The following is a 288,358-nucleotide window of genomic DNA, read 5'->3' on the forward strand; positions in this document are numbered from 1 at the left end:
AGATCTGAGGACCAAGGTTCAACCCAGAAGGAAAATCTGTGAGACTCTTATCTCCAATGAACCACCCAAGGAGCCAGAGTAGTCCTATGGCTCAAGTGGTAGAGTGTTAGCCTTGAGCAAAAGAGCTAAAAAAAAAAAAAAAAAGTGCCCATGCCCTGATTTCAAGCCCCAATAGAAGCACAAATTTTTAGAAATATAACAATTTTTTTTTGGGGGGGGGGAATCAGTCATGGGGCTTGAACTCTGGGCTTGGGCACTGTCCCTATGCTTTTCAGCTCAAGGAGAGTGATGTGCTGCTTGAGCCACAGCGCCACTTCTGGTTTTCTAGTGGTTTATTGGAGATAAGAGTCTCATGGACTTTCCTGTCCGGGCTGGCTTTGAACCGTGATCCTCAGATCTCAGCCTCCTGAGTAGCTAGGATTACAGGCATGAACCATCTGGTGCCCAGAAAATAATAATTTTTTTAAAAAGAGCAAAGTGGAAAGCAGAGACTTTGACACACTTGGAAACGATGCTATGCAGGAAATTTAAAGATACAAGTTGGTGTTGACTCTCTCAAGGAAAGTAGCATTTAAGATCCGCTATGGAAAACATGAGAAACAGGAACTGAAAAAGTTTAATCCTCCAAACCAGACAAACAAACAACATTTGCAGAATGATGTCATCCTCCTTTGCTTGGATGATATCATTTTATTTATTTATTTATTTTTGGTTGGTCGTAGGGCATAACTCTGTGTTAGGCACTGTCCCTCAGCTCTTCAGCTCAATGCTAGTGCCCTACCACTTGAGCCACAGCATGACATCTGGCTTTTTCTATTTATGTGGTGCTGAGGAATCGAACTGAGGGCTTCATGCATGCGAGGCAAGTATTCTATCACTGAGCCACCTTCCCAGCCCCTGGATGATATCATTTTGTCTCTCAGAATGTTTAAGCCATGAGTCAATATCTATATTTGGGCCCAAGGAGAACCACAGTTGGTGCTAAGGTGCAAGTTCAAAAGTGTGGGTTAATCTGCTTCCGACCAACCAAGTTATTTTAGACTGACTTCATTAACAGTCCATACTGGTTAACAAGTTCAATATCACACGACATAAATTCTGGCACTCACACGATGAAGATTACTTCATTGTTTTCTCTCTTTACAGTTGCGAGACACTTGAAGTAGCTTTACAAGTACATTCAGGGCAGAGGCTTAATATATTTTTATTGTTGGTGAAAGGAAAAGTAACCTGAAAGACCACACAGACGAAAGTCATGTAGAGGAAGATTTATTGCCAGCAGAGCTGACAAGACAAAGTTCTCATGAGGAAGAAGAGAAAATGGCTCCGACCCTTTTATATAGTCAAGGGCTGGAGGTGAGAGTTACCTCACCTACCTAGTAGGTGTTGTCATCGAGGCGTGGAGTTTAGGTCTGTGAGGGGGCTTTTGCTAACTTAGAGTTGGTAGTAGGGCTTGAACTCAGGGCTGTGAGTTCTTACAGACTTTCTGTTATAGGGTCCAGGGGAGGTTATTCCACTCTCCTCCCGGTGGGGATTTTACATGCCATTAGAGTCCACCACGCAGACAGATGAATTTATGGGCCTGGGAAGGTGGCTCAGTGGTAGAGCGCTTGCCTTGCATGCCTGAGGCCCTGTGTTCCAATTCCTCAGCACCACATAAGCAAAAAAAAAAAAAAAAGCCAGAAGTGGCGCTGTGGCTCAAGTGGTAGAGTGCTAGCCTTGAGCTGAAGAGCTGAGGGACAGCGCCCAGGCCCAGGGTTCAGGCCTCACGACCGGACCCCCCCCCCAAAAAAAAAGAAAAAAAAAGGAATAACTGTAAATATCTACAGAGTTGTGAGGCTTAAGAAATAAAAGATAGCCAGGCACCAGTGGCTCATTTCTGTAATTCTAACTACTCTAATTCTAATACTTAGCTATTCAGGAAGCTAAGATCTGAGGATCACAGTTCAAAGCCAGCTCAGTCAGAAAAGTCTGCAAGACTCCATCTTTGATTAGCCAGCACATAGCAGGGCTAGAAGTGTGGCTCAAGAAGTAGAGCACAACTCTCTCTGCTCTTTTCTAGCTCTTTTCTCTCTTTCCGGAGGATCAAGATGGCCTGGTACCAGCCGGAATGATGAATAATCCTACCCCTTACCTGAATACCACATGCGTGGTGCTGTTCTTATTCAGCTACCTCTTTTTAAAAACCTAACATAAATGGTGTTGTGACTCGGATAAAGGGCTTAAAGTCAGGATAGGTGGGATTCCTCTCTATTTTTTTTCCTCTTTTTCTTTTTTGTTTGTTTTTCCCTTTTTGCTCTGAGGAATACCCACAGTTCTGACGGACTTTTGCAAACCCATCTGTCTGCTGCGGACACAGTGCATCCATACCATTGCTGCCTTCACATCCACGTCCACACCACCTCTCTACTATGGTGAGTGAAACTACTCTCTACGGCTCTCTGTTGCTCAGTCTCTGTCCAGACGTGGCGCCACGCCAGAGAGCTCCTACGGCCTTTAGCTGAAAGGCCGGTCACCTCTGAAGCCGAGGACGCTTGGTTTTGGGGGCTTGGCCATTTCTCTCTAGAGGGCTCTGGGGGAAGTTGGGACACTGCTTCTGCCTGGTCAGCTCTCCTTCACTCACCAGACTGACTCTCCTACTCATTTAATGGGGTGCTGCGAATCATGCCTGAGCCTTGTAACCCCTTTGAAATGCCTCCTGAGTTCCCTGGAAAGCTGTAAGGTCTGTTCCAGGATGGCTAGCAGACTCCACCCTCCTGGCAGCAAAGTCTCCACCCAGTACCTGTGTTACCTAGGCAACTGGGACACATGGAAGAAGTCACATCTGAGGTCACATGGAAGAAGGGACACATGGAAGAAGTCACATCTGAGGACACATGGAAGAAGTCACATCTGAGGTCACATCTGAATTTGATGTGGCCACACCTTTCTCCACCCATACCCTAGATAAGACCTAGCCCAGGCCCAGACCAGCTCTCGCTGCTCTTTTCTAGCTCTTCTCTGTCTCTGCTCTTTTCTAACTCTCTCTGCTCTCTTCTAGCTCTTTTCTCTCTCTTTCCTCTCTTTCCCAGGCCTTTCCTAGCCATGTGGAGTGCCACCTTGCCTGGTCCCAGCAGGTCTACTGAATAAACCTACCCCTTACCTGAATACTACGTGCGTGCTGCTGTTCTTACTCAGCTACCTCTTTTTAAAAACCTAACAAAAGCCAGAGAGCCTAATTTCATGCCATTCTCAGATGTACACAGTTTTTGCTACTGTCTGCTCTCTCTTTGCCATTCATGTCCAACTTTCTACCCTTTTTTCTACAACACTTTGGCTTGTGCCTTGAAGAGTCCAACGCAGGCTGGGTCCCAGGGACCTCCCCCCTCTAGGTTCCCTCTCAAAGGCTAGCCAATGTAGGCTTGATCTATTTGTTCAGGTTTTCTTTGTTTTTTTTTTTTTTGTCGGTCATGGGGCTTGAACTCTGGACTTGGATGCTGTCCCTCAGCTCTTCAGCTCAAGGCTAGCACTCTACCACTTGAGCCACAGCGCCACTTCTGTTTTTTTTTCTTTTTGCTTATGTGGTGCTGAGGAATCGAACTCAGGGCCTCATGCATGCAAGGCAAGCACTCTACTAAATCCCTAAGACTCCATCTCCCAGGTAACCTGCAAAGAGCCAGGCTGGAAGCATGGCTCAAAACTCTTATCTCTAACCAGCCAAACTCTGCAAGTGGTACTATAACTCAAAGTGGAGTTCAGTGCTGGCCTTGAGCAGAAGTGCTCAGGGACAGTGCCCAGGCCTTGAGTTCAAACCTCCTTGAATACCAACTGGGACAAGCCATCCCAGCAACGAGCACCTAGACTCAGCCAGTCTGGGGAACAAGGGAACATGGAGAAGACTAAGAGGAGATGATGTCACATCAGCTACTTTGTGCCTGCCCTTTCAAAATTAACCAGAGCCGGGAGGTCAGTGGAAGTAAGAAGCCTGCCCATCCAATATATACCTGTCTACCTATTAACTGAACAGGAATTTATATTGTTGCCTTTGTCACCTGACTTCTTTACCTAGTCGCCAGATGTCAGAAGTAGCTAGGGACATTTCTACCAACATTTTCAGCCCCAAGTCCTCCCTCTTGCCATTTATTTGCTCTGTAGTATTTTTTTTTTCCAGCCCCTCAATGCTCATGAGACTTCTTCAGACTTCATCTAAGGATTCACGCCACCAAGGGACAGCTGCTGCTCACTGCCTTCTCTGGGAGGGGACCAAATTCCAGCCATTTACCCCTATTTTCGGTGCCCCTTGTCAGCAGGAAGTAGCCAGAGAGAATCCTCACCCTATTTCATGATTTTTAAAAGGCTAGAATGTAAGGTCCACTCCTGTATGGCTAACAGACTGCACCCTCCTCGCAGCAAAGTCTCCACCCAGTACCTGCGTTACCTAGGCAACTGGGACACCTGGGAGAGGTCACATCTGCATCCGCTGAGGTCACATCTGAATTTGATGTGCCCACACCTTTCTCCGCCCATACCCTAGATAAGGCCTAGCCCAGGCCCAGAAACTCTCTCTCTCTCTGCTCTTTTCTAGCTCTTTTCTGTCTTTCCTCTCTTTCCCAGGCCTTTCCCCACCACGTGGAGGACCAAGATGGCCTGGTGCCAGCCGGAACGATGAATAAACCTACCCCTTACCTGAAAAAAAAAAAAAGAAGTAGAGCACAAGCTGTGAGGAAAAAAGCTGAGTGATACAACTTGGTGGGGACTAGAGGGAAAGACTAGGAGAAAGCCAGCGAAGGGGTAACATTGTCCAAAAAGAAATGTACCTGGGGCTGGGGAGGTGGCTCAGTGGTAGAGCACTTGCCTTGCATGCATGAGGCCCTGGGGTCGATTCCCCAGCACCACATAAGCAAAAAGAAAAAAGCCGGAAGTGGCACTGTGGCTCAAGTGGTAGAGCTCTAGCCTTGAGCTAAAAGTGCTGAGGGACAGAGCCCAGGCACAGAGTTCAGGTCCCATGACCGGACCCCCCCAAAAAAAAGAAAGAAAGAAAGAATGTACCTTTACCTGGTTTATTGTAGCCCCTTGGTACATGTTAGGTTTTTAAAAAGAGGTAACCGAGTAAGAACTGCACCACTCACGTGGTATTCAGGTAAGGGGTAGGTTTATTCAGTAGACCTGATGGGACCAAGCAAGGTTGGCACTCCACGTGGCTGGGAAAGAGAGGAAAGAGAGAGGAAAGAGCTAGAGCAGAGAGAGAGCAGAGAGAGCTAGAAAAGAAGAGCAAGAGAGCGTCTGGGCCTGGGCTAGGCCTTATGTATGGTATGGGCAGGGAAAGGTGTGGCCACATCAAATTCAGATGTGACCTCAGCGGATGCAGATGTGACCTCTTCCAGGTGTCCCAGTTGCTTAGGCAACGCAGGTAATAGGTGGAGACTTTGCTGTGAGGAGGGTGGAGTCTGCTAGCCATCCAGGAGCGGACCTTACAGTACATCTCTGTGATAATAACAATTTTTAAAAATAAGAGTGAAAGGAAAAGAAAGCTGAGTGAGAGTATGAGATCCTAAGTTCAAATCTTGGCACGGAAAAAAAGAAAGTAAAAGCAAACTAATTATTATAAAATTGGGATTTACTGTTATACCTTATGTTTTCCAGTCAATGGAGTCAGGTGAGCCAGGCACTAGTGGCTCACACCTGTCATCCTAGCTACTCAGGAGGCTGAGATCTGAGGATGGTGGTTCAAAGCCAGACCAGGCAGCAAAATCCATGTGACTCTCATCTCCAATTAACTACCAGAAAACCAGAAATGGTGCTGTGGCATAAAATGGTAGAGTGCTAGCCTTGAGTGAAAAAGCTCAGGACAGCACATAGGGCCAGAGTTCAAGCCTCATGACCAGCAAAAAAAAAAAAATTAAGATGATGTATCAATAATATTTAGACTAAGAAGTTGCCTGGGGCTGGTGGCTTATGCCTATAACCGTAGCTAGCTCAGTCAGAATCTGAGATTTGAGGATTACAGTTTGAAGTAAGCCATGGAGAAAAATCCATAAAACCTTTATTTTCAGTTAACCAGCAAAAAAGCTGAGGTAGAATTGTGGCTTAAGTAGAGTGCCAGCCTTGATTGAAAAACCTAAGAACTAGCGTCCAGGCCCTGAGTTCAAGCCCCAGTACCAGCACAATAAATAAATTAATTAATTAATAATTGGTTTACAACTATATTTTTCAGATAGAAAAGAGTAGGATGATGTGTCAATAATAGACTAAGAAGTTATTGTAGGCCAGGTGCTAGTCACTTATGCCTGTAATCCTAGCTACTCAGGAGGTTAAGGTCTAAAGATCACAGTTTGAAGGCAGCCCAGGTAATAAAGTCTGTGAGACTCTTATCTCCAATTAACTATCAGAGAACCAGATGTGGAGCTGTGGTTCAAAGTAGTGAAATGCTATCCTTGAGAAAACAAACTCATGGACAGAGCCCGGGCCCTGAGTTCAAGCCCCATGACTAACTGGAAACAAGAAAAAAGTATTGTAGCAATAATTAGGTGGCTGGAGGTAGTGATTTAGTTCAGTGGTAGTGTATTTGCTTAGCATGTGCAAGCACCTAGGCTCCATTCCCAGTCCTGCAATAATAACAAGAATAAGAAAACTAAGAGCGTTGCATAGTAAGATCCTGTTTTCCTAAACATTTAGTTCATTCACACTGAGTTTAAAATTAGTGTTTTTGTGTGTGTGCTAGTAATAGGGCTTGAACTCAGAGCCTCATTTTCTTACCTTATTCACTCAAGGCTAGTGCTCTACCACTTGAACCACAGCTTCAACTCCAGCTTTTTTGCTGGTTAATTGGAGAAAAGAGTCCTCATGGACTTTTCTGTCTGGGTCCACTTCATACTGTGATCTTCAGATTTCAGCCTCTTGAGAAGCTAGGATTAAAGCTACTGGTGCCTGGTGCTATTTTCTGGTATTTTTTTTTAGTCAAAGCCTTTGATCCTCAGGAACATCATCAGGAGAGTAAAATTCAATGCTGAATCACCACCTAAGTCCAGGTTCTGACAGTTGTGCTTTGGTTGGCAATGATTTCTTTGTTTTGAATGGGCCAATGTTGGAAGAAAAAAAAGGCTGCAATTGAAGTTGCATCTTCAAATCTCAAAAAGCCTTTCTGAATTACTGTATATCAGCCACTAGAGAAAGAACAAGTACAAATCACATTAACTTTAATTAACTTTAATCCATGTAATAAAGTGGTCTTAAGCCAGGGTTGGGGTAAATCTCTGTGAGTGACCTTCTTAGGAAGGACGTTCTTTGGAAGCTGAAGCTTTCCAAATAAGGTCATGTCAGAGAAGGCAAACTATGTCAGGATGAGGACACTCAGCTGTCTTCAAAACTTGCTGAATATTAAATTCTTATACAATTTTTCTTTACAAAGGACTTATTTTTCAATAGATAACTCCTTCATTATGTGTTCAGCTATGCAGATTTTTCATACCCTGAATTTGTGTGTGTGTGTGCTGGCAGTAGGTCTTGAACTCAGCCTGGGCACTCAGGTTGGCACTGTCCTACTTCAGCCACAGCTTCACTTTTGGTATTTTGCTGGATAGTTGGGGATAAATTTCCAGCATGTTCCTGCTCTGGCTGCTTTGACTGGTAATCCTTAGATCTCAGCAAAGTAAGCCACCAGTGAGTGCCCAGCTGATACAATTCATTAAACAATATATTTTTAATTATTTATTTTTGTTGGTTGTGGGACTTGAACTCAGGGCCTGGATGCTCCCCTGAGCTCTTTTGCACAAGATTAATGCCCTACCACTTTGAGCCATGGTGCCACTTCGTTGTTTTTTTTTGTTTTTTGTTTTTGTCAGTCATGGTGGCTGAACTCTGGGCCTGGGCACTATCCCTCAGCTCTCCAGCTCAAGGCTTGAGCCACAGCACCACTTCTGGCTTTTTTCTGCTTATGTGGTGCTGAGGAATCGAACCCAGGGCCTCATGCATATGAGGCAAGCACTCTACCACTGAGCCAACCTCCCAGCCCACCACTTCTGTTTTTGAGTCATTATTTGGAGATTTTTTCTGCTTGGGGTGGCTTTGAACTATGATTCTCAGATCTCAGCTTCCTAAGTAGCTAGGATTACAAGTATGAACTACTGGGTCCAAGCTTATTTGTTTAAATTTTTGTTTTTTCTTTTTAAACTTTATTATTTATTTATTTTATTATTATTATTATTTTTTTGGTCGGTCGTAGGGCTTGAACTCTGGGCCTGGGCGCTGTCCCTCAGCTCTTCAGCTCAAGGCGAGCGCTCTACCACTTGAGCTACAGCGCCACTTCCGGTTTTCTGGTGGTTTATTGGAGATAGGAGTCTCATGGTCTCTCCTGCCTGGGCTGGCTTTGAACCACGATCCTCAGATCTCAGCCTCCTGAGTAGCTAGGATTACAGGCGTGAGCCACCAGTGCCCGGCTTTATTATTTATTTTTTATATGGTAGTGAGGAAGCAAACCCAGGGCCTCATGCATGCTAGGCAAGCACTCTACCACTAAGCCACATTCCCCACCCTAAGCAATATTTTATAAATCACAGCAAGTTCATAAGGAGAATATGAGTTTTCTAATTTTTTAAATTTTTATTTACTTACTTTTTTTTCATGGTCTTGGGGATTAAATTCAGGCCTGGTTGCTATATCTGAGATATTTTGCTCAAGGCTTACTAACACTCATGAGCCACAGCTCCATGTCTGGCTTTTTGGTTGTTAATTGGAGTCTTAGAGACTTTCCTGCTTGAGTTGGCTTCAAACTGTGATCCTCACATTTGATACCTGGAGTAGTTAAGACTTTAGACATGAACTACTACCCCATTTAAAAATATTTTGGGGGGCTGGGAAGTTGGCTCAGTAGTTGAATGCTTGCCTCACATGCATGAGGCCCTGGGTTTGATTCCACAGCACCACATAAGCAGAAAAATGCTAGAAGTGGTGCTGTGGCTCAAGTGGTTAGGGCACTAGTCTTGAGCTGAAGAGCTGAGGGACAGTGCCCAGGCCCAGAGTTCAGGCCCCATGACAGAAAAGAAAATTGGGGGACTGGGAAGATGGCTCAGTGGTAGAGTGCTTGCCTTGCATGCATGAGGCCCTGCATTCAATTCCTCAGCACCACATAAACAGAAAAAGCTGGAAGTAGCACTGTGGATCAAGGGGTAGAGTACTAACATTGAGCTTAAGAGCTGAGGGAGAGCACACAGGCCTAGAGCTCAAGCGCCATGATCAACAAAAAAATTTATTTTTTCCTTCAGTACTAGGGATTGAACTCAGGGCAAAAGCTCTATCACTTGACCCACACCCCCATTTACTTTGCCCTGAAGTTTGTTTTCCAGATAACATCTGTTACTTTTGCCCAGGCTAACTCAAACTGAGATTCTCCTGTAGCTGGGATTACAGGCATGTTCTACTGTGCCCAGCTAAATTTTCTAAAATTTTACTTTTGATTTGAAAATTTTAGTCAAATTTTATCATTGACAAGTACTTTGTAAGGTTCCTGCAAGGAACTGATGCTGATCCGGCCAGCGCAATCTTGAAGTACAGGATTTTTGAGACAAAGTTATTGTGAATAATTTGTTTACTGAGTCAATAATAAATGGCATTTAGTTAAAAAAAAAGTGGCTAGTTTTCAATTCTAAAAATTGTATGATTTTCTTTCTTCCTTTTTTTTTTTTTTGGCCAGTCATGGGGCCTGAACTATGGGCCTGGGAGCTGTCCCTCACCTCTTCAGCTAAAGGCTAGTGCTTTACCACTCGAACCATAGTGCCACTTCTGGCTTTTTCTGCTTATGTGGTGCTGAAGAATTGAACCCAGGGCCTCATGCATGCAAGGCAAGCACTCTATCACTGAGCCACTTTCCAAGCCCTGTATGATTTTCTTTTACTCAATACATCCATCATGCTCCATTCACAGGAGCATTTTCTGTGTATGTGGTACGGAGGATTCAAACCGAGGACATCATGCAAGCTACGCAAGCACTCTACCACTAAGCCCCATTCCCAGCCCCATGCTTCATGTTTTGTCAGAGATAGTAAAGATATATACTCAAGATATAGTATCAAATTTATTGTTTCATCAAGAACGTGTGTGTGCGCGTGCGTGCAAGCCACTGAGTCTTGAACCCAGGGTTGGGGGCTTGGCAGCACGCCAAGCCACGGCCAGCCTGCCGGGTGGGGGCTGCTGGAGTCCCAGAGACACAGGAGGTTGTCTGCTGATCACCTGGGCAGAAGCCACCTGAGGTACTGGTGTCAGACCTGCTGATAGCAACAAACAGAGAAACCTCCGAACGGGGAGCTTGCACAAAGACCCCACCCCTCACTCTCCATCCCAGCAGTAAGGCTCCATCCCGCCAAAGCCATTTGACCCCACGGTGGGAACCCCAGAACTACACGGGACGCCCACAGAACGCCAGAGCAGAAGACCTGCAAGGAACTGGTGCTGATCCGGCCAGCACAAACAGAGACAAACCCCAGTGCTCAGAACCTGCATGGAGGCTACCGGAGTCCCAGAGACACACAGGGGGCTGTCTGCAGATCACCAGCGCATAAGTCGCCTAAGGTACTGGTGTCAGACCTGCTGATCATGACGAACGGAGAAACCTCTGAGCCTGGAATTTGGCCCCACAATGGGAGCCCCAGAGCTACACTGGACGCCCAGAGAACACCAGAGCAGAAGACCTGCAAGGAACTGGTGCTGATCTGGAGAGCGCAGAGACAAACCCCAGCGTGAACCTGCACGGAGGCCCCTCCCCCACCCCTGGGGCAGAGGCCAAGGCCAAACCTCGGCAGAGACAGAAGAGAATCACACAGAGCCACCCATCACTGCCCAGCCCAGCCCACAACCACCTCAACTGAACAGACGACTTACATCACACAAAAACAACTAGCTCCAGGGTGAGTACCCAGCAGGGGACAGTGTATCCCTCAAGGGAGACCAGAGCGGGTGGGAATCCCCAGACCCTGACCCAGACTCCCTACCCCAACACCTGGACTACAGGACCCACTAAAACTGGGAACTGTTCGAGAGCTCCACCAGCCTGTGGAGCACACTCAGCTGGCCAGGCTAGAGCAAGAGTGCCCCTGGAAGGGAGCTTAAACTCCCAAGCCAGGAACAGCACCCCTGGGTCAAGACACTCAACAGTGGAAGAAATTTGAACTGTGTACCCCAGGCTGCATAACCTAGTAGGGATACACAGCAGCACAGGTCCAACCGGCATGCATCAGTCTGGGGGCCGGGACCAGGCCTGGGGATCCGGTGCCTGAACAACACAACCAACCCCTCCCAACTGAAGTCAGAAGCTGAGCATAAGCTTCAGCAGATGGGAGAAAAATAGGAAACTGCACCCCCTGGGAAGCACGCCTGCGACAGCAAAAGACCCAGGGGCTCTGGTCAAGAGAAGCCCAAACCCACCAGAACCCGACCCATAAATTCTAGGTTGGGATTTGGACAACACAGGCCACCAGCACCTGATAATAGGCAGGAGCTCAGGCTGGTAAGGTGGCTCAGCAGTAGAGTGCTTGTCTTGGGTGCATGAGGCCCTGGATTTGATTCCTCAGCACCACATAAGCAGAAAGGGCCAAAAGTGGTGCTGTGGCTCAAATGGTAGGATGCCAGCCTTGAGCTGAAGAGCTAAGGGACAGCGCCCAAGCCCAGAGTTCAAGCCCACAATGCCCCCCCCCCCCCCAAATAAATAACAATCAGGAGCACATAGCAGACTCCAGCATCTGGGAGAGTGCATCCAGCATGTCCAATCTTGCCAAGAGCACCCGTAGGAGCGAACAGGAGCAGTCTAGGCTGCTCAACCCTTCCAAAGGTGGGAACTGCCAGTGATCTACAGCAGAGAGCCGAAAATCCTATGTGGGTCAGACCAGCAGCTGGAGGTCAGCCCCCAACAGAACCGAGATCAGATATAGACTCTCTATACCAACACAGAAACAGCAACCAAGCAAAGACATACACCTATTGACCAAAACAAAATTTCAGATTAGTCTCCAATAATCCCCGAACCCCCATGCAAAAATCACAGAGAAAGATTACAAGGTTTATTAACACCCAGGATAGCAAGCTATCCCCAATAGCCAGCCACCCGGGGAGGGCCCCAGTGGGAGCAAAGCAGGAATGGAAGACAAAAGCTACATCCAAGGGATGCTGGAGGCAATGACTCAAGAAATAAAGCGAGAAATAGACCAGAAATTGAAAGAACACAGTGACGAACTATTGAAGGGGATACAGGATCTCAAACACGAGGTACACGCAAAAATAGAGGCAGTACATACCTCACTAAGAAGTGAGATAGATAAATGCCAAAATAGAGGCAGTACATACCTCATTAAGAGATGAGATCAGTACTTTGAGAATCAACATCGAATCCATACATGAGTCCATTTCCTCCATGCAAACCACAGTGGAAGCCACAGTCAACAGAGTGAGCGAAATGGAATGTAAAGTGTCAGATACAGAAGACAGAATACACCAACTGGACCAAAAAATGACAGATTTGGAAAAATCACTTAAATTATGCCAAAGGGAAATTCAAGAGCAAGCAGATAGTGCCAAGAAATTTAACCTTCATATAATTGGAGTGGACGAAGGTGAGGGAACGCAACACCTATTCAACAAAATAATCAGTGAAAATTTTTCCCCATCTCAAAAAAGTACATCTTACCTACATAACAGAAGCATATAGAACACCTAACAAGCAAGATCCCAGGAGAAACACTTCTAGACACATTATAGTAAAAATGATAGATCTGAATAATAAGGAAACAATCTTGCATGCAGCAAAAATGAAGAAGGAGCTATACTACAACGGGAAAAAATTAGAATCACTGCAGATCTCTCCACAAAAACACTGAATGCAAGACAGGCCTGGGAAAGTACCATACGAGCCCTGAGAGCCAATAACTGCCAACCTAGACTGATATACCCGGCAAAGCTAGCATTCACATTCGATGGAGAACTGAACATTTTTAATAGCAAAGAAAAACTAAATGAATACATAAACACTAAGCCAGCATTACAAAGAATTCTAAGAGGGGGACACAACCTGAAGAAAGCAACCAGGAACTGGGACCTGCCCCAAACAGTCATTACTCAAAGTCTAACTGAGCAAGCACAGGAGGAAAGGAAAGAAGAAAAACTTAGGAAAACAGGGAATGACAGGGACCACAATGCATCTCTCTATACTATCTCCTAATATTAATGAGCTTAATTCACCAATTAAAAGAAAAAGAACTGCAGATTGGATCAGAAAACATGACCCATCCATCTGTTGCCTTCAGGAGATCCACCTCTCAGCCAAACATACAAACAAACTTAGAGTAAAAGGTGGAAAAGGATCTACCAATCAAATGTCCCCAGTAAGAAAGCAGGTGTTGCAATCCCGATATCTGACAAAGTAAACTTTTCATTAAAATCAATACAAAAAGACAAGGATGGACACTACATATTAATACAGGGAACAACCCAAGAGGAGGATATTACCCTCATCAACTTATATTCCCCAAACATTGGTGCACCCAGATATGTTAAGCAAATACTCTCAAACTTACAGAATAAAATAGGTCCCAATACGATAATACTAAGAGACTTTAACACCCCACTCTCACCAAAGCACAGGTCTACCAACCAGAGGATTGGCAAAGAAGCTACCGAATTAAGTGAGGCCATACTTCAAGTGGAATTAACTGACATCTACCGAGTATTTCACCCTAAAACAACACAGTACACATTCTTCTCAGCAGCTCATGGAACTTTCTCCAAAAGAGACCATATCATAGTTCATGCAAGGAACTTAAGCAAATACAAGGGGATAGTCATAATCCCCTGTATCCTATCTGACCACAGTAGAATCAAGCTAGTTCTCAATAACAAAGCATATCACAGAAATTACTCTACTACATGGAATTTGAACGGCACACTTCTTCTTTTTTTTTTTTGGTCCAGTCGTGGGGCCTGAACTCTGGGCCTGGGCACTGTCCTTCAGCTCTTCCGCTCAAGGCTAGTGTTCTACCACTTGAGCCACAGCGCCACTTCTGGCTTTTTTTCTTTTTGCTTATGTGGTGCTGGGGAATCAAACCCAGGACCTCATGCATGCAAGGCAAGCGCTCTACCACAGAGCCACCTTCCCAGCCCCTGAACGGCACACTTCTAAGCAATGCCTGGGTAATGGAAGAGATCAAAGAAGAAATAAAAAATTTCCTACAACTCAATGAAAATGAAAACACCTCGCAAAGAAACTTGTGGGGCACAGCAAATGCAGTCCTGAGGGGCGGGGGGGAGAATTGAGTGAGGGGGCGGAGCTGGGAAGGGATGAGAAGGGGAAACAAAGGAGGCTACAATGCTTGATAAGAAATGTACTCATTATCTTGCCCATCTAATTGTAACCCCTCTGTACAGTATTTTCACAATAAAAAAAAAAAAAACCAAAAGCAGTCCTGAGGGACAAATTTATTGCCCTCAGTGCCCACATCAAGAAAATAGAGACAAACCAAGTAAATAATCTCATGTTGCAATTAAAACAGCTAGAAAAACATGAAAAAATGCAAACTAAAGTTACTAGATGGAGCCAGATAACCAAACTAAGAGCGGAGATTAATGAATTAGAGAATCAGAGAACCATAGCCAGAATTAACCAAACAAAAAGCTGGTTCTTTGAAAAAATAAATATAAATAAAATTGATGGACCATTGGCAAGATTAATTAAAAAAAGAAGAGAGGAAACCCATATTAACAGGATTAGGGATGCCAGGAGAAAAATCACAACACGTACCCAAGATATCCAAACAATCTTAACAGACTACTTTCAAAAGTTATACTCTCTAAAGAAAGAAAACCTGGCAGAAATGGATGCATTTTTAGAGAAATACAAGTTGCCCAAACTGAGCAAAGAAGAAGTAAATCAATTAAATAAGCCAATATCCTACAACGAGATACAGGAAGCAATCAGAAGTCTTCCAACAAAAAAAACCACAGGACCAGATGGATTCACAGCAGAATTCTATAAGACCTTTAAAGAAGAACTAATACCCATACTCCACAAGCTTTTCAGAGAAACGGAGAATGAGGGAGCTATCCCAAACTCATTCTACGAAGCCAATATCACACTCATCCCCAAACCAGGCAAAGACCCAACCAAAAAAGAGAATTACAGGCCAATTTCCTTGATGAACACAGATGCAAAGATCCTTAACAAGATTCTAGCTAACAGAATCCAGAAACACACCAAAAAAAAAAAAAAAAAATCATACACTAGGACCAGGGAGGCTTCATCCCAGAGATGCAGGGATGGTTTAACATACATAAGTCAGTAAATGTAATACAACACATCAACAGCCAAGGTCAAGAATCACATGATTATCTCCACAGATGCAGAAAAGGCCTTTGATAAAATTCAACATTCATTCATGCTAAAAGCTCTGGAGAAAATAGGAATAGAAGGAACATTTCTTAAAACAATAAAAGCCATTTACGACAGACCAATAGCCAATATTATACTTAATGGGGAAAAGCTACAACCAATTCTCTTAAAATCAGAAACAAGGCAAGGATGCCCACTGTCTCCACTCCTCTTCAATATAGTCCTGGAAACCTTAGCCAGGGAAATAAGGCAAGAAAAAGACATTAAAGAGATCCGCATAGGGAAAGAAGAAGTTAAACTATCCCTTTTTGCAGATGACATGATACTATACCTTCATGATCCCAAAAACTCCATCCCCAAACTTTTAGAAATCATTAAATCACTTCATCAAAGAAGTTGGATACAAAATCAACCCACAAAAATCAGTTGCCTTCCTGTACACTGACAATGTACAAGCAGAAAGGGAAATAAAGGGAGCAACCCCATTCACAATAACCTCCCCCAAAATAAAATATTTAGGAATTAACCTAACCAAAGATGTAAAAGAACTATTTAATGAAAACTATAACAAGTTAAAGAAAGAAATTACAGAAGACACTAGGAAATAAAAAGACCTCCCATGCTCTTGGATAGGCAGACTTAATATAGTGAAAATGGCAATACTGCCAAAATTAATATGCAAATTCAGTGCAATTCCTATTAAAATACCAATGACGTATATCTCTGAAATACAGAAAACAGTCCAAAAATTCATATGGAACAACAAAAGACCTAGAATAGCCAAAACAACTCTAGGGAATAAAGACAACATGGGAGGGATATCCATGCCGAACTTCAAACTCTACTATAGAGCTATAATAACAACGACAGCATGGTACTGGCACAAAAACAGACCTAAAGACCAATGGAATAGAATAGAAGATCCAGAAATAAATCCATAGGCCTACAGTCATCTGATATTCGACAAAGGAGCCAAAGACATACAATGGAAGAAACATAGCCTCTTCAACCACTGGTGCTGGGAAAACTGGGTGGCCACATGCAGAAGACTAAAAGTGGACCCCAGCCTATCAGCATGCACTAACATCAACTCAAAATGGATTAAAGACCTTAACATTAAACCGGAATCTCTGAAACTACTACAGGACAGAGTAGGAGAGACACTTGAACTAATAGGCACAGGAAGGAACTTCCTGAACAGAGTCCCAGGGTCACAACAAATTGGAGAGAGACACAACAAATGGGACTACCTTAAAATAAAAAGCTTCTGCACAGCTAAAGCTATTGCAACCAAGCTGGAAAGACAACCAACTAATTGGGAAAAAATATTTACCAGCAATATGTCAGACAAGGGGTTAATATCCAGTATATACAGGGAACTCAAGAAGCTAATCCCTCTCAAATCTAACAAACCAATTACTAAATAGGCAAGGGAAATAAAGAGAGACTTCTCAGATGAAGAAATAAAAATGGCAAAGAAACATGAGGAAATGTTCACCATCCCTGGTTGTGAAGGAAATTCAAATAAAGGGCTGGGAAGGTGGCTCAGTGGTAGAGCGCTTGCCTTGCATGCTTGAGGCCCTGGGTTTGATTCCTCAGCACCACATAAGCAGAAAAAAAAAGCCGGAAGTGGCGCTGTGGCTCAAGTGGTAGAGCACTAGCCTTGAGCTGAAGAGTTGAGGGACAGTGCCCAGGCCCAGAGTTCAGGCCCCAAGACTGGACCCCACTCCCCCCAAAAAAAGGAAATACAAATAAAGACAACCCTGAGACCCTGAGATACCACCTTACCCCAGTCAGAATGTCCCACATCCACAAGTCAGCCAACAACAAATGCTGGAGGGGATGCGGAGAAAGAGGAACCCTATTACACTGCTGGTGGGAATGTACAATTACTTTGGAAAGCAGTCTGGAGGGTCCTCAGAAAGCTAAATAGTGACCTATCTCCCTTATGACCCAGTCATACCACTTCTAGGCATCTATCCTGAACAACAGGAACCAATATACAAGGACACGTGCACCTCCATGTTTATTGCAGCACTGTTCACAATAGCTAGGATATGGAAACAACCTAGATGTCCCACCACAGATGAATGGATGCAAAAATTGTGGTATCTATACACAATGGAATATTATGCAGCCATTAGAAATGACAAAATAATGACATTTGCAGAGAAATGGATGGAGCTAGAAGGAATCATGTTGAGCGAGGTAAACCAAGAGCAAAGAGACAAACGGTACATGGTCTCCCTGATAAGTGGATGTTAAATCCAAAATGTTAGATGATACGACAAAATTAACAGGACTTAAGAAACAAAGAACTTCCACTCATCTGGTCGAACCACTACTAAATAACCCCATGTTGCTGATCACATGTATGGTGTATTTGTGTACACCATTATATGTTATAGACCGTGATAGACAATTTGCTCCAGGAAAGTTAGAATGTGTTTGTGAGTTTAACTGAGCATCACTATCCCACAATACTGTGAAATTTGGGAAGTTATGTAATCATTTAATCACAATTAAAAAAAAAAACCCACCAGAAAACTGAAGTGGCGCTATGGCTCAAGTGGTAGAGCATGAGCCTTGAGGTGAATTGCTCAGGGACAGCTCCCAGGCCTAGAGTTCAAGACCCACGACTGACAAAAAAAAAGACCTTTCATGCGACTGTTTCTAACATATTTATAAGATTATTTCTTTGTTGCTTTGTATGTCCCTCCCCCATGGTATAACCCCTGCTTTCACTATATATGAAATTGGTATATGTGGAGGGGAAGGGAAAAAACAAATCATTTAAATAGGGATATAGGTGGATCCATGGCAACAATGAGATATACAAGTCATTATGTGGAAAAACAAACTTTACAACTTTGGTGGGGCGGGGGGAGGAGCACTTTGGTGGGTGGGGGACTGGGGGAGGATGGGAAGGGATGGGAAGGGAAACAAAGGAGGAGGCTACAATGCTTGATAAGAAATGTACTCATTATCTTGCCCATGTAATTGTAACCCCTCTGTACAGTATTTTCACAATAAAAAAATATGTTTATAACAAAACAAAAACAAAAACTAAACATCAACTATATTAACTACCCTGTGATCCAGGGATACCACTTTTGTGGCAGGATACAGTAAGGACACCTACACATGCATGTCCACTGCTGCACTACTACTATAGACAAATCATGAAAACAGTCCAGATACCCAAGAATGGACAAATGGATAAGAAAATGTAATATCTGCATACAGTGGAATTTTACTCATCCATCAAGAAGAATGATATCATGTTATCTGCAGAGAAAAAATGTTAGATGAAAAGAATTGAGACAAGCTCCGAGTGACAAAGGATGCAAGTTTTCTCATATGTAGAAGTTATATCTAAATTATAAACATATACGTAAACAAACTCGGCTACGTAGACAAATAGATAATGATTTACACAGGGAGTATTCACAGGCTGTAACTCATCTGAACAACTAATTTACAGTTTGCTCAAATGAATATCAGGAAGCTGAAATATGCTTTATCAGGAGGCAGCTAGGTTATGGTCAAGGTGGAGGGGACAGACAAATGGACAGAGGAAGGATGGGTGAACAGTCATGGTATTAAATATGCTTTTATGAAAATGGAGGATGAGTGGGGTTGGGAGGGACAGGGCAGAAAGAAGAGGTGCATTGATCAAGATTTGTTATCCTTATAAATTGAAATGTTGAATTGAAACCCTTTTGTAAATTAACTAGTATTTTCATGAAAGTACTATAACATCACAGCTTTGGGCATTATGTATTACAGTTTATGTATTATTCTAAGCTGGCACTGATGGCTCATGACTGTAATCCTAGATACCTCAGGGGGCTGAGAGCTGAGGATTTGTTTTTGGTAGTGGGGCCTGAACTCTAGGCCTGGGTGCTGTCCCTCAGCTCTTTCAGCTCAAGGCTAGGGCTCTACCACTTGAGCCACAGTACCTCTTCCAACTTTTTCTGCTTATGTGGTGCTGAAGAATCAAATCCAGGGTTTCATACATTCAAGACAAGCACTCTACCACTAAGTTACCATCCCAGCCCCCTGAGGATCTTTACCAGAAATAGACCTATGATCTCCAATTTTGTTAAGGATTTTATTTAAATAAATGGTAAAGCTGGTACCATGGCTCAAGCTTAGAATCCTAATTACTCAGTAGGCTGAGATCTGAGGATCAGGCTTGAAACCAGTTTAGGAAGAAAAGTCCCTGAGACACATATCTTCAATTAAACCAGCAAAAATCTGGAAGTAAGGGTGTGGTTCATGTTAAGAGTGCCAGCCATGAGTGAAAAGACCATGCTTGAGTATGAGGCCCTGAGTTCAAGTCTCAGTAGAGGCCCTAAAATTTAAAAAAAAAACTAAAAAAAAAGAAAAAGGTGTTCTTCCAAAACACAGGTAGCTTCCCCACCCATTGTGTTCTTTTCCTTAAAATGGTAGATTAAACGTGGGTGTTTTTTTGTGTATTTGCATGTGTATATAGAAGGTAAATAACTATGCAAATTACTTGCATATATTCTTTTTTCTGCTGGTACTGGAGTTGAACTCAGGGCTTTACATTCTCCCTTAGTTTTGCTATCAATTAGAGGTCTCTCCAGGTTTCTTGCCAACATTGACATCCATCTTCAGGCTGCATAGCTAGGGTACCAGGTGGTAACAAACAGCACCTGGTTAATTTTTTTTTTTTTAACCATTGATGCTTGAGCTCAAGAAAATTGTTTATAATGGTTCTAAAGCACTTTATCATGTGTCTACATAATTTTACTTTTTGTATTCAGATGAAAATGAGTATTTTTTCACCATCTTTAAGTTACTGGCTCCAAAAGGATATTAGTTCAAATTGAATCACAATACTAGCTTTGAGTAGATTCCAAGGAAATTTGGCTATTGCTACCTCAGGGATCCCTCTGGGTCACACAATCCTATCCAACCAAGGCTACCAGAGCTAAATTTTGAAGTCCAGCTGCCCTCTTTTGGTGGAAAGACTGCCCTTTGGGCTCAGATATTTGTCCTCCGCATCTAAATTGTATGTTTTGATGTAGTATGCAATACACTTCAAATACACTTATTGAAAGTTGGGTGCTGGAGACTCACACCTGCAGCTACTCAGGAGGCTGAGATATGAGGATTGCAGTTCAGTCATCCCTGGAACTCAAAAATCTGAGACTCAATATCTTCAGTTAACCAGAAAAAAAGCTGGAAGTAGAGAGCTGTGACTCAAGTGGTAGAGTACCAGTCTGTGTATCAGAGTCAAGTGAGACTTGAGTCCCTGAGATATTGCCTCAGTATCAGCAGGTACTGATTTATAGCTGAACGTCTGTGACAGCAAGAATTACTATACTTCAAGAATATATTAGGGCTGGGAAGTTGGCTCAGTGGTAGAGCGCTTGCCTTGCATGCCTGAGGCCCTGGGTTCGATTCCTCAGCACCACATAAACAAAAAAGAAAAAACCCGGAAGTGGTGCTGTGACTCAAGTGGTAGAGCGCTAGCCTTGAGCTGAAGAGCTGAGGGACAGCGCCCAGGCCTAGAGTTCAGGCCCCATGACCGGACCCCCCCCCCCCCCAAAAAAAAGAATATTTAAAAAAATTTAAAAGGTTCAGAACTAGAACAAATCATGTTGAGCAAGATAAGCCAAGATCAGAGACAAATGGCACATGTTCTCCTTGATATACAGATATTAAAATTAAAATGCAATGAGATATGACAAGGTAAAACAGGACTCAAGTTATCCATACACAGTGAGACCAAAAGAGGATAGTCTCAGGAGAAAAGCACCAAGTAGCAATACCCAAGCACCCCTTCACTTGTATATAAGAGGCACACTGAAAAGACCCCAAAGATAAGGAAATAAAGGACCTCTTCTTTGTCCTATCATTTTTAGATGACTTGTATTTTTTACCTCATAAATGGTGTACACATATATTCACATCTGAGGGAAGTGGGAGCAGAGCACAGAATCAGTGGAAAATGGGTGAAAAAAATACAGTAGAGGGGCCGGGATACTAAGCAAAAGGAAAATGTACCTATCTCCCAATTTGAAACAAAGTTTTATTCTTAAAGGTCATAGAGTTCATCAGCAGTGTAGATTATGATGACTATCATTAATGAAGATTAAAAGTTTGTGACTTAGAAAAAAGAAGTACAGGTGTGGCTTAAATGTTGAGTGCATCTTATGTTGTTGTTGTTTGTGGGGCTTGAACTCAGGAGGTGAATGCTGTCTCTGAGCTCTTTTTGCTAAAGGCTAGTGCTCTACCACTTTGAGCCACGGTTCCAGTTCTGATTTTCTAGTGGTTAATTGGAGAGAAGAGTTTCATGGACTTTCTACCTGGGCTGGCTCTGAACCATGATCCTTAGATCTCAGCCTCTTGAGTAGCTGTATTACAGGCATGAGCCACCAGAGCTGATAAGAGTGCCAGTAGTGAGAAAAAAAAAAAGGGACAACACCTAAACCCTGAGTTCTAGCCCTAGGACAGACACATGAGAAAAAAATAATTCAGGATAAATTTTGTCACAATAGCATGGAAATCCAGTGGACATGACCAGGAACTGGTGGCTCATATCTGTAATTCTAGCTACTCAGAAGTCTGAGATCTAAGGATTGTGCCTCAAGGTGGACCAGGAAGGGAAGTGTATGACTCTCAGGGCTAATTATCTAGAAAAAAGATGCAAGTAGAGGTATGGCTCAAGAGGCAGAGTGGCACCCTTCAGTGAAAAAGCTAAGGGACAGCCCTCAGGCTCTGCATTCAAGTCCCATTACCAACACGATCAACTAGAATGAGTATTAGGTATGGAAGAGAAAAAGGTTTGCCTATGATTTTCATCTCTCCACATAACCCATTTCTTCTTCTTCTATTCTTAAGTACTGGGGGACTGAACTCAGAGACTAACTGAACTATGCTTTTAGCTTTTTTTGTTTGTTTTTGGGGGGGTCCGGTCGTGGGGCCTGAACTCTGGGCCAGGGCGCTGTCCCTCAGCTCTTCAGCTCAAGGCTAGCACTCTACCACTTGAGCCACAGCGCCACTTTCGGCTTTTTTTTTCTGCTTATGTGGTGCTGAGGAATCGAACCCAGGGCCTCATGCATGCAAGACAAGCGCTCTACCACTGAGCCACCTTCCCAGCCCTAGCCCTTTTCTGTATTTGATAAGGTCTTACTAACTTTACCCAGGTTAGCTTCGACCTCATAATCTTCCTGTCTCCCAAGAAGCTGGGATTAGAGGTGTGTAGCAGTATGGTTGACCCTTTTTCTTTTTCTTTTTTTTTTTTTTAATTTAATTTAATTTTATTTGTGAACATACTGTACAGAGGAGTTACAGTTACATGGGCAGGATAATGTGTACATTTCTTACCAAGCATTGCAGCCTCCTCCTTTGTTTATCTTCACATCCCTTCCCAGCCTCCCCCCTCCCCCCCCCCCTTTTTCTTTTTCTGAGCAGATCTGGAATTTGAACTCAGGGTCTTGGTTTTTCTGGAAGCAGATGTTCTGTGATTTGAGCTTCAACTCCAGCACTCAGTCCACATACCTGGGATTACATACACTACCATATTTGGCTTATTGGCTGAGATGAGGTCTCAACTTTCTTTTGCCTGACCTAGCCTCAAACAGCAGTCTTGCTAATCTTCACTTCCTGAGTAGCTTACAGGTATGAGCCCCTGTGCCAAACTACCCTTTTCAGTTTTTTCAAAGCAATACATAAACTTTAGTTCAAGCATCCAAATTTGTACAATATCACTTGTGAAGGGGCAGAATGACAAAGTAGTCTCAACTGAAATGTCCAAAATCTGCCTTGAGGATGGCAGTTTAAACAGCCTGGGCAGGAAAGTATGTAAGACACTTTATCTCCAATTAAACACCTAAAAGACAGAAGTGGAGCTGTGGCTCAAATGGAGCAAAGAAGCTCAGAGACACTGCCTGGCTGTTATTTAAGCTCTAGGACTGGCACCAAAAAAAAAAAACCAAAAAAACCCCCAACAATGTACTTTGAGATTTTTTTTTGTTTCCTCTGTATGTTCTTCCTCCTATGGTATATCCCTTGTTGTCACTGTACTTGATTTTGGTACCCTGCATTTTCCTTTTTTTTCGTGGGTCATGGGGCTTGTACTCTGGGCCTTCACACTGTCCCTCAGCTCTTCAGCTCAAGGCTAGCACTCTACCACTTGAGCCACAGCGCCACTTCTGGTTTTCTGAGTGGTTTATTGTAGATAAGAGTCTCACGGACCTTTCTGCCCTGGCTGGCTTTGAACAGTGATCCTCAGATCTCAGCTTCCTTAGTAACTAGGATTATAGGCGTGAGCCACCAGTGCCTGGTTACCCTGCATTTTGTATATACATCTGTCTAATTTGGGGAGGGGAAGAGGACAAGGACATAGAATGACCCATTGCAACAATGATACCCACAAGACACTATACTGGAAATGAGCTTTACAACTTTGGGGCTGGGGGGAAGGAGCAGGGGAGGTGGGGGAGGGAAGGAATAGTGAGAGAACAATAAAGGAGGGGTAACAATGCTTGACAAGAAATGTACTCATTACCTTACTCATGTAACTATAACCCCTCTGTACAGCATCTTTACAATAAAATTTAAAATAAACAAACAAAAAAAAAAACAACAACAAAAAATCAAAAAACCCCACAATTTAGAAGTGGAATTGTCGCCCAGTAGTGAAGTACTTGCTTAGCATGTACAAGGCCTGCTTCCATCTCAAAATGAACAAAAAAAACATGAAATGAAAAAAACAATGCATAACTTTATTATATGTTTAATTCTATTATGAATACAAATGCATTGATGTCTTCATCCAGAGGGGGAAAAAACAAAAATAAAATGATGACACAAAGATGGCTTAAAGCAGATTCTATCAAGACTTTATAAGCTTATTTATCAACAAAAAAGAGAGAATTAAAACTGGCTGAAAGGCAGCACATCTGAGAGACTGATGTTGCTGTGTTGGTATACCTGCTGCAGAATGCTAACGGCATGGACCAGTCCTTTTTTCAGCCCAGGGTGTGACAGTGCTAGTAGTTGGAAAAGGTTGGGTGTGGGCTCCACTTCTTGTCTTCAGCTGGGACTGAGCAATGTCAGCCAGTGCACTCTGGATCTTTTCCAGAAGCAAGTCTCCTCGATAAACAACATCTTCCAGACAGGTAGCAGCTTCATGGTTCTCTTCCTCCAGCTTATACAAGCTAGCAGCCTTGGAAGACACAGATTAAGTAGGAGAGAGGCTGACATAGAGGGATTTCTTTTCTTTATTTATTTTTATTCTTTTTTTGTGCCCTTACTGGGGCTTGAACTCAGGGCTATGTGTTCTTCTTTGTTTTTTTTTGTTTAATGCTGGTCCCCTAAACTTCTGGCTTCTTGATGGCTAATTGGAGATAAAAATCTCAGACTGTTCTACCCGAGCTGGCTTTGAACCTTGATCCTCAAATCTCAGCCTGTTAAGTAGTTAGGATTATAGGCATGAGCTACTAGTACCCAGTTGAAGTATCTCTTTTTAAATTTGGATGATATTATAACCATCATGTTATATTTTACAATATCAGGAATTTTTTTTAAAAAATCAGAGAAGTTAAGAATGTTTCCTGGGGCTGGGAAAGTGGCTTAGTGGTAGAGTGTTTGCCTCACATGCATGAGGCCCTCGGTTCAATTCCTTAGCACCAGATAAGCAGAAAAAAGCTGGAAGTCGCACTGTGGCTCAAGTGGTAGAGCGCTAGTCTTGAGCTGAAGAGCAGAGGGACAGTGCCGAGGCCAGAGTTCAGGCCCCACAACTGATTAAAAAAAAAAAAAGAATGTTTCCAACACAAATTATAATGGGAATAGATTCTCAATTAAAAATATCTAAGTATCTGTAAGTGGTTTGCTGCCACACTGGTTTTGAACCTTTATGTTTGTGTGTGTGTGAATGTGTGTGGCTTGAACTTAGGGGCTAGGTGCTGTTCCTTAGCTTTTTCACTAAGGCTACTCTACTACTTGAGCCATATCTCTACTTCCAACTTTTTGCTAGTTAATTAGCAATAGTTCTCAGTTTCCTGCTTGGGTTGGCTTTAATCTATGATCCTTAGATCTTAGCCACCAGAGTGGATAAGATTATAGCTATGAATTACTGGTGCCTGGAACTTATTTATTCATATTGTGCTGGTCCTGGACTTGAACTCAGGATCTGGATGTTGTCCCTGAGCTTTTGTGCTCAAGGGTAGTACTCTACCATTTTGAGCCGTAGCATCATTTCCAACATTTTTTCCCCCAGTAAATTGGAGATAAGAGACTGCTGCCTAGGCTGGCTTTGAATCCTGACTCTTAGATCTCAGCCTCCTGAGTAGCTAGGATTACAGGCATGAGCCACAAATGACAAGCTACTTTATTTTATTTTTTTTGTAGGTTGTAGGGCTTGAACTCTGGGCCTGGGCGCTGTCCTTCAGCTCTTCAGCTCAAGGCTAGCGCTCTACCACTTGAGTCACTGCGCCACTTCTGGTTTTCTGAGTGGTTTATTAGAGATCAAAGTCTCACAGACTTTCCTGCCTGGGCTGGCTTTGAACCGCAATCCTCCTAGTAGCTAGGATTATAGGCCACTAGTGCCTGCTTTTTTTTTTTTTTTTTAAACTCTACATCACACTCTTTTCTCATGCTTGGATAAGAAAATAAGCTGAGAAACACAGAAGGCATCTTTACAATTGAAAATGAACATCTATTCAGTACAATCTACACTAGCTCACATGACCAAAATTCCTATCTTGAAATTGAAGTCACTAATGGAGTAATAAAGATGCCAATGCAATCTCCTTCCATTCAATGCGTTCCATTACTTCTCTATTACCTCATCAAAGAAAACAGGCAGGGCACCTGACCTCTGTAATCCTAGCTACTCAGGAGACGAAGATGCAAGGATTGTTATTCAAAGTTAATCAAGGCAAGTTTTAGACTCTTAGCCAGGCACCGGGTGGCTCAGGCTTGTAATCCTAGCTACTCAGGAGGCTGAGACCTGTAGATCACGGTTCAAAACCAGCCAGAGCAGGAAAGTCTGTGAGCCTGTCACCTCCAATAAATCACCAGAAAACCGGAAGTGGCACTGTGGCTCAGTGGTAGAGTGCTTGCCTTGAGCTGAAGAGCTCAGGGACAGAGCCCAGGCCAGCATTCAAGCCTCACGACCACAACAAAAAACAAAAATAAAAAGACTTTTATTTCTAACCATGAAAAAAAGCAAGAAGTGGAAGTATGTCTCAAGCGATAAGAGCGCTAGACTTAGTAAAAGGTCAAATGAGAGTCCAAGGCCCTATGCCTTGAATTCAAGCTCCTGTATTGGCACGCGCGCACGCACACACACACACACACACACACACACACACACACACACACACACACACACACACACACACACACACACACACACACACACACACACACACACACACACACACACACACGAAAAAGAGGTCTTTACCTGTAATGCGGCTGTCGATTCTTCACTGGGTAAAGAATCTATCAAAACATCAATATCTTTTGCTGTCCGGGCAATCAGTGCAGCAAAAAGCTGAGCATATTCTAAGAGAAAATATGACTAAATTAGGACATCAGAGAACCTCAGTTTTGGCTTTTTTCACTTAAGACTGGCACTCTACCACTTGAGCCACACATCTACTTCTGGCTCTTTGCTGGTTAATTGGAGATAAGAGTCTCATTGACTTTACTGTTTGGGCTGGCTTTGAACCTTGATCCTCCAATCTCAGTCTCCTGAGTAGCTAAGATTGCAGGCAAGTGATACCAATGCCTGGTTTGTATATGATTCTGATAATTAAGATAAAAAACTTAAAGCAAAATGTCAGCATATCAGTTCTATCACACTTTTCACTTACTATTGGGAAGTAAGCATAATGTCATTTTACTTATTAAGACAATATAGTGTGGTTAGGTAAACAAAGTAATTTGTAAATGGAATCCATTCCTTTAGGTCCTACAAGTAAATTTCTGCTAAATTCATACAAACTCTTTTCTAAAGGATCAACAATGTCTTATTTCATAAACAGAAATGTGATAGGTATAAATTTACTTTGTGGCTGGATACTGGATACCTGTTATGCTAGCTACTCAGGAGGCTGAAATCCGAGGATCATGACTCAAAGCCAGACTGGGCAAGAAAGTCCCTGAGACTCTTATCTCTAATTAACCAGCAAAAGGCCAAAAATAGAGGTGTGGCTCAAGTGGTAGAGTGCCAGTTTTGTTCGAGTAAAAAAGCTAAGAGTGTAAGGTACTGAATTCAAGTTTGCGCACCCCCTGGCATACAACAACAAAAAAATTCATTTCTTCTTTTTCTTTTTGTGCTAGTTCTGGGGCCTGAACTTAGGGTGTAGGCACTATTCCTGAGCTTCTTTTGCTTAAAGCTGGCACTCTACCCCTTGAGCCACAGCTCCACTTCCGGCCCCCCCTTTTTTGGGGGGGGTTGTGGGACTTGAATTCTGGGCCTGGGCACTGTCCCTCAGTTCTTCAGCTCAAGGCAAGCACTCTCTCTTGAACCACACTGCCACTTCCTACTTCCAGCTTTTTGATAGTTTATTAGAGATAAGAGTCCCATGGACATTCTTGCCAAGTCTGGTTTTGAACTAAGATCCATAGATCTCAGATTCTGAGTAGCAAGGATTACAGGTGTGAGCCACCTGGCTCAATTAATTTCTTTTCTTTTTTTTTTTTTTTGGGGGGGGGGGGGTCTGGTCGTGGGGCCTGAACTATATAAGCCTGGGCGCTGTCCCTCAGCTCTTCAGCTCAAGGCTAGCGCTCTACCACTTGAGCCACAGCGCCACTTCCGGCTTTTTTTCTTTTTGCTTATGTGGTGCTGGGGAATCGAACCTAGGGCCTCATGCATGCAAGGCAAGTGCTCTACCACTGAGCCACCTACCCAGCCATCAATTAATTTCTTTTATGACAAAACCTGTAGTAAAACTGCCCAACAGTGACACTGAAACAAAACCTGTAAGTTGACTTTCTTAAGAAAACACAAATGCTAAGAAAATGATTTACCTTCTGTGGGGTTAGCTGGCTGGTCCTTGTTAATTGCTGATTGAATGTTATTAAATGAAGTAGGTGGACCACACTGTTGCAACACTCCAATGGCATTACAAAACTGATCTGCAAGCTTGGGCCAAATAAAACAGGTCAAGGTTAGAAAAGGTGTATCAATTTTAAGGGTTTGTTCCATTATGGCAATAATTTTTCTAAATAGTGATTTTGAAAGCCTCTCACAGAAAGGAGTAATTCTGTGTAAAAGAAGCCATTACTACTCGAAATGATTGATTTTTGATCAGTGCTAATGAATGAACCCAGAAACATAGTAATCACTGATTACTCAGCCTGGGTTAAATGTTTTAATCAAGTCATGAAAGAAAAAGTCATAAAGTACAAAGATAAAGGTGCACAGGTTGCTGGTGGCTCACACCTGTAATCCTAGCTCCTCAGAAGCCTGAGATCTAAGGATTGAAATTCAAAGCCAGCCTAGGCAGAAAAGTACCCACGAGACTATTAACCTCCACCTAACCACTCAGAAACCAGAAGTAGTGTTGTGTCTCAAGTGGTAGAGTGCTATCCTTAAGCACAAAGAGGCTCAGGGACAGTACCCAGGCCCTTAGTTAGTTCAAGCCCTATAACCCACAAAAAAGAAAGATAGAAAAAGAAGCCAATATTTATTTTAAGCAACAAGCAGATAATTTGCTTGTAGTGGTGAATATTGGTGCACAATATATGTAACAAAATGACTGCTTAAGAAGCCAGGTGCTGGTGACTCACAGCTGTAACCGTAGGTACTCAGGAGGCTGAGATTGGAGGATCACAGTTCAAAGACAGCCCAGGCAGGAAAGTCTATGAGACTCTTATCTCCAATAAATCACTCAGAAAACTGGAAGTGGCCCAGTGGTAAAGCACTAGCCTTGAGCTGAAGAGCGGAGGGACAGCGCTCAAGCCCAGAGTTCAAGCACGATGACTGACAAAAACAAACAAACAAACAAAAAAACTGCTTAAAATGGTACCTTAAGAAATCAGATATGGTCTTCTCCAAGCTCAAATTATCATCTATTGCTCAAAACCTATTTTCCTTTAAAATAATTTTAAAAATTATTATTAAAAAAGTGATGTGCAGCAGGGTGCCAGGGGCTCATGTCTGTAATCCTAGCTCAGGAGGCTGAGATCTGATGATAATGGTTCAAGGCCAGCCCTGGCAAGAAAGTCTGTGAGACTCTTATTTCCAATAAACCACTAGAAAACTGGAACTGTGTTCTTTATGGAGATCTGAACACTTACTGCATCTTAAGTAGCAAAACATTAGTAAGGACATTTAGACATGAGTAAGTTCATAATTTCGTAAGTATGAGGGAGTAGTAGGAAATGAAACCTATTTGGCTTAGTTTATTGAAAATAAAAGCTTTCACACAGCCTAGCAGTTGTGAGATTTGCCTTGAAAGCCATGAAATTTGATGTCCAATGTAAGGTACTTATAGAGAAATTTGGGTTCGATTCCTCAGCACCCTCAGATTTGAGCAGGGTAAAACATTGTAAACTAGAAAATGAAACAGGCTATTTAATATTACTGGTGTGTAATAATTGGACTAAGACAGGAACAGTAACAATAAAAGGTAAAGAGGAAACATTTATATTACTATCAAGATTTGAAATGAGTAGAGCATAAAACACTGGTTAGCCAGGCACTAGAGGCTTGGGCCTCTAATCCCAATTATGAGAGGCTGAGATCTGAGGACTGTGGTTCAAAGCCAGTTTGGACACAAAAGTCCATGAGTCTCCTATTTCCAATTAACAGCAAAAATCTGGAATGGAAGCATTGGCTCAAGTGGTAGAGTACTAGCCTTGAGAAAGACGCTCATGGACATGGTCCAAGCCCTGAGTTCAAGCCCTAGGACCAGCACCAAATGAGAAAAGATTGAAGGGAGAGGGGAAGGAGGGAGAGGGGGGGGGGGGGAGGACAGGGAGAAGAAGAGGGAGAGGGAGAAGGAGAAGGGGAGAACCAAAATGTGAGAGCTTGAAGCTCCTAAATGTTAATGAATAATTCACCAACGTCAAGTCTCCCTTGGATTAACTGCCTGAGTTGCCAGGCAACACCTCTCAGGGAGATACTCCTTTGAGGTTTACAAATCAAATTGTAAGGATAGTGGGTGGAAAAATGTTATTTTAGGAAAATTTTCCCTGTAGTCATACATGTCTTTTAACTTTGAGGACAGTAAGACTGCACTGAAGGATGATTAGCTAGCTGGATTTGGTATACTCATATGAGCACACTGTGTGTGTGAACCCTGTGAGTTCACAGATCCTCCCTAATGTGGAGCAAACCAGATGTAATGAGGAAGATAGAATAAACCAGTGGTTTTGTCTGTCAAGTGATAAAGCAGACTGGAACAATTAATTCATAGCAAAAAGAACCTAAAATGAGATGGTTTTTACACTTACACAAATCACAGTATTTGTACAACTATTACCAGTTGTTCTCTCTGAACTCCTCATGATGGAAAAGCTATGTCACATTCAGTGTATCTCTATCATGTTTACACACAATACTTGTCATGGAACTGACTTTTCAATAAATTTTAAAAAATACTTATTTTAAGTTGAGCGCTGGTGGCTTACTCTTGTAATCCTAGCTACTTAGGAAGCTGAGATCTGAGGATTGAGGTTCAAAGCCAGCCTGGGCAGGAAAGTCTATAAGACTCTTATCTCCAATAATCCACTCAGAAAACCGGAAGTGGCACTGTGGCTCAAGTGGTAGAGCACTGGTCTTGAACTGAAGAGCTGAGGGACCGTGCCCTGTCCCAGAGTTCAAAACCCCACAACCGACAAAAAAAAAAAAAAAAAAAAGAAAGAAAAACACTTACTTTGGCAGTGGATTTTTATTCTTTTTTTTGCTTTTGTTTTGTGATGGTATTGGGACTTGAACTCAGACCTTGCAGCTCTCATTTGGCTCAAGAGTGATCAAGTTTAGCATTTCAGCCACACCTCCACTTCCGACTTTTTGGTGGTTAACAGGAGATAGGAGTCTCAAGGGCTTTTCTGCCTGTGCTGGCTTAGCATTATGATACTCAGATCTCAGTGCTGGGCTCTATTATTATCACTTTCATTCACTATTTACATAGAGAAAAATCAGTTTTTCAAAAGTGGGGGTGGGAAGGTGGCTCAGTGGTAAAGCGCTTGCCTTGCATGCTTGAGGCCCTGGGTTCGATTCCTCAGCACCCATAAGCAAAAAAAAAAAAAAAAAGCCGGAAGTGGTGCGGTGGCTCAAGTGGTAGAGTGCTAGCCTTGAGCTGAAGAGCTGAGGGGCAGTGCCCAGGCTCAGAGTTCAAGCCCACGACCGGACCCAAAATAAAAAACAAAACAAAAACAAAATCAAAAGTGCAACTCCAAAATATGCCAAGTAAGATCAGAACTAGTGAGGGGCCCAGGCATTCGGGTTTTTCACTCAGGGTAATTTTCTATAGGCACCTTCTTCGGACATTACACTGTAATCAAAATGACACTAAGAAATAAACGTTTCCAACAACAGAAATCTGCTTAATTCTTTTTTGTTTAATCAATTTTTTTTTTTTTGTCGGCCTGGACGCTGTCCCTGAGCTCTTCAGCAAAAGGCGATTGTTCTACTACCTGAACCACAGCGCCAATTCCGGGTTTCTGGTGGCTCACTGGAGGTAAGTCTCACGGACTTTCCAGCCCTGGTTGGCTTTGAACCGTGATCCTCAGATCTCAGCCTCCCGAGTAGCTCGGATTACAGGAGCGAGCCACGGTACTCGGCTTCAGGATCACAATTCTAAGCCAGCACAAGCAGAAAAGTACGCGAGACTCTTAGCTGAAGTTAACCAGCAAAAAGCTGGAAGTGGAAGTGTGGTCCATGAGGTAGAGCGCTAGCCGTGAGCAAAAGCCAGTCGGAGCCTGAGGCCCTGGACCTCAAGTCTCCCCGCACCAACCAACCAGCCAAAGACAAAGCAAAACAAAATCCCCAAAGCCCACGCAGACAAAAGAAATAGAAATACTCGGGTCAGAATACTCACCATCATAAAGCCAGACAACGGACCAAACGCTTGGCCTGGCCGAGACCTCAAACCCCGCGGCCACGCCCACCCCAGGACACAGTGACTAAGACCATCCAATCATAAACATCACAGCCAAGGACACCAGAACCGGTCAGGAAAAGCCAACTGGACGAACAGCCCCAACTACAAGCAGCCGCGACCAGCCGGTCCAGACGGCGGCTCGCAAGGAGGCGTGGGCCGAGGCCTCCCTCCGCTCGCCCTTCAGCCGCCCTGGCAGCCCCTGGGGATTTCCGGGGACTTGTCTCTCCGGCTCAAGTGAGGCCAGAGTAGAGAAAGGCAGAGACACGCCGGGGGAAAGTCCTCACCGAGTTTACTGCGTCTTGGAGCTGCGTGAGGCGATCCGCCATGTTGCTCCCGCACGCAACCGGAGCTAGAGCCGCCGCTCAAGTGCGATTGGGTGGTTATAGTACCTGTCTCAGCCAATCACCGAGAGGCGTTCTTGGATAGGGCGGGGTCAAGGCGGAGACTCCCCCCAACCCCCGGCGGGCGGGGCCCCTCCCTCTCTGGGCGCACCGGAATTAGAAAGGGGCGGGGCGAGGCGGCCGGTGCTGGAGTTCAGAGCTGTGGTCGCCTTGTGGCGTTGGCGGGGTCCAGCGGGGAAGCGTGCGCCTCGCCTACTGGACTGTGGCCACCTCACGAGGTTGAGGACCGTGGTTCGAACCCAGCCCGGGCAGAAAATTCCTCCAAAGACGCTTACCTCCAAATAGCCACCCCAAAGTCGGAAGTGACACTGAGGCTCAAGTGGTAGAGCGCCAGCCTCCAGGACAGCTTCGGGCCCCGAGTTCGAGCCCCGCGCTGCCCCCACCCCTCAAGAAACGAACACGTGGAGCTCCCCGGCCGCGCACGAGCTCGCAGGGACGCGCTGCGCTGTCCGGACGCCGCGGGGCGGCGGGGAGCGCCGCCCTCTGTGGGCCGTGGCGGGGACTGAGAGGCGGGTGCGGGCCGGAGGGCGTGGGGCGGCGCCGCGGCCTCGTGTCCCCCGGGGGCTCGGCGCGGGCGGCCATGCAGGCCCCGTGGCTGCTGATGCTCGCCGTGCTGGTGGCGGCCAACGGGGTGCCCGCCGGAGCCGCGGTCGTCGGGAGCGCCAGCACCCGTAAGTCCTCCCCGTCCCCGGGTGGGTGCTGCATGTCGGGCAGGTCGGAGCAGTTCGGTGGCACAGGAAGCGGCGTCAGGGACGCCGCTGCACCGGTGCCCAGCTCCGAGTTGCGAGCGGAATGGACGTAGGGTCTTTCCAGCGCAGAACCCCCCGACGACCTCTTGGGGAAAAGAGGATAAGTAACTCTTGGATTTAAAATTTCAGCTCCCAGAGGCAGCCATGTTTGTGATGCTCCTCTCCATCTCCCTCTTCCTCTTCCTCTCCCTGTCCTTTTCCTTCTCTCCCTCCTCCTCTCTCTCGTTGCCAGTACTGGGGCTTGAACTCAAGACCTAGTCGGTCTCCCTGAGATGTTTGTGCTCGAGGATGGCACTGTAGCACTTAAGCCACAGTTCCACTTCTGTTTTGGGGGTGTTAGTGGATTTTCCTGCCCAGACTGGTTTTGAACCTCGATCCTCAGTGCTCAACCTCACGAAGGGGCCAGGGTTACAGGTGTGAAGCAGCTGTGCACAGCTTGTTCGTGGCTTTCATTGAACACATTGAAATGGAACCCCTTTTCCCTCTGCTTGGGGAAAAATGAAGACTTTATGGCCAGAGGCCCTGAAAACTTACCAAACCTAGATGCTCTTACAAGTTGGAACGTGACTCCACATCTCACTCGGGTCATGTGCTTGGTGAAAGAGTTTTAGCAAGAGCTGGTGGTTTGTTAGTAGGAGTTTGTTTTTTTTTCTAAACACACAGTAATTGTGCTTGTCTGACAGTCATATGATTTTCACTGAAATTAAGTGCATGCTTCAGTTTTATGTTCACAGCCAAGTCGCAGGTCTGAAACCGAATGTGATGTGCTTGAACCCCCTGGGCTAAGTCAGGCACCGAGAAGGAAAATGGAATTATGAAGACCAAATTTCTCTTTTAGAACTTGGTGGTTGTGGTGAAACATGAAATCTGAGGTAGATTTTAGTAACATAATAAAGAGGAAAATTTAGAAGGTGTGTGTGTGTGTGCGCGCGCGCGTGTGCACACGCGGCATGCACACCCCTGCACCTGCGTGTGGGAAATAGAATTTGAACTCAAGAGCCTTGAGCCCTTCCTTGCTTGTCTGTTTTGCTTAAGGCTGGTGGAATACCAGCCTTGCAACTAGGGCCATGCCTCTAGTTGCAAGTCACTTGCTTCTTGAGAATTACACTGTAAGTGTAATTTTTTGATGCTGGTAGTTTGCTCTGGAATATCATTTGATGAACTTTTTTCCTTCCACTTGCTACATCATAAGATCTAATTACACCTCATAAAATGAATCCTCTTCCAGATGACTAAGGAGTGAAGTTAGATTCCTGACAACTGCTGAGGAATACATTTTGGGTTCATGTACGGGACTTGAACTCTGGTCCTCAGTCCTTTTGCTTACCTTGTTTGATCAAGGCTGGCACTCTACCACTTGAGCCACAGCTCCATTTCTAGCTTTTGCTAACTGGAGATAAAACGCTCACATACTTTTCTCTCCTGGTTGTCTCTGAACCAATATTCTCAGTTTTCAGCCTCCTTAGTAGCTAGGATTACAGGTATAAACTCCCAGCACCTGCCCTCCGCAAATGTTTGTAAAGTTTGGACTTTAACTCATGCCATGTCCCTGAGCTTTTTTTGCTCAAGGCTAGTGTTCTACCACTTGAGACACAGCTACATTTCTGGCCTTTTGGTGGTTAATTGGAGATGAGTCTTTTTTTTTTTTTTTTTTGCCAGTCATGGGACCTGAACTCTGGGCCAGGGCGCTGTCCCTCAGCTCTTCAGCTCAAGGCTAGCACTCTACCACTTGAGTCACAGTGCCACTTTCAGCTTTTTCTGCTTATATAGTACTGAGGAATAGAACTCAGGGCCTCAGGGGCTGAGAAGGTGGCTCAGTGGTAGAGCACTTGCCTTGCATGCCTGAGGCCCTGGGTTTGATTCCTCAGCACCACATAAGCAAAAAAAGAAAAAAAGCCAGAGGTGGCGCTATGGCTCAAGTGGTAGAGCGCTAGCCTTGTGCTGAAGAGCTGAGGGACAGTGCCCAGGCCCAGAGTTCAGGCCCCACGACTGGACCCCTCCCCCCCCCCAAAAAAAAAAAAAAAAAAAGAACTCAGGGCCTCATGCATGCAAGGCAAGCACTCTACCACTGAGCCACCTTCCCAGCCTGCGATAAGAGTCTTACAGACTTTCTTGGCTTTGAACAGAGATCCTCAGATTTCTGCCTCCTAAGTAGTTAGGATTACAGGCATGAGACATTGTTCCTGGCTGGCAGATTTTTTTGTTTTTTTAATTTAAAAAATTTAAGCTCTTCTTTCACTTTAATATCTTCCATTATTACTATGTGGAAGTCTCTTTCTCAATTTAATGCATATGATAAGCCTTTCTTTTTCTCATTAGTTTATTTACAGAGCCAATCTGAGACTGCCTGGTTTTTGTTTTAATTTTTTAGTTTTTTGGCCAGTGTTGGAATTTGATCTGAAAACCTGTAGGCTTGCTAGATCAGACTCTATCACTTGAGTCCCATTCATGACAGTTATGCTAGTACATACTTGTAGTCCCAGTTACTCAGAAGGTTGAGGCAGGAGAACTGCTATTTATTCCATCATTTAGGTTGTATCTATGCTTTTGTAATTTTTCACATAGGGCCTCCTTGTTGCCCAGGCCAGCTGGCATCCGGAACCTCCCTCCTGTTTACACTTTTTATGTAGCTGGAATGGTGTGTACATGCCACACACACTCAGCTCTTGGTTGAAATGGGGATTTGTGGATGTTTCTACCTGGACTGCCCCTGAATTTCTCTTTATCCTATCTTAGCCTCTTGAGTAGCTAGGATTAAAGTTCTTGCTTGAGGTCACATAGTTCAACCACAATTCAAACACAGTTACTGTGTATTAACCAGGAAATGTTCTGAGCCGGGCCTCTGCACATCAAATGTGACAAAGGGAAACCTCAAGCCTAATGTTGAAGTGTAATCTTCTGGGAAAATTGTGAAATGGCTGTTGGACTGCTAACGTATTTTCCCACAGAAGATAAGTGAAGATAACTAAGGATAAAGAGAAGGCATTTATCTTTTGCCTACTCACCAGACTTGTACCTGGACTTCTCAGACAGGGCTAAGCATTAAAATCACTTGAAGAGCTGTTTTAGAAGATGTCAGTAAAAAAGAAATTGGAAGTTAAACAAAAACCCTCTTGTTTGTTTCCATTTTTTGGCATTCATTTTGATAAACATCTTTTGTATAATCATATGCATTGATTGTGATCCCCTCCTTGGATCTCACTGTGTGAATGTCTAGAATCCTATATAATTTATCATGTCCCAGTGTAGTTTTTGACTTGTAGGCACATTCTAGTTACAACAAATGAAGGGAACTATGTAATCTATGTTTCTTTTGGTCTGCCTTCACTTAATAAAATTTTTCCAGTCTTTCCATTTCCTTAGCATTCTTTCTGATGTACCTTTTGTCTTTATGTAAGTTTATCTGTTTGGGGAATGATAAGGGGGAGCACAGAAATTATGGAACAAGGGTGAACTAATTCAGCATACTAATTCAGATACTCACTAGACGCTATGTTGAAAATGAACTATAGGGGATGGGAAGGTGATTCAGTGGTAGAGTGCTTTCCTTGCATGCATGAAGCCCTACTAGATTCGATTCCTCAGCACCACATACGCAGAAAAAGCTGGAAGTGGCGCTGTGGCTCAAGTGGTAGAGCTGTAGAGCTGAGGGACAGCCCAGGCCCAGAGTTCAAGCCACAGCCAAAAAAAAAAAAAAAAAAAAAGAACTATACGACTTGGGGGCGGGGAGGTGAGGGTAAAACCTGAGAGAGAGCAAGAGAAGGGGTGACATTTGTAAGGTCCACCCTTCGCACACTTAGAGGCAGTCACCTCCCCCCTCCCTGAGGTCACATCTGCATTGGGTGTGGGCTTCCTCCCCCCCCCCCCCCCCCGTCCCCCCCATTAGAAGTGGCCTGGTTGTGGTTCAATCTTTTTTTTTTTTAATCTCTGCTGCAGGGACTTCCAACTTGACCTGAGGCAACCTGTAGCTCAAAAATAAATCTTTCCCTTGCCTGAATACCACATGCTGTTCTCTCTTTCCTGGGCTGCTGATTTAATTTACCTAACAGTGTCCAAAAAGAATTGTACTCATTACCTGACTTATGTAACTGTAACCCCTCTTACATCATCCTTACAATAACAATGAAAAAAAATGATGTTAGGAAAATGGAAGAGAACAGAAAAGGAATAGGCCGGACTCGATCATCAACAGGCGAGGACTGTTGATTGATGAACGGTGAGGGACACAGACCTTCCCAAGGTTTGGAGATTGTGACCAAGAGTAGGGACAGGAGCTGGGTTCTTTTTTAGAGGAGGTCTGAGCAAGGAGGCAGAGGTTAATGAAAAAGCTACTAGGTCAAGGAAGTTGGGGGCCTTTCAGGTGGGCCCACAGTAGGATATTTACAGCTGGGTTTAGGTGAATTGCCTGTACTTCAAACAAGTTCACACATACCTGGGGTTTTGCCTGGTGTCTGTATGGGCCTGGGACAATAGGATGGGGGTCAATCCTTCAATTGGAACTTAAAAGGAAAACTAAAGCTGGGCACATAAAGGCTTACCCTTGTAATCTTAACTACTCTGGTGGTTGATATCTTTTTTTTTTTCTCCCCGGTTGTGGGGCCTGAACTCTGGGCCTGGGCACTGTCCCTCAGCTCTTCAGCTCAAGGCTAGCACTCTACCACTTGAGCCACATCGCCACTTCCAGCGTTTTCTGTGTATGTGGTGCTGAGGAATCAAACCCAGAGCCTTATGCATGCAAGGCAAGCACTCTACCATTGGGCCACCTTTAGCCCTTGGTGGTTGATATCTTGGAGGATCTCATTTCAAAACCAGCTAGGGCAGGGGCTGGGAAGGTGGCTCAGTGGTAGAGCACTTGCCTTGCATGCTCAAGGCCCTGGGTTCGATTCCTCAGCACCACATAAGCAAAAAGAAAAAAGCCGGAAGTGGCGCTGTGGCTCAAGTGGTAGAGCGCTAGCCTTGAGCTGAAGAGCTGAGGGACAGCACCCAGGCCTAGAGTTCAGGCCCCACAACCAGACCCCCCGCAAAAAAAAAAAACCCAGCTAGGGCAGATAGAGTCTTGAGAGACTCCATCTTCAATTAACCAGAAAAATGCCAGGCTGGACATGTGGCTCAAGTAGTGGAGTGCCAGCTGTGAATGCAAAAGCCACAGCTCCATTTCTGGTTTTTTGCTGGCTAATTGGAAGAATCTCACACACTTTTCCTGCCTGGCCTAACATCACCAGGATGTTAGAATACAATATAGACAGGTGGTGGTTTTATGAGTATATAAACTTTGTGTACTTTTCTCTGTGTGTGTATAACATATGATATATAACATTTCATATTTCTATGATACACAGTGACACATACACATATATATTCATATGTTATATATTTATATATTCATTTTTGCTGCATGCTGGTGTCTCATGCCTGTAATCCTAGCTACTTAGGATACTGACATCTGAGCAGGAAAGTCTATGAGACTCTTATCTCTAGTTAACCAGCACAAAGGCAAAAATGGAGATATAGGTTGTGGTAGAGTCCTGCCTCAAGCAAAAAGATGAAGGGACTGTTAGGTTTTTAAAGAGGTTGCCGAATAAGAACAGTACCATGCACGTGGTATTCCGGTATGGGGTATGTTTATTCATCATTCCAGCTGGCACCAGGACATGCTAGCACTCCTCGTGTCTGGGAAAGAGAGCATCTAGCCCTGGGCTAGGCCTTATCTAGGGTAGGGGCAGAGAAAGATGTGGCCACATGGAATCCAGATGGGACCTCAACACTTGCAGATATGACCTCTTCCAGGTGTGCCAGTTGTCTGTGCAATGTAGGTAATAGGCGGAGACTTGGCTGCAAGGAGGGTGGAGTCTGCTGGCCATCTAGGAGTGGACCTTATAGGGATAGCACCAGGCTGTGAGTTCAAGACTCAGTACTGGTGCAAAACAAAAAATTCTTGCATTCTTTTTAAAAACATTTTTATTAGTTGGGAGCTGGTGGCTCATACCTGTAATCCTAGCTACTCAGGAGGTTGAGATCTGAGGATCACTGTTCAAAGCCAGCCTGGGCAGGAACATCCTTAAGACTCTATCTCCAATTAATAATCAGATAATCAGAAGTAGCACTGTGGCTCAAGTGGTAGAGTGCTAGCCTTGTGCTGAAGAGCTCAAGGGACAGTGCCCAGGTCCAGAGATGAAGCCTACAACCAAAAAAAAAAATTTATTAGCATATATTTATTTCACCAGGGAATTTCATTGTCATTTTTCAGTAATCGTAATCTTTTAATGAAGATCTGTTTTTAATCCTCTCTCCTCAAGTTTTGATATAACTGGTTGAGAGCGCTCTTGGAACCATTATTTAAAAAGAAAAATCTACCTTCACATGATTAGCATGATTATACTGAACAGCCAGGATGTATTGCAATTCATTAAAGGAAAGAAAAAGTAATTTAAAATATATTCTCAGAAATAACTGGGTAATACTTCTGTCTTACTTTGTTATGTTTAACATTTTACATTGACTATCCCTCCCTTTTATTACCTATTGTCTGCTTGGTTCTGTGTTTAGGCTAGTGGAGGAGAGGGGTGTGTGTGTGTGTGTGTGTGTGTGTGTGTGTGTGTGTGTGTGTGTGTGTGTGTGTGTGTGTGTGTGTGTGTGTGTGTGTGTGTGTGTGTGTGTGTGTGTGTGTGTGTGTGTGTGTGTGTGTGTTAGGCTAGTGGAGGAGAGGTGTGTGTGTGTGTGTGTGTGTTAGGCTAGTGGAGGAGAGGTGTGTGTGTGTGTGTGTGTGTGTGTGTGTGTGTGTGTGTGTGTGTGTGATTATGGAGGAGAGGTGTGTGTGTGGGGGCATTATTTTCCTGAAGAATTGTGGTAATATTACGAATACTCTGTCACTAAAATGTTCCCCCCACCCCCACCCCAACGCTGTTGTTTTGGTACTACTGTTGGCTTTACCACTTGAGGTACCCCTCTAGTCCTTTTTACTTTAGTTATTTTTCAGATAGAGTTTTGTGTTTTATTCAAACTGGCCTTGGACTGTTATCTTCCTGTTTATATCACTTTGGACTGTGGGCTTCCTTTTTATGCTTCTCACTTTGTTGAGATTGCAGGTGTGTAATCTTGTCATATCCAGTTTGTTGAGATGAGATCACAATAACTTTTTTTGTCCTGGCTGGTGTTGAACTTTGATTCTCCTGATCTCCACCATCAAGTAGCTGGAATTATAGGCGTAAACCACTATGGCTAGCCCAGGTATATTTCTTAAAGAAGTCAGAATTAGAGATTCTGATGGTGGTTCTGGTTATTAGATATTCTCAAATTAGCTGTTTGCTTTTACCTCTGAATTTCTTAGACTGAAATAAGGCTTCTTAGGTACAGTTTAACCATTTATGGTCAAAGGTCATCTGTTTAACTCTCCCAGCAAAATCCTCACAGATTTTGCCTGACCTATATACTTTCTAGAATACTCTGCCATAAAACCCAGCATGGTTTTATTTCCTATTAATTTTTTTCCCTACTGGAATAATGACTTTTGTGTTTACATAATTATAGTATATCCACAAAATTGAATTATAAGTGGTGTGTGTGTGTGTGTGTGTGTGTGTGTGTGTGTGTGTGTGTGTGAGTGAATACAGAGGCCTCCTGCTCTCATTTGGCTTTTTCACCCAAGGATGGTGCTCTACCACTTGAGTCATACCTCCATTTCCAGCTTTTTGCAGGCTAATTGGAGATGAGAGTCTCATGGACTTTTTTACTCTTAACCTCTATTTCCTAAGTAGGATTACAGGCCTGGGTCACAAGTGCCTGGCTTAAGGAAGTAGTTTCTTTTAAATGGAAGAGCAGTTAATTTATTTTTTTCCCCCAGTGCTAGGGCTGGAACCCAGAGCCTCACACCTGTTAGATAAGTACCCTGAGTTATCAACTTTGATATTAAAAGCTATATCTAACACCTCTCAAATGGGTCTATGTCTAACATTTATATCTTTCTACTTCCATGTGCTTGCTGGTGTGTAATTCCTAAAGGTAGAGAGTGAGCCCTAGTTGTCTCTGTGGGTTCTTTTGCATTGTGCTACCAATTGACAATGTACTGAAAATGGTTAGAAGTGGAGTGCTGGTTGCTTATGCTTGTAATCCTAGCTACTCAGGAGGCTGAGATCTGAGGATTGTGGTTCAAAGCCAGCTAGGGCAGGAAAGTCTGTGAGACTCTTACCTCCAGTTAACCTCTAAAAAGCCAGAAGTGGAAGTGTGACTCAAATGGACCCTTGAGCAAAGAAGCCAAGGGACAGCAGCCAAGTTCTTGAGTTCAGTCCCCTGTACTGGCATACACATATGGGGCTGGGAAGTTGGCTCAGTGGTAGAGTGCTTGCCTCACAAGCATGAGGCCCAGGCTTCAATTCCTCAGCACCACATAAGCAGAAAAAGCTGGAAGTGGTGCTGTGGTTCAAGTGGTAGAGCGCTAGCCTTGAGCTAAAGAGCTGAGGGACAGCACTTAGGCCCAGAGTTCCCATGAACCGACAAAGTCCCATGACCGACAAAAAATAAATAAATAAATAAATATAATTAGAACCACCTGCACCATACTGAAGATGTAGACTTTTCCCTTGTTTTTCTCCTAAGCAACACATTGTAACAACTATTTACACATTGGACATGTAAGCAATCCAGAGATGATTTAAAGTATGCAGGAAAAATGCATAAGTATTCTACTTATGTTTTCTATCCTGTTTTACATAAGGAATTTGAGTAGACATAGATGTGGGATCCTGGATTGTTAGCCTGGACTTTGCTCAAACCCAGGGTGGCTTTGAACTGCAAACCTCAGATCTCAGCCTCCTGAGTAGCTAGGCTTACAAGCATGAGACACTGGCTCTCGACTTTTGTTTTTTTATCATTATGGACTATTCGAATTTAGAGGAAAAAACATAGTTGAAAAGTTGTTTTCTTGGGAGCTGGTACATAAGAATATGTTATTTAAATATAAGTCATTAAAAAATTTAGTTTATGTTGGTACTGGGCTTGAATTCAGGGCCTAAGTGCTTGTCCCTTAGATTTTTCACTGAAGGCTACAACTCTAATACTTGAGCCATATCTCCACTTCTGGCTTTTTGCTGATTAATTGTAGATAAGAGTCTCTGACTTTTTTGCCCAGGCTTGCTTCAAACTGCTCTCAGTCTCTGGCTGAGGTTAAATTAGTATTTTAATTTGTTTATGAATGTGATTTCTACAAATTGATATTATAATGATGTTATTATATAGTAATGCTCTATCACTATGTACAGTGTACCATTTTATATCAATATAATGTATTAGTATAATATTATAATGAAAGGTTTTTCATTATATTATGATACAGTATAACGGTACATATTTATCTGATACATACTTTCCTATCAGAGGTATGGTAATATAATGAAAGGGTTTTTTTTTTTTTATCGTTGTAGGTTTTCTTGAATTTTCTGTGGGGAAATTTAGATACTTTGAACTCAGCAGGCTTTTTCCCAAGGAGGCCATTTTGCGACATATTTCAACCAACGTGACTTTTCTTCTCTTCCAAATACACTCACAGTATCAGAATACAACACTTTCCTTTTCTAAGGTAAGTACAGAGAATTATCTCACTAAAATCCCTATGTTTGGTTCTTATATTTACTTAAAAGCATTAGAATTTGATGTTTTTTTATATAGTTTTGACTTTGTGTCTTTCACTATTTGTGCTTTTGTTTTTGTTTCTTTTTAAATCCAGAAAAAGTATTGTCATATAAGTGATTGAGCTGGTGAGAGCCCTCCGGCCTTTCTGCAATTTGGCAGTGTCTGGCTCAGCCTGGAGAGCTGAGTTGTAGTAGAGAGATCTCTACCTCAGCCTCAGAAAATTTATTTATTATTTTTGTTTTTGTTTTTTTTGGGTCCGGTCATGGGGCCTGAACTCTGGGCCTGGGCACTATCCCTCAGCTCAAGGCTAGCTCTCTACCACCTGAGCCACAGCGCCACTTCTGGCTTTTTTTCTTTTTGCTTATGTGGTGCTGAGGAATCGAACCCAGGGCCTCAGGCATGCAAGGCAAGTGCTCTACCACTGAGCCACCTTCCCAGCCCCGCCTCAGAAAATTTAAAATGCTCAGTTAGCCTGTGCAGCTTAGGATCAGAGTGAGGGTGTGGCTCCAGTGGGGCAGCACCAGCCTTGCGCGTGAACCTGAGGTCTTAAGCTCAAGTTTCAGTATTGACACAAAAGAAAAAAAAAGATCTGCCATTCATGGTAACCTTTTACAAACTTCTCTCTATTTAGACTATCTGACCCCTTGACTAATGAATGAGTTTCACCAGAATGAAAAGAGTCCTTTAAAAAGTGTGTTCTATCCAGAATATCATGAGAGATAAGACACTTGCACATTCATGTTCATTGCAAACAGTCCAGGTGCTCTACAGTAGATTTGAAAGATTAAATGAAAGATTAATTAGACTTTGCAAGAGAACCACACAGACATCCAAGTACAGAGAACAAAGTGGGAAAGGGGGCTTCCAAGACTCCTTCTTACAAAGGAAAAGTGAGAAGCACTGGCTATTGTCTGAGGTGACCTATAAAACCTAGGTTAAGGAGGGGCTAAAAGGGGCTAGGAGGCAGAGACCCCAGTGTGGACGTGTGGGCCCAGGGCTTCATCATGGCAGATTAGGATGTCTGGCTGCTGTCCAAATAGTAGATAAGGGTCCTGCAACTGCCCAGACCTGAAGGTCTCTCTAAAGGGCTCTTGTTTCTTATATGGTGGTAGCTGCCCCAGAGAAGCGCCATCCCAAGGTAAAGAGGGTGTTGGAGGCTGATTAGTTACTGCCTTTACTACATGGGCCTAGTGTTGCCTAGGAAGGGCATGCTAAGCTGTGGAGAAGGGAAGGAGCATATTAAGCTATAGGAAGGGAGCTCATTTGGCTAACAAGATTAATGGATCCAAAAAATGTGGTATCTATACACAATGGTATTTTATATAACCATTAAAAAGAATATTGTGTCATTTGCAGGGAAATGTTAAGTAAGGTAAGCCAAGCTCAAAGAGACAGTGGCACATGTTTTCTCTCATATGCAGAAACTATACCTAAAATATAGGCGGACATTGTAAGAATCCTTTGCGACTATCCCAGGGAACCACACAGAGGCAGGCAGGCACAGGAGGAAGATTATTATAAGGTTTATTAGAGGGGCCCTATCATCCCAGGAGAGGGAGCACATGACGTCTGCCCCTATTCAGGTAGCAGGCAGGTCTGGGGGAGAAAAAGAGGGCAGAAGTTAGGTAAATGTGGGTAACATACGTGTGTGGGGGGCGGGGGAGGGAGTGTGTGTGTGCTGTGGGCAGGGAGTGACCATACCTGTATAGCAGGAACTGTAGGGTAGGGAGGAGCTCAGGTCTAGGCGGAACTGAGGACCAAAGGTAGGGATAATATTAACATTCCCTGCTTTGTTGTTTAATAAAAATAGAGGTGCCAGGTGGGGGAAGGGTATGGGCGGAATGTCATTTCTTCTAGAGCTACTTCCTGCAGTAGAGGGACGATGGTGTAGTCTGGGGTCCAGTCTGGGGTCCCTGATTTGTTGGCCAGCCTGGTACCATCCAAGAAGCATCTCCTTGATGGTTTGGTTGGGATAGAGCGAGGGAAGGGTTGACATTGTCCAAAAAGAAATATACTCTTTTTTTTTTGTTTGTGTTTTTGTTTTTGGTCCAGTCGTGGGGCCTGAACTCTGGGCCTGGGCACTGTCCCTCAGCTCTTCAGCTCAAGGCTAGCGCTCTACCACTTGAGCCACAGCGCCACTTCCGGCTTTTTTCTTTTTGCTTATGTGGTGCTGAGGAATCGAACCCAGGGCCTCAGGCATGCAAGGCAAGTGCTCTACCACTGAGCCACCTTCCCAGCCCCGAAATGTACTCTTATGTAACTTTTATGTAACTGTAACCTCATTGTGTACAAAGGGGGGTTATACCTTATGATGACAACAGAAAAATTTAAAAAATTGTTCTAAGCACATCTTAGAATATTCTTAAATGTGGTATATATACACAATGGAATTCTATGCCTCCATCAGAAAGAATGACATTGCCCCATTTGTTAGGAAATGGAAAGACTTGGAAAAAATTATATTAAGTGAAGCAAGCCAAGCCCAAAGAAACATAGGTCCCATGGTTTCCCTTATTTGCAATAACTAGTATATGTCTGGGACAAGCAGAAGCAGTCAGATAAGTTGATGTTGGGCGAAATGAACCCCAAGATAAGGTCTCAAATGGTTTTTCTTTCTTCCTATTGTTTCTAACATTTTTTTGTTTTGTTTTAATTTTAATTTTAATTTTTTGTGAACATACTGTACAGAAGGGTTACAATTACATGGGCAAGATAATGAGTACATTTCTTATCAAGCATTGCAGCCTCCTCCTCCTCCTTTGTTTACCCTTCACATCCCTCACATCCCTTCTCAGCCTCCCCCCCCCCTGCACCAAAGTTGTAAAGTTCGTTTTCGACATGACAAATTGTACTTCTCATAGTTGCAACAGGTCCACCTGTATCCTTAAACGACTTGTTTTTCCCCATCTCCTCCACAAATTATACCGACATCAAATATAGTGAAAGCAGGGGTTATACTATGGGGGAGGGACATACAAAGCTACAAAGAAATAATCTTATAAATGAGTTAGAAACAAATTCATGAAAGAAAAAAACATCTAAATACATATCTAAGGGTTCATTTTCCTAACATCACATTATCTGACCTTTCCTGCTTGACTCATACATATACTAGATATTGCAAATAAGGGAAATCATGGGACCTATGTTTCTTTGGACTTGGCTTACTTCACTTAATATAATTTTTTCCAAGCCTTTCCATTTCCTAACAAATGGGGAAATGCCATTCTTTCTGATGGAGGCATAGAATTCCATTGTGTATATATACCACATTTTCTTTTTTCTTTTTTTTTTTTTTTTTTTTTGTCGGTCGTGGGGCTTGAACTCTGGGCCTGGGCGCTGTCCCTCAGCTCTTCAGCTCAAGGCGAGCGCTCTACCACTTGAGCTACAGCGCCACTTCCGGTTTTCTGGTGGTTTATTGGAGATAGGAGTCTCACGGTCTCTCCTGCCCGGGCTGGCTTTGAACCGCAATCCTCAGATCTCAGCCTCCTGAGTAGCTAGGATTACAGGCGTGAGCCACCAGCGCCCGGCTCTTTTTTTTTTTTTTGGTCCAGTCATGGGGCCTGAACTCTGGGCCTGGGCATTGTCCCTCAGCTCTTCAGCTCAAGGCTAGCGCTCTACCACTTGAGCCACAGCGCCATTTCTGGCTTTTTTCTTACGTAGTGCTGAGGAATCAAACCCAGGGCCTCAGGCATGCAAAGCAAGCACTCTACCACTGAGCCACCTTCCCAGCCCTACCACATTTTCTTGATCCATTCATCTACTGAGGGGCATCTGGGTTGGTTACATATCTTAGCTATGGTAAATAATTGCTGCAATAAGCATAGTTGTGCTGGTAGCTTTAGTGTGGTCTTGTTTGTAAACATTTGGGTAAATGCCCAAAAGTGGGATTGCTGGGTCATAGGGGAGGTCTATGTGAAGTCTTTTCAGGAACCTCCATACTGCTTTCCAAAGTGGTTGAACAAGTTTACACTCCCACCAACAATGAAGTAAGGTTCCCTTCTGTCCACATCCCCTCCAGCATCTGTTGTTGTTAGAGTTCTTGAGTATAGCCATTCTAACTGGGGTGAGGTGGTATCTCAATGTTGTTTTGATTTGCATTTCTTTTATAGCTAGGGAGGTTGAGCATTTCTTCATGTGTCAATTGGCCATCCTTCTTTCTTCAGAGAAGTTTCTCTTCAAGTCTTTACCCCACTTATTTATTGGGCAGTTGTTTCTTTGAGGATTTGTTGTTTGAGGATTTAATTTTTTGAGTTCCAAGTATATTTTAGATATGAGACCCTTGTCTAGTGAAGATCTTCTCCCAATCTGTGGGCTTTCTATTGATCTTGGTAGCTATGTCCTTTGCCATGCAGAAGCTCTGCAACTTCATGCAGTCCCATTTGTCCAACCTTTCTTTGATTTGTTGTGTTTCTGGGTCTCTATTAAGAAAATTTCGGCCTGTGCCAAGGAGGCCTAGGGTTTCTCCTATTCCATCCTATAATGTTTTCAGAGTGTCTGCTTTGACTCCGAGGTCTTTGATCCATTTGGAGTTTCTAACATTTTTATAAGATAATTTTTTTGTTGCATTGTATGTCCCTCCTCCACGGTATAACCCCTGCTTTCACTATATTTGATGTTGGTATAATTTGTGAAGGGGAAGGAAAAAAACAATTGTTTAAATAGGGAATAGGGATACAGGTGGACCCATTGCAACAATGAGATATACAAGTCGTTATGTTGAAAAACGAACTTTACAACTTTGAGGGGGGGGGGATGATGGGAAGGGGAAACAAAGGAGGAGGTAACAATGCTTGATAAGAAATATACTCATTGGGGCTGGGAAGGTGGCTCAGTGGTAGAGCGCTTGCCTTGCATGCATGAGGCCCTGGGTTCGATTCCTCAGCACCACATAATCAGAAGAAAAAAAAAATCGGAAGTGGCAGTGTGGCTCAAGTGGTAGAGCGCTAGCCTTGAGCTGAAGAGCTGAGGGACAGCGCCCAGGCCCAGAGTTCAGGCCCTCAACTGGACCCAAAAAATTAAAAAAATGAAAAAAAATGCTAAGCTATTAAAAAAAAAAAAAGAAATAAATATACTCATTACCTTGCTCATGTAATTGTAACCCCTCTGTATGGTAGTTTCACAATAAAAAAAGAAAAAAAGGAATATTCTAGAATATATATTTATAAAAAGTACATATTATATATACTTCTATATTCTAGAATATACTAGAATGTGTATGTATAGTAGATGTAATATATATTTATATAATATATTAAAATATATTACTAAACATAATATATTAACATATTTACATAAAAAATATATTGATATAAATATATATTCATATATAAATATATATTCATATATGTTCATCTATTGTATCTGTATATTTATATATTTATGTTATTTATATAGTATATAGTATATTATGTATATATAATCTATATTATATGTTATAGATTATATAATATACATTTAAAACATATTTAAAAAATATAATAAATTAAACATTTAAATATATTTAATATATATTAAAAATATAAAAAATATATTAAAAAACTTATGCTAGTCCTGGAGCTTAAACTCAACCTGAGTGCTTGCTGTCTTTGAGCTTTTTGCTCAAAGCTAGTGCTCTGCCACAGCTCCACTTCTGGCCTTTTGCCGGTTAATTGGAGATGAGTTCTCGTGGACTTTGTTGCCTAGACTAGCTTCAGAGCTTGATCCTCAGATCTTGCCTCCTGAGTACCTAGGATTATGGGTGTGAGCCATATGTGCCCAATTTAGTATTTCATATTTTTTAAATATCTGTCATTCCATCCCAATAAAATCTATGAGTGTGGTGGGTGGTGATATCAGCGATAGTGTGGGGAAATGGGGAGGAATAAGTTCTATTAAGTGCAGGAGACATCAGTATCTGTAAAAGTACAGAGCATTACCAGTCTTTCAAGGGAGGGTAAGTGCTGACATTCAATTGTTTTTTTCTTTTGGTAGTAGGGATTTGAATTCAGAACTTACACTTGCTAGGCAGGCACTCTACCACATTGGCCATGCACCCAACCTGTTTTGTTCTAGTTGTTTTTCAGGTAGGGTCTTACGTGTTTTGCTTGGCTGGTCTTGGCCTATTTTCATCCTACTGATGCCTTCTGCAAAGCTGGGATTGTAGATATGAGCCACCTTGCCTGACTTACTTGTTGAAATGGAAGTCTGTTTTACTTTTTGCCCTCAAAACACAAATTCCCACTCTCTTCCTTCCTAGCAGCTATTATTTCATAAGATTCCATTCGGGGTCTCATGTAGAGGGTATAGTAAAGAGATGGTGGGTTGTTTTCTGTTTTTAGTCTAACTGTTTTCTAAAAGTTTTAATTGAGGCTTGGAAGGTGGCTTGTCTCCAATGCATGAGGCCCTGGGTTTGATTCCTCAACACCACATAAGCAGAAAGAGCCAGAAGTGGTGCTGTGGCTCAAGTGGTAGATCGCTAGCCTTGAACTGAAGAGCTGAGGGACAATGACCAGGCCCAGAGTTCAGGCCCCATGACCAGCAAAAAATAAAAATAAAAGTTTAAGTAGTTGTACAAAGACAGTTCAATTCAACATGTCAGTTTATGAGTACAATGCACCCTGATCAATGTCACTCCTTCACATCTCTTCTACCTGTACCCATCCCTTCAAGTTACCTCATTCCATTTTCTCATGTATACATTGAATATTATGACTGTGTTTGCTCACCCATCCTATTTGTCTGCCCCCTCCTCTTCAACCCTCCCCTCATCTTACAAAACATGTTCCCTCTCCCTGGTATTCATTTTGTTAAACTGAGTTGTTCAGAGGAGTAATAGAATTGTCTTCTGCATATACTATGCTTTAATTAATATATTTATGTATACTTTTTCACGTATATTTACAGTTTATAGTTATTTCCACATATGAAAGAAACCATGTGCAATTTGTCTCTCTAAGTCTGACTTACTTCATATATCGTAATTGTGTATGTGTTTTTTTTGTGTGTGTGTGCTGGTCCTAGGTCTTGAACTCAGGACCTGAGTGTTGTCCCTGAGCATTCTAGTCTACCACTTGAGTGACAACTCCTCTTCCAGATTTTTTGGTGTTTAATTAGAGAAAAAGAGTCTCATGCACTTTGTTGCTTGATCTTCAGATCTCAGCTTCCTAAGTAGCTAAGATTACAGGTGTCAGCTACTGGTACTTATCATAATTTTTTTCCAGATCTTCTATTTTCCTGCAAATGACATAATATTATTTTTCCTGATGGATAAGTAAAGTTTTATTGTATGTTTTATTTTATATATGTAAATATATATATGTCCTACATAGTCACATATGTATACATTATATATAGGATATATACACACTGTATATCTACTTGCATACAGATAGTATCTATATATGTATATCACATTAAAAAATCTGTTTACCCTTTTTTTTTCTTTTTTTTCTGTTTACCCTTTTGAAGGACATCTAGGCTGTTACCATATTTTGGCCATGTTAATAGTGCAGCAGTGAACATGAGATGTGCAAGTGTCTTTACTGTATCCTGACTTGTAATCTTTTGGGTAAATGCTCAAGAGTGGTATTGCTGGACCACTGGCTAGTTTTATGTTTAATTTTTGGAGAATTCTCCAGACTGCCTTCCATATGACAACATTTATTTCTTGTTAATTATAAGTTTATATTTAGCTAATATAAACATAAGCTGGATATTATTTGCCTGTGGGTACACAGGAAGATCTTGAGTTTGAAATCAGAGCAGATAAAGTTAGTAAGACTGTGTCTGAAAAACCAAAATAGTACCAGAAAAAAAAAAGCAAAAGCAAATAGGTGTTTTTCTTTTTTTTTATTTTGTTTTTAAGTGCCAGGTGCCAGTGGCTCATGCCTGTAATTCCTAGCTACTCAGGAAGCTGAGATCTGAGGATTGCAGGTCAAAGCCAGCCTGGGAAGGAAAGTCTGTGAGACTCTTATCTGCAATAAACTACTCAGAAAAAGCTGAAAGTGGTTCTGTGGCTCTAGTGGTAGAGTGCTAGCCTTGAGCAAAAATAAGCTCAGAGCAGCACCCATATCACAGTTCAAGCCCCAGGACTGGCAAAAGAAACATCCCACAAAAAATGAGTACTTGCCTAATGTTGCTAAGAGCAACTAGGGACAGCACGGTGGGGAAAAAAGAAAAAGAGGATAGAAAAGTGGGGTGGCAGGGTGTCCAGTGCTCACCAGCTTCTGAACCCCGAGCTCCCCATAAGCAAGCTCATTTATTTAGTTTAATACAGGGAAAGTTACTGTAGGTATGTGCAGAAAATGTGGTTACAATCATTAGCAGAAGACATAGTTTGTGCACATAGAAATAACTTACTCCTTATAGCTAGGGAGCAGGGAGAGGCAATGACTATAACACAAACATTCATCTTATTCCCTTTGTCTAAAGTGTCATAGGGGCCAGTCACCTGTGACTTAGATTCCATTGGGTCCAGTTAATTTAACTTACACATTTATCTTTCCTTGTCTGTTTTGACCTTTCCAGGGCCCAGTTCTCAACCTTCCGAATACTGAGGAGGCAGCATTCTAACCTCTTAAATCTTTACTGGTCTCCCAGCTCCAGAGTTCCCTACAAGTGTCAGGTCTGGATTCAATCACCATCATTGCAAAACAAAATAAAGCTGGGCCCTGGTGGCTCATGCCTCTAATCTCAGGAGGCTGAGATGTGAGGATCACGGTTCAAAGCCAGCCTGGACAGGAAAGTCCATGAGACTCTTATCTCCAATAAAGCACTAGGAAACTGGAAGTGGTGCTGTGGCTCAAGTGGTAGAGCACTCGCCTTGAGCTGAAGAGTGAAGGGACAGCGCCCAGGCCCAGAGTTCAAGCCCCATAACCAGCAAAACAAAAACAAAACACTGTACACATTTCTGGAGATATTTTTTTGGTTGTTGTTTTGGTTTTGGTGACTGTCTTGGGGCTTGAACTCAGGGCCTACGTACTGTCTCTGAGCTTTTTTGCTCAAGGCTAGCTCCCTACCACTTGAGCCATAGCTCCTTCAGACTTTTTGGTGGATAATTGGAAATTAGAATTTCACTGACTTTCCTGCCCCGACTGGCTTCAAACTGTGATCCTCAGCCTCCTGAGCAGTTAGTAGGATTATATATGTGAGCCATCAGTGCCCAGCTTACCTATAATTTTGATACACATATATCTGTGTGTAATGTAAAATCCAGCATATTTTCTCAAACATTTATCTTTTCCTCATAGTGAAAACATTTAGACTCCTAAGTTATTTTGCAAATAGTGTGGCTCCTATGGGACTATAACCAAGCAATCTGCACACTGGTGGTCCTTTTCCCCTCTTTCTGCAGACTCTTAGCCATCACTCCACTCTCTGCTTCTGAGTAAGATCATTGTTAATTTAAGTTAAAAACAAAAACAACCCACTAGCACAGGTTCATTGAAACCCCTGCTAATAGAAGCCTCTAACCAGAGCTAGAGATTTGCCCTTGCTTATAGGCTAGGGCTTTTTTTTTTTTTTAAATACTGGCCCTGGAGTTTGGATTCAGAGCCTCAGCACTGTCCCTGAGCATTTGTGCTCAAGGCTAGTACTATATCACTTGAGCCACAGTTCCACTTCCAGCTTTCTGGTGATTAATTGGAGATTTGAGTCACATTGACTTTCCTGCTCATGTTGGCTTCAAATCATGATTCTCAGACCTCAGTCTTCTGAGTAGCTGCGATTACAGGTATGAGTCACTGACCCCCAGTGAAGCTAGGACTTTTTTTAATAGTGGGTCGGTCCTTGAGAATGCTACAGTTGTCTGGTGGAGGTTGGTTCAAAATAACTAATGTGGGGCCTAAATAACGTGGAAAATGAGTCACAGATGAAGAAAGGAAGGGAGTAGAATGGAGTGTATTCAAAACCCTGGGCTGTTGCCAGCCAAATGGGTTATAGTTGGTCAAGGAGAGAGGGTAAAGTGGGGGTGGTAAGTTAGAACACTCATCTGGATCTTCAAGAAAAGACACCTGATGGTTTGGACCTAACAGTTGCTTGTCTTTCTGTGCCTGACTTTGTTTACTCCACATAAAAGTCTCTAGTTTTATACATGTTGTCACAAATGACAGACATTTATTGGCAACAGCAGAGCCAGCAAGACAATGAGAGAAACAGGCATTTATAATATAGTTAATATATTACAATGCAATAAACATATACTAGGTAATACATTATATCATGTGTAATATAATACATTATGTATATACATATATGTTAATATAATAAATGCTTCTATATAACATGCATACAGTGTATATAGCACATATTATGGATGATTTATGATATGTACTTTGCAATGCATACTATTTTACTACATAATGTACATTATATGACATACAGCATATCTTGATAAGAGAACAATTTAATGTATATAATATATACAATATAATATATACTGTATGTAGTATTATATAATGGTTTACTAAAATCTCTTGATTATCATTTCTTTTTTTTTAATTTTTTATTGTAAAGATACTATACAGAGAGTTACAGTTACATGAGCAAGGTAATGAGTACACTTCCTATTGAGTATTGTTACCCCCTCCATTGTTTTCTCCCTATCATCCCTTCCCTCCCTACCTTCCCCGAGGTTCTTTTTTTTTTTTTTTTTAATTGTGGTTAAGTGATTACATAATTTCCCAAATTTCATAGTATTGTGGAATAATGATGCTCATTTAAAGTCACAAGTTCATTCTAACTTTCTTGGAGCAAATTGTCTAACACAGTCTATAACATATAACGGTGTACACTATACACCATACATGTGATCAGCAGCATGGGGATATTTAGTAGTGGTTCGACCAGATGAGTGGGAGTTCTTTGTTTCTTAAGTCCTGTTAATTTTGTCTTATCACCTAACATTTTGCATTTAGCATCCACTTATCAGGGAGACCATGTACCGTTTGTCTCTTCGTTCTTGGCTTACCTCGCTCAACATGATTTCTTCTAGCTCCATCCATTTCCCTGCAAATACCATTATTTTGTCATTTCTAATGGCTGCATAATATTCCATTGTGTATAGATACCACAATTTTTGGATCCATTCATCTGTGGTGGGGCATCTAGGTTGTTTCCATATCCTAGCTATTGTGAACAGTGCTGCAATAAACATGGAGGTGCACGTGTCCTTGTATATTGGTTCCTGTTGTTCAGGATAGATGCCTAGAAGTGGTATGACTGGGACGTAAGGGAGGTCAATCTTTAGCTTTCTAAGGACCCTCCAGACTGCTTTCCAAAGTGGTTGTATAAGTGTACATTCTCACTAGCAGTGTAATAGGGTTCCTCTTTCTCCACATCCCCTCCAGCATTTGTCGTTGGCTGATTTGTGGATGTGAGACATTCTGACTGGGGTAAGGTGGTATCTCAGGGTTGTCTTTATTTGCATTTCCTTCACCACCAGGGATGATGAACATTTCCTCATGTGTTTCTTTGCCATTTTTATTTCTTCATTTGAGAAGTCCCTCTTTAGTTCCCTTGCCCATTTAGTAATTGGTTTGTTAGGTTTGGGAGGGATTAGTTTCTTGAGTTCCCTGTATATACTGGATGTTAACCCCTTGTCTGATATATTGCTAGTAAATATTTTTTCCCACTTAGTTGGTTGTCTTTCTAGCTTGGTTGTGATAGATTTAGCTGTGCAGAAGCTTTTTATTTTAAGGTAGTCCCATTTGTTGTGTCTCTCTCCAACTTGTTGTGACCCTGGGACTCTGTTCAGGAAGTTCCTTCCTGTGCCTATTAGTTCAAGTGTCTCTCCTACTCTGTCCTGCAGTAGTTTCAGAGATTCAGGTTTAATGTTAAGGTCTTTAATCCATTTTGAGTTGATGTTGGTGCATGGTGATAGGCTGGGGTCCACTTTTAGTTTTCTGCATGTGGCCGCCCAGTTTTCCCAGCACCAGTGGTTGAAGAGGCTGTGTTTCTTCCATTGTATGTCTTTGGCTCCTTTGTCGAATATCAGCTGGCTGTAGGCCTATGGATTTATTTCTAGATATTCTATTCTGTTCCGTTGGTCTTCGGGTCTGTTTTTTGTGCCAGTACCATGCTGTCTTTGTTATTATAGCTCTGTAGTAGAGTTTGAAGTTCAGCATGGATATCCCTCCCATGTTGTCTTTCTTCCCTAGAATTGTTTTGGCTATTCTAGGTCTTTTGTTGTTCCATATGAATTTTTGGGCTGTTTTCTGTATTTCAGTGGATTATCATTTCTTTAGAGTCTGTTGTTCAAACAAAGAAATTATAGAACTCACTCATCCAACCTGGTACATGTTTCTAATAGCACTTTTATTGCATGTCATATTATATATAAATATTACACACACACACACACACCCCTGTGATCTCACTCATGTGGAATCCACTCTAAAATCTTTTTTTTTTCTTTTTTTTTTTTGGTTCGTCATGGGACTTGAACTTTGGGCCTGGGCACTGTCCCTGAGCTCTTCAGCTCAAGGCTAGTGCTCTACCACTTGAGCCACAGTCCCATTTCTGGTTTTCTGAGTGGTTTATTGGAGATAAGAGTCTCACGGACTTTCTTCCTGGACTGGCTTTGAACCATGATCCTCAGATCTTAGCCTCTTGAGTAGCTAGGATTACAGGCATGAGCCACCAGCGCCCAGCTACTCTAAAGTCTTACAGAGGTATTTGGAAACTCAGTGGAACATTCTTTCCCCTAGAGCCCTGCCTTTGGATTTTCATCTAGCGAATTTCATTAATTATCATGGTAGCTTTAAAAATGTTGCAATTCTTGGTTCAGAGCCAGCCGAGCAGGAATGTCCGAAAGATTCTGATCTCCAGTGAACCACCAGAAAAACTGGAAGTGGTGCTGTGGCTCAAGTGGTAGAGTTCTCTCCTTGAGCTAAAGAGCTGAGAGACAGCACCCAGGCCCAGAGTTCAAGCCCCATTACTGACAAAAAAATGTCACAATACTTAATTCTTCATTTGAGGACACAGAACTTGGATAAAGAGTTACCCACATAGCCAGGTGCTAGGGGCTCATACCTGTAATCCTAACTACTTGGAAGACTGAGATAGGAGAATCTCAGTTCAAAGACCAGCTTAGGCAGAAAAGTCCATGATACTCTTTTTATCTCCAATTAACTAACAAAATCTAGAAGTGGAGATGAGGATCAAGTGGTAGAATACTAGCCTTGAGCTTAGGACACACACACACACACACACAAACACACACACACACAAACACACACACACACACACACACACACACACACACACGTTTTATTGTTTATCAGTTACTCAGTCTATGGTATTTTATTTAAAAAGCCCATACTTGACTAAGACAATGCTATTTTTTTGAAGAGTTATCCAGGCATAATGTAGAATAGAAACATAAAGAGGAAAATAATTCTTCCTAGGGTGATTATTTTGTTTCCTTTTTTTTTTTTTTTTTTAATGCCAATATTGGAGCTTGAGCTCAGGGCCTGTTCCTGTCCCTTAGCTTTTTGGCTCGAGGCTGGTGCTATACCATTTAGCCACATCTCCCCTTCTAGCTTTTTTTCTGATTAATTGGAGATAAGAGTCCTAGACTTTCTTGCCAAAGCTGTCTTGGAATTTTGATCCTCAGATCTCAACCTGTAGCTAGAATTACAGGCTTGAGCCTCCAGCACCTGGCTTTTTGTTTCCTTGTTGTCTTCAGAAGATTTTGAATAGGGAATACGTACTAGATCAGCTTTATACTTTAGCACTTTGTTGCTTACACCTGTTGATGATGACTTCTCTTTCTAATTGCAGACTATTCTTCCCAATACATCAGGAACAGGAAGTGACAGAGGCCTGGTTTTTATTCTTAGACCAAAGCAGACTCTGTGTACACTGCACTTGGAGACCCTAGAAGAGAAACCTGTCCATAACATGGCCATCCCACTCTCCTACTCAGAAGGAGGTGACCTTCCTGCTAATCTGTGGGTTCTGTGGAAAGGAAAATTTTCTATTAGGATTATTTATTTATATGTTGGTTGTAAGGCTTGAACTCAGGGCCTGGGCACTATCCCTGAGCTCTTTTGTTCAAGGATAGTACTCTATTTTGAGCCACAGCTCTGCTTTTGTTTTTCTGGTGGTTAATTGGAGATAAGAGTCTCACAGCAACTTTTTTGCCTGATCTGGCTTCAAACCATGATCCTTAGATCTCAGCCTCCTTAGTAGCTAGGATTCCAGGCGAGAGCCACCAGCGTCTGGCTATCATTTCTTTAATCAGAAATAGTTACTGGGCAAGGAAACCAGAAAATTAGCAAGATGGAAGGAGCTAGAAAGAATATTTATTTACTTGTTTATTTTGTTTCTGGTCTTGGGGCTTGAGCTTAGGGCCTGGGCACTGTCCTAGAGTTTTTTTCCTTCAAACTAGCACTCTACTAGCTTCACTGCAACTCTCTTCTGGTTTTTTGGTGGTTAATTGGAGATAAGAGACTCAGGGAGTTTCTTCACAAGCTGGCTTCTCACTGAGATCCTCAGATCTAAGCCCCCTGATTAGCTAGGATTACAGGCATGAGCCACCAGTACCTGGCTTGACAAAACATATATTCATTTACTCATACATTAAGCCAGGAACCATTATAAAAGCAGTAACAGAAAGTCAAATCACAGTCCTAAAAATTGAGTCATTTTTTTAGGAGAGGAAGCAGTAAGCTTAGAGAGCATGAAACCAAGTGTCAATCCAAACTAAAGTGGCCGAGATCTAAGGGTCATGGTTCAAAGGCATTCTAGGCATGAAAGTTTGTGTAAGACTGTTATTGCCAATTAACCAACAAAAAGCTGTGGCTCAAGGGATAGAGTGCTAGCTTTTAAAGAAAAAGCTAAGGGACAGTGCACAGGTCCTGAGTTGAAGCCCCAGTACCACCATATACACACCAAAAAAAATCTAAAGTAACTTGTTTTTCCTTTAGATCCTATTCCTGGAGGATGTAATTTGGAGTTTGACTTAGATATTGACCCCAACATTTACTTGGAGTATAATTTCTTTGAAATGACCATCAAATTTGCTCCAGCCAATGTTGGCTTCGCAAGGTATAATGATCTCCCAATCTTTCCAAGCTATTCAATGTCATTCATGACTGTGTATTAAACTCTCTCGAGTATTCTGTAGTCAAATTGGAAGGTTTCATTTTTGTGTGGAATTGTCTAGTGTATACTTCATTACCAATGTTTGAACTGTGATTTGTTTTTTAACATTACACCATCTCTATTCTATTTGTATGAACTCTTTATTATATGAAGAGCCAGATATGGACCTATTATGAGCTTAGAAGTATATCTTAGTTACTACAAAGCATTTTTTGTGTGTGCGTGTGTCGGTTGTGGGACTTGAACTCAGCCTGGGCGCTATTCCTCAGCTCTTTAGCTCAAAGCTAGCGCTCTACCACTGGAGCCATAGCACCACTTCTGGCTTTCTGAGTTGTTTATTGGAGATAAGAGTCTCACGGCCTTTCCTGCCCAGGCTGGCTTTGAATTGTGATCCTCAGATCTCAGCCTCCTGAGTAGCTAAGATTACAGGCGTGAGCCACCTGCTCCCTGCCCTACAACACATTTTTTAAATATAGAAAGCAATCAAGAGCATTGGTGGCTCATGCCTGAAATCCTAGCTAGAAATCGTAGGATTACAGTTTGAAGCTTGCCCAGGCAGCAAAGTCTGTGAGACTTTTACCTCTAATTAACCAGAAGTAGAGAAGTGGTAGAATGCCAGCTTTAAGTGAGAAAACCTAAGCAAGAAATTGAGGTCCTGAGTTCACATTCCAGTCCTCCATCCCCCTATGTTGCCTGAAATTAGAGCTTCTGGTCCTTTTTTGTAGATGGTACTTTCATCAAGGAGATTGATGTTCAGTTTTCTTTGTTGACTTTAGAGGTGTAGCTCCTCCACCCTGTGACACTGAGGAGGGCGAGGACTTACGGTGGAGGTTGCAGTATGATGTGTACCAGTATTTTCTGCCTGAGAATGACCTCACTGAGGATGCATTGCTCCAGCATCTGCAGAGGATGGCTCAGGTCCCAGAGGTGAGGGCCAATGCTGTCAAGGTAAGTGATTCTCAATGTTTGTGTGGCTACACTCTGACCTCTTTGTATGAGTGTAGTTCCTCCCTCTAATACTAGCTGCTGTTGAATCTGGAATGTGAGGTTTGAGGTTCAAAGCCAGTCAAGGCAAGATAGTTCTTGAGGTTCTCTTTTTTTTTTTGGGTCCGGTTGTGGGGCTTGAACTCGGGGCCTGGGCGCTGTCCCTCAGCTCTTCAGCTCAAGGCTAGCGCTCTACCACTTGAGCCACAGCACCACTTCCGGCTTTTTTCTTTTTGCTTATGTGGTGCTGAGGAATCAAACCCAGGGCCTCAGGCATGCAAGGCAAGCGCTCTACCACTGAGCCACCTTCCCAGCCCCGGTTCTTGAGGTTCTTATTTCCAATTAACTAGCAAAAAGATGGAAATGTAACTGTTGTTCAAGTGATAGAGCACCAGCCTTGAGGGAAAAAGTTAAGAGACAATGCCCAGGCGCTGAGTTTGAGCCTCAGCATCAGTACCAGGAAAAAATAGAAAAAGAAAAGTGTCAATGAGGATGGAGGGGCTATCAGGAGCTTATTTATTTTTTATTTTTATTTTGAATGTGCATACAAAATATGACCAGCTTCTTTGTGGCCTGGTTACCTTGAGACCTAAGCTGTACTCTGATAACTATTAGGAAAAATCTGGCAATTCTGAATGTTACAGCTTACTATTATTTTTTGTATGTACTTGATACTGGTACTAGGGATTGACTCAGGGGCAGGTGTTGTCACTTGTCTTTTTTACTCAAGAATGGCACACTACCTCTAGAGCCATCCTTCTATTTCTGGCTTTTTACTGGTTAATTAGAGATAAGAGTCTCATGGATTTGTCTACCTGGGCTGCCTTTTTGAACCTCGATTCTCAGATCTCAGTCTCCTGAATAGCTAGGATTATATGAGTACAATATTTATATGTGTGTATGTGTTGGTCCTGGGGCTTGAACTCAAGGTCTGGGCATTGTCCTTGAGGTTTTTTGCTCAAAGCTGGTGTTCTTTTTGCTCACTTGATCCACAGCTCCACTTTCTGCTTTTTGGTGGTTAATTGGAAATAAGCATCTCAGGGATTTTCCTGCCCATGCTGGCTTTGAGTCAGCTCTCAGCCCCCTGAGTCACTAGAATACAGGTCTGAGCTACTGATGCCCAGCTACTAAAACAGTGCTTTCTTTCTTTCTTTTTTTTTGTTGGTCAGGGCCTTGACCTCTGAGCCTGGGCGCTATCCCTCAGCTCTTCAGCTCAGTGCTAGCACGCTAAAACTATAAGTAATGTTTTGTCATTTGAGGTCATGTTAGGCAAAAATAAATAATTTGTGAGATCGTATCAGATTTTGTATTAGTTAGTTGTATAGTTTATAGTCATAATTACTGTTACATAATAAAAAAAGTTAAATATGATTCCTGGCTGGTCACTAGTGGCTCATGCCTGTAATATTAGCTATTTGGAAGCTGAGATCTGAAGATCAAGTTTCAAAGCCAGCCTGGGAAGAAAAATCTAAGGGACTCTAATATCTAGTAAGCAGCAAAAAGTCATAAGATAAGGCTCAAATGGTAAAGTGCCAGCCTTGACTGAGAAAGTCATGTGAGAGCAGGAGGCCCTGGGTTCAAGCTACAATACTCAATACTGGCACACACAAAAAAAGATTCCTGTTTTTATGTTGTTTAAAATTTAATAAACTAAAGAAATATAGTTGTCCCAACTATATTTATATGTTATTTAGATCATATTTTACTTAAAATGCTAATGTTTAACGAACTATACCAAAACTTTGAGAGCATTTTAAATAAGGAATTGTTTATTAGCATATACAGACTTCATAGGATGGGCTGGCCTTTTGATAGAGTTAAATTAGCTAGCTGGTGTATACTGTAAACAGAAATTACAATTTTAGACAAAAATTATAATTATAAAAATTATAAATCCTAGGATTTCTAGCTAGGATTTCAGGCATGAACCACCAATGCCCTTGATCACTTTCTATATTTATTTAGGAAGTTGAGATCTGAGGATTCCAGTTCAAAGCCAGCCTCAAGTGGTAGTGCGCCAGGCTTGAGCTGAAAAGCTAAGGGACAGTACTCAGCTCCTTTCAAGCCCTGATATTCACATACACACACACACACACACACACATACACACCAAAAAATTAATATTGCAACTCTTTTTTTTGCCAGTCCTCTGGCTTGAACTCAGGGCCTTGGTACTGTCCCTGAGCTTCTTTGCTCAAGGCTGGCACTCTGGCTCTTGAGCCACATTTCTGGCTTTTTCTGTTTATATGGTACTGTTTATGTGGTACTGAGGAATGGAACCCAGTCATGCATGCTAGCCAGCACTCTACCACTAAACTCTACCACTACCTAATATCGCAACTCTTTACATATGGTCAGAATAATATAGAATATCCTTCCAAAAAAATCTAACCACATGGGACTGGGAATGTGGCTTAGTGGGTAGAGTGCTTGCCTAGCCCTGGGTTCAATTCCAATTCCTTGGTACCACATAAAAATAAACAAGTAGGGGCTGGGAAGGTGGCTCAGTGGTAGAGCGCTTGCCTTGCAGGCTCGAGCCCCTGGGTTCGATTCCTCAGCACCACATAAGCAGGAAAAAAAAAGCCGGAAGTGGTGCTGTGGCTCAAGTGGTAGAGCGCTAGCCTTGAGCTGAAGAGCTGAGGGACAGCGCCCAGGCTCAGAGTTCAGGCCCCACGACCAGACCCAAAAAAATAAAAAATAAATAAATAAGTAAAACAATTGGTTTTTTTTGTTTGTTTGTTTTTAAATCTAACCACTAATTTGTGCATTGTTTTTGGCTTTAGGTGGTTACTCTAACAGCTAATGATAAGACAGAGGTTTCCTTCTCTTCCCTCCCGGGCCAAGGAGTCATTTATAATGTCATTGTCTGGGATCCCTCCTTAAATACTTCTGCTGCTTATGTACCTGTTCACACATACGCTTGCAGCTTCAATGCAGTGGAGAGTAGCTGTGCTTCCCTGGGTGAGTATATGGATTTTGACAAATCCTTCTTTGGCTTTGCAGATCACTTTCTACTAATACAGAGCTTAAGAATGTTCAAATATGCTTTTGTCTAGTTTTTTGGGGTTTATTTTTTTCCCCTTTCTGGTCTTAGGGCTTGAACTCAGAGCCTGGTTACTGTCCCTTAGCTTTTCTGCTCAAGACTGGCTTTGTTCCTGGCAGCTAGTGCATTACCACTTGAGCCACAGCTCCACTTTTGGCTTTTTGGTGGTTCATTGGAGATAACAGTCTCATGAACTTTCCTGCTTGGTCTTGTTTTGAACCATAATTGTCAGATCTCAGCCTCCTGAGTAGAGTAGTATTACTAGGTGAGCTCCAGTGCCCATTTGTCTAGTTTTCATTTATTCATTCATTCACTTTTTTCAACCCATTCATTGATTCAATGATATAGCAAATGCCTCATGAGCTTTTCTGGTATTTTCTGTTCAAGAGCCTGGAAAATAAATGTGAATAATACAACTAAAGGACTTGTGCTATGTAGTATATATATTGAGTTGGAGGAGATGTTATACACAAGAAGAGTTACAAGGAAAAAAAACACAATCAGAAAGGGAGATAATGTGGGGCTGGGAGAAGGCACTCTGAGTTGGCATGGCTAGGGAAGGCCTTAGAGGCAGGGTATTGCAAGTATGAAGGAGGGCCTCTGTGTGCCAGGCACAGGGAATACCTATGCAAAGCCTCATTTCTGGGATCCTGCCTATGTTGGTTTGAAGAAACAAGGTGAGAACAGTGTGTGGAGGAGCTTGAGGAGGATGGAAGGAGAAGGGAGGCCAGAGGTGCAGGGCCTTGTACCTCATTGTATGGACTTTAGGGTTTTTTTCCTTCCCGTTTGTTTGTTGATCCAGTATTGGGGCTTAAAGTCAGGGCCTCGGTGCTGTCCTTTAGCTTTTTTGCTCAAGGCTGGTATTCTGCCACTTGATCTGCACCTCCATTTCTGGCTTTTTTTTTGAGATATAAGAGTTTCAAAGAAAGCCAGGTGCCAGTGGCTCACGCCTGTAATCCTAGCTACTCAGGAGGCTGAGATCTGAGGATCACGGTTCAAAGCCAGCTGGGGCAGGAAAGCCCATGAGACTCTCATCTCCAGTAAAGGACTGAGGAAACCTAAAGTGTTAGAGTGCTAACCTTGAGCTGAAGAGCTGAGGGACACTGTTCAGGCCCAGAGTTCAAGCCCCATGACCAACCAAAAAAAAAGATTCTCAAAAAATTTGTTCTATCAAGGCTAGTTTTGAATCATGATCCTCAGATCTCAGCATCCTGAGTGGCTAAGATTAGAGGCATTAACCACAGTACTGTTTTCGGATCTGTAGATGTTATAAATTTGACTAGTTGTTTCACTAGTATACTTTATAAGCCTCCCAAATTTTCATTTTTCTTCTCTGGGGTCCAGTTCAGGGTCCTGGGTTGTATTTAACTAACATGTCTTCTTTACTCTGAAATAGGTCCTCAGTCTGTTTTTCTTTCAAAACTTTGGCCTTTATGAGAAATAGAGTATATTCACTTTAAAATTTTGTTTTTAATTGTTACCATCAAGATGATATACAGAGGGGTTCCAGTTACGTAGCTCAGATAAAAGTACATTTTTTGTTTTTTTGGTCAGTCTTGGGGCTTAAACTCTGGGCCTGGGTAATGTCCCTGAGCTCTTCAGCTCAAGGTGAGTGCTTTACCATTTGACCCACAGTACCACTTGCAGTTTTCTGGTGGCTAATTGGAGATAAGAGTCTCACAGACTTTTCCTGCCCAGGCTGGCTTTGAACTGCAATTCTCAGATCTCAGCCTCCTGAGTAACTAGGATTATAGGCATGATCCACCTGTGCCTGGCTATTAATAGCTGAGTATGTTGTGTGTGTGTGTGTGTGTGTGTGTGTGTGTGTGTGTGTCTGTGTGTGTGTGTCTGTGTGTGTGTGTGTGTGTCTGTGTGTGTGTGTGTTATGGTTTGAACTCAGTACCACCAGTTTCATTAACACAATTTTCCATTAAAATGGTAAGAAGAATTTTTTAATAGCATCAAATTAACAGCCAGCATCTTTTCTAAATCATTCAGTTTCTTTCCACTGTTGGCTTGAATGAGATTTTAGATATGTATCATAAACTTCTTTTAATTTATGAAGGCCCTCCCTATCTAATTTTTCTTAGTAGTTTATTTTTTGAACCCACAGAATTGTTTTAGGCAAAAAGTCTTTTTTTTTTTTTAAATTTCCTGTGGGGCTTGAGCTCAGGACCTGGGCTGTTGTCCCTGAGCCTCTTTGTGCTCAAGGCTAGCATTACCACTTGAGCCACAGTTCCACTTCTGGTTTTCTGGTGTTTAATTGGATATAAGAATCTCATGGGGCTTGGAAGGTGGCTCAGTGGTAGAGTGCTTGCCTTGCATGCATGAGGCCCTGGGTTCGATTCCTTAGCACCACATAAGCAAAAAAAAAAAAAAAAAAAGCCGGAAGTGGTGAGTGTGGCTCAAGTGGTAGAGCACTAGCCTTGAGCTGAAGAGCTGAGGGACAGTGCCCAGGCCCAGAGTTCAGGCCTCACGACCGGACCCAAAAAAAAAAAGAATCTCATGGACTTTCCTCCTGGGCTAGCTTTGAATCATGATCCTCAGATCTGAACCTTCTGAGTAGGTAGGATTATCTGTTTATCTGCCTCCCCCAAATATGTAGGCAGTATTATTTACCTCTGTTAGTAATTTGTATTTTCTGATCATGTGTGACACACCACACACACAGACATACACACACACACGCACGCGCACACGCACGTGCGCAGGTCCTGAAGCGGGGGCATACACTCAGAGCCAGGCTACTGTTGTAGGTTATTTGGAGATAAGTGTCTCAGAGACTTTCCTGTCTGGGTTGGTTTTGAACCTTGATCCTTAGTTATTAGCTACCTACCACCTGGCTGATTTTTTCAGTTTTATAAAATTAGCTGTTGAGGATGAGTGGATCAAGAAAGTATGTGGCAAATACATATACATCTGTATATGTATATACATATATACACATACACACATGGACATATGTGTGTATATACATATGTATATATATGTGTGTATATGTATATGAATTTTCTTAAATCAGGAAGAATAATTTGTCATTTTTAGAGAAATGGATGGCCCATGAAAAGAATTACGTTAAGTATATCAGGCTCAGAGAATGGGACTGATGTTTTCTCTCCTATGGAAGTTATGTCTGAGCTATAAACATATATATACATACATTGCCATATGTGTATATTCACAAACAAATCCACTGAAGTATGCTATAGGGGAAGATTCCAATGTTGTAACTCTTCTGAACATCTAACTTATGGTTTAACAACATGAACACCAGGAAGCTAGAACGCGTTTTGTCAGATGGGGTGTGGTCAAGGGGAGGGGGACAGATGGATGGAGAGAGGAAGATGGGTGAATACAATTACAGTAGTCAGTGCACACATGTGAAAACAGGGCCGGGTAACTTGAAGGGGTGGGGTTGGGAGAGATGGGGGAGGGCAGTGAAAAGGGCGACAATGATCAAGATGCATTGTACTTACAAACTGACATTTTGAATTGAAACCATTTTGTCTAATCACTTAAAGATAATTTATTATTATTGCTTACATAGATTAATTCACTAGAGGTACAGGTATATTTTTAAGATAAATTGAGACTTTGTTAATTAAATAACAGAATACCAGATTGTTTGTATTTACTGTGAAGTTGTGGTTGTTTTTAGGAAGAGTTTCGACCAGAGTGTTCTTCAGTCTCTCTGCTCTGCTTGGTCTCTTCATTTGTTTTTTTGGACACAGATTCTGGAAAACAGGTATCCCATCTAATGTAAATGATAGTTATGTGCATCAGTGGCTTGTTGGGTAGTGAATGCCTAAGGTCTTCCTAGATTTGTGGTTGGTTCTTTCTATGAAGTAGTGATTTTTTTTTTAATTTATTCATTTTTTGTGCAGGTAGCTTTTTCTTTAAGGCTGGTGCTCTACCACTTGAGATACATCACTTCCTGTTTTTTGCTGGTTGGACATAAGAATCTTTTAAATTTATCTTCTCGAGTAGCTAGAATTACAGGTACTTTTTCTTGATTAGTTGAAAATAGAGTATTATGGGAGACTATTTAATTCCTTAAGATGTAAATTTTTTTATTTATTTTTTTTATTATTTTTTGCCAGTTCTGTGGCTTGAACTTGGCCTGGGCACTGTCCCTGAGTTTCTTTTGCTCAAGGCTAGCACTCTGCCACTTTTGGCTTTTTCTTTTTATGTGGTACTGAGGAATTGAACCCAGAGCTTCATGTATGCTAGGCAAGCACTCTACCACTAAGCTACATTCCCAGTCCAAGTATAAATCTTGAATAAGAAATTTTATTGGTATACCTGAGCAGAATCCTAGAGATATTATGTTTTTTCTTTCATACTGATTTTGATATTATTTTTTAATAGTTCATACTGCTATCATCTGTATATTGTAATTGAGATATAGTATAAATGTTACCAATAGTAAATGAGAAGAATTCAAGAAAAGAGTGTTTCATCTTCTTTAAATAGGATTGTCTTACTAATAGGAAATGAAGTTTTCTATGTGCTTGTGCTTTCAGGTATTTTAATGGGTGAGATGATTCTTCTTAAAAGAAGAAATAAAAGTCACATTTTGCAGGCCAGGCACTGGTGGCTCATGCCTGTAATCTTGCTACTCAGGAGGCTGAGATCTGAGGATCACAGTTTAAAGGCAGCCTGGGCAAGAAAGTCCATGAAACTCTTACTTCCATGAAACTACTCAGAAAAACCCAGAAGTGGTGCTGTAATAGAGTGCTAGCCTTGAGGAAAATGAAGCTCAGAGATAGTACCCAGGCTCTGAGTTCAAGCTCCAGGACTGGCACCAAAAAAAAGTCACATTTTGTTTTTTAATGCTCCTTTTTGATTGCTTCCCATTTTATTTTTGTTTCTATAATTGCAAGATTTAGTCTATGCAGGTGAGAATTCCAATTGTGTGAGTCCTTTGACTAACTACAGCTTAACAAAATGAATACCAGAAATCTGAATCATGTTTTGTCAATATTTTTGAAGTTATGGGGTAGGAAGGCAGACAAATGGAGAGTGGAAGGGTGAGTGGATACAGTTATAATGTTCAGTGTACATATGAGCGAATGGAACCAGTTAACTTAAGGAGATAAGTGGAGTTGGGAGAGATGAGGTAACATTGATCAAGATGCATTATACTCATAAACTGACATATTAAGTTGAAACATCTTTATACAACTGTTCAAAAATAATTAACCTTGGCACCACTGGCTCATGCCTGTGATCCTAGCTAGTCAGGAGGCTGGGATTGAGATCTAAGGGTTATGGTTTGAAGCCACATGAGGCAGGAAAGTCCCTGAGAATTGTCTTCAATTAAACACTAAAAAGCTGAAAGTAGACCTGTGGCTCAAGTGGTAGAGTGCCATCCTTGGGCACAAAACTCAGGGACAGTGCACAGGCCCTGAGTTCAAGCCCCAGGACCAGCATGAAAAAAAAAAAGACCAGCGCCAGTGGCTCACGCCTATAATTCTAGCTTCTCAGGAGGCTGAGATCTGAGGATCATGGTTCAAAGCCAGCCTGGGCAGGACAGTCTGTGAGACTCTTATCTCCAATAAAACCACCAGAAAAGCAGAAGTGGCACTGTGGGTTAAGTGGTAGAGCTCTCACCTTGAGCCAAAGAGCGAGGGACAGTGCCCAGACCCAGAGCTGAAGCCCCACGACTGACAAAAAAAAAAAAAAAAAGAAAAGAAAAGGTATGTATAAGCCAGGTGCTGGTGGTTCATGCCTATAATCCTAGCTACTCAGGAGGCTGAGATCTGAGGATTCTTGTTTGAAGTCAGCCTGGGCAGAAAAGTCCATAAGACTCTTATCTACAATACACTGCTTAAAAAACCTGGAAGTGGTACTCTGGCTCAAGTGGTAGATCACTCAACTTGAGCAAAAGATGCTCAAGGACAGCACCTGAGCCCAGGTGTTCAAGCCCCAGGAACAGGAAAAATAGAAAAGAAAGAAAAAGTATATACATCTAAAGATTTAATGCATAGTTTCAGATTAGACATAATTTACAAAGGTCCTGTTTTTCTTTGATCCTTAGCATTGCAGAGAAAAAGAACTGTTTAAAGTAAATATAAATAAGAAATTTAAAAATAACTATTTAGTCATTGAAATTGATCTGCATCCACTTTGACATCAGTGGCTCATGCTTGTAATATTAGCTATTCAGGAGGCTGTGATCTGAGGATTTAAGTTAGAAGCCAACCCTGGCAGGAAGTCTATGGGACTCTCTTTTGTTTTGTCAGTCATGAGGCTTGAACTCAGGGCCTAGGCCCTGTCCCTATTTGCTCAAAGCTAGTGCTCTACCACTTCGAGCCACAGCTCCACTTACAGTTTTCGGGTGGTTAATTGGTGATGCATAGGCTGGCTTTGAACTATCATCCTCAGATCTCAGCTTCCTGACTAGCTAGGATTATTGGCATGAACCCCCAGGGCCAGCTTCTGTAGGATTCTTTTTTTTTGGGGGGGGGGAGGTCCGGTTGTGGGGCCTGAACTCTGGGCCTGGGCGCTGTCCCTCAGCTCTTCAGTTCAAGGCTAGAGCTCTACCACTTGAGCCACAGCGCCACTTCCGGCTTGTTTTTTTCTTTTTGCTTATGTGGTGCTGGGGAATCGAACCCAGGGCCTCATGCATGCAAGGCAAGCGCTCTACCACTGGGCCACCTTCCCAACCCCTTCTGTAGGATTCTTACCTGTAACTGAAAACCTGGAAGTGGAAGTGTGGCTCAAGTAGTAGAGTGCTAACCTTGAGAGAAAAAGCTAAGGGACATGTCAGGCCATGAGTTGAAGCCTCAGTACCTGCAGCAGCACCCCCCAAAAAAAAAAAAAAAAAAACACAAAGAAATTGACTTAGATTCATGAAAATGTGTTCTGTAAATTAACAATTTTTGATATCTACTCAATAAAAAATTATTTTAAATAAATTTATTTCCAATGACTTCTAAATTTCTCTTTGCTTCGTATATAATTATTTTTCTTCTTAAAATGCCAGTCTGAATAAATTCTAGAAGCTTAAGCATCTACTTGTAGACTAGATATTTAAATTGCATGGTAAGAAGTGTATCTAATCACATCTTTTTTGTTTGTTTATTTGTTTCATGTTGGTTTGCTCCTAGAATTGTTCTTCATAGGTTTTATCTTCCTGGGATTCTTCTTTTATATCCTGATTGCAAGACTGACATCTATGAAATATGATGGTAAGTGAAATTAAGTAATTGTGTGTTGAAAGAGGAAATAGCCATATTTGCAGTTTACCTTTCCTTCTGCAGTTTGACCCATATTGTGTGGACATCCCATTATATGTGAAACAGTGGGCCTCCCCTTTCCTAAAGCACTTAAGTGCTGATACTGGGATTTGAACTCAGAACCTTATGCTTTAATGTGCCTTTTTCACTCAAGGCTAATACTACCACTTGAACCACACCTTAGGTCTCTTGGATATGTCAGCCTAGGCTGACTTTGAATTGTGATTCTCAGATCTCAGCCTCCTGAGTAGCTAGTGTTACAGGCATGCACCACTAGTCTTGGACAAGAATTTCTTTATCTTAAATACCCCTTTCTCCAAGTCCATTTCATATAATAGAATGCTTATCATCTTTTCTTTCTTGGGCCAACATATTGACGAGCCTAGTCTGTCTTGAACAGTTCTGTTGCAGTCTTACCTGGGACTAAGCTGCACGTCAGTCAGGTTCAGGTCCCTCCTTAGAGAGGGCTGCTGTGCACACACAGCCTTCCTGCTGGGAAGGCTACCCTGGCTCTGCTGTGTGACTATAGCTGGCAGTATGTGTATATATATATGTATATATATATATATATATATATGTATATACACACACACACATATAATATATATATGTTTTTTTCTTTATACAGTTCTCCTGGTATTAACAGCCTTAGCCGGAAGCATTGGAGGAGTTTTCTTGGTGGCTGCCTGGTGGAGATTTGGAATCCTTATGTTCTGTATGCTTTGTGTTGGGCTGGTGTTGGGGTTCCTCACCTCATGCATTATGTTCTTCACTCCACTGGGTAGGAGCTATGTAACTGATGTTCTGTGGGGTTGATTCATTGTTTGGAAGACTTTATTTTTTTCTTTCTAGAGTCACATATTTGCTTGTTAGGGATTTGAATCCTGGAAGGATGTTGCATATCTCCATCTTTTGAAGAATTCTGGCGATTTTTATGACGTGGCACTTTCGAGAAGGCCTATGTCTTCTGCTGTAATCCTAGGTACTAGGAGGCTGAGATTTAAGGATTACCATTTGAAACCAATCTAGAGAGACAGATCAGAGAGACTCTTATTTCCAACTAATCAGCAAAAGAAAAAAGAAAGTAGAAGTATAACTCCAGCCTTGAGTGAAAAAGCCAAGAGAGAGCACACAGGCCCCAACGTCAAACCTCAGTACCAGTACGAAGGAAAAAAAAAAAAAAAAAGGACTAAGAAAATCCACAAAGAAGGGAGGTAGACTAACTACCAACCAAAGTGTTTATAGAAGAGAGAATTTAAGTATTTTGTCCTTGTTGAGGCAGAGCGTGTATACCAGCCACGTTATGTTGACTATTAGGTGTTCTCTGACCTTCACCTTTCTATCTGTTGTTCTTCTGTTGTGTTTATTTCCTCTGGGCCCAGGTCAGTTATGGCTGTGGACCCAAGGCAGTGGCTAGAGTGAGGTGAGGCGGGCCTGGCCTGAGGACTCCAGTAGCAGCAATTCCCAAGGGATGCGTTGCTCCAAATAAGGCCAGCTGTGTCCCACTGCAGAGTTTCCGTGGGGCTGGGACAATTGCAGCTGGATGTAGGGATGGAGAGATGGGATCTCAAGCACATCTATTGAATCAGGGAGCCCTCTGCCAAAGTTTGTGCCTTGCCCTACACAAATGATCCAGCAAGAGCTGTTGATTCTCAGTGAGCTTTGGCTTTTTTCCCATGTAAACCTTTTGGTTTGTTTGGTGATTCATTTGGTGAGTAGCCATTGGCATGCATATATATATATATATACATATATATATATTTTCCTTTGTACAGTTCTTCTTGTATTAACAGCTTCAGCCAGAAGCATTGGAGGAGTTTTCTAGGTGGCTGCCAGGTGGAGATTTGGAGGCAGGCCATAGTTTTTTTAGGGCTATAGCTGGTTTTCCAAGGCCCACTCATCCCCTAGGTAGGGACTCCAGGTACCAGATGTATACATACCTCCCAGTTGAATAATGGCTTCTTATTGGCCAGTCTTGCAGAGAGACTCCTGGGCAGTTGCATTTCTATATATATCTTGAGCTTAGTGGTGAGTAGAGGTATACAGCTGGCCAAGAGGGAACTTCACTGTTTTGCTTGTTTGTGTTCATGGCCACCTCTTCCCTCAGGCAGTGGGATATAGTCACTGCTTGGCTGGGCCTGTACTTAGTGAGGTTTGCTAGATCTAAGTTTGCCTTTGCACTCAGAGGCCTTGTGCTCTTGATTGGCTTCTTCACTCAAGGCTGGTGCTCTGTTACTTGAGCTACACCTCCTCTTCTGATTTTTTGCTGGTTCATTGGAGAGTCTCACAGACTTTTCTACTTGGGCTGGCTTTAAACTGTGATCATCCGATCTCAGCCTCCTAGTAGCTAGGATTACAGGCATGAGCCATTGGCACCTGGCTTCTACTATCCTTTTTTAAAGGCAAGTGCAATTGTCTTTAAGCTTTTTGAAGAACTATTCCTGTTAATGAAAATAACTTATTCCCTTCAGATATATTAATGCATTATCTCATAGTTTAAGTACAATTAGAGTGAGCAACTCAGTTTTGTTTAAAGCATCAAAATTTGGCTGTCTTCTTATATCTGATTTGATTACTGCCATTTTTACCTTATGTGGATAGCAAAGAGATTATTTTCTGGAAAGGGAAAAGACCCATTCTTCACATGACTGCATATACTATTCTTTTCTTTTTTTTCTTTTCTTTTTACTTTTGGGTGACAATACTGGTTTTATTTACTTTTATTTATTTATTTACTTCTTTTTGTGTCAGACCTGGGGCTTGAACTCAGGGTTGGGGTGTTGTCTCTGATCTTTTTTGTGCAAGGCTGCGCTCTACCACTTGAACCACAGCTCCACTTCTGGCTTTTTTTGTGTATATAGTTAATTGAAAGTCTCACAGACTTTCCTGTATTGGCTGGGCTTGAACCATTATCCTCAGATCTTAGCCTCCTGAGTAGCAGCTAGGACAGGCATGAGCCACCAGTGTTCAGCAGTACTGGGGTTGACATTTAAGATTTCATACTTCCTAGGCAAATGCTATATCCGTTGAGTCACAAATAGCCCTTTTTGTTTCAGTTTGCTTTGCCCTTTTTTTTTTAATAGGTAGGGTTTATGCTTTTGCCTTTGTGGGCCTTGAATCACAATCCTCCTATTTCCAACTCAGTAGTAGTTGGAATTACAGGTGTGTATAATGCACTGCCTTATTTGTTGAGATAGGATCCCATGTTTTGGTCAGTCAACTTTCAAACCCCATCCTCTTATTTCTGTATTCTGTGTAGCTAGGATTATAGACATGTACAATTATGCCTGGCCCATAACAATTTCCCTAGATTCGTTGGAAGGCATTTTTTATCTTTTTATGCTACTGGAGATAGAACCAAGGGATTTGAGCATGCTAGGCAAGAGCTGTATTGCTAAGTTACATGGCTAGCCCATTTTTATATTTTTATTTTGAGACAGTGTCTTGGTAAACTGCTCAGGCTGGCCTTAAATGCATTCTTGTAGATCTCAACCTCTGAGTAGCTGGGATTATAGCTACTCATCAGTGTACTTGACTTTTCTTTTTGAATTTCATTTATAAGAGGGCATTACTGGGGCTGGGAAAGTGGCTCAGTGGTAGAGCGCTTGCATGACTGAGGCCCTGGGTTCAATTCCTCAGCATCACATAAGCAAAAAGAAAAAACCCGAAAGTGGTGCTGTGGCTCAAGTGTAGAGTGCTAGCCTTGAGCTGAAGAGCTGAGGGTCAGCGCCCAGGCCCAGAGTTCAGGTCCCACGACCGGACCCCCCCAAAAAAAATAAAAAATAAAAAAAAGAAGGCATTACTTTCATATTGGTGACATACTCGAACCTGACAGAAGTTAGGTAAGAGCAGTTATCTCACATCTATTAAGAGGATTTTGTGACCTGCACTAGTAACTCAATACCTATAATCCTAGCTACTCTGGAGGTTGAGATCTGAGGATCTTGGTTCAAAATCAGCCTGAGCAGGAAAGTCCCTGAGACTTTTTTTTTTTTGGGTCCGGTCGTGGAGCCTGAACTCTGGGCTTGGGCACTGTCCCTCAGCTTGGGAGCTGTCCCTCAGCTCAAGGCTAGCGCTCTACCACTTGAGCCACAGCGCCACTTCCGGCTTTTTTTCTTTTTGCTTATGTGGTGCTGAGGAATTGAACCCAGGGCCTCAGGCATGCAAGGCAAGTGCTCTACCACTGAGCCACCTTCCCAGCCCTCCCTGAGACTTTTTATCTACAATGAACCACCAAAACTCTAGAAGTGGAGGTGTGGCTCAAGTGGAAGAATACTAGCCTTGAGCAGAAAGAGATAAAAGATAACACCCAGACCCTGAATTTAAGCCCCAGTACTGGAACCAACAAAAAAAAAAAAAAAAGAAAAAGAGGATTTTGCTGCTTATGTTGTAATCATGGCTTAAGTTTTGAATATTTTTTCACTGTAGATTTTCTACATACCCCCAGTACAAAACAGAAAATCAGAAATTTAGAGGCAGAAGGTAGTAGTTTAGCATTTCGAGATAATAAATTCAGCCTTCTCAGTTTATGGAAATTGAGGCCTGATGTCTCAGAGCTGGTGAACAGAAGATCTGCTACTCACAGACTTCTAAATTCTGCTAAGTGCAGAGCATTTACCTGCTGGAGTCTCCCAGGCACCAAACACATCCTTCAAAGGTGACAGTATTGATCATTTTTTTTCCTGCTGGTACTGAGACTTGAATCAGGACCTTGCAATCTTGCTTAGCTTTTTTGGCTCCAGATTGGTACTCTACCATTTGAGCTACACCTCTTATTTCTGGCTTTTTGCTGGTTAATTGGAGACAAGAGTCTCAGGGACTTTCCTGCCAGGGTTGGCTTTGAACCATGATCTTTAGCTCTCAGCCCCCTGAGTAGCTAGGATGACAGCTAGTAGCTAGGATTACAGATACCGGGCAGGAATATATTGGTAATTGGGTGGAGAACAGTTGCCAGCAGATTCATGGGTTGTTACTTTAAACCTTCAGTGTGTGTTGTGTGCTCAGATAATGAGAAAATGAAATTTAACTTGGTGAACCTCTTCTCTACCATAATTTTTCTTTTTCAGGAAACCTAAAAGTTTTTCGTGATGATGGTGTGTTTTGGGTGACTTTCTCCTGTATAACCATCCTCATTCCAGTAGTTTTCCTGGGCTGCCTAAGAATTGTAAGTGTTTTATAAAAAATTAGATTTACTCTCTCTTTCTTTTGGTAGTGTGGCTTGAACTCAGGGCCTTGCACTCCTACTTGAATTTTTGCTCAGTGCTGGCACTCTGCCACTTATGTCACACTTTCTTTTTTTTTTTTTTTTTTTTTTGTCGGTTGTGGGGCTTGAACTCTGGGCCTGGGCGCTGTCCCTCAGCACTTCAGCTCAAAGCGAGCGCTCTACCACTTGAGCTACAGCGCCACTTCCGGTTTTCTGGTGGTTTATTGGAGATAGGAGTCTCACGGTCTCTCCTGCCTGGGCTGGCTTTGAACCGCGATCCTCAGATATCAGCCTCCTGAGTAGCTAGGATTACAGGCGTGAGCCACCAGCGCCCGGCTTATGTCACACTTTCATATCTGGCTTTTTTGTTCAGGTCCTGGGGCTTGAACTCAGTGACTGAGCGCTATTCCTGAGCCTTTTTGCTTATGGCTGGCACTGTGTTATCACATGAGCTACAGCTCCACTTCTGGTTCTTTTAGCAGTTAATTGGATGTAAGAGTCTCATAGACTCTCCTGCCTAGGCTAGCCTTGAACCATGATCCTCAGATCTCAGCTTCCTGAGTAGCCAGGATTTTAGGCATGAGCCACCAGTGCCCAGCATATGTCTTGTTTTTTTGCTAGTTAATTGGAGATAAGAGACTTATATCCTTTCTTGCCTAGCCTGATTTTGAACCTTGATCCTCAGCTATCAGTCTCCTGAGTAGCTAGGCAAGAGATTTTTTTTTCTTTTTTTAGTACTGGTACTGGGGCTTGAACTTAGGGCCTTAGTGCTGTCCCTTAACTTTTTTCCTTCAAGCCTGGTACTCTTCCACTTGAGATATAGCTCCCCTCTGTGCTTTTTGCTGGTTAATTTGAGATAAGAGTCTTTTGGATTTGTCTGCTTGGGCTGGCTTTGAACCTCAATCTTCAGATCTCAGTTTCCTGGGTAGCTTAGGAGTATTGGTATGAACCACCAGCACCTGGCCTAGGCAATAGACTCTTCTGAGATTGACATTGTACTAGAAGAGGGTTTTTGTGGTGCATAGCTGTTATTTTGATCCATTTTATTATAAGCATCCATTGTGGAAGTCAAGGGTGGTTTTGAGTTTATATTTTCAAGTAATCTTTATCTTTTCATGAGTTAAGGAGAAGTGACTCCTTGTGTTGGAGCCGGTTGTGATAGGCATGTTCTGCCAGGGATCATTAATGCCTCACTCTTCACCTCTTCCACAGCTAAACATCCTGACTTGTGGAATCATTGGCTCCTACTCCGTGGTTCTGGCCATTGGCAGCTACGTGTTCACAAGTCTTTCTTCCATCACCTTGAATGTCCTCAGGAGAGCACTCAATGCGGATTTCAATAAGGCTTTCACAAATGTGCCTTTTCAAACCAATGGTAGGACTTGTAAAAGCCCCTCAAACTGGGGGAGGGCAATGGAGAGACTCAGGAATGGAGGAAGGATGAGGAAATGTAGTCCTTTTTTTTTTTTTGAGTTAACATTTTTTAATTTTTTTTTTTGTCAGTCTTGGGGCTTGAACTCTGGGCTTGAGCACTGTCCCTGCGCTTTCAGCTCAAGGTGAGCACTCTGCCTCTTGAGCCACAGCGCCACTTCCAGCTTTCTAGTGGTTATTGGAGATAAGAGTCTCATGGATTTTCCTGCCTGGGCTGGCTTTGAACTGTGAACCTTAGATCTCAGCCTTCTGAGTAGCTAGGATTATAGGCGAGAGCCTCCAGGCGCCTGGCTAAATTTTTTTTTTTTTGGTTGGTCATGGGGCCTGAACTCTGGGCCTGGGTGCTATCCCTCAATTCTTCAGCTCAAGGCTAGTGGTCTAACATTTAAGCCACAGCACCACTTCCGGCTTTTTCTGCTTCTGTGGTGCTGAGGAATCGAATCCAGGGCCTCAAGCAGGCAAGGTAAGCACTCTACCACTGAGCCACCTTCCTAGACATAAAAATGTTTTTGGTTGTTATTATTTTAAAATCTTTTTATTGTTATCAAGGTAATATACAGAGGAGTTACAGTTACATAAGCCATGTAAAGAGTACATTTCTGGGCTGGGAATGTAGCTTAGTGGTAGAGTTCTTGTCTAGCATTCATGAGGCCCTGGGTTCGTTTCCTCAGTACCATATAAATAGAAAAAGCCAGAAATGATGCTGTGGCCCAACTGGTAGAATGCTAACCTTAAGCAAAAGAAGCTCAGGGATAGTGCCCAGGCCCTGAGTTCAAGCCCCAGGACGGGCCAGAATAAAGTGTACATTCCTTTTTGGATAATGTCACCCATTCCTTCATTCTCTTCTAGTCTTTTCCTGCCATGCTCACCTCACCTACAAGATGTATAGTTCATTTTCAACAGTATCCAGTGAGAACCACTGATGCAAAAATGTTTTATTTTGGGGGCTGGGAAGGTGGCTCAGTGGTAGAGCACTTGCCTTGCATGCCTGAGGCCCTGGGTTCGATTCCTCAGCATCACATAAGCAAAAAGAAAAAAGCCGGAAGTGGTGCTGTGGCTCAAGTGGTAGAGCACTAGCCTTGAGCTGAAGAGCTAAGGGACAGTGCCCAGGCCCAGAGTTCAGGCCCCACGACCGGACCCCCCCAAAAAAAATTTATAAAAATGTTTTATTTTTGACTGCAGCTGTTCCTAGAAATATAGTTGCAAGTATACAAACATTCCAATAGAAGCAAACTATCTTTTTAAATATTTAACAAGTTATAACAGATAGCTGAAAACATGGATGCAAATGAAATTCTCCCAAGAACAAAATAAAAATATCAGGTGCCAATGCTCTGGAATCCCAGCTATGAAAGTCATATACACAAAATGGTAATTCTTACATCATTGCAGGGCAAATGTACTCTTATATTCAATGTATACTATGTAAAAACTAAACTATGCAACTTGAGGGTAGGGATGGGAGGCAGGAAATAGGGGAGAATGAAGAAGGGATGGCATTGAGCCACATGCATTATACTCATAACTTGCCATATGGAATTGTAACTTCTTTGTACAGCTCCTTTATAATAAATTTTTTAAAAAGAAGCTGAGCACTGGTGGCTCATGCCTGTAATCCTGGCTACTCTGGGGGCTGAGATCTGAGGATTACAGTGAGAAGCTAGCCTAGGAAGGCAAGTCCCTGAGATTCTTATCTCCAATTAACCACCAGAAAACAGAAAGTGGTGCTTTAGCTCAAGTGGTAGGGTGCTACCCTTGAGCAAAAGATCTCAGAGCCAGAGCCTAGGCCCTGAGTTCAAGCTTTATTACCATCAAAAAAATAAAATAATTTGATATAAACATGATATTTTCCTTTCTAGTATCACTGCTGCAATACATATGTAATAGGTTTCTATATGTATTTGCCAACTGCTATGATATCAGAATCACAGTATACATTAATATACTTAAGCTCATGTTTTTTTCTTGTAGAAGTATACTAAAAATATGCTATGTATAACATTAAGAAATAGATAAAAATGAACCCTTAATCAAATGAAAATGAGCAAAGCTAAATGTTAAAAGTTGGCATGAGCTTAGTGCTGTCTCAGACATAGCTATTTAGGAGGCTGAGGTCTGAGGATCACAATTTGAAGCCAGCCTGGGAAGGAAAGTTCCTGAGACTCTTATCTCCAATTAACCAGCTAAAAGCTAGAAGTAGAGCTATGGCTCAAGTGGTAGAGCTTCACCCTTGAGCAAAAAAGCTAAAGGATAGTGCCCAGGTTTTGAGTTCAAGTTCTAGTACTTGCACAAAAAAATAATTTTGAACCAGTGAATGGGAGGGGGTAGGGGAATATCATTGAATTACTTTATATACATATATGAGAATAGAAATGAAATCCATTTTATAAAAAGGGACATGGGATAAGATTTTTTCCAGTTAAAAATATTTCTAGGGCTAGGGATGTGGCTTAGTGGTAAAGTGCTTGCCTACCACGCAAGAAACCCTGGTTTGATTCCTCAGTACCACATAAACAGAAAAGGCCAGAAGTGGTGCTGTGGCTCAAGGGTTAGAGTGTTAGCCTTGAGCAAAAGAAGCTCAGGGGCAGTGCGTAGGCCCTGAGTTCAAACCCCAGGACTGGCCAAAACACACACACACACACACACACACACTTCTAAGCTGGGATTACCTTTGTGTGTGTCTGTGTATCCGTCCTTGAGCTTGAACTCTAGATCTTATACTCTCACTTTTAAAAAAGTATTTATTTTCATTAAATTATATAAAGGGCTTTCAATTCCAGAAGTCAAGTTATGAGAACTTTCCTGCCTGGGCTGCCTTCAAACTATGATCCTCAGATCTTAGCCTCCTGAGGTAGCTAGGATTATAGGTGTGAGCCACCAGCACCTGGAGCTTGGCCACTTGAGCCACAGCTCCACTGTTTTTGCTAGTTAATTGGACATGAAAGTCTCATGGACTTAACTGCCCCAGCTGGCTTAGAATCATGATCCTCAGATCTGTTTGGCAGTTAGGTAGAATTACAAATAGGAGTCACAGGTGCCTGATAGGATTACTTCCTTTTTCTTTTTTCTTTTTTTTTGCCAGTCTTGGGCTTGAACTCAGGACCTGGGTGCTGACTCTCAGCCTGTTTGTGCTGAAGGCTAACATTCTACCATTTGAGCCACAATACTACTACAGTTTTTTTCTGAGTAGTTTATTGGAGATACGAGTCTTGGAAGTGGCGCTGTAGCTCAAGTGGTAGAGCGCTCGCCTTGAGTTGAAGAGCTGAGGGACAACGCCCAGGCCCAGAGTTCAAGCCCCACGACCGACAAAAAAAAAAAAAAAAAAAAAAACTATATATGGAGATACGAATCTCACAGACTTTCCTGCCTGATCCTCAGATCTCTGCCACCTGAGAAGCTAGGATTATAGGCGTGAGCCTATAATGCCCAGGTAGGATTGCTTACTTTATACCAAGTTATTTCTCTTATGGTAAAAAATGCTACCTGTGTGGATGATTGATACCCAACACACAGGGGTGGAATCAAGGATGAGAATGAACTCTTCATGATTATTTTTAATTTAATATGTAATCTTTCAGTTATTAAATATATTTCTCAATTACAAGATCCTGTTAGATTTTCCCTTAATTTCTTTTGTGTGTGTGTGTGTGTGTGTGTGTGTGTGTGTGTGTGGAATTCTAGTACTGGGTCTTGGACTCAAGACTGAGGCTCTGTTTCTTAGTTTTGTTTTGTTTTTTCTTAAGACTGGCACTAGGAGCTGGGAAGGTGGCTCAGTGATAGTGTTTGCTTTGCATGCATGAGTCCTGGGTTCAATTCCTCAGCACCACATAAGCAGAAAAAAGCCGGAAGTGGTGCTGTGGCTCAAGTGGTCGAGCGCTAGCCTTGAGCTAAAATGCTGAGGGACAGCACCCAGGCCCAAAGTTCAGGCCCCACAACCAACCAAAAAAAAAGACTGGCACTCTACCCATTGAGTAACAGCTTCACTTGCAGCATTTTTCTGGTTACTTAGAAATAAGTCTTAGAAACATTCCTGCTATGGCTGACTTTGAAACTATTCCTCAGATCTCAGCATCCTGAGTAGCTGTGATTACAGGCGTGAACCACTGTTGTCTGGCTTCTATTAACTTTTTGCAGTTAAAAAAATTACATTAAGCCTTCACAAGGATTGTAAAGTATGTTGATTTAAGAAATGTTATATTGTCGAAAAAGAATACACTTGTGGCTCATGCCTGTAATCCTAGTTACTCAGGAGGCTGAGATCTGAGGATCGAAGTTCAAGCCAGCCCAGGCAGGAAAGTTCGTGAAACTCTTATCTCTAATAAACCACTCAGAAAACCAGAAGTGGTGCTGTGGCTCAAGTGGTAGAGCGCTCGCCTTAGCCGAAGAGCTGAGGGACAGTGCCCAAGCCCAGAGTTCAAGCCCCACAACTGACCAAAAAAAAAAAAAATTAAGTTGAACAAACACAACTATGATTATTAGACATTATTAAAAGCAAATCTGTACATCATGGGATTTTAATCTTTTTCTTGTGTTGTTACTAGCGCTTGATGTTCTTGCTTAGCTTTTTCACTCAAGGCTGGCACTTTACCATTTCAGCCACAGCTTCACTTATAGCTGCTTGCTGATTAATTGGTGATCAGAGTCTTAGAGACTTTGATTTTTTTTTTTTTTTTTTTTTGTTCATCAGTCATGTGGCTTGAACTCGGGGCCTGGGTACTGTTCCTGAGCTCTTTTGCTCACTTTGAGCTCCAGCTCCACTTTCTGAGTCTTGTCTGGACTGGCTTTAAACCTTGATCCTCAGCCTGCCGAGCAGCTAGCATTATAGGTGTGAGCCACTGGTGCCTGGCTAAAAATGTCTAATTCATAAATAAGTCTGTAGCTTCTCTACTCATCTTTTGGTTTGTAAGCACACTAGTTTGGACTCAATTTCCCAGGAAATCTGATATTAGAAAAGAAAACATTTATTCTATGAAGGATTTAGGATGTTTTAGATTTAGAAACATGTTAAATTTAGAATTCAAGGTGCTCATCTTGTGGGTTTTGTTTTGTTTTTTAGATTTTGTTGTCCTGGCAATATGGGGTATGCTGGCTGTCAGTGGAATTACATTACAGATTCGAAGAGAAAGAGGGCAGCCATTTTTCCCTCCCCACCCTTACAAGCTGTGGAAGCAAGAGAGAGAACGCAGAGTAACAAACATCCTGGACCCCAGCCACCACATCCCTCCACTGAGAAACAGATTCTGGGGCCAATTAACCCAAATCAAAGAGTTCTTTCAGAAGCAACAGCCAGCTGGAGAGAGGACACCTCTGCTTCTGTAGACAGCACTGCACCTGCTCAGCCTGCCACACCGGGAGCTCTGATGCTCCAGTTTTTTCTCCCCTGAAGTCCAATGCAGGAATAAGGCTGTATATAATACCGTAGTGACCTTGCTGACACAGTGAGGGTACACTGGGGTATCAGGAGAGTCTAAATGAGAGAATGAGAAAGATGAAAAAAAATCACCTTCTGTCTTATAAATATATGATCAACACATTCCATTAAATGGCTAATACTAAAAAAAAACAAAAACCTGGTTCTTCTGAAAAGCCTAGAATACACACACACATAAACACACACATATTTGTTGTTTTGGTTCTGGTTCTGTGGGCCTCACACTCTGCCTTGGCTTTTTTGCTCAAAGTTGCCATTCTACCACTTGAGCCACACCTCCAGTGTTTGGTTTTGCTGATTATTTGGAAATAAGAGGTTCATGTCTGGGCTGGCTTCAAACCAGGATCCTTAGTTCTAACTAAGCCTCCTGAGTTACTAGGATTATGGACATGAACCACCAACACCTGGCTGCTGCTTTTTTTTTTTTTAATCTTGAATAGTTCTCTCTTGAGTCTCTATAAACATGAGGATGTGGGGTGTGGAGGGTGGGGGTTACTGCCATATTTGCCTCTGGAGATTTAGGGGTCCAGTACTTGCTTCTTAACCATCTGATTATAGAAAGAGAAGTAACCTATTTTCTTACTAAAAGCAGTCTGATACTTCTTTTCAACTCAGTACTTTTTTTCTTTGTAACTATTTTTTAATTATGGCAAAATGCACAGAATTTAGTTTCAGGTGTCCAATTTATGCCAGTATTGAGGCTTGAATTCAGGACTTCATACTCTTGCTTGGCTTTTCTGTTTTTTGTTTTTGTTTTTTTTGGTCATGGGGCCTGAACCCTGGGCCTGGGCACTGTCCTTCAGCTCTTCAGCTCAAGGCGAGTGCTCTACCACTTGAGCCATAGCACCACTTCCAGCTTTATTCTGCTTATATGGTGCTGAGGAATCAAACCCAAGGCCTCATGCATGCAAGGCAAGCACTCTACCACTGAGCCACCTTCCCAGCCCTTGCTTGGCTTTTCTGCTCAAGGCTGGTACCTACTATTTGAGCCATACCTCTACTTCTGTTTTATTGCTGGTTAATTGAGAATAAGAGACCATCATAGACTTTCTGGGCTGGACTGGCTTTGAACTGAGATCCTCAGATCCCAGTCTTATAAGTAACCAGAATCCTGGCTGTGTGTGTATTTTAATTATTTATTTATTTATTTATTTTGTCGATTGTGGAGCTTGAACTCTGGGCCTGGGCACTGTCCTTCAACTCTTCAACTCAAGGCAAGCACTCTACCACTTGAGCCACAGCTCCACTTCTGGTTTTCTGGTGGTTTATTGGAGCTAAGAGTCTCAGACTTTCCTGCCGGGGCTAGCTTTGAACTGCGATCCTCAGATCTCAGCCTTCTGAGTAGCTAGGATTACAAGTGTGAGCCACCAGCGCCCAGCCATATGTATTTTTTTCTTTTTCGTGTGTGTGTGTATGTGTGTGTGTGTGTGTGTGTGTGTGTGTGTGTGTGTGTGTGTGTTCATACTGGGGCTTGAACTCAGGACCTGGGTGATATCCCTGAGCTTTTGTGCGCAAAGGTTGTATTATATCACTTGAGCCACAGCTCCACTTGAAGCTTTATGCTGGGCAATTGGAGAAACTCAGATCTCAGCCTCTTGAATGGTTAGGATTGCAGGTGTGAGTCACCAACACCCAACCTTGTATGGCTTCATAAGAATTGCTTTTGTGTAATTAAAGCCTTTTTGCCAACTGTGTTTAGAGGGATTAGGGAGCAGACAGTGGAGACTAAAGTAGTGACTGCTCTTAATCAGGAACACTGGGTTCTTTTTTTTTTTTTTTGGGTCCGGTCGTGGGGCCTGAACTCTGGGCCTGGGCGCTATCCCTCAGCTCTTCAGCTCAAGGCTAGTGCTCTACCACTTGAGCCACAGCACCACTTCCGGCCTTTTTCTTTTTGCTTATGTGGTGCTGAGGAATCAAACCCAGGGCCTCAGGCATGCAAGGCAAGCACTCTACCACTGAGCCACCTTCCCAGCCCCAACACTGGGTTCTTCTGTAGGATTCTCTTACTGTTTTGGTTTGGTTTTATGCTGCTCCTGGGGCTTGAACTCAGGGCCCGGGCATTCTCTGAGGTTTTTTTGTGTGTGTGTGTGAAAATACGGTATACAAAGGGGTTACAATTACATGGGCAAGGTAAAGAGTACATTTCTTTTTTTTTTTTTTTTTTGGTCCAGTCGTGGGCCCTGAACTCTGGGCCTGGGCGCTGCCCCTCAGCTCTTCAGCTCAAGGCTAGCGCTCTACCACTTGAGCCACAGCACCACTTCCGGTACATTTCTTATCAAGCATTGTTGATACAGTGAAAACAGGGCTTATACTGTGGGGGAGGGACAAAAAGCAACAAAGAAATCATCTTATAAATATGTTAGAAAAAATCACAAGAAAGAGAAACCATTTGAATCCTTATCTTGGGGTTCCTTTCGCCTAACATCAACTTATCTGACCATTTCTGCTTGTCTCAGACATATACTAGTTATTGCAAATAAGGGAAACCATGGGACCTATGTTTCTTTGGGCTTGGCTTACTTCACTTAAAATAATTTTTTGCAAGTCTTTCCATTTCTTAACAAATAGGTTAATGTCATTCTTTCTGATGGAGGCAGAAAATTCCATTGTGTATATATACCACATTTTTTTGATCCATTCATCTGCTGAGGGGCATCTGGGTTGGTTCCATATCTTAACTACGGTAAATAATGCTGCAATAAACATAGTTATGCTGGTAGCTTTAGTATGGTCTTGTTTGTGACCATTTGGGTAAATACCCAAAAGTGGAATTGATTGGTCATAGGGGAGCTCTATGTGGAGTCTTTTTTTTTTTTAATCCTTCAAACTTTTATTTAAATGCAATGATCAGGGCAATTTTAGATCTTGTTAAAAGCAGCCACTCCATGGACTGCACGTAGTCCTCAAAAGCAGTGATCTGTTCCTCCAGCATGTCTGTTCCTACTTTATCATCTTCCACTACACATTGTATTTGAAGCTTCTTAATTCCATATCCCACTGGAACCAGTTTAGAGGACCCCCAGACCAAGCCATCTGCTTGACTGCTTCGGACACACTCCTCTAATTTTGCCATATCTGTCTCATCATCCCAGGGCTTCACATCTAGTAAGATGGAAGACTTGGCAACAAGCACAGGTTCTATAAGAGTAAAAACAGCATTATTTATGTAGTAAATTTTTACCTTATGTGGAGTCTTTTGCGGAACCTCCATACTGCTTTCCAAAGTGATTGAACAAGTTTACACTCCCACCAACAATGCAGTAGGGTTCCCTTCTGGCCACATCCCCTCCAGCATCTGTTGTTATTAGAGTTCTTGATTTTAGCTATTGTAACTGGAGTGAGGTGGTATCTCAATGTTGTTTTGATTTGCATGTCTTTTATGGCTAGGGAGGTTGAGCATTTCTTCATGTGTCTATTGGCCATTCTTATTTCCTCTTCAGAGAAGTTTCTCTTTAAGTCTTTAGCCCACTTACTAAATATATGGAACACTTCACGAATTTACGTGTCATCCTTGCCCAGGGACCATGCTAATCTCCTCTGTATCGTTCCAATTTTAGTATATGTGCTGCCGAAGTGAGCACTGTCCCTGAGTTATTGTGCTCAAGGCTAGCACTCTACCACTTGAGCTATAGCATCACTTTTGGCTTTTCGCTGATCAATAGGAGATAAAAATCTCCCGGCCTTTCCTACCCAGGCTGGCTTAGAACCTCTGTCCTCAGATCACAGTCTCCTGAGTAGTTAGATTACAAGCATGAGCTATGGTGCCTTACGGATTCTCAATTTTGATGGATGCTGTGGGTACGCCTCCCCTTTTCCTCACTTGTGTGACATCTGGGTTGTTAGCTAATTTCTCTGACATGCCTGAGTGATGCTGAGGTCAGTCATGACCATAGTATGCACTTCTGTAAAAACAACTACTACTTAACTGATGCCATTTTTTAAGTCTCTTCAAAGTATGTTAGATTCTCGCAGTTTCAGGTAACTAGAACAATCTTCAACTTCTGTTTTTTAGAAGGCTTGGGAAGGCTGGGTGCAGGTGGCTCATATCTGTAATCCTAGTTACATGGTACAAATCCATCCTGGGCAGGAAAGTCCATGAGACTTGTATCTCCAAAAAACTACCCAGAAAATGGTGCTGTGGCTCAAGTGGTAGAGGCTCTAGTCTTGAGCACAAAGAGGCTCCAGGACAGCACTGAGGTCCTGAGTTCAAGCTCCAGGACTGGCAAAAAAATGGGAAGTATAATATAAATGAATGAATGAACTAATTTTGCTTTGACGTGTTATATGCTATTCATTTATTCTTTATTTTGGTATTTCCTGTAAGTGCGGTAACCAAAAGTATTATTAAAAGATAAATTTACTAGAGACTCTGACTTCTACCATCTTTATTTTTCAAAAATTATCTTTAGTTGTTTAAAGTGGTTTCAATTCAACGTGTCAATTTGTAACACTGCATCTTGATCAGTGTCATCCCTTCCATCATTTCTCCCCATCTTTCCCAATCCCACCCCACCTATCCCCTGTTTTCATATATGTATATGGACTATTCCGTGTATATTTGTCCAATCTTTCTTCATTCATCTGTTTGACTCCTATTGACCTCCAGTCCTGACAAAACATGTTTCAGCTTCCTAGTTTTACTATTTTTTGTACATTCTGAGTTCCTGGATGATTCTCTGTACTGTTTGAATGAAGTGCCAGTCAAGATTGTGAAAGAATATACTTTATTGGAAGAAGGTACATTATTTAAACATTTTAATAATAATTTGTAATAAAATTCAGTGTATTTTAAAAATAAATTCCTATTGTATTTTTATTTATTTATTTTGCCAGTCCTGGGGCTTGCACTTGGGGCCTGGGCACTATCCCTGAGCTTTTGCTCAAGGCCCGGTACAGCCTTGAGCCACAGGGCCACTTCTGGCTTTTTCTGTTTATGTGGTACCGAGGAATCAAACACAGAGCTTCAGTACATGCTAGGCAAGCAACTCTACTACTAAACCACATTCCCAGCCCCATTTATTTATTTGTTTGTTTGTTTATTTAGTCAGTCACTCTTTTGCTCACTTTGAGCTCCAGCTCCACTTTCTGAGTCTTGTCTGGACTGGCTTTAAACCTTGATCCTCAGCCTGCCGAGCAGCTAGCATTATAGGTGTGAGCCACTGGTGCCTGGCTAAAAATGTCTAATTCATAAATAAGTCTGTAGCTTCTCTACTCATCTTTTGGTTTGTAAGCACTCTAGTTTGGACTCAATTTCCCAGGAAATCTGATATTAGAAAAGAAAACATTTATTCTATGAAGGATTTAGGATGTTTTAGATTTAGAAACATGTTAAATTTAGAATTCAAGGTGCTCATCTTGTGGGTTTTGTTTTGTTTTTTAGATTTTGTTGTCCTGGCAATATGGGGTATGCTGGCTGTCAGTGACATCAGGGCCTAGATCCTGCTTTTTCACCTAAGGATAGTGATATACTACTTGATTTCATACTAATGGGCACTCCTCCACTTCCAGCTTTTTGCTGGTTGTTTCCCAGATTTACCTGCCAGAATGGCTTTGAATCTTGATTCTCAGATCTCCGCCTCCTGAGTAGCTAGGATTATAGGAAACAAGCTGTTTTTTACTTATAACCATTAAAAACCTAATAGTTTTAGTAATAAAAGCCTAATAGTAGATCTTTTATTTTTCATTGAATATAAAATTTTGGAAGTCATTTGGTATCAAAATGGGCACTGGTGGCTCATGACTATAATCATATCATCTTGGGAGGCTGAGATTTGAGATCAGAAGTTCACAGCCAGCCCAGGAAGACAAATCTTAAGACTCTTCAACTGAGCAGAAAAAAAGCCAGAAGTGGAGGTGTGGCTCAAGTGGTTGGGTGGCAGCCTCAAGCAAATAAGCCAATTGAGAACACAAGGCTCAGAATTCAGGCCCCAGAATTGAAATGGAAGACTATTAAGTTGAACAGAAAGCACTTTATCTGTGTTTGTATACAACTGTTGTTTTTAGAACTATAAAGATAAATACATAATGTATGCATTTCTTTGGCGACTGTAACAAATTACTACCAGGCTGAGTAAAACAATTTTTTCTCAAAGTTCTGGAGGCCATTAGTTTGAAATCAAGCAGAGCCAGTTAGTTCTAAGAGCTGAGCAATGTATACTCCATGTCCTTCTCGTAGTTTCTAGTGGCCAGTCTTAAGAATTCCTTGTCCTACATAAGTATCTCTAGCTTCATAAGGTTTTGTTTCCAATATTCTCTTTATTATGAGGATACCAGCCACAGTGGGTCTCTCCTGAAATTCAGAATAATCTCATCTTGAGATCCTTAATTATAGCTACAAAGATCCTACTTCCAAATATGGTCACATTTCCAGATACAGTGGGTTAGGATATGGGCTTACTACCTGGTATGGGGGAAGGACTATTTAACCCAGTATAGATGATGAAAGCTGCATGATCAGCAATACATTGCTGGACAATTCCTAAGAAATACAATGAAGAGGGCTTGGAAGTTTGGCTCAGGTGGTAAAGCAAAAGCCAAGGAGTAAAAGCCAAAGTTTTAGAAGAAACCATCCTTTCTCTCTCTCTCTCTCAAAAAAAAATATACACAAATAAAAATTGTTACTAAGTACTAGTGTTACAGAGAAAATAGACTTGAAAAATAAACTGCATGAAAGCATGTAAATACTTTTCAAACTAAAGTGAAGACCAGGCCAGTTTTAATTATTCATCTTTATTGGCAAAACAGGATTGTACACAGTTATATATGAAGTACATACTAAGACATAAATTTAAGATTGTTTATTTAAAACAAAAATGGATGTAAATTTTGCTACACAACAAAGCAAATATCTTAACACTCAAGACCTTCAGATTATCTAGAAGCAAGACGAACAAGAATTAATTAACTCAACTTGTTTGTAAAAAAAAATTACTAAGTAATGTTTAATAATAGAGCTGCCACATCAAATTGTCTCAGACTTGATCTCAATATGTAGCTTATTTTCTTTAATTTTTACTTGTGTAAAATCTATTTGAATGACAATAAATAAATACTTTCCTAAACACCCAACAGAGAAGTTTGAAAATAAAAAATTCACTTATAAACTATTAAGGCCTCTGAATGAATTTATTTAATAATTTGGTCCATTAGCCCTTTTCTGCTCATTCTGCCCAAATTTATCTCATTAACTCCAAATCTGAGAAAACATCAGAAGTGAGAAGTTTCAATTTTACCAATATATGAAATTATACATAAGAACAACCATGTGAAGAAGTATCTAATTTAACAAATTCTATGTGCAAAAGTAGAATATTTTACTTGTGGTAACTTTAACATGTATATTTAATCATATTTGATATTCTTTTATTCTAATGGCTATCTTAAAAAGTTAGGTTTCAAATGGTAGTAAAGCACATTTATATCAATTTACTGTACACATGTTTAAAAATGAGACAAATCCTTATAAATCCAGATTTCTACTCTTCCTTCCCACGTGAAAGGTTTTTTATTTCCCCCGTTGGGTTCTGGGCCTTGAACTCAGGGCCTGGGTGCTGCCCCTGAGCCTCTTTATATTCAAGCCTAGTGCTATACAACTTGAAGCCACTGTGTTACTTCTAGCTTTTTCTGAGCAGTTTACTGAAGAATTTCACAGACTTTCCTGCCCTGGCTGGCTTTGAACTGTGATCCTTAGATCTCAGCCTCCTGAGTAGCTAAGATTACAGGTGTGAGTCTGGCTCCCACATAAAAGGTTTAAGAAAAATCTTGCAGGTTATAAGGACCAGATGGAACTTAAAATAGACTCAGAAACTTAAAAAAAAAATCTATTTTTTTCTCTATCTTAAGAATAATTACTTTAAAAAAAATGGGGGTGGGGAAAGGTTCCAGAAACCTTAGGAGTTCTGAGTTTACTTTGAAATAATCACACCCACCTTGCTTTCTCAAATATTTCAACTCTATTGGCTAAATGAACTAATATACTTAAATAATCAGAAGAGAAAAATCATGTTTTGTTAGTTGTGGGGCTTGAGCTCAGGGCCTGAGCAAAAAATCATATTTTCATTAACTGAGAACCAAAACTTTTTCAAAGGAGTAGTTGAACCTACTAAATATGTCTACTGTAAGACCTTCTTTCTTAGAAAGTAATATTCCTTCTCTTTCATTCTTAAAATGATAATTCGTACAATTAAGTCATGGACAACTATTAGCTAAGTATCAGTGATAGTAAATTATCTAGAAGTAAATTACAAAGATTCATGGTATATATTTGTTGATTTGACAAATGGATAAAATGTAGTCTGAGGATTTTCCATTAAAAAAAAAAAAAACACAACAAAATCATTTATTTTAAATTGAGATAATTCTATAAAATTCCAAACATTTATTGGGAGTATTTGTTTATCTGCAAGTAATCTAGAATAGTAACATCACTGTTACTTTTGAGAACTGCCTTGCTATATAGGTTCAACAGTCACTGTGAACATGTTTCATTGGGCCACCATACATTAGATCAGTTCCTGCTTCTCAAAATACATTAGATCAGTTTCTGCTTCTCAATTATGTTCTGGAATAAGTTATGATAATTAACTATACTTTTTGTTGTTGCTACTGTTTTTTTTTTTTTGGTGGGGGAGAGTCCAGTACTGGAGCCTGGATGCTGCCCCTTACTTCATTCAAGACTGGTGCTCTACTTTTTTAGCTACAACTCCACTTCCATTTTTTGCTGGTTAATTGGAGATAAAGAGTCTTAACAGATTTTGTTGCCCAGCCTTGCTTCAAACCACGACCCTCAGATCCCAACTTCCTGAGTACCTAGGATTACAGGTGGAAGTCACTGGCGCCTGGCTTCTGTTGCTGTCATCTCTTTAACTAGGGAACTATATTTACTATAGATGGGAAAAAGGATTAATTGAAATTTGAGTTTTGTGTCATTCATTCATTCACAGGCCAGTTCTAGTGACTAATGAAGCTGTGCCCGAGGCTCCAGACCTGGCACCCCTCAGCTCTTCCGCAGGCTCAGGTCACTACTGGTCACCAAGGCTGACAAAGATGTGCTGTCAGATACATCCTCCTTCCTCAAGTTCAGAAATGATTCTCGAGTGATCTGAAGAATCTCTCTCAAGCCTTTGTTTTCTTGCTGTAAGGAGGCAAGGGAAAACAAAGATGGTCACCACTTAGCTACAAGTGGAAGACAGACAACTATTTTAAGAAGCTAAACATATACAGGCAAAACACATAAAAACCAAGTCCTGTAACTGGTATTGATAGGCAATATAGGCAATTGTGTGTGTGTGTGTGTGTGTGTGTGCGTGTGCGTGTGTGTGCGTGCGTGTTAGTACTGAGGTTTGAACTCAGGATCTGAGTACTATCCCTTTTGCTCTGCCACTTGAACCATACCTCTACTTGCAGCTGGAGATAAAAGTTTCCTGGACTTTCCTGCCCAAGCTGGCTTTGAATTGTGATTCTTAGATCTTAGCCTCCCAAATTAGCTAGAATTACAGGTGTGAGCCACTGACACCCATCTCAAACTCTCTTGTTATATATACACATGTAACTGGATAACAAATTGTAGTATTTGAATGTACAAATATAGCAGAGAAGAAGAAAAGAACACGTGTATTTATATAAACTCATAATGACAGGCAATGATATCCTGTGACTCGAACCTCTCCATATATCACTACTTTTCAGGATAGCACTAAATGTGTTTCCTTCACTAGAATTTTGACAGCAATAGAACTGGCTGAATAGGTGATTTTTTTTTTTTTTTGGTTAGTCATGGGACTTGAACTCTCTCTCTCTCACCATTTTGTCTGTGATTTCCCTTCCTAAGTTTCAATGACAGAAAGCAGGGATTAGCAAGCCATGTGGCCTGAAGCCTGTCTCCCAGAATTTAATTTTACTGGAACACAGTAATCCCTATTTGATTTTGTGTCTGCTTTCAAATTACAGTGGCAGAACGAAGCCAAGTATAAACACTCTAAGGGCTTGAACTTAGGTTCTGGTGCTGTCCTTTAGCTTTTCCACCAAAGTCTGGAGCTCTACTAGTTGAGCCACACCTCTACTCCCAACTTTTTACTGCTGAATGGGAGATAAGAGTTGCTTAGATGTTTCTGCTTGGGCCGGCTTCAAACTACAATTCTTAGCCTCCTAAGTGCTACAATTACAGGCATGAGCCACCAGCACCTAGGTTTAAAATGAAACTCTTTGGTGGGTCATGGGGCTTGAACTCTTGGCCTGGGCCCTGTCCCTCAGTTTTTCAGCTCAAGACTAGTGCTCTGCCACTTGAGCCACAGCACCACTTCCAGTTTTCTGTGAGTAATTGGAGATAAGAGTCTCATGGGCTTTCCTGCCTGGGCTGGCTTTGAACTGTGATCCTCAGATCTCAGTCTCCTGAGCAGCTAGGATGACAGGCATGAGCCACCTGCACCTGGCCTTTGTTTTTTTGTTTGTTTTTTGTCAGTTGTGGGGCCTGAACTCTGGGCTTGGGCACTGTCCCTGAGCTCTTCAGCTCAAGGCTAAAGCTCTACCACTTGATCCACAGTACCACTTCTGGCTTTTTCTGCTTCTGTGGTGCTGAGGAATCGAACCCAGAGCCTCATGCATGCAAGGCAAGCACTCTACCACTGATCCACCTTCCCAGCCCTCAGATTAGGGTTTGTATAGTCAGAAAAATCAGTGTACAAAACACATTAGTTGACTAAAAATTATGCATTTGAGCCAAGCGCTGGTGGCTCATGCCTGTAATCCTAGCTACTTAGGAGGCTGAGATCTGAGGATCACGGTTCAAAGCCAGTAGGAAAGTATGTATGAATAAACCACTCAGAAAACCAGAAGTGGTACTGTGGGCCAGCCTGGTGGCTCACACCTGTAATCCTAGCTACTCAGGAGGCTGAGATCTAAGGATCTTGGTTCAAAGCCAGCCTGGGCAGGAGAGACTGTGAGACGCCTATCTCCAATAAACCACCAGAAAACCAGAAGTGGCACTGTAGCTCAAGTGCTAGAGCACTTGCCTTGAGCTGAAGAGCTGAGGGACAGTGCCCAGGCCCAGAGTTCAAGCCCCACTGCCGACCAAAAAAAAAAAAAGAAGTGGTACTGTGGCTCAAGCTGCAGAGCGCTAGCCTTGAGCTGAAGAGCTGAGGGACAGCATTCAAACCCAGAATTCAAGCCCTATGAGTGACAAAAAACAATAACAGCAACAACAAAAAACCTCTGTGTCATCATGATTTTTTTTTTTTCTTTGCCAGTCCTGGAGCTTGAACTCAAGGTCTGAGTACTATCCTTGTGCCTCTCTGTGCTCAAGGCTAGTGTTCTACCACTTGAGCCACAGCACCACTTCTGGCCTTTTCTGTTTATGTGGTGCTGAGGAATTGAACCCAGGGCCTCAAGCATGTGAGGCAAGCACTCTACCACTGAGCTACATTCCCAGCCACGTCATCATGATTTAACAGACTAAAAAATTATAAACTGTGCTAGGTATAAGTATCTCATACCTATAAATACTAGGTACTAAAGAAGCTGAGATTTGAGGATAAGATTTGAAATCAGTCCAGGCAGGAAAGTCCATGCAATTCTTATACCCCAATTAACCATCAAACATCCAGAAGTAGAGATGTGGCTCAAGTGGTAGAGGACTAGCCATGAGCAAAAAAGCATAAGGACACAACACCCAGGCTGAGTCCAAGCCCCAGGACTGGCCCATATACCCACATTCATACTCGCCCACCAACACACAAATTTACACATTGAAACTGTACATTTACCTAGTAAGAAAAGCAATATACAAAAAAAAAAAAAAAAAATCAACATTCTTCTCCCCCCCTCCCCCCCCACCACAAAGTGACATATGTCTTTACTATCATGTCCAGATGGGATGTGAGGGAAGGCAGAGGTGGGGGTGGGAGGGGGACCGGAAAGATTGTAAGCTAATGACTCCATGTCTCTGAACTATAGATTCTCCTGTGGAGTGGTATACTGTAAGTTACTAATGATCCTAGACTCCTGCATTGCTATAGAATGGTCTGACATGAATATATAATCTCCGATTAAGGAAAAGATTCCTCCATACACCTGAAGAGTGCGAATCTTACAAGATGGAATCTGTTTCCTGGTATGTCTATATGTGGACAGTTATCACCTACACTTGGAATTAAAAACTTACTTCGAGTTGGAATATCCGTTCTTGTTCCTGGCAACCTTGCTTCTCATCAATTTCAATGGCTTTCCTCATTACTGCTGCCATTTCAGTTATCTGGTCAACATGTGCCTGTAACTCCTGAAAGCAAAGGTTGGGAGTTGGGAATCAGTACATCAGCGATATTTTACTATTCTGGTTTCTGGATCCCTTCCATATAATTACTAAAATCTGTACTATCAGTGAACACAAATGGGATAGTCAGATCACAACAAAGCTGGATGACCATAGTACCTTAGAAGTTAAATTCATTAGGATAGAATTAAGGATAAGCAGCACAATATAACTAAACCAAATAGCAAGAAACTGACTCATTTCACATTTCTCATCACAACGAGGAACAACATTTTCTTTGTCATACTATGACACTATTATTGGTCCAAGCAAGACAAACTTGACACATTCAGTCTTTCTTCCCTGAAGCCTTCACAATGTACAAAATCTAAGCCAGTCTGGAACCATCGCTAGAACATCCTCCTCCTTCAGAGCAGGGACAGTTTCCTGTTTGTACCTGTCCATTCTTTAGTGTTTGGTACATAATAAATATTAAGATGGACAAAATTCTGCCTTTCAGCGTTAAAATGTTAAATAGCCTTTTTGGTTAACTGCTGAAAATATACTCTCATTTGGCAGACATATAAATTTTTCCTTCTAGTCTATTTTTAAAAATTTTTTATTTAGCATACCTATTATGTACTTGGTGGGAAAGAATAGGAAGCTTGTTAAAATATATTCCCTGACCTGAAAGAGCTTACAGTGAATAATATAGACAAGAAGGTTTAAATCAGCAGAAACTTGAGATTAATCATTTTATCAATAGATAAATAGATTCTATAGATTCTATTCTATTCATTGGTAGTGGAAGTTACTTTACCATATCAAGGCTAGCCTAAAAAATAGAAAAGTAACTCCCTGAACAGACATGAAGTTTCTTAAAAGTTGTATATAATCCTCTATAAAAATAATCTGAGGAGCTGCCAATGTTGCTTAGTGGTACAGTGCTTGCCTAGCATGCATGAGGCCCTGGGTTTGATTCCTCAGTACCACATAAACAGAAAAAGCTGGGAGTGGTGCTGTGGCTGAAGTGGTAGAGTGCTAACTTTGAGCACAGACAGGCTCAGGAACAGTGCCTAGGCCCTGAGTTCAAGCCCCAAGATTAGCAAAAACAAAAAAAAACAAAAAACAAAAATAATCTGAACCAGACCTTAAAAACCATAAAACTACTAAATTGAAGGAAATGAAAAAAATAGAACTATCTCAGCACATTTAGCATCGTATACATGCACACACGCACACATGCGCGCACTCGCACACATGCGCACGCGCACATACACGCACACACGCGCGCACGCACGCGTGCACACACACACTCACACATGCACGCACGCACTCACACATGCACGCACACACGCACGGACACGGACACGGACACACACACACACACACACACACACACACACACACACACGGTGGTATTAGGAATTGAACCCAGGTTCTTCAACATGTTAAGCAAGAACTCCACCACTGAGGTACAACCTCAGCCCTACTGAATAACCTTTAAAACAAAAATGCAGGATCTTAGTGCAGCATATGGTTTTAGTGTTTGGGATCAAACCCAGGGCCTTACACAAGCTAAGCATGTGCTCTATCTGAGCCAAACGCCCAGTACTGCTTATTTTACTTTAAGAAGCTTATATGATTTGAGTTGTGAGGACTTGGGAAGAAGGTAAAATAAAAGACTAATCTCTGCACCCAGTATATTGCTATATGAAAATAAAATCCACTGAAAAATGAGGAATTCTATCTCAGGTGCATTAGTAATACTTTTAAATAAATACTCAAGTCACATGTAGCTAAGTGGCCTCCACACAAAGAAGTAAAGACTATTTCCATCATTTCACAAAGTTTTGCTGGACACTTAAGCAATTAGATTATGATAGCAAAATGAATCAAGATAATATTTTCCATATTCTGTAATAGTTAAAAAAATCCCCCAAACCCTCCCTCTACAGTAAAGCAAATGTAATGTTTAAAATCAATAAAGTACTGATAAATGCAGTACCCAATTAAGTAAATAAAATTTTTTGATTATTAATAATTTTCTCAATTTCTGTTTGGTTAGCTCTGTGGTGCTGATCTGAGTAATAACACAAGTAATTCAGCAAACAGATATTAAATTTTTAGGATAGAACCTGTTCTAACAAGATCATTAGAAGAAATACCCCACCCAATACTTCAAACAGAGCAATATTTTTATAAGGCCTAATGGTTAGTGGTCTACTTGTCAAATATAAAAATCCTTAAGAACTACAGAGCCAGGTGCAGGTGGTGCTCACCTGTAATTCTAGATACTCAGGAAGCTGAGGGCTGAGGATCATGGTTGGGCAGGAAAGTCCATAAGACTCTTATCTACAGAAAACCACAAGTAGAGCTGTGGCTCAAAGTGATAGAGTGCTAGCCTTGAGCAGACACTGCTCAGGGACAGCATGTAGGCCCTGAGTTCAAGACCCACAACTGATGGAAAAAAGAAAAACAAAGCTTTTAATTGCCAGAGAAAGCAAGAAGTATGACTTTAGAATTGTTTTGAAGCCACAAAGAACAGCATAATCTTTGAATTGTTGTGAAATGCCTTTCATTCTTGTTTGCATTCGTCCCCATTTTGCTCAATAATGATCTGATATAGTTGAGATTTTGAAAAGTAAAAGTGAAGACACCATGGAGAAAGAACTACTATATTTAACTATAATGTCTGCATAAAAAGTATCTTTTTTTATTTGTGAACTCAAACTAAAGGAAAATGAACTAACGTTTGTTATGAAATTAGTTAAGTTCTATGAACATGTTTGATGTCTAGAAAGTGTTTTCCAGCCAACAAAAAATATAGTAACAGTAGGAGCAAACAGATGAAAAGTTGGGATGACTACCCTTTCAAATCTGCAGTCCTCTAACAGACTGCACATGCTACACAGAATGGAGGAATAATTCAAACTTTTAACCTTGAACAGCCTACCTTATGAAAACCACATCGTTCTTTGATTTTGTTTACTGGCTTGTCTAATCTGGGAAGAAAATTCAAAGTAAAAGAAGTTTCTAAACCGATCCCCCCTCCCATCCACATCCAGTAAGTTGATTGTTTTGTTTAGTGTACATTATGATTTGCTTCCCAGTGCCTCCTCTCCAGGCCGTGTTGAGGTCCTTCAGGGATGGGTCGAGATGCATCAAGGAAAAATCCCTCGGAGCTGTTACGATGGACCATGTCAATCTGTAGTACAGAGTCATTGTAATGTTAATACGGACATTATCCGTAATTTCAAGAACGAATGAGTGTTAGTTCATGTATGTTAGCCAATGGTTTGAATGTTTGTTCTTTTAAGATTTCCAAAAAGGTTATCTGTTCAAAAATAATGGAAAAATAGTATTTGCACGAAAATGAGTTCTCAAACAATATTGATATTATAAACGTACCCTCAAAAACGTTGGGGTTTGTACTGATCCTACAATAGTTTCAAAAGGTTTCTAACTACAAAATGCTGCTATGTATGTATAGTTTTTTGTGCGGGGGGGGGGGGGGGGGGGGGAAATGGTGTTTAGGCGTATCAGAGCACTAGTATCTAAACACATCCTAGAATATGTTTCTTTTTTTTTCCTTCTGGTCCTGAGGCTTGACTTAGGGCCTGGGCACTGTCCCTGAGCTTCTTTTTTGCTCAAAGCTAGGACTCTACTAGTAGAACCACAGTATCACTTCCAACTTCTGCTGAGTAGTTTATCACAGATAAGAGTCTCACCGACATTTCTACTTGGGCTGGCTTCAATTAGTGATCTTAAGATCCCAGCCTCCTGGGTTGCTACTAGGATTACACGCATAAGCAACTGGCACCAGGCTTAGAATTTTATTGTTGTTGTGACTTTACCCTACTTATTTGCTTACCCATTTCTGCTTATTAAACTACCCCAATAATTCATTCAAGGCTGGATTTAGATGAATTTTCTTTTTTTCTCTGACATCATTCTAGATTCTCCTCATGAGAACTTTAATACTGCAGTAACTGATCATATTTCTATGATACCTTATCTTCTATTACATAGTTATGCTAGTGTCTTTAATCTCTCCATTATACGGGAAGCTCATATTAGTGTGTTAATAGAAGTTTATTTAGTTGAACTTTCAGTGTCTCCTTTTTGGGAAAAATCAAAAGCACAAACATTAATGTGTATTAGTTGAAATTAATAATAACTAAATTTGATAGAAGGTAAAATCAGCACTTGGATTTAATTTACATGAATATAATTTACATGAATAATAATTTATATGAAAATAGTTTATAACTATCTTATGGAGTGTTTTAACTGCTAATTAAAAGTTCTGGTAAATGGTAAAATAAAACATTTAAGCTACACACCTAATATGCTTTAGAAAACATTTGCTCTGTCATGGTTTAGTCACATGGAACTAGAAAGCTGCACTGTCTTAAACACCTATTTTGTGCGTATCATGGAATTCCTTTTCTTTATCGTCAAAATTTTTATTTTTCAGTGGAGGTATGGCTTAAGTGATATAGCATCATCCTTCAGTGAACAAGCCAAGCAAAACACGTGGCCCTTAGTTCAAGCCCTAGTACGGGCACATATTCTTATTTTTCAAGATGTAAACCATAAGGGCCTTTGGAAATTTTCAATATTACATTATCTTACCAAAAATTTTAAGTCAATGTTCTTTATAATGTTCTCATAAATGACAGATTTTTACATTGAAAACTATCCCTAAATGTCCAAGGATCTCCATTTTAATAGGTGGCAAATACTGTAATTAGATTATATAAACCCAATTTTATTATTTTTCAATAATTGAGAATGATAAAAATGTATCTTATAATGTTCGTAAAAACTAATAGTAGTTTACCATGATCCATTACAGATACTGGCCTAGTTGCCACAATATAACTTTTCATTCACATCAGCAATCCTAGCTACTCAGGAGGCTGAGATCTGAGGACTGCAGTTCAAAGCTAACCCAGGCAGAAAAGTCTATAAGACTCTTATCTCCAATTATGCACCAAAAAAAAGCTGGAAGTGTAGCTGTGGCTCAGTGGTAAAGAGTGCCAGCCTTGAGCAAAAACATTCAACTCATAGCACCCAGACCCCTAGTTCAAGACCCAGGACTGGCATACAAACACAAAAAATATGAATGTCCAGCAAATCTAGGGGTCATAGCAAAGAGAAAAGATACAAGCATGACAAAAGATAAGCAGCAGGAGAAGATACTCATGTCTCATAATTTCAGTTCTATGATGCAATAATGGAGAGGGACTACATTTTAATAGGTTGGGTCCTTTCTTCTTCCCAATCCCATGGTTTGCCATTACAAATCAGGATTATTCATAATCTGGGTGAATTAGTGTCATCCAGAATATAGCTGTAAGAAAAGCAAAGCTACAGTTAACTGCTTTCAGTCTTTAAAAAATTTTTTAGGGGCTGGGAAGGTAGCTCAGTGGTAGAGTGCTTGCCTTGCATGCATGAAGCCCTGGGTTTGATTCCTCAGCACCACATAAGCAGAAAAAGCTAGAAGTGGTGCTGTGGCTCAAGTGGTAGAGTGCTAGCCTTGAGCTGAAGAGCTGAGGAACAGGGCCCAGAATCAGGCCCCACGACTGACAAAAAAAAAAAATCTTTTCAGTATTTTGAATTTTATTTTTACAAGACTTATGTATAACCCAAATGTAGAAGAAATATTTCTTCAAAACAGAGACTCTTACAAAAAATAATTTTGAATCTTAAGAGACTTACCTTCATTTTCAAAAGTTTATTTTTTTAATGTATACCTATATATATATATATATATATATATATATATACACACACACACACACACATATATACACACAACCAGGAAACAATGCTTTCATCATTAGAACCAATTCTACAGAAAATGATATATAATGAAGAATTAGAAAAAGAAAAAGCAGAATATGTCAAGGAAAAAGATGCAGTATTTAATATTATTAAATTGTGTTAATGCAAATCTGTGATTTTTAAAAACTCTAAATCCCATACTTGTCCCTCTATTCCGTCTGAAGCTCCACTATGGCATGGATTACCTTGGAATGCTGCTCTTTTAACTTCATTATTATCCCAGGATCATCTCTTTTGCTAGCCATTAGCAGTCTAAACATCTGTTCTCGGTACTTGCTCATTATAAGTTCCAAGGCGGACTGATGCTCTTCCAAGGATGTACGTAATTCTATCAAAAATAAGTTTATTGTACTCAAACTTGAGTTAAGCATATATAAAATATCTTCCATATTACATTATACAAATATCAACTGACAACTTAGAAGGAAAAAAAAAGGTAAATATCTACCCATAGACAGGTGCTGGTAGGTCACATCTGAAACCCATCTATCTACTCAGGAGACAGATATGAAGGTCTCCATATGTAGCCAGCCCAGATATAAAAATCCATGAGACTCTTATCTCCACTTAACCACTAAAGGGTCAGAAGTGAAACTGTGACTCAAATCATAGAGCATTAGCCTTGAGAGAAAAAGCTAAGAGACAGTGCCCATGCCAACCCAGTACCAGTACAAAAATACATACATATTATCTATATCTAGCCAAGGGTCATAGAATTTAGAGTCTAATGGAGAGAACAAATACAGGGTAAGCACCGAGCTAGTACCCCAAGCAGTAGGACTTCAAGCAATGAAGTTTGTGTAATTCATAGGCAAAAAAAAGTAATGAGAATTTGAAATGATGCCAACCACATAAGACAGTATATAAATTGCAATAAATATGATTAAGGCAAAAAAGATTAAAACCCTTAAGTTGGCTCTTTTCCTATTTGGGAAGCAAACTATTCCCTCCAATACCACAACTAGGGATTAAAGTCTCTGCAGCTTCTACACATAGTGGCCATTGATCTTGCCTTTGTTCTCTTGTTGCAGTTCTCTGATTTGTCTGTTTTCTTGCTGGATTCCCATAACTAACGTGGACCGAGGTCGATGCCTTGCAACTTCATTAAGTTCTTGAATTTCTTCCTGGTACTAATGAGAAGATTGAAAAATTACATTGTGGGGAGGAAATATTTACGAACTTTATCTGACATGTAAAAAAATATGAACAGCCCCTCAAAAAATTAAACATAAGGAGAAATGAAAACATATTTCTACCCCAAAACTTGTTTACAGATATTCATAGCAAATATCACTGGGTACAAATAGGAATAAAGGAGTGATACATGCTACAGCATAAATAGATCATGAAAGCATTGTTAAGCAGTAATTACTAAAAGCCACTTACTATATCATTTCATTTATATAAAATATCCAGAATAGGCAAACTCAGAGACAGATAAGTAGGGTTGGGGTTAGGCAGGTAAAATTAAACTAGTAAGAAGGGAGGTTTGGGGTGATCAAGGTATCTGGTTTGTGTGTTTTTGGTCTTTTTTTCCCCTATGGTATATCCTTTGTTCTCACTGTATTTGATTTTGGTACCCTGGGTATTGTATATACATTTATCTGAATTAGGGAAAGAAAGGGGAACAACAAAATGGTGAGACAAAGGACAAAGGGCAAACCAATGCAACAGCAATACTCACAAGACAGTATGTTGGAAATGAACTGTACAATTTGGGGAGGAACTTGGGGGGAAAGTGGGAGAAAAATGAGGGAGGGAGCAACAAGTTGGACAATAAATGTACTCACTACCTTATGTGTGTAACTGTAACCCCTCTACACATCACCTTGATAATAAAATTTAAAAAAATACATAAAAGACCTAAAAAAAGGAAAAAAAAAAACAAAGTATCTAGTTGTACTGTCTATCAATATATTAGAATCCAATGACCTGCATGCTTCTAAACTTTAGGAGTTGGTGATTTTTTAGTATATGTGAATGTTGTAACAATGATAGTAAGTGATATAAAGCTTACGCAAAAGAAATGCAAGATGATTTTATTTTTTCCAGTTGTGGGGCTTAAACTCTGGGCCTGGGCACTGTCCCTGAGTTCTTCAGCTCAAGGCTAGCCCTCTACCACTTGAGCCACAGTGCCACTTCTGGCTTTTTCTGCTTATGTGGTGCTGAGGAATTGAACCCAGGGCCTCATGCATGCGCGGCAAGCACTCTACCACTGAGCCACCTTCCCAGCCCTGAAGATTTTGCTTTTAAAGGTGAGATTCTAACTTTATAATTATCCTCATTTACTTCAAGGCATTCTTATGAAACACTTAGCAATGAATTTATTCCAATACTCTTGGCTCTTAACTTCAGATGTCTCACTCCTTCTTTTTTTAAACTAGTCAATATCAGGCAAAAGTTTAGGGAAGCACCTGAGTCAGGCTGGACAGTTATAGAATGAAATCTGTTTACAGCAACCCAGCTGTGAAACAGAATGGGTGAACTTGCGTTGCTATTTTCAGTAGCTTTGTCAAGAGTGGGATTCCATGCTTGCTTCCTTTTACAAATGTGCTCTAATAAAGTTGGAAAATACATTTTCCTTTCTAATTACTGATATTAGAAGAGATTAGATTTCTTTTGAGTTGAAAATTTTTACCAGAGGACAGCTTAAAATGGCAGCTGTACTCCATGGTTCACTGGAAGGTCTTGTCATATATGACAGACACAGCAAGAAGCAAAAATCTCATTTCTTTTGTAACTGGAAGCATTACATGAAAAATAAGCTAGAAAATAAGAATGTAATAACTACTCACATTTTCAAAAACTATTTAGTTGTTAAATAGCATCATCTACGTACTTCTATTAAAAGAAAAACAAAAATTAAACATTTGTACATTATAAAAGATACAGCATAGCTGGGTACTGGTGGCTCATGCCTGTAATCACAGCTACTCAGGAGACTGAGATCTGAGTATCTCAGTTAAAATCCAGTTCGGGAAGGAAAGACTGTGATACTCTTATCTCCAATTAGCCACCAGAAAAACAGAAGTTGCATGTGGCTCAAAGTGATAGAGTGCTAGTGCTAGCCTTGAGCACAAAAAGCTCAGGGATGGTGCCAAAAAACAAGTAAGAAAATACAGCAAAATGAGTATCAACATTAAAAAAAAAATCATCTGGTCTTTATGAAATGCATCTAAGACCTAAAGAATTCACTTATTTTCTAAACTTCAGTGTCAGAAAGGTAATCAAATCTATAGGTTTTTTATCTATATACAAACATGAGTCACCCTGAACATGGCAAAATGATATTCTAAAGTAAAACTTACAAAGACTCTTATCTCCAGTTAATTACCAAAAAGCTGGAAGTGGAAGTGTGGCTCAAGTGGTAAAAGTACCAGACTTGAGAGAAAAAGCCAAGTGAGTGCTAGGCCTTGAGGAAGGGAAAAAGGGAGGGAAGGAGAGAGGCAGGGAAAAGAGAAAGAATAGACACACAAGGAACAAGCCAAACCTGCTTCATTGCTTCTACTCGCTTGTTGAGAGCCGTGGTCTGTTCGATCAGAGACTCTGCTGCGTCATCATGGTCTCTCAACCTTTCCACCAGGGCTTTAGCATCAGCAAGTGCCTTCTCAATTGTGCAACTCATTTCCAAAGAAGTATCTACAATTAAAATTAAAATCAAGACTCAAAATAAAGCCAGTCTATCACTTTATTTTAGTTCCATGTCAATCAAAATGTCTCTTAGGCTTCATGTGTTATAAGGTTGTTCACTGTTGGGGGAGACACCCAACAAAACCCTGCAGTCTTGCTTGTTGGGTGAAGACAAACATTAAGATAAATCTGACAGGATGAACTCCCCTAGCCTTGGCTGTCAAGTGATCTATGAGGCTTCTTGAGAATGCATACTACTGATCAGCTAAAGTACCTTTATCATGCTATGTCAAAGTCTCAACCTTCTCTTGCAGAAACTTATACAACAATGTATTATAGGCTGGACCTATAATCCTAGCTATTCAGGAGGCTGAGGTCTGGGGATCATGGTTTAAAGCCAGCTCAAGCAGACAAATCTGAAAGACTTCTTTCTTTCTTTCTTTCTTCCTTCCTTCCCTTTCTTCCTTCCTTCCTTCCTTTCTTTCTTTTTTGTCAGTCGTGGGGCCTGAACTCTGGGCCTTGGCGCTGTTCCTTATATCTTCGACTGTAGACTAGCGCTCTACCACTTGAGCCTCAGCCCTGCTTCCGGCTTTTACTGTTTGTGTGTTGAATCTAACCGAGGGCCTCATACATGCAAGGCAAGCACTCTGCCACTGAGTCACCTTCCCAGCCCTGGGACTTATTTCTAATTAGCCACTAAAAAGCTGAAAATGAAGCTGTTGCTTAAGAGGTAGAGCATAGCCTGGTGCAAGGAAAAGCTCGGTAAGTACACAGGCCCGGATTGGTACCAAAAAATAAAAAATAAAAAAAAAGAAGCATTATTCTTTGGTGCTAGCTGGCTCATATCCAAAATACTAGCTATTCAGGAGGCCATAACCTAGAGGATCACAGCTTAAAGCCAGCTTGAACAGAAAAGTCTGTGAGACTCCACTCCCAGTTTAACCAGAAAGCTGGACTCAGAAACACACACACACACACACACACACACACACACACACACACACACAAATATTACTCAGTCGTAAAGAGTAAAATTCTAACATTTGTACAATGGATGAAAATGAAGGACTTTCTGTAAAGTGAGGCTGAGATCTGAGGATCTCAGTTCAAAGCCAGCTCAGGCAGGAAAGTCCATGAGACTCTGTCTCCAATTAACCACTAGAAAATCAGAAGTGGTACTGTGACTCAAAGTGGTAGAGTGCTAGCCTTGAGCAGAAAACCTTAGGGACAATACCCATAATACCCATGCTCTGAGTTCAAGCCCCAGGACTGGAACAACAATAAAAAGAAACTGGGAAGGGTTTGTGGAGGAACAGGGTGTGGAAAAGTGCGCCTTGACAATGCATGTTGTATGCATGTATAGAAATAATATCCTGAGGTTTTTTGCAATGGTTTGCCATCAGAACGTAGGTGTCATGAAAACCACCACTAAGTCGAGGCCAAAATGGGAAAGGAGAAGACTCATATCAACATTGCCGTCATTAGACACGTCGATTCCGGCAAGTCTACCACTACCGGACATCTGATCTACAAATGTGGTGGCATCAACAAGAGAACCATTGAGAAGTTCGAGAAGGAGGCTGCTGAAATAGGAAAGCGTTCCTTCAAGTAGGCCTGGGTCTTGGATAACCTGAAGGCTGAGTGTGAGTGTGGTATCACCATTGATACCTCCCTGTGGAAATTTGAGACCAGCAAGTATTATGTGACTATCATCGATGCCTCAGGACACAGAGACTTTATCAAGAATATGATTACAGGCACATCCCAGGCTGACTGTGCTGTCCCTATTGGTGCTGCTGGTGTTGGTGAATTTGAAGCTAGTATCTCCAAGAATGGGCAGACCCGTGAGCATGCCCTTCTGGCTTACACACTGAGTGTGAAACAGCTCATTGTTGGTGTTAACAAAATGGATTCCACTGAGCCACCCTACAGTCAGAAGAGATACAATGAAATCGTCAAAGAAGTCTGCACCTACATTAAGAAAATTGGCTACAACCCTGACACAGTAGCATTTGTGCCAATTTCTGGCTTGAATGGTGATAACATGCTGGAGCCAAGTGCCAATATGCCTTGGTTCAAGGGATGGAAAGTCACCTGTAAATGCGGCAGTGCCAGTGGTACCACCTTGCTCGAGGCTTTGGATTGCATTCTGCCACCAACTCGTCCCACTGACAAGCCTTTGCGCCTGCCCCTTCAGGATGTGTACAAAATTGGTGGTATTGGAACCATCCCTATGGGCCAAGTGGAGACTGGTGTTCTCAAACCTGGCATGGTGACCACCTTTGCTCCTGTCAATGTCACAATTGAAGTAAAGTCTGTTGAAATGCATCACGAAGCTTTGAGTGAGGTTCTTCCTGGGGACAATGTGGGATTCAATGTCAATGTGTCAGTCAAAGATGTTCATCGAGCAACGTTGCTGGTGAGAGCAAGAATGATCCCCCCATGGAGGCAGCTGGCTTCACTGCTCAGGTGATCATCCTGAACCATCCAGGCCAAATCAGTGCTGGCTATGCCCCTGTGCCGGATTGTCACACTGCTCACATTGCTTGCAAGTTTGCTGAGCTGAAAGAGAAAACTGATCGCCATTCTGGTAAGAAGCTGGAGGATGGCCCTAAATTCCTGAAGTCTGATGATGCTGCCATTGTTGACATGGTTCCTGGCAAGTCAATGTGTGTGGAGAGCTTCTCTGACTATCCTCCTTTGGGTCATTTTGCTGTTCGTAATATGAGGCAGACAGTTGCTGTGGGCATCATCAAAGCTGTGGACAAGAAGGCTGCTGGAGCTAGCAAGGTCACCAAGTCTGCCCAGAAAGCTCAGAAGGCTAAATGAATATTACCCCTAACACCTGCCACTTCAGTCTTAACTGATGGTGGAAGAAAGGTCTCAGACCTGTTTATCTCAATTGGCCATTTAAGTTTAATAGTAAAAGACTGATTAATGATAACAATGCATTGTAAAACCTTCAGAAAGAAAGGAAAATGTTTTGTGGACCATTTTTGTGTGTGTGGCAGTTTTATGTTATTAGTTTTTAAAAATCAGTACTTTTTAATGGAAACAACATGACCAAAAATCTGTCACAGAATTTTGAGACCCATTAAAACAAAGTTAAATGAGGGGAAAAAAAAAGAAATAATATCCTGGTATTTTGCAACAATAAAAAATTATAGTACCAAAACCAAATTGGAGGGAGGAGATTAAATAAATCTAGCTAGACACAGGTGGCTGATACCTATAATCCTAGCTACTCAGGAGGCTGAGATCTGAGGATAATAGTTCAATGCCAGCCTGGATAGGAAAGTCTATAAAACTCTTAATCCCAATTAACTACCAGAAAATTGTAAGTAGTGTTGAGGCTCAAGTGACTGAGTGCCAGTCTTAAGCAAAAAAAGGCCCCTGAGGTCAAGCCCTGGTATACACTCTCTCTCTCTTTCTCTCTCTCTCTCTCTCTCTCTCTCTCACACACACACACACACACACACACACACACACACACAAAATAGCTGAAAGAACTAAAATAATAAATATACAGATCCACATACTTCAGCATGTTAGGAATTACCTCCACAGAAAATCAGCAAGGATAGAGAGAGGAAACTACCTACTGAGGTGTTCAATTGATACTTATAAAATGCTACAACCAGCAACAGCAGATAAGGAACCTGTGGTTTTACTTTGTATCATTTCAGTTACTCATGACCAACTGTTTCCAAACTATCAAGTGGAAAGTGCTAGAAGTAAGCAAACTCATAAATTCTGGACCACATGCTATTCTGAGGAGCATGAACACAACTGGACATCTACACCTACTCCTGATCAGGAAATGAATCCACATTGGTCTTGTTCCCCACCACATAGTCCCTTAGCTACCATAGAAGTTATCAGACTGTCCATTGCACAGTGCCTGTGTTCAAGCCATACTTTATGTAATCATGTCTCCAATGACCAATAGCAATGATGCTGGCAGTTTGGATATGCCAAAGAGAAACCATAAGGTACTTGAAGTGAAAAGAGACTCAGGGCAATAGGGAAAAAATAACTGTGTATCAAGGTTGTTAAGACCTATAGTAAAAATGAATGTTCTCTCCATGAAGTTGAGAAGAAAGAAAAATAAATTTGTTAGTTTTCCTGTTGTTGTTCAAACTACAAACATTACAGCCACTTGTATATGCTTGGTGCTGGTGGTGGCTCCCATCTGTAATCTTAACTACTCAGGAGGCTGAGTCTGAGGATTGAGGTTCAAAGCCAGAGCAGGCAGGACCAAGTCCATGAGACTGTTATCTCCAATTAACTACTGAAAAGCTGAATGTGGAGTGTGACTCAAGTGGTAGAGTGCCCACCCTTAGCAAAAAAAGCTAAGGCACTCAGGCTCTGAGTGTAAGTCTCAGTACCAGCACCAAAATAAATAAATTAAGGAAAAAGAAATCCCTGGTGGTACATCTCAGGGGTCTACAGCATGCTCTGCATTTGAATCTTAACACCACCAAAAAATAAAAGAATGAAATAAAAAACTTGCTTTTTAATCCTCCTAACAAAGGAAAACAGTGTCAAGATATTATATAGGTGGAAGAATCTGTGAGCAGAAGAAAAATATGTTCTAATGGATAGCAACATTGTGTGCCAGAAGGCAGAGAACCAAAGGGAAGACTTTAGCAAGAGATCTCCTGAAATATATGACCCCAAGCCATTTCTTGAAAGGGATGATTATACAGATCCAGGAATAGGTTTAACCTGAAATTCCTAGAGAGCTTGTATAGGATGATGAAGAAGCTGAGGTCACATTTCCAGCAAGGCTGAAGGCTAGTTAAGGAGAAAGGAGAAGATACTCAGTAGAACATATGCTTATAAAAGCAAATGAGGAACCAAAGTGTAAAACATGGAAGGAAAGATAAGATTCTAGTGTGAAGGAACACTGCATGGTATGACAGGCAGGTGAAGAAGCCACAAATACTAAAACATAAAAAAAAAGGTTATTTTGAGAAAGATTATATTCACATAAGTTTCATTACAGTTATAATTCTTTTCTATTTTATTACTTGTGTTGTTACTACTGTTGTACTGTAGTTGATTTGAAGTTAATCCATTATAGGCATGCATGTACAAGGAGAACATTATATATAATATTTGTGTTTTTCTGAATTCATTAGGGGTCTTAGAACATATTCCCTCACAGGTAGAGGTGAACTATCATACACATTATTTTGAAGTGTACTCAGGATATTCACTAGGACAGATCACAAAACAAATCTTAATAAATGTGAAAGAATTGCAATTATGTAAATTTTATTTTCTGATTACAATGGTATTGAATCAGGTACTACCTAAACCTTCAGAAACTAGAAAAGGAAAAAAAATCAAAGTAAATAGAAGCAAGTGACAAAAAGCAAGCAGCAAGATTAAACCAGTGAACAATAAAATAGGAAGACAACACAGAAAAACTATGATTAAAAAAAAAATTCTTTGGGCTGGGAGCGTGGCTCAGTGGTAGAGTGCTTGCCTTACATATATGAGGCCCTAGGTTCGATTCCTCAGCACCACATAAACAGAAAAAGTCAGAAATGGTGCTGTGGCTCAAGTGGTAGAGCGTTAGCCTTAAGCTGAAGAGCTGAGGGACAGTGCCCAGGCCCAGAGTTCAGGCTCCACGACTGGCCAAACAAAAAACAAAACATAACAAAATTCTTTAAACAGATCAATAAAGCTAGGCACCTGTGGCTCATGCCTGTTATCCTAGCTACTGAGGAGGGTGAGGTCTGAGGATGGAGGTTTGAAGCCAGAATGGGCAGAAAAGTTCAGGAGACTCTTATCACCAATTAACCACTCAAAAACTGGAAGCAGTACTGTGGCTAAGAGGTAAGGCACTAGCCTTGAGCAAAAGAGCCCAGGGTCAGCAACCAGGCCCTGAGTTCAAGTTTCAGGACCTGTGCATGCACAGCACCTGCACACACACACACACACACACACACACGCGCACACGCACACACACACGCACACACACACACACTGACCAAGAGAAGGGAGTAGAGGAAAAAGACAAGGTGAGCAAAAGAAGAACCAGGCACAATAGTAGAAGCCTCTTTTCTCAGAGGCAGGAGGATTTTAAGTTCCAGCCAAGCTTGGGCTACATAGAAAGACATGTTACAAAATAAAACAAAACAGGGGCTGGGAATGTAGCTTAGTGGTAGAGTGCTTGCCTAGCCTGCATGAAGTCCTGGGTTTGATTCCTCAGTACCACATAAACAGAAAAAGCCATAAGAGGCGCTGTGGCTCAAGTGGCAGAGTGCTAGCCTTGAGCACAGAATGGCTCAGGGACAGTGCTTAGATCCTGAGTTCAAGCCCCAGGACTGGCAAATAAAACAAAACAAAACAAAACACAAAAAGAATAAAAGAAATAATTGCAGGCTCCTAATTCATTCTAAGTTTAAGAGAATACAATAATAAATCTTCCTCACATGAACTGGATAATGTGGAGAAGTAAATTAATTCCACAAAATCCACAAATTACCTAAAGTCACACAAGAAAGGGATGACTATGAATAGTTTTGTAAGTATTAATTATAGCTATTTGAACTACATAACTATATACGCATCCTATAAAATTCCTATATTTCAGAAATTGATTTGGAGAACCTACAAAAAAATTTTCTGTACCATATAATTTCAATGGCAGATTCTAATACACATTTAAAGAACTAGTATTACATAATCTCTTCAAGAAAAGAATAATGAATTCAGTCATAAAATAATATAGCTTAACACTGATACCAAAACCACTCCAAAGTAATAAAAATAATTAAATCACTATCCCTCATAAATGCCAAAGCAAAAATCCTCAATATGAGCAACTCAAATTTGGTCATATGTTAAAAAAACAAACAAACACCATGATCAAGTATAGGTTCATCCAGAATTTAAGGCTGTAGGCCTACGAACACTGTAGTTCATCAAAGAAAACATTTAACCATACAAATTGTTGCATTAGAAAAATCCCCAAAGGAAAAGGCTTGGGGCTATTTTGTGTAATCCTAGCTATCAAGGTTGTAGAGGAAGGAAGAGGGAGAACTTGAGGCTAGTCTGGGCAAAGTTAGTGAGACCCTATCTCAACCATAAAACATAAAAGGACAAAAGTGCTACTGAAGTGACTCAAGTGCGAGAGCATTTGCCTAGCACTTGTGAAGTTCTCAGTTCAATTCTTGGAACTGGAAAAATAAAAATCCAAAGGGAAAACATTTCTAGAATACTTGATTTTAGCAGTTCCACAGACACAAGGAAAATAACTAGTTTTGTTCCTATTAACTAGCAATGAACAAGTGGAAACCAAAACTTAAAAAAAAATACTCATTTGCAACAGTCAAAATGAAACTCTTGGGCATAAATGAACAGAGTGCAGGCAGGATCTATATAGTGATAACTACAAAATGCAAAGGTGGGGAGAAACAAAATTACCCGATCCTACCAAACAAAGGAATTTCCAAGATATTAAAAAAAATAATCTCAAGCAATCATGGAAATCTATTACGAAGAGCAATTAAAAAATATTTTTCCATCTAATAAGAAAGCTTGCAATCAATCATTTTATCTAAGCGTTACAATTAAGCAATGAATATTTTCCGATAGGCTTTAACATTACAAATTAAGATATACTTAAAATATAGGGGTATATAATAATAATAATAATAATATAGGGGTATATATAATAATATGGCTCAGTGGTAGAGCGCTTGCCTTGCATGCCTGAGGCCCTGAGTTCGATTCCTCAGCACCACATAAGCAAAAAGAAAAAAGCCGGAAGTGGCGCTGTGGCTCAAGTGGTAGAGCGCTAGCCTTAAGCTGAAGAGCTGAGGGACAGCGCCCAGGCCCAGAGTTCAGGCCCCACGACCGGACCCAAAAAAAAAAAAAAAAATATGGAATTGTACCTCTTTGTACAATTAATTCTCAAGGTTACACAAAGAAAATGAACTAAATTTAAAATTTTACTTTGTAGTTAATAAAAGCTTATCTATTCAGGGAAAGGAAATATAAATAAAAGGTAGCTTAAAGTATAATTGTCTTGCAAAGTCTTAACGTGTTCAAATTTTAAAAAAACAGATCATAGTAATAAAGTATTTTCAATTTATCGGCTCATTTTCATAATTGTGCTTGCAATTTGTCATGATTTGTTTACATTGTGTACTACAGACAGCAATTAAAAACAAAACCAACCAACCACGCATTCTGTCTTGTGCCTGCCACCTGTAACACCCTATTAAGCCTCATCCTCGCCCACTCTGCCATGCTGACATCTGGCAGAGGGAACATTCTGCTGCTTATAAAAGAAAAGCCACCACCCACTCTGTTAGCAATTGTTCCAGCTGTTTACTTTTAGATTCTTGTGAAAATTTCTGTTGTCCACAAATCCATGTCCTACTACTGGGATCTACACAAAATACTGTGACTTCTGATACAACACAAATGTGTCTGTAGATGTTAGTGATCTAGTTCAGTTTAACGTTTTATATTTTTCAAGCTGGTGCCAATGTTAATTAGATAATACTAACTGATACACGAAAATAGCCAAATGAAAAGGCAGAGTGCATAAGGAATGTCAGGATGAGCTTCCAGATGGATAAAGCAGAAATGAATCTGAAAGGTACATGTAGAGGATGTTAGGACTAAGACTTTCTCAAAAGGATCAGAAGGCTGAGCTCAGAAGAAAGGAAATTCCAACTGCTAGGAGCTGAGAGGTGGCAGAGTTTTCTTTCTTCTTTCCTCCTCCTCATCTCTTCTTTTAATGGCATAGTTTTGAATATTTATCGCCCAGATGGATTAAGAAAATCTTAAATGTGATCTGGCAGTAATGTGGATTCTGTAAACAGAATACACTAAAAATTTTATTTGCATGAAAAACAATACGTATGGTGTGTGGATTGTTTTAAGCCTCAACATAATCCAGTATATTTCTGTACAAAATATAAATTTCCCCTTACTTAAAACATATAAAATAGCTAATTTAAAAAACACTAAGTGCATATTCGAAGCCTATGTGTAGTTTTCAATAAACTCAGAATGTCAGCTTTTTAAGAGAGGGGAGGGGAAAGACAGGGACGTCCAAGGAACTCATATCGTCTTAAATTATGAGACGACCATGTTTCAATTTTAGATGTGCCATCTGAAGCGCTTCTTAAGTGAGAAAAGTCCTACCGGCGCAGTGGCTCACGCCTGTAATGCAAGCTACAGGGGGCCGGGGGTGGGGGGGCGGACTGATACCGGAGGACAGCCAGGGAAGTCAAGTCCTAGGGCCGCTTGTCATCAATTAACCACCAAAGACCAGAAGTGGAGCTGTGGCTCAAGAAGTAGAGCGCCGCGGCTCGCGGCTGGGCTCACTTACTCTGCTCTCGGCCGTCAGCGTGTCCCAGCCTAGACACTCGGTGACTCAGTTCCGCCTTTCCGGCCAGCAGGAGCCGAACAAGGACAAGGAACGGACGGGTAACCAACCGGACAGGACGCGGGGCAGGCCCCACCACCGACCAGCGAGCTCCACAACCGTACAATGAGCGTGCGCGACCGAAGTGCGAAGTCTCGCGAGATTTCCATTCTGGCGTTACCTTGGGGTCCGAGAGAACCACTTGCCACGGATTTCTCTGACAGGTAGGGGCGGGGCCGTTATACTCTCGCAAAGTCTCGCGCGCTCTCCTCGAGGAAACAGGACTTTGTGGAGAGGCCGCTGAGTGGTCGGGCTCTAACCCCAGTGGGCCGTGGCCCGCTTAGCTAGCGCTGTGGTTGGTATTTTGCTCTTTGGGGAAAGGCTCTAGGAGTCATGATTATTCTTTCTAAAGAGTGACTGGGACACCTAGCGAGTAAAAACGCTCGAAGGGTTGTAGGCGCGTTCCGCCCTCTTCCGGTTGGCCCGGCGCTGGTTTAGTACGTCAGTTCTGTGAGGGGAAGGGAAGCTCGGCCGTCTGTTGGCGAGGCCTCTGTGCATGCGCGCGTCCTGGCGTGTGTGAGGGCGCGCGCATGCGCACGTTTGGACATTCAGGCTGCCTGGGGAGCAGTGGTGTGCTAGGTGAACGGGAAAACGTAGCCTTCTGTTGTGGGTACCAGACACAGATTGTATGCTGACTCTCTATCCACCCACCCCGGCTGCAGCCTTTTCCAGAGAGGCGGTGCTCCACAGCCTCTGTTCGTTGTCGCTGCAGGACCAAGCACGAAAGTAAGCTAACCTCCATCCTGAGGTCTTCCCTTATCCACTCACCTTGTACTTTCCGCCCGCCCTCCCCCCAACTCCCTTCTGCAAAGTGTCCAGAAAGAGGGGGAGACAGAAACTTCTGAGCTAAAGAACATAATGGGGTCATTGAAAACCTTGGCTTTGATGAACACTTTCACCGTGCTTAGTATGTATATTTCGAATGTGGCTTTCTCCTCAATTTAAGATTAACGTAGCAGGCGCCGGTGGCTCACGCCTACAACCCCTGCTTCTCAGGAAGCTGAAACCTGAGGATTGCGGTTTGAAGTCAACCCTTAAACAGCAACCAGCCGGAAGTGGAGGTGTAACTCAGGTGGTAGAGCTCCAGCCTTGAGTGAAAAACCTTAAAGGAGCGCATGAGGGCCCAGTTCAGGCTCCAATACCAGGACCCCTCCACTCCCCCCCCCCCCCCAAAAAAAAACAAAAGAGTGCCACATGCGCTGTTTTTGTAAGAAGTTTTGAAAGTTTATCTTCCTTACCATTGTGATGGTACCTACTTAAGTTCTCTCCTGTTCTGCATGTAAGTTATTGTGGTAAATTAAAAGAGAACGGTGGAGAATGTGACTTTGGATCCTTATCCTAATGTGAATTACTGGTATTATTTAGTTGTCTTTTCTTTTTTTTTTTGGGTCTGGTCGTGGGGCCTGAACTCTGGGCCTGGGCGCTGTCCCTCAGCGCCACTTCCGGCTTTTTGCTTATGTGGTGCTGAGGAATCGAACGCAGAGCCTCATGCATGCAAGCAAGCGCTCTACCACTGAGCCACCTTCCCAGCCCCAGTTATTTAGTTTTCTTAGGAAATGTTTATTGGGTTTTGGGTGGTTCTTTTGCTGTCTTCTTCACTGTTAGTTTTCCCTCACACTAGCCTTTGTCTTTTTTTAATAAGTTGTAAAACCTTCTCATTATTTTAGAGGGCAATAAAAAAATGGTGGATTGTGACAATCAGCAACGATCAGCGAAAGTGCATTTGGAAAAGTATTTGTCATTAATTATATTTGATAGATGTAAGGCCATCAGATACAATCATGTAAAAATTTTTTTTGACCCTTTTTTTCAAAAAGAAAAAGTATGAATTAATTTTGCTTGTGCCTGATAAAGTGGCAGTTTAATGTGGTATAGTTCATCCTTTGAATTGAGACACTTGCATAAACTTTATATTGCTTGGTGTAGGTGACTTCCTGTCATCCTCACTACTCAGTAGATTGAGAAATGAGGATCGTGGTTTAAAGCCAGCCCAAGCAGGAAAGTCCATGAGACTCTTACTTTCATTAACAAGCAAAAAGCTAGAAGTGAAAATGTGGATTAAGTGGTAGAGCACCAGCCTTGAGGGGAAAAAGCTGAGCAGGAGTGCAAGGCCCTAAGTTCAAACCCTAGTACCAAATAAAACAAAATGAAAAGTACACTGTTGGTCAACTTCCTTTAACATATTATTCATGTTCCCTATCATCAGATCTTTTTGAGGAAAAGGCACATTGATTAGGATAATTTAAGGTACTAAATGTTACATATCAACTAGTATTTTTTCTCTCATACAGACTAAAAATGAAGATTTTTTCGGAGTCTCATAAAACTGTCTTTGTTGTGGATCACTGTCCTTACATGGCAGAATCATGCAGACAGCATGTTGAATTTGACATGCTGGTGAAGAATAGAACCCAAGGAATCATTCCTTTGGCCCCTATCTCTAAATCATTGTGGACTTGTTCAGTAGAATCTTCCATGGAGTATTGTAGAATAATGTATGATATATTTCCTTTCAAAAAGTTGGTGAGTATGAATTACAAACAATTATGATATTGGGGGAGAATGTACTTTATGTAAATTTACCTGAAGTTGCTATAGAGTTCACTTAAAATTTTATTTGAAAATACCTAAGAAAGCTGGGTGCTGATGGCCTGCATCTATAATACTAGCTTACTTAGGAGACTGAGATTTGTGGATCACAGTTCAAAGCCGGCCTAGGTTAGAAAGTTTATGACAGTCTTCTCTTTAATTTCCTGCATAAAGCTGGAAGTGGAGCTGTTATTTAAATGCAAGCCTTGAATGAAAAAGAAAAGGGAGATTGCCCAGCCCTGAATTCAAGCCTTAGTACTAATGTGCTTATGTGCATGCGCGAGCGCGTGTACACACACACACACACACACACACACACACCTCTCTAAGAACTTAACTGCCCTTTGGAATTATTATATTATTGGTATATAATTGGGGCCAGTAATAATGACACAGTAATCATTGAGCACTTATTTCCATATACCAGACATGTTTACATTTATGAGCTCTTCTAATTCTAACAGTTTCATAGAACTGTTTGAATTAAGGCTATGTTGGGACATAATAGGGTATTAGAGAAATAGTCAAAGCATGTATGAAACTATGAAACAAGCTTTGTCACCCATGCAGAAGGAATGAATGTTGGCAATAAGCAGTTTGATGGGTTGTGCTGATGTGTGCCAGCTGAATGTTAGCCTTGTTTGTTCCTGTCATATTGTTGATATAGATTGAAGTGAAGAGAAGAAACTTGTTTTGAGTTGTATAGTTGTAAACAGAAGCAAATCTGAACCTAAGTAGGCTTGCTGATTCTAATTTTAGTGAGTATAAATACTTAACTATGTTAGTATTTTGCAGTGTTAGAAATGAGTTTAAGATGCTAAGTGAGGGCTGGGTTTGGGTCAGCATAGACAGCTTGGATTTCCACTCCCCCCCCACCAAAAGATGTTAAGTAGGAGGAGTTTTTTGACCAGTAAGAGAACTCTTATGATAACTGCTAGAAATTCCAGGCATGAATTTATCTTTGGGTTTTAATATCTCACATGTTTTGGTTGTGGAAATTTACTATATTTGCCACAAGTAGATGATAGGCTTTTTGTTTTGTTTTCCAGTAGCCTAGCTTTGACCTAGACAGTTCTAGAATGTCAAATATAGAGTAGGAACAGCACTGGTGAACATACAGTTCAATATTATATATTCAGATATATTCCAAGTTAAAATATAAGAAGACAGATGGAGGGGGAGGAAGGGAGACAAAGGAGGGGAGGAGAAATAGGGAAGAAGAGGAATAGAGGAGGGACATGAATAACATTGTGATTTGAAGGCATAGGTTTTGGTTTGAATTCTGGCATTTTTAGCTCAGCAGTGTGACCTGGGTTCTATTTCTTCAGCTCTCTAATCCCCAGTTTTTCTCCCATGTAAGCCTAAAACCTACTTCCTGTTACTAGATTTAATTGAGACAGTCTAAATACAGTGGCTATTAAATTCCCAGGCTGGGCTCCAATGGCTCATGCCTATAATCCTGACTACTTGGGAGGCTGATACCTGAGTCTCATGGTTCAAAGCCTGCTGGTTATCTCCAGTTAACCATCAGAAAACCAGAAGTGAAAAGTGACTCAAGTGCCAGTCTTGAACAAAATAAATATATCCTTGTCAGATAAGGTTTAGGACAGAGGACTTAAGGTGGGAAAACTAGTATTTTATGGGTATTAGGAAAAAGGATTATAGACTAGAGTTAGATTATCCCAGGAAAAGAAAAAAATCCATCCTTCTGTAAATCATTCAGTATGTTTCAGAATATATTCCTTATCATCATTGCCATCTTAAGCAGAGAGTTGTTGTTTGGGTTTTTTTTTTCCCCTCTTAGTCATGAGGTTTGAACTCAGGGCCTGGGCACTGTCCCTGAGCTCTTTTTGCTCAAAGCTAGTGCTCTACCACTTTGAGCCACAGCACCATTTCCAGTTTCTGAGTAGTTAATTGCAAGTAAGAGTCTCATGGGAATTTTTCTAGGTGGGGTGGCTAATTTAGAACTGCAATCTTCAGATCTCACCTTCCTGAGTAGCTAGGATTAAAAATATGAGTCACACCAGTGCCTGGCTTATCAGTTCCATCCCTCCCTCCCTCCCTCCCTTCCTTCCTTCCTTTCTTTCTTCCTTCCTTCCTTCCTTCCTTTTTTTCTGTGCTGAAGATAACACCCAAGATATCTCTTGATAGCATTTTCAAAATTTACATTTTACTATAACAATCAGAATAGTATATGTCCACTATTTGACTTCCAGTGCTCTGTAAATAGTTTGCTACTCATTTCTTTAAACTTTTCTCCTACTTCTTTGCTTGCTCTGATTTTTGCCCTTTTGAAAGGACATGTAGAGGCTTTTACGTTTGTTTTTGCTATATTTGAAAATAATTTTTTTGTGTATGTGTGCCAGTGTGGGGCTTGAATTTAGGGCTTGGGTACTATCCCTTAGCTTTTTCCACTGATGGCTGTCACTCTACCACTTGAGCCACAGGCCCATTTCCAATTTTTGTTGTTGTTGTTGGTCATGGGACCTGGGCACTGTCCCTGAGCTCTTCAGTGCAAGGCTAGTGCTTTACCACTTGAGCCACCACACCACTTCCAGCTTTTTCTGCTTATGTGGTGCTGAGGAATTGAACCCAGGGCCTCGTGCATGTAAGGTAAGCACTCTACCACTGAGCCACCTTCCAGCCCCCATTTCCAATTTTTTACTGGTTATTTAGAGGTTAATCTAGGGCTGGGAAGGTGGCTCAGTGGTAGAGTGCTTGCCTTGCATGCATGAGGTCTTGGGTTTGTTCAGTTCCTCAGCACCAGATATCAGCAGAAAAAGCCGGAAATGGTGCTGTGGCTCAGGTGGTAGGGCACTAGTCTTGAGCTGAAGAGCTGAGGGACAGCGCCCAGGCCCAGAGTTCAGCCCCCATGACAAGCCAAAAAAAAAAAAAAAAAATAGAGAGATGAGTCTTACTGTCTTTCTTGCCTGGGTTGGCTTGGAACTGTGATCCTCAGATCTCAGCTTCCTGAGTAGGTAGGATTACAGGTGTGAGCCACCAGTGCCCAACTATTTGTTTTTACTCTTACAGTGTGTTGTTGTTCTTTTTTTTTTTTAACCTTATTGTCCTCTCCAGACTTCCCCCACATTGTGATAGTGCTGTTTTATTTATTACTCTGTTCCCATAATCAGTACCACAATAGCACCTGGCATGCAAATGAATGAATCAATGAATCAGTGTTAGAAATTACATATTAATGTAAAATGTGATGATGCTTGAGTATAATTAGAATTGAATACTTTTTCTTTAACATCTGTTAGGTGAATTTCATTGTGAGTGATTCTGGAGCACATGTTTTAAATTCTTGGACTCAAGAGGACCAAAATTTACAAGAGGTATGATACATTTTGATTTATGGCTATTTTTAAGAATTATTTAAAAATAGTGATACTTGTTTTAAATTTAAATTTTATTGTTAAGGTGATAAACAGGGGTTACAGTTACATACATAAGGTAATGAGTACATTTCTTGCCAAACACCATTATCCCTTCTCATTTTTCTTCCACTCCCCCCCCCCCCCCCCCAATAGTGGTACTTTTTAAAGATTTTTCTTTTAATTCATGATTTAGTTGCACATAGTTTTACAATCCAAAATTACATTACAAAATCTAGTTAATTCCATTCTAGTCTCCCTCTGATCTACAATTCTAGTTTCTAATATTTACTTCCATATTTAATACAATTCCTAAACTATGTTTTACTCTTATTTATTGAATTGTCAATTTAAACCTTATTTATTAGTAATATTTCTTAAGATTTTTTTTTTATGTTTTCCCCTACTCATGATGCCTTTTCCTTATTTATTGTTATATATCAGCACTAGGAGTGATTGTACATGCTTGTAATCTCAGCTGTGTGTGTAAGCATAGGTAGGAGGGTATATCCCAGTTCAAATTAAGACCCTTCCTGAAAAATAAACTAAAGTAAAAAGTGCTAGAGGTGTGGCTTAAGTGCTAGAATGTGTGGAGGCCCTAAATTTAAAGCTTGGTGCCTCCAAAATGATAAAATTGTTATAACAAGTATAAGTAAAAAACAGTTCTTGGTTTTTTTTTTTTTTATGTTGGTTGTGGGTCTTGAACTCTGGGCCTGGGCACTGTCCCTCAGCTCTTCAGCTCAAGGCTAGCACTCTACCAGGCATAAGCCACAGGAGTCCGGCACCTTTTATTTTTTTAAGGGCAGTCACTCAAAAATGATTTTAATGGCTTGGCTTTGCATTTGTCCTCAAATATTTTAATTCCTTTATTATGAAAACATTCAAAATCCTTTCTTCTACCTTAAAATATGTGTATATGCATATTAATTACAATATTATATTTCCAGCCTCCTTAGGATTATAAGTATGAGCTATGGCACCCTGCATATTATAGCCAGTCATGGGGCTTGAACTTGGCTTGGGCACTGTGCCTGAACTTCTTTTTTTTTTTTTTTTTTTTGTCGGTTGTGGGGCTTGAACTCTGAGCCTGGGACTGTTCCTCAGCTCCTCAGCTCAAGGCTAGTGCTCTACCACTTCAGCCACAGTGCCACTTCCAGTTTTCTGGTGGTTTATTGGATATGAGTCTCACAGACTTTCCTGCTGGGGCTGGCTTACAACCATGATCCTTAGATCTCAATCTCCTGAGTAGCAAGGATTATAGGCGTGAGCCATCAGCTCCTGGCCCCTGAGCTTCTTTTGCTCAAGGCTAGCACTCCACCACTTGAGCCATTGTGCCTTTTCTGACTTTTTCTGTTTATGTGGTACTGAGGAATTGATTTACCCAGGGTTGAATGCATGTTAGGCAAGCACTCTACCACTAAGCCACATTCCCAGCCCTTATTATAGCCTTTATAGCTTATAAAGCACAATTCTCCCTTCCCTTCCCCTCTTCTCCCCCACTTCCCTCCCTTCCCCTCCTCTCTTCCCCTCCTTTCTTTTTTCTCCCCTTATCCTATCCTTCCTCCTTCTCCCTCTCTCCCTCCCTCTCCCTCTTCTTCTCCCTCTCCCTCTCTCTCTTCCCTCTCTCCCTCCCCCTCCCTTGCCTCTCTCCCTCTCTCTCCCTCTCCCTCCCTCCCTCTCTTTCCCTCTCTCCCTCTCTCTCCCTCTCCCCCTCCCTCTCTCCCCCTCTTCTTCTCTCCCTCCCTCCCTTCCCCTCTCCCCAGCCCTTTTGCTTTCCATCTCTCCTCCTTCCTCTTCTTCTGTAATGACCTCCAGAGTTGAGGAAATCCACAGAGGCATCTATCTATTAAAGGTGATGAAGGAGTTTTATTTAGCTGGTCAGTGATTGCCTTGTCCTGGGATACCTCAGAACCAAGAGCAGCAGCGACCTCTAATGGGATAGGGTTATAAAGGACAGAACCACACTCAGATGGTGGTTTACAGAAGAAGCTCAAAGATCACTTGGGGGATATTCTTCAGCTCCTCGAAGGATAGTCAGGACCAGGTGGACAGCATTCTGCCCACATAGCTGGAGGCTAGAGATTCAGGACTGGGGTGGGAATTAACAAAAAATGAAAAACTGTATTCCTACATTTCCTTTCTTTCCTTTCCTCTTGTATTTCTCCTTTTTTGACAAACTCTTATTACCTTGCTCAGGCTGGCCTTGAACTCTCCAGCTCAAGTGATCCTCCCGTCTTACCCTCCCCATTAGCTGGGACTACGGACAGATAGTCTACCCAGCACACATATTCAAAATAGCTTGATTGAGAATAATTCACATACCATGCATTTCCCCTACTTAAAATCTACAGTTATCATTAAAAATATATTCACGAATGTGTATGGTGATGACTAGAGTCAATTTTACAATATATCTTCACCTGAAAAATTTTCCATATACTTTAGCTATTATCCCTTGTCTCCCCCCACTCCTTCATCAGACAAGACATGCCTAATCTATTTTCTAGAACAGAACATAGTTCTCTGTTTTAGTCATTTCATATAATGGAATCATACAATATATGGTCTTTTGTAACTGCCTTTGATTTGGCATTCATAGTATCCTCAAGGTTCACCTATGTTGTAGTATGCAACAGTAAGTATTTCAGACCTTCTTATGACTTCTCTTACATTAGCTCCTCCACATTTTGTGTATCTCCCTGTCAGTTAATGACATTTAGATTCACCTTCTGGCTGTTATGTATAATATTACTATAGGCATCCTATTTGTGTATGAAAATTATGTTTTCATTTTCTTTGGATATAAACGAAGAAATGTTGAAATTTTGGTAACCTGTATTTAACATTTTGAAGAACTGTCAACTTGTGACTGACTTTTTGGTTCTAAATATTATAGTGGGTGTTTTTTGTTTTTTGTTTTTAATAGTCCTGGACCTAGGCATTGTCCCTTTATTTTATTCTGTTGTTGTTGTTGGTTGTAGGGCTTGAACTCAAGGTCTGTAGGCTGTCTCCAAGGTTTTTTGCTCAAGGCTATCACTCTACCACTTTGAGCCACAGCACTACTTCCATTTTTTGGTGGGTTTTTGTTTCTGTTTTTATTTTGACATAAGAGATTCACAGACTCAAAGCCTGGGCTGGCTTTGAACTGTTGTCCAGATCTCAGCCTCCTGAGTAGCTACAATTATAGGCATGAACCACCAGCGCCCAGCTTCTGAGCTTCTTTTGTTCAAGGCTAGTGCTCTACTGCTTGAGCCATAGCACCACTTCCAGCTTTTTCTGAGTGGTTTATTGTGTTAAGAGTCTCACAGACTTTTCTGCCTGGGTTGGTTTTGAACTGTGCAATCTTCAGATCTCAGCTACTGATAGGATTATAGGTGTGAACTACCAGTGCCTGGCCCTGTGGGGTTTTCTTTAGTATCCTTTATCTATTTAAGGTATTTGTCTATTCCTAGTTTACTGAATTTTTTTATCTGTGTATATTTTTAACTTGGATTTTGTTAAGTGCCTATTTCTGTGTTTATGGAGGTGATTACATGACTTTTGTTTTTTATTCTGTTGATACGGTATCTTATATGAATTGATTTTTTTATATCAAGTCAACTTTATATTCTTGAGGTAAGTCTTCCTCGATGATGCTGTATAATTCTTTTGTGTGTCACTGAGTTTTACTAGTATTTTGTTAAGAATAATTTTTAGAAACATGGGTTTGCAGTTTTCTTCTGGTGTTTTTGTCTCTTTGTCACCATCATTTCTCCTGGTTTGTAGCTTATGGCATCATTAGCAGCCGTTGGTCCTCCTAACCCTCGTGCGGACCCAGAGTGCTGCAGTATTCTGCATGGTCTTGTGGCTGCCGTGGAGACCCTTTGCAAAATTACTGAATACCAACATGAGGCTCGTACTTTACTCATGGAGAATGCAGAACGTGTTGGGAATAGAGGACGAATAATCTGCATTACTAATGCAAAAAGGTGGGGTATATATGAATTGAAGCCATGCTTTCACTGGGGGAATTCCAATTTCTATTGTGGATTCTGTGTAAAAATCAGGATCAGCATGAAATCATATAAGCATATTGAAAGTGGCCAGTGTAATTTTTCCCCTTGTATTGAGTCTATGTCTGTTCAATTCTAAATTAAAAAAAAACCCACCTACATGAAAACTGGTTTAGATAATCATAATGAAAATTGATTTGGCTAATTTTTTCTTACTAGTATTTTTTTTTTTTTTTTGGTCGGTCATGGGGCCTGAACTTGGCTTGGGAGCTGTCCCTGAGCTCTTCAGCTTGTGGCGGGCGCTCTACCACTTGAGCCACAGCACCATTTCTGGCTTTTTCTGCTTATGTGGTGCTGAGGGCCTCATGCATGCGAGGCAAGCACTCTACCACTGAGCCACCTTCCCAGCCCCTTAGTAGTTTTTTATCTAGCTTGTTATTGTAAGTGAGAAAAATATACCTTTACTGAAATGATTTGACATGCTCTTACCAACAAACAGCTGAATAATTGTTTTAGTTTTGCTCCACTTTTTCATTCCATAGTGATAGTCATGTACGAATGCTTGAAGACTGTGTCCAGGAAACAATTCATGAACATAATAAGCTGGCTGCAAATTCAGATCAGTGAGTATAATTCATAAACAAAATATTGCCTTTAACTTCATATTTTATGTGATTATTTTATGTGATGTGATTTCAGTGTGATTATTTGCAGGGTGTTTTTGTTTTTTTTTTTTTTGCTAGTACTAGGACTTGAACTCTGTTCCTTAGCTTTTTCTCTCAAGGCTGGGACTCTACTATCCCTCCACTCTGGCTTTTTGCTAGTTAATTGGAGATAAAGAATCTCATCGACTTTTTCTTCCTGGCTGGCTTGGAACTGAGATCCTCAGATCTCAGCATTCTGAGTTGTTAGGATTATAGGTGTGACCCACTGGTGCCCTGCTGAAAAAATTTTAATGTGATTATTATACTCCCTTGAATTCTGTTACTTGACTCAACAAATTAGTCTGCAATTCTAACTTGGATTAGAAACTTTGTTTCTATTTTTCTTGGTACTTTGGAAGTTACTTTTTTCACTCAAGAAAAGTGATCAGAAGGACAACATAATACATAAATTTTTAATGCGTATTTGTTTTGATGGCTCATTCTCACAGTTTGTGTTACAAATTTAGAAAATATGCAGATTGTTGGTGGCATTATTCAGTATGTACCAAACTAAAACGTAGCTCATTGCATTGTGTGATTTTTTTTTGTCTATACTGGGATTTGTAGCTCAGGGCCTTGCTCTTGCTAGGTTTGCACAATACCACTAAGCCATGCCTCCATCCCTGTTTCTCACTGGCTAATTTTAGGATAGAATCTTGTTTCCTGTCTTAGAGCACTTGAGCTCTGATCTTATGTTTCTGTGCTAACTGGGTCACAGACACTTGCCACTATGTCTAGCTGCCCTTCTATGGAGACAGTGCCGCAGGGACTTCTTGTCAGGCTCCACAGTACTCTCAATCTGAGCATCTCATAGAGCTTGGGATGACAGGTGCATGCTACTGTGTTCTGTTGTGGGTTGAGAAGGAGTCCTTTTTTGTGTGCTTTGGTCTTTAGATGCAGTGTTCTCATTTTTTACCTTCCAAGTACCTAAGATTGTAGACAGACTTGAGCCAGTGATATTTAGCTTGCACTGTGTGGATTTTTAAAAAGAAAAAAGCTACTGCAAATGAAAACTTTTTTTTCTATATCAACTCTATATTTTTTACTAGGTTTTCTGAAATTCAGTTATAACACTATACTCTTGTTGGTGTCAATGCAGACCCTTTAATCAGGAGCTCAGTGCAATAGATTACCCTCCATCTTCAGCCAACATACTCAAATAGTCCCCAGGTCATTTACATGTATAATTATTTACTATTCAGTGTTAATGCAAATGTAGTCATTATATACTCTTTGTAACTAGATTGACAATAATAATATTTGATTTTAGCCATATATTTTTAGTACAATAAGATTTTAATAGTTTACCTGCCTCAGTTCTTTAGAGAGTGTATATCTTTTTTTATCTTATGTAAAAAGTTTTTTTTAAAGTCTCATGCAGATTCAAAAATGTGAGTTGGTCTTGATTCATACCTACCCAGTTGGTGAGGACAGCCTTGTATCTGATCGTCCTAAAAAAGAAGTAAGTGTGGATAAGTGTTGGATGAGAAGATTATTATGGATTGTTATTAATGAATGTGGGGAAAACAGTATTAAAACGATGACATTGTCAATATTTTCTGCAAAATTTTCAAGGCAAACTTTTATGGCATACATCTCTGTTGGAACATAAGACTTATATTTGGAGATTTCCTCTGCTTCCCTAATGCTTATTTTAATGAAATGTTGTAGCAAACCTATGCACAGTTTGTGTTCTTCCTAAGTACTTTAGTGAACTTTAGTTACTTTAATAACTACTTTTATTATATGAAAATCTCTTTACCTTACTAGAAAAAGAATATACTCTAATAAAACTATACTTTGGTTACAAAGAAACTAATTTTGCCCATTTAGGGATGGTGAATAGACAAAACATATTTCCAACATTTACTATTTGCATGATAAATAAATTAACAATTTTAAAGCAAAAAATGATTTTCTTGATTGTTTTGGGGGTTTTTGTTTGTTTTTTTTGCCAGTTCTGGGGCTTGAACTCAGGGCATGGGCACTGTCCCTAAGCTTCTTTTTGCTCAAGGTTAGTACTCTACCACTTGAGCCACAATGCCACTCCTGCCTTTTTCTCTTTATGTAGTACTGAGGAATTGAAATGAATGCTAGGCAAGCACTCTACCACTAAGCCACATTCCCAGCCCAATTCTGTTGATTGTTAATTACCTTCTTCTCATGTCTGATGAGTTATCTTTCTTGGATACTTTTCTGTAGTTGTCCCCTGTTTTAACCAGTGAAGTTCACAGTGTTCGGGCAGGACGGCATCTTGCTACTAAATTGAATATTTTAGTACAGCAGCATTTCGACTTGGCTTCAACTACAATCACAAATATTCCCATGAAGGTAGGTGGTTCTGTTTCCTGTTACTTTGAAAGCTTTGCTTTGCTCTTAAAATATTTGTTTGACCTGTCATGCTCATTTTAATTTAATCTTTACTTTTTCTCTTTACTTTTATATTTTTTGTTTTGCTAGCCCACATTCAGTGTCTGTGACCAGGTCAGTAAATACTGAAAATCCACAAGAAAGGATCACAGAACAAAATGCTATACTTTTATTTCAGCTACAAACATGTAAAATAAAGAACAGTTGTGTTCTTGTTATTTTCATTAAAATATAGCCTGTATTTTAAATTCTTTTTCTGTGATTCTTTTTCTGAGGCATTAGATTTTATGCACTTACTGTATTCTAGTGAATCTTTCTGAAACTTTTGTTTATAACTAGGGAAGAAGTCATAGCTTCCAATTGGTTTATTTTATAGTTGAAAAACAAGAGATGCAAGTACTATGATTTAACTTAACAGATTTTCTTAGGAATCTATTGATTCCTGTTTACTTGCATTATATTAAGTTGTCTATTGTCACAGTGCTTGGCCATTGTAAGGTGTTAGAGTTGTTACTGAGTTGAATTGAATTTAACTGTATTGATTATACTCAAAATATAGAGTAGCCATTATACCTAAGCATTCACACTGATTTTGTTATACTACAGTTTCAGTTTAGGAGAGGTGGACAGGATGTTTCTGTGCAGTCCAATCTGGCCCTAAACTAATGATCTTCCCATCTCAGCTTTCTGAGGATAGTAATTATAGCTATGTGCCACGTTTGTTTTGGCATTAGTTATCAACATTCAGTTTTATGGGAAATATACTTCTTTCATTATTAGTTTCCTCCTAATTCTATAGGCTAGTTCCTTATTACAAATCTTAGGCTTGCCAGGCTCTGGTGGCGCACGCCTGTAATCCTAGCTATTCAGGAGGCTGAAATAGGATCGATGTTCAAAGCCAGCTCAGGCAGGAAAATCCATGAGTCTTATCTCCAATTAACTCCCAGAAAAATTGGAGTGGAGCTGTGGCTCAATGTGGTAGAGCTCTAGCCTTGTGCAAAAGAGCTCAGGGATGGTGCCCAGGCCATGAGTTCAAGCCCTACAACAATAACAACAGAAAGAAATCTTAGGCTCACACTGTGAGTCTCCCTAATGTAGAAGTAATTGACAAATAACATAAATGTACTTTAGTAGAGAGTTTTATAAGAAAATTACTATGAGTGTACTGATGACTTGCTTATTGTAACTGACATTTGTTTGCTTCTGGTGTGTTATCTTTGGCCTTTGTCCATTTAGGTAAATAGTGGTCAAGTTCTTATTTATTATGTGAAAACAAGATAGAAGACTTATTTATTAGTTTGTATTTGCTATTTTAAATGACATGTTCATTAATTTAGTGTAGATATTTAAAGATGCTTTTTCTCTTTTAACCATGATTTCACTTTCAGTTTATATAAATTATTTTCATTTTCTTATTTTGTGAAAAAATACATTAATGGGTAGAAAAGAAACCCCAAAATTTCTATATTCACTGTTACATAGTTACGTAAGAAATCTGTTAGCTTATTCTGTTGTATCTTTCAGTAGACAAATTACTGAAATAATTACCATTATTTTAGCTTGCTGTGGTTGAGTGTATTTGACTTCAGTTTAAACCAAAAAGCAAGATGAATAGTTAATTTCTTCATTTTGTAATCAAAACCAAGTTTTTGTGAATGTTTTAAATTTTGCTTGAAGGAAGAACAACATGCTAACACATCTGCCAATTATGATGTGGAACTGCTTCATCACAAGGATGCACATGTAGATTTCCTGAAGAGTGGTGAGTCATGGGAAAGAACTATTTTGAGTTTCTTTGTTTTATTTTCTCTTTAGTTTTAAAAAATTATCTTTAAGTAGTTGTACAGAGGGGTTTTAGAGTTCAAGATGTCTGTTTATGAGTATAATGCATCTTGATCAATATCACCCCTTTTATCATTCTCCCCCATCTTATTTGGCCTTACTCAGTCTCTATTTTTGTAGTTCCATTTTCACATATGTATAGTGAATATTGTGATTGCATTTCCCCACCCTTCCTCCTCTATTTGTATAATCCCCACCCTCTTGACCTCAAACCCCTTTACACCACCAGTTCTAACTGCTTGGTGTTCATTTTGTTAAACTATAAGCTGGCAAACCTGTGTGTGTCTTTTTTTTTTTTTTCCGGTTGATTGTGGGGCCTGAACTCTGGGCCTGGGCGCTGTCCCTCAGCTCTTTTGCTCAAGGCTAGTGCTCTACCACTTGAGCCACAGCACCACTTCTGGCTTTTTCTGCTTATGTGGTGCTAAGAAATCGAACCCAGGGCCTCATGCATGCATGGCAAGCACTCTACCACTGAGCCACCTTCCTAGCCCCTCTGTGTGTGTTTTGAGTTCACATTTGACGCTTATAAATTAGCTTCTAATCTAGCTCAAGTGATAGAGTAAGCTAGCCTTGAATTATAAATAGCCTTGAATTATAAATACTTCATCCAGTCCTAATATTCAAGGCAATTTTGAGATTTGAAGGTTATTTTCAAAAACCTTTAAGCCTTAATATTTGGCTGAATTCTTTACAATGATTTTTATGTAAATAGGAGCTGTCAGAGAATTAAATGATTGACTTTGGTCATGTGGTATGTGTTTGTTCTGAAGTGAGATAGTGATGGACCTTAGATATGCTTGTAATATATCTCAGAAATCTTTTTTTTTTGGGGGGGGGGGGTCTGGTCATGGGGCCTGAACTCTGGGCCTGGGCGCTGTCCCTCAGCTCTTCAGCTCAAGGCTAGTGCTCTACCACTTGAGCCACAGCGCCACTTCCGGCTTTTTTCTTTTTTCTTATGTGGTGCTGAGGAATCGAACCCAGGGCCTCAGGCATGCGAGGCAAGCGCTCTACCACTGAGCCACCTTCCCAGCCCCTATCTCAGAAATCTTGAAGTTCACCTACTAGTTTTAACAGAAGCAAAAATTATTGTGGTAAATATATATTAATGTTTAACAAAAGAATGTGGAAAACATTTTGAAAATGTAGTTCATGGAAATTGCTGAGGACCTGTGAGGCGGTTTAATCAATTTTGAAAACATATCCTTAGAAATAAAAATTATTTCTCTATGCCTCAAAGTAGAAGAGTGCTAGCTTTAAGCAAAAGAGTGTAGGGACAGTGCCCATGCCCCAAATTCAATTCTCAGGCCAGCAGAGAAAGAGAGAGAGAGGGAGGGAGGGGGGAGAGAGGAAGAGAAGGAGAGAAAGAGAGAGGGAGAGAGGAGAGAGGGAGAGAAAGGCTGTAATCTAAGGATCATGATTCCAAGCAAGCCTGGGCTGGAAAGTCTGTGAGACTCCCATCTCCAAGGAACTATTCAGAAAACATTGGAAGTGGTACTGTAGGTCAAATGGTAGAGTGAGCTAGCCTTGAGCCAAAGAGCTCAGGGACAGTGCCCAGGCCCTGAGTTCAAGGACCGGCCCCCAGGACTTGCCCCCCAAAACAGAAAAAAAAATATTTATATATAATTTTTATTTTATCATATATATATATTTCTCTAAAAGTCATGGTTCCCTTGGATGTAGTTGCATATGTTACAGCTAACACTGTAACATTCTGCAGCTTCAGGAACACAGGCAGCTGCATGTGGTTATTTACCTGTTTAAAGTCAGGGAAGTCTCAGTGAGCAGCAGGCTTATATCTCAGCCATTGGTTTCCCCAAAGCTCCAGATGTGTATATTCTACTGTCTAATTGTATTTAATATGTCTTAGGCATCTAAAACTCAGCACTCCCAGTATAATGTGAGCTCTCTTCCTGGAACTGGTCTTGAGATCTCCCTTCTTTGAGTGAATGACCCTCTTATCTTATACAGTACTATAGGGCAGAAGCCTCAAAATCATCTTTAAGACATCTGACTGGGGCTGGGAAGGTGGCTCAGTGGTAGAGCGCTTGCCTTGCATGCTTGAGGCCCTGGGTTTGATTCCTCAGCACCACATAAATAAAAAGAAAAAAGCCAGAAATGGCGCTGTGGCTCAAGTGGTAGCTCTAGCCTTGAGCTGAAGAGCTGAGGGACAGCGCCCAGGCCCAGAGTTCAGGCCCACGATCGGACCCCCCCCCCAAAAAAAAAAAAAAAAAGACATCTGACTGACCTGCTTCATATTTAATTCATCATCACATTTTTTCCATTACGTATCTCTCCAAAAATACACGCCCATTTGTATCTCCCCAATGAATCCTATTTTTACCTAGAATCTCATAGTAGCTTCCTACTTAGACCTTTTGTATCCAGTCTTCTACTTTCAGAACTTTAATCCTGACTATGTGTCCTTTAGCTTTTAAAATCCTCCAATGGGCTGGGAATGTGGCTTAGTGGTAGAGTGCTTGCCTAGCATGCATGAAGCCATGGGTTCAATTCCTCAGAAACATGAAGTGGTGCTATGGCTCAAGGGGTAGAGTGCTAGCCTTGAGCAAAAGAAACTCAGGGACAGTGCCCAGCCCCTGAGTTCAAGCTCCAGGACTGACTAAATAAATAAATAAATAAACCCACCAATGCTTTCTGCTGTTCCTAGGAAAGTCAAGACTGTTAGATGTCTTATAAGGCCATGTGTTGTCTGGCCCCTTATCTCATTTCACAGCTTTCTCCTCTGTGCCTACGCTTTGCGTACCTGTGTGGCTATATGCTCCCTTTGCCACAGAATCTTTAGTCTGTTGTTCCTTTTGCCAGAATACCTTTGCCTCCCTTTCTTTAGTTAATGTCTATGCATCCTCTTAGAAGTCAGACCTATCTTTACTCCTCAAGAAAGCTTGTAGGAAATGGGTCAGAGCTTTCTCTTAGACATGTTCTTATCCCTGCACGTATTCAAGACTTTGTTGGTTTTTTGCTCTACATGTGTTGTTATCACTGGAGGAATATCTATGAACTGTGCTTTACTTTGGTTTCCATGAAGAGCAGTCACAATTGTATTCTTTGTGTATTTGTTTCCTGGACCCTTTAGCTAATGTTGTTTCTAAATAGATTAAGAGTCAGTATAGTTAGTTGTGCATTTAAAATTTAAGTCTTCTCTGAGTACTGAGCCATGCTATTTCATTATTTTAATGTTATGGTCAGGAAGAAATACTTGAAATTAAAAAAAATTGCTATTGACTGTCAGCATGGTAAAGTTAATGATTATTTTAATGAAAAAGTTGGAGGGGAATTATAACCTTTAGTCATAGTTAATATCCATGCTCTTTGGCATTTCTTGTTTTTTTTCTTTTGGTCCAGTTGTAGGGCCTGAACTCTGGGCCTGGGCGCTGTCCCTCAGCTCTTCAGCTCAAGGCTAATGCTCTACCACTTGAGCCACAGTGCCACTTCCGGCTTTTTTTCTTTTTACTTATGTGGTGCTAAGGAATTGAACCCAGGGCCTCAAACATGCAAGGCAAACGCTCTACCACTTAGCCACCTTCCCAGCCCAATAACATTCTTCTTTATGTCTGAATAATTCATTGTGTGTGTGACCTATGTACACATGAGCATGTAATACATATGCACACATATATGTGTATATGTATTCATATTATCTGAATACTTCAGTATGTGTACATACTTGTCATATTTTTTAATCCATTCATTAGTTAATGGATACTTAGGTTGATTCTATAACTTGGCAAATGTGAATAGTGCTGTTATGAATATGAATATACAGATACTTGTAATGTATGCTAACTTGCATTCCTTCACATATATGTCCAGGAATGTTTTTACTTTCTTGAGGAATCTCTATACTGATTTCCATAGTGGAACATTGTATAGTTTCTGGTTTTGTTTTGTTTCCTGCATTCTTTTTGTTTTTTGTTTTTTGGGTTTTTTTTTGGGTCTGGTCGTGGGCCTGAACTCTGGGCCTGGGCGCTGTCCCTCAGCTCTTCAGCTCAAGGCTAGCACTCTACCACTTGAGCTACAGCGCCACTTCTGGCTTTTTTCCTTTTTGCTTATGTGGTGCTGGGGAATCGAACCCAGGTCCTCATGCATGCAAGGCAAGCGCTCTACCACTGAGCCACCTTCCCAGCCCCCTGTTTCCTGCATTCTTGTCAGCAGGGTTGTTTACCTGCTACCCTATTGTGTGAGATGGAATTTTATTGTTGTGTTGATGCGTATTTTCTTTATATCTATGGATGCTGAAAATTTCTTAATGTGTTTTTTCCTCTTCTTTTTTTTAAAAACATTTTTTAGCCAGTTTAATAACTGGCTTATATTCTTAGGGAATTTAAACTTCTCAGCTCTTTATGTATTCTCAGTATCAATCCCTTGTCAGATGAATACTTTGTAATGATTTTTCTTCCATTCTGTAGGTGGTTTCATCACTTAATATTTTCTTTAATGTACAGAAGCTTTTTCATTTTGATTCAGTCTCATTCATCAGGTTCTTGATCTTGTTTCTTGAGCTATTAGGTAGTGTTCAGGAGATAGTTGCCTTGCCTCTATTTTGAAGTGGTTTCTCTATATATTTTTCCTCTAGTAATTCAAGCCTTTTGGGTTTTTTTTTAATTGTGAAAATCTTTCGGATCTTATATTAAGGTTTATGATCCATTTTAGATTGTTTTGTGCAGAGAGAGAGATGAGGCTCTAGTTTTAGCCTTCTGCATGTGGTCATCTAATTTTCCCAGCACCATTTGTTGAAGAGGCTGTCTTTTTTTTTCCTTTTTAATATTTTTTATTGTAAAGATACTATACAGAGGGGTTACAGTTGCATGAGTAAGGTAATGAGTATATTTCCTATCATGCATTTTTACCCACTCCCTTTTCCCCTACTATCCTTTGTCTCCCCAACTCCCATATTCCTCCCCCTCCCCAAGTTGTAAAGTTGGTTTTCCACATAGTGTCTTGTACGTCACATTCTTACAATGGGTCAACTTGTACCCTTGTTTCAGCATTTTGTTATTTCCCTTTTCCTCCCCAAATTAGAAAAATGTATTTACAAGATGCAGGGCAAGCTGGGCGCCGGTAGCTCACGCCTGTAATCCTAGCTACTCAGGAGGCTGAGATCTGAGGATCGTGGTTCAAAGCCAGCCTGATAAGAAAAGTCCTTGAGACTTTTTTTTCCCTCCTAAAACATGCATTTTTTTTTTTTTTTTTTTGTGAAAATACCTACAGAGGGGTTACAATTACATGAGCAAGGTAATGAGTACATTTCTTATCAAGCATTGTTGCTTCCTCCTTTGTTTCCCCTTCCCATCTCCCCCTCTCCCCCTTCCCCCTGCCAAAGTTGTAAAGTTCTTTTCTTGACATAATGTCTTATACATCTCGTTGTTGCACTGGGTCTACCTGTATCCCTATTTGAACAATTTGTTTTTTCCCTTCCCCTCCCCAAATTATTCCAACATCAAATACAGTGAAAACAAGGGTTATACCATGGGGGAGGGACATACAAAGCAACAAAGAAATACCTTATAAATATGTTAGAAACAATAGGAAGAAAGAAAAACCATTTGAGCCCTTATCTTGGGGTTCATTTTGCCCAACATCCATTTATCTGACCTTTTCTGCTTGTTTCAGACATATACTAGTTATTGCAAGTAAGGGAAACCATGGGACCTATGTTTCTTTGGGCCTGGCTTACTTCACTTAATATAATTTTTTCCAGTGTCTCCATCAGAAAGAATGACATTCCCCCATTTGTTAGGAAATGGAAAGACGAGGCTGTCTTTTCTAAAGTATGTTTTTGGCACCTTTGTAAAGAATCCAGTGGTTGTAGCTGTATGGGCTTATTTCTGTATCATCTACTCAATATCGTGGCGTTATGTGTCTGTTTTGTTACCAATATCGTGGTTTTTGTTAATATATATTAGTATGGCTCTAGCATAATTTGAGGTCAGGCATTATGATGCCTACAGAATTACTCTTTATGTTTAGAATTGCTTTGTCTAGGGTCTTTTGTGCTTCCTTTTGAATTTTTGGATTGCCTTTTCTGTTTCTGTGAAAAATGTTAGAGAAGTCTTTCCATCTTCTAATGTCTTCCTCAATTCTCAATTTCTTTTTTTAAGGCAAATATTTGACAACTGGAGCTGTGTCACTAGCACTGTTTTTAAAATAAGAGTAAGAATGAATGTCCTTTTCCTGTTACTGAATATAGAGGAAATACTTGCTTTTAGTTTGTGTCCATTTTTCTGAAAATGTCTTCAGTTTTTTAATGTTGGTTATGGGTTTGTTTATATCAAGCCTTTTTTTGTTTCTGTATTTCTTGTTCAGGGCTTTTGCCATGATGAGATGTTGGATTTTGTCAAAGACTTTGACCTGTTGAGATTATCATTATTTTTGTCTCAGATTGTATTTCTGCCCTTAATGTTATTTATATTTTAAATTTGGTCTCAAAAATTTATTGAGAGTTTTGAATTTATTTTCATCAAGGAAATTTGTCATGTGTGTGCGTGCGTGCGTGCGCGCGAGTGTGTGTGTCCTTATCTGGTTTTGGTATCTGGGTCATATGGATTGATAGAATGAGTTTGGTAATGCTCCTTTTCTTTCTATTTTATACAGTAATCTGAGTAGTGTTAGTTGATATTTAAAGACTTGGTGGAAATCAGCAGTGACTTCATCCAGATCTGGGCTTTTCTTTATTGGGAGACTATCCCTGTTCCCATCTCATTTCATTATAAATCTAGTCACTTTATATATCTTTGTGGGTTCAGTTGTGGTGGATCATATGTGTCTAGAAATTGATCTAATTTCTAGAATTTCTAACTTATAAATTATTTATAATTTTCCAAAATATTTTTAAGTAGTTTTTTTTTTTTTTTTTTTTGGGGTCCGGTCATGGGGCCTGAACTCTGGGCCTGGGCGCTGTCCCTCAGCTCTTCAGCTCAAGGCTAGCGCTCTACCACTTGAGCCACAGCACCACTTCCAGCTTTTTTCTTTTTGCTTATGTGGTGCTGAGGAATTGAATCCAGGGCCTCAGGCATGTAAGGCAAGCGCTCTACCACTGAGCCACCTTCCCAGCCCTTTTTAAGTAGTTTTAAAAGAGGTAACAATTTGGTAAGTCAGGTTGTAAGTACAGTTCACCTTGATCAGTGTCACTTCTTTCATCATTTGGCCCCATTTTTCCCCTTCTCATCCTGCCCTCAAGTTACATCGTTCAGTTTTTACATATTATACATTGAATATAATAACTGCATTTGCTCAAAATATTCTCTGATGTCCTCTGGATTTCATTGATATTTGTTGTGATATCCCCATTCTCATGGCTTAATTTTATTAATTTTGCTTTTGCTAGTTTGGCTAAAAGCTATCAATCTTGTTATTCTTTACCAAGAACCAGCTCTTTGCTTCATGATTATTTGCGTTACTCTTTTAGTCCCCATTTCATTGTTTTATTTTTCTTTTCTTAATTTTGAGGTTTGCTTGTTTTTGTTTTTCTCAGTTCTTAAAATGCATCATTAGCCTTTTTATTTGAGATCTTTGTTTTCAGTGAAAGCACTGATAGCTACAAACTTCTTAAAACTGTCCTCCTTGCAACACATAGTTTTTGGTATTTGGGATTTTTGTGTGTATGTCAGTCAGTCCTGGGGCTTGAACTCAGAGCTTACTTACTGTTCCTGTGGGTTTTTTTGCTGAAGGCTAGCACTCTACCACTTGAGCCATCAGCTCTGCTTTTGGCTTTTTTGCTGGTTATTTGGAGACAAGAGTCTCACATACTTTCCTGCCTAACCTGGTTTCAAACTGTGATCCTCAAATTTCAGTTTCCATTGTACCTAGGATTATAGGCAAAAGCCACTAGCACCCTGTTTGTCTGGTATTTTGGACTTTTCCCCACAGTCCTGGGGCTTGAACTCAGGGCCTAGGCACTGTCCCTAAGCTGCTTTTGCTCAAGGGTAGTGCTCTCCGACTTGAGCCACAGCACCACTTCTGGGTTTCTCAGGGTGGTTTAAAAGTCTCACAGATTTTCCTGCCAGGGCTTGCTTCAAACTGTGATATGCAGATTTCAGCCTCTTGAGTAGCTGGGATTATAGGCATGAGCTGTCAGTGCCTGGCAATATTTTGGGTTTTAATTTTTACTTAATTCAGGCAGTCCTCTTTGATTTTTTTCAATAACTCACTGATTATTTTAAAAATATACTGCTCAGGCTCTATGTGTATGTGTAGTTTTTGCACTTTTTCTTGCTATTAATGTCTGATTTTATTCCATGTGATCCATTTGTATCTATTAAATGAAATATCCCAGCTCCCTGGAGCTGGTGGGACTTGAACCCATGATCAGCAAAAGGAGTCACCAGTATTCAGTCAAACTGGCTGGAAGCTTTTTAATTAGCCATGTAGCATCTATCCCCAGCTGTCAGAGCTAGAGAACAGCCCCATTAGCTTTTCATGAGGGATTTTTTTTTTTTTTTTTTTTTTGGGGGGTCCGGTCGTGGGGCCTGAACTCTGGGCCTGGGCGCTGTCCCTCAGCTCAAGGCTAGCGCTCTACCACTTGAGCCACAGCGCCACTTCTGGCCTTTTGCTTTTTGCTTATGTGGTGCTGAGGAATCGAACCCAGGGCCTCAGGCATGCAAGGCAAGCGCTCTACCACTGAGCCAACTTCCCAGCCCTTCATGAGGGATTTTTAAAGACAGGTTTCACTTATGTGATATTTACCAAAGCAAGCAAGTAAGGTTACAGAAGCAAAACATAGCTTTGAGTCACAAGAGCCTAGGCAAAACATAATCTTAACTTGGTCAGCATGACCAGTCCTGTCAATGCTATTGATACTATTTATACTTAATTACAAAAGTCCTTGGATTACAGAAGTCAAAGTACAACCTTGGGTGGCTTCAGCAAAGTTTGTGGTAAACTACAAAGCTGCCAGCTTGGTAAACTTTAGTGAGGGAGAGATGTTATTTTTCTTTTTAGCAAGGATGTAAAGGGGCTAAGGCTGATCAGTAGTCAGTTAGCTGGTCAGCCTCAGCCTGGAGTTTTTTTTTACCAAGAGGTTTTGCCCTTTATCAATCATTTTGTTCTATTTTCTGATTTCACATCTTTGTTCTCATGGTTATCTTTATCTTCCAAGGGAAAGGGGGGCTCAGGGAAGAGAGTAAATTTCCAACAATAGGAGGGACTGAGGCCAGACAAAAGGAGGAACTTTCAGTTGGTGACTAGCAGCTCAGATATCACATTAAATGTACAAAAAATTGTTTGTTTTCTTGTATTTACTAAAACTTTATGGTTTCAATTCTGAGCTACTCTGGTGGAAGTTCCATGAAGAATGCCCATTTTGCTTTAGGTGGATGGAATAGTCTGCATATGCCTGTTATCTATTTGGTCTTTGCTGGAAGTTTGCTGTTTTTTCACCTAGATGATCTGTCTATTGATTGTGGGATGGTAAGTCACCTACTGTTATTGTATCTGGACCTATATGTTCCTTTTCCAGTGGTGTTGGTTTTTTGAAGTTAGGTATACCCAGGTTTGGTGAATATACATTTAAAATTGTCATACCTTAATTACTTTCTGGTGGGTATCATTGTTGCAATGGGTCATCCTGTATCCTTGTTTCAGCATTTTGTTATTTCCCTTCCCCTACCCAAATTAGACAAATGTATATGCAAGATGCAGGTTGCCAAAATCAAGTACAGTGACAGCAGGGGATATACCATATGAGGAAGAACATACAAAGGAAACAAAAAAAAAAATCACATGGTACATTTAAAACAATAACAACAAGGAAAGGCCTCTTCTGTCCATATCTTGGGGTTCTTTTTGTTTAGTATCATCTTATATGGACATATGTACATAGCTTTTGAGCTTTTTCTGCTCATCTGATAAAATTATCCTATATGTATACTAGTTATTGCAAATGAGGGAAACCATGGGACCTATATTTCTTTAGTCTGGCTTACTTCACTTAATACAATTTTTTTCAAGTCTTTGTATTTCCTAACGAACGGGGCAGTGTCATTCTTTCTGATGGAAGCATAGAATTCCATTGTGAGTGTGTGTGTGTGCCTTATTTTCTTGATCCATTCATTTGCTGAGGGGCATCTGGGTTGGTTCCATATTTTAGCTGTGGTGAATAATGCTGCAATAAACATAGTTGTGCTGGTAGCTTTAGTGTGGCCTTGTTTGTGATCATTTGAGTAAATGCTCAGAACTGGCATTGCAGGGTCATAGGGGAGCTCTGTGTATGTATGGAGGGATCTACATACTGCTTTCCAGAGTGGTTGAACAAATTTACACTCCCACCGACAATGCAGTAGGGTTCCCTTTTGAGAAGGCCCTTAATTCCTATTCTTTAAAGGATAACTTGATAATATAGTCTTGATTTGGCCAGCTATTTGCTCTCAAGGCTTTAAATTGTCATTCCAGGAAAAATTGAGGGGATTTGTAGGGAGAGATGGGAGAGAATGATGGAAGAGGTCACATTGATCAAGATGCACTGTACTTAAAAACTGATAGATTGAATTGAAACCTCTTTTGACAACTACTTAAATATAATAAAAAATAATTATTCCATGTTAACCTAAGTTACAAAGTTTCTGCTGATATAATTCTGATCTTCTTTGCTTTTGTAAGTACACTGGCATTTATCCCTTTCTTTGGAATTGAGACTCCATGTTTTAAGTGTGATCTGACATATAGAGTTTGTTTTTGTTTTTCTGGTCCTGGTGTTGTTGGTATACCTCTTCTATTCAGATGTCCATATTTCCCATGATTTCAGAAATTTTTCTACTATAATTTCACTGAATACAGTGTAGCTCTCTTAGGACTTTAGTATGTATCTCAAATATTTCTTCTCTTCTATGTATTTTTAGCTTAGTGTGTCCTAAGGTTTTTAAAAGTTGTATCAAGATTATTTATTTATATTTTTTTGCTATCTGAGTATAGAATATCCTTGACCTTGTAGTTCTCTCCTAACATTCTTCTGCATGATTTAGTCTAATGGTAATGCTTTGTCCTGTTTTTCTTAGGTTTATTGACTTCCATTTCTAACATTATATTATTTATTTTCTTTTCAGAATCTTAATATCCTTGCTTAATTTCTCATTTATGATGCTATTATTTAAATAGGTTATAAATCAACTTCATCTTTTTGTTTTGAATTATTTGGCATTTTACATTTCATACATTGATTATCTGTTGATTCAGTTATTGGCAAATTGTGTAGCTTTGGAGGTATTATATTGCCTTGGTTTTTATTTCTTGTTTTTCTCGGTTGAAATTTTCCTATGATTGAAAAAAATCCATTGGCTTTTTGTTTTTGTTTTTTATTTTATTGTTTTTCTTTTTTATTGTTATTATGAAGGTGATAAACAAAAGGTTTACAGTTATATAAGTCAGGTAATGAGTACATTTCTTTTTGGACAATGTCACCCTTTCCCTTGCTCTCTTCTAGTTTTTCCCTGCCATTCCCACCCACATTTTTTCTCCTTAATGGAGAGTCCTCTCACTTAAAGGAGAGAAAGCAGGCAGGACTAAAAACCACAACAGTTAAAAGCACATTCCATATTTAAATGTAGTATAAAACAATTAGAAATAGTAACTATACTCAGTAAGGTTAGAAAGGAAAAGACATGTAATCATAGCTTCTCAGGAGTCTGAGATCTGAGGATTGTGGTTCAAAGCCAGGCAGATTATTCTGTGAGACTCTTACCACCAGAAAATCAGAAATGGAGCTGTGTCTCAAGGTGGTAAAACATTAACTTTACCCTTAAAAAGCTCAGGACTGTATGTAGGCCCTGAGTGTAAGCCTTATTACTGACCGTCCCCCCTCAGAAAAAAGAAAAAAGAAAGGAAAGGACATGCTGAGAATTTTAAAAAATTATTAGATCCAAAGGTACTGATAATTATGTACTAATAAAGAAAGATGGAGAAAGGAAAAGTATAGAAGCAGGAAATTAGGAGAAGAAAAGAAAATGGAGTGGAGATCATAGACAAAACTAGAATGATAAGGAGAGAAACAAGGGTAAAAAGAGTATAGCAGAAGGCAAAATGATCAAAAGAGAGTAAAAAAGCAAAAAAAAAAAACCAAACAAACAAAAAGCAAAACAAGCTACAACAATGCAATTATAAATGCCACTAGAAAAATCAAGGGCTGGGAATGTGGCTTAGTGAGTGTTTACCTAGCATGCATGAAGCCCTGGGTTCAATTCCTCAGTACCACATAAAAAGAAAAAGACAGAAGTGGTGCTGTGACTCAAGTGGTAGAGTGCTAGCCTTGAGCAAAAAGAAGCTCTGGGACCATGCCCAGCCTGTGAGTTCAAGCCCCAGGACTGGCCAAAAAAAAAAAAAGGGAAAAAAAATCAAACATACACTAGTCATTACTTCTTTTTCTTTTTTGTCGGTCATGGGGCTTGAACTCTGGGCCTGGGCACTGTCCCTCAGTTTTTCAGCTCAAGGCTAGTGCTCTACCACTTGAGCCACAGCACCACGTCTGGCTTTTCCTGCTTATGTGGTGCTAAGGAATCAAACCCAGGGCCTCATGCATGCAACTACTGAGCTACCTTCCAGTCATTACTTCTTTGTTGAGGGAAAGTGGGTAGATTTCCACCTCAGGGTTTCTCTTCCAGGTTCCTACTTGGGAAGGCAGCTTTGTTTGCTTATCTAAACTCTTTGAATTTGTAAGTGGGTAAGGTGGCTGAATCTGTGAGGGGCTATGCTCTAACTTGGGTTGTTCAGGGCTCTCTAACATTCTGTCTTGGCTGGCTTGGATTCAGAACACTGCTTATTGTAAGCAAGCTGTTGATCAGGAAACATGTTGCTATCCTCAGCAGCTATGTTTAGTTGCTGGTTGATGAGCTCAGAATACTGCCAGGTTGGATGTCTCTCTTGGTTTTCTTGGAAAATCTGTTCTTGAGCAGTGGGTGCTATCTGCCAGTCTTCCTGGCCATCAGTCAAGACTATGCAGTTTACACTGGCTGGACAAGGCTCTAAGTGATCTAGTTGATCTCGTTTGACTCTAGTTGCCCCCAATTGCCTTAGCTTCACACTTTTCTTCACTGCACTTCTGGGTTGCCATTCAGGCTCTGTCCTACATACACCCCAGGCTTGTGGGGTTTTTGTTTTTGTTTTTTCTCTCTCTAGTCCTAGGGCTTGAACTCTGGGCCTGGACTCTGTCCCTGAGCTGCTGCTGCTGCTTCTTTGTTGTTATTGTTGTTCAAGGATAGCACTCTTGCCACAGAACCACTTCTACTGTTTTCTGTGTATGTGGTAATAAGGAATTGAACCTAGGGCTTCATAAATATGAGGCAAGTGCTCAACCACTAAGCCAGATTCCCAACCTCTGTGGTAGTATTTTGATGTATTTGGATTTTTTAGTGGCTTGTCCTTATTGGGCTGGCCTTGTTTGAAGCCCTGTTTGGGGGAATCTCTATTTCCCCTATGGTTTTGCTCAGCACTCGAGGTTGACTTGAGTATTTTCCTTTATAAATGTGAAGTTCAATATTTCTGGATTTCATCACAATTCCATGTCTTTCCTAGCCATAGTCCATGCTCTGAGCCATAAGACTGTTTCACATGTTTGGAGGTTCAGGAACATAGTCATGATCTCTAATCAGTGTTTTCTCTTACAGAGCTTAAACTTAGTATAAAAGTGTGTAAATAATTTGAAATTGCGATCTCTTTAGCAATGTTAATGTTTTTCTAAAATATTTTTGAAGGTGACACTCACATTGGTGGCAGCAGTAGAGAAGGCTCATTTAAAGACACAATAACGTTAAAGTGGTGCACACCAAGGACCAATAACATTGGTGGGTATTTGAAGATGATTGAAGCAGAAAAGATTAAAACAGAGTGTTCCTAAAGTACTAATGTGGGGACTCAGTCAACCTTATTTTTTTGGTCTGTCATGGGGCTTGAACTCAGGGCCTGGGCACTGTCCCTGAGTTTTTTTGCTTAAGGCTAGTACTCTACCACTTGGGACATAGCTCTACTTTCTCAGTTAACCTCTTTAAAAAACAAATTTGTTTTCCATTTTTCAGGGGTCAGTAACCAAGTTGTTTTATTTTTATTTTTGATTATGAGAATATTTCTTTATATTCCTTCAAACCAGTGTTTTCTTCTCTTTCAGAATTACACTATTGTACTGGAGCTTATCGAATTTCACCTGTAGATGTAAATAGTAGACCTTCTTCCTGCCTTACTAATTTTCTTCTCAATGGTAACTTTCAACATTTAATGGTTTTAGCAGAGATTATTTTAAGTAAAGATCACTAGTGAGAATATGAACTTTGGAAATTTATGTCAATATAGTCTTAACAGATGCCCTTTAGCAGTTCTGCTAGAGTTTAAAGATTAAGATGACTTGCTGTCTGATTCCATCTTCCAAATTTAAATTTCCAAAGCTTTCCACTAATTCTTATGATGATCTGTGTTTTAGGACCAATGGTCTAAAAATAAAAAGGCTTTATCATAATTAATTTAATTAGTTAATTTAATTAAATTAATAAGTTAATTTCATTGTTAGGTTATACTTGATTTGACTATCAAATTAAAATTCAGATTTAAGAATGTTTGGTCCTGTGAAATAGAAAAATAACAGTGCTGATAAAGTATTGTAGAGATGAATTGAGATGATGCCTTCTCAAATGTTTTGAGGTCTATCTAGGAGTTTTCTTACTTTTCTTCATAAATGTCTAGAACAAAACTTGATGTGAAATCAAGTATCACATACAACTAAACATACCAGTGACCAGTATACTTGTCTTAGAAAAGTGTCCAAATTACTACTTGAGTATCTTAAGAATAATCTGAAGTTAGAAGGTTTTTTTGTTAAGAATTAAAGTATAGAAGCTGGGCACCAGTGGCTCACGCCTGTAATCCTAGCTACTCAGGAGGCTGAGATCTGAGGATTGCAGTTCAAAGCCAGTCCGGGCAGGAAAAGTCCATGAGACTTTTTGCTGTTGTTGTTGTTGGTTGTGATGCCTGAACTCAGGGCCTGGGCACTGTCCCTCAGCTAGCTCTTCAGCTCAAGGCTAGCACCCTACCACTTGAGCCACAGCACCACTTCTGGCTTTTTCTGCTTATGTGGTGCTGAGGAATAAAACCCAGGGCCTCATGCATGCAAAACAAGCACTCTACCACTGAGTCACCTTCCCAGCCCAGTCCATGAGACTCCATCTCCATTAAACCATTTAGAAAACAAGAAGTGGCACTATGGCTCAAGTGGTAGAGCACTAGCCTTGAGCTGAAGAGCTGAGGGACAGTGCCCAGACACAGAGTTTAAGTCCTACAACCAACAAAAAAAGAAAAAAGAATTAAAGTATAGATGTATCAAATTAGCAATGTTGTTAGAATGTAGGCATCAATAAATAAAATGAAGCTGGGCACTAGTGGTTCATGCTTGTAATCCTAGCTATTCAGGAGGATGAGATCTGAGGATCCCGGTTTAAAGCCAGTCTGGGCAGGAAAGTCCGTGAGACTCTTAGCTCCAATATACCACTCAGAAAACTGGAAGTGGCTCTGTGGCTCAAGTGGTAGAGCACTAGCACTAGTCTAGAGGGACAATGCCTAGGCCCAGAGTTCAAGCCCACGACCGACCGACCGACTAACCAACCGACCGACCTAAATTAATTAATTAATTAAAAATGAAACATCTCCACATAAATCTTAATAACTCAGAGCCTGTCTGAATGTCATGAGCGTATCTTGGTTTTCACAGGTCGTTCTGTTCTATTGGAACAACCACGAAAGTCGGGCTCTAAAGTCATTAGTCATATGCTTAGTAGCCATGGAGGAGAGATCTTTTTACATGTGCTTAGCAGTTCACGATCTATCCTGGAGGATCCACCTTCAATAAGTGAAGGATGTGGAGGAAGGGTGACAGACTACCGGATTACAGTAAGACTTTAATATTTCTGCCTGTTATATTTGGAGTCTGTAGATAGCAAATAGTTACTGAATTTGTATTATGTGCTAAAATCTGTGGAAAAGACGATTTGGAGCAACTTGATTTTTGTTATATCTGGAATCTGTCAATGAACAAATAGTTATTAAGTTCTTATTGTTGCTAAGATTTGTAAAACGATTTGGAAGAACTTGATTACTTGTTATTTTAAGTCATTAAATTGTTTACAGTACTTGCTCAGATCTATTTGTTATGATGGAGATTTTCATGGTATGTATTCAATGCATACTGAGAAGTAGCTGGAATGTACTGAAATATTAGAACTGTGGAGATGAAAAATTGATTTGAACTAAGATTTATGGATTTATGCAATTTAAAAGCTGCAAGCAGAAACATTTGTATGTTTATATCGCTGCTGCTTTAAAGTAACTTTAACTTGTATATTATTTTTAGGATATACTATATGATGATACAAGGAAATGATATGTATTTTTGGTAGAAATCCCTTTGTTTTGGTTTTAATTTTATCTCCCTTTTCATATTTGATGGATATCTACCTTTAGAGATGGTTATGGAAATAAAATATGATTTATATATACTGTTATACTAACCCACAAATGTTTTATGCCACACATTTTATGTAATTATTGTCATTATTTTGTTTGTGTGAGTGTGTGTGTGTGTGTGTGTGTGTGTGTGTGTGTGTGTGTGTGTGTGTTGGTACTAAGTTCAGGGTCTGGGTGCTGTACCTGAGCTTTTTCACTTAGTGTTCTATAATTTGAGCCACACCTCCACTTCTGGCTTTTGGTGTTTAATTGGAGATAAGATTCTTTCAGATTTTCTTGCCTGGGATGGCTTCAAACCACAGTCCTCAGCTCTCACCCTCCTCAGCTAGGATTATAGGCATGAGCCACCATCACTTGGCTTGCAATATATTTTAAGTAACTATTTTTGGCTGAGCTTTTCTCTTTTTCAACAAAACAAGCCTAGTCAATATTCATTGTGAGGCATTCCTGAAAAACAAAAGCAAAAAAATTGTAAGTGATTTGTAATCCTTCATTCAAAGATAATCACTGTTAACATTTTGCTGATATACCCCAGATAGTTTTTAAAGTAAGTAAATTGATCTGATGCATAAACTCATTCGTTTAGATAAAATAGAAAAGAGCTACAATTTAAAAAAAGAAATGTTTCTGGGAATTTAAAAGGGGAATAGTGCCACAAGTGCATGTTTGTTTGGAGCTTTCTTCATTTCTATCTATAAAGTCAAAGTTCAAAAGGAGAAAACAAAGTAGTGAGGTGGGGGCCTCTGCTAGAGAAAGTTCTTTGATGTAAATCACAGGACAGAAGACATCAGGGAAGAGATTATTACATGTAACCCATACTGAAACATGAGACATAGTTTCTAATTTTGTCTTATTTGGTTATCATTAGGATTTTGGTGAATTTATGAGGGAAAACAGATTAACTCCTTTTCTAGACCCCAGATATAAAATCGATGGAAGTCTTGAGATCCCTTTGGAACGAGCAAAAGATCAGTTAGAAAAACATACCCGATACTGGCCCATGATTATTTCACAAACCACCATTTTCAACATGCAAGCGGTAAGTGTTAAATATAGATTTTTTCCCCAGATTCATTATGTCTTCTTTGTAAAAACAAACGTGAATTTGTTTCAATGAAAGGATTAGTACTAGAGGACTGAAGTTAATAGTTATAGATTGCTTTACTGTGGTGATATTTAAAGTCAGATTGTGCCTCCATGCTTTGATAAATTTGGTTTTCAAAACAGATTTTCTCTTTTCTTTAAACAAAACAAAACACTAACAGGTAGTTCCATTAGCCAGTGTTATTGTGAAAGAATGTTTGACAGAAGAAGATGTGTTAAACTGTCAAAAAACAATATACAACTTAGTTGACATGGAAAGAAAAAACGATCCTCTACCTATTTCCACAGTTGGTACCAGAGGAAAGGGTCCTAAAAGGTAGGGGTTTTTTTCCCCTTTATTCTTTACATTTATTTGAAATTTTTTTTAAGATAACTCATTTGACATGTAAATAATTTGAACATGAGATTAAAAATGTGAAATATGAGCTGGTGCTTGGGGTTCATGCCTATAATCCTAGCTACTCAGGAGGCTGAGTATTATAGTTTGATTATAATTCAAAGCTAGCACAGGCAGAAAAACATGAGTCTCTATTGCCAATTAACCAGCAAAAAATATGGAAGTGGGGGTATGATTCAAGTGCTAGTGCACCAGCTTTGAAAGTTCTAAGCCAAGAGTATGAAGCCATGAGTTCAAGCCCCAGTACTGGCATAAAAAATAAAATGAAAGTAAGTGTATATATACACATGTACTATATGATATAGGTAGTACATTGTACTTAGAATCCATTAGTAATGTCCAGTAAGACAAAAAGAAGATATATTTCCTTTTCCTTGATATATAGTCTCAGGACCATAAATAGATTTAAATTTCTGTATTTATATATATATATATTTTTTTTTTTTTTTTTTTTTGCTGTCAATACTGGGTCTTGAACTCAGAGCCTCTTGCTTTGCTTGATTTTTTAACTCAAGGTTGGTACTTTACCACTTTTAGCATTTTGCTGCCTAATTGTAAATATGAGTCTCATGGACTTTTCTGTCCTGGTTAGCTTCAAACCATGATTCTCAGATCTCAGCCTATTAAGCAGTTAGCATTAGAGGGAGTAGCCACTAGCATCTAGCTGTATTCATAATTCATAAATACAAAATTTATAGTGTTTTCTTAAGGCTTTACTATCAGAAGTATAACACCACTTTTTAAAATATGCTAGCATGTAGGAAGTGATACTTTAGTGTTATTTTGTATTTTTCAAGTGTATTGTGAGAATATTATTTTAACTTTTCACTGCAGAGATGAACAGTACCGCATCATGTGGAATGAATTAGAAACACTTGTCAGAGCCCACATTAGCAACTCAGAGAAGCATCAGAGGGTGTTGGAATGTCTGATGGCATGCAGGAGCAAACCCCCAGAAGAAGAAGAAAGAAAGAAAAGGGGAAGAAAGCGGGAGGATAAAGAGGATAAGTCAGAAAAAGCAGCAAAAGAGTATGAACAAGAAAAATCCTGGCAGGATTCAGAGAGGTGATTTCTTGGCATTAACATAGCACAAAGGGCCTTTTGCCATACACAGTTAAACTTCATTTACAACGTATGTTTTTTTGTTTTTTTTTTGTCAGTTGTGGGGCTTGAATTCTGGGTTGGGCACTGTCCCTCAGCAATTCAGCTCAAGGCAAGCACTCTACCACTTGAATTAGAGCACCACTTCTGGTTTTCTGGTGGTTTATTGGAGATAAGAGTCTCATAGACTTTCCCTGGCTTTGAACTGTGATCCTCAGATCTCAGCCTCCTGAATAGCTAGGATTACAGGTGTGAGTCACTGCCACCTGGCTGTATGTTCTTTTTTGTTGTACAAGCCTGTTTTTGTTTTTGGTTTTTTTTTTTTTAATGCTGACAAGTATCTTTCCTGCCCATATCTTTCAAGGTGGATATGTATTTATACCTCATATCTATACCCTACCACAACCTCCACAGGAATATTTTGACAGTAATTCTGGAAATTATACAATTTTGTAGATAAATAGAGCACTTTTATTCTTTTTTTCTGCCAGTCCTGAGGCTTGAATTCTGGTCCTGGGCACTGTCCCTGAGCTTCTTTTGTTCACAGCTAGCATTCTACCACTTGAGCCACAGCGCCACTTCTGGCTTTTTCTATGTATGTGGTACTGAGGAATTGAACTCAGGCTTTATGCATGTGAGGCAAGCACTCTACCACTAAGTCACATTCCCAGCCCCACTTATATTCTCTAAAATTTTTAAAGTTTAGTTTTTCCTTAGTGCTGCTTAGCATCTGAAATAAAATTGGCTCACTGTTAGCTCATTCAGCATGCACTGACCTTCAGCATACCTCTAAATATTTTGAAAATGATGTGTTCCATGATGAAAGCTTAGTTAAGTGTCTAACTAGTGGAACCTAAATATGTTTCCACCCTACATAATAAACCAAACAAATAACAGTAAACGTCTTAGTCTTATTTGTGTTTTGTAATATTTCTTCCATATCTTTAAAATTGTGCAAGATCTTTGAAATATCACCTCACCTTTTAAATTTTAGCTTCAGATTTCCTATAGTTTTTCCTCATTTTATTTATTTTTTCCCCCATTTTATAGCTAGTTCTTGAACAAAGCAAAGAGAAATTTGAGTTTAATTCATTAACTGCTTATACCTGATTTTTGATAGAAGTTTCTGGTTCTTAGTGGTATTTTGTGAGATCAGCTTTGTTTTATAAAGACTAATGTTTGGCTGGGAATGTGGTGTAGTGGGAGAGTGCTTGCCTCGCATACATGAAGGTCTGGGTTCAATACCTCAGTACAACATACACAGAAAAAGCCTGAAGTAGCCCTGTGGCTCAAGTGGTAGAGTGCTTGCCTTGAAAAAAACATGCTCAGGGACAGTGCCCAGGCCCTGAGTTGAAGCCCCAGGACTGGCAAAAAAAGAAAACAAAAAACTAGTGTTCAGAATGGTTTAATTATTGGAACCATTTGTAGACTTCTAATAGTTTAACTTTACATTTTATTATTTGTCCCTCTAAAAGATTGAAAGGAATTTTAGATCGTGGAAAAGAAGAGTTGGCTGAAGCTGAGATTATAAAAGATTCTCCCGATTCTCCAGAACCTCCAAACAAAAAGCCCCTTGTTGAAATGGATGAAACTCCACAGGTAGAAAAATCAAAAGGTAAGGTATAATCGTGGTTGACTGTATTGATGGAGATTTTTCTAATTAAGTTTTTTTGTTGTTCTTTTGTTCTTTTTTTTTTTAGATAGTATCATTTGTTATTGTTGTGTCTTTGGGAAAGAGCTCCTAACTGCCTGAGTATCATTTAGGAGAATCTCTGTTTACAACTTTGGAAGAAGAAACAAGGCTTGTCAGCATTCAAAAGCAAAAAAGTAGCTGGGCACCAGTGGATCATCTCTGTAATCCTAAGCTATTTGGGTGGTTGAGACCTGAGGACCAGGGTTCTGAGCCAGCCCAGGTAGGAACATACATGAGATTCTCACTTCCAGTTAACTGGCCAAAAGCCAGAAGTGGAGCTGTGGCTGGGATGGTAGGTGCCAGCCTTGAGCCAGAACAGAAACCTAAGGGAGAGCAAGAGGTCCTGAGTTCAAGCCCCAGTACTGGCCAAAGCAGATAAATAAAAACAAAAAATATTGTTATATTTACATTAATGAAGCCTTTGGAGAATAAGTACTTTTACCTTAAATTCTGTGTTTTAAGAAATTATAAATATGGGCGGGGAAGGTGGCTCAGTGGTAGAGCACTTGCCTTGCATGCCTGAGGCCCTGGGTTCGATTCCTCAGCACCACATAAGCAAAAAGAAAAAAAGCCGGAAGTGGCGCTGTGGCTCAAGTGGTAGAGCGCTAGCCTTGAACTGAAGAGCTGAGGGACAGTGCCCAGGCTTAGAGTTCAGGCCCCATGACTGGACCCCCCCCCCCAAAAAAAAAAAGAAATTATAAATATAAAAACTTGAATCTGCTGGTATTCTTCATCATATGTGTCAAGTACTAGTTTTTTTGTTTTGTCCATCGTGGGGCTTGAACTCTGGGCCTGGGCTCTGTCCCTCAGTTCTTCAGCTCAAGGCTAGCGCTCTACCGCTTGAGCTATAGCTCCACTTCTGGTTTTCTATTGGTTTATTGGAGATAAGAGTCTCAGGGACTTTCCTGCCCTGGCTGGCTTTGAACCTCAGATCTCAGCCTCCTGAGTAACTAGGATTACAGGCGTGAGCCACTGGCCCCGGGCAGTACTTGTTCTTAAACTCAGTTTATTGGTAATACTCATTCTTTGATAAATTACACTTCTTTGAATAAACTTAAATGAAGGTATTGATATAAATCATTATCTTTTAGAGGTTGAGTGGGTTAATTTCCTCTTGAAGGAATTCTAGTTTTAATTTGTGAATGAAAGCTCCTAAGACCAATGACCTTCATGATCTTGAATTGAAGGTAAAAATTATATTTAGTCCTTTAGGATACATGAGAAATGGTATTTGCCATCATCAGACTGATGATTGTGCCTCTTTTGAGGTAGTATAGTTCTCAGAACTGGCCAGATTCCCATTTTTGCGGTTTCTTGTTCTTTTTGTTGTAATAGTTGTTGTTGTAATAGTTGTTGGTGTTGGTAGTGGTGTGTGTATGTGTGTGTGTGTGTGTGTGTGTGTGTGTGTGTGTTTGTGTTTGTGTGTGTGTTTGTGTATGTGTTTGTGTCCGAGCATGTTTGGACTGATGCTTGAACTCAGGGCCTCAGGCTTTTCCTGGTTAATTGGAGATAAGAGTTTAAGAGTTTCACAAATATCTCTACCACTCCTTCTCCTGGGCTGGCTTTGAACTGTAATCTTCAGTTCTCTGCCTCCAGAGTAGCTAGGATTATAGGCATGAGCCATCAGCATTGTTTGTTTTTTATATGCTTCTGTCAAATGTGTGTATTGTGTTCCTTAATTTCTTTGAAATCATAGAATCAGAACTCTCTCTTTTATATTTGCCTTTCAGGCATTTGCCAGGGTATCTAGAAAATAAAATAATAATATTGTAGTAAATGTGTGTTGATAAATCATTTTTATTTCTTACATGATAAGCCACTGCTGATTAGAATCAGAAATTTAGGTATATGCCAAACAATGTATCTGTATGTATTCCTTAGAAAATAGAACTGTAAAAATATGCTGGCAAATAATTGCAAACAGCCAAAACATATATTAGTAAATTAAATGACTAAACAATAGTGGTTCATAGGGCCGAGTTTATTTAGCCCAAGAATTGGTATTCTCACAAATGCCCACTTTTCTCTCTTGTCATGTCTGCCTGTAATGTCAGGTTTTAGCTTACATCAACTCCTTTCCCAAGAAAAGTTTCCCTGATATCCTTTCACAGTTCAGTGAGGTGCTGCTTCTTTATGCTTCCATTACTTTTTGGGATTGCTACTACGGTAGTGTATAGCAGTAGTACATTAGCATAGCTTCTGCTGTTAATCTGAAACATTTTAAGATCAGCAATTTTTATTTCTTGTTACATCACTGCTGCCCAACATACAGCATCTGGTGTGCTTCTATGAGTTGTATTATTTGCTGAATGGATGAGTTCATAAATGTAAGGTATATTAAATAGGTAGGTTTCACTAGGTAGCCAATGAAGAGAATACCATGTGATATTTAGGCAGGAAAAGTTGTTTGTTTTCCAAATTGCTGCCCTCCCCCCCCCCCCCCCCCCCGTAGCTGAAGGGGTGGGCTGTCTCACCTGGGTTTAAGTAGGGAAGGGGAAGGGAAAAGGTGCAGCCAGGTGAGGAAAGTGTGGCCACACTGGATGTGGATGTGACCCAAGGGCCTGGGACCCTCCCCCAGTCTGATGGAAGGCATGACTGGGGCAGCCTAGGATGTGACCTCCAGGTGTACCAGTTACCTAGGTGACACAGGTATTGGGCAGAGACTTAGCCAAGAGGAGGAAAGAGCCTGCTTCGCCTTCCCTGGGTCAACCTTACATTAAGTATGTATTATATAAGGGTGGGAAGGCTACAGACTCTTGTAGTCTTACAATGTCAATTTTGTTTAAAAAAGTTTCCTGTATACTACCTTGTCACTTGGGTGAATTATCAGCCATGATTACAATAAATGGATCCTTGAAAGCTTTCCCTTTGAACACACTATGTAATGACCTCTGTAAGAACATTTATATTGTAAATTACTCTCTCTCTCTCTGTAGTTTGAAACTGGTGTTTGAAAAATATTTTTTTCCATTCTGTTTTACTACCTAAATCATATGTCTTAGTGCTGGATTTTATGTGTGTATGTGGTTTGTTTTGTTTTTGTCAGTCGTGGGGCTTGAATTCTGGACCTGGGCTCTGTCCTTGAGCTCTTCAGTTAAAGGCAAGTGCTCTACCACTTGAGCCACAGTGCCATTTCCTAAATCATATGTCTTTGATAAGCACCTGGGCTTTGATTATATCTGTTTTATCTGCTTTGCAATTTTTGTTTCCCACAGGATTCTCCAAAGTCAATTTTATGTGCTTTGTTCTTAGGATTGGATTATTATAATTTCATAGATTTGGTTAAAATCTCTTGTTTTCTTTGTGTGATACAGTAACAGAGAAACCCAAATATTTTGTTGTTGTTCATTAGCATTTTTTGAAATAAATTTTTTTTATGAAAATACTGTACAGAGGGCTTACAATCACATGAGCAAGGTAATGAATACATTTCTTATCAAGCATTGTTGCCTCCTCCTTTGTTTTTCTATGTTCATTAGCATTTTTTTCTTTTCTTTTTTTTTTTTTTTTTTTGTCGGTTGTGGGGCTTGAACTCTGGGCCTGGGCGCTCTCCCTCAGCTCTTTAGCTCAAGGCCTAGCGATCTACCCCTTGAGCCATAGCACCACTTCTGGCTTTTTCTGTTATGTGGTACTGAGGAATCGAACCCAGGGCCTCATGCATAGGAGGCAAGCACTCTTCTACTGAGCCACCTTCCTAGCCCCTTCATTAGCATTTTGAGAATAACATTGAACCTATCAAGATTAGCATTGAGTAAAAGACAAATTCATTTTCATTTTACTTTACTACGTTTGTTTTATTATGTTTAAATAATTGTATAAAGGGTTTCAATTCAACATGTCAATTTATGAGTACATTGCATCTTGGTCAATGTTAAGACCAAAGTACTCATAGTTTTTGTTTTGTTTTGTTTTTTGGTCAGTTCTGGGGCTTGAACTTTTGGCCTGGGTGCTATCCCTCAGCTCTTCAGTTCAGACAAGCACTCTACCACTTAAGCCACAGCACCACTTCCAGTTTTCTAGTGGTTTATTGGATATAAGAGTCTCACAGAGTTTCCTGCTTGGCTGGCTTTGCCCATGATCCTCAGATCTCAGCCTTCTGAGTAGCTAGTATTACAGATGAGAGCCACCAATGCCCAGCTTACTCATAGTTTTTTGAGTAGTGAGTTTATGATTTTATGTGCTCCTTTGTATGTTGTTTAAAAAGAAAATTGCATAGTATCTTAAAAGAAGAAAAATACAGTTCTGTTTTGGTTTTTAAAGTTTAAACAACTTACATGTAGAAGGATTCTTTCTTGTGTGTAGTTCGATGAGTTTTGATATTGCCTAAAGTTGTATAACAAACATTACCACAATCAAGGTATTTCTCTACATTGTACCTTTGTAGTAATTCTTCACCTTTTTTTTTTATTTGTGCTGATCCTGCAACTTGAACTCAGGGCCTGTGAACTGTCCCTGAGTTTTTGTGCTCAAGAGTAGTGCTCTACCTTTGGAGCTGCAGCTCTACTTCCGATTTTTTTGATGTTTTAATGGGAGATAAAAATCTCTTGAGCTTTCCTGCCCAGGTTGGCTTTGAACCTCAGTCCTCAGCTCTCAGCCTCCTGAATAGCTGGGATTATAGGTGTGACCCAGTGGTGCTCAGTTCATAATTGTGCCTTTTTCAGAGTGTCTTAAATGAAATAAAATAATGTTGCCTTTGTAGGTTGGATTTTTACATGTCATAATGCATTTGAGTTTCCTGTGTTTTGTGTGTGTATGAGTATTTGTTCTTTTTCATTTATCTGCAAGGCATATTGCTACTTTCTCAAAAGAAAACCCTGCCAACTTACTTTTCTATATGGTTGTACCTTTTTAATTTCCCACTTTAAAATAGGAGTTTTCTGGTTGTTCTGTACCCATATCAGTATGTCAAAGTTACCTTTGTGGTTTTAGATATTCTAGTAGCTAAAAGATTCATCAATAATTTATTGTTTTAATTAACATTTTCTTCATGACTAATAATGATAAGCCTCTATTCATTTATTTGTCATTTGCTATGTTTTTTTCAGTGAATATCTGATGAATTTTTAAGCTGGATTGTTTCTTTATGAGTTCTTAGATGACTTGTGTATATTTTCTCTAAGTGTGTTGCTCCTGTTCATTGTCATTTTTTGTTTTTGATCGGTTGTAGAGCCTAAACTCTGGACCTGGGCACTGTTCCTCAGTTCTTCAGCTCAAGACTAGAGTTCTACCACTTGAGCCACAGCACCACTTCTGGCTTTTTCTGCTTATGCGGTGCTGAGGAATTGAACCCAGGGCCTCATGCATGCAAGGCAAACACTCTACTACTGAATCACATTCCCAGCACTCATTGTCATTTTTGCAGTGCAGATTTTTTTTTTTTTCTCCCAGTCCTGGGGCTTGAGCTCAAGGCCTGGGCACTGTCCCTGAGCTTCTTTTGCTTAAGGGTAGTATTCTACCACTTGAGCCACAGCACCACTTATGGCTTTTTCTATTTATATGGTACTATAAAATTGAACCCAGGGCTTCATGCATTCTAGGCAAGTACTCTACCACTAAGCCACCATTTTATTTTATTTTATTTTTTTGGTTCTGGGGCTTGAACTCTGGGCCTGGGCACTGTCCTTCAGCTCTTCAGCTCAAGGCTAGTGCTCTACCACTTGAGCCACAGCACTACTTCCAGTTTTCTGAGTGGTTTATTGGAGATAAGAGTCTCACCAACTTTCCTGCCTGGGCTGACTTTGAACTGTGATCCTTAGATCTCAGCTTCCTGAGTACTAGGATTACAGGTGTGAGCCACCAACGCCTGGCTTAAGCCACCATTTTTACAATGTAGAAGTTTCTACTTTTGAAGAACCCAAATATACCAGCTTTTGCTTTTGTGGTGTTTTGGGGATCATGTGTTAAGAAATGTCATCCAAGGTCAGAAATGTTAGCTCTTACATTTTCTTTTAGGACCTCTAGAATTTTAGGTTTTACATATGTTTGATAATCTCCCCTTCCCCCACCTCAGTGAAAAGTATGGGTCAGAATTCTTTTTTTTTTTTTATACTGAGTATTCTAATTGTTGTAGTAGCATTTGTTAAAAGACTATCCTTTCTTCACTGAAGAGCCTTTGTAATTTGCCAGTGGACTATGTGTATGTTTCCAGGTTCTCTTTCGTCTCCTGTCGGTCTGTGTATCTGTCCTTTGCACATTAAATCTTGAAATCAGGTTGTAAAGAGTCTTCTGACATTCGTGTTTCCTTTTCCAAATTGTTTTGAATGAGTTCTTTTTTTCTCCCAGTGTTGGGGCTTGATGTCAGGGCCTGTGCACTGTCCCCTTAGCTTTCGCACACACAGCACATGTACACATTCTAGTCATATTGTTGTAATAAGGTTCCTGATCAAAGGATCAAGGCTGATACAAAGTAAACATTAAGCAAAGCTTTATTTTGCGCCAAGCATGGAGAATTGAACTAACTGGTCAGTGCTATCTCTATGGAGAGAGCAACCCCTTCCAGTCATATAGGCTAGTTTTTATTGGGTAAACCCACAAATCATAAACTAACTGTAAGCATGTAGCTAATCTTACCCCTATTGGTTAAAACAGAAGGGTTACATATGTGCTTTTTACTGATTGGATGCCTCCACCTGACCTGACTCTCATCTTTGTTTTTCTGGGCTCTGTTACTGAGGCAAGCAAGCAAGGTTACAGAAGCAAAACATAGCAAAAACATAGCCTTGAGTCACAGGAGAATAGGCAAAACATAATCTTGACTTGGTCAACATGACCAATACTATCAATGCTATTGACACTATTACAGAAATTATTTTTATTATAAGCTCCTGACTAATACAGCAACTCAGTGCAGCTGATGATAAGCCTCAAGGTTGTCAATAGCCTTCTGCAAAGCTGCCAGCTTGGTAAACTTGATTGAGGGAGAGATATTCTTTTGCTTTTTAGCAAGGATGGAGAAGGGACGAAGGCTGACTACTGGCAGCCTTTGTCTGTTGTTTTTTTAAAAATTTTTTTTTTTTTGGTTCCCTTATAGACAGGATAGGCTTGCCCTTACTGAACAAACAACAGGTGCGTGCAAGGTCAGCTCATACTTACACTTTACAAACCAAATGGCTGCCTAGACAAAAAATGGAGTTACTTTGGCTAACTGTACCTCACAGTTGTAAGGTGAATTATCAGGGAAGCCACTTTTTGGAAGGTGGAATATTGAAGTCTTCATTGCACAGTTAGCAGGCCACAGACAGCCATCTGTTAGAAAAGCCTGCAGCCCCCAAATATATATAACATGGTTAGGAAACAGACCAGAGAGGAAAGAAAGAACAAAAACAATACCAGCAAACCAATTTAACTCTAATGGAGAGCTGAATTGGGCCACCATGATGACTGGAGACAAGCCAGGAGACAGGACACAGGACACAATCATGGAGACACACATGGCATGGCATAATGGGCCTGTGCTGGTCTGGGCCTAAATAGGGTCAGCACAGGGGGCAGCTCCACTAGACTGACAGATTCAGCCAAGTGCCTGCCCCTGCCTCCAGGGATCTGGGCAGGCCCATCACCTGGGAGGTGGAGGCATTTCCTTCTTCTTGTGAAGACAAGATGCCATGTGGCCAATATGGTGCTGGCCAGACCTAACCTCTTTACTTCATTATGTATAATTTTGTATTTAATCATTTGAATCTTTCCAATAGGTGATTGAACAGAGTGAGTAGTTTGAAAGACCCTAAAGAACATGTAAATTTTAGATTAAGAGAAAAATGCTATTGGCTTGGTTTATATAACATGAGCAATAAAGTTAAAGGTAAGTCTGTTACATTTGTAAATTTTGTGATAACAATACTTCTCTCTTTATTGTTTTCTTTGTTATACATCATTAGGGCCTGTGTCCTTATTGTCCTTGTGGAGTAATAGAATCCATACTGCCAATTCCAGAAAACATCAGGAGTTTGCTGGACGCTTAAACTCAGTTAACAACAGAGCTGAATTATATCAACATCTTAAGGAAGAAAATGGGTTTGTGTTATTTATTGTTGAAAATTATTTTATTGTGTAGTGCTTTGGTAAGCACTGCTTACCAAAAATCAGTTAAGATTTGTTAAGAGTTGGTAATACTATACAAGACAGGCTTTGTATCCAGCTGAGCGATAGGGCCATGAGAGTTGGAAGTATTATATCTTAGCTCAGCACTGGTGGTGGCTCATGGCTATAATGTAGCTTCTCAAATGCTGAGATTTGAGGATCTCCATTCAAAGTTGGCCTAGGCAGGAAGGTCTATGAGACTCTTTATTTCCATTAACCAATAAAGAGCCAAAAGTGGAGTTAGGCTCAAGTGGTAGAACAACAGCCCAAGTAGAAAAGTCACATGAGAGCGCAAGGCCCTGCTTGAAAGCAAAAACAAAAAGCAAAAAAACCCCAAACAAACAAAACTCTCTTTTCTTGGTGTGTATACAAGGTCTGAATTTATTGATTTATAGTGTGCTTGTACCAATAATGCTTTCAGTGGCTAGTAAGCATCTAAGAAAAAAATACAAAGGAGCCCAGCATTTTGGCCTATACCTGTAATCCCAGCTACTCAGTAGGCTGAGATCTGTGGATAGTGGTTCAAAGCCAGCCGTGGCAGGAAAGTCTGAGACTTTATCTCTAATTAACCACCAGAAAACCAAAAGTGGCATTGTGGCTCAAAGTAGTAGTGTGCTAGCCTTGAGCAAAAGAACTTAGGGACAGTGCCCAGGCTCTGAGTTCAAACCCCACAACTGACCAATTAAAAATAAAGATAACAAAGAGAAAATAGTTTTATAACAAGTAATGCAGTATTAAAACACTATTTATAATAGAATAAACCCTAGTTTGATGATTTTGTTCAATGATTTGTAAGAAATTCTTGTAAAATATTGGTAAAAGAATTCCTTTAATAGAAAAGGAAACAACTGCTTTATTCAATAGCAGAGATGTTTTCCTTAGTTTTTTTCAGAGAAAGGAGAGTAGCATCGTAAACATACACACGCACACGCACGCACGCACGCACTGATGCCTTTTGCCTTTTGGAATAGCTTTGGGAAAGCCCTTAATTTCTCCAGGGTCAATTTTCACTCATCTTCAAAGTGAGAAAATTGTGTTAATTAGAGGTCCCCTGACTTTATTCTTCTGCCTAATGTGCTTGTGTTATTTTGTTCTTTGCATATATTAGATTTTCATTTCCCTATATGAGGTAGATGAAATATAGATATAGCTAATGAATGTTTTAATTTACCAACCCATTTTTACCTCCCTTTTTTTTTGTTTCAGAATGGAGACAACAGAAAATGGTAAAGCTAGTCGGCAGTGAAGAATGATTTAAGGAACTGAATTTATGAGTATAATTACAAAAATATTTTGGGCAGAGTTTGACATAAGTACTTTTACAGCAAGGTTGTATAGTTTATGCTAGCTTATGTTAGCTAGACTGGTTTTTACATTTTTTAAATATTTCAATGAACTATCTTTTTTGTACTGGCATTAAAATTGGCAAAGTCAAACATACACCTTTGAGATCTGTTCTCTCCAACCAAATAGGTTTATTTTATACTGAAATGTATTCCCTCTGGAAATGTTTTTGTAAAGATTCTTAGGCTTCTCTTTGCCAAATAAAATTATTAAAACACCTAAAGTGCAAAATATTGTAGTGTCACTTTGGAAAAGATGCTATTTTATTCATTTAATGGCTAACAAAATTTGGAAAATTTGAGGTTTAAGTGAGATTTGCAATTCTTAATATAAAATTTATGTTAGTCTACATCATATACATCATAGTGCTTTTCCAAGAGAGAATATTGTCTTTATTTTTGTCTTTATGTTCCTGTGTGTGTGTGTTCAAAACTACATTTAAAGCCAGAATTTCCAGGTAGTTGGTATGAATTTATATTTACTAGTGTTAGATGTTACTTTTTTTTTAAGTTAAAGATGTACTTTCTGTTAACTTTTTATGCTTGAAAGTGGGATTATTTACAGACTTAGAAGAAAGAAAACCTAGTATTTTTATCCCTGGATAGTTTCATTTCTTCATATGTAAAAAATGTCCTGGTTTATGTTTATGTTTTGTGATTTATTGGAATTACTCTCATACTGCTTCAGCTTGAAGTTTTTAATATGGTGTGAGAAACACCCTAAATACTATTTTTAGGGTTTTTTTTCTCTATTTTTTTTTTCCTTGAGTGTTTTTTGTGTTTTTTTTTCTTTCTTTTTGTTGGTTGTGAGGCCTGAACTCTGGGCCTGGGCACTGTCCCTCAGCTCTTCAGCTCAAAGCTAGCATTCTACCACTTGAACCACAGCTCCACTTTGGCTTTTTCTGCTTATATGGTGTTGAGGAACCAACTCAGGGCCTCATGCGTGCAAGGCAAACAATCTTTCACTGAGCCACCTTCCCAGCCCCTTCAATGTTTATTAGAGAAGGGAAAAACCCTTCCTTTCATTTATCTGTCCTAAAATCTTAAGTCCAGATTTAATTATTATAGGTATCAAAGTTAGGCTGTGCTTTCAATTATGTTGTATTATTATACTGATTTAAAGCTCAATTATATATATATATATATAATTTTTTTTTTTTTTTTTGGTCCTGTCGTGGGGCCTGAACTCTGGGCCTGGGCGCTGTCCCTCAGCTCTTCAGCTCAAGCTCAAGGCTAGCGCTCTACCACTTGAGCCACAGCGCCACTTCCGGCTTTTTTCTTTTTGCTTATGTGGTGCTGAGGAATCGAACCCAGGGCCTCAGGCATACAAGGCAAGCGCTCTACCACTGAGCCACCTTCGCAGCCCTCAATTATATTTTTAACAATGGATTAGAACAATTTTTTTGTATGGGATGTTCCATGGGATGCTTGGCAAACATAAATCCAATGAGATTTTACTGCAGAAAGTCTCAGTGAACTAGAACGTTATTCAGAATCACCATATACACATGTTCTATCATTGATTGTCACTGCAGGTTCATAGAAGAGTCAGCCTGAACAGTAAATAGCTTAGTTTTGGAGGATGAAATCATTTAAGATTGTGTGATGAAGTACTGGGTTGTTGGCCTTGTCTGTTCACAGCAGCTCTGCAAATGTGGACATGTAGGAAAGAAGCATCCAGGTGTGGGTTTGTTATGGATGCGTGGCCTAAGTGAGCAAATATAAGATTTTCCACATTATCATAAGGCTTTGAAGCATTAGACTTAATTTAGGAAGTTACAGTACGTGAATTTATTTACAATGAGCATATTTGATTGAACATACTTAGCTACCATTTTATATGCAAAATATTGTGTTTTAGCATTTTTTATGGTTGAATCTATACCCTTGTCTTTATATTTTATCTGAATGAGCTATAAAAACTAAACTTTTACAATCTGAGACAGTCTTCTAAGAAATGTGCACACTTAATTTAGTATCTGATAATAAATTTTCTTATTTTCAGCTTTTTTGTTTTGTTTTGTTTTTTTGGGTCGGTCATGGGGCCTGAACTCTGGGCCTGGGCTCTGTCCCTCAGCTCTTCAGCTCAAGGCTAGCACTCTACCACTTGAGCCACAGCGCCACTTCTGGCTTTTTTCTTTTTGCTTATGTGGTGCTGAGGAATCGACCCCAGGGCCTCAGGCATGCAAGGCAAGCGTTCTACCACTGAGCCACCTTCCTAGCCCCTTATTTTCAGCTTTTTATTTAAGTAGTGTACAAATGGATTTCAATTCAACATTTCATTTTATGAGTATAATGCATCATGATTAGTATTATCCCTCTGTCATTCCCCCTCCTGTGTTTTGACCTATTTTAAAATAGAATTGGAGGCCAGGAATAGTGGTACATGTTTGGAATTCTAGGTACACAAATATGGTGGTTAGAAGCCAGGTACTAGTGGCTCATGTCTGTTATCCTAGCTACTTAGGAAGCCGAGATCATCAGGACTGACTCTGTAACTTTTATCTTCAATTAGCCAGCAAAAAACTGGAAGTAGAGGTATAACTCAAGTGGTAAAGCATCAGCCTTGAGCAAAATAGTTAAGAGACAGTGCTCAGGCCCTCGTAGTGTCACAAAAAACAAAAACAAAAAACAAGTAGTAGTTGGGAGGGTCATGATATGAGGTCAGCCCCAGCTAACAGAGTCCATCTTAACTGCCAGTCATCCTAGATATGTAAGAAACATAATAGGAAGATTAGGACCCCGGCTGGCTTACACATGCCCATGAGTAACCTTACTTGAAAAATAGCATAAAAAAGACTGGGAGTGTGCTTCAAGTGGTAAAGTTCCTGCCTAACAAGTACAAAGCTGTGTGTGCAAGCCATAGTAGTTTCCCAAAATAAAGTTGTGTGTGTGTGTGTGTGTGTGTGTGTGTGTGTGTGTGTGTGTGTGTGTGTGTATTCAGCCTTTCTCTCCTTGGATTCAACTAACCATGGATCAGAACTATTGGGGAAAAAATTGTGTCTGTACTGAGTAAATACTAATTTGGTTTTATTTATACTTTCGTTTATAATCCCCTACATGAGTTTATGTAGTATTTACATTGTATGAAGTATTTAGTAATCCAGGGATGATTTAAAATATCTGAAAGAATGGATGTATTTTGTGTATGAATACTGCATCCTGTCTGGAAGACACTGTAGGGTTCATGAATTTTGGTGTCTGTGGGGATTGGAAGATCATGAGTTCCAACCAATGACTGTGGACCTTAGATCAATTTATCTAAATGTAACCAATTCAAAGACAGGCCTTCAGCATGTGTTTAACTTAATAGAAGGGAAAATGAAGGTCAGGGAGGTAAAAATAAAGAAGCACCCTAGAGTCACACAGGTACTCTAGTGATTGAGGATGAAGACAAGTACATTGGGTATGCCAACAAACATACTGGCAGTGCCTTCCACATAGTCTTTAATTTTAATTTTTGCTGCCATTTGAGGCTAATTGAATGAAGTTAAAAATAAGTGATCATGGTTCAAGGCCAATCAGGGCAGGAAAGTCTGGGAAACTTTCATTTCCAATTAACCATCAGAAAACCAGAAGTAGGGGCTGGAAAAGTGGCTCAGTGGTAGAGCGCTTGCCTTGGATGCCTGAGGCCCTGGGTTCAATTCCTCAGCACCACATAAGCAAAAGAGAAACCAGAAGTGGTGCTGTGGCTCAAGTGGTAGAGCGCTAGCCTTGAGCTGAAATGCTGAGGGACAGCGTCCAGGCCCAGAGTTCAGGCCCCACCACCAACCAAAATAAATAAATAAAGGTGATAGTAAGTGGGACACCAGTAGCTCACATCTGAAATCCTATTAGGAGGCTGAAATTTGAGGATGTTGGTCCAAAGAAAGCCTTTATAGACAGACCTAAGAGAGAGCCAGTTAGCTAGCAATAAAGCTAGGTTGGAAGCATGGTTCAAGTGATAGAGTACCAGCTTTGAGCAAAAAAACCAACTTAAAGGTCAAGTTCAAGCCCTGGAACTAGCAAAAAAGAAATAGGATATATTTTGTTTAGTATGTCAAAAGTATAGGAGAGGGGCTGGGAAGTTGGCTTAGTGATAGAGTGCTTGCCTCACACGCAAGAGGCCCAAAACCTGGAAGTGGCAGTGTGGCTCAAGTGGTAGGGTGCTATCCTTGAGCTGAAGAGCTGAGGGACAACACTCAGGCCCAGAGTTCAGCCCCCACAACCGACCAAAAAAATAAAAAGTATAGCACAAATATGCCCTAGTGTGCTGTGTGTAGCTTGATAGAGGAAAAGGGGTATGTGTGTGTGTGCGTGCGCGTGCACATGTGCATGTGTATGTGTCTTGCACAGAAGTGGATCCTGGTACTTGCACTCTGGGACTAGGCATTGTCTCTCAGCTTTTTTTGCTCAAGGCTAGTGCTGTAACATAAGCCATAGCTTCATATCTGTTTTTTTTATAGTTAATTGGAGATAAGGGTCTCATGGACTTTCCTGCCTGGACTGGCTTCAGCCATGATTCTCAGATCTCAGCCTCCTGAGTAGGATTACAGGTGTGAGCAACCACTAGGCAACATTTGGAATATTACTGCCAACAGGGAATTGCTTGACTATAATTATAGAATGAGGTGTTACACAATTGGTGGTGACCAAGATGGATGTTTATAATCTACTTGAGCTTCAAAGGGTAAATAATTCACAATACAATGGACAAGTTATCATATCAATTTGAATGATTAGATTCAATGATTATTTTATCTGATTTTTAAGTTAGTCTTGTTTTGCAATATTGATTAATATTTTTTTAATCATTCACATTTCTTATAACAATACTTAGGTTTCTCCTAGCTAATGGAATCCATTTCTTAATGGATTGGTGGTTTTTCTGAGGCTAGAATCTTATTTTCACTAAGGTTGATGTTAAGAAGACAGTTGTATACTTCTGCACTCCAGCATGGGTGGCAATAAGGGCTTCAGCACACCTATTTATGGTGTTCCTGCTTATTTAGATTCTCCCTTAAGACACCAGGAACTGAGGAACAAGACAAGTTTTTACAGAAGTGGTCATCTGATGGGCACCAGTTGCTCACTTGTGTAATCCTAGCTACTCAAGAGCCTGAGCTATGACTATTGAGGTTTGATGCCAACTTGGGCAGGAATGTCTGAGAATCATATCTCCATATAGCCAGCAAAAAGTCAGAAGTAGGGCTAGGAAGGTAGCTCAGTGGTAGAGTGCTTGCCTTGTATGCATGGGGCCCTGGGTTCGATTCCTCAGCACCACATAAGCAGAAAAAAAAAAAGCCACATGAGATGTTCTCAGTTATGCTAGTTCATGTTCTGGCAACAGTGTATAGTTTGGATGAATGTTTCCATCAGGCCCCCTAAAGTTAAACATTTATTCTTTTTTTTTCCCCCTGTTTGGATACTATTTCTAAGAATTGTCATTGGCTAGGATTACAGGCGTGAGCCACCAGCGCCTGGCAATATGATTCGTTTTTTGAGGAACCTCCAGACTGCTGTCCAAAGTGGTCATGCTGATTGACATTCCTACCAACAGTGTGGTAAGGTTCCTTTACATACAGCCTTCTTTGTTTTCTTTTGTGAGTAGTGGGGCTTGAACTCTGGGCCTGGGCGCTGTCCCTCAGCTCTTCAACTCAAGGCTAGTGCTTTACCACTTGAGCCACAGCACCACTTCTAGCTGAGAAATTAAACCCAGGGCCTCATGCATGCCAGGCAAGCACTCTACCACTGAATCACCTTCCCAGCCCAACCTTCTTATGGACAGAATGTAATGTGAGTGTATCTTGGTATCCTCAGTTCAGTGATCAAAAATATAGGTTCCTATCATCAGCGGCACACGTAATCCCTTCATGATGCTGGTGGCTTGCACCTGTAATCCTATCTACTCAGGAGTCAGATCTGAGGATTGCAATTCAGAGCCAGCCTGGGTAGGAAAGTCTGAGACTCATCTCCAATTAGCCAGCAAAAAGCCAGATGTAGGAACTCAGGGACCTAAGTTCAAGCCTCAGTACCAGTGCACACGCACGTGCGCGCACGAGCAGGCACACACACACACACACACACACACAGACACTTCCTGAGGGGCAATACTGGAAATCCAGTTCTAGTAGATAATCCTTACAGTATTTGATGTGTTGAGTTGTAGCCAGCTTTCTGGGCCTGAATAATATTCATGCACTGATCTTAATTTTCAAGTGAGTTGTGTTGCTCACTGGGGAATAAAATCTGCTGGTTGTGATTAACAATGAAATTGGACTTACAGATGTTGGAAATGCAATAAACAAATTTCAACAAATACTATTATTGAAATGTTTAAGACTTGATAGTTGATTTAGTTCCTCCAGATTCTTTTTTTTTTTTTTTTTGTCTTCTGATTTATACGGCTAAGAGGGAAAGAAGTGTGTGCTGTAATAGATTTTTAAAAATTCTCTATCTCAGAAGTGGCTCCCTGGGAGCAAGAGAGGCCCTCTTCATTGGACCCCTTGGCTCACACCTGGAATCCCAGCTAATCAGGAGGCTGACATCTGAGGATAATGGTTTAAAGCCAGCCTAGGCAGGAAGGTCCATGAGACTCTTATCTCCAGTTAACCAGCAAAAAGTGGAGCTTTGGATCAAGTGGGAAAGGACCAGCCTTGAGTTAACATGCCAAGCAAGAGTCTGAGGCCTTGAGTTCAAGCCCTAGTACTGGCAATACATAAATAATAAAATAGAAACTTGTCTTCTTTTGCTGTTTTTCACCTTTGATTTGCAGATATACCATCTATTCAAAGTTCAGCCTCATTTATTTATTTCAAGTGCTGTCTGTCCACAGTTCGTTCTCTCTCTCTCTCTCTCTCTCTCTCTCTCTCTCTCTCTCTCTCTCTCTCGTTATCTGGTATTTTTTGTTTTATACCCATGTTGTTTCTATACTTCATAGGGAAGAGAACCTTAACATTAGCTTACAGTGTCAATTAACCAAGTCAGATTGAATTCAGTTTGTTTTGTTTGTTGGTTGGTTGTGGAGTTTGAATTGAGAGCACGGGTGCTCTCCCTGAACTTTTTTGCTCAAGGATGGTGCTCTGCCACTTGGAGCCCTGGCACCACTGCCAGTTTTCTGGTGGTTAATTGGAGTTAAGAGTCTCATAGTCTTTCCTGTCCAGTCTGCTTGGTGCTGCTATCCTCAAATCTCAGCTTCCTGAGATGCTAGGCTTACAGGCATGAGCTACCAGCACCTGGCAAATTGAGGAGTTTTAAGATAACAACCACAAAAACGGGCCTAAATTCCTGAACATTTTTCTTGGAGTATGTACATGATATGTATAAGCTCAACAGATTAGAGAAACAGCTTTGCAAGAAAAGGTTAAGTAAATCCAATCATCCTGCTGACTGCCTAATCCAACAATTGGGAAAAGCCCTTGCAAACAGCAAACCCTAGTCCTGCTAAACTATTTAGGAGGCAGTGACTGTCCCTGTGGAAGAGTCTAGAAATCTGGATTACTCACCATACCTCACAAACCAGCAGCCATTTGCCATTGAGAGTCAGGACCTGCTATGGAGACCAAATTCTACAGGGGCTAAAGATATGGCCATAGAAATTAGGTATAAGTGAATAAAAACTGGAGGTTGTGAGCTGGGTACTGGTGGCCCACACCTGTAAACCTAGCTACTCATGAGGCTGAGATCTGAGGATCACGGTTCAAAGCTAGCTCGGAAGGAAAATCCACCTGACTCAGCTTCAGTGAGCCCCCAGAAAAGCAGAAATGGAGCTGTGGCTCAAGTGGTAGAGCATTAGCCTTGTGCAAAAGAGTGCAGGGGCAGTGTCCAGGCTGAGTTCAAGCCACATGACAAAAAAAAAAAAAGTGGTTGTGGGACTGCTGGAACCCTGCAGAGAATTTTGCCAGTGACACATGAAGTGCTCATGGCCTGTGGAGTTGTGGTGTGCTGAGGTGAAGTGGAGGCTGGGCTAACATGGTGTGCCAAAGGCAAGACTTCCTTTGTCCCTGCCACCACATTACCCACTTTGGATAGCTGCATCAGGGCTGCATGAAATATGGAATGTGGGCTTTTCCAAACACCTGAAATCCAAAAAGGCAGCCATGCCAAATAACTGCCAGTGGAGGATCCAGGGAGATCCAGATCAGTCTTCATCCTGGGCAGCTGCTCTGGCTGTGAAGCTAGGGTAGATTCTGTCCTCTGTAACACCACCCTCATGGTCTAGAGCAAACAGCACATTGGAAGGGGGGCTGTGTGGTGTCAAAATCTTGTATGGGAGTCCAGTGAATTAGTCACTGGCCTAAGTGCCAGCTTACTCTACTGACACTTTTCTCGTTTGTGTGTGTGTGTGTGTGTGTGTGTGTGTGTGTGTGTGTGTGTGTGTGTGTGTGTGCATGCACATGCTGATCCTGGGGCTTGAACTCAGGGCCTGGGTGCTGTCCATGAGCTATTTGGCTCAAGGCTAGTGCTCTACCACTTTGAGCCATAGCTCCACTTGCAGGTTTTTCCGAGCAGTTTATTAGAGATAAGAGTCTGATGGACTTTCCTGTCTGGGCTAGCTTTGAACCATGATCCTCAGATCTCAGCTTCCTGAGTAGCTAGAATTATGGGTACCCCTGGCCCCATGGAGTTTTAAGGACTCTATCTGCCTTACTACTGTTTCCAGTGGATACCATGACGGGGGAGCGGGGAAACCCTATTTACTCTAGACACATAATCCTTGCCAAAAGAGAGAGAGCTTTGAGATAGACCCCTAAAATCTTGAGCTTTCTCCACCCTCCATTTTTAATGGTCAGCAGTACATTAGTTTGGGTGGCTTTGTTTTACAGAACAACGGGCATATTCCAACAGGTAGATATTGGGATATGAGGATGTAAGTAAAGATTAAAATGCACTAAAGAACAGGCATGGGCCAATGACTCATGCCTGTAATCCTAGCTACTCAGGAGGCTGAGATCTGAAGACTACGGTTCAAAGCCAGCCTGGGCAGCAAAGTCTGTGAGACTTACCTCCAACAAAACCATTAGAAACCCGGAAGTAGTGCTGTGGCTCAAGCAGTAGAGCGCCAGCCTTGAGCCAAAGAGCTGAGGGACAGTCCCAGGCCCGAAGGTCAAGCCCCATGACCAACAAAACAAAAACCAAAACAACAAAACAGGCACACATCCTGTCTTTGACAGGATCACTGTGTCATGTCAAGCATTTGGATCCTGTGTCTTTCTCTTTCAACTTACGCATAGGATGGAGCAAACACACAAACTAGCAATTTTCTGCTCTCATGATCTTTACAACTTTGGCGCAGGGTGGGGGGTGGGGGGTAGGGGTGGAGTGGGAGTGGGGTGAGGGGACATGGGAAGCGGTGGGAAGGGCAAATTAGGGAGGAGGCAACAATACTTTTTATATTCATTTTTTATTGTGAAAATACTGTACAGAGGGGGTTACAATCACATGGGCAAGATAATGAGAACATTTCTTAACAAGCATTGTAGACTCCTCCTTTGTTTCCTCTTCCCATCCCTTCCCATCCTCCCCCCCCACACCAAATCCTCCTCCCCACCTCACCAAAGTTGTAAAGTTAGTTTTTCAACATAACGACTTGTACATCTCATTGTTGCAATGGGTCCACCTGTATCCCTAGTTAAACGATTTGTTTTTTCCCTTCCCCTCCACAAATTATACCAACATTAGATACAGTGAAAGCAGGTGTTATACCATGGGGGAGGGACATACAAAACAACAAAGAAATCACCTTATAAATGTGTTAGAAACAATTGCAAGAAAGAAAAAATATTTGAATACTTACCTTGGGATTCATTTCGCCTAACATCAACTTGTCTGACCTTTTCTGCTTGTCTCAGACATATACTAGTTATTGCAAATAAGGGAAAGCATGGGACCTATGTTTCTTTGGGCCTGGCTTACTTCACTTAATATAATTTTTTCCAAGTCTTTCCAGTTCCTAACAAATGGGGCAATGTCATTCTTTCTGATGGAGACATAGATTTCCATTGTGTATATATACACCATTTTCTTGATCCATTCATCTACTGAGGGGCATCTTGGTTGGCTCCATATCTTAGCTATGGTAAATAATGCTTCAATAAGCATAGTTGTGCTGGTAGCTTTAGTATGGTCTTGTTTGTAAACATTTGGGTAAATGCCCAAAAGTGGGATTGCTGAGTCATAGGGGAGCTCTATGTGGAGTCTTTTGAGGAACCTCCATACTACTTTCCAAAGTGGTTGAACAAGTTTACACTTCCACCAATAATGCAGTAGGGTTCCCTTCTGTCCACATCCCCTCCAGCATCTGTTATTATTAGAGTTCTTGATTATAGCCATTCTAACTGGGGTGAGATGGAATCTCAATGTTGTTTTGATTTGCATTCTTTTATGGCTAGGGAGGTTGAGCATTTCTTCATGTGTCTATTGGCCAACCTTTTTTCCTCTTCAGAGAAGTTTCTCTTTAAGTCTTTAGCTCACTTATTTATTGGGCAGTTGTTTCTTTGAGGATTTGTTGTTGGGGATTTAATCTTTTGAGTTCCAGGTATATTTTAGATATGAGACCCTTGTCTGTTGTATGGCTAGTGAAGATCTTCTCCCAATCAGTGGACTTTCTATTGAGCTTGCTAGCTATGTCCTTGAGGCAACAATACTTCATAAGAAATGTACTCATTACCTTGCTCATGTAATTGTAACCCCTCTGTATGGTATTTTGACTATAAAAAATTAGAATAATCAGCAAAAAACAACACAAATAAAACAATTGGGAATGTAAATTTTTCTCTTCTTGATGGAGCGAATCAGAGAAAGCACCATGAAGCAAATCTTTCTTTTTCTCCACCAATTTCCAATCATGGTGGGAAGAATTATAGAGTTTAAGAGTAAAATACAGGAGTTCCGGGAAGATGGCGGAGGAGAAGCTGGAATGTGAACAAGCTCTTGCATAGAAAAGAGTTTCAGAGTTCCAGTGAACAGTCCCAAGCCAGAGAATCACACCAAGTGTGCCATCACAGGACAGACAGAGAGTTAGTCAAGAGAGGGGAAGCCAAGCAGACACATCTGAGCGCTTGCCAGCAGCTGCCGCTGCGGCGGCAGGGAAGCGGCAGCAACCACCGCCGCGGCGTCATACCTGAGACACAGTCCGGGACGAAGGAGCCAGACACAGCGAACGAGCGGATTCTACTCAACACCAGCAAGAACCGACAAGGAGCGGACAACTTCATCCTGCACTTTGCAGACCAGAGACGACCCAGGATCCAAGACTCGGCATGAGTAGAAGCCCGACTTCCTCACTCCTTCTCAGGGAGCAGAGGAGGGAAGGCCACCCCTCCCCCCCCAGCACCAGTGATCTCCATCTTGGATACCGACAAAGCTCGGAGGAGCGGCTAGCTCCAGCTCAGGCCTTGGAATAAAACGAGTCATTTAGCAGGTCACAAGAACTTAACGGTGAAGTGACCTCACAGACTCAGTTCCATCCAGGGAAAAGTCACCCAGCTCAGGCGCCAGCCATTGGAGTGGCTCCCCTCACCGGGTAACCAGAGCCAGAGGCTGCCCCTCCCTCTAGCAGCCACCACAATCAATTGAAAAATAGAAACCCTGAGAATGGCTCCAGGCTGGGTGCTGTGAGTTTTTTTCACAAAATAGCCCCAGGGAAAAGCTACTGTTTGTTGAAAGGCCTCAACTCTACCCAGAACCTAGCCTCATCACTGCATCCCCCTCCTTTGTGATTCTCAAAGCAGACCACCCTCCCAGTAAACTAACCTGGGAGGGGGATCTCAAAATCTTGGGTAAAGCAGAGCATTTTTCTGCCTGTTCCAACAAACTGACTTAAGAAACCAATCAAGCCACAGGACCTCAAGCTGACCAGAGACTCCAACCAGACTCTGGTTACAGACAAAAGGGAGATACAGGATTCTTCCCACCCCTCCCCCCCCCCCAAAAAAAAATCAAAGAACTTTTTTTTTTCTTCTTCTTCTTTTCTTTTTTTTGTTTTGTTTTTTTTTTTTCGTTTTTTGTTACCTTATATATATAAAAAAAATTTTTTCCTTTTCTAAAACTTTTATTAATCTTTAATTTCTGCCTCTTCTGAAAAAATAATTGTTTTCCAGTAACTTTTTTTTTTCTCTCCTCTTATAATTTTTATTTTAGGAATACGTGAATGTGTGTTTTCCTTTCTTTTCTTGTCTTCTTTCTCTTTTTCTTTCATTCTTAATTATCTTTTTGTTTTTTGTCTAGCTCTACTGAACTTCTGATCTTTTCTTCTCACTTTCCTATCCTTTCCACCTTTTCCTCTTTTGCTCTTCTTTATGTGACTTAACTCTTGTCCTGCACATCCTCAGATAAACCCGTAGTTAACTAGTAGACCCTATCCCCCATTGTGTACACACTTAATCCACAAACTTATTACTCAATTCAAAACCTCTGAGACTTAAATTCATTAATAGCAGTACTACCTCTTTATACCTATATAATATTTTAAGCATTTTTTTAAAATTTTTCACATCTCTTCTATGTCCCTCCCTTTCTCTCAACATATTCACATTCCTCTCTAAATAGATGGTCTTTTAATATCTATAATAACATTAATTTTTACGTTTCTATTTTTTTTCTGGTCTCTTTTCATTCCCCTTTCCCTTTCTTCTTCTCTCTCTCTCTACTTGCATCCTACCCTACCTATTTCCTGCATTGTGATTAGGACATAGTTAACTCTCCCTGTGCCTCCCCACACCAATCTATTCCTATTTTTTACCCACATCTCTCCCTAACCCTAAAAATTTCTGGTTTTCCAAATTCTTCTCTGCGGTTCGAAGTCCTTTAACATATAGTTGTTTGATGTCGAATAGATGTATCTGTTGAACTAGATTGTATCTGTAGACTATTGACTGTACAAATGCAAACATTGGTTGATGGTTGCCTTAAGATAGTGTTCTAGCACAAAACTGGTGCTATTTTCATCTCAAATGGGCAGAGTAAGCCGGAAAAACACAAGAAAAATGGCAAATTCGGGTATCTCAATTCCCAATCTTGATAATCAGGGGTTAGAACAGATAATGAATAATCCAGAGGAGAGTTCTCAAATAGCTCTACAAACACTGCTGGCAAACATGATAAATGAGAAGTTTGACAACGTACAAAGGACTCTGTATGAGCGTGATAGGGAGAGAGAGGAGGCATCCCAGAAGTTTATACAGGAATATCATAAGCGTGAGGAAGCTACTCAAAAACGGATACAGGATTTGCGTGAACAACTTGAGAACACTCAAAGAGAAAGGGAGGAATGGCGTGAGCAGGCTGAGAACACTCAAAGAGAACTACAGGAATCCCACGAACGGGAGGAAGCTAATCAAAGAGTAATACAGGAATTGAGAGACCAGGTAGAGAACACACAAAGATCACTAAAGGCATTCATGGAATCCATTAACAAAGAGCTGAAGGAAGTCAGGGAGACCACAAAGGGAATGCTGAATGGAACCCAACAGAAGGAATGGGACCCCAAAGAAACCATAACCAATCAACTAAGTGATTTGAGGACAAACACTGAACACCAAATTAAGGAAGTAAAGAAATTCATACAAGACCTAAAACAGAGCTTCAACAAAGAACTTGAAGCCATCAAAGCTGACCAAATAGAAGGAAAAGAGATAAAAAACAAAGTAGAGAGTCTTGACAGCAGGTTAGACCATGCAGAAGATCGAATCTCAGGGATTGAAGACAGCCTAGATATTATAGAGAAAGAACATACAACCATCCAAGACAAGTCCAAGAAATATGATAGATCTATCCAACACCTGGAAGACACCATCAGAAGGCCTAATCTAAGGATAATGGGTGTAGAGGAGCACCTAGAAACAGAAGTTAATGGTCTAGGAAATTTGTTTAACAGGATCCTAGCAGAGAACTTCCCAAACATGCAAAAAGATAGGCCTGTCCAGATACAAGAAGCCTTTAGAACCCCAAATAGACCAGACCAGAATAGGACATCCCACCGTCACATTATAATCCACACAGGATCAACTCAGACCAAGGAAAAGATCCTTAAAGCTGTCAAGGAGAAAAGGGTAATCACCTATAAAGGGAAACCAATTAGAATCACCTCAGATTTCTCAGGAGAGACAATCAAAGCAAGAGGAGCCTGGAATGATGTATGCCATGCCCTAAAAACAAACAACTATCAACCAAGAATACTGTACCCAGCTAAACTCTCCTTCATAACTGAAGGCCAAATAAAAACCTTCCATAGCAAAGAAAAATTGAAACAATACATCTCCACCAAACCAGCCCTACAAAAGATTCTTAAAGATGTACTACACATAGAAAACCAACAAGACCGCAATAAAGGCCAAGAAACTGCACCCAAACTGAGAATCCAAGAACCATAGGAAGAACCCTGTTTTCGCAGCCCCCAAGAAGGTAGATAACATGGCAGGAACTCCCAAATACCTCTCAGTCCTATCTCTTAATGTTAACGGACTGAACTCTCCAATTAAGCGACATAGACTGTCTAGTTGGATTAAAAAACAAGACCCTTCTATCTGCTGCCTGCAGGAGTCACATCTTGCCCATAAAAACAAACACATTTTCAATGTTAAAGGCTGGAACAAAATCTACCAAGCAAACGGACCCCATAAACAGGCGGGAGTTGCAATCCTAATATCAGATAAAATAGACTTCAAATTAAAATTCGTGAGAAGAGATAAAGAAGGTCGCTACATACTAATTAAAGGATCTCTCCTTCAGGAGGATATTACAATTCTAAATATCTATTCGCCAAACAATGGAGCACCCAAATTTATCAAAGAAACACTACTTTCCCTCAAATCCCAGATAGATCCAAAGACATTAATTGTTGGGGATTTTAACACACCACTCTCCCCACTAGATAGATCAACTCAGCAAAAACTCAACAGAGAAACCGCAGATCTAAACAGCTGCATAGATCAACTAGACTTAACAGACATCTACCGAACATTTCACCCAGCAGCATCAGAATACACGTTTTTCTCAGCAGCCCATGGAACGTTCTCTAAAATAGATCACATTTTAGGCTACAAAGCAAACTTGTCTAAATTCAGAAACATTGAAGTTATACCTTGCATTCTCTCTGACCACAAGGAAATAAAATTAGAACTCAACACCAAAAGCCACCAAAGAAAGTCCTGTAACACATGGAGGCTGAACAACACACTGCTGAATCATGAGTGGGTCATAGAAGAGATTAGAAAGGAAATTCAAATGTTCATGCTATTCAACAAAAATGAACACACAAAATACCAGCTCCTCTGGGACACAGCAAAGGCAGTACTCAGAGGCAAGTTTATAGCTCTGAGCTCCTACATCAACAAATTGGAGAGATCTGAAACTAACAATTTAATGACACATCTAAACCTCCTTGAAAAAGAGCAGCAAGATAAACCCCAATCCAGTAGACGGAAAGAAATAATCAAAATTAAATCAGAATTAAATGAATTAGAATCCAAAAAAACTATAGAAAGAATCAACAAAACAAAGAGTTGGTTCTTCGAAAAACTTAACAAAATTGACAGACCCTTAGCAAATCTTATCAGAAAAAGAAGAGAACACACCCAAATTAATAAACTCAGAGATGAGAATGGAAACATCACCACGGAAACAACCAAGATTCAGAACATTATAAGGGAATACTTCTCAAAACTTTATGCTAATAAGTTTGAGAACTTGACAGAAATGGACCTCTTCCTAGCAAATATTGACATGCCAAAACTAAACCAAGATGAGTTAAACTATCTTAACAGGCCCATATCAAGTATTGAAATAGAAACTGCAATAAGAGACCTCCCAGCTAAGAAAAGTCCAGGACCAGATGGTTTTACAGCGGAATTTTGCAAGGCCTTCAAAGCAGAGCTCACACCAATTCTCCTCCAACTCTTCAATGAAATTGAAAGAGAAAGCTCACTACCGAACACATTCTATGAAGCCATCATAACCCTCATCCCAAAACCAGGCAGGGACTCATCAAAGAAAGAGAACTATAGACCCATTTCTTTGATGAACATTGATGCAAAACTTCTCAACAAAATTTTGGCCAACCGACTTCAACAATTCATCCAAAAAATCATACACCACGATCAAACAGGATTCATTTCAGGGATGCAAAGCTGGTTCAATATACGCAAATCAATTAATATTATTCATCACATCAACAGGAGCAAGAATAAGAACCACATGGTTATCTCAATAGACGCAGAAAAAGCATTCGACAAGATCCAACACCCCTTCCTGATGAAGGTTTTGGAAAAATTAGGAATCCATGGAACATTCCTCAATACAATAAAGGCTGTATATGACAAACCTACAGCCAGCATTATACTCAATGGTGAAAAACTAAAGCCATTTCCTCTTAACTCAGGAACAAGACAAGGATGCCCACTCTCTCCACTTCTCTTCAATCTAGTATTAGAATGCCTAGCTACAGCAATAAGACAAGATGCAGACATAAAGGGGATCCAAATAGGGAAAGAAGAAATAAAACACTCCCTCTTTGCAGATGACATGATCTTGTATTTAAAGAATCCCATAGACTCCACTCCCAAATTACTCAAGCTGATTCAAAACTTTGGCAAAGTAGCAGGTTATAAAATTAACCCCCAAAAATCAATGGCTTTTCTGTATGCCAACAATGAGAAAAGTGTGGCTGAAATTAGGAAAGCAACTCCATTTGTAATAGCCCCACAAAAAATAAAATACCTCGGAATTAACTTAACTAAAGAAGTGAAGGACCTCTATGATGAAAACTTTAAAATCTTGAAAAAGGAAATCAACACAGAACTTTAAAAATGGCAAAACCTCCCATGCTCCTGGATTGGAAAGATTAACATCGTGAAAATGGCAATACTTCCCAAGGCTATCTACAAATTCAACGCAATACCTATCAAAATTTCACCCTCATTCTTCAAGGAAATAGAAGAGGCAATCCAAAAATTCGTATGGAACAATAAAAGACCCCGAATAGTAAAAACGCTCCTCAACGGAAAGAATACTGCTGGAGGAATATCAATACCAAATTTCAAACTCTACTATAAAGCCATAGTAATCAAAACAGCTTGGTATTGGCATAAGAACAGACCTCAGGACCAATGGAATAGAACTGAAAACCCAGAAATGAACCTACAGACCTATAGCCATCTAATCTTCGATAAGGGAGTTAAAACAATAGAATGGAAGACAGACAGTCTCTTCAGTAAATGGTGCTGGCAAAACTGCTTAACTACATGTAGAAAACTAAAGCTAGATTTTTTAAATTTTATTGTAAAGATACTATACAGAGGGTTACAGTTACATGAGTGAGGTAATGATTACACTTCCTCTTGAACATTGTTACCCCCTCCATTGTTTTCCCCCTACCATCCCCTCCCTCCCTCCCTTCCCCGAGGTTCTTTTTTTGATTGTGATTAAGTGATTACATAATTTCAAAGTCACAAGTTCATTCTAACTTTCCTGGAGCAAATTGTCTATCACAGTCTGTAATATATAACAGTGTTCACATGTTATATACCATATTTGTGATCAGCAGCATGGGGATATTTAGTAGTGATTCAACCAGATGAGTGGGAGTTCTTTGTTTCTTAAGTCCTGTTAGTTTTGTCGTATCACCTAACATTTTGGATTTAGCATCCATTTATCAGGGAGACCATCGTTCTTGGCTTACCTTGCTCAACATGATTCCTTCTAGCTCCATCCATTTCCCTGCAAATGCCATTATTTTGTCATTTCTAATGGCTGCATAATATTCCATTGTGTATAGATACCACAATTTTTGGATCCATTCATCTGTGGTGGGGCATCTGGGTTGTTTCCATATCCTAGCTATTGCGAACAGTGCTGCAATAAACATGGAGGTGCACGTGTCCTTGTATATTGGTTCCTGTTGTTCAGGGTAGATGCCTAGAAGTGGTATGACTGGGTCGTAAGGGAGGTCAATCTTTAGCTTTCTAAGGACCCTCCAGACTGCTTTCCAAAGTGGTTGTATAAGTGTACATTCCCACCAGCAGTGTAATAGGGTTCCTCTTTCTCCACATCCCCTCCAGCATTTGTCGTTGGCTGATTTGTGGATGTGGGACATTCTGACTGGGGTAAGGTGGTATCTCAGGGTTGTCTTTATTTGCATTTCCTTCACCACCAGGGATGATGAACATTTCCTCATGTGTTTCTTTGCCATTTTTATTTCTTCATTTGAGAAGTCCCTCTTTAGTTCCCTTGCTCATTTAGTAATTGGTTTGTTAGGTTTGGGAGGGATTAGTTTCTTGAGTTCCCTGTATATACAGGATGTTAACCCCTTGTCTGATATATTGCTGGTAAATATTTTTTCCCAATTAGTTGGTTGTCTTTCTAGCTTGGTTGCGATAGATTTAGCTGTGCAGAAGCTTTTTATTTTAAGGTAGTCCCATTTGTCGAGTCTCTCTCCAACTTGTTGTGACCCTGGGACTCTGTTCAGGAATTTCCTTCCTGTGCCTATTAGTTCAAGTGTCTCTCCTACTCTGTCCTGCAGTAGTTTCAGAGATTCAGGTTTAATGTGAAGGTCTTTAATCCATTTTGAGTTGATGTTGGTGCATGGTGATAGGCTGGGGTCCACTTTTAGTTTTCTGCATGTGGCTGCCCAGTTTTCCCAGCACCAGCGGTTGAAGAGGCTATGTTTCTTCCATTGTATGTGTTTGGCTCCTTTGTCGAATATCAGCTTTCTGTAGGCCTGTGGATTTATTTCTGGATCTTCTATTCTGTTCCATTGGTCTTCGGGTCTGTTTTTGTGCCAGTACCATGCTGTCTTTGGTATTATAGCTCTGCAGTAGAGTTTGAAGTTCGGCATGGATAGCCCTCCCATATTGTCTTTAGCCCCTAGAATTGTTTTGGCTATTCTAGGTCTTTTGTTGTTCCATATAAATTTTTGGACTGTTTTCTGTATTTCAGTGATGTACGTCATTGAGATTTTAATAGGAATTGCATTGAATTTGTATATTAGTTTTGGAAGTATTACCATCTTTACTATATTAAGTCGGCCTATCCAGGAGCATGGGAGGTCTTTCCATTTCCTAGTGTCTTCTGCAATTTCTTTCTTTAACTTTTGATAGTTCTCATTAAATAGTTCTTTTATATCTTTGGTTAGGTTAATTCCTAAATATTTTATTTTTTGGGAGGTTATTGTGAATGGGGTTGCTCCCTTTCTTTCCCTCTCTTCCTGTACGTTATCAGTGTATAGGAAGGCAACTGATTTTTGTGGGTTTATTTTGTATCCTGCTATTTTGCCGAAGTGACTTATGATTTCTAAAAGTTTGGGGATGGAGTTTTTGGGATCGTGGAGGTATAGTATCATGTCGTCTACAAAAAGGGATAGTTTAACTTCTTCTTTCCCTATGCGGATCCCTTTAATGTCTTTTTCTTGCTTTATTGCCCTGGCTAAGGGTTCTGGGACTATGTTGAAGAGGAGTGGAGACAGTGGGCATCCTTGCCTTGTTCCTGATTTTAGGAGGATTGGTTGTAGCTTTTCCCCATTAAGTATAATATTGGCTATTGGTCTGTCATAAATGGCTTTTATTGTTTTTAGAAATGTTCCTTCTATTCCTATTTTCTCCAGAGCTTTTAGCATGAATGAATGTTGAATTTTATCAAAGGCCTTTTCTGCATCTGTGGCGATAATCATGTGATTCTTGACCTTGGCTCTGTTGATATGCTGGATTACATTTATTGACTTACGTATGTTAAACCATCCCTGTGTCTCTGGGATGAAGCCTACCTGATCATAGTGTATTATTTTTTTTATGTGTTTCTGGATTCTGTTAGCCAGAATCTTGTTAAGGATCTTTGCATCTGTGTTCATCAAGGAAATTGGCCTGTAATTCTCCTTTTTGGTTGGGTCTTTGCCTGGTTTGGGGATGAGTGTGATATTGGCTTCGTAGAATGAGTTTGGGATAGCTCCCTCCTTCTCTGTTTCTCTGAAGAGCTTGAGGAGTATGGGTATTAGTTATTGTTTAAAGGTCTTATAGAATTCTGCTGTGAATCCATCTGGTCCTGGGCTTTTTTTTTGTTGGAAGACTTTTGATAGCTTCCTGTATCTCATTATAGGATATTGGCTTATTTAATTGGTTAACTTCTTCTTGGCTCAGTTTGGGTAACTTGTATTTCTCTAAAAATGCATCCATTTCTGCCAGGTTTTCTTCCTTTAGAGAGTATAGCTTTTGAAAGTAGTCTGTTAGAATTGTTTGGATATCTTGGGTACATGTTGTGATGTTTCAGGTGGCATCCCTAATCCTATTAATATGGGTTTCCTCTCTTCTTTTTTTAATTAATCTTGCCAATGGGCCATCAATTTTGTTTATTTTTTCAAAGAACCAGCTTTTTGTTTGGTTTATTTTTGTTATGGTTTTCTGATTTTCTAATTGGTTAATCTCTGCTCTTAATTTGGTTATCTGGCTTCGTCTAGTAGCTTTAGGTCCCATTTTTTCTTGTTTTTCTAGCTGTTTTAGTTGCAACATGAGATTATTTACTTGGTCTGTCTCCATTTTCTTGATGTGGGCACTGAGGGCAATAAATTTGCCCCTCAGGACTGCTTTTGCTGTGTCCCACAAGTTTCTTTGTGAGGTGTTTTCATTTTCATTGAGTTGTAGGAAATGCTTTATTTCTTCTCTGATCTCCTCTGTTACCCAGGCATTGTTAAGGAGTGTGCTGTTCAATATCCATGTATTAGAGGAATTTCTGCGGTATGCTTTGTTATTGAGAGCTAGCTTGATTCCACTGTGGTCAGATAGGATACAGGGGATTATGTCGATCCCTTTGTATTTGCTTAAGTTCCTTGCATGAACTATGATATGGTCTATTTTGGAGAAAGTTCCATGAGCTGCTGAGAAGAATGTGTACTGTGTTGTTTTAGGGTGAAATACTCGGTAGATGTCAGTTAATTCCGCTTGAAGTATGGCCTCACTTAATTCGGTAGCTTCTTTGCCAATCCTCTGGTTGGTAGACCTGTCCTTTGGTGAGAGTGGCGTGTTAAAGTCTCCTAGTATTATCGTATTGGGATCTATTTTATTCTGTAAGTTTGAGAGCATTTGTTTGACATATCTGGGTGCACCGATATTTGGGGCATATAAGTTGATGATGGTTATATCCTCCTCTTGGATTGTTCCCTTTATTAATATGTAGTGTCCGTCCTTGTCTTTCTGTACTGATTTTAATGAAAAGTTTATTTTGTCAGATATCAGGATAGCTACACCTGCTTTCTTACTGGGGGCATTTGATTGGTAGATCCTTTTCCACCCCTTCACTCTGAGTTTGTTTGTATGTTTGGCTGAGAGGTGGGTCTCCTGAAGGCAACAGATGGATGGGTCTTGTTTTCTGATCCAGTCCTAAGTTTGTTTTCTTTTAATTGGTGAATTCAGCCCATTTATATTAAGAGAAAGTATAGAGAGATGCATTGTTGTCCCTGCCATTCCATTTTCCTAAGTTTTTCTTCTTTCCTTTCCTCCTGTGCTTGCTCAGTTAGACTTTGAGTAATGCCTGTTTGGGGCAGGTCCCAGTTCCTGGTTGCTTTCTTCAGATTGTGTCCCCCCTCTTAGAATTCTTTGTAATGCTGGCTTATTGTTTATGTATTCATTTAGTTTTTCTTTGCTATTCAAAGTTTTCAGTTCTCCATCGAATGTGAATGCTAGCTTTGCCAGGTATATCAGTCTGGGTTGGCAGTTATTGGCTCTCAGGGCTCGTATGGTGCTTTCCCAGGCTTTTCTTGCATTCATTGTTTGTGTGGAGAGATCTGCAGTGATTCTAATTTTCTTCCCGTTGTAGTATAGCTCCTTCTTCATTTTTGCTGCATGCAGGATTGTTTCCTTATTATTCAGATCCATCATTTTTACTATAATGTGTCTAGAAGTGTTTCTCCTGGGATCTTGCTTGTTGGGTGTTCGATAAGCTTTTGTGATGTAGTTAAGATGGTCGTTTTTGAGGTGGGGAAAATTTTCATTGACTATCTTGTTAAATAGGTGTTGCATTCCCTTGCTCTGGAATTCCTCACCTTCGTCCACTCCGATTATGCGAAGGTTAAATTTTTTAGCATTATCTGCTTGCTCTTGAATTTCCCTTTGGTTTAATTTGAGTGATTTTTCCATATCTGTCACTTTTTAGTCCAGTTGGTGTATTCTGTCTTCTGTATCTGACACTCTACCTTCCATTTCATTCACTCTGTTGACCGTGGCTTCTATTGTGGTTTGCATGGAGGAAATGGATCCCTTTATGGATTCAATGTTGGTTCTCAGAGTACTGATCTCACCTCTCAATGAGGTGAGATCAGTATGCATTACCTCTAATTTGGCGTTTATCTCACTTCTTACTGAGGTTTGTGCAGCTTCTATTTTTGCATCCAACTTTTGTTTGATATCCTGTATATCTTTTGATAGTTCATCCTTGTGCTCTTTCAATTTCTGATCCATTTCTCACTTTATTTCTTGAGTCATTGCCTCCAGCAACCCTTGGATGTAGCTTTTGTCTTCCATTCCTGCTTTGCTCCCACTGGGGCTCTCCCCTGCATGGCTGCTGGCTTTTGAGGTGAGTTTGCTGTCCTGGGTAGTGGTAAACCTTGTGATTTTTCTCTGTGGATTTTGCATGAGGGTTCAGGAGACTGCTCTTCAATTTTGTTTTGGTGTGTCTGTCTTTGCTTGGTTGCTGATTCTGTATTGGTAGAGAGAGTCTGTGCCTGATCTGGGTTCTGTTGGGAGCCTATTTCCAGCTGCTATTCTGACTTACTTAGGATTCTCAGCTCTCTGCTGTAGATTGCTGGCAATTCCCGCCTTTGGAAAGGTTGAGCAGCCTAGACTGCTTGTGTTTGCTCCTACGGGTGCTCTTGGGAAGATCAGATGCTCTGGATGCACTCTCCCAAATACTGGAGTCTGCTATGGGCTCCTGATGTGTTTTTGTTTGTTTGTTTTGGGCTGGTTGTGAGCTTGAACTCTAGGTTTGGGTGCTGTCCCTCAGCTCTTCAGCTCAAGGCTGGCACCCTACCATTTGAGCCACAGCACCACTTCTGATCCTTTTTGCTTTTGTGATGCTGAGGAATCAGATCCAGGGCCTCACACATCCAAGACTATCACTCTATTGCTGAGCCGCTTTATCAGCCTGAGCTCCTGATTACTATCAGGTGCTGGCAGCCTGTGTTGCCCAATTCCCAGCCTAGGGTATATGGGTGGAGTTTTGGTGGGGTTTGGGCTTCTCTTGTCCTGAGCCTCCAGGTCTTTTGTTGTCACAGGCGTGCTTCCCGGGGAGTGTTGTTTCCTGGTTTTCTCCCCTCTGTTGAGACATATGCTCAGCTTTTTACTTCAGTTGGGAGGAGTTGGTTGTGTTGTTCAGGCGCTGGATCCCCGGGCCTGGTTCCGGCCCCAGCCTGGAGCGCGCTCGTTAGGCCTGTGCTGATGTGTATACCACCTAGGTTATGCAGCCTGGAGGACACAGTTCAAATTTTTCTACTATTGGTAGTCTTGACCCAGGGGCGCTGTTCCTGGCTTGGGCATTTAATCTCCCTTCCAGGGGCACTCTTGCTCTGGCCTGGCCAGCAGAGTGTGCTCCACCGGCTGGTGGAGCTCTCGAACAGTTCCCAGTTTTAGTGGGTCCTGTGGTCCGGGTGTTGGGGTAGGGAGTCTAGGTCAGGGTCTGGGGATTCCCTCCAGCTCTGGTCTCCCTTGAGGGATACACTGTCCCCTGTGGGGTACTCACCCTGTAGGTAATCAGTTGTTGTTGCAATCCGAGTTCAGTTGGGGTGGTTGCAGGCTGGGTTGGGCGGCCCCCGCCCGGTTGTTGCGATCGCGATTGGGCGGGTGGTCTGCCGACAGGTCCCTTTGTCGCGCTGCTGGTGCCGGGCGGCTTTGGCAGGATGGAGCCTCTCCGCTCTGGTGGAGAGTGAGGGGTGGGGTGGGATCCTCGTGGAGACTCCCGGCTGGTAGGTTTCTCTGTTCCTGGCAATCCGCTGTTCTGCAATCCGGTACCTGGTGATCTGCAAGCAGCCCCCTGTGTCTCTGTGGCTCCGGCAGTCCCCGCCGGGCCGGCTGGCCGGCGGCTTGGCGCACTGCCGTGCGGCCAGTAAAGGTTGGGGGAGGGGTCTTCGCTCTTCTCTGTTCTGAATTTCTTCTTTTCCTCTTTCTTTTTTTGTTATTTTCCACCTCTGGTTTTTCTCTGAGTGTTCGTCTTTTTGTTGTTGTCGGTCTCTTGGGGAGATTAAGCGTTGGAACTCGAACTCTCTTTTTAGTTGGAGAGAGCTGTGGCGTTTCCCTACTGCCCCGTCGCCATCTTCTGAGTACATTTCTTATCAAGCATGTTGCCTCCTTTTTGTTTCCCTTCTCCATCCCTTCCCATACACCTCCAACCTCCTCCACCCTATCCTTTCCCCCCACCAAAGTTGTAAATTTTGTTTTTTTGACATAACAACTTGTACATCTCATTGTTGCAATGGGTACACCTGTATCCCTAGGTAAACGATTTTTTTTTTGCCCTTCCCCTCCCCAAATTATACCAACATCAAATACAGTGAAAGCAGGGGTAATACGGTGGTGAAGAAACATACAAAGCAACATAGAAATCATAAGTATGTTAGAAACAATTGCATGAAGGTAAAAAAAAAGCATTTGAATACTTGTCTTGGGGGTCATTCCCCTAACATCAACTTATCTGACCTTTTCTGCTTGTGAGCATTAAATTTCTTTCCCCACAGTTTACAGAGTCAGATTAGTCTGTGTTGTCAGACTTTTATTACATTGTTCTTTATGTTCTATCTTACTTCTCTCATTTGACATCCCTTTCACTGAAAGGAGAGTTCTTTGTAAATAGCTGTATGGCTTGGAATGTGAAAGCAACTTGCCCCCACTCTGATATTCTTTGCCCTTCTGCAGCCCAAGAGAAGAGTGCATCTGTGCCCAAACCCTGCTACTGCAGCTTCTGCAGAGCTGCTTTACAGTGCTGCAGGGAGATGTGCCTACTGCCCCCGAGGAGGGGAAGCCTCCAGCTCAGCATCCGGAGAGAGTACAGGCTGCCAAAGAGCTCTATACACACTTATGTGATGGTAGGGACTGGGTATGCCTTGAACACAACCCTCTGCCAATGCCACAAACCTCTTGCTGTAGAGGATTGTGGGATGATGCAAGCCAACAAGGGATCACTATTGTGAAAAATAAATATTGCTTTTGATATCCTTTGGAATTACTATTTTGCGTCCATATTTATTCTTTCATCAATTGACTTCTCCTAGTTTCAGATGTGCAGCTGTATCATATTGAGAATAATCACCATTACACTGTTGAGTCTCAGTTTTAGTCAAGGCAATGGGTTGAAGCTAAAAATTTAAGGGGGGAGATTATAATGATAAACCAGGACAAAATTCATGTCACTATCTGACATTGTTATTATTACTGTGCTGGTACTGGGACTTGAACTCAGAGCCTAGAAACTGTCCCTTAGCTTTTTCTCTAAAGGCTTGCATCCTACCATTTAAGCCACAGCTCCACTTCTGGCTTTTAAGTGCTTAATTGTAAAGAAAGAGTCTCACAGATTTTCCTACATGGGCTTGCTCCAAGCCATAATCCTCAGATATTAGGCCTCATAAGTAGCTAGAATTACCAGTGTGAGCCACCAGCACCCAGATTTTAGGTTATTTTTAAATCTTTGCAAAGTTGTGTCTAAAAAGAAGATAAAAATAATGAAAGAAAACTCCCTAACCTATGCAAAGATGTTTCTTTGCTCTGGCATGAACTACAAAATACTAGTGAGTCTGTAGGATGGTTTAATGGATGAACATTGACAGAATTTATGAAAATTGATTTCATTGTTCTTTTTTATTACTGGTAGATAAAGTAGATGGAGACTCAGTACTTGTGGAGATTCTAAAACAAGAAGTTAAGAACACCCTTCTCAATGGGCGGTGGGGGGTGGGTGGGGGTGTGGCTGCCATATTCTTTCCTGATTGACTGACCTGTCAGAACCATCTCTTCACTATGATGGTAATTATTTACTGACAGTGTGGATTCTTTTGCTGAAGTTGATTAGGATGAGATTTGTTACTTTGTATTTGTTCTGAATATTTCAATTTGAGTTTCCCAAATGTTTGTTGATAGATTTCTAAAGCCGTTGTGCAAAATAGATATCAAAGGACATGTCCTTGTGTTCATTTCTAATCTGTATTGTATAAGCTTTTGTCTCACAAGTCACAGTTTAGTCTCCAGCTTTATGATTTGTTTACAACCAAATTATGAGAAATTATTAAACAAATACATAAGTAAAGTTGGCCAGGTGTTGGTGGCTCACTCTTGTAATCCTAGCTACTCAGAAGGTTGAGATCTGAGGATCGTGGTTCAAACCCAGCCCCGGCAGCAAAGGCCATGAGACTTTTATCTCCAATAAACCACTAGAAAACAACAAGTGGCACTGTGGCTCAAGTGGTAAAGTGCTAGCCTTGAGCTGAAGAGCTGAGGGACAGCGCCCAGGCTCAGAGTTTAGGCCCCATGACCAACAAAAAAAAAGTAAAGTAGATAGTTGTCTCACCGCCAAGTGTAATCATTACTTACCTTCAATAATGATAAGCTTATCTTGTTTCATTTATAATATACTTCACCTACTCTTTTCCCTCCTACTACCCAGTATTATTTTGGAGTAAGTGTATGACCATTTTATTCATCAATACTTCAAAATATACTTGTAAAACAATATTACCAAGTTTGGTGTCTCCAGTTTTTTTATTGCTCAGTTTTTAGATACTGTCATGTTACTCAGACTAAGTACTGGAGTACATAGGTGCTTTAAGTATTTATAAGCACTGTTAGCAAATGGAATATTGTCCCAATTCTTTGCATTTACCAGGTAGCTGATTGAATAATTTTTATTTCATCGTACACAAAAAAAGTAGAGGGCCCATGGCTTCTTGAATAACACTATTGACTATTAGTAAATCAACCCTGTGTTGTTTGTTTTTATCATCCCTTCAGAAAGCAGTGGTGAGGGATTTTGTTTTCCTTCTTATACTAATGAATTGAACTTCACTAATATTTTACCTGACTAAGCCGTTCTTTGTCCAGCATCCTTATGTTCATGTGACCCCCGCCCCTGTCTCCCTTACTGTCTCTGTCATGTTGGGTCTTCTCTTTATTTTCTTATTTTGGTCATGGGTCCTGAAGTCTGGGCCTGGGTGCTATTCCTCAGCTCTTCAGCTCAAGGCTAGCGCTCTACCACTTGAGCCACAGCACCCATTTCTGGCTTTTTCTGTGTTTGTGGTGCTGAGGAATAGAACCCAAGGCCTCATGCATACACGGCAAGCACTCTACTACCACTGAGCCCTTTCCTAGCCCTCATGTTGGGTCTTCTTGAACCCTCCGTCAAATGCCTTGCACAGCATTAACTATTCAGTACATTTATTTTAAAACAGTAAGTTTCTCCAAAAATAACTCAATAGCCCTGTCTGAAGGCCTGATTCCTATGATTGTAAGCATAGTCTGTAAATCTACAAGATAAAGGGAAAGCTTTAACATTGTTTAAACAACAGAAAACTCACAAAAACATACTCTATCCCTGCTTTTGTCTCTTCCTCTGATAGTGTATATCTTTTAGAAGTCAGCTTCTTCAACTGTTGGGTCAAACCTTCCAGAAGGAAAACTTGCAGATAGTACCTTTGGGCATAAACCAAACTTACCTGCCAGCTTTTGTTTAAGTAGTAGGTTCTTCCCTCTCCTGATACTGGCCGGGGGTTTAGTTCACTGCCACAAGGTGGTCTGCTGAATCTGCTCTCTTCATACTTGGGACAAGTATGTGATGTTATTTCATGGTACCATATGTCTGTGGAGTGTCATGAAGTAGATTTTCTGAATGTCCTTTTTCTGGCTTTCTAGAATATCACTGAGCAAGAACATAAGCAGTCTCTGCGGCTCACATTCCATTCACTGTGCACATATTTTAGGTAAGTTTGATTCTCCTCAATTATTGAATAATTCTAACCTCTGTAGTTATTTTTTTAAACTAGCCCTTCCTTCTGTGCTTTTCGATTAGTGCTTCTCCTACCCAAAAGTTAGAGACTTTCTCGAGTTCCTACTAGGCATGAGAATGACTAAAATAGTTATAGACTGATACTCTTGTCAAGACCTTAATCCAAGTCCCTTATAAAACAAGGTAGTATTGAACCCAGTGAGGACTTCTTGAGGACTTTAGTCTCTAATTAAATATCAAAGACAAAAACTAAAACCTAAGGAGTTTGGGGTCCTTAGTCCTACATTACAACAACTGAAAAAGCACAGAGTAGTAATGTGTAGAAAGAAACATTCCAGGAAGAGAATATGTGGAGACTTACAGTCCCATCAGAGAAAGCGATGGGACTGTAGAGTTCCTTAATGGAGGCACAGACTCTTGAAGGAGGGAGGGAACTAAGTATTTGCTTACAAGTGGGACTATCTGGTCTGGATGCCAGATTTAGGGCTATTTGTATGAAATGCTTTCAGAATCAGTTAACGAAGATGATGATAGGTCCTGGAGGTGTTGCATGAAGAACATTTGAAGAAACAGGGATTGTTAGCCTGGATTGTCAAGTGACCAATCATAATACCAGATATATTTAAGAGTGATATCAAGGTAATTTATGTACCTGTGCTTTTGGAAATACATATGGACAGACAGTGGCATAGTCCTAGTTATAACTACCATTTGTCTTCCTGACCCAAACCCCTCTATTTCATAGAACTGATGCTGACATCTCTCTGGGTTCTTTATTGGAACCTGACCAGGAAAAGTCCCTTCCTACAAATAAGTCCTTTCAGTTATAAAGACCCAGGTGGCCTTCTACTTTTACCTGAGAAAAATGACCTTGCTGCCATGAACATGGGTGAAGTCCTAGCTGTCATGAATACGCTTCTTACTGTGGCTGCTCGAGAGATACCTCCTGTTTTCTTCTCCATTCTTTACCTCATGCTTCTTTAAGAGTATGTGATAAGGCAGTTACTGTGGGGATTTTTTGGAGGGTGGATGGGATTGATGGTACTGGCTTTGAATTCACTGCCTCATGCCTGCCAAACAAGTGCTCTACTACCTGAGCTATGCCTCCAAGCCCTTTTTGCTCCTGTCATTTTGAGGAGAGTGTCTCAGTTTTTGCATGGTCGGGACTGAGATCCTCCTGGTCCTGGTCTCCCAAGCAACTATAGTGGCAAGCAGGTACACCACCCCAGCTATCATTTGAGGTAGGATGTCGTGAACTTTTTTCTGGGTGTTCCTTGAAAGATAGCTGTGATTATAGCATGAGCTACCATACCTGGCTACAGTCTTAACTTCCTTTAGTATTGTTTTTGCCATCACATCAGTTTTCTCTCATATGTCTAGACTATTCTGCCCATCTCTGTCTCTTCCTTAAAATTCTCATTTCAAGATCATTGATATGTGCTATCTTTTCAGTTCACCACAGATCATTCTAATCTCCATTGTTATTTCTGCCATTTTCTATACTTTCTCTTTCTCTTGTAGCACATCTCAATCCTGCATATTCTTCAACCTCTAAAAACTTCTTCAAGCTCTTACTATTCTCAGTCAAAGCCACTGGGAGAAAACTTCAGGGTTCTCACAAGTTGATAGAAGCAGGAGCTCAAGATGCTGGAACAACACTGAAACCTGGCTCTTCAACAGGGTCATTCAACTCTGAAATCCCACTGACTGTCCAAGAGAGTTTCCCATAATCCCTTACCACTGGGACATCAAGTACTTGTCCTTTCTTCCCTTTCTCTCATCTGTGATACAGAGGAAAATGCATATACCATTAAACTTTCTAGGCCAGAGATTATTGCAGCCACTGAATTATCTTCTTGTAAAAGCAAGCATTTATGGCTATTGTGAGGGAGATAGCCAGAGTTATATTAGGAGAAAAAAAGTAAAAATGGTCTAAAGTACACCTAGCCTGAGATTTTTCTCATGTCTCTTAGTTCAACAATGTCTACCCAATGCCTGTTGTGTGTGAGGCCTCACGTTAGGTACAGAGGATGCAGTTATAGAGGAGCCCAAACAAATGTGTGATTAGATAGTTTTGACTATACATCAGGCTTTCAAAGGATGAGCACAGGTCTAGGGAGAGGGAAGGCAACTAGGGAAAGGCATTTTGGAAAAGAAATGTTGAGCTTAGGGCAGGACTTTGAATAGGCTTAAACAAGCAAAGAGGAAGTTAGAGACATATCAAATCGAGGGAGGTACACCTACAGTGGGCCTGTGAGGAAATGGGAAGGAACAGGTGGCTAAAAAGGGGATGATAATGAGTCGATTCTGAACATATGGTATGCATAGTTTTAGTGGCCTTCAGCTGGTAAGATCTAGTTGCACTCTCAAGATAGAAATTGTGGCTAAAGATTTGTAACCAGTAATGAACAGCAAGTCATGATGGGGATTGCCTCACATCACTCACAGGCATCTTGAGGAAATCTACAAGGAAGGTAGCCAGGAGAGTAGGAAGGAGTATCAGGAAGAAATTCTGGCAGAGAAAAGAGAAAGATCTTAAAGAGGGCCACAGTTTGCAGAGCCTGAGCTTCAGTGGAGAGGCTTTGTTCTCTAGGTGGTAACTAGGGAGTGATCAAATAGAGACAGTAGAATGGGACTGAAGGAAAAGCAAAACCACAGCATGAAGGGACCATTTCAAAATGTGGTTCACATACAAAAGAATAGATATGGATGGACAATAAGTGAAAACAACTCTCTGTAGTACCATTCTTACATGTGTGTTCACAGGTTCTTTGTTTTTCTTTCTAGTCATCCCTGTGCAATGTGTTGGTGTTGCCTGTTTTTTTTTTTTACCTTGATAGCATGCAATCTTCTGTGAAATATTTGTTTTGCTTAACAATGTTTTTGAGGTTCATTCATGTGTTGTCATTTGTATTCACTGGTGTACCACAATAGTCTCTTTATGACATACCATAATTATCTGTTTTACTTGGAGAAGTATATGGGTTGATTCTAGTTTAGAGGAATTAATTACAGACAGTGCTAATATTAGCATATTTCATAGTTTTTTGTTTTGTTTTGTTTTTTGTTGGTTGTGGGGCTTGAACTCTGGGCCTCGGCCCTGTCTCTCAGCTCTTCAACTCAAGGCTAGTGTTCTACCACGTGAATCACAGTGCCACTTCCAGTTTTCTGGTGGTTTATTGGAGATAGGAGTCTCACGGCATTTCTAGCCTGGGCTGGCTTTGAGCCACGATCCTCAGATCTCAGCCTCCTGAGTAGGTAGTATTATAGGTATGAGCCACCAGCACCTGGTACTTCACAGTTCTTCTTCTTCTTCTTCTTCTTCTTCTTTTTTTTTGTTTGTCGTGGGGCTTGAACTTTAGGCTTGGCTGCTGTCCCTGTGCTCTTCAGCTCAAGGTGAGCACTACCACTTGAGCCACAGTGCTACTTCCAGTTTTCTGGTGATTTATTGTAGATAAGAGTCATTCTACGCTTTGCTTTTTCTCATGTGTGACAATCCATATGTGCTAAGCCTGTACACGAGTTCTTAGAGACACAATGCTTGGTATAGGATGAGACCAGGAGTGAGCTCAAATAGATCTGGGCACTGAGGCCTAAGGAATTTTTTTCTCAGTGAGGCTGGAGTTCTAGCTTTGAACCCCTGTGGACAGATTATCAAGTCCATCAAATCACAGCCACAGTGAGGTTAACACTCGACATTCCAGAGGTGGGTGGCCTTGTTTGGGTAGTTGATGGCCAGGCTGATGGCAGCAACATTCTGCAGAGCCTGTGGAAGAGAACAGCCAGCATCAAGTGCTATTCACTCACTCACACACCAGTGAACAAGATCCTCTGCTGAGCACTGAGGAAGTAGGGATGGAGCTCTGAAGGAAGCTACATGCAGACCCTCACCTGGAGGACCACAGAACAGAGATGAGAGATGCCAGCTATCCAAACCACAGGAAAACTTCAGAGGTGAGTTATAAATTATCAGTGCCCACAGCAGTTTTATGCTGGGAAATAGGGAACACTATATGCTGGGGCTCTGGGAAAGCTTTTAGGTGCAGAAGGGGAAGATTGTAGCACAAACAGGAGATGGAAGTAGTAGTAGGAAAGTAGGGGCCTTGGAAGGCAGGCTGAGTGGAAGGAGTGGGAGAAAGGAGGCCATCAGGTGGAGGAATGTTGGAGAATGATACAGAAAGACTGAGGGAGTCAGTGGAAAGGGAGACTAGACCTGGGAACAGGCATGGAGATCAAGCCCATGGAAAAGCTGCTATGTTGATTGCCAGTGCCAAGAGTTGTCAAACTCAATGAAACCCGGGGAGGTAGCAGCAGTGCTAGCAAGAGGCTGTTAGAGGGGCAGTGAGTGTTCAACCAGTCTATACAGGTCTTGGCTTTCTGCAGGCTCCTCTGTCTTTGCTTGGGGAATCCCACTTCTGAGCTGATGGTCCTAACCCAGGACTGGAGGCCCTATCTTCCAGGGACACTGTGTACTCAGAACTTTCCACAGACAAAAGCCCTGCCCTGTGGAGATGTCCCAGCTGGATGCCCATGCAAGGCCTCCATGTCCCCATCTGCTGTGGGGGTTAAGTAGACACCACAGTACTCAGAGTCTGTGAACCCAAGATTCACCAAAGAACACCTGGGACAATACATCACAGATTTGTGTTTCACTGTACCGGTCTCCCAAGTGCCTGGGGAGCTCTGTGGAGCCAGTGTGGTAGCACACGTGAGAGTAGGGGCACACATGAGGATCCAGAAACCTTCCACTGAGTCAAACAATAGAAAGCTGACAAAATGGGACTCAGGGCCACTACACTCAGTAGTTTGTTTTGAAAAAAAGGTTTTTTTCACAAAACATGTTAAGATGAAATATGTTTATTATACTTTTGAAAATGAATTGATAAATGGTTAAGCTTTTTTTAGTTTCTAATTTTAATTTCTGTATTTGAAATCTAGAACTTTCTAATGGTACTTACTTAGGTAGATAATGCACAAGACCAAAAGCTCTCTTAGATCCTTGATAATATAAAAGTGTGACAGGCCCTGAGACCAAACAGCTGTCAGAAAAGGAGTTTTCCAACCAAGCAGTAACATCCAAAAATATCTGAAGTGTAACTCTATGGAAACTTTAGAGATCAGCCAAACTAAATTTAAGACACTGGTTGTTTTGGTTTTAAAGACACAAATTCTTGCTAGTGTCTTCTGACCCTACAATTTAATTTGAGTGACCATGTTATAAATGGAACTCGCTGGCTCTCTGAGCATCAGAAGGAAGTGAGTGAATTGGAACTGGGCTCTGTAATCTCTGAGAGGGTCTGTATTCATCAAGCAACACACACTGTCCTGGCAACAGCAAGATGCTGCTGCCTGTGAAGTAAGTAGACTGGGTCTATGCAATCTGCCTGGTCCTTCTTGCCATCATGGTGCCTTGCTGGGTGGAAGGGGCTTTCTACTCAGCTCTTCAGAGGCCTAGAGGTGAGAGAGGCCATTCATTGAATTATAGATGTAATGCTTTTTAGCCTCAGGAGAGTTTGAGTTTGAGTTTGAGGTGTATTCCCTATATGGAAAGTTTAAGCTGACCCCTGAGCTACTCCCTTAGATGGAAAGTTCTGCTTGCACCTGAGTATTCCTATGTAAGGTCTGCTTTTGTTAGAGCTTGGTCTTTACCCCAAGCATGTGATTTTTGTCTTTAAAAGCTTGGTTCAAGCTCTGTTAGGGGCTGCAGGTCTTTGAGATAGGAGTCTACCTGCAGATGCTGACTCTCCAATAAAGACTTGAATTCAACCTCTCAAAAATGTGGCTTCTTTGTTTCTTGTTGACTGAATTCCCATACAATACCTGCTACAAGATGACCCAGGCAGCCAGCTCTGCTGATATGAGTGGGTTACCTGGGCTGCACAGTGAAGAAGGTGGTCATCAGTGGTTAAGGTAAGCAGGTACTTCTGCAGCAAGCCAAGCTCCTATGGAGAGAACACCAGTTCTATGAGCAAAGGATGCTGGCAGACCTGGGAAAAGGGAACCATCTAAGGGATAAGCAAGACCTGCCTACCTGGCCTTCTTGGCCCCACTTATTCTAGAGCTATAAAACAGCCTGAGGGCTGATGCTTCTCTAGCCAACCACAGGGTGGAAGGGAGGACCCCTCTCCTAAGGCTAGTCTCTCTGGTTTGACTGAGAAGGATAAATCGAAAATCTGTGAAAGGTCTCTTTCATCTCACATGCTCAAAGAGTCTATTGTGCTGAGGGGAATACAAAGGAGAAGGAAGAGGAACCATCCATGATTTTCCATAGCTTTCTCTGGTCTAGGGCTGGTCCGAGGTGGTTTTCTCCCCACTTTGGCTTTAGGCCTGACAAAATTAGAAAGTTTTGTACTAGCCTGAGGGATTCCCAGGGCTGACGGGAGGGCAAGCTTGTAGACCTAGCTTGTCCAGACGCCAGGGCTCTAGACTAAGCTATGACCCAAGTCCTGTGCTGGGCAGCAAGGGGAAAAGCACATGGTGGCACCATCCTCCCCACCCAGACTTGGAGTGAGAGATGGATAGTGACTTCACCTGGGCACGGTTCTCAGTGACAAAGAAAAGCTCAGTGAGGGCCCTATGCAGGAGGAGCAGGATGCCAGGCTGTGTCAGGTCCTCAAACAGGCTGTACTCCATGTGGGTAAACAGCAGCCACAGCGGTTTCAACAGTGCCAGGTCACAAAGGTCACTGTGGGAGGAGTCCAGGATAGGTCAGCTTACTAAGGACCCGGGTAGCCATCAAAGCTGCTCACATACTCCCTGTCCAGAACAGCCATCATAAAACAGCCCCCAAGACTATGCTGGTGTCTCACACCTGTAATCCTAGCTATTCAGGAGGCTGGTATCTGAGGATTGTCATTCAAAACCAGCCTATGCAAGAAAGTTCATGAGATTATCTCCAAACAATTAAGAAGCAATAAAACCAGAAGTGAGGCTGTGGCTCAAGTGGCAGAGCACTAGTCTTGAGCAAAGAAAGCTTAGGGATAGATAATATCCAGACCCTGAGTTCAAGCCCCAGGACCAATACACACACACACACACACACACACACACACACACACACACACACACACACAATCACCAACAGCAAGGGAAGAGTAGAGCCTAAACTTCAACGCTAACTCTTAAGGAACCTAAAGAGTCGGAAGTATGTTCATAGAAATTACTGTATACCTTTAAAAATGGTTCTTATGGGGGCTGGGAAGGTGGCTCAGTGAGAGAGTGCCTCTCCCTACTCTGTTTCCAGCTAGGGGCTGAATTTTTTCCAGCCATCACATTCTCTTCCTGACTGGGACAATCCTTTCTTTTACTTCTTTATTTTGTGCTGGTGCTGGGGATTGAAGTCAGGGCCTGAGAGCTTTTTTGCTCAAAGCTAACCTTCCATCATTAGAACCAGTGTGTGTATGTGTGTGTGTGATATTCAGATTTGCACCTAAGGCCTCAAGCTCTCTATCACTTGAGTTATGTCCCAAATTTGAAACACTCTAATTTAAAATATTATCAAAGACTCAGAGTTTGCATGCTCTCCTGGTAATCATAAGTATGTTTTAAGCACATTTCCCTTATACCTAAGTGAACCCTCTGCTCTATTCAGAGCTGTTCTTCAAGTCTCCTGCGGGGCCATGCAGCTAGCACCCACGTTCCCTGTGGCAATGGCCTCCCCTGTACCCGAAGCAGGCACTTGGCCTGGAAAGTCCATGGGAACCACAGGAAAAATCCACTAAGAAAAATCTCAGGCTCTGGGGGATGGCAATAAAATTAAATTATCTACTGAAATTCTACATAAAATAAACACATGAAGACAAATTTAGTAACTGATTTTGGCTCAAAGGAACTTTAAAGGGAAATAGTAATTCACGAGTACATTTTATTACCATGATATAATGAATGTCAATTATGTGCTTTCATAAAATACTTCCCAAATATACTTTGCACAAACACTCAAATCATTTTTCCTGGTAGGGGAGGAGAGGTGTCAGAATCTTTAATTATGGAAGGGAAGACAGAAGCAAGATACAGTTTAAAAGCTGCACAGAATAGGAATGAGCACGCAGAGCCAGCTGGATAGCAGTGGAAGGAGGTGGTGCCTTGTTCCTTACTTCCTGATCCCAGAGAAGCCATGTCTTGCTGAAGCCAGTCCCTTTGCTGCACTTTTTCACTAACAGCTTCAGCAGATCAGTCGGAAGAAAGGTTGCATGGATCTCTTCAAAACCATGAGCCTGCCAAGTAGAATGAGAATAATTTGTAGCTGTCTGAGAGTAAGGAAGGTAAAGGCCAGCTGGAGAAAAGCAAGCCTTTCTCACAGCCCAGTCTCAGCTAATGGTTCAAGCTGACTTTCCAGCCAAAATTCTTTTATTTTTTTATTTATTTATTTTTGTGAACATATTGTACAGAGGGGTTACAATTACATGAGCAAGATCATGAGTACATTTCTTATCTAGCATTGCAGCCTCCTCCTTTGTTTACCCTTCACATCCCTTCCCAGCCTCCCCCCACCCCCACAATCCTCCCCCCCACCCCTCCCCGCCCCCCCCACACCAAAGTTGTAAAGTTCGTTTTCGACATGACAACTTGTACTTCTCATTGTTGCAACGGGTCCACCTGTATCCTTAAACGACTTGTTTTTCCCCATCTCCTCCACAAATTATACCGACATCAAATATAGTGAAAGCAGGGGTTATACTGTGGGGGAGGGACATACAAAGCAACAAAGAAATAATCTTATAAATCCAGCCAAAATTCTTGAGTCGTAGGAAAACCAGAGTTCTTAATCTTAATCAAAACCTACTAGAGGCTCAGTCACTCTCATTTGTTCAGTCCACAAACATTTTTTAACACTACTTTCTGTCACTCTTCAGCTCTCTATCTTCTGAAAGCTTCCCAATGCTGTTGAGGCTAAAACTCCATCCTTGACTATGGATGATGATAAGGTCCTCCTCTCTGCTTCTCTGGCTCCATCCCTTGCCTCTGGCTCCATGCCCTATCACCATGCTCTCAATGTTTTTTTTTTTTTTTCTGTTCTGTGACAATCATATCTTGGAGTTTGCTACTCTAACTTCTATTTGCTTATTTACTTATTATTATTATTAATTATTTTAATTTAGAAGCACTGATGTTTGAACTCAGGGCTTTACACTTGCTAGCCAAATGCACTACCATTTGAGTTATGATTCCATATCTCTTTGCTTTTATTTTTTGAATAGGGTCTTACTTTTTGTGAGACTCTATACTTCCTGTGTAAGTGGAAAGAGGAATGCACCATCATGCCCAATTTTTTATTGTTGAGATGGGGAAAGGGATGGGGTCTCACTAACTTTTTGCTTGGGCTGGCCTTGAACCATGATTCTCCTGATCTCTGCTCCTGAGTGGCTGGATTAAATTGTGAGCCACCATTTCCAGTTTGATTAATTATCTACCACCATTTTAGGAAGTTTTAACTCTTAGCAGTCTTCTGAACAGCTCTCTCTCTGGCCAGTGAGGCTGCAAGCTGCATGGGAGCAAGCATCTCTTTCTGGCTCATCACTAGGTATTCAGTTCTGTCTGGCTACATGGGAACAAGGACTTGCTTTCTGGTTCATTACTGAGTACTCAGCTCCATCTGGCTCTTGCTGCTCCACAAATATTAACTGAGTGAGGGTTTCTAAGATCTCTGCACTCAGGGAATTTATTTCTACTCTCCAACTATAATGTCAATGATGAAACAAATCTCACATTGACAAATAACTCAAACTAAACAAACAGCAGATGAATGGTCTCAATCCTACAATGATATTCTCTCAGAGCTGGTCCATAGCCACTCAAGTCTTCTTAAGTGTCTCTTAAAGTGCCCTCATAGACTCTTTTGAGTCCCTTCTGTAACTTCCCCACTAGGTTACCACTGAACATGTCAAAGTAAGGGACAACAAACCTCAGCTGAGGAGACAGAGCTGTTGGGAGGATGATCCTACAAGTGAACTGAAATCTGTAATTTTTAAAGTTCCTCTCTTATCAATGTCTCTTCCAGCACAGGAAGAAGTCATTACAATCAGGACTTCACTTCTCCATGCCAAATATCATCTAGCTCTTCAACTTGTCTGCCTCCTCCCACCCAACTTTAAGCATCCCTACTGCCTTAAAGCTCCAATGGGATGCTAGTTCTCTTATTCTTGAGCCATAATGAGCTGCCATTTAGAGGGACAAATACAAAAGCAAACTATTGAGAAATTTTATTTCCTCCTTTACTGAATAATGTTTGTACAAGGCTTCAATTATTTCTAAAACTAATCCAGATCCTATTGCTAACCGTTCATCAAAATAAGATGGCATTTTTTTGTTAATCTTTTTTACATGTCAAATCTCAGCCAGATTCATTACCGAATGGAAGAGGGTCACTATTACCTTTAGTGTTTTATATAAATCTTTGAGGGCCAGGGACAGAATCTTCGTTGTTTCCACTGCCTCAGAGCAATGACTATCAGGCAAAGTGCTGGGAATACTGGCTCAGCTGGGTCTCAGAGTCATTGTCTTGTCCTCTTCCCTTCTGAGTCAGCTGGTAGTCTTTCACTGTTGAAATGTCAGAGAGAGAGAAGGGTACAAAAAGTACAATTAATGCTTCCTATAGTCAAGTTTCTTCCATTATAGTGTACATTACTGAATGCCTGCAGAAATATGAATCTCCTAGGCTCAATCATAACCATTACATTTTAAGGTGAGCATAAAAATAGTACTGAGTTATGTATCTGCTGAATTAGTAAGAAGGATAACTTATTTCCTACTACTGTGCACAAGTGGGTCATCTCCAAAGGTGTTCACATAAGTTCTTAAAAATAGCGCACCTGAGATGTCTGTCTCCAAACAAGACAAGGTAAGATGAACTAATGTACTCTCCTACCCTGAGCAACTAGAACAGGGGAAAAACATGGAATAATGGCATTAACACACAGGAAAATAGGAAGTGTAGGACTAGACCCCTGAAAGAAGACCCATAAGTTAGTCAGCTCTCCAGTAACACCAGAAATCTAGAGACAATTTCCAGGCTGGAAAGAGGGAATAAGATATTTAAGTAAAGTCTAGAAGTCTCAGTGAATTGGAGAAATTCAAGAAAATTACAGCAGCTAGATTATATGGGGCAAGATAGCACCAGAAGAAAGATGCACACAAAGGGAGGTGGGTAGGAGAGAAATCTTTAGAGATTCATAGAAAGTTCCTTGTGAGTTCAAGGCTGTATATTAATCGTACATATGTAATATGAAACTATTCAAGACAATAGAAACAACTACAAGAAAAACATTAAGCAGAACAAATTTTGGAGCTCATACAAACTGGGAATATTTTGTCTTCCCACGAGAGAAAGTGGCTTCCACTGTCCTGGTGAGGGCAGAAAACATCTGAAAACAACATCTAATGGTTGAAATGTATCCAATTTAATAAAATTAGAAGCTCGACAAACTCAATAAATCTCCAAGCAGAAGAAACATGAAGAAAATGTTAATCATATAAGTCAAATTAGAGAGTGATGGGACAGTAGGGAAACACCACAGCTCTCTCCAACCAAATAGAGAGTTCAAGTTCCAATGCTTAAAGTCAGAAGCTGAGCACAAGCCTCAGCAGAGGGGGAAAAGTAGGGAATTGCACCCTCAGGGAACTGCATCCATGATGGAAAAAGACCTGTGTGTCCAGGGCAAGAGAACCAGAAGCCCAAATCCCACCAGAGTCTGATCTGTATATTCTGGGCTGAGGATTGGACAGCTCAGGCTGCTAGCACCTGATTATAGTCAGGAACTCATAGCGGACTCCAACAACTGGGAAAATACATGCAGCCTACCTGGTCTTGCCAAGGAGTGAGCACAAGCAGTCTAGGTTGCTCAGTGCTTGGTAGAAGGGGGGAACTGCCTGTGATCTCCAGCAGACAGCTGAGAGTCCTATGTGGGTTAGACCAGCAGCTGGAGGTCGGCCTCTCCCACAACAGAACTGAGACCAGGTACATACTCTCTCAGCCAATCCACGGCTGAGAGTGAGCTTCATCAATTGATCCAGGAACCAACCCAGAACCAAGCAAAGACAGCCACCAATTGACCAAAACAGAGTTTGGGATTAGTCTCCAATAATCCCTGAATCCCCATGCCGCAAATCACAGCAGAAAATTACAAGATTTGTCAATAGCCAGGATAGCAAGCCACTCCCAAAAGCCAGCAGCCACCCAGGGAAGAGCCCCAGTGGAAGCAAAACAGGAATGGAAGACAAACACTATATCCAGGAGATGTTGGAGGTAATGACTCAAGAATTAAAGTGAGAAATAGATCAGAAATTTAAAGAACAAAGAAACAAAATATCAAGAGATGCAGGATTTTAAACAGAAGATGCATTCAAAAATAGATGCAGTACACACCTCACTAAGAAATGAGATTAATACTCTGAGAACAAACATAGAAGTTATATGGTTCAATTTCTTCCATGCAAATCACAATGGAAGCCATAGTTAACAGAGTGAATGAAATGGAAATTAGAATATCAGATATGGAAGACAATGCAGCAGCTGGAAAAAAAGTCACAGATATGGAAAAATCACTTAAACTATGCCAAAGGGAAGTCCAAAAACAAGCAGACAGTGCCAAGAAATTTAACCTTCGAGCTCGGCGCTGGTGGCTCATGCCAGTAATTCTAGCTACTCAGGAGGCTGAGATCTGAGGATCGTGGGTCAAAGCCAGCCTGGGCAGGAAAGTCCGTGAGACTCTTATCTCCAATAAACCACTAGAACACCAGAAGTGGTGCTGTGGCTCAAGCGGTAGAGTGCTCGCCTTGAGCTGAAGAGCACAGGGACAGCGCCCAAGCCCCAGAGTTCAGGCCCCACACCGACCCCCCCTCCCAAAAAAATTAACCTTTGTATAATTGGAGTGGAAAAAGGTGAGGAATATCAGAACAAAGGAATGCAACACTTATTCAATAAGATTTTCACTGAAATTTTCCCAATCTTAAAAGAGAACGAACATCTTCCCTATATAACAGAAGCATACAGAACATCTAACAAGCAGGATCCCAGGAGGAACACTTCTAGGCACATTATAGTAAAAATGATAGATCTGAATAATAAAGAAACAATCTTGCATGCAGCAAAAACAAAGAAGGAGCTATACTATAATGGGAAAAATATCAGAATCACTGCAGATCTCTCCACACAGACATTGAACGCAAGGAAAGCCTGGGAAAGTACCATTCAAACCCTGAAAACCAATATCTGCCAACCCAGACTGTATATTCAGCAAAGCTAACATTCACATTTGATGGAGAAGCTAAAATTTTTAATAGTAAAGAAAAACTAAATGAATTCATAAACAATAAGCCAGAACTTCAAAGAATATTAAGAGGGGGAATACAACATGAAGAAAACAATCAAGATCAGGGATCTGGGGATGGAAAGGTGGCTCAGTGGTAGAGTGCTTGCCTTGCATGCATGAGGCCCTGGGTTCGGTTTCTCAGCGCCACATAAGCAGAAAAAGCTGGAAGTGGTGCTGTGGCTCAAGTGGTAGAGCGCTAACCTTGAGCTGAAGAGCTGAGGGACAGCACCCAGGCCCAGAGTTCTGGCCCCACCACCGACCCCTCCCTAAAAAAAAAAAAGTTTCTGCAAAGCTAAAGACAAGGCAACCAAACTAGAAAGACAGCCAACTAATTGGGAAAAAATATTTACCAGCAATATATCAGACAAGGGCCTAATACCCAGTATATACAGGGAACTCAAGAAACTAATCCCTCCCAAACCTAATGAAAGACCCTAGTCCCCTAGGATACTTTCGTCAACGGGAGGGCGCCCCAGAAAACTCAGACTCCAGGCCGGGAGATGCAATAAGCAAGAGGAGTTTATTTGACATTTGCGCAAATGGACTCTCTGTCCCGACCAGACAGGGAGCCCCGAGCAGCGGCTACAAGCCTTTTTTAAAAGCAAAACCACAAGATTAATGCATAACACAAAGCATCCCATGATTGGTCCATTTAAAGGTCACCATATACACCAACAATCACTTTGTCACGCGGGAAATTTTGTAACACTCTGTAAAATGACTGGCCCATGGATGGTTTAAGGGGGGTTTACATGGTTACAGGCCTATGATTTGTTGACATTTGGCTTAGCTTGTGGTCTTGCCAGGTGGTCATTATCTCAAGGTCCTGTCTGGGGAATTTCTAAATGGGAACTGAGGAACACATACTGTCTGTTTTTAATCTACGACCACTGACCTTGTCCTGGGGCCGGCATCTGGTCTCTGAAACTTTTTAACTCATTTCTGGGAAGGGAAGAGTCAGTGCTAGCGTAAGCAAGTTTACAGAAGCAGAATCAGCAGTTAGCAAGTTAGTAATGGTAATGGTCAATTTTTAATCTTTCATTCCCCACTTCTTCTCTGGACTAATTTTAATCTTAAAATTTAGGGTGTCTCTATATTATTTTGTGGGGTGTCAGTTGTTCTCAGTGCTTGGTATTGAGATCTCAGAACTAATAGACAGACTGCGCTGATTTTTTTTTTCTTTTACAAAAGACACCAGTCTGTTGAGTATACAAGGTCCAATTGTAACAAAATTAACAGTACCAAAGGCCCTTACATTTTTTTTTTTTAACCCACCAGTCCTGACTCCTTGTATACCCATTAGGGTATGCAGCAGCAGCAGCAGGGTCTCTCAGTGGCTCCAAGGGACTGTCACACCTCATGCTGGGCTGTAAATTTCTTTCTTTTTTTTTTTTTTTGTCGGTCGTGGGGCCTGAACTCTGGGCCTTACGCTGTCCCTCAGCTCTTTAGCTCAAAGCTAGTGCTCTACCACTTGAGCCACAGCACCACTTCCGGCTTTTTTTCTTTTTGCTTATATGGTGCTGAGTAATCGAACCCAGGGCCTCAGGCATGCAAGGCAAGCGCTCTACCACTGAACTACCTTCCCAGCCCTGGGCTGTAAATTTCTACACAGACTGGTTAAGGATACATTACATAGGCTTGTCAGGCTTTGATCCTGTTGGTTTTTAAGATCTTTAAACAATAGCTCAGGACAATTTACCAAAATCACAACTTTTTTTACTAACCAGATATTTTTGTAAATAGACACCGAAGGCTTAGAAGGCTTAGTCTTGTAGCCATCTCTGACAGATGCAGTCTCCACACCTTGCACACCGACAACTGTTAACACTATTCTTTATGCCTTTTTTAAAAAAAATTATTTTACCTATTTTGCCTCATTTCTCCAAAACTGACTCTGGACCCTTCATTTTAAAAAGGGGGGTAGAAGGGCGAAGGTCCATCTTCTGTAACTTCTTCAAGCTGACTTTAGGGGCGTTGATCTTACCTAGCCAGGAACCTATAACCTTAGCCTATTTTACAAAGAGGCTATCAGAGTTAGATGTCATTAAGAACAATATTTTAACTTTTGGCAACTGCACAAGACCTTTTCTCCGGCTACAGCAGTGTAGCTTGTTTAGCACTCTGGTTTGCAAAAACATCTTCCTAGATGGCTTAGGAATATGATCTCTAGTGACCCTAACAATGCCTAAATTACCTTTGCAGGCCTTTAGACAGATACCAATAGAAACACACTCTCAGGTTTACAAACTTTTTCCTGAGCAGATGAACTTCATGTAACTGATGTCAGCTCAATAGTTACTGCCAATTAAAGCTTTTGGCACATAAAGGGGTTGAGATTTAAACTATCCCCCACATTTTATAACACTAGCTTTTTATTATCACAGAGGACTGGCAAGTTCCTGTCCCTTACAAGGTAGTCATGAACATTAGGCATGCTTACAAACTACCTCCCCATGACCTCCTGGCTCTGGCCAGTTTTGAAGGGCCACGAACAAATGACTCTAGGATCTGACATTTCTGCCATCCAAGCAGTGGCTTACTGCCTCTGGATGCTCCTCCATTGCTTTTGTCCCAGGAGTGTCTTCTCCACATTGGGATAAATGCCTCATTGGCATTTCCCTTTAGCTGGTCACTGGACTTGAACTCGGGGCCTGAGCACTGTCCCTCAGCTCTACAGCTCAAGGATAGCACTCTGCCAGAGTCCCAAAGCATCTCTGCTTGCTCTTTCAGCACTCTGCTGTCTGAGTAGAGGTGACAGTCTCACAGGAACCTTTTCATGCCCGGGCTGGCTTTGAACCAGTTTGTAGATCAATGAGTCTTATAAAAGGCTACTTTACTCCAATTAAAAGCAACAAGGTGGTCAACATAGAAGTAGCTTTTAAGCATGCTCTTACCTGAAACTTATTAAGAGTCAAAGTTACATCTGACAAACTTGTAAGAATCCTCTGTGCTTTGCTCTGGACTTTGCTGGAAACTTAAAAAAAAAACAACCTATAAGAGCAAACTGGAATAGCAATTATTTTGGTAATCCTAATTTTTTTCTCTGTGCACATTGAGGCCAATGTTAAGAACAATTTTATATTTAAACTTTATATTTAAAAATCCATTTTTAATATTCTCTCTTGGCTGCTTGTTTTTACACATTAAAAATTTTAAACTCAAATGACAATTTTTTTTAATGCAAGAATTACAGTCACCATCACTAGACCACAAAGCTTAACACCTTTATAACTTTTAAAAACATCCTAATTGTAGAACATAATTGAAAGTAAGCCACATTATACAAATAACTTTTTAACCCTCTTTTTAAGGCCTTCCTAATTTTAATGTTAACACATCCAAGGGGAAGTTTTAGCAATACTAATCAGATCATCACATCACTCATTTTAACCATCATGTTTTCAGTGTCTATCTGCAGGGAAAAGAGAGAACAAAGATGGGCCACTCAGCCCCTTCTATGGAATGGGCACACACCCAATCTGACTCTTTAGGGTTAGATGAACTGCGTTTGTGCCAGCTTGCCCTCTTTCACCATGCGTGGACTCCTCCCAGGGCTTGTCCCACCATGCATGGCCAGCTGAACTGCACTTCTGCCTGTTCACCCCTTACCCCTAAAGACAGGTCTTCTGTTGGTTTCTAAGTTTTTCCCCCTGTCTCTTCTCTTGGTTCTTGAATGAGATACACAGTTTTAGACAGACAGAACAGGTAACATCTTTGACAGTGTTAAACTAACCTTTACATTTAAATTTTTAATATTTATCCCCAAATTTTAGCCAAGGGAATTAAATCCCGAACTGCCAATGCATTTTTGTTAAGCCAGATAACTTGATTACAGTATAAACACTCTTATGTATTTTAAAACATTAGTTTTTAAAATACCAGATTTTCTAATTTGCAAGTTAAAGAATCTTTAAAAAGCCATTTAAAACAATGTGAAGATTTAAAAAAAAATTTTTTGTTAATGTCCAAACCTCATAACCTTTTGAATTTTTAAATTTAAACTCACCCAATTGTTACAGCATGCTGACAATTCTTATCTTTGAATATGTTTACAGACACACACAAAACACTCACACAGATCTTAAAGCGCGCAACAATCAAAATCAGTCATACGTACACCTTTTAAAGTTTTTAAACAAAAATTTAAGACAGTATTTCTTTTAAACTAGGTACCTTTGTTGGGCTTTATTTTTCCAGAGCTTGCTTATCTAGCAAGGCAATTTACTAATTAGTCTTTTGAATCCCTTCTGTTGGAGGAGTGCTGGGGGAGGGGGTCACCTGAAACTAAACTGGCCAGATTTTTTTAATCCAATTTTAGACAAGAGCACTTTACAAATTGTTACATTGTCAGGACTAGCTGAAAAAGTCCAAACTAGGCACACAGCCTTCTACACCCTCCCTGCTGGCAGCCTCCACAAGGAGAAAATGCAGCCTGAGGGGGAACCGAACCTTCCATGCCTCACAGGGAGGGTGGGCATAGCAGGTCTGTGACCGAGCCCAGCTGGAACTTTTATTCCCCCAGAGATGTTTAAATAAATAACAAAAACACAGATAAACACAAAAACCAAGGATCCACATTTAAAACTGGTACCAATTCTAAAACAGAACTAGACAAGAACTGAAGGCTGAGTTGGGGACTAATGGGCCCCAGTTTATCCCTACCGGAACTCTGTGCTGTTCTCATTCAGCAAGCTGAATCCAGAGTCTGCTGGGTGAGCCTGCCACACTCACCAAGAACTTTCCTACCCCAGAAAACATAAAACACACACACACACACTAAAGTTAACAAGACAAACAAGTGGCCAAAAAGACAAAATCAAGTCTCAGTGAATGGGGTGACATCTCACCACCATTCACTTACCAGGGGACTCAACCCCCTACTCACCTCTGGAGGATTTTTCTCTTAGATTCCTGCAGACGTTGACCCAGGGGCCTTCCAAGGCAGAGGAGAATTCCCAGTCATCTTGGGGCAAGGGAAAAGAAAAATCCCTAGTGGCCGTCCCCTCAGACTGACAGGTTCTCCCCCACGCTCAGACCCCCTGAGCCAAGGCCCGAGGCTGAGATCTAACTGGGGCCACTCACAGGTGGTCAGTGGCAATTTCATAATTGACAAACAAGCAAATTACAAAAGAATGAACTAGGACAAGGTCTCGGGTGTTCTAGGAGTGGACTCACTTGTTGTCCCATCTCTATAGAGAATACAAAACACACACTAAAAACAAGTAACACTAAACAGAGACAGACAAAACCAGACGCTGTGCGACAACCGAGTACAGATGAGGAAGGAATTACAGATGGGAGTGGCTGGCCTCGCCTTAACTCCCCAGAACAGAGAGACACTCGGATCTCCTCCTTCCTCCAGACAACCCTGGAGCAGGACTCCAGGGCGGGACCAGGGTACTGGGCACGTCTGCTTTTCCCTCTAGTCCAAATACAGATTTGGATCCCAGAATGCAAAATGAAAGTGACAAACACACAAGACAAGAGCTCTATCTTACCTCCTACCGGTCCTGGAATTTGGGGTCTGGGGGCGCTGGTTTCCCGGCCAATGCACCAAATGAAAGACCCTAGTCCCCTAGGATACTTTCGTCAACGGGAGGGCGCCCCAGAAAACTCAGACTCCAGGCCGGGAGATGCAATAAGCAAGAGGAGTTTATTTGACATTTGCGCAAATGGACTCTCTGTCCCGACCAGACAGGGAGCCCCGAGCAGTGGCTACAAGCCTTTTTTAAAAGCAAAACCACAAGATTAATGCATAACACAAAGCATCCCATGATTGGTCCATTTAAAGGTCACCATATACACCAACAATCACTTTGTCACGCGGGAAATTTTGTAACACTCTTTGTAAAATGACTGGCCCATGGTTGGTTTAAGGGGGATTTACATGGTTACAGGCCTATGATTTGTTGACATTTGGCTTAGCTTGTGGTCTTGCCAGGTGGTCGTTATCTCAAGGTCCTGTCTGGGGAATTTCTAAATGGGAACTGAGGAACACATACTGTCTGTTTTTAATCTACAACCACTGACCTTGTCCTGGGGCCGGCATCTGGTCTCTGAAACTTTTTAACTCATTTCTGGGAAGGGAAGAGTCAGTGCTAGCGTAAGCAAGTTTACAGAAGCAGAATCAGCAGTTAGCAAGTTAGTAATGGTAATGGTCAATTTTTAATCTTTCACTAACAAACCAATTACCAAATGGGCAAGGGAACTAAAGAGAGACTTCTCAGGAGAAAAATGGCAAAGAAACACATGAGGAAATGTTCACCATCCCTGGTTGTAAAGGAAATGCAAATAAAAACAACACTGAGATACCACCTTACCCCAGTCAGAATGGCCTGCATCCTAAATTCAGCCAATGACAAATGCTGGAGGGGACACAGAGAAAGAGGAACCGTACTGCATTGCTGGTGCTAATGTGCACTAATACAGCCACTTCGGAAAGCAGTCTGGAAGTTCCTCAGAAAGTTAAATATAGACCTCCCCTATGACCCAGCCACACCACTCCTAGGCATCTATCCTGTGCAATAGGAACCAGGCTACAAGGACACATGCACCTCCATGTTCATTGCAGCACTGTTCACAAGATATGGAAACAACCCAGATACCCCACTACAGATGAATGGATCAAAAAAATTGACCTGTATACAATGGAATATTATGCAGCCATTAGAAAGGACAAAATAATGGCATTCACAGGGAAATGGATGGAACTAGAAAAAATCATTTTGAGATAAGCCAAGAGCAAAGAGACAAATAGCACATGGTATTCCTGATATGTGGATGTTAAATCTGAAATATAAGGAGATACGACAAACTAAACAAGACTCAAGAAACAAAGGACCTCCACTCATTTGGTCATATCCTTACTAAATGAGTCCATGCTGCTGACCACATATATGGTATATATGTGCACATCTGAGGGAAACTAGGAGGAAGACACAGAAACAGAGGGAAACAGGGGGAAACATACAACAGCAGGACCATCAGCTACACTGGACGCTGATCCAAACGAACTAAGCAACTCAATGGCAGCAATGGGAGGGAGGGAAAGAGAGGGAAAGGGAATAGCTGTCACCAAGCAAAAGGAAAGAATTGTACATATCACCCAATGTGGAAGAAATAGTTGTATTGTCAAAGCTCATAGAATTTACAAACTTTATAGACCACAATAAAGACAATTTGCCTCATGAAGGTTAGAATGTGTTTGTGACCTTAAGTATCACTATCTCACAAGACTATGAAATTCATGTAATCACTTAATCACAATTAAACAAAAAGTCAAATTAGGGGCTGGATATGTGGCTTAGTGGTAGAGTGCTTGCCTAGCATGCATGAAGCCATGGGTTCAATTACTTAGTACCATATAAATAGAAACAGCCAGAAGTGGTGCTGTGGCTCAAATGGTAGACTGCTAGCCTTGAGCAAAACAAAGCTCAGGAACAGCGCCCAAGCCTTGAGTTCAAGCCCCAGGACTGGCAAAAAAAAGTCAAATTACTAAAGAGAAAAATCTAAAAGCAGCCAAAAAAAATGGCAATATGAAGATCAACAAAAATATAACAGCAGACTTCATGCTAGAGAATCTATGCCCATAAGAAAATAATTGATAAACACCTCTAAAGTATTCTAAGAAAAATTCTTAGCCTAGAAATATTTTTACCCAACAAAATTATATATATATAAATAGTAACAATAATATATATTAGTAACAATATAGTAATAAATATATTATTGTTACCATTTTGTTGGTCGTGAGGCTTGAACATGTGGCTTTGGGCTCTGTCCCTGAGCTCTTTTGCTCAAGGCTAGTATTCTACCATTTTGGGCTACAGTTCTACTTCCAGATTTTGAGTAGTTAATTGGAGATAGAAGAGTCTTATGGGGACTTTTCTGCTTGGGCTGGCTTCAAACTGTGATCCTCAGATCTCCGCCTCCTGAGTAGCTAGGGCTATAAGCATGAGCTACTGACACCCAGCCAAAGTTTTATTTTTAAAATGAGGTAAGAAAACAAAATACACTTTACAGACAAATTGAAAGATTTTGTACCACAGAAATGCAAAGGAAAGCATTGTAGGCCAAAAAAAATAATACTAAATGGAAATTTGAATCTACAAAAATCAATAAAGAGCACCAGAAATAGTAAATATGTAGTTAAATATATAATACTGGATTTTTTCCATTTAGAAATATCTGAGATTTGGGGCTGGGAAGGTGGCTCAGTGGTAGAGTGCTTGCCTTTCATGCATGAGGCTCTGGGTTGGATTCCTCAGCATCACATAAGCAGAAAAAGCCAGAAATGGCACTGTGGCTCAAGCGGTAGAGTGCTAGCCTTGAGCTGAGGAGCTCAGGGACAGTGCCCAGGCCCAGAGTTCAAGCCCCAGGACTAGAAAAATAAATAAATAAATAAATAAAATAAGAAAAAGACCAGGCACTGGTGGCTCATACCTATAATCCTAGTAACTCAGGAGGCTAAGATTTGAACACTGGGATCCAAAGCCAGGCCAAGTAAAAAAGTAACAAGCAAATGCCAAAGTGAAACTGTGACTCAAGTTTCACAGTACCAGCTTTCAGTGAAAAAGCTAAGTGAGAGCCCTCTGGCCCTGAGTTTAAGCCTAAGTTTAAAAGAGAGAAAAAAGTAAGAAAGAGCAATTTAAAAGCAAACATAAACAGGAAGACTAATAATGCCCAGGGAAGAAATCAACAAAATAGAAAATAGTAAGGAAAAATCCCAACAAACTCACAGGTGGTTCTTTGAAATAAATTAATAAATTTCTGGCTAGATTGTCTAGAAAACAAAATGAAGAAAACACAATTTATTGATTTAGGAATAGGAGAAGACAATTTATATCCTATGCCAGACCGAGAGAAATTAAATTTACTCCCAAAATAAATGGAGAGATATATCATTACTCAGGGATGAAAAGATTTAAGATTGTTAAGAGGTCAGTTCTGATACTGATCAATACACTCAACACAATGTCAATCTAAATACTAGCAGTTTAACAGAAACAGTTGATTCTAAAATACATATGGGGGGCAGGATTGGGTGGAGGGTGATGGGGGGAGGCTGGGAAGGGATGTGAAGGGTAAACAAAGGAGGAGGCTGCAATGCTTGATAAGAAATGTACTCATTATCTTGCCCATGTAATTGTAACCCCTCTGTACAGTATGTTCACAATAGAAAATAAAAATAAATAATAAAAAAATAAAATACATATAGAAAGGCAAAATAACTAGAGAAGACGAAACAACTAAAAAAGTAGAGCAAATTGGAAGATCCGATTTTATTTATTTGGTTATTTATTGCCAGCCCTGGGGCTTAAACTCAGGGTCTGGACACTGTCCCTGAGCTTCTCCTGTGCTCAAGGCTAGTGTTCTAGCATTCTACCACTTGAACCACAGCACCATTTCTGGCTTTTTCTGTTTATGTGGTACTGAGGAATCAAACCCAGGGCTTCATGCCTGCTAGGCAAGCACTCTACCACTAAACCATATTTCCAGCTTAGAAGATCTGATTTTCAAACAGTATAAACCTAAAATAGTAAAGATTGTGTGCCATTTGAGTATGCATAGACATATAGCTTAGTAAAACATAATAAAATATATAAATTGGCATATACATAAATGAGTCAATTTTTAATAAAGGTGCCAAGATTATTCAACAGGGAAAGAACTCTGGAACATAGTGAGGAAAAGGCACAGAAACAATACAGATAAGCAGAACTCAGAATATAATGGTTAAGATATCCTATGTTGGTTTTGGTTTGGCAAATTCACTGGGGCAGTGAATGTGGCTTAGTGGTAGAGTGCTTTCCTAGCATGCATGAAGCCCTGGGTTCGCTTCCTCAAAATCACATAGACAGAAAAAGCCAGAAATACTGCTTTGGCTCAAATGTTAGAGTGCTAGCCTTGAGAAAAATAAGCTCAGGGACAGTGCCCAGTCCTTGAGTTCAAGCCCCAGGACTGGTAAATAAAAAAGATGTAGTACTTTCAGTGTTCTGCTGAAACAAAAATAGGAGAATGCACTAATGTCAAAAAAATTATTCTAAAAGTAGCTACCCAATTCCATGTTTAAATTACCAATAAGAAAATAACCAAAATTAACAAGTGGAGAAATGATAAAGTCATATACACAAAATAACAGCATGAAAACAGGCTTTCAAAATCATCCTAATTCAACCACATTATTTCAGAGACAAGGAAAAAGCTTAGGAAACTATAAACTTGCTCTAAGGGGGAAAAATCACATGCAAGGGAAGAACCAAGATTTCCTCTATTGATTTTAGGGTAAGCAAGGAATAGACAATTTTCTTACATCCTTACAAAAATAATTATGTTTAATACCTGTTTTCCTTTTCTGAGTTTTGGCATAAAAAATCACAGCCCTGTTCTTCTCAGTGAAATGTTTCAAGATGATAACATTATGGGGCTCATTGTCATTATCTATATAAACACAGCGAGTTCCCACACAGAGAACCTAGAACATGAAAGAGAAAGAAAAGGCAAGTCAATAGCACATGGAGATAGGATCCTTTGGTTTGAATTTCAAGAAATACTCAAGCATAAGGTTCTTTTCATCTCCTAAGTCAGTGTGTTCAGTGGTATATGTCCTTGCTGGATGAAAACATGCTTCTATAGCCTCCTTTGTACCAATCTGATGAGAGGCATTATAAGATTAGAAAACAGATGAATATCAAAGTGAAAGCCAATCGTTCTTTGAAGCTCTTTGTAATTGAATGTTACACTTACTTGTTATTCAAAATCAACTTCCACTAGCAAAATAAATCAAATGGTTAAATTGTTATACAACTTGAACAGCCCACAACACAATCTTGTAAATACACCAATACTGTGAAAGCAAATTATTCAAAAGCGAATTATTCAACTGAAGATTAAAAAGCTTCCAATGATTTTAACACACACACACACACACACACACACACACACACAGAGGCTTGGACAAGCATGATTGAGATGGAAGAAGCAGATAGGCCTTTGGGTGCTATACTTGAGGGAAGCCAACCAGAACCATCAGGGTAAAGATGTTGATGTGCTTCAGCTGGAAAGGCAGCTGCTTGATGCAGGGATCTGTGAAGGTAACAATGACGTCTTGCCAAAGTGGGGCATTATTGAGTGACTGCAGAATCTTTGCCATGGAGCACGCCCAATCCAAGCCCATCCGGCTGAAAGGCAAGAGCTCTATTAGGTGGCATTGCACAAGACTCCAAACTCAGTTCGGTGGAACTCAATTCACTGCAAAGTCAGACCCAGACACTCATTAGATTAAGAAATAGATTAAGAAACCAGAAAGATGCTTTTCATATAAAGTGAAGAAAAGTCAAGCATAAGCTTATATGCTTAGTCTGCAACTGTTTTAAGCACATAAAAAAGTCAGCAAGTGCCGGGCACTGGTGGCTCACACCTGTAATCCTAGCTACTCAGGAGGCTGAGATCTGAGGATCGCGGTTCAAAGCCAGCCTGGGCAGGAGAGACCGTGAGACTCCTATCTCCAATAAACCACCAGAAAACCGAAAGTGGTGCTGTAGCTCAAGTGGTAGAGCGCTCGCCTTGAGCTGAAGAGCTGAGGGACAGCGCCCAGGCCCAGAGTTCAAACCCCATGACCGACCAAAAAAAAAAAAAAAAGTCAGCAAGTGCATGTGCATACTCTCACTCCCACCCAGAAAAAAGCTCAGGAAAAAAATATAGCAAATATAGTAAAGCACCAGATGTATAAGTATGGTAAAAAGCAGGTGGTTCCCCCCTCCTCCCCACCCCACTTCAGTTCTGCTTTCCAACTTAGTTATTCGCTCCAGAACCCCCAAGAATTTAGTTATGTATTTATTTGTGGTACTCGGGTTTAACATCAGGCTTGCTTGGCACATCCTCAGTCAATCTCCCAGCAATATTTTTCATTTGTTGGTTTATATGTTCTTCAGAGATTTAACTAAGGGTATCTCCTCAGGCTTGCTAGTCTCACCCTCAGGTTGCCTGTTAGTAAAGGTTTTAATTATTTTATTTATTTATGTTACTAAATTTTATTTGGTATTTCACCTCCGGCTTGCTAGGCAGAGGAACATCTACACATCCCAATACTAAGGGATTATTTTTCTTTTCTTTTCTTTTTTTTTGCCAGTCATGGGGCCTGAGCTCTGGGCCTGGGTGCTGTCCCTCAGCTCTTCAACTCAAGGCTAGCACTCTACCACTTGAGCTACAGCGCCACTTCTGGCTTTTTCTGCTTATGTGGTGCTGAGGAATCAAACCCAGGGCCTCATTCATGCAAGGCAAGCACTCTACCACTGAGCCACCCTCCCAGCCCTTATTTTTCTTTTTAAGGGACTATATTACATTGCCTTGACTATATGTGCAAGACAAAAACAGTAACATTAACTTCCTTGAAGAGCTGCATTCCCATGCCCCATTGTGTAAGAGACCTGTCCAAAGGTAAGGCGAGAACTCCACTGGGGGATAGACATGAGGCATCCCCCAGCCCTGGTTTTTTTGAATGCCAATCTGGGCATTGTCCCTGAGCTTTTTGCTCAAGGCTAGCGCTCTACCATTTGCACCACAGCTCCACTTCCAGCTTTTTTGGGTGCTAAATTGGAGATAAAATTCTCATGGACTTTCCTATCCACTCTGGTTTTGAGCTGCAATACTCCTAACTCAATTAGTTAAGATTACAAATCTCTATGTTACTTTTATAACCAAAATAGATTTTCAACCACACATATACACTTTTCCTCTCAGAAAAAAAGTCCACCAGAATTATCAACAGATGGTTGAAATTGCAAACAGTAGTGAGGCTCTTAGCTATTTTGCATTGTCAGCAGGCTAATAAAACAAGCTCTGCTCACAGATGAATTTATACAATAGCACTAAAGCACAGTGAAGAACAGTAAAAGCCAAAACCTCAATGAGCAAGCATCCTGGTAGGTAGACTGGAGGCTGGATAAGAATCAAGGTTACCTGTCCAGGCACACAGCTCTGAGGCTGAAAAGTAGATGAGTCGTCTTCCAGCCATCTGGCACAATGGAACTGTCCCCTGTAGCAAACAAGTTGTGTTTGGCTGAAAGGACCTTGATCATTGCAGCATCTACCTCCGCTGGTAATAGACGGATGATTCACTGGCCAAGAAGTCCCAGAGTGAGGTGGTAGGTTTCATTCAAGTGGCCTGCATTGGAGATGACAACCTGAAACATCAGTGGGAGGACATGCTCCAGGTCTATCGGGGGAGTGTTGGACCCTGTCAAGAGAAAGGGGAAATCGCTTCAGTATGTAAAACAGTTACATGAGAAAAACACTTTATCCCCTTTGTGTATGATTAACAACTGTCCTAGTAACCACAGAATTATGTGGTGGCTTTCATAAATGGCTTATGTATGACATAATATATGTCTACTCATCTTACATGTCTATTAGTCTTACAATCTTACTTTTTTTTTTTTTTTCTGGTTCTGGGGTTTGAACTCAGGACCTAGGCACTGTCCCTGGCCTCTTTGTGCTCAAGACTAGTGCTCTACCACTTGAGCCACAGCACCATTTCCAGCTTTTGCTGAGTGGTTTATTGGAGGTAAAAGTTTCATGGACTTTTCTGCCCAGGTTGGCTTTGGACAATGATCCTCAGACCTCAGCCTCCTGAGTCACAAAGATTACAGGCATGAGCCACTGATGCCTGGCTTTAGTCTTACTTTTAATTTCCTTTTAACTCTAAGATTCAAAGAATTCACAATATGCAAGAGTAAAAGCTCCCATAGCCCCCTGCAATCAAACAGCTAACAGTTTGATGATAGTTTTCAACCTTTCTCTCTGCATATTTATATATATGCAAATACATACAAAAGAAATTTTTTTTTGGTCAGTCATGGGGCCTGAACTCTGGGCCTGGGCACTGTCCCTCAGCTCTTCAGCTCAAGGCTAGCGCTCCACCACTTGAGCCACAGCACCACTTTTGGCTTTTTCTGCTTATGTGGTACTGAGGAATCAAACCCAGGACCTCATGCATGCAAGGCAAGCCTCTACCACTGAGCCACCTTCCCAGCCCAGAAATTAAAACTTTAAAACTAACTTTCTTTCTTTGAATAGTGTCCTACAAAAATTTTTTCATCTTTTTGAAAAAAGTTAGGAACACAGGAGATAGGAGAGAGATTTGACAAGTGGGATCACATCAAAATAAGTTTCTGCACAGAAAATGATGTAGTTACTAAACTAGAAAGACAGCCAACAGACTGGGAGAAGATATACCAACAATATACTTAACAAAGTCCTTTTATCCAAAATATACAGGAGCTCAAGAAATTAACCCCTCCCCAAATTAATAAGCCAGTTAATAAATGGAGAAAAGAGCTAAAAAAGACTCCTCAAAAAGAGAATGGCAAATAAACATATGAGAAAGTGCTCAACATCCTTAGTCATAAAAGAAATACAAATTACAACAACTGTGAGATTTCATTTCACTCCACTTAGATTGGCCAACATAGAGATTTCAAACAACAACAAATGCTAGTAGGGATGTGGGGAAAAAAGAAAGGGTAATCTACTACAACCAACTCTGGATGGTGGTTTGGAAGTTCCTCAAAAAACAACATCGAATTTCCTTCTGACCCAGTCATACCACTCTTGGGTATCCACCTAGAGTATAATTAAGTCAGGATACCATAAAGTAACTTGAATATCCATACTCACTGCTGCATTATTCACAATACCCAAATCATGCAAGCAGTCCAGATGCCCCACAATAGATGTATCAAAAAATGTGGTACCTATACACAATAGAATTTTACTTGTCCTTTAGAAAGAATAATATTCATTTGCAGGGAAATGGATAGACCTAGAAAAATTATGTTAAGTGAGGTAAGTCAAGTTCAGAGAGGCAAAATATGCTTATTTTCTCTCACAGGTGGAAGCTAGATCTAAAATACACCAGGACATGATAAATTATACAGGACTCTAAGCATTCACAAACAGTGAGACTAAAGGAAGATACTCTTAGGAGAGGACCCAGAGGTGTTAACTCCTCTGTATATTTAAAATATTATTCATCAAAATGAATTCTAGGAAATGAAAACATGGGGTTTTGTTGTTGTTGGTGGTGGTGTTTGTTTTTGCCTTTTGTTTTGTTTTGTTTGATCTTTTTTCTATCTTTTTTTTTTGGGATGTAAGGGGGAACACAGAAATGGAGGAAGGAAGGATGAAGAAACTCAGGCATGGTACTCTATACACTATGTGTAAAATCAACTATGCAACTTATAGGAAGGGACAGGAGGGAGACACTGGGGAAAAGCAAAGCAAAGGGTAAAATTGTCCAAAAATAAATGTATTCATTACCTGACTTATGAAATGGTAACCCCCCACACAATACCTTAATGATAACAATAAAATTTGTTTCCAATAATTATAAAAACCACATAGACAAACAGCCCAGTACATACTTAAGCCACTTCTTTTCTTTTTTCCTTTTTTTGGTGATAGTCCTGGGCTTGAACTCAGGGCCTGAGTGCTGTCCCTGAGCTTTTAAAAAGAAAAAAATCAAGGATAGCATTCTACCACTGAGCCACAGCTCTACTTCCAGCTTTTTTGGAGATAAGAGTCTCACCGACTTTTCTTCCTGGGCTGGCTTTCAACCATGATCCTCAGGTCTCAGCCACCTGAGTAGTTAGGATTACAGATGTGAGCCACTGGCGGCCTGACTTATTATTTTCCATAGGGGAAAACACACACACAAAACTGGAGAAAAATCTATGAAAATTATAAAGTTTTATTCTCAGTGGGACTCAAGCAGATGTGATATCAACAATATGAAAACAAAGCAACTGAAAAATTAAAAAGCTCTTATAAATGGAAAAACTAGTCTCAGATGGCATTCCTGAAAGACAAAGGTTTTCATCATGGGCTGCTGTGGTATGGACTACCCTAAGCAGGGGAAAATGTCTCCATACTAACTACTAAGGATTAAATGTCAAAAATCATTTCAACTTATTTTCAAAATTGCAGCAAAAATATAAGTTATATAAACAAAGATAAATCAACATGAATAAATGGGAAATTTAGGTGAAGATCTTCATTAGTCTTTCAAGTTTTCTATGAGCTTAAAAATTTTCCAAATTAAAAAAATAGAAAATATAATTATGATAAAAACAATAACTCACACATGTACTTACAACATATAGAGAAAAGTCTAAGAAAAAATAACTTTAATTTATAATCCTATTCTCAGGGATAATTGCTGACTAATGGCAAGTTTATTTCGGTATATAGCTTTGTAATATTTTTTTTCTGTGCATAACAACATCCTCTCTTTTACAAAGAAAATGCTGTTGTCTCTTACAAACTTTGCTGGAGGTAACATGGCTGCTAGTAGTCCTAAAGTCCTCTTCTGGGAACACTCAGCAAACACTTGCTCAGGATTTGGAGTAACTGCTTTTTCCTTTACTAGCTTCTGAGATGATGATTCTGAAATTTCAGCATCTGTGTGAAAAAACACCAAGTTTTCAGATTTCCCAGTTTCTATCTATGCATAAAGAAACAAACCACTGCACTGTCCCACTGCGGTTAAGAATAAAGCTAGGACTTTATTTAAAATCTGCTCAAAGGTTGAGCGCCCATAACTCATGCCTGTAATCCTAGCTACTCAGGATGCTGAGATCTGAGGATTGAGGTTCAGAGCCAGCCCAGGCAGGAAAAGTCTATGAGACTGGTATCTCCAATAAACCACTCAGAAAACCAGAAGTGGAGCTGTGGCTCAAGTGGTATAGAGCTAGCCCTGAGCTGAAGAGCTGAGGTACAGCACCCAGGCCCCATGACTGACAAAAAGCAAAACCAACCAAACAAACAAACAAAAAAACCTGTTCAAGTTGTACACGGTAATACATGCATATAAACTCAAGAAGCTGAGGCAGGAAGATTATGAAATTGAGACCAGTTAGAGCTGCATAGTGAAACTTTGTCTCACACAAAAAAATACTGAACACATCGTTGTGCAACATCCCATTCTAAAGGAAGCCTGTCAGTGACTCTATTTGAGGGCAATTCTCTCCAAAACCTTCCCATTCTTCTGGCCCTGTTGTTAAATTATATGCTCACTAGCATTTAACATCTTGTATATTTGTATTTATTATTTGTTTTTGCTTCTTTCAGTGATGTATGTGCAGCACCCAGCAATGTCTCTGGAACACGGAGGTACTTGATAGACAGTGTGAACTGGAATGCTGGTCCTTAGGGGAATCCAGCTCTGGTAGAGTTTGAAGACTGGGCAGTGATGTACAGAATCAGCACATTCTGAGAGCTTAACCCACAGATGGGGCTCAATGCCAGGTGCTTACTCCAACCTCCATCACAGAACAGCCAATAGCACAAATGCTCTCTCCCTGGGCCTCCACAGGATGAAGCTTGCTGGCCCAGGCTCATCAGCCTGTAGTACCTCCTTCAGCCTCCAAACTGCTTCTCTATCCTCCAAAATCCCCATCCTGATGGTCTATTTCTATCATCTGCCAGGCTGAGAGGTTGGAATTTGCCAGGCAGACAGCTTGGGCTATGACAACAAAGCCCTACATAGCAGCAGTATTCCATCTTCTCATACTCTGCTCCATTGCTATACACTTGTCAAAAAGATTTCTCTCCTGTGTTGTTGTGCACTTTTTGCCCTGAATGAAGGTTTTTTCCACTGTAGAGTCTAGCATATTCAGGTCCCACATCTCTCCCTTTATATGGTTTAAGTGAACACAGTATGTTCCAGAGAATTACCAATCACAGTTAACTCCCACGTAGTCCTCTCCTCTGAGCAGAATCACATCCTACCTCAAGTGACAGTTACCTGTACCTTAGTCTTAAACTTCAGTAGACAGGGACCATGTCTGTCTGCCAATGTCAGTCCCTAGTTCAACCCAGGGTCTAGCATGGTTCTTGGTACATAGAAGGCACTCAGTAAATAAATAAGGTGGGAAAGGAAAGATGACTTTCAAAGTGTTGTAAAACCCCATCCGATCAAAGAGAACTTGGCTGCTAGACAATTCCAAACTGAGTGCAAAATAAACTGACTGGAAATAAGTATGTGAGCATTTTAAGAGATCCAGGTCAAATATTCTTTACCTGGTGGTCCTGAAGGTGTATGAGCATCTGTAGGTACATCTGAAATTTGGATCTGGCATGAGGAATCCTTCATTAACAAGAGACTTGCCTTCTTTCTCTGTGTGGAATCCAAAAGTCTGATTTCCTTCTCTACAGCTCTCTTTCCCTAAATATAGATGGTAAAGGTAAAAGAAAATAAAAGTTTTTTTCACAATAAAAGTTTATTCCATTTGTAGCACAATTTTACCACGTCTTCACAAACCACAAATACTCCAAATTTCATTAAAAAATGTCAATCAATTCTTAGGATAAATCTGTACTACAAAGTAATAGAATCATGTCTCCTCAAACAGTCTTTGAATGTCTGCCTTTCTGCCACAGTCTGCAGTTACATAAGCAAGGCACACTTATAAATACATTTAACTTTTAGAAGCTGAGTGTAGAAAGTTCTTCCCTGAGGAAATAAAGAAAAAATTGTCAATTTTCCTCTAGTACACTCTGGTGATCATCATTGGTGTTTTCTTTTTTCAGGGAAAATAAACATTTCATTTAAAAAGTGTACATATATGATCTTTATTGTTATTATGAAGTTAATAAATCAGATCTAAAGCTTAGATGCAGATTATTTTATTGGTATAGAAATGGCATTCTAAGGCTCTGTGACAGGGTTGAGGACTGTGTCTCTTTCCACTTTAGTTTGCTATAGAAGTTGCCTTTGTTAATATGGAATGCTTCAGGGGCTGGGAAGGTGGCTCAGTGATAGAGTGCTTGCCTTGCATGCATGAGGCCCTCAGTTCGATTCCTCAGCACCACATAAAAAGAAAAACCTGGAAGTGGGGCTGTGACTCATGGTAGAACACTAGTCTTGAACTGAAGAACTCAGGGACAGTACCCAGGCCCAGAGTTCAGGCCCCATCACACACACACACACACACACACACACACACACACACACACACACACACACACACACACACACACACAGAAGGCTTCATAAATAAATTTATTTAACAATAAACAAGTTTAATAATAAATAAGTTTGGAGCTGGGAAGGTGGCTTAGTGGTAGAGTGCTTGCCTTGCATGCATGAGGCCCTGGGTTCAATTCCTCAGCACCACATAAGCAAAAAGAAAAAAACTGGAAGTGGCACTGTGGCCCAAGTGGTAGACCACTAGCCTTGAGCTGAAGAGCTGAGGGACAGTGCCCAGGCCCAGAGTTCAGGCCTCACGACCGGACCCCTCCCCCCCAAAATAATAATAAATGAATAAATTTAACCGGATATCACTTGAACACACAAAACCAGATAATATTCCCAAATCACAAATGCATATGCTCTTTTTCGCACTATTAGGCTTTCCCTCTCTCCCCCACCCACTCTTCTCTTGGGGTTTGGGCACTGTCCCTGAGTTTTTGCTAATGCTCTACCACTTGAGTCACAGCTCCACTTCCCACTTTTTGGTGGTTAACTGGAGATAAGAATCTCATAGACTTTTCTGCCAAACTGATTTCAAACCATGATCCTTAGATATCAGCCTCCAGAGTAGGTAGGATTACAGGCATGACTCTCTGAACGCAGCCAAAGGCTGAGTGTTAAGTAGCACCAAACTATGAAAGATACTGCCCCCCTTCCCATCAACAGCTAACATATCTTCCTTTCTGGATACTATTACCTGGACATCAGCCCTACCTTCCTGAGAAAAAGGGTACATTCCCCACAATGTGTGGCACTCTGTAAAGATAGTAGAATTCCAAACTTCTGGTGAATAACTTTTATCTTAATCTTTTTTCCTGTTGTCATAGACTACAAAGGGCTACTGCAGTTCTATCTGCAGTACCTTAGGCCTCATTATTGGTCTGAGTCTGAGGCTGTTGTAAGCAGAGTCCTCTGCTAAGGTTTGTTTCACAGTTATTTAGAAAGTTTCCAAGTCACTAGCATAAACAGAGTAGTTTTTTTTTTTTTTTTGGTTGGTCGTGGGGCTTGAACTCTGGGCCTGCCTGCTGTCCCTCAGCTCTTCAGCTCAAGGCAAACCACTCTACCAGGTGAGCCAACAGCGCCACTTCCAGTTTTCTGAGCCGTTTATTGGATAAGTGTCTCATAGACTTTTCCTGCCTGGGATGATTTTGAAGCATGATCCTCAGATCTCAGCCTCTTCAGTAGCTAGGATTATAGGCATGAGCCACTGGAGCCCAGCTCAGAGTAGATATTCTTAACCGGCTCTAAGATTGGGTAGAAGCATATAGAGTTAAAAAATAAGTGACTGCCAAGGCTTGTGCATGCCTATAATCCCAACTTTTAGAAGGCTAAGGCAAATCCTGAGTTCAAGGCCAGCCTGGACTACACAGCAAGAACCTGCCTCAAAATCAAACAAACACAAGTGATTTGTTCTTAGTATCTCAAAGCAGTGTGATTCTTAGGACCATTACAGTGGTAAATCTTAGGTTCTGTTGTAGAAATAGTAAGGGAAAGTATGGCTTTGCTAAAAGATTTTAAAGTAGGACATTCTGGGAATGTCTAGCTGCTAGTGGAAAAGATTTCAAAAAAGGCTAGCTCAAGAAGAACAATAATGCCCAGGGACCTCCTTTAAAAAAAAAAACACCTCAATTTTCTGAATAGAGACCCAGAAACACAACAAATCAAAGAAAGGTTGGACAAATGGGATTGCATGAAGTTGCAGAGCTTCTGCATGGCAAAGGACATAGCTAGCAAGATCAATAGAAAGCCCATGGATTGGGAGAAGATCTTCACTGGCCATACAACGGACAAGGGTCTCATATCTAAAATATACTTGGAACTCAAAAAATTAAATCCCCCAACAACAAATCCTCAAAGAAACAAGTGCCCAATAAATAAGTGGGCTAAAGACTTAAAGAGAAACTTCTCTGAAGAGGAAAGAAGGATGGCCAATAGACACATGAAGAAATGTTCAACCTCCCTAGCCATAAAAGAAATGGAAATCAAAACAACATTCGGATACCACCTCACTCCAGTTAGAATGGCTAAAATCAAGTACTCTAAAAACAACAAATGCTGGAGGGGATGTGGACAGAAGAGAACCTTACTTCATTGTTGGTGGGAGTGTAAACTTGTTCAACCACTTTGGAAAGTAATATGGAGGTTCCTCAAAAGACTTCACATAGAGCTCCCCTATGACCCAGCAATCCCACTTTTGGGCATTTACCCTAATGTTTACAAACAAGACCACACTAAAGCTACCACCATGACTATGTTTATTGCAGCACTACTTACTATAGCTAAGATATGGAACCAACCCAGATGCCCCTCAGTAGATGAATGGATCAAGAAAATGTGGTATATATACACAATGGAATTCTATGCCTCCATCAGAAAGAATGACATTGCCCCATTTGTTAGGAAATGGAAAGACTTGGAAAAAATTATATTAAGTGAAGTAAGCCAGGCCCAAAGAAACATAGGTCCCATGGTTTCCCTTATTTGCAATATCTAGTATATGTCTGAATCAAGCAGCAAAGGTCAGATAAGGTGATGTTAGGGAAATGAACCCTAAGATATGTATTCAAATTTTTTTTTCATGAGATTGTTTCTAACACATTTATAAGATATTTCTTTGTTGCTTTGTATGTCCATCCCCCACAGTATAACCCCTGCTTTCACTGTATTTGATGTCGATAAAATTTGTGGAGGGGAAGGGGAAAACAAATCATTTAAACAGGGATACAGGTGGACCCATTGCAACAATGAGATGTACAAGTCGTTATGTCGAAAACGAACTTCACAACTTTGGTGGGGGACAGGGAGGATTGGGTGGGGGCAAGGGAGGATGGGAAGGGATGGGAAGGGGAAACAAAGGAGGAGGCTACAATGCTTGATAAGAAATGTACTCATTATCTTGCCCATGTAATTGTAACCCTTCACAATTAAAAAAAAAACATTTTCGTATTTTATTTTAAAAACCTAATTGAAAATAATTCATGATCCTTCTGTGACTCTTTGTCATCTTTGTTCTTTGGACTTTCTCTGAAGGGGCATCTAACTTCCAGAGGGAAATTCTGGCACGTAAGAATTATGAAGTTGGAGCTGGGAAGGTGGCTCAGTGGTATAGTAGTTGCCTTGCATGCATGAGGCCCTCAGTTCAATTCCTCAGTACACATAAGCAAAAAAAGCCAGAAGTGGGGCTGAGGCTCAAGTGGTAGAGTGCTAGTCTATAGCTAAAGAGCTGAGGGACAGCACCAAGGCCCAGAGTTCAGCCCTATGAACAACATTAAAAAAAAAAAAAAGGATTATGAAGTAGCCCGGCATCAGTGATTCAGGCTTATAATCCTAGAAACTCAGGAGGCTGTGATCTGAGGATTGCAGTTCAAAGCCAGTCCGGACAGAAAATTCCGTGAGATTATTATCTCCAATAAATCACCAGAAAACAGGAAGTGGCACTGTGGCTCAAGTGGTAGTGCTCACCTTGAGCTGAAGAGCACAGGAATAGCAACCAAGCCCAGAGTTCAAGTCCCACAACGAACAAAAAAAAAAGAAGAAGAACTCTGAAGTGCCAGGTACTGGTGGCTCACACCTATAATACTACCTACTCAGGAGGTTGAGATCTGAGGATCGTGGTTCAAAGCCAGCCCAGGCTAGAAATGCCGTGAGACTCCTATCTCCAATAAACCACCAGAAAACTGGAAGTGACACTGTGACTCACGTGGTAGAACCCTAGCCTTGAGTTGAAGAGCTGAGAGACAGCGCCTAGGCCCAGAGTTCAAGCCCCACAACCAACAAAAAACAAAACAAAACAAAACAAAAAACTATGAAATATGCTAATATTGTAATTAATTCCTCTAAACTAGAATCAACCCATATACTTATCCAAGTAAAACAGATAATTATGGTATGTCATAAAGAGACTATTGTGGTACACCAGTGAATACAAATGACAACACATGAATGAACCTCAAAAACATTGTTAAGCAAAACAAATATTTCACAGAAGATTGCATGCTATCAAGGTAAAAAAAAACAGGCAATACCAACACATTGCACAGGGATGACTAGAAAGAAAAACAAGGAACCTGTGAACACATATTTAAGAATGGTACTACAGAGAGTTATTTTCACTTATTGTCCATCCATATCTATTCTTTTGTATGTGAACCACATTTTGAAATGGTCCCTTCATGCTGTGGTTTTGCTTTTCCTTCAGTCCCATTCTACTGTCTCTATTTGATCACTCCCTAGTTACCACCTAGAGAACAAAGCCTCTCCACTGAAGCTCAGGCTCTGCAAACTGTGGCCCTCTTTAAGTTCTTTCTCTTTTCTCTGCCAGAATTTCTTCCTGATACTCCTTCCTACTCTCCTGGCTACCTTCCTTGTAGATTTCCTCAAGATGCCTGTGAGTGATGTGAGGCGATCCCCATCATGACTTGCTGTTCATTACTGGTTACAAATCTTTAGCTACAATTTCTATCTTGAGAGTGCAACTAGATCTTACCAGCTGAAGGCCACTAAAACTATGCATACCATATGTTCAGAATCGACTCATTATCATCCCCTTTTTAGCCACCTGTTCCTTCCCATTTCCTCACAGGCCCACTGTAGGTGTACCTCCCTCGATTTGATATGTCTCTAACTTCCTCTTTGCTTGTTTAAGCCTATTCAAAGTCCTGCCCTAAGCTCAACATTTCTTTTCCAAAATGCCTTTCCCTAGTTGCCTTCCCTCTCCCTAGACCTGTGCTTATCCTTTGAAAGCCTGATGTATGGTCAAAACTATCTAATCACACATTTGTTTGGGCTCCTCTATAACTGTATCCTCTGTACCTAACGTGAGGCCTCACACACAACAGGCATTGGGTAGACATTGTTGAACTAAGAGACATGAGAAAAATCTCAGGCTAGGTGTACTTTAGACCATTTTTACTTTTTTTCTCCTAATGTAACTCTGTCTATCTCCCTCGCTATAGCCATAAATGCTTGCTTTTACAAGAAGATAATTCAGTGGCTGCAATAATCTCTGGCCTATAAAGTTTAATGGTATATGGGTATATGCATTTTCCTCTGTATCACAGATGAGAGAAAGGGAAGAAAGGACAAGTACTTGATGTCCCAGTGGTAAGGGATTATGGGAAACTCTCTTGTCAGTCAGTGGGATGTCAGAGTTGAATGACCCAGTTGAAGAGCCAGGTTTCAGTGTTGTTCCAGCATCTTGAGCTCCTGCTTCTATCAACTTGTGAGAATCCTGAAGTTTTCTCCCAGTGGCTTTGACTGAGAATGGTAAGAGCTTGAAGAGGTTTTTAGAGGTTGAAGAATTTGCAGGATTGAGATGTGCTACAAGAGAAAGAGAAAGTATAGAAAATGGCAGAAATAACAATGGAGATTAGAATGATCCGTGGTGAACTGAAAAGATAGCACATATCAATGATCTTGAAATGAGAATTTTAAGGAAGACACAGAGATGGGAAGAATAGTCTAGACATATGAGAGAAAACTGATATGATGGCAAAAACAATATTAAAGAAAGTTAAGACTGTAGCCAGGTATGGTAGCTCGTGTTATAATCACAGCTGTAGTGCAAGGAACACCCAGAAAAAAATTCACGACATTCTACCTCAAATGATAGCTGGGGTGGTGTACCTGCTTGCCACTATAGTTGCTTGGGAGACCAGGACCAGGAGGATCTCAGTCCAGACCATGCAAAAACTGAGACCCTCAAAATGACAGGAGCAAAAAGGGCTTGGAGGCACAGCTCAGGTGGTAGAGCACTTGCTTAGCAGGCATGAGGCAGTGAATTCAAAGCCAGTACCATCAACCCCATCCACCCTCCAAAAAATACCCACAGTAACTGCCTTATCACATACTCTTAAAGAAGCATGAGGTAAAGAATGGAGAAGAAAACAGGAGGTATCTCTCGAGCAGCCACAGTAAGAAGCGTATTCATGACAGCTAGGACTTCACCCATGTTCATGGCAGCAAGGTCATTTTTCTCAGGTAAAAGTAGAAGACCACCTGGGTCTTTATCACTGAAAGGACTTGTTTGTAGGAAGGGACTTTTCCTGGTCAGGTTCCAATAAAGAACCCAGAGAGATGTCAGCATCAGTTCTATGTAATAGAGGCGTTTGGGTCAGGAAGACAAATGGTAGTTATAACTAGGACTATGCCACTGTCTGTCCATATGTATTTCCAAAAGCACAGGTACATAAATTACCTTGATATCACTCTTAAATATATCTGGTATTATGATTGGTAACTTGACAATCCAGGCTAACAATCCCTGTTTCTTCAAATGTTCTTCATGCAACACCTCCAGGACCTATCATCATCTTCGTTAACTGATTCTGAAAGCATTTCATACAAATAGCCCTAAATCTGGCATCCAGACCAGATAGTCCGACTTGTAAGCAGATACTTAGTTCCCTCCCTCCTTCAAGAGTCTGTGCCTCCATTAAGGAACTCTACAGTCCCATCGCTTTCTCTGATGGGACTGTAAGTCTCCATATATTCTCTTCCTGGAATGTTTCTTTCTACACATTACTACTCTGTGCTTTTTCAGTTGTTGTAATGTAGGACTAAGGACCCCAAACTCCTTAGGTTTTAGTTTTTGTCTTTGATATTTAATTAGAGACTAAAGTCCTCAAGAAGTCCTCACTGGGTTCAATACTACCTTGTTTTATAAGGGACTTGGATTAAGGTCTTGACAAGAGTATCAGTCTATAACTATTTTAGTCATTCTCATGCCTAGTAGGAACTCGAGAAAGTCTCTAACTTCTGGGTAGGAGAATCACTACTCCAAAAACACAGAAGGAAGGGCTAGTTTAAAAAAATAACTACAGAGGTTAGAATTATTCAATAATTGAGGAGAATCAAACTTACCTAAAATATGTGCACAGTGAATGGAATGTGAGCCGCAGAGACTGCTTATGTTCTTGCTCAGTGATATTCTAGAAAGCCAGAAAAAGGACATTCAGAAAATCTACTTCATGACACTCTACAGACATATGGTACCATGAAATAACATCACATACTTGTCCTAAGTATGAAGAGAGCAGATTCAGCAGACCACCTTGTGGCAGTGAACTAAACCCCCGGCCAGTATCAGGAGAGGGAAGAACCTACTACTTAAACAAAAGCTGGCAGGTAAGTTTGGTTTATGCCCAAAGGTACTATCTGCAAGTTTTCCTTCTGGAAGGTTTGACCCAACAGTTGAAGAAGCTGACTTCTAAAAGATATACACTATCAGAGGAAGAGACAAAAGCAGGGATAGAGTATGTTTTTGTGAGTTTTCTGTTGTTTAAACAATGTTAAAGCTTTCCCTTTATCTTGTAGATTTACAGACTATGCTTACAATCATAGGAATCAGGCCTTCAGACAGGGCTATTGAGTTATTTTTGGAGAAACTTACTGTTTTAAAATAAATGTACTGAATAATTAATGCTGTGCAAGGCATTTGGACAGAGAGTTCAAGAAGACCCAACATGAGGGGTGGGAAGGTGGCTCAGTGGTAGTAGAGTGCTTGCCTTGTATGCATGAGGCCCTGGGTTCTATTCCATAGCACCACAAAAACAGAAAAAGCCAGAAATGGGTGCTGTGGCTCAAGTGGTAGAGCGCTAGCCTTGAGCTGAAGAGCTGAGGAACAGCACCCAGGCCCAGACTTCAGGACCCACGACCAAAAGAAGGAAATAAAAAGAAGACCCAACATGACAGAGACAGTGAGGGAGACAGGGGCGGGGGTGACATGAACATAAGGATGCTGGACAAAGACCGGCTTAGTCAGGTAAAATATTAGTGAAGTTCAATTCATTAGCATAAGAAGGAAAACAAAATCCCTCACCACTGCTTTCTGAAGGGATGATAAAAACAAACGACACAGGGTTGATTTCCTAATAGTCAATAGTGTTATTCAAGAAGCCATGGGCCCTCTACTTTTTCTGTGTAGGATGAAATAAAAATTATTCAATCAGCTACCTGGTAAATGCAAAGAATTGGGACAATATTCCATTTGTTAACAGTGCTTGTAAATACTTAAAGCACCTTTGTACTCCAGTACTTAGTCTGAGTAACATGACAGTATCTAAAAACTGACCAATAAAAAAACTGGAGAAACAAAACTTGGTAATATTGTTTTACAGGTATATTTTGAAGTATTGATGAATAAAATGGTCATATACTTTCACTAAAATAATACTGGGTAGGAGGGAGAAGAGTAGGTGAAGTATATTATAAATGAAACAAGATAAGCTTATCATTATTGAAGGTAAGTACTGATTACATTTAGGCGTGAGACAGCTATCTACTTTACTTTTTTTTTTTTGTCGGTCATGAGGCCTGAACTCTGGGCCTGGGCGCTATCCCTCAGCTCTTCAGCTCAAGGCTAGCACTCTACCACTTGAGCCATAGTGCCACTTGCTGTTTTCTGGTGGTTTATTGGAGATAAAATCTCATGGCCTTTCCTGCCTGGGCTGGGTTTGAACCACGATCCTCAGATCTCAACCTTCTGAGTAGCTAGGATTACAGGAGTGAGCCGCCAGCACCTGGCCAACTTTACTTATGTATTTGTTTAAAATTTTCTCATAATTTGGTTGTAAGCAAATCATAAAGCTAGAGACTAAACTGTGACTTGTGAGACAAATTAGAAGAAAAAAACAAATTAGAAGAAAAAAGAACATGTAGGAAAGTCTGTGAGACTCTTTCTTTACAATTAACCACTTAAAAGCCAGAAGTGGAGCTGTGGCTTAAATGGTAGGATGCAAGCCTTTAGAGAAAAAGCTAAGGGACAGTTTCTAGGCTCTGAGTTCAAGTCCCAGTACCAGCACAGTAATAATAACAATGTCAGATAGTAACATGAATTTTGTCCTAGTTTATCATTACAATCTCCTCTCTTAATCTTTTAGCTTCAACCCATTGCCTTGACTAAAACTGAGACTCAACAGTGTAATGGTGATTATTCTCAATATGATACAGCTGCACATCTGAAACTAGGAGAAGTCAATTGATGAAAGAATAAATATGGACGCAAAATAGTAATTCCAAAGGATATCAAAAGCAATATTTATTTTTCACAATAGTGATCCCTTGTTGGCTTGCATCATCCCACAATCCTCTACAGCAAGAGGTTTGTGGCATTAGCAGAGGGTTGTGTTCAAGGCATACCCAGTCCCTACCATCACTAATAAAAAAGAACAATGAAATCAATTTTCGTAAATTCTGTCAATGTTCATCCACTAAACCATCCTACAGACTCACTAGTATTTTGTAGTTCATGCCAGAGCAAAGAAACATCTTTGCATAGGTTAGGGAGTATCACTATAATACTTGACCTGCATATCCCAAAAGTTGTAAGGATAATCAAATAAAAAATATTGGTAAAATACTTCCTAAATATTTATGTAAAGTATTACTTTAACAATAATCAAATATTTCATATCAGAAAAATAAATACTAGTACAAAGAAAAACAAATTAGAAGAAAAAAAGACTATTTAGAATAGCACAATTTGGTATATGCAGTTTTGTTTATAACTATCACCTCATAATTAATTCTAACCTACCTTTGTTTTAGTTTACTGTAAAACTTGCAGAAGATCTGTAAGTCAAGACCTGTGAAGAAAATTAGAAGAAAAAAACAATTTAGAAAATGAACTATACATACAACTTTTGGGTGGGTACAGAAGGGAAAAACTAGGAGAGAACCAAGGACTGTCAAAGAAGAAATGCACTCATTACCCATCTTATGAAATAGTAACCCTCCCTGCACATCACCTTTATAACAACAAAAATGTTTTTAAAGTTTTAGATTTAAGTTTCATATATAGGTCATAATCCAATTTGAGCTATGAGTTATGAAGTATATTAAGATCTGGGTCTAGATTTTCTTTCTTTTAATCTTTTGCATATGATTGTCCAATTGCTCCAGCACATTTATTGAATACTGTCTCTTTTTTTCCAATAAATTATCTTTGCTCTTTTCTCAAGAAAGAAAAATACCTCAATCTTTTTTGCTTCTATTTTTTATATTTTATAGTCTCATTTTTTGCCCAAGTTAGCCAATATCACAATCCACTTATTTACATCTCTCACACAGCTAGGATGACAGGTATGCACTATGGTGCTCAGCTTTTTTCTTTTTAATTTTCTTTTATTGGCAAGATGATATACAGAGGGGCTTCAGTTTTATCTATATAAGGTAATGAGTACATTTCTTCTTGAATATTTTTACCCCCTCCCCCATTTTTCTCCCATTTTCCCTTGGCCCCCACAATTCCCCGGCCCAAGTCGTAAAGTTCATTTCCGACATACTGTCTTTTTAAAAATATATATATATTTTATTATAAAGATACTGTACAGAGGGGTTACAGTTACATGAGTAAGGTAGTGGGTACAATTCCTATCGAATTGTTACCCCCTCCTTTGTTTTTCCCCTACCATTCCTCCACTCCCCTGCATGGAGTTGTAAAGTTCATCTGGTACATTTCATTGTTACAATGGGTCAACCTGTATCCCTATTTAAGCATTTTGTTTTTTCCCTTTCCCTTCCCAAATTAGAAAAATGTATATACAGGATGCCTTTTATTGGTCAAGATGAGATCTTGTCAACTTTATTTTGCCTAGGCTGATCTTCATCTATGATCCTCCCAATCTCAGCCTTCCCAAGTATCTAAGATTATGGGCATGAGCCACTGTGACTAGTTAAAAGCCCAATTTTTGTGCAAATTGATTTTCATGTAAAAGTTCCTTCTTTAAAGGCTTTTCCAAATCTAGTATTCAACTGCATAAAAAGCCTTGAAGATAGTTCTTAACTCTCTTATTATTTAAGTCTCAGCCTCAGATTAATACTTGAAATTAAGAAAAAATTAAGTGGCCAGATAGCTCTTTGACAGTCTCTTTCACTGCCAGGCAAACACATCTCTTGCACATATGCCTGTGTACTTGCTTCTCAGCCTAAGATGAACTCTACACATCTCAACCAAGTCAAGGATGATGGCTTACCTTCTGGTCGTTTACTTCACACCATCTTTCCTAGTGCATTCAAGGCTGTTTGAATCTTCTTTCTATGGGTTCCACCTTCCCCTGAATATCCCTTTATCACAGCCATATTATATCTGTTTCTCTCACTAGACTAGGGACTCCTTGAGAATTGTTCCACCTCTGGGGTTCCGTTTTGGCTTAGGGAAGACCTATAAGTAGTACAGAGTGTACGGAATAAGAAGAGGGTAGGAGTAGAACATGCGAGTGTTGTGCTCACTAATGCTTACTTTGGCAACTCGGCACTGCTGCAGTTTGACACTTGTTTCATCCCACTCTTCTTCTAGCTCAAACCAGCCAATAGGATCATCTTCTCCAAGGTCTTCAGATGAACAGCCAACCCTGTGTACAGAATGAAAATCAAAACAATTTCCTGTACCTAAGCTTCTCCAGAATCCAGCAAATAAAGCCACATTCATATAAGAATTACCTCATACACAAAGCTTGTCAATTAAAAGTGGGACCAGGGATAGCACCCACTACCCACTGGGAACACATGAGGTAGTGGTGATAGAGGTCCTCCCAATTTGTAGCAACCTCATCTGTAAAATGAAAGTTAAGAAGAAAGTTTGCTTCTCTATACAGTGGCTTATCTGAAGAACCAGACTTAATGAGACTCTCATGAGAGAGGCATAATGACCACTATATCTCAAAAGAGCTATGGAAAGGGAGGCCCAGCTTCTCTGGCTCATTTTCCACACATCTGTCTGACTAATGTGTGACCAGTGTGGTGTCTGGGCACTCACAAACAGCTGAAAGCAAAGTCAGGGCTTCCAGACTCTGGAATTCCAATAAAGAAAATCTCACTCTTCATAGGCCTTCATATTCTTTTTAGTTCTTAAGAAGTCCTTCTAAGTCAGCCGCTGGTGACTTACACCTGTAATCCTAGGAGGCTGTGATTTGAGGACTGCAATTCAAAGCCAGTCCAATCCGGAAAGTCCATGAGATTCCTATCTCCAATTAACCACCCAAAACCTGGAAAGAGAGCTGTAGCTCAAGTGGTAAGTTAGAAACCTTGAGCAAAAGCAGCTCAGGGACAGTGCCCAGATGTTGAGTTCATTGAGTTCAAGCTCAAGGACCAGCATCCCCCGCCCCCCCCCCCCCCCCAAAAAAAAAGTCCTTCTAGGAAAGTTTTCTACAATGGTGGGAAACTTTTTTTTGTCAGTCATGGGCTTAAACTCTGGGCCTGAACACTGTCCCTCAGCTCTTCAGCTCAAGTTTAGCATTCTACCACTGGAGTTACTGGGCCACTTCCGGTTCTCTGAGTGGTTTATTGGAGATGAGAGTCTCATGGACTTTCCTGGCTTTGAACTGTGATCCTCAGATCTCAGCTTCCAGTGTAGCTAGGATTACATGCATGAGCCACTGATGCCTGGCTGGGGCCAATTCTTTTTCAAAAAGTAGGTAAGTAGGGGCTGGGGAGGTGGCTCAGTGGTAAAGTGCTTGCTTTGCATGCATGAGACCCTGAGTTCAATTCCTCACCACCACATAAGCAGAAAAACCCAGAAGTGGTGCTGTGACTCAAGGCGCTAGCCTTGAGCTGAAGAGCTCAGGGATAACACCCAGGCCCAGAGTTCAGGCCCCACGACTGACAGAAAAAAAAAAGTAGATAGATAAATGCTGTTTCTTTTCAGGAACTAAATAACTAAAGAGCCACATTAGGTAGTCCTTTCAAGGACAATTTTAAAAACTTAGTACTTAGCCTGTGACTTAGCCACCCAGTGAGCAGTACTGATGTAGCTTGTATAGATAGGACAAACAACCCAGGTGAATGTGGCTCAGTGGTAGAGTGCTAGCCTTGAGCAAAAAGAAGTTCAGGGACAGTGCCCAGGACCTAAGTTTAAGCCTCAGGACTGGCAAAAACAAACAAACAAAAAACAAAATCAACAAAAAACCCCAGGCAACCACTGAAAGGAGGGGGGAAAAAGAATCCAAAGTATGTTTTATTAACAAAGAGGAGAATACATTCTCTCATTTCATAATACAGTTGACACCATTGGAATAGGTAGAATCTGCTTAACCCAAAACTGTAAGTCTCATCTGCAATGCAAATTCAAGGGATTTTTCAATGTATTTTTAAAGGGCTGTAATACAGCTCAGTGGTAGGGTGCTTACCTAGGAAATGCAAGGCCCTGGTTCAACCTGCAGCTATGTAGCTCAGGCTGGACTCAAACTCTCAATTCTCCTGTGCCTCTACCTCTCAAGTGTTGGGATTATAGTATCTGCCATCATACACAGCAACAAGATTACACTCTGAGAGTTCTCAAGGAAACCTCTGTCATACAAAGAGCTAGAAAGATCTAAGAGAAGTGAGAAGCAACCTCACTGACTAATCTATACTGTATAGTAGGCAGGATACAAAGAGAGTTGAACAATAAACTTCTTAAAAATGCACGGCCAGAAAATAGCAGGATACAAAATAAACCCACAAAAATCAGTTGCCTTCCTGTACATCGACAATGTACAAGAAGAGAGGGAAATAAAGGGTGCAACCCCATTCACAATAACCTCCCCAAAAATAAAATATTTAGGAATTAACCTAACCAAAGATGTAAAAGAACTATTTAATGAACTATAAAAAGTTAAAGAAAGAAATTGCAGAAGACACTAGGAAATGGAAAGACCTCCCATGCTCTTGGATAGGCCGACTTAATATAGTAAAGATGGTAATACTTCCAAAACTAATATACAAATTCAATGCAATTCCTATTAAAATCCCAATGATGTACATCACTGAAATAGAGGAAAACAGTCCAAAAATTCATATGGACCAACAAAAGACCTAGAATAGCCAAAACAATTCTAGGGGATAATGACAATATGGGAGGGCTATCCATGCCGAACTTCAAACTCTACTACAGAGCTATAATAACAAAGACAGCATGGTACTGGCACAAAAACAGACCCGAAGACCAATGGAACAGATTAGAAGATCCAGAAATAAATCCACAGGCCTACAGCCAGCTGATATTCGACAAAGGAGCCAAAGACATACAGTGGAAGAAACACAGACTCTTCAACCGCTGGTGCTGGGAAAATTGGGCGGCCACATGCAGAAAACTAAAAGTGGACCCCAGCCTATCACCATGCACCAGCATCAACTCAAAATGGATTAAAGACCTTAACATTAAACCTGAATCTCTGAAACTACTGCAGGACAGAGTAGGAGAGACACTTGAACTAATAGGCACAGGAAGGAACTTCCTGAACAGAGTCCTAGGGTCACAACAAGTTGGAGAGAGACTCGACAAATGGAACTACCTCAAAATAAAAAGCTTCTGCACAGCTAAATCTATCGCAACCAAGCTAGAAAGACAACCAACTAATTGGGAAAAAATATTTACCAGCAATATATCAGACAAGGGGTTAACATTCTGTATATACAGGGAACTCAAGAAACTAATCCCTCCCAAACAAACCAATTACTAAATGGGCAAGGGAACTAAAGAGGGACTTCTCAAATGGAGAAATAAAAATGGCAAAGAAACACATGAGGAAATGTTCATCATCCCTGGTGGTGAAGGAAATGCAAATAAAGACAACCCTGAGATACCACCTTATCCCAGTCAGAATGTCCCACATCCACAAATCAGCCAACAACAAATGCTGGAGGGGATGTGGAGAAAGAGGAACCCTATTACACTGCTGGTGGGAATGTACACTTATACAACCACTTTGGAAAGCAGTCTGGAGGGTCCTCAAAAAGCTAAAGATTGACCTCCCTTACGACCCAGTCATACCACTTCTAGGCATCTATCCTGAACAACAGGAACCAATATACAAGGACACGTGCACCTCCATGTTTATTGCAGCACTGTTCACAATAGCTAGGATATGGAAACAACCCAGATGCCCCACCACAGATGAATGGATCCAAAAATTGTGGTATCTATACACAATGGAATATTATGCAGCCATTAGAAATGACAAAATAATGGCATTTGCAAGGAAATGGATGGAGCTAGAAGGAATCATGTTGAGCAAGGTAAGCCAAGAGCAAAGAGACAAACAGTACATGGTCTCCCTGATAAGTGGATGCTAAATCCAAAATGTTAGGTGATACGACAAAACTAACAGGACTTAAGAAACAAAGAAGTCCCACTCATCTGGTTGAACCACTACTAAATATCCCCATGCTGCTGATCACATGTATGGTGTATAACATGTGAACACTGTTATATGTTATATATATGCTCCAGGAAAGTTAGAATGAACTTGTGACTTTAAATGAGCATCATTATTCCACAATACTGTGAAATTCGGGAAATTATGTAATCACTTAATCACAATCAAAAAAAAAAAAAAGAACCTCGGAGAAGGTAGGGAGGGAAGGGATGGTACAGGGAAAACAATGGAGGGGGTAACAATGTTCAATAGGAAGTGTACTCATTACCTCACTCATGTAACTGTAACCCTCTGTATAGTATCTTTACAATTAAAAAAAAAAGCACAGACAGTACACAGCTAGCCCTGGACCATGTTGGCCAGAGGGACACAACAAAAATGGGCAAGCAGATGCATGCATATTAACATATGAATTTCTAAATGGAACTAGTGGTATACAGGCCAAATAAACCAGGATTTACAAGTAACTTAGGTTAGAACCAGCTAAAATCAATCTTTAAGGGAAAAAAGCAAATAAGCCTAGAATAATAAGGCCAGAAGTGGTTTTGTGGCTGAAGCTGTAGAGTGCTAGCTTTGAGCAAAAGGAAAGAAGCTCAGGGATGGTGCCCAGGTCTTGAGTTCAAGCCCAGGATTGGTTAAAAAAAATTGAAGTAGAGGTATTTATGCTAGATTGCTACTAGAAGTGTGGTCCATTAATGGGCAGTATCAGAATCATTTGGGAACTTGTTAGAAATGAAGTCTTAGCCAGGCATGGTGATTTGTTCACACCTGTAATCCTAGGACTTGGAGGATGAAGTAGCAGAGGTGTGAGTTTGAGGCCAACCTTGACTACTAGTGAGACCTTAGCTTCAAAAAGTCTCAGAGCCTACCCAGAGCTCTGAACCAGATCATGTACTTTCAGAAAACCTCTTGGTAATATAAATAAACATTCAATTGCAAGCAGTACCGTACTGGATATTTCATGAATTCTGTTAAATCCAATACTTGTCACTTGTAAAATGCAGTACCACAAATGGAGTCTAGATCCTGCTTCATGAGTTTTGAAAGTAAGTTAGCAGCAGTTGGGGAAGGGGTTAGGGAAGGGGCAATACCCTCCAAGGGATCACCAATGACGACTATGGCTATATCCAATAGACCTACTTGTTACCTTGATGACTATGTCACACTGGAAAGCCCAGCCATTCCCTTCTTCTTTCTCCTTGGCTTCTTGGGTATATAGCTCTGGCTTTTTCACTACTTCTCCAGGTAAGTTTTTCTCTGTTGGACCTTAAATCTTGGTTTGCAACACAATGACTTGTTATCATCTCTTCCCAGTCCATGCATTCTTATAGGGTCTTTCTCTTTTTTTATTGTGAAAATATTGTACAGAGGGGTTACAATTACATGGGCAAGATAATGAGTACATTTCTTATCAGCATTGTAGCCTCCTCCTTTGTTTCCCCTTCCCATCCCTTCCATCCTCCCCCCATCCCCACCACCCAATCTTCCCCGCCTCCCCCCTCCCCCCACCAAAGTTGTAAAGTTTGTTTTCGACATAATGACTTGTACATCTCATTGTTGCAATGGGTCCACCTGTATCCCTATTTAAACAATTTGTTTTTCCCCTCCCCCTCCACAAATTTTACCGACATCAAATACAGTGAAAGCAGGGGTTATACTGTGGGGGAAGGACATACAAAGCAACAAAGAAATAATCTTATAAATGTGTTAGAAACCATCTCATTAAAGAAAAAAAATATTTGAATACATATCTTAGGGTTCATTTCCCTAACATCACCTTATCTGACCTTCACTAGCCATACAACAGACAGGGTCTCATATCTAAAATATACCTTGAACTCAAAAAATTAAATCCTCCAACAACAAATCTTCAAAGAAACAACTGTCAAATAAATAAGTGGGCTAAAGACTTAAAGAGAAACTTCTCTGAAGAGGAAAGAAGTATGGCCAATAGACACATGAAGAAATGTTCAACCTCCCTAGCCATAAAAGAAATGCAAATCGAAACAACATTGAGATACCACCTCACCCTAGTTAGAATGGCTAAAATCAAGAACTCTAATAACAACAGATGCTGGAGGGGATGTGGACAGAAGGGAACCTTACTGCATTGTTAGTGGGAGTGTAAACTTGTTCAACCACTTTGGAAAGCAGTATGGAGGTTCCTCAAAAGACTCCACATAGAGCTCCTCTATGACCCAGCAATCCCACTTTGGGGCATTTACCCAAATGTTTACAAACAAGACCACACTAAAGCTTGCCAGCATAACTATGTTTATTGCAGCATTATTTACTATATGGAACCAACCCAGATGCCCCTCAGTAAATGAATGGATCAAGAAAATGTGGTATATATACACAATGGAATTCTATGCCTCCATCAGAAAAAATGACATTTTCCCATTTGTTAGGAAATGGAAAGGCTTGGAAAAAATTATATTCAGTGAAGTAAGCCAGGCCCAAAGAAACATAGGTCCCATGGTTTCCCTTATTTGCAATATCTAGTATATGTCTTATAGGGTCTTTCTAGGTAATCCAGGCTGGCAAAGTGCTAGGATTACATTTATGTACTACTATGCCTGACAATTTCAAGTACAACTTTAATTATTATGTCTATCTCTGAAGAATAAATTTCTCCTCCAGGCTCCTGCTCCTGACTTATTTGTCCATCCGACACACCTCGACACCACAAAGGTCACCTAGGATGTCAAACTCAGTAGGACAACTACTGAGTTCATTAGCTACCCTACAAATCTCCTTCTGCCCCATGCATTTTCTCTCCTGGAGAAAGGTGCTAAGTCTTCCATCTGCTCAAGCTAAAACCCCAGATCCAGTACCTTCTTCCCTCTCCTGTTATCAGTCACCTTCTAGGGGTTGCAGTTTCAACTTCTAGGAGCCACCTCACTCATATACTGTACCTCTGATTTCCTGAGCCTGTCAGCCTCCTCTTATGCCCCTGCCTCCATATCTCTTTCATCCATGCTGCCACACCACAAACCACAGTAGTTCCTCTAAAGCATATGGTTCATTTCCTCACTCCATCTCTCAAGGCTCTTCTACAACTTGCTCTACCCACCTTCCTCCTTGCTCTCCTCCCAATCATACTTTGCTTTCAGGATAAAGTCAAAGATCCAAAACAAACCTTCACTGTCTTGGCCTTTCCCAGCTCTCTAACTCTATCCCTTGCTAACTCTTCCTCCATAATATATCTCAGTCATATTTGGCAGCTACCAGCTCCCTTAGTGGGTCCTTATGCCAGGTCTTCTCTTTGCTCAATCACTCTTCCTCTTCAAGCAGCTAGTTAACCATAACTCATCATTCATGATTTCCTTGATCAATTGAGGCTCTCTGCTCCCAGCACCTTCCCACATAACACTCCTTAGGTCACTGACTCTTAGGCTTGGTGTCTGCCTCCTGCACTAAACAAAAAACTCTCTACAGTAGGGGCTGTGCCACCTTCCTCACTGTTGTATCTTGTTTAATCAGGCTGGCACATAATAGGTGATTCATAAATATTTTCAATAAAAGGAGAGGGAGCAGAGGTGGGGTAAATTTCCCAGGGGCAGGTAACATTGAAGACCTCAGGTTTCCCTGATACAAGCACACATTATTCCTCAACTATTATGAAGATGGTACCCATGGTGAAAGGGTTTGAATTAGCTATGAATAAGTTTTACTTTAGTCATCCTTGCACATATTACTAGAAGGTAATGGATGCTATGGCCACTGACGCAAGATAGTGACCCCTGTTTTATAACGATAAGAAAGCATAGCTCAATAATAAGAGAACAGACACTTCATGGGGGGGGGGGGTTGGGAGCTGTCCCTCAGCTCTTCAGCTCAGGGTTAGCATTCTACCACTTGAGCCACAGCTCCACTTCCAGATTTTTGGTGATTAATTAGACATAAGAATCTCACAGACTTTCCTGATCAGCCTGGCCTTGAGCTTCAATCCTCAGATCTCAGCTTCCCAAATAGCTTGGATTATGGGTGTATACCACCAATGTTCAGTTAGGCACATTCTTATTAAGCACACAGATTTTAGTTCTTACCTGTGTTTTACAAATTTCCTGAGCTCCTGAAGTTTCCATCTGTCATATTTTTCAAAGCGTTTGAAGTATTCTTCTGCATTAAATTTACCAGAACATGAGACCAGCCCACATTGAGCACCAATACCACCACGTCGAACCTGGAAATGGACAGCAAGATGGAGAACATGAAATGGGCAAAACTTCTGCTTCCAATTAATACAGTTAAATTTTATCCACATGATGCAAAACAAAACCAAGGAAATAATTTTGAATATATATCAAGTCATGGAAAAACAAGAAGGCTACTTCCCAAGGAATGTTCCTTCACTTTCTCCATCCTTACAGATTCTTCAAAGAATTACAAAGATATCCATGTTTATATCCCTCACTTCTGTTATAGGCTCGAGACAAAGTAATAACAAATACCTAATTAAAAAATCAATGATATTGACCTCTGATTTCTAATATATTACCCAAAAGTAGTAAAAAGAATATAGGAGAATTACCATAATTCTTATCTGTATAACTTGGAAGGCAGACTCAGTTCCTGTAGAAAAAAATAGTACTTGCTCTGGTTTTTCCAGTCTCTGTAAGAAAACCTGAAAGAAAGAAAAATTAGGAGTTTAAAACCCTAAGATTTAAGATAAACAAAAGCAAAGGATAACTAGCCAATTTGGAAGAAAAAAATATCATATTTAGTAGCATCATACAATTTTTTTTACCTCTTTGTACAGACATAACCACCTGAACAATGTTTATAAATAATATGACCTTTATTGTTTTATATTTCTGGTGGAATTGTGGTTGATGTTAGGGCACTCAGGCACTCTATCACTTAAGCCATGGCCCCATTCCTTTTTGCTTATTTTTCAGATAGGCTCTTGTGCTTTGATCCTAAAAAGCTCTTCTGTTAGATCCAAGGATGTCTTTTTTAAAATCCAAATGATACATCACATGCAAATGTTCAAGTCAGTGTCAGATAACCATTCTCCCCAGGACCCTGTTCTTTAAAAAAAACTTTAGTTATTATAAAGATGATGAACAGAGAGGTTACAGTTATGTAAGTCGGGTAGAGTCTCTGTCTGTCTGTCTGTCTGTCTCTCTCTCTCTCTCTTTCTCTCTCTCTCTCCCCCCAGGTCAGGGCTTAAACTCAGGGCCTGGGTACTGTCACTGAACTCTTTTGCTGAAGGCTTGCAGGATGCCACTTTGATCCACAGAGCCACTTCCTGTTTCCTGGTTGTTCATTAGAGATTAAGAATCTCTTGGGGACTTTTCAGCCCAACCTGACTTTGAATAGTGATCCTCAGATCTCAGTCTCCTGAGTAGCTAGGATTACAGGCAGGAGCCAACCAGCACCAGGCAAAAGAACATTTCTTTTTTTTTTTTTAACCTTGGCAACAAATAACTTTAATACTGAAGACATAGATGTTGAAGTAATTTATGCAATATGACTAGCTTACATTGACATTCTTACTGTAATCCAAGTGGTTATGTAGGAAGCCCTCCTAGAACTCTAGCTAATTACACAAGCAAAAAAAGATTTTAATTATAAATAGATAAATAATATGCCTGGTAAAACTCAATCATGACATTATTCTATGATATTACCTCCCTGGGGTAATTTATTTTCAATTGATAAATTGTATATATTTTATGGGTTCTATACATGGCTCTACTGTGGAATGCCCAAATCACAGTAATCAGTATATTCATCACCTCATGTTTACTATCTCCTTGCAATGAGAACACTACCACTCCTTTTAGTTGTTTTGAAATATACATTAACCTGGTACTTTGCTGTTCAGTGTCAGACCTTTCTGATGTACCTCTTAACCAATGAGTTTCCCCTCACCCACCCATCCATCCATCCATTCTGGAAATCACAGCCCTACTGTATTTCTGTTTGATTTTTGTAGATTACCATATGAGAGCATATGGTATTTTGTCTGTTCCTGACATATTTCTCCTAATAAAATGTTCTCTATGTCCATCATGTTATGACAGCTTTTTAATGCTAATATTTCAGTTAATCTATTATTTTGCAAATCCATTCACCCATGGAGACAGTGTGCTTCCATATCTTGGCTATTGTAAATAATGCAGCAAACACAGGCATACCGAAGATAGACCCTCAGCAGACTTTTCAAATCCTTTTTTTAATTTTTTTATTTTATGTTTATTTATTTATTTTTTGGGTCCGGTCGTGGGACCTGAACTCTGGGCCTGGGCGCTGTCCCTCAGCTCTTCAGCTCAAGGCTAGCACTCTACCACTTGAGCCACAGCGCCACTTCCGGCTTTTTTCTTTTTTCTTATGTGGTGCTGAGGAATCAAACCCAGGGCCTCAGGCATGCAAGGCAAGCGCTCTACCACTGAGCCACCTTCCCAGCCCTTCAAATCCTTTTAAGTATAGATACCCAATGGTGGGATTGCTGGATCAAAGATTGTTCTATTCTTAATTTTTAAAGAAAAATCCAGTTTTCCAAAGTGGCTACACTAATAAGGGTGTTTTCTCTAAATCCTTCTTTCATCCTTTTTTTTTTTTTTGGAGACAAGGGGTAACCATGTATTGCAAGCTGACCTCAACCTCACAATCCACAAACCTCATGACCACTGTGATACAGGCATTGTCTTTTTGGTAATAGCCAATGTAGCATGTGCAAGATGACAACTCATTATGATTTGTACTCTCGTTCCTCTGCCATGTATCTACTAGACACCAACATGTTTTGTTGATTACTTTTGAGTTTTATTCTTAGATACTCCAGATTAAAAATGAAACTCATGCAATTTAAAACTATACAGACTAATATAAATTATTCACATATATATATGCATATTCTTTTCCATTTTTCAGAAATATCTGCTCACTCTAAAAGTATCTCAATCTTGAAAATATTCTAATTTCTTTTAAAAGGTTACATGTAGAATGACACCAACTAGCGGGAGAGAGGGTATCTTACAAGTTTTTAGGAACCTATATGTGTTTTACTAAGTTTTAATTTTATCAGTTAAAGTCAAATTCCTCTCTTCCTATTCCCATTGTTTATACAAAAGACCAAAGTTTTTTTAAATCACTTAATATTCAATCTACAAGCATTTTACAGGCACCAAGAAACCCTACCATACTTCCATTTTTTTTTCAGAGTTACTTTTTAGCTTTTTACATTTTCTTTTTGAGGCCAAAGAAACATACTTAGCAGTCCTCAGAAAAGAAATGTAACAGTTCAAATAAAAAAAAAATTATGTTATATTCTGTAGTGACCTATGAAAAATGAATATTCACTATGACAATCAGTGCTGTCAAAATGAAATTCTTTTCCTCTTCTAGGGGTTGTATGTTGACCGTGTTATGGAGTTGTCATTAAATAAGTAAAAGAAGCGGAACCATTTCCCTCCTGCCGGCTGCAAGTATGTGTCACATCCTCACACTAGATAGCCACCTTCAGCAAAAATGATAAAAACAAAAAGACATGGGCTCATACTTGCTTTCCTATTTTCAAGGCTATTCCATGCTTACTTAAAATAAAGTGGTTCTGCAAGATTCTCACATCTCTAGAGTGATACTGGGGAACCTCCTTGCAGAAATTGCTGTCTGCTTCATTCTGCCTTCCCTCAACTTAGCAGCAAGGGAAATTTCCTTCACACTCCTGTCAATGACCAGGCAATTTCATCTTCAGTTGAAATTTGCACCCACTGGGAAACTTCCTCTTTAAAGGAGTCCCCTCACACCAACGTTTAAAAGCAGTCATGTCATTAAGCTGAAGAGTTTAGAAATCAAATCCAGAAGTTTCTGCCAGAAATTCAATTTATCTCCAATTCTCCTGAGTTCACTCAGCTTCCGGTTCTGCGGGCATTGGAGTGGCGCTCCGCAGGGCGCCCTTCAGTGCCTTCTTCCCATGAATCTCTGCCAGCTATCCAAGGAGCTCCAATTTGTCTCCAATTCTCCGGGGCTGAGCCACACACTCAATTTCCAGCTATGGCCGCGTGGGCACCGAGTTCGAAGGCGTGCTAGTCCCCAGCATCGCAGGGCTGCGCGGAGGTGACAGGGCGGACTGACTGCTGGAATCAGGCGGTACTCGCGCGGATCTGCTCCAGATCCTCCGCAGGGCTTTAAGGCCAACGCACTGGGGAGCCCCGGGGGGGACTTCCCGGGGATGTCAGGAAACGTGTTGTGGCCGGGCCGCCCCTGTTCCCTTGTGGGGAATCCTGGCGGATTGTGTGGGGCTTCGGTGGCCGAGAGGAGGGGCTGGATTCCCGGGAAAGTACATTTCTTTTTAATTTTTTTAAATTTTTTATTGTGAAAATACTGTATAGAGGGGTTACAATTACATGGGAAAGATAGTACATTTCTTATCAAGCATTGTAGCCTCCTCCTTTGTTTCCCCTTCCCATCCCTTCCCATCCTCCCCCGCCCCCCCCCCCCCAAGTTGTAAAGTTCGTTTTCGACATGACAACTTGTACTTCTCATTGTTGCAACAGGTCCACCTGTATCCTTATTTAAACGACTTGTTTTTCCCCTTCCCCTCCACAAATTATACCGACATCAAATACAGTGAAAGCAGGGGTTATACTGTGGGGGAGGGACATACAAAGCAACAAAGAAATAATCTTATAATTGCGTTAGAAACAAATGCATAAAAGAAAAAAAAACATTTAAAATACATATCTTAGGGTTCATTTTCCTAACATCACCTTATCTGACCTTTTCTGCTTGACTCATACATATACTAGATATTGCAAATAAGGGAAATCATGGGGCCTATGTTTCTTTGGGCTTGGCTTACTTCACTTAATATAATTTTTTCCAAGTCTTTCCATTTCCTAACAAATGGGGCAATGTCATTCTTTCTGATGGAGGCATAGAATTCCATTGTGTATATATACCACATTTTCTTGATCCATTCATCTACTGAGGGGCATCTGGGTTGGTTCTAGATCTTAGCTATGGTAAATAATGCTGCAATAAACATAGTTGTGCTGGTAGCTTTAGTGTGGTCTTGTTTGTAAACATTTGGGTAAATGCCCAAAAGTGGGACTGCTGGGTCATAGGGGAGCTCTATGTGGAGTCTTTTGAAGAACCTCCATACTACTTTCCAAAGTGGTTGAACAAGTTTACACTCCCACCAACAATGAAGCAAGGTTCCCTTCTGTCCACATCCCCTCCAGCATCTGTTGTTATTAGAGTTCTTGATTTTAGCCATTCTAACTGGGGTGAGGTGGTATCTCAATGTTGTTTTGATTTGCATTTGAAAGTACATTTCCTTCTGTACGATGTCACCCCTTCCCTTTTTCTCTCTAAACTATTCTTTTTTATTATTATTGTGAAAATACTGTACAGAGGGGTTACAATTACATGGGCAAGAAAATGAGTATATTTCTTATCAAGCATTGTAGCCTCCTCCTTTGTTTCCCCTTCCCATCCCTTTCCCATACTTCCCCCAGCCCCCCCCCACCCAATCATCCCCACCCCCCCACCAAAGTTGTAAAGTTCATTTTTGACATAACGACTTGTACATCTCATTGTTGCAATGGGTCCACCTGTATCCCTATTTAAACAATTTGTTTTTCCCCTTCCCCTCCACAAATTATACCAACATCAAATACAGTGAAAGCAGGGGTTATACTGTGGGGGGGAGGTGATGTTAGGGAAATGAACCCTAAGATATGTATTCAAATATTTTTTTTCTTTCATGCGATTGTTTATAACACATTTATAAGATTATTTCTTTGTTCTCTAAACTATTTTTAACCATTATGTTTATCAAGATGAAAGACAAAAATCAATTTTATGCTTAGTACAGAGTTTGACAAACCAAAGATTTATGAGGTCGAATCTCTGTAAGACAATATGCAAAACTTGTCACCAAAACCCAAGAAAATTAAATTCAGAGACAGGTTATTACGTGATTCTGTCATATGATTCTACACACAAATTCAAGAAACTAAAACCAATTCTGGCCTTACCATTATCTTTTTATATAATCCTTATCATATAATTGGGCTTCACACACACAAAATGATGTAACCTAATCAAATTATCTCTCTATCTCTATTCCTATATAGTCAATGGCATGGTTAAAGCTGCGGACCGGCTCTGTTGGGACACCTAGTGGAGGAACTGGAATAGGTGGGGAGATGGCAAACCCACAACTCACACACAAGAGGAGTGAATGCTGAGTGCGATTTATTGCAGAGGATAACAAGCTTTTATAGCAAAAGTCTCCATGAGGAAGGGCAAAAGTTTACACAATCTTGCTGCAAGGCTTTGTTATTGGGTGGTCACCAGCTGGCTGCCTGGTCTTGGTTTTTGGATGACAAGCTATGACGATAGACACTTGTTTTTGGCTTTACCTCTATTTTTAAGAAATACAATTGGTTCGATGTTTATCACCTATTAACCATTAACCAGAGCATATGGGCAAGGCGCTGGACAGAAAGGCATGAACTCTAGTACATTATAGTTACTTTTGTTTAGTTTTGTACTTTATACGTTTTAAATCTTTTTTAAGCAATTGCGCTCCTTTGCCATTCTTTAGAGGGTCCCCAATTTGTGGCCAAAAATCATGATATTCAGTATACTTAGTTAAATCTGGCCATATATCAAATTTCAGCTCATAGTGTCTTTTCTGTAACCCTTTCACATAATTGTTTACTCTTCTCTATAGAGGCCTTAACTGTCTCATAAGATCTTTTTTGTTCCTTCTTTAATAGTAAGCACCAAGGAGGCCTAGATCTGGCAAGTCTCTCAGTAAATGAAAGAGAGTAATAGGAAGTTCTTTTTTCCTAAATAGTTTACCCAACGGTTGCCATCCTAATCATATGCACCTGTAAAAGGCTATGGATCTGGGGGAAGTCTTTGGGGTCCTCTAGATAATGGAGGATCCCACCATTTTCCTCTGATAAGCCATTGCCACCTTTTATCTACCAACCTTTTAGGAATCTTATTTAGCTTTTGGCCTAAATATCTCTCTACATCTTTCTTATCTACAGGATATCTATATGGGCCTATTGTATATGCTTTAGGATTAAAGGAAAGTCTCCAGTAACCATACACTCTTTCTGCTCTAGCTGTGCCTACAGCTTTTTGTAAATCTCTTACAAACAATTTCTTCTGCTGAAGTGACGTCATGAAACCCCCAATACTTTTATATTTACTTATGACTTGTCTACTAGCCTCCATAAAAGGGGCTTTCAGGGTAGCACTTAACTCTGGTGAGTTAGTCATATTCTCAAGACACTCATCAGATGTTGGAGTAATCAACACTTCCAAGAAAGAGCCTTGAATAAGGGAACGTTGAGCATGAGTAAGTACAACAAGCAGCAGGCACAGTAAAAGATTAATAGGCACTCCTATACAGTGAAGAAAAGAAAAACAGGAACAGAAACACATCTTTCCCAGGGGCTTGTCAGCCTTTCCAGGAGGTAGGCCTCTTTGAAGTCCCATTCTCAGATCTGAAAGCAGGTTTCCCATGCTAAGCAGACTCCACCGGAGTAGGCGTGGCACTTAGCAGGGTCAGAAACTGCCTGGTAGATCAATGACTTTGATTGAAGTCATGTTCCATGTGTGCTTTCTCTCTCTCTCTCTCTCTCCATTTCCATTCTTCATGGCTAGCTGCTGAGAAGTAAGCAACTGCTACCGAACACCGTCAAATCACACCTTCCCATCCCGATATACACAGTGTTCCAAGTGGCCCTTCTGAGATAATTACCATCCTTCATTACTGCTCTAACAGAACAGCCAGAGGGATGCTTGCATAAGAAACCCAGGTAAACTGTGGGGACTCACCTGTGGCTTTCCTTCACATTAATTATCCATGAGAATCCTTACAGCCAGTGTGACCGACTTACAGCTTTTGCTTTTCTCTTAGTTACACTGATCTTGCTGTTTTCCTAAACAAACAAACAAACAAATAAATATCCAACAAGTTGACAAATGAAGCAGGGCTTTTGCAAATTTGCTCATCTCTTCTCTAGAAACTTCTTCCTCTATCTAAACCTTTGGGTGAACCTGGATGCTTAATGGCTCCTGAGTGTAATCCTAGCTACTCAGGAGGCTGAGATCTGAAGATCCCTGTTCAAAGTCAGCCTGGGCAGACAAAGCTGACAAACTGGTCTAGAGTTGGGGGTGGTAAGTCACTAGGGTCAGTGGCCGAGCTGGAAAAGCAGAACATCAAGAGGGCATGTGTGGAGTGTGGCAGAGAAGAGGGTATCAGGGAAGAAGCAATTAAGGGATGAGCACTGGAGCAAGGAGTCCAGATTCTCTGTGGTCCAGGAAGTCTTTCTTCAGATCCCTCACCATTGTGATGCACCCATTAGCAGTCTTGGTTGACTGCATGTTTGTTTAGTATTTCAGCCCAGTCATTTTATTATTATTATTATTTTTTTGTCTTTTCTTTTTTGGTACTGGGGATTGAACCCAGGACGTTGCACTTGCTAGGCAAGTGCTTTGCCACTGAGCTACATCCCAGCCTCCCGTCAGCCCAGTCATTTTAACTCCCAGGGCTTGGGGCTGCCTGCACATCCTCCTGGAGCCTGGTACATGGTCTGGCACATGGGTGCCAGCTGATGCTTTGCCAAATAGGGCTGAATGGAGACAAACTCTGAACCGAAAGTTTGGGGAAGGGCTCCATGCACGGGCTGAGTGTCCAGAGGATGCGTGGTACTGGGCCTGCGTGTGGAAGGGGCCCAAGTACAGGTTCAGGTCACCTCCCCATCACTTAGGAAGAGCAGGCAGGTGTCACAGGGCAGAGGGCACTGATTGAACTCAGTTCTAAACATGAGCATACACCCACTCAACATCTGGGGTCTTTGATAGGAAGAAACCCAGGGTTCGTGGAACAGTGCACACGGATCACAGCGTGGACCACATTCCATGGCTGAGGACACTAAGATCCCGGCGTCAAAGCAGGTCTTGGTGTTTTCAGTCCTGGGCCAAGGCAAGTGCAGAGCACCGAACCCCTGCTGTGGATTGGTAGGGTTCCAGCACTAGAAGCAAAACAGGAGGAGCTCAAATCTCGCCCAGCAGACTTGAGGCCAGGATCAGATCCTTGGGCGCACTGGAACCGCACCAAAATGCACCCGGTGCACCACCGCTCAGTGTGCACAAGTCAGAGCCCAACAACCCAACTCCAGCATTTTGTTACTGCTCCTCCAGGTAGGGGAGCCGGGGCAGAACGGGATGCACCATTGCGACTCAGGAGGGGGGAGACCTAACATCGGATGTCAGGGTCGCCCCGGGGGTAGACTGAAACCCTTTAGGAGAAGACGGAGGTCGAAGTCTACAGGTGTTTGCTAGAAAGTCTGTAACAGGGTGTTGCGGGCCTGGTGGCTCCACCGTGCCTGACATCGGTGTTGGCGGAGAAGACCCCCCCCCCCCACGGCTGTGACTCAGTGGTAGCATCCGGTTCCCTGGTTGGCGAATGGCGGGCCGGTGCTGCAGCCGCTGGTGCTTGCACAGCTGCTGCCGAGGCCGCCGGTGTTCACGTGGACGGACACGGAGCCTGGAGCGGGTGGAACCGGCGGGGCACGGCTGACTGTCCCCGATGAGGCATAAGGAGAAGCGGCTTCTGCAGGCGGTCGCTCTGGTACTGGTGGCCCTGGTCTTCCTGCCCAACATGGGGCTGTGGGCTCTGTACTGCGAGCGGCAGCCCGACGGCATGCCTGGGAGGTCGGGAGCGGCTGGTCCCCATGGTGGGACAGGTGAGTGCCTTGGGTGTGGTGGGGCTAGGGATGCTCCCCCCTCCCCCCCATCTGGTTTCACTTCAAACCTTCAGCTCCTTCTCTCTCCTCCTCCTCCTGTCCGGGTCCTCAGAGGCAGCCCCTGAAGAGTCTGTACTTTTTTCCATTCCCCCCCCCCCCCCCAGATGGGGTAAATTGAGGCTCCGAGGACAGGGATTTGTCCACTCGGCAGAGTCAGAATTAGAACCCAGGGCCCTTAGTGCCCATTATGAAACTCTTATTTCTATTTTCCATACTTTACAATTTGTCTGCCTTTCTGTTGCCCTCTCCTGGCCTCTGACCTTGTTCTCTTTCTGGGTAGTACCCTGTTTGCAAAAGCCTGTATCCCCAGGGTGTGATGCTTTCTGTAGGACCGGTTCCCCCATCACTTCTGCTCCCCTCCCTCACCCCCACCTGCTGATCCTGCTGTTTTTACTCAGGTCAGTCCCTTTCATGTTTTGCCATTTGCACAGGGACCCCTGGAACTCCCTGCCCCTTTTTCCTATTCTTTCCCTATCCTATTTCTGTCTCAGATCCTGTGAATTCCCTGGGGAGTGAGTGCAAAGATGCTCTTGGAGTTTCCGGTCCCTTGGATGGGGTGAAAGGTCAATTTCTGGTTCTTGAGGAACTTGCCACCCTTGACCCTCCAGGAGTATAGAGGTGTCCAGGTAGAGGGATCCCCCAAAATCTCCCAGAGCGCTATCTCCTGAGGGCAGAATGCCACATACCTTCCTTCTCTACTTCTTTCTGATAGGACGTGCTATTTCTTGTAGCCCAAACTGTGATAATTGTTTTTGCCTCTTTGAAACTCACTCATGTCTCACGTATGTGTACCTGCATATGGAATAAATGATCATTTTTCTTCATGTGCATGTGTGTGCATGCTCAGATCGTAGCTCTTGAACTCAGGCCCTGGGTGTAGTCCTTTAGTTGTTTTTCACTCATGACTGGCATTCTACCACCTAATCCACAGCTCCACTTCTGGCTTTTTGGTGGTTCATTAAAGATAAGAGTCCTACAGACTTTCCTGGGTGGGCTGGCTTAGAACTAGGATTCTTAGATCTCAGCTTCCTGAGTAGCTAGAATTACAGGTGTGAGTTACCAGCTCCTGGCTTGGATTTACATTTTCCTGCACAATCACATCACTCTACCTCTCTCACCTCCTGGCAAATCTATGCATGCTTGAATTGCTTTGTATATTGTGACATTTCAGATTTGCTTAAGGGATTTTTGTGGCCCCATGGGAAGTGGGTAATGTTCATATCAGGGTCAGAACTGACTGTTGGTTGCCCTCAAGGGAAGAGGCTGACTTTTTGAGGTTGATGGGTTTTCCTTTCTCCTCAGTGTCAGGCTGCTGCCTGGCTGTTCTGGTATCTTGAGTGCAGACAGTTCTTTGCCACAGGGCGGATCAATTGGAGCTTAGCAGTTACCCTAGTTAATTGCAAACCATCCAAGAGGAGTTGGCTTGATCTTTCTGGTACATCTTAACTGTTCAGAAACTGAGGAAAGTTAGCAAGGTCCTTTCCTAAACCCTGAGTTCAAACCCTGATAGCCAGCCTAGCCTTTTCCCCCTTAAATTCTGTGTCTTGTATGTTTTTCTTTCTTGAAATCTCCTTCAATTCCTATCCTGTACCAGTATCAGGGAGAAGAGGCAAGGGCTGTGCTTGACTTTGTCATTAACTTGCTGTATGTGCTTATCATCCACCAACTCCATCTCTTGATTGACTTGCCAGCATTCTGTGATGTGATCAGTGAGTGGATACAGGGCTACTGCTTTTTCCTGGGGTATTGTCCCTGACAGCATCCCTAGGTTCAGGGGTTCTATATTGGCAAAGCCCCAGGTAAAGGGGGTGTGTCCTGTCCAAGTGCACATCTCCTGTGGAACGGCTGTGACCAGGTCTAAAAGAGCTCTTTTTTTTTGGGGGGGGGGTCCGGTCGTGGGGCTTGAACTCTGTGCCTGGGCGCTGTCCCTCAGCTCTTCAGCTCAAGACTAGCACTCTACCACTTGAGCCACAGCACCACTTCCAGCTTTTTTCTTTTTGCTTATGTGATGCTGAGGAATCGAACCCAGGGCCTCAGGCTTGCAAGGCAAGCGCTCTACCACTGAGCTTGGAAATGTAGCCTGGAAAGATTTCTGTAATTTTCTTCATAGGGGCTGGTAGCCTTAGATTGCTAATCCCTGCCTGCTTAGTGTGGTGAAATCTGATGTCACTTGGGAAGGGCTGTTGATTTAGCCAAGCAAATCTCCTTGTGTTGTTGTTTTTCTTGGCTTGCTTCTACCAAGGAGCCCCACTGATGATCGTCTGGGGAGAGAGGCCTGGCTTCTGGTCTTCTTTCCTGCCCTAAACTCCCTCAGTGACCTTAGGAAAGTGGTTTAACTATTCTGGGCTTGGATTACTCCTTTGTGAGGTTAGTTTAGATTCCAAAGGAGGAAAGGCAAACATGTATTAGAATGGTGTTTCCTCTCCTGTGGTCAAGACAGACATTATTAATCCATCTCTCCCCTCCCATTGCTAGAGCAGACTTTACTAATTAAGTCTACTAAGCCTGGAATCAGCTGGTCTCAGACTAGTTCTCAATACTGCTGTGAAGTTAATGATGGAGTAATTCTGGTGAGGTAAGAAATAGGTATTTTTGACACAGGGGAACAACGCAGTGGTGGTACTCACTAGACCGTATGTGGCAAATGAACTATACAAGTTTTGGATGGGAATGGGAAGGAAAAACTGGGAGAAGGTGAGAGACAGGGAGTGATATTGCTAAAAAGAAATGTACTCTTTTCCCAACTAAAATAATTATAGCCCCTCTGCACACCACCTTTATACTAACAATAATTATTTTAAATGACATAGGTACTTTGTTATGCCTTTCTATTTCTAAGGTCCTGTGGTTCTGAGTTTAGAAGCACATATTGGAAAGATTTGGACTTTAAGACTTCAAATGTAACCTTTGAGGAGGCCCTAACTTGAGAGCTTGTTCATATTGTAATGCCATCTCTCAGGCTGTGGTCTAAAGTTGTTCAGCCTCTAATCTGTTGGCTCTGGTGAGAGATAACAGATAAGGGAATCAATAATGGAAAAGCAAAGGCTTATTGAAAAGATAACCATGTAGCAACAATTAGGTAACCATTTAATTATTTCTTGTCCACAGTCAGTTGTTATATTGAGATGGCATCAAGAATGTCATCACTGTGCAAAGAAATACCTCGAAGTGAACTTGGCAGCTGGAAGTATGTCCTGTACCAGCTAATTTTCCCTAATGACGTTTGAGTTGTGTGAGCCAGTTTTGTGTGTGTTGTCTGTATTTCGCGTATACCTGACCTTCTGCATCTTATATTTGGGTCATAGTCAGAAAGAGAAAGACTTGAATGAGACTTTTGCTTCTCCAACAACCACAATGGCATGGGGAATGGAGGTAGTTTATCTAGCCTTTGTAGCATGTACAATTTAATGGGGAAAGGATGTAGCCTGTTGCAGTTCCTGTGGCCAAGAAATGCATCATGGCCTCAGTAGGTGGAGATATCTTGACACGGTGTGTTCTTTAAGAACATAGCACATGGTGTGGCACTTGGAAAACTGGATTTTTGCTGAGTGAGTGTTAAAGTGGGAGGAGGTACTTGAGAAGTCACTGTTCCATTATGGAAACAGGCAGCAAAAGGGACATCACATACTCGAGTTCTCACAGGAGGAATGCAGACATGATCACAGTGCTCTCCAAGTCCTCTGTGTTCTGCTGCAAAGACTTTCTTCCCTCTACATACTAGATTCATGTCTACTGTTATTTCCCTCGTGAGTCAAATTAGCATGCCTCAGTTTTGGTAGCCAGTACTTAATTACACCATTTGGCTGCTGGAACCTCCCCACCCAACACACACACACACACACACACATACTCATACCACACACACACACACACACTCACACCACACACACACACACACACACACACACACACACACACCAGTCTTGGAGCTTGTACTCAGGGCTTGGGTACTGTCCCTGAGCTGTTTTGCTCAAGGCTATTGCTGTACCATATGAGTCACATCTCTGTTTCCCACTGGGTTCCCTCCCCGCTTTGGTACTTAATTGGGCATCAGAGGTTCACGGTCTTCTTGCATAGACTGGCTTTAAACCATGCATAATTATTAGATCTTAGCCTCCTGAGTAGCTAGTGATACCTGACTGTTTTTGCGGATCCATTTTTGTAAATTTTCTTTCCAGCCTTTTTACTTAATATTATTTTTGGTGGTACTGAGGTTTGAATTCAGTGCCATGCATTTGCTCATTTGCTTGCTTCATCCACGCCTCCAGCTTGCAGTCTCTTTCTCTCTCTCTCTCTCTCTCTCTCTAGCTCTTTCTTTTTGTCTTTCTCTCTGGTTATTTTTATATGTATTTTATTATAAAAATACTGTATGGGGGGATTACAGTTCCATAAGTAATGAGTACATTTCCTATCCAGCATTGTTGTTACCTCCTCCTTTGTTTATCCCATGCCATCCCTTCCCTCCCCACCTCCCTCAGATACCCCACCCCATCTTCCTCAACTCCCCCGCAACGAAGTTGTGTCTTTTACATCTCATTGTTACAATGGGTCAACCTGTATCCTTATTTAAGCATTTTGTTATTTCCCTTCCCTCCCCAAATTAAAAAAATGTATGTATAAGATGTAGGGCACTGGACAGAAACTCTTCTCTCCAAGTAACACACACACACACACACACACACACACACACACACACACACACACACACACACAGAGAGAGAGAGAGAGAGAGAGAGAGAGAGAGAGAGAGAGAGAGAGAGAGAAATGAAGCTGTGGCTCAAGTGGTAGTATTCTAGAGCCTGGAGGAAAAAAAAAAAAAGCTCAGGCCCCAAGTCAAGCCTTAAGACTGGAACACACAAATAATCATAATTTTTGATTCTCCCTAAATTCCATTGCTAAGGTATTCAGGATTTAATGAGTTATCTTTAGATGTTATCTCTAAAACTACAGATGATGAATAAAGCAATAATTTAGTGCTCATGTTGCATGTTCAGTATAGAACAACTGAGAAATCTACTCCACAGGTATCATCTAATATGTTGCTGGCTGCTTTGACAATGGAAGAGAACACTTGGTTTCTCTTGTTCTCGTTCTTACTCCCTCTCCCTCTCCCTCTCCCTCTCCCTATCTTTCTCTCTCTCCCTCTCTCTCTCTCTCCCTCTCCCTCTTCCCTTCTCTCTCTCTCTTACACGCTCTCATTGTTTCTCTGTGTCATTCTCAATTTCTGTCTTTCTCTCTTTTTCTTTGCTAGTTCCAGAACTTGAACTCAATACCTCACATTTGTTTGGCTGGCACCATACTATTTAAGCCATGTCTCCATCCTGGTTTTTTTTTTTTTGCTAGCTAAATGGAGATAAAGTCTCATGAGTTTTTCTGCCCAGGCTGGCTTTGAACTGTAATCCTCCTATCCCAGTTTCCTGAATAGCTAGAATTACAGGCATGAGCCACCAGCACCTGGCTTTATTTTTTTCTTTACCTTTCACTAATGATAGCAAGTCACAAGCACATAAAATGTGTTTAATGTCATGACGACAAAAAAAAATGCAACTGGTTATGTGACATAACATTACAACACATCAACCAGGAGAAGATTGAGATATATTTTGTCTGTTTCATCTTAATGATTGTGCCTATATTCATGTGGCTCCAATTCATGAGTAGCTGGTCTTTCATAGTTCATTTCATACCAAACCCAAAACCAAAACAAATCCTTTTCTTACATTTTTTTTATTTACTGAGATACTTTGCCACAAATGATCAATCACTATACAAATAGTTTTTTTTTTTTTTCCTTTTTTGTTCCTGGACACTGTCTCTGACCTTCATGTTCAAGGGTAGCAGTCTACAACTTGAGCCACAGCTCTACTTCTGGCAGTTGTTTGTTAGTGTGGTTAATTGGAGATAAAGGTTTCACAGACTTTTCTGCAATTGCTGGCTTTAAGCCAATATCCTCAAATCTCAGCCTCCTGAGTATATAGGGTTACAGAGGTGAGCCACTGATGACAGGCTTGGTTGGCTTTTTTTCTTTTCTGAACAGTGCTATTAATGCCATATTCTCAATTTATTTTATATGTTCTTTCTGCTTCTCTATGTTCAAGGTTAGATTCCTACTTCATCCAAAAAATGTCCTTGGATTGACATTGCTGTTACGGCTGCAGTTGTTATTTCTGGGTTGTTACTAAAGCAGAAAAATATAGACCTGAGTTCAAAGGAGTAACTGAGTGTGTACATGGTAGTCACTTCCACTTGCGTAAATACAGCTGCTGGAATGTGACAACCACCATTGTAATCATGGGTCTTATTACTTCCAAGCACAAGGTGCTATCTGAACAAATGCTGAATTCTAACTATCATATTCCTAAATGTGTCACATTTTTCTTAGGATATCTGGGTTATTGTAACAGCTGTTTGTAAATATTGTAAAGCCCACATTAGCTACAGAATGGGTAAGAATATTTGGACCCAAATGTCAGCCCCCACCCCAACCCATGAAAAGAAATGCAACGTGTGTACTGACACTTAAGCAGAAGATTGAAATAGCAACCAGGATCAACTTCCAGCTGAGTAAGTCAATAGACATTTTGAGTTTCTGACTCCATCTGGGCCAGTTTTCTTTCATCAGCTGGCCTAAGAACATTCAAGGATATTGAGAGCCTAAATGTAAAAATCTAGCAAGGAAAACCCAACAAGGTATGGGCTAAACAACATTTTCACTAAAAATTTAATATATTCTCCCTGAAAGTGAATGTTAAAGTGCTTATTTAAGAACAATCCTTTCCTTTAAAACAGGGACATGAGCAGCTTTAGAATTTGTCATGCTCTGATCTCTCATTCTGAAAATACCCCATGCTATTTTATGTAGTGGTAATGAGTTAGATATTTCTAGTGCTTGCCAGGCCTGGGTAAGCATTCATGAGAGCTGTTGTAATAAATAAATAGTAAGAGTACATTGCTCTGATAATAGCAACTTTCATTGAAGGATGTGAATGTGCCTTGTGAAAAGTGATTAGAATCCTTAGAAAGGCTTTCATTAGAAATATAGCAGTTTTAAAATGGAACAGTAAGGCAGAGTAAAAACAAAAAAAGATTTTCTGACGTGTTTCTAATATCATTTGTAATTTTGGACATCCAACCTCTTGTCCTAAGCAACTGAAAACCTAAGAAAAGTTCCAGTAATAAAATTATTGTTCTTAGGATTTCTTTGTTTTGTATGCACATATACCTGCTAGCAAATTATATTAGGTAGTTACCTTTGGACACAGCCAGATGATAAATACCTAGTTGAAATTTTATTTAGGATTTAAAGTAAGATTCTCATAGCAATACTCTAGTTCACTCTACAAAAGACGTCAGGACTGCTTAAAGACAATCAAATATAATGACTAAAGCATAAAACTCAAATGTTTGTTTCTCAATTGACTTTCTTTAAAAAGAAAACTCGTCCTTTTATTTTAAAAATAGTTGCATAATAATTGTAATTACAATTATTTCTGACTAAATGCATTGCTACCTAGATAAAGTGACAGGTGACAAAGCCACTCTGAGATTTTTACTGTGGTACTTGTGGCTTGACTGAATATGTGGTGTATGTTTCATTTCAAAGAGGCATGCAAGTTTGAAAATGTTTTCTTCTCATGTGGTATGTAGACAAAATGAAGTTTGTTTTAGTCTTAACACACACATACATGCATGACATTAGCTCTTTCCTTGTCTCTCCTTTGATAAAGTAGAATCTTGCAATGAAACCGGCAAAGTTCTGTTGAATTCCTTTATAGTGTGATATGTGTGAAGTTTCTCACATTGTTCACATGTTTCCTTGAACTAAAGATGGCACTTGCATTTGGGCATGCATTCTGGATTTCTTTAAGAAATCAAAATTGAGATGGGAGTCTAGGTATAGTGCCTGAGATTATTAAAGTTTATTTTTTGACATAGAAATCATTCTTTTTCCCTTCCTCTCCCCAAATCATACCAACATCAAATACAGTGAAAACAGGTGTTTAAATAGGGATACAGGTTGACCCATTGCAACAATGAGATGTACAAGACACTATGTTGATAAAATGAACTTTACAATTTAGGCAGGGGGTGGGGGTAGGTGTGGGGGGGGGAGTGTAGTTGAGGAGGTGGGAGGGAAGGTAGGTGAAAAACAAAGGAGGAAGCAACAATGCTTGATAAGAAATGTACTCATTACCTTGCTCATGTAACTGTAATCCCTCTGTACAGTATTTTCACAATAAAAAAACTTACTTAAGAGAAAAAAAAAAAAGATGTAGGGCACTGGAATCAAATACAGTGAAAACCAGGGAAGGGGGAACACAAAAAAACATAGTACATTATAAATATGTTAAAAACAATAGCAAGAAAGGAAAAACTACTGTGTCCCTGTCTTGGGGTTCCTTTCGCTTAACATCCCCTTATATGGTCATATGTTACATAGCTTTTGACCTTTTCTGCTTGTTCTATACATATACTAGTTATTGCAAATAAGTGAAACCATAGGACCTATGTGTCTTTGGGCCTGGATTACTTCACTTAATAAATGTTTTCCAAGTCTTTCCGTTTCCTAACAAATGGGGGCAACGTCATTCTTTCTGATGGAGGCATAGAATTCCATTGTGTGTGTGTGTGTATACACACACACACACACACATATACATATGTGTGTATATATATATATATATATATATATATCACATTTTCTTGATCCATTCATCTACTGAGGGGCAACTGTTTTGGTTGCACATCTTAGCTATGTAAATAATGCTGCGATAAACATAGTTGTGCTGTTTGCTGGTTATTTTTTGAGATGAGGGTTCATGACTGTTTCTGCCCTTGCTAGCCTTAAACTGTGATCCTCCTACTCTTAGTCACCTGAGTTGCTAGAATTATAGGCACTTGGCCTGTAATTTTTTTTTTAAAATTGGTTATATTGAGGATTAAACTTGGGGCTTTGCCCTTGCTTGGTAGGAACTTAGCACTTACTCCATGCCTCTAGCCTTATTTTGTATTGGTTATTCTCAAGGTAGAATCTCATTTTATGTCTGCGCTGTGATCCTGCTGCTTCCTATGTCACTGGGAAAGATAGATATGTGCCATTGTGCTTTTCCTATAGCTGAGATATCAACCATGCCCCACTGCTTCAAGTCATCAGTTGAGATGAAGTCTCTCAAATTGCTTGCATTTGTTTTTTGACTGAGACTGGCCTCAGACTGATCCTTCAGTCTTTACCTCCTCAGTTGCTAGGATTACAGGACTGAATCACCATGCCTGGATTACTTTTAAAGTAAGGGAAAGTAGAATAACCTGAAGGGATTCAATAAGAAAGTAGAGAAAGTAAATCACACATGCCATGTGGCGCTGTCGCTGCTATGCATGGAAAGTTGGGCCACTTCACTATCAGGTGCAATTAGTGAATTGAGCCAAACAGGCTTAAATGAGTAGACACACAAGCTCTAGTTGGCTTGTGGTATGGTATGATCTGGAGGTTTGTAGTACTGTCAGGGCGTGGGCTTCTTCTCTCTAAGTTCTCTTGGTTCTGCATTTATATTAGACTGAATACTCTGCACTCCACAAACCCCTCCTCACCTTGGTGGTAAAATATGATAATGCTTTTTGACCTTATATCCATACCCAGACCCTAGAGGAGAGAATCTATCTCTGTTGCCTCTGTAGAAAAGACAAGAAATGTCTTTTCCTATTATCTTAGTATAATCTGTTTAAATCTTTTATTTTATTTTTATTGTGAAAATACCATAAAGATGGGCTACAATTACATGGGCAAGGAAATGAGTACATTTATTACCAAGCATTCTTGCCTCCTCCTTTGTTTCCCTTCCCATCCCTTCCCATCTCTCTCCCCACCCCCCACGCCAAAGTTGTAAAGTTCATTTTTTGACATAACGTCTTGTACCATCTTATTGGTCCACTTTGGATCTGATGTGTTTATTATGATAGGATTCATTCACAATCACTAGTCAGCAAGATGGGCTGTGCTGGGTGACTTATCCTACTTAGAGCTGGAGATGGGATTGGGACACCCCAGTCATATGGAAAGGGCACTTACACAGAGAAGAAGCTGGCTACTCCTGGTTGTGGGGGTGGGAAGAGGCTGACAGATGTCCATGCCAGATCCCTGCTGACATCGTGGGGACTAGACTTGAACCTCAAAAGGCCAACCCTTTGCCACTCTAGCCCTCTCCTTGTGGAGCACTGAACCTGTATCCTGTAGATCAGCACACTCTGACACACCTGGGCTGAGATGCTAATGGCATGGGCCTCAGTTTCTCACTGGGGAGAGTTTGAGTGTTAGGATTGACAGCCTTGTTGCCTCAAGATGAGTAGTTGAAATCTGTCTTCATTGAGAAATGTCTTGTCAGTTCTGTGGCTGCCTTTCTCTCCCTGCTCTGAGAGCTGCTTCTCTCTCACGTGCATGCAAAGTCAGCTCACAGAAAATCTCGAGCTGAAAATGAGCTTCTGTCTCTTCAACTTCCCCTGCTCTTCCTAGCTGGAGGAGGTGGAATGTTCATACTTTGGAAGCTAGAGGAAGCTAAACAATTCCGCTTGTTGTGGGTGGGTGGGTGGGTGGGTGTGTATTTATGCATGTGTAGCTGGTTCTGCATGTGGCTCTCTTTCTCACTCTTTGATCTATCCATGCTTCCTGTTTGCTTCCCTCTGCTGAATAGAGATAGGAGAAGGAAAGGGGAAACAAAAAGCAGGCCCAGTTTTTCTTCTCGTTCTTGGGTTTTTAAGAAGTTGAAGCTGTGAATGCTGAATTTTCCTCAGCTTCCTTAGATGATGGAAGACACAACATAAAATACTACTAATAAGAATTGCCACGCCTACTCCAGTGAAGTCTGCTTAGCATGGGAAACCAGCTTTCAGACCTGAGAATGGGGCTTTACAGAGACCTATCTCTGAGTATTGGGACTTCACCGAAGTCTACCTCAGAGAATGGGGCTTTACAGAGACCTATCTCTGAGTATTGGGACTTCACCGAAGTCTACCTCGGAGAATAGGGCTTCAAAGAGGCCTGCTCCTGAAAAGGCTGGCAAACCCCTGGGAAAGATGTGTTTCTGCTTTTCTTTTCTTCACTGTATAAGAGTGCCTATTAATCTTTTACTGTTTCTACTGCTCTTTGTACTTACTCATGCTCAACGTTCCTTTATTCAAAGCTCTTTCTTAAGAGTGCGACTCCAATATCTGATGAATGTCTTAAAAATATGACTAACTCACCAGAGTTAAGTGCTACCCTGAAAGCCCCTCTTATGGAGGCTAGTAGACAAGTCATAAGTGTAAGGTCCGCTCCTGGATGGCAAGCAGACTCCACCCTCCTGGCAGCAAAGTCTCCACCCATTACCTGCGTTACCTAGGCAACTGGGACACCTGGAAGAGGTCACATCTGCATCCGCTGAGGTCACATCTGAATTTGATGTGGCCACACCTTTCCCCGCCCATACCCTACATAAGGCCTAGCCCAGGCCCAGACTCTCGCTCTTTCTCTCTCTGTTCGTTTCTAGCTCTCATGCTCTTCTTTTCTAGCTCTCTTGCTCTTGCTCTTCTAGCTCTCTTGCTCTTGCTCTTCTTTTCTAGCTCTCTCTGCTCTCTCTGTGCTCTAGCTCTTTCCTCTCTCTTTCCCAGCCACGTGGAGTGCCAACCTTGCCTGGTCCCAGCAGGTCTACTGAATAAACCTACCCCTTACCTGAATACCACGTGCGTGCTGGTGCTGTTCTTACTCGGCTACCTCTTTTTAAAAACCTAACATAAATGGTGCCGTGACTCGGATAAAGGCTTATAGTCAGGAAAGCTGGGATTTCTCTGTTTTTTTCCTCTTTTTTCTTTTTTTTGTTCTTCCCTTTTTGCTCTGAGGAATACCCGCAGTTCTGACGGCCTTTTGCGAACTTGTCTGTCTGCGGCGGAATCAGCGCATCGATACCATTGCTGCCTTCACATTCACGTCCACACCACTTCTCTACTCTGGTGAGTGAAACTACTCTACGGCTCTCTGTTGCTCAGTCTCTGTCCAGACGTGGCGCCACGCCAGAGAGCTCCTACGGCCTTTAGCTGAAAGGCCGGTCACCTCTGAAGCTGAGGACGCTTGGTTTTGGGGGCTTGGCCATTTCTCTCTAGAGGGCTCTGGGGGAAGTCGGGACGCCGCTTCTGCCTGGTCAGCTCTCCTTCACTCACCAGACTGACTCTACTCATTTAATGGGGTGCTACGAATCACGCCTGAGCCGTGAAACCCCTTTGAAATGTCTCCTGCGCTCCCTGGAAAGCCAGAGAGCCTCATTTTTATGCCATTCTCAGAAGTACAGTTTTTGCTACTGCAATGGTAAATGATCAGAAGTCTGTTTACTTTCAGGCTCTCTTTGCTCTCTCTCTGCCATTCATGTCCAACTTTCCCTATCTCTCCCTTTCTCTTTTCTACATTTTGGCTTGTGTCCTGAAGAGTGCGACGCAGGCTGGGTCCCAGGGACCGCCCTCTAGGTTCCCTCTCAAAGGCTAGCCAATGTAGGCTTGATCTATTTGTTCAGGCTTTCTTTGCATTTTTTCAGAAATTCGCCATCTTGAATTCGCCATCTTGGCCACGTGGTAGGTTAAGGGTTTGGCTCCATCTGACCCTTAACCTTCCACTAAGTTTACTACTCCATCTATTCTAAGGTGCCTTGCTAACAAGTTGCTCTTTTCACAGGCCCTGGTAACGGAGGCCCAACCATCTGATATGCTTTGTTAGCAAAGATGTCTAAATGTTGTCGAAATTTTAGGTTTTGAGTTTTGCCTTTTTTGTTTTGTGTTGTATATTCTACTACTGACTACATGGTTCTAAAATACTGGGCATATCTATGCTAAAATTCTCATCACATCTAATGAGTTTTGTTATTTCAGAATATTTGTTGGTCAATTCTTGATAAGAACCAGGTAAGCTCTACTTATTCTACTTGATCTCCTTGTTGCTTTAATTGGAAATAATAAAGGGCTTTTGTGGCAAAGATTTCGGTTCAAAGCCAGTCCAGGCTGAAAAATCCCTAAGACTCCATCTCCCAACTAACCTGCAAAGAGCCAGGCTGGAAGCATGGCTCAAGACTCTTATCTCTAACCACCCAAATACTGGAAGTGCTATTGTAACTCAATGTGGTAGAGCACTAGCCTTGAGCAGAAGTGCTCAGGGACAGTGCCCAGGCCTTGAGTTCAAACCTCCTTGAATATTAGTGGTACTGTAACTCAAAGTGGTTCAGTGCTAGCCTTGAGCAGAAGTGCTCAGGGACAGTACCCAGGCCTTGAGTTCAAATCTTGAATACCAACTGGGACAAGCCATCCCAGCAACGAGCACCTAGACTCAGCCAGTCTGGGGAACAAGGGAACATGGAGAAGAGTAAGAGGAGATAATGTCACATCAGCTACTTTGTGCCTGCCCTTTCAAAATTAACCTGAGCTGGGAGGTCAGTAGAAGTAAGAAGCGTGCCCATCTAGTGTCCATACCAGTCTACCTATTAACTGGACAGGAATTTAGATTCTTGCCTTTGTCACCTGACTTCTCCACCTAGTCGCCCGATGTCAGAAGTAGCTAGGGACGTTTCTAACAACATTTTCAGCTCAAGTCCTTCCTCTTGCCATTTATTTGCTCTCTAGTATTTTTTTTTCCAGCCCCTCAATGCTCATGAGACTTCTCCAGACTTCACCTAAGGACTCACACCACCAAGGGACAGCTGCTGCTCACTGCCTTCTCTGGGAGGAGACCAAATTCCAGCCTTTTACCCCTATTGTCGACGCCCCTTGTCAGCAGGAAGTAGCCAGAGAGAATCCTCGCCCTATTTCATGATTATTAAAAGGCTGGAATGTAAGGTCCGCTCCTGGATGGCAAGCAGACTCCACCCTCCTGGCAGCAAAGTCTCCACCCATTACCTGCGTTACCTAGGCAACTGGGACACCTGGAAGAGGTCACATCTGCATCCGCTGAGGTCACATCTGAATTTGATGTGGCCACACCTTTCCCCGCCCATACCCTACATAAGGCCTAGCCCAGGCCCAGACTCTCGCTCTTTCTCTCTCTGTTCGTTTCTAGCTCTCATGCTCTTCTTTTCTAGCTCTCTTGCTCTTGCTCTTCTAGCTCTCTTGCTCTTGCTCTTCTTTTCTAGCTCTCTCTGCTCTCTCTGTGCTCTAGCTCTTTCCTCTCTCTTTCCCAGCCACGTGGAGTGCCAACCTTGCCTGGTCCCAGCAGGTCTACTGAATAAACCTACCCCTTACCTGAATACCACGTGCGTGCTGGTGCTGTTCTTACTCGGCTACCTCTTTTTAAAAACCTAACAATAAGTAAATATAAAAGTATTGGGGGTTTCACGAAGTCACTTCAGCAGAAGGAATTGTTTGTAAGAGATTTGCAAGAAGCTGTAGGTGCGGCTAGAACAGAAAGAATGTATGGCAATTGCTGAGATAACTACTTAGGAGAAAGAACTTCCTGTTTCTTTCATTTACTAAGAGACTTGCTAGATCTAGGCCTCGTGACCTTACTATTAAAGAAGGAACAGGAAAGATCTTATGGGACAGTTAAGGCCTCTATAGAAATAAGGTAATGGTTAGTTGGTGACAAACATGGAAACCCATTATATTTCTTAGAGATAAGCCGGAAACAAGTGCCTATCAGGCGACCAGCTGGTGACCACCCAAGAATGAAGCCCTGCAGCAAGATTGTGTAACCTTTTGCCCTTTCTTATGGAGACTTTTGCTATAAAAGTTTGTTATCCTCTGCATTAAATCGCACTCAGCATCCACTCCTCTTGTGTGTGAGTTGTCTGATTGCCATCTCCCCACCTATTCAAGTTCCTCCACTAGGTGTCCTCTGTCATCCCGACAGAGCCGGTCCACGGCAAAGAATCTTAATGAGGAGGATATATGTAATAATAACTGTGGCTGCCATTCATTTAGCCCATCACTTTTTTTTTTTAGTCAGTGGTGGGGCTTGAACTCTGGGCCTGGGTGATGTCCCTCAGCTCTTCAGTTCAAGGCTAGTGCTCTACCACTTGACCCATAGCCCACTCTCTGTTTTCTGGTGGTTAATTGGAGGTAAGAGTCTCACAGGCTTTCCTGCCCAGGCTGGCTTTGAACCATGATCCTCAGATCTCAGCTGCCTGAGTAGCTAGGATTACAGGCAAGAGCCACTGGTGCCTGGCTTGTATGGTTGCCGTGTTTGACTGAGTTCAGGAGGCCAGGCATTTAACCTCCCTGGACCCTCTGTTTCCTGGCCGGTAAAGTAGAGCTTTACCTGTCTTCCAAACCAGCAGAGTACAGCTAAAATTGGGCTTGTCAGAGCCAGAAGCCAATGACTCATGCCTGTAATCCTAGTTACTCAGGAGGCTGATATCTGAGGATCATGGTTCAAAATCTGGGAGACTCTTATCTCCAATGAACCACCAAAAAACCAGATGTGGAGCTATGGCTTAAGTAATAGAGCACTATCCTTGAGCACAAAAGCTCAGGGTCAGTGCCCAGGCAGGCCCCTGTGTTCAAGCCCCGGTTTATCATAGGAAAAAAGGATAGGGTGGGGCTTGTTCATTTTTTGACCCATACCTCTATCCCACCTGGCCTTCCTTGGGTCAGCTGTCAGGTGCTGTGGCAAGGGATGAGTCATCTTTTCATTTGGGGAGGGCTGTGGGAAGAGGGTCTTCCAGAGGTGTCGTTCCATGGGTCTGGGTGCTCCTGCTTGTTTCTCCCTACTCCATGCCATCTCTTCCCTCTGCCCTCTGCTTTCCCCTGGCAGTGGGCAAGGCAGGTGACTGCTCCTGCCACCAAGGCCCTGCCAGGGAACAATGGGCCACATTAAGAAGGGCTTCCAGGCGCCATGCCAGAGGTATTAAAGGGACATTTGATGACTTTTAACCTGAATCATCAGGTTTCGTACTCTTTCATTCTGCAGCAGGTAAAGGGCATGAAAACCTAGGTATGGATTTCTACCCCTGGCCTTGTGGGGTTCTCCTTGTGGTGTTAGTGTGCCTCTTTTACCCCAACCCTGCTTTCAACCCTTACTCTCTCAGTGTGTATCTGTGTCACTCCTCACCTCCCCTCATTCCCAGTTGGTGTTGGGCTGTGTGTATGTGTGTATGTAGTGGCTATAAGACACCATTTTGGAACCCACAATTGCTCCGCTCCGTGTCCTGTCCCTCCTTCTCCCTTCTACCCTCCTCCTCTCCTCTCTGTGCCAGTCCTGGGACTTGAACTCAGGGTCTTGGCACTGTCTCTGAGCTTCTTTCTGTTCAAGGCTAGCACTCTACCACTCGAGCCACAGCATCACTTCTGACTATTTCTATTTATGTGGTACTGAGGATTCAAACCCAGGGCTTCATGTATGCTAGGCAAGCACTCTATCACTAAGTCACATCCCCAGCCCTGTCCTGTCTCTCTTAACTTTTTCCTTATCAGATGGGCAGCCATCTTTGACTTGAATACACCCCAGTGAGGGGGGAGGGGGTCTCACTCAGTTTAGCTCAGCAGGGCTTAGGTAATCTGCTGTGGCCTATAATGACTTAGAGGGTCTTAATTATTTCTGTCTCCTTCTGTATCTTTCCTGGCAGGTAGAATTCATCTCTGTCTTTTAGAAATGCTTATAGAATATAATTTGTACAAGCATAGTGACATGGATGTTATGGTGTATTTGTCATTTTCCTAAGGCCTTCCCAGGAGTGAAGTACTGTTGAAGGAGTCTTCTCAGGACAGCCTCTACAGTGAGCCTTTGGCTGGGGAGAGAGGATTCCCAAGATCTACCCTCTGAACCTTGCACTTCTTTTGTCTCTGGACCAGTGTGTTGCCTGTGATCATTTAGTCCAGAGCCTAATTTAGGCTCCAGTATAGCCACGCGCTTCTGCCACTATAGTATGTATTGCTGCACATTCATCACCTGAATATGCTGTGTTTCAATAAAGCTTTATTTGCCAACCCCTCTTCTGATTTCTTCCTGGTAGAAGCCCTGCATTGTGAGGTGGGGGCCATCCTGAACTGTTTGACTCTGGGTAGACCCTTGAACTGGCAGAGCCTCTGTGTCCTTATCTGTACTTTGTGTGAGTTGGGAGAGTGAGTTCTAATGTTCCTGCTTCAGCCCTGGGATTTCAGTTAAGATCTGAGTTCCCTATTGAGTCTGGCCCAAGCTTTGATTCAGACTCCACCCATTTCTCTCCTTCTACCCTGTCCTAGCTTTCCTGGATCCCAGCTCAAGGCTCCCAGCTCCTCTCCCCACCTCTGCTGGAATCTCAGTCCATTCTTAACACCCAGCCAGAGAATGCATTTATGAGTAAAATCAGAGGCTCCTATCTCTTTTCTAAGATTCATTAGTACCTTGCAGCTACTGCTCAAGTTGAAGCTCCTGCTTGTCTGGCCCCTGCATACCCCTCCAGCCTCATTTTGTGTGTGTTGGTTGTGTTCACCATCACACTCCAGCCTGTTGGCTATCTTACACAGGAGGCTCACTTCCTCCCTTAGGTCTTTACTCAGAGAGTGAATGAATGCTCTTCCTAACAACTTTGACTTAATTCTTTTCACTGTTGAGGTCTCAGCTCTAGTGTCATCTCAGACAGCCTTTTTTGTTGTTATTGTTTGTTTTTTTGTGTGCTCATCCTGGGTCCTGAACTCAGAGCCTGGGTGCTGAGGCTGATCATTTTTGCTCAAGGCTGGTACTCTTCCACTTGAGCTACAGATCCCCTGCTGGCTTTTTTGGTGGTTAATTGAAGGTAAGAACCTCATAGACTTTTCCTACGTGGGTTGGCAACAAATCGTGGTCCATTAAATAGCAACCTCCTGAGTAACTTGGATTACAGAAATGAGCCATAGGCATCTGGTTTGATAAGCATCTGTTAGAGCTGACATCTGGAAATTCCCTTATCACTCTACAACATACCTGTGAATGATCCATTGACTAGAATCACCTTGCTTGTTGGTTTACATGTTTGTTTTTCTGCTTCAGTAGGTCATAAGCACCGTAAGATTCAGGACCTCATCTGTCTTATGTACTGCTTCCATAGCAAAGACAAGCATATAGTAGCACTCAGTATCTTGACTGACTGCTGTGTTCCTGCTGATGTTCTGTGAGTGTGTGTGTGTGTGTGTGTGTGTGTGTGTGTGTGTGTGTGTGTGTGTGTGTGTGTCTTAGTATTGGGGGTTGAACTCAGGGCCTAGGCACTGTCCCTAAGCATTTCTTTCTTTTATTTTTTGTAAGTTGTGGAGCTGGTACTCTGGGCCTGAGCACTATCCCTCAGCTCTTCAGCTCAAGGTAAGTGCTTTACCACTTGAGCCACAGAACCACTTCCAGTTTTCTGGTGATTAATTGAAGATGAGAGTCTTACAGACTTTCCTTCCCAGGCTGGCTTAGAACTACAATCCTCAAATCTCACCCTCCTGTGTAGCTAGGATTACAGGCATGAGCCATCGGCTCCCATCTGCCTTTAGCTTTTTTTTTTTGCTCAAGGCTGTGAATCTACCATTTGAGCCATACTCTACTTCTGGCTTTTTGGTGTTTAATTGGAGGTAAGAGTTTGATGGATTTGTCTTCCCTATCTGGTTTCGAATCTCAATCCTCAGATCTCAGCATCTTGAATAACTATGGTTATAGGTTGAGTCGTGGATGTCTGGCCATCCAGGACTCTTGTCTGCTGCTGTTCCCTTGTATGACTATTCTGCTCTTGGTGCTAGGAGACACTACACATTCTCCCTTAGGAGGCTACATTCTTGTGCTCCTATCTCCTCTGGTGAGATCAGAGGCCTCAGAAGGATGAGCTTCCTGGAGGAGCAGCTAGTTCTCAGCCTGAACTTTCATTGGAGACTTCCTCTTCAACTTGTCCATTAACATCAATCTGTTTATGCCCTTGGCCTACATAGCTTTGTGGGTGGTGTCTCCGAATGAGGCTCTGTCTAGTTCTCTCCCTTCAGATGTCTTTTAAAAACATTTTTTACTACTATAATAAAGATGATGAACAGAGGGTTACAGTTACATAATTCAGATGGTATTTTTAAGCACAAAAGAGTCTCTTTGGGGTTAGATTTTTGTTCTGGAAATGTGGAGCTCTGTTTACTCTGTTGGGAGGAAGGTGTTTGCTGCAGCTGGTGTGAATTTCCTGTGAGTCCAGAGATACATCTCTTAAAGAGAAAGGCTGCAGCCCAGTGACTCAGTCTTTCCTTAGGCCACAGCTCCCCTGAAAGGATAAAAGAAATCACAGATGGAATTGTTTTTTCAAATAAGATCTGTGAAGCTAGGCACCAGTGGCCCACACCTGTAATCCTAGTTATTCAGGAGGCTGAGATCTGAGGATCACAGCTCAAAGCCTACCCAGGCAGCAATGTCCAATTAGTGTCTAGTTAACCACCAAAAAGTCAGAAGTGGAAGTGTGACTCAAGTGGTAGAAGTAAGCCTTAAGTGAAAAAGCTAAGGGACAGCTCCCAGGCCCAGAGGTCAAGCCCCAGTACCAGCACAATACACACACACACACACACACACACACACACACAAACATACACAAAGTAACAATAACAAACTTTTTAAAATTCTAAGCCTCATTCCTCAGAATATGACCTTAGTTGGAAATAGGGTGATTGTAGTTACATGGTTAAGGGGTGTTCCTACTGGAATAGAGGGGGGCCTTAATCCTACTTTGCTGGAAAGACTAGCTCTGCAGACATAGGCAGAAATTGGTGTTATGCTACCATCAGCCATAGTACACTAAGGGATCCCAGAGGCAAGGATAACTGTTTTAATCTCTTCTAGCTCCTTCTGTTCCTTTTTTAATTCTTAGAAAAGATCCTCCCTTCCACGGAGGATTAACGAAGCCCACTGCCCATACGTGTTCTTTAACTAAATCCACTCTCCTGATTGAGAGATCTTCACCAGAAGCATTGAATACCAGTGCGTGAATACATGGTCCTTGTTCTTTGTTACTCATCTGCAATATCTCTCAGTTTGATCTGAGTTCCAGCTACATTGACACCAAAAGTTTTGTTCTGGACCCAAACTAAATACTGTGTGGTAGGTACAAAAAACTGCTCCCAGGGCTGGGAAGATGGCTTAGTGGTAGAGTGCTTGCCTAGCATGCAACAAGTGCTGGGTTCCTCAGTACACATAAACACAAAAAGCCAGAAGTGGTGCTGTGACTCAAGTGGTAGAGTGCTAGTCTTAAGCAAAAGAAGATCAGGGACAGCATGTAGGCCAAGTTCAAGCCTGAGGACTGGCAAAAACAAACAAACAAACAAACCCAAATACTCACAGTCTAATAGGGAACACAAAAGGGTTCACAGTACTATAGCAAAGTAGGCAGGACCGGTCACAGTGCCCTGAAGACTAGGCTATAGAAGCTGGACTGCAGGAGGTAGGGAGGCTATGGGAAGGGGTGCGTGTGTGTGTGTGTGTGTGTGTGTGTGTGTTAATTATCTCCTGTATTGGTATTTATTACATGAATAACATTTCTAGCCATAACAAGTAACAAGTTCAGTAACTGAATTCCCATTGACGGGTTTCACTATGACCCATTAGCCAAGTCAGAAAACACAAAAGCCATACTGACAAGAAGAAATAAAATTAAAAAGCACCCTTTCCTTGCTGTATATAGTGTTTCAACTGAAACTCAAAGCTAATATTAGATGTAAAATATACTTGCAGGATTCTTGTGGCTGTGGGTGGTTGTAAGCAGAGGATGACCAAAGCACAGATGTCTCAGGAAGGTGACTGTGGCCATGAAGGCAGCAATGGAGCCAGGGAGAGCAGCAGATGATGAGGAGGGAGAATGGATCCTTTCATTCATCTACCACACCCACCTGCAGGAGTCCAGATGCTGAGTAATCTGCAACATCTGAGCTCAGGACATTCATCATATGTAATAGTTGTTGCTGGCTGTTTTGCCACGTGCAGTGTTAAGTACTCTCTATAATATTGTTCTTTTTCTCTAGGGGAAAGGGGTTCTGAGGTTTGGACTCTAGAGCTTTATGTTTGCTAGGCTGGTGCTCTACCAATTGAACCATGTCTCCAGCCCTGTTTTTTGCTGATTGTTTTTTACAATAGGATCTCACTTCCTGCCTGAGTGAATGCCTGAATGTGATTCACTTATTCTAGACTGCCGCTCTTCCTGACATCACAAGCACACACTGCCTTCCATGTAGATGAAACCTTGCAGACTTTTCTGCCTGGATTGATTTGGAAGTGTGACCCTCCTTATCAAGCCTCTTCATTAACTAGGATTGCAGGTGTACCCTGCTCATGATCACATCAGCCTAATAATATATGGACCATAATTGCTCCATTTTATAGATAAGGATACGAAGCATAGGGCAAGAGATATGCTTCACTCAGGGCCACACAGCTGGCTACTGCTGACTGGCCTGCAGAGTCTGAAGTCCTAACCCTAGAATGCAGTGTGGTCTCTCTGCTGCTGTGAGTACGGGTGTGTGCGAGTGCATGGGAGTGCATGGGAGAGCCAGGCCTCCTGAAAGAGGAAGCTCTGACTACTCTTTTTAAGGGGAGTATGATGGTTCAGCCAGGCCCTGAAGACTAGAGAAGGGGTGGGAAGCCAAGTGATTCTAGGCAGAGGTGCAACACAGTCACAGCAAGGAGTAGTTAGGGTCCCCAGGTTTGGGAGAAGCCGGGCCACAGGTAGGGCTGGGTCTGCCTAGGCTCTACTTTGCCATTCATGGAACATCATGTTCAGTAGCTAAGTCATGCAGCCAGCTTTGCTGTCTCCAGTGTTGACAGAGGGCCAGGTAATTGTTTTGTTCACCTCTGTCAGGCATTTATACCTGGGCCAGGTGAGTCAGGGAGAAGCCCAGGATGATCCTGGGAAGGCTGTGTGCACTCTATGTCCAGGCCTTGCTGTGAAGTCTCAGCCTGATGGAGGGCTGTTGTCTGAGTCTATGGTTCTGCTTCATTTACATGTGAGTCATTCATCCGTTTTTTTACTGAATACTGAATGTGCCCCCAGGCTGGCACTCTGCTAAGTGCCTGACATTCCTAGAGGGAGGGACATAGTCTATGACCTTGAGGACCTGCTAGACTGCTGCTAGACAGATAATTTCAAACATGACCTTGAGAGCCCAGTAAAGGCTATGCGGTACCTTTCAGACTGCCTTCCTTACTACCACCTCTCTCCTTGCCTCATTCTCATTCTGCCTTAATACCAACCTTTTAAGACCTCTGTTTTGTCTGGGATTGATCCAGACATCACTCTGTCCTAGTTATATGAGTTTAGATTCATTATTTATTGATTTATTGATTTGGTGCTGGTCCTGGACTTCAACTCAGAACGTAGGTGCTCTCCCTAAGATTTTCTGGTCCAGGCTAGAGCTTTATCACTTGAGCCACAGTTCTGTGTATGGCTTTTTGATGGGTAATTGGAGATAAGAGTCTCATGGACAGTTAGCAAAATGAACTCCCTACCCATAGCTTAGTACACTCCTTCCCTTCTCCACAGCTTAGGCAACACCAGGCCCACTTGGTAAAGGCAGTAAATAATCAGCCTCCAACACACTGTACCTTGGGATGGCTCTTCTCTGGGACAGCTACCACCATATAAGCCATATAAGCAACAAGAGCCTCTTAGAGTGATCTTCAGGTCTGGGCAGTTGAAAGACCCCTTATCTACTATTTGGACAGTAGCCATAAATCCTACTCTTCCATGATGAAGCCCCTGGCCCACATGTCCACACCAGGGTCTCTACTTCCTAGCCCCTTCTAGCCCCTCCTAAACCTCCTAGGTTATATAGGTCACCTCAGACAATAGCTGGTGATGCTTCTCACTTTTCCCCTGTGAGAAGGGGTCTTGCCGGTCCCTTTCCAGGCAATAAACTTTCCTTTATTCTCTGTACCTGGAAGTCTGTGAGTTTTTCTGGGAAAGTCTAATTATCTAGCATGGTCTTTCCTGCCCAAGCTGGCTTTAAAGTATGATCCTCAGATCTCAGCCTCCTGAATAGCAAAGATTAACAGGTGTGAGCCATCACTGCCCAGCCTGAATACATTTCTTAATCTCTTTCTTTTGTCATTTCTTTAATTTTTTTTGTGGGGTGAGGCGTTCTTCTCCTGGGACTTGAGCTTTGGGCTTGGGTGTTGTCCCTAACCTCTTTTGCTCAAGGCTAGTGCTCTACCACTTGAGTTACAGCTCCACTTCTGGGCTCTTTTGGTAGTTAATTAGAGATAATCTCACAGACACTGGGGGCTGGTGGCTGACGCCTGTAATCCTAGCTATTCAGGAGTCTGAGATCTCAGAATCATGGTTCCAAGTCAACTCAGGCAGGAAAGTCCTTGAGACTTTTTTTGTTGTTGTTGATTATGGGGCATGAACTCTGGGCCTGAGTGCTGTCCCTCAGCTCTTCAGCTCAAAGCAAGCACTCTGCCACTTAAGCTACAGTACCACTTCTGGTTTTCTGAGTGTTTATTGGAGATAAGAGTTTCACGGACTTTCCTGCCCAGGCTGGGTTTGAACTGTGATCCTCAGATCTCAGCCTCCTGAGTAGCTAGGATTACAGGCATCAGCCACCGGGAGCTTGGCTTTTGTGGGACTCTAATCTCCAATAAACCACTAGAAAACTGAAGTGGCACCTTGGCTCAAGTGGTAGAGCACTCGCCTTGAGCTGAAGAGCACAAGGATAGCACCCAAGCCCAGAGTTCAAGCCCCATGACCGACAAAAAAATAAAAAAAAGAATCTCACAGACTTTTCTGTCCTGGCTGATTAGCACTGACCCTCCCCAATAAAATGGACATAATTATAGTACTTAATACTTCAGGGATAGATTTTAGGATTAAATGAGTTTACACACACACACACACACACACACACACACACACACACACACAAACACACATCACTTAGAATAGTGCCTGGTGCTTAGTAAGTGTGATAGAGATGCCATTGTTATGCCCAGTGTGGGTTCTCTTAACCTAGACCCTCTGAAGTGGACACACTTTAGAATTCAGAGTTAGGGTTCAGCCAGGTTAACAGAGAGGATTTTCAAACTATAAAACAAGAGAATAGACTGAGAGATTTGCTAACGAGGCAGTTGGTCAAGCCTGTATCCTAGCTGCTCAGCAGTCAGATTTGAGGATGGCAATTGGAAGCCAGTCTGGGCAGCAGAAATGGAGCTATGGCTGAAGTGGTAGAGTGCTAGCCTTGAGCCAAAGAAACTCAGGGACAGCACCCCCAGGTCCTCAGTTCAAACCACCAGGACTGGCACCAAAATTAAAAAAAAAAAAGCTGTACAGGACATAGGAATATCAGCTGTAGGAGCAGCTAATACCTGAGTTGCCAGGGAGCACCCCATCCCAGGGCTGAGGAAGTGGTTCCAAACACCTTCTGCTCAGGGCTGTGGCAGAGTTCTCAAGAAAGAGGCCTAGTGGGACTTGGAGAGGGCAGAGCCATGCTATTTACCTAGTGGCGGAGAACTTACCAGAAGTCCTGCTAGGGCATAGGGAAGGAAATTGGTGGTGTGAGATGTTGGTGTTGAATGATGTTGATCTCCACCCTGTGCACAGCTAGATAGAGCAGGTGTTCTGCCAGAAGCTGGACCTGGAGAGGCCATTCCTGGCCACCATCCTCCCCCCCGGAGGACTCACAACATCTGCTTCTCACCACTGTGGTAGCTGGAAGGGAAACATCTGGAATGGCTGTATCGCATTCTGCATAGTGGGCAATGATGGTTGTGTTGCAGCTGAGAAGTAAAATAATGATAATTGGTGGTCTTTGTCAGTGTGAGCTGAGAGAACAGAACTTGAACAGAGGATTTACAGAATCTTTTATTTCTCATATTGGGGAAACTGAAAGTCTGAGCTCAAGGCTGGCAGGGTCAAGGTCATGGTCAAGGTGCTAGTTTACAGCTAATTGCTTTCTTGCAATTAGCAATTAGGGGGTGAAGACAGTGTTCAGGGGAGAGCTCCTGTTTCTTCTTATGAGGGCACTAATCCCACTCTTGGGGCTCCCTCCTCATGAACTAATCACCCCAAATTCTGGCATATTGATGAAGTTGGCAGAAGGGACCCAAGCATTCAGTCTGCAACATCCACACATAAAATTAGGAATGTTGGCACAGTGCATACAGTGTATTGTGGAATAGCCTTGGTTCCCTGTGATCAGACACCTCCCTCCCCCCATGGCCAAAATGTATTCAGACAACACATGAATTGGATAAATAAAGGCTATTAATACACATGTCTTTTTAGGTCAGGCTTTGTTGCTAAATGAGTTATTTAAAAAGTTATTAATGTTTTAGATTTTGGAATTGAGGCAAAGGTGTGGTTGACCTGTGATATTTTTATGACTTTCTCTACTCATCAGTCATAGTGATCTCTGGAAATGTGAATAATGCCCCTGGCTATCCTGTAGGAAACTACGCCTGGGCCCCTCCTCTCCTGTCTTCCCCACCACTGTTCCCAGCCACATCGACCACATGAAAGCCACCTGCCTCTTACTACATGGAATACTTGTTCTCCCCCTCTGTCTCTCTCTCTGTCAGTGTCTCTGTCTCTTTCATACACACACACTCACACACACACACACACACACACACACACACACACACACACAAACTTCTTATTTTTTCTGTTTATGTGGTACTGGGGAATTGAACCCAGGGCTTCATGTGTGCTAGGCAAGCACTCTACCAGTAAGCCATATTCCCAGCCCACACACAAACTTAGAATTGGTCCATATGGTTCAAAAAATTAAATGTAGATAGATGAGGCGGGGTGGGGGGAGGGAATGATCAAGTGAATTGGGAATGGTCACAGCCAATATATATAAAGGCTGTGAAAAATACAAAATTTAAAATGCATTGAATAGAACAAATAAAATGGAAAAGAGATGTTAGGAAGAGCAAAAGGACCCTCCCCGCTCCTCACTCCCCCAGGAAAAAGCAAAGGTAAAAGGGCAGGAAGAGCATAGTTCCAGGAGGGCTGTGTGGTTGCCGGGGGCTTTGGGGCTGGAAAAGGAAGAGCAAGAGGTGAAACTAGTTTCCAGCAGAGTTGGCTGGAGCAGAGTATGTCAGGGCTGTGTGATTTAGCCTTTGCTAGAGGCTTCCCCCCTTCCTTCCCTCTCCCCTCCTCTCCTCTTCCCTCCCCTTCCCTCTCCCCCTCCGCTTCTCTCCTCACCTTTCCTAACAAATTCTAGAATCTGGTGACTTACAGAACAAACACCTCATAGTTTCTGTGGGTCAGGGATTTGCACTTTGCTGTATGAAGTGGTCTGGTTCGTGTGAGATTGTAGTCATGATATCTAGCTCTTCATCTTTCTGGGGTCTCAACTGGAGCTGGGTGGTCTGCTTACAGTGTTGTGTTGTAGCTTGATTTCCCTAGAGCAAGTGATTCAGGAAGGAGGAAGAGATCAAGCTGACAGCTCTTTGACCTAAATGTAGTCTCTGAACATGTCCATGATACTTGAAGCTCTATTCTCTTAGTTAGAAATAATACCTGAAATGCTGCCTCTGTGCAGGAAGAGAACCAGACTCCAGCTCTTCAGGGGAGGAGTGTGACAGAATTTGAGGCCATTTGAGAGCCTGTTGTGTGCTTGACATCATGAATGGCACAAGGGATCCAAGGTGCAGCCCCTGATGTACACTCTAGAAGTTTATATCTGCCAGAAAAGTTATGCTCTGCTCCATAACTGATCATGAGAAGGGAGACAGAATTCTTAGAGAGTTCTGAGAAAGTGGAAAGCAGAATGGATGGTAGCAGAGGGAGGCTCTAGGAAGGAGCTGGCTCCTGCCTTCATGTGTTTGCAGTTTTCCCCTCTGTTCTTTTTATTTATTTATTTTTTGTCGGTGTGGGGCTTGAACTCTGGTCCTTGAAAGACCCTAGTCCCCTAGGATACTTTCGTCTACGGGAGGGCGCCCCAGAAACCAAGACTCCAAACCAGTAGATGCAACAAGCAAGAGGAGTTTATTCAGCGTTTGCACAAACGGTCTCTCTGCCTTGGCAAGGGAGAGAACCCCGAGCAGCAGTTACAGGCATTTTTAAAGGCAGAACCCCCAAGATTGACACATAACGCAAGGCGTCTGGGGACTGGCCCGTTTAGAGGTCACTATACACTCCAGCAATCATTTTTACTACACGGGGAAGTTTATAACACTCTTTGTAAAACAGTTGGCTCGGGGTAAGTCTAGGGGGAGCAGTCACCCTGGAGGGGAGTTTACATAGTTACAGGCTTGTGATTGATTAACATTTGGCCTCGTTTGCTGGACTTGCCAGGTGGTCCTTATCTTGGGTCCTTATCTTGGGTCCCTATCTTGGGTCCCATTTAGCCACTTAGGGAATTTTCAAACAGGAACTAGAAAAACCATATACCTGTTTGTTCTTTATCTATGACCACAGACCTTGTCCCGGGCCGGCATCTGGGCTCCGAGACTTTTTTTCACTCAATTCCTAATTTCCAGAAGGGAGGGGGGTTAGTGCTAGCGCGAGCAAGTTTACAAAAGCAAAATCAGCAGTTAGCAATTGTAAAATGTAATTCTAATTTTTAATCTTTCAGTCCTGGGCACTATCCCTGTGCTCTTCAGCTAAAGGCAAGCACTCTGCAGCTTGATCCACAGCACCACTTCCAGTTTTCTAATGGTTTATTGGAGATAAAAGTCTCATGGACTTTTCTGGCCGGGCTGGCTTTGAACTGTGATCCTCAGATCTCAGCCTTCTGAATAGCTAGGCTACAGGTGTGAACCACTGGTGGCAGGCTTACCACTGTTTTTTGTTCATCCTTTGTCCCTCCATTCCTGTGCACTTATTTTATTTTTATGCTGCAGAGAAATAGAAAGCTATTATCTATCCTACTTCATGAGGTTATTTGACTATTGTACCTAATTTGGTTATTGCAGTTGAGGTATTGTGGGCTTTAGACAGTGGTCAAATACAAATAAGATTGATTCATTGGTTGTTTGATGGATCGAGTCATTCATTCATTCATTCAGTACATTTATTCTTGTACCAACTATGTAACCAGCAAGATATGTGCCTTACATTCTTGTGGAAGGGACACCTAGCTGGTAAACAAGCAAATTAATAAATATGACAGTGGTTATTGGAACTGTGGGTTTTTTTTGTTGTTGTTGTTTTGTGCCAGTACTGGGGTGTGACCACAGAGCCAGAGCATTTTTGCTTAGTTGTTCTTGTTAAAGGTTGATGCTCTACCATTTGAGGCCCATCTCTATTTCTGACTTTTGGTAGTTAATTGGAGGTAAGGTCTCACAGACTTCCCAGGTTGTTTTCAAACTGCCATCTTCACATCTCAGCCTCCTGAGTAGCTAGGATTCCAGGTGTGAACCACTGGCACCCAACAATTAAGAATACTGTTAAGGAACTAAACAGACTGATAGTAAGGTGGTCTCTGAAAAGCACATAAGGCGAAGAGAAACCCTTTTTCTTTCCAAAGGTTTAAGTCTGCTGAGATCAACCAACTGGAGACAAAGATACACTCATCCTATTTTGTGGTTGGAAGAACCATAGGAGATGATCAACCCACAATCCAGTGAGATTTAAAAACAAAAAACACTTCACCTATGCTCTGCACCATGGAGTTGGGGAGTATAGGTAATTTAGAGGGATGGTAAATGATTTTTAGGTAAAAAGAACAGTATTTGCACTTTGTCAGAGAACCACGAGACAGCTAGGTACAGAGAACAAAGGTAGGTTTATTGCTGGGAGAGGGGCTGGTAAGACCCCTTCTCACAGGGTAGAAGTGAGAAGAATCATCTGGTATTTTCTGAGGTGACCTGTATAACCTAGGAGGATTAAGAGGTGATACAAGTGACTAGGAGGTGGAGACCCTGGTGTGGATGTGAGGGCCAGGGGCTTCATCATGGCAGACTAGGCTGCTGTCCAAATAATGGATAAGAGGCCCTGCATCTGCCCAGACCTGAAGGTCACACTAAGGGGCTCTTGTTGCCTTATACGGTTGTAGCTGCCCCAGAGAAGTGCCATCTCAAGTTTGTGGAGGCTGATTATTTACTGCCTTTTAAAATGGGCCTAGTGTTGCCTAGGAAGGAAGCATGCTAAGCTGTGGAGAGGGGAAGGAGTGTATTAAACTATGGGAAGGGAGCTCATTTTGCTAACATAGGGAGTCTGGGACAAGGTTCCCATGGGCTGTGGGGGAGGTAGTGACAGGCTCTGAGAACATGAGGACAGAATTTTCCTAGGAAGAAAACTTTCTTACTTAGCAGATAAATCTCAAGGAGTCCTTGGAGCTGGTGTAGAAGAATAGATAAAAGTTGGACACTGGTAGCTCATGCCTATAATCTTAGCTAATGTAGAGGCTGAGATCTGAGGATCACAGTGTGAAACCAGCCCAGGCAGAAAAATCTGTGAGACTTTTCTCTCTGTTTAACTATTAAAAAGCCAGAAGTAGAGGTGTGGTTCAAGTGGTAGAACAGCAGACTTGAGGAAAAATGTCAAGTGAGAGCACAAGGCTTTAAGTCTAAGCCCAAGTACCAGTATCAATTTTTAAAAAGATGTGAATAAACTCCTATCTTGAAAAAAAATAGAAAAAAGCAGTACTGGAAGTATGGTTCAAGTGGTAGAGTACCAGTCTTTGGTAGAGTACCAGCCTAGCAAGCAAAGGCCCTTGACAGTTGAAACCATAGTAGGTACTATCAAACCATTCTTTCAAACTTCTTTAGAATGCAGAATAGAGAATATTGTAGAGTGGTTAGAGTGTGGGATCATTTATTACCCTCCTTTCATGTCAGCCCTGACCCCTTTCCTCCTTCCCTCCTTCCCTCCTTCCCTCTTTCCCTTCTTCCCTCCTTTCCTCCTTCCCTCCTTCCCTCCTTCCCTCTTTCCCTTCTTCCCTCCTTTCTTCCTTCCCTCCTTCCCTCCTTCCCTCCTTCCCTCCTTCCCTTCCCTTCTCTTCCCTCCATGCCTTCCTTCCTCTGTCTCCTTTTTTGGTTGTACTAGCATTTGAAATCAGAGCCTGCTGCTTACTATTCAGTTGCTCTACTGCTTGAACCATGCCCCAGCCCACTTTCTGAGCCTTTCTGAGCCTCACTGGTCTTATCTGTAAAATGAGGACAATTATCTCTGAGCTCTATCATTTGGAATATTTTCAGGAAAATTTTATAAGAATAGTTGAAGTAATAGATATAAAAACACCTAAATGCTTAAGAGCATTATTGATGAGAAGGAGCACATCTTTTTTTTAAATATGTTTTTTATTGAAAAAATGCTGTACAGAGGGGTTATAGTTACATGAGTAAGGTAATGAGTACATTTCTTATCAAGCATTGCTAGCTCCTCCTTTGCTTTTCCCCTACCATCCCTTCCTTCCCACCTCCACAACTACACTCTATACCCCCCACACCCCCTACCTATGCCTAAATTGTAAAGTTCATTTTTCAACATAGTGTCTTGTACATCTCATTGTTACAATGGGTCAACCTGTATCCCTATTTAAGTATTTTGTTTTTTCCCTTTCCCTCCCCAAATTAGAAAAGTGTATATACAAGATGCAGGGCATTGACATCAAATACAGTGAAAACAGGGGGTATACCTTGGGGGAGGAACATACAAAAAAAACAAAAAAAATCACATGGTACATTATAAATACATTAGAAACAATAGCAAGAAAGAAAAAGACAACACTTGTGTCCCTATCTTGGGGTTCATTTCGCTTAACATCATCTTATCTGGTCATAGCTTTTGACCTTTTCTGCTTGTCCCTGACATATACTAGTTATTGTAAGTAAGGTAAACCATGGGACCTATGTTTCTTTGGGCCTGGCGAGAAGGAGCACATCTTGACTCCAGGTTTATTCTTTGTGTCCTGGGCTTTTTTTTTTTTTTTTTTTAACTTTTTTGGGCTTTGATAGTTGGATGCTCTCAGATGAGATCTCCTGGTGTCAGGTTAAATCCATGTTGCCTTACAGGTGGGTGGGCAGGTGGGTGGCCTGTTCTAGGATTTGTCCTAGTTTAGCAGCAGTGGTGTTCCAAGGAAATGAATAAGAAATGAATTTAGGCTGCTCCCGCAAGAGTCTGTGTTACAGGAAGCTCAGCAAAAAGGAGATGGTGTCTGCTATCTCTGCTAGCTTCTTAGAGACGGTGTGTGGCACCAAAGCCCTGGTGCTGGGTTATCCTGCAGGTCACCAGTGGCACTGAGAGCACATTGTAGCTCTTTTCTCATTGAATGATTGGTGCTGGTACTGGGGCTTGAACTCAGGGCTTCCCACTTAGCTTTTTGCACATTACTAGTGCTCTCCTACTGGAGCCACACTTCTACTTCCCAGAGATTATGGCTTTTTCAGAATGCTACTCTAATCAGTCTTTGTACCTCAGCCCTTCTTCACCTCTGGCATTGTGTAGCTGTCACTCATCAATTTGTGACTGGTCAAGTGGCTGCCATGTTTCTGAAAAGGACAATCAAGATGTCAGGGTGTTCCCCCATCTCTGCCCTCAGGGCTAGGCATCAAGGCTGGGCTGTTACAGTGGACCAGAATGGCAAGACCTGATGGAAATACCCCCAGGACACATCGGGGAGAATACAATGGAAGCTCCTAGCTAGCAGGTGCTAAGCTGAATTGGGTTTGAGTTCTGTCTTCAGAGCTAGAGAAAGCAAGTATAAGCAAATATCTGGAGGAACAGTAGTGCTTGGGGCATTGGTGAGAAAAAGGTTGCAGGCTGAGTAGCTTCCCCCACCCAGATTTGGCCTATCTGGCCCTGCTTGCCAGCTCCCAGGAGTTGAGTAGTGAAGGTAGCCCTTGGTAACGTACAGGGCCTTCAAACAGAAGGTGAAGACTTTGGATTTTCCCTGCAGAGGTAGTGAAGCAGGAGGTGACATGATTCTGTGTTCTGCCAGGGTGGCAGCTGCAGCTGCTCTGTGGAGACAAGCCAAGAGGGGTCAGGGTGCCAAGTAGGCAGCCAGCTGTGAAGAAGAAAGCTCTATGGGGAAGAACAAGATGCTTGTTCAAGAGATGCTAGAACTCAAACTCATGTTTTTGTACCCCTGTCGCAGGACCCCCACCAAGAAGACCACTGAGAGTCAGAAGTTCCAAAATACAAAAGCAAGGCTTTATTCAGGGGTGCTGTAGCTAGGGCTTCTTCCCACACACTGACTCAGGAGCTTAGGAGGAAGCCCCGAGCTGAAAATTCACAGGGTTTATAAAGGAAAAAACTACAAAGGGATAAAAGGAGAAAAAAAAAAAAAGAAATCACAGACTGACAAATTTAAGGCAACAAGAGGTGTCAACAGGGCATTCCAAGGCAATAAGGGGTTGTAGGGAGTTATCAAACTGGCTGGGTCTTAAAGGGCCATCTGGACTTTCCAGAGCAGTTAAAGCTTAGCAGGGAGTTTCCTGGTGGGGTTCTGATAAGCTGTAGCTGGGATAATTGGTGGTCTGAGTTTGTTTGCAGGGTCTGTTTATCTTGGGCCAGCTTGGTCATCTCCTGAAGTTTGTGGGGACCCAAGGCCAGGGGCTTGACTTCCGAGTAGCTTTGTCCAAGTAATCTATGGTTTAGCAGTTTCAGCACAAACAAGACTGTTTCTGAAATTCAGGTAGGCCCAAGGTTAATATGAGCAGCAGAACGGTTACTGCTTCAAAATGAAGCCACTTTTAACTCTTCAATGTCTCATATCCACACTAGCCCCTTCCATATCCCAGGACAGTTCTTGTGTCCTGGCTTCCTCTTCCCTCCCTCCCTTCCTTCCTCCTTCCTTCCTTCCTTCCTTCCTTCCTTCCTTCCTTCCTTCCTTCCTTCCTTCCTTCCTTCCTTCTTTCCTTCCTTCCTCCCTCCCTCCCTCCCTTCCTTCCTTCCTTCCTTCCTTCCTTCCTTCCTTCCTTCCTTCCTTCCTTCCTTCCTTCCTTCCTTCCTTCCTTCCTTCTTTCCCTCCTCTTCCCTCATCCCCTTGCCCCCTCTCCCCTTCCCCTTTCCTTCCTTCCTTTTTTTCTCCCTTCTGGATTTGAGACTAGAACTCCAGGCATCACTTTGTCAACCCAGCTTTTTTTTCTCAAGGCTGATGTTCTCCCACTTGAGCCACACCTGCACTTCCAGCTTTTTTTCTGTTTCATTTGAGATAAGAGGCTCATAGACTTTTCTGAACAGACTGCCTTTAAACCATGATCATCAACTTTCAGCCTCCTGACTAGCTTGGATGACAGGTGTGAGCCATCAGTACCGATCTAGCTCTACTTTCTTTACCAGTTCAGTCTAATCCATGACTTTTGGCATTCTGAGCTTGGGTGGTGGCCAGTGTCAGATTCACCATAGGCCTGAGCCCCCTCCCTTCCACTTTGAGAATCTCTTAACAGTTGGCCATCTGATATACTGGTGGATCCTCCTCTTTGGTGGTGCTGGGGATCTTGCAATGGGAGAGTCCAGATGGGGTGACATGATGTATTCTGACAGTGCCTTAATTTCATATTTTTAAGGAGCCTCTCCCTGCCTTCCAGCACCTCAACACCGGATCCTACAAAACTGGCTCCAGCCTCAGTGATGGCTGTGATTATTCTTGCCTGGTGCCTTCATGGTCTGCAGAGGTGTCAGGAGCCAGCAGCTGAAGAGCAATCTGCAGCTTTGAAATGAGGTGATATAGAGATTACTCCTTAAGCTCTTTCTGCACCTAAGTGTGTAACTTTAGCATGCATTTCAGTGCACATTTTTTTTTTTTGGTCATGGAGCCTGAACTCTGGGCCTGGGCTCTATCCCTCTGCTCTTTTTTTTTAATAAGTTTTTTTTTATTATGAAAATACCGTACAGAGGGGTTACAATTACATGAGCAAGGTAATAAGTACATTTCTTATCAAGTATTGTTGTCTCCTCCTTTGTTTTTCCCCTCCTACCCCTGCCCTCACATCTCCATATCCCTCAGCTCTTCATCTCAAGGCTAGTGCTCTACCATTTGAGCCACAGTGACTCTTTTGGCTTTTTCTCTTATATGGTGCTAAGGAATCAAACCCAGGGCCTTATGCATGCAAGGCAAGCACTCTACCACTGAGCCACCTTCCCATCCCCTCAGTGTGAAAGATTGAAATTGGGGCTATGTCCATTTTACAATATGCTAACTGCTAATTCTGCTTCTGTAAACCTGCTTGCGCTAACACTGACTCTTCCCCTCCCAGAAATAAGTTAAAAAGTTACAAAGCCCAGATGCAGGCTGGCCCAGGGACAAGGTCTGCAAACATAGATAAAGAACAAAAGAGTATGTTCTTCTAAATTCCTGTTTAGAAACTCTCAGCAAGGGACTCAAGACAAGGACCATCTGGCGAGCCCAGTAAACTAGGTCAAATGTCAACCAATCACGAGCCTGTAACTATGTGGACTCCCCACCCCAGGGAAGCCTCCCCCTAGAAAGCCAACCAGTTTACGACTAGTGTTACAAGACTTCCCACACAACAAAATGATTGCTGGAGTATATGATAATTTTTAACCTGAGCCAATCCTGGGGAGCCTGGGGTCCTATGCTAATCCTGTGGTTTTTGTCTTTAAAAGTGCCTGTAACGGCTGCTCGGGGCTTCCAGTCTGCCTTGGACAGGGACCCCGTTTGCGCAAACGCCTAATAAAATCCTCTTGCTTGTTGCATCTGCTGGTTTGGAGTCTTGGTTCTTGGGGTGCCCTCTCGTTGAAGAAAGCATCCCAGTGAGTCTGGGGTCTTTCAGTTGGGGGCTCGTCCGGGATCCAGGCGCCCCCAGACCCCAAATTCCAGGACCGGTAGGAGGTAAGATAGAGCTCTTGTGTCTCGTGTCTTGTGTGTTTATCACTTTCGTTTTGCATTCTGGGATCCAAATCTGTATTTGGACTAGAGGGAAAAGCAGATGTGCCCAGTACCCTAGTCCCGCCCTGGAGCCCTGCTCCAGGGTCGTCTGAATCTGTATTTGGGCCAGAGGGAAAAGCAGACGTGCCCAGTACCCTGGTCCCTCCCTGGAGTCCTGCTCCAGGGTCGTCTGGAGGAAGGAAGAGATCCGAGTGTCTCTGTTCTGGGGAGTTAAGGCGAGGCCGGCCACTCCCATCTGTAATTCCTTCCTCATCTGCACTCGGTTGCCGCGCGGCGTCTGGTTTTGTCTGTCTCTGTTTAGTGTTACTCGTTTTTAGTGTGTGTTTTGTATTCTCTATAGAGATGGGACAACAAGTGAGTCCACTCCTAGGACACCCGAGACCTTGTCCTAGTTTGTTTGAAAACTGCTGGTTCTGCTTTTGTAACTTGCTTGTTTGTCAATTATGAAACTGCCACTGACCACCTGCAAGTGGCCCCAGTTAGATCTCAGCCTCGGGCCTTGGCTCGGGGGGTTTGAGCGTGGGGGAAAACCTGTCAGTCTGAGGGGACGGCCGCTAGGGATTTTTCTTTTCCCTTGCCCCAAGATGACTGGGAATTCTCCTCCACCTTGGAAGGCCCCTGGGTCAACGTCTGCAGGAATCTAAGAGAAAAATCCTCCGGAGGTGAGTAGGGGGGTTGAGCCCCCTGGTAAGTAAATGGTGAGATGTCGCCCCATTCACTGAGCCCTGATTTTGTCTTTATGGCCACTTGTTTGTCTTGTTAACTTTAGTGTGTGTTTGTTTTATGTTTTCTGGGGTAGGGAAGTTCTGGGTGAGTGTGGCAGGCTCACTCAGCAGACTCTGGATTCAGCTTGCTGAATGAGAACAGCACAGAGTTCCGGTAGGGATAAATTGGGTCCCATTAGTCCCCAACTCAGCCTTCAGTTCTTGTCTAGTTCTGTTTTAGAATTGGTACCAGTTTTAAATGTGGATTCTTGGTTTTTGTGTTTATCTGTGTTTTTGTTATTTTTTTAAACATCTCTGGGGGAATAAAAGTTCCAGCTGGGCTCGGTCTCAGACCTGCTATGCCCACCCTCCCTGTGAGGCATGGACGGTTACTGGGCTAGTTCGGTTCCCTTCTAGCCTCAGGCTGAATTTTCTCCTTGTGGAGGCTGCCAGCAGGGAGGGTGTAGAAGGCTGTGTGCCTAGTTTGGACTTTTTCAGCTAGTCCTGACAATGTAACAATTTGTAAAGTGCTCTTGTCTAAATTGGATAAACAATCTGGCCAGTTTAGTCTAAAGTGACCCTCTCCCCCAGCCCTCCTCCAACAGAAGGGATTCAAAAGACTAATTAGTGAATTGCCTTGCTAGACAAACAAGCTCTGGGAAAATAAAGCCCAACAAAGGTTTAAAAGTTTAAAAGAAATACTCTTAAATTTTTGTTTAAAAACTTTAGAAGGTGTACGTACGACTGATTTTGATTTTTGCGCACTTTAAGATCTGTGTGAGTGTTTTGTGTGTGTCTGTGAACGTGTTCAAAGATAAGAATTGTCAGCATGCTGTAACAATTGGGTGAGTTTAAGTTTAAAAATTCAAAAGGTTATGAAGTTCTGACATTACCAAAAATTAAAAAAAAATCTTCACATTGATGTTTTAAAATGCATAAGACTGTTTATACTGTAATCAAGTTATCTGGCTTAACAAAAATGCATTGGCAGTTCAGGATTTAATTCCCTTGGCTAAAATTTGGGGATAAATATTAGAAATTTAAATGTAAAGGTTAGTTTAACACTGTCAAAGATGTTACCTGTTCTGTCTGTCTAAAACTGTGTATTTCATTCGAGAACCAAGAGATAAGAAAAGGGAAAACTAGAAGCCAACAGAACACCTATCTTTAGGGGTGAGGGGTGAACAAGGAGAAGTGTAGTTCAGCTGGTCATGCATGGTGGGACAGGCCCTGGGAGGAGTCCACGCATGGTGAAAGAGGGTAAGCTGGCACAAACGCAGTTCATCTAACCCTAAAGAGTCAGATTGGGTGCGTGCCCATTCCATAGAAGGGGCTGAGTGGCCCATTTTTGTTCTCTCTCTTTTCCCTGCAGATACAGACTGAAAACATGATGGTTAAAATGAGTGATGTGATGATCTGATTAGTATTGCTAAAACTTCCCCTTGGATGTGTTAACATTAAAATTAGGAAGGCCTTAAAAAAAATTAGAAATGGATTTCTGGATATAAAGTTTAAAAATAAAATTGTTCTTAACATTGGCCTCAATGTGCACAGAGGAAAAATTAGGATTATCAAAATGATTGCTATTCCAGTTTGCTCTTATAGGTTGTTTTTTTAAGTTTCCAGCAAAGTCCAGAGCAAACCACAGAGGATTCTTAAAAGTTTGTCAGATGTAACTTTGACTCTCAATAAGTTTTAGGTAAGAGCATGCTTAAAAGCTACTTCTATGTTGACCTCCTTGTTGCTTTTAATTGGAGTAAAATGGCCTTTTATAAGACTCATTGATCTGCAAACTGGTTCAAAGCCAGCCCGGGCAGAAAAAGGTCCCTGTGAGACTGTCACCTCTACTCAGCCAGCAGAGTGCTGAAAGAGCAAGCAGAGTTGCTTTGGGACTCAAAGTGGCAGAGTGCTAGCCTTGAGCTGGAGAGCCGAGGGACAGTGCTCAGGCCCCGAGTTCAAGTCCAGTGACCAGCTAAAGGGAAATGCCAATGAGGCATTTATCCCAATGTGGAGAAGACACTCCTGGGACAAGAGCAGTGGAGGAGCATCCAGAGGCAGTAAGCCACTGCTTGGATGGCAGAAATGTCAGATCCTAGAGTCACTTGTACGTGGCCCTTCAAAACTGGTCAGAGCCAGGAGGTCATAAAAAGAGTTTGTAAGCATGCCTAATGTTCATGACTACCTTGTAAGGAACAGGAACTTGCCACTTGCCAGTCCTCTGTGATAGTAAAAAGCTAATGTTATGAAATGTGGGGGATAGTTTAAATCTCAACCCCTTTATGTGCCAAAAGCTTTAATTGGCAATTGAGCTGACATCAGCTACATGAAATTCATCTGCTCAGGAAAAGTTTGTAAACCAGAGTCCATTGATATCTGTCTAAAGGCCTGCAAAGGTAACTTAGGCATTGTTAGGGTCACTAGAGATCATGTTCCTAAGTCATCCAAAAGGATGTTTTTGCAAACCAGAGTGCTAAACAAGCTATACTGCTGTAGCCAGAGAAAAGGTCTGTGCAGTTGTCAAAATATTGTTCTTAATGACATCTAACCCTGATGGCCTCTTTGTAAAATAGGCTAAGGTTATAGGTTCCTGGCTAGGTAAGATCAACGCCCCTGAAGTCAGCTTGAAAAAGTTACAGAAGATGGACCTTCGCTCTTCTATCCCCATTTTAAGATCAAGGGTCCAGAGTCAGTTTTGGAGAAATGAGGCAAAATAGATAAAATAATTTTTTAAAAAAAAGACATAAAAAATAGTGTTAACTGTTGTAGGTGTGCAAGGTGTGGAGACTGCATCTGTCAGAAATGGTTACAAGACTGAGCCTTCTGTGTGTATTTACAAAAATATCTGGCTAGTAAAAAAGTTGTGATTTTGGTAAATTGTCCTGGGCTATTGTTTAAAGATCTTAAAAACCAGCAGGATCAAAGCCTGCCAAGCCTATGCAGTGTATCTTTAACCAGTCTGTAGGAATTTACAGCATGAGGTGTGACAGTCCCTTGGAGCCACTGAGAGACCCTGCTGCTGCTGCTGCTGCTGCTGCATACCCTAATGGGTAAAGTTCAACGACGGCCTGACAGCCACCGGCAGAAACTCCTGCCTGATTCCATCACCTGAGTCTGCTTCATGTTTGACTGCTGCTAAATCTAAGATTGTGGGACATTCTTTTAGGTGATATCCAGAAACCCTCTCTTCCCACAGTGGATATTGAGGACAAGGATATCACTGGCTTGCTTGCCTTAGGCACTTCAGTGCATAGTGACTGGAAATCCACTCTATGGTCACAGCCTAGTTTGGCTCTGGTATGGTAATAACCTGAGTGTGTTATCAATGGAAGTAATAAACTGAAAAGGAGAGGGGGGTAGTAAGAAAGCCTTGGGAAAGGAATTGGGGGAAAATTGGTATCCCCTTGGGATAAGAAAGGATTTGAAAAGTAAGGATTGTCTTTAAGACAAACCTCAGAAAGTTTAAGTATGTCGCAGATGGTATGAGTATGTCTTAAAATTGGAGCTTACAAGTACAGCTGATATAAAATTAAGTTAACTGTGATACACGGAGTCAGGACTGGTGGGAAAAAAATGTAAGGGGCCCTGGTACTGTTAATTTTGTTACAATCGGACCTTGTATACTCAACAGACTTGTAAAAGAAAAAGATCAGCTCAGTCCGTCCATTAGTTCTGAGATCCAAATACCAAGCATTGAGAACAACTGACACCCCACAAGATAATATAGAGACACCCTAAATTTTAAGATTAAAATTAGTCCAAAGACAAGAGGAGGGAATGAAAGATTGAAATTGGGGCTATGTCCATTTTACAATATGCTAACTGCTAATTCTGCTTCTGTAAACCTGCTTGCGCTAACACTGACTCTTCCCCTCCCAGAAATAAGTAAAAAGTTACAAAGTCCAGATGCAGGCTGGCCCAGGGACAAGGTCTGCAAACATAGATAAAGAACAAAAGAGTATGTTCTTCTAAATTCCTGTTTAGAAACTCTCAGCAAGGGACTCAAGACAAGGACCATCTGGCGAGCCCAGTAAACTAGGTCAAATGTCAACCAATCACGAGCCTGTAACTATGTGGACTCCCCACCCCAGGGAAGCCTCCCCCTAGAAAGCCAACCAGTTTACGACTAGTGTTACAAGACTTCCCACACAACAAAATGATTGCTGGAGTATATGATAATTTTTAACCTGAGCCAATCCTGGGGAGCCTGGGGTCCTATGCTAATCCTGTGGTTTTTGTCTTTAAAAGTGCCTGTAACGGCTGCTCGGGGCTTCCAGTCTGCCTTGGACAGGGACCCCGTTTGCGCAAACGCCTAATAAAATCCTCTTGCTTGTTGCATCTGCTGGTTTGGAGTCTTGGTTCTTGGGGTGCCCTCCCGTTGAAGAAAGCATCCCAGTGAGTCTGGGGTCTTTCAAGTGCACATCTTAAAATGCAACTTGTAGTATTTGAGGCACAAAAATAGTGTTTACTCTGAATTCTAAGATTCCTAAATAGTTAACTCATTTATGCCCCAGAAATAGATATCATTACCTCAACTAAGAAAATGCCTACTAGTATTACCCAATAGATGAATTCGGGCCCACTGAATTTAACATCAGAAGCAATGCAGAGGCACAGAAGCTTGTAAGTAGGCTGGGTGCTAGTCGCTCATGCCTGTAATCTTAGCTGTTGAGGAGACTGAGACCTGAGGATCATTGTTTGAAGCCAACCCAGGCAGGAAAGTCCATGAGACACTTACTTCCAGTTAGCCAAGAAAAAGCTGGAAGTGGCCAAGTGCTGGTGGCTCATGCCTGTAATCCTAGCTACTCAGGAGGCTGAGGATCGAGGTTCAAAGCAAGCCTGGACAGGAGAGGCCATGAGACTCCTGTCTCCAGTAAGCCACTGGAAAACCAGAAGTGGCACTGTAGCTTAAATGGTAGAGTGCTTGCCTTGAGCTGAAGATCTGAGGGATAGTGCCCAGGCCCTGAGTTCAAGCCCCACCACCACCACCACCACCACCACCACCACCAACAACAAAACACTAGAAGTGGTGCTATGGTTCAATGGTAGGATGCTAGCCTAGAGCAAAAAAAGTTCCAGGGCAGTGCCCAGACCCTGAGTTCAATTTCTAGGGCTGACACATAAAAAGACTTATTCTTAGTTTAACCTTCTCTTGTTGCTATCTGGAAAGTATTAATATTTGAACAAAAGGTGCTGTGTTGTCACTTTGCACTGGGCCCCTCTACTCTGTGCCTAGTCCTGAGGAAGGTTCATGTGCCTCATTCCTACTACATTATGTGCTTGCTGTATCCTGCCATCTGGGTAAGTGTGGGGGAGTGTCAGCTGGTCCTGAAGTAGTGAGCTCCCCATCCTTGGAAGAATTCAAAGTTGAAACTGGAGGAATTTGGAATGCCAGATGGGAGGAGTTAGAGTAGGCAGTACTTAGGACCTGAGTTCCTATGAACCCCTGATTCTAGGATTCTGTAACTTATCCTTCTACAATGTTACTGAATGTCAGAAAATAGAGGAGATGGGGACTGAGGAAAATGGTCTAGTGTGTAGGATTCTGCAAGTATGAGGAACTTGGAGTTATTTCCTTACTGTTGGCAGCAGTACTGGGCTGCTGACCCTCTGCTCTCCCCAATGTTATCTGTAAGGGAGGAGCTCTGTTCCTAGTGCTGAAAGTTCTCCTCTTGGTCAAAGGTCACAACAGTGTTGTAAATGTAGTGAGCCTAGAAGTGCTAGTGTCCTCCTACTGAGGCCTAGCAAATTACTTGCCCAGCACTTTTGTTTGCTAAAGAGGGGAGTATGTGTGTGTATTTGCATGTGTGTGTGCAGTGGTAAACGGGATGGACTGGAGGGCAGGAAGAACAAATGACACTCCAGACCTCCTGCCATATATGTGACATTCCTTCTCAGTGTT

At 41.4% G+C, this 288,358-nt stretch overlaps 6 protein-coding genes and 1 non-coding gene across 11 annotated transcripts; 3 read left to right on the forward strand and 4 right to left on the reverse strand.

Annotated features, from left to right (window-relative positions):
* Positions 1–24,084: 24,084 nt before the first annotated feature.
* Positions 24,085–32,824, reverse strand: Med21 (mediator complex subunit 21). Its single transcript, XM_042677469.1, has 4 exons — positions 32,730–32,824; positions 28,364–28,478; positions 26,793–26,893; positions 24,085–24,548 (listed from the first exon to the last, which is right to left on the reverse strand). The coding sequence occupies exons 1-4, from the start codon at positions 32,769–32,771 to the stop codon at positions 24,327–24,329; spliced, it is 480 nt and encodes a 159-aa protein (XP_042533403.1). The 5' UTR covers positions 32,772–32,824; the 3' UTR covers positions 24,085–24,326.
* Positions 32,825–33,388: 564 nt separating this feature from the next.
* Tm7sf3 (transmembrane 7 superfamily member 3) lies at positions 33,389–81,790 on the forward strand. Its single transcript, XM_042677455.1, has 12 exons — positions 33,389–33,517; positions 43,012–43,166; positions 56,981–57,131; positions 58,129–58,249; positions 59,083–59,254; positions 62,074–62,251; positions 65,992–66,078; positions 69,446–69,526; positions 70,203–70,355; positions 74,641–74,738; positions 75,990–76,152; positions 81,265–81,790. The coding sequence occupies exons 1-12, from the start codon at positions 33,427–33,429 to the stop codon at positions 81,525–81,527; spliced, it is 1,713 nt and encodes a 570-aa protein (XP_042533389.1). The 5' UTR covers positions 33,389–33,426; the 3' UTR covers positions 81,528–81,790.
* A 2,653-nt stretch (positions 81,791–84,443) lies between these two features.
* Positions 84,444–85,148, reverse strand: LOC122106242 (elongation factor 1-beta-like). The gene is made up of 2 exons (XM_042677531.1): positions 85,142–85,148; positions 84,444–84,777 (listed from the first exon to the last, which is right to left on the reverse strand). The coding sequence occupies exons 1-2, from the start codon at positions 85,146–85,148 to the stop codon at positions 84,470–84,472; spliced, it is 315 nt and encodes a 104-aa protein (XP_042533465.1). The 3' UTR covers positions 84,444–84,469.
* LOC122106394 lies at positions 85,114–85,220 on the reverse strand. Its single transcript, XR_006147167.1, has one exon. It is a non-coding gene; the product is annotated as a U6 spliceosomal RNA (small nuclear RNA).
* Positions 85,221–88,349: 3,129 nt separating this feature from the next.
* Positions 88,350–112,868, reverse strand: Fgfr1op2 (FGFR1 oncogene partner 2). 3 transcript variants are annotated; one of them, XM_042677467.1, is made up of 7 exons: positions 112,728–112,868; positions 103,227–103,375; positions 100,749–100,866; positions 99,922–100,064; positions 96,978–97,091; positions 93,797–93,910; positions 88,350–90,772 (listed from the first exon to the last, which is right to left on the reverse strand). In XM_042677467.1, exons 2-7 carry the CDS (start codon positions 103,359–103,361, stop codon positions 90,635–90,637), a joined length of 762 nt encoding a protein of 253 aa, XP_042533401.1. In that variant the 5' UTR covers positions 103,362–103,375; positions 112,728–112,868; the 3' UTR covers positions 88,350–90,634. The 3 variants fall into 3 exon arrangements, with proteins under 3 accessions (XP_042533401.1, XP_042533399.1, XP_042533400.1); XM_042677465.1 differs by lacking the exon at positions 112,728–112,868 and adding an exon at positions 105,461–105,809; XM_042677466.1 differs by lacking the exons at positions 96,978–97,091; positions 112,728–112,868 and adding an exon at positions 105,461–105,807.
* Positions 112,869–113,299: 431 nt separating this feature from the next.
* Positions 113,300–158,376, forward strand: Ints13 (integrator complex subunit 13). 3 transcript variants are annotated; one of them, XM_042677452.1, is made up of 17 exons: positions 113,300–113,549; positions 115,115–115,346; positions 118,676–118,750; positions 122,555–122,757; positions 123,324–123,404; positions 124,857–124,947; positions 125,688–125,816; positions 127,533–127,617; positions 141,392–141,481; positions 141,784–141,891; positions 143,392–143,570; positions 145,012–145,182; positions 145,409–145,563; positions 146,479–146,709; positions 148,221–148,360; positions 156,316–156,451; positions 157,724–158,376. In XM_042677452.1, exons 1-17 carry the CDS (start codon positions 113,452–113,454, stop codon positions 157,761–157,763), a joined length of 2,244 nt encoding a protein of 747 aa, XP_042533386.1. In that variant the 5' UTR covers positions 113,300–113,451; the 3' UTR covers positions 157,764–158,376. The 3 variants fall into 3 exon arrangements, with proteins under 3 accessions (XP_042533386.1, XP_042533388.1, XP_042533387.1); XM_042677453.1 differs by having other exon boundaries at positions 113,302–113,549; positions 141,802–141,891; positions 157,724–158,373; XM_042677454.1 differs by lacking the exon at positions 141,784–141,891 and having other exon boundaries at positions 113,301–113,549; positions 157,724–158,375.
* Positions 158,377–246,767: 88,391 nt separating this feature from the next.
* LOC122106170 (polypeptide N-acetylgalactosaminyltransferase 10-like) lies at positions 246,768–263,934 on the forward strand. Its single transcript, XM_042677470.1, has 2 exons — positions 246,768–247,003; positions 263,725–263,934. Exons 1-2 carry the CDS (start codon positions 246,847–246,849, stop codon positions 263,823–263,825), a joined length of 258 nt encoding a protein of 85 aa, XP_042533404.1. The 5' UTR covers positions 246,768–246,846; the 3' UTR covers positions 263,826–263,934.
* Positions 263,935–288,358: the final 24,424 nt, after the last annotated feature.

This window comes from Dipodomys spectabilis, unplaced genomic scaffold, assembly GCF_019054845.1.
Source record: "Dipodomys spectabilis isolate Male_0828 unplaced genomic scaffold, ASM1905484v1 ptg000039l, whole genome shotgun sequence".
Classification (NCBI taxonomy): domain Eukaryota; kingdom Metazoa; phylum Chordata; class Mammalia; order Rodentia; family Heteromyidae; genus Dipodomys; species Dipodomys spectabilis.

Coding starts and splice junctions, on each gene's coding strand:
- LOC122106170 (XM_042677470.1), top strand. CDS start 246,847: ATGAGGCATAAGGAGAAGCGGCTTCTGCAGGCGGTCGCTCTGGTACTG. Junction 247,004..263,724: donor TGGTCCCCATGGTGGGACAG/GTGAGTGCCTTG, acceptor CATTTTCCTAAG/GCCTTCCCAGGAGTGAAGTA.
- Med21 (XM_042677469.1), bottom strand. CDS start 32,771: ATGGCGGATCGCCTCACGCAGCTCCAAGACGCAGTAAACTCG. Junction 28,479..32,729: donor TCCAAGACGCAGTAAACTCG/GTGAGGACTTTC, acceptor ATTTGGCCCAAG/CTTGCAGATCAGTTTTGTAA. Junction 24,549..26,792: donor AATCGACAGCCGCATTACAG/GTAAAGACCTCT, acceptor GTGTCTTCCAAG/GCTGCTAGCTTGTATAAGCT.
- Tm7sf3 (XM_042677455.1), top strand. CDS start 33,427: ATGCAGGCCCCGTGGCTGCTGATGCTCGCCGTGCTGGTGGCGGCCAAC. Junction 58,250..59,082: donor GCCAATGTTGGCTTCGCAAG/GTATAATGATCT, acceptor TGTTGACTTTAG/AGGTGTAGCTCCTCCACCCT. Junction 66,079..69,445: donor ACACAGATTCTGGAAAACAG/GTATCCCATCTA, acceptor GTTTGCTCCTAG/AATTGTTCTTCATAGGTTTT.
- Ints13 (XM_042677452.1), top strand. CDS start 113,452: ATGCTGACTCTCTATCCACCCACCCCGGCTGCAGCCTTTTCCAGAGAG. Junction 118,751..122,554: donor AGGACCAAAATTTACAAGAG/GTATGATACATT, acceptor CCTGGTTTGTAG/CTTATGGCATCATTAGCAGC. Junction 141,892..143,391: donor TACTAATTTTCTTCTCAATG/GTAACTTTCAAC, acceptor TGGTTTTCACAG/GTCGTTCTGTTCTATTGGAA.
- Fgfr1op2 (XM_042677465.1), bottom strand. CDS start 105,695: ATGCATTTCAACAGACTTTACTTCAATTGTGACATTGACAGGAGCAAA. Junction 100,065..100,748: donor ACTGCAACAAGAGAACAAAG/GCAAGATCAATG, acceptor TATTTTTGATAG/AATTACGTACATCCTTGGAA. Junction 90,773..93,796: donor AACGGATATTCCAACTCGAA/GTAAGTTTTTAA, acceptor GCCTCCTTACAG/CAAGAAAACAAAGGCTTGAG.